This window comes from Anolis sagrei, chromosome 3, assembly GCF_037176765.1.
Source record: "Anolis sagrei isolate rAnoSag1 chromosome 3, rAnoSag1.mat, whole genome shotgun sequence".
Lineage (NCBI taxonomy): Eukaryota > Metazoa > Chordata > Lepidosauria > Squamata > Dactyloidae > Anolis > Anolis sagrei.
The window spans coordinates 214043467-214280831 of NC_090023.1; the positions used below are offsets into that span (position 1 = coordinate 214043467).

General features: G+C 39.9%; 7 protein-coding genes and 1 non-coding gene across 14 annotated transcripts; 4 read left to right on the forward strand and 4 right to left on the reverse strand.

The window, feature by feature from the left end:
* The first annotated feature begins 661 nt into the window (after positions 1-661).
* CALHM2 (calcium homeostasis modulator family member 2) lies at positions 662-17565 on the forward strand. 2 transcript variants are annotated; one of them, XM_067465854.1, is made up of 5 exons: positions 662-1076; positions 8158-8225; positions 11044-11089; positions 13811-14449; positions 15622-17565. In XM_067465854.1, the coding sequence occupies exons 4-5, from the start codon at positions 13907-13909 to the stop codon at positions 16036-16038; spliced, it is 960 nt and encodes a 319-aa protein (XP_067321955.1). In that variant the 5' UTR covers positions 662-1076; positions 8158-8225; positions 11044-11089; positions 13811-13906; the 3' UTR covers positions 16039-17565. The 2 variants fall into 2 exon arrangements, with proteins under 2 accessions (XP_067321955.1, XP_060624304.1); XM_060768321.2 differs by lacking the exon at positions 8158-8225.
* Positions 17566-22061: 4496 nt separating this feature from the next.
* Positions 22062-63573, reverse strand: PDCD11 (programmed cell death 11). 2 transcript variants are annotated; one of them, XM_067465853.1, is made up of 36 exons: positions 63392-63573; positions 60495-60609; positions 58743-58874; positions 58052-58219; positions 56473-56634; positions 55368-55491; positions 54853-55034; positions 53601-53708; positions 52920-53126; positions 52369-52493; positions 52185-52245; positions 51554-51700; positions 49950-50201; positions 48063-48206; positions 47106-47300; positions 45217-45387; positions 44269-44488; positions 43628-43780; positions 42938-43053; positions 41064-41578; positions 39243-39305; positions 38155-38263; positions 37731-37820; positions 36153-36255; positions 33911-34088; positions 32887-32943; positions 32120-32242; positions 31067-31189; positions 29586-29736; positions 29306-29413; positions 28672-28806; positions 27934-28184; positions 26521-26689; positions 25208-25361; positions 23975-24140; positions 22062-22322 (listed from the first exon to the last, which is right to left on the reverse strand). In XM_067465853.1, the coding sequence occupies exons 2-36, from the start codon at positions 60597-60599 to the stop codon at positions 22151-22153; spliced, it is 5439 nt and encodes a 1812-aa protein (XP_067321954.1). In that variant the 5' UTR covers positions 60600-60609; positions 63392-63573; the 3' UTR covers positions 22062-22150. The 2 variants fall into 2 exon arrangements, with proteins under 2 accessions (XP_067321954.1, XP_060624305.2); XM_060768322.2 differs by having other exon boundaries at positions 28672-28809.
* On the reverse strand, positions 31880-31941 carry LOC132772434 (U7 small nuclear RNA). Its single transcript, XR_009631168.1, has one exon. It is a non-coding gene; the product is annotated as a U7 small nuclear RNA (small nuclear RNA).
* A 147-nt stretch (positions 63574-63720) lies between the features above and the next one.
* Positions 63721-66344, forward strand: ATP5MK (ATP synthase membrane subunit k). The gene is made up of 4 exons (XM_060768320.2): positions 63721-63828; positions 65111-65211; positions 65293-65390; positions 66256-66344. Exons 2-3 carry the CDS (start codon positions 65122-65124, stop codon positions 65383-65385), a joined length of 183 nt encoding a protein of 60 aa, XP_060624303.1. The 5' UTR covers positions 63721-63828; positions 65111-65121; the 3' UTR covers positions 65386-65390; positions 66256-66344.
* Positions 66345-68615: 2271 nt separating this feature from the next.
* Positions 68616-83954, reverse strand: TAF5 (TATA-box binding protein associated factor 5). Its single transcript, XM_060768319.2, has 11 exons — positions 83427-83954; positions 82238-82472; positions 79550-79865; positions 77123-77286; positions 76271-76406; positions 75157-75277; positions 73912-74041; positions 73265-73429; positions 72745-72922; positions 71353-71530; positions 68616-69621 (listed from the first exon to the last, which is right to left on the reverse strand). The coding sequence occupies exons 1-11, from the start codon at positions 83911-83913 to the stop codon at positions 69404-69406; spliced, it is 2328 nt and encodes a 775-aa protein (XP_060624302.2). The 5' UTR covers positions 83914-83954; the 3' UTR covers positions 68616-69403.
* Positions 83955-87090: 3136 nt separating this feature from the next.
* On the forward strand, positions 87091-108577 carry PCGF6 (polycomb group ring finger 6). Of its 2 annotated transcripts, none has more exons than XM_060768317.2 (10): positions 87091-87519; positions 89134-89233; positions 90781-90877; positions 91513-91568; positions 93509-93568; positions 96031-96139; positions 101303-101330; positions 102965-103063; positions 104288-104374; positions 106980-108577. In XM_060768317.2, the coding sequence occupies exons 1-10, from the start codon at positions 87106-87108 to the stop codon at positions 107031-107033; spliced, it is 1104 nt and encodes a 367-aa protein (XP_060624300.2). In that variant the 5' UTR covers positions 87091-87105; the 3' UTR covers positions 107034-108577. The 2 variants fall into 2 exon arrangements, with proteins under 2 accessions (XP_060624300.2, XP_060624301.2); XM_060768318.2 differs by having other exon boundaries at positions 96034-96139.
* A 5903-nt stretch (positions 108578-114480) lies between these two features.
* Positions 114481-127554, reverse strand: INA (internexin neuronal intermediate filament protein alpha). Its single transcript, XM_060768316.2, has 3 exons — positions 126483-127554; positions 119284-119408; positions 114481-116935 (listed from the first exon to the last, which is right to left on the reverse strand). The coding sequence occupies exons 1-3, from the start codon at positions 127491-127493 to the stop codon at positions 116632-116634; spliced, it is 1440 nt and encodes a 479-aa protein (XP_060624299.2). The 5' UTR covers positions 127494-127554; the 3' UTR covers positions 114481-116631.
* A 16371-nt stretch (positions 127555-143925) lies between these two features.
* Positions 143926-229149, forward strand: NT5C2 (5'-nucleotidase, cytosolic II). 4 transcript variants are annotated; one of them, XM_060768310.2, is made up of 19 exons: positions 143926-144033; positions 161578-161711; positions 175013-175086; positions 198144-198261; positions 202587-202682; positions 203063-203122; positions 203306-203397; positions 203557-203614; positions 211068-211161; positions 213592-213645; positions 214366-214449; positions 215896-215937; positions 218429-218536; positions 222696-222762; positions 223625-223795; positions 224640-224691; positions 224939-224999; positions 226393-226569; positions 227341-229149. In XM_060768310.2, the coding sequence occupies exons 2-19, from the start codon at positions 161611-161613 to the stop codon at positions 227599-227601; spliced, it is 1770 nt and encodes a 589-aa protein (XP_060624293.2). In that variant the 5' UTR covers positions 143926-144033; positions 161578-161610; the 3' UTR covers positions 227602-229149. The 4 variants fall into 4 exon arrangements, with proteins under 4 accessions (XP_060624293.2, XP_060624294.2, XP_060624295.2 ...); XM_060768311.2 differs by lacking the exon at positions 203063-203122; XM_060768312.2 differs by lacking the exons at positions 143926-144033; positions 161578-161711 and adding an exon at positions 172707-173046.
* Positions 229150-237365: the final 8216 nt, after the last annotated feature.

Here is a 237365-nt window from a genome sequence, read left to right on the forward strand (position 1 = left end):
CTGCTCACCAAGGTTTCAAGACCCCTTTAGCGGTCTTTAGGGATCTCTCCCGCTGGGAGACCCACCAAAAGAGCTCGATATCAGTTCCATAGGATGTTGCCATCACAGTTAAAAGTGCTCTAGCTGTGTAGTGTAAAAAGGTCCCTGGTTTACACTTTTAGTTTTTTCAAGCTGATTGTTGGTTAGCTTGGGAAATATGAGTTGGGATGTTTTGGGGGTTGTTGCTGAAAGAAGCTGGCATTAGAATTCCCATCTTCCAAAAGAAATTGGGAATCTGGAGGCTTTAACATTCTGGGTACAAAACGGGACCAAAGTCTCACTTTTCCCACTTCTGTATTAGCAATATTTAGCACTGTGGTTGGCTACTATTTTCCCTTACTTGAAATATAACAAAGCACCACATACTGTTATGAGGAAATAATGTACAGCAGCATTTATTCTCAATTTCCCTTACTTGAAAAACAACAAAGCGACACATGCTGTTATGAGGAAATAATGTATGGCAGCATCTATTCCTTTAGTAAAAGTCTGTAAAATGCAATGAAGGAATAACCCTCATAGTACCGTATTTTACAAGCGCAAACATCCCATTTTCTTAAGCCAACCCACTTTGGGAGGCTAGAGAAACTATTGTTGTCATGCCTAACCCAAGCAACTGAAACCAAATGCCTCCCTGCCTTCTGGTGCCAAGCTATCTTGACGTGGCTATGGAGCGTTTCATTTTTTCCATTAATTTCTTCTTCACTTTCCTCTTTATAGGCATGATGTCTCTGAAAGCAGCACGGCAAAACTCATAGTTTCTTTTCCTCTCTTTCTGCTTGCCAGTCCATACAATCCCCACCCTGACTGTACTTTTTCCCCTCCCCTTTCTCATGAAAAAAGCCTTTTGCATGCAAAAGAAAATAGCTGGAAACCAGTGCTTCTTTTTTCAAAAAATTCTTCTGACGGTGCAATTTCTACATTTGATTCCCTTCTGCATTCTCATGTGCAGAACAAGCAGATACTTTTGAAATAAATTCAGAAACTACACAGTCAGCTAAAAGGGCTCGGGAAATTGGATGAAGAACCCACGGAAAGTAAGTGCCTTTTATTTTCTCTCACTCATGTTTCATTTGGCTATGGGGAGAATCAAGATAAAACAAAAGCATATGCATTATTTGTGTTACAACAAGAATCCCTCCCAATTACCCCAAAATGGAGAGTTATTTTTAGCTCTACTTTAAGCAGGAAAGAACTTTGCTAGGCTGCCGGATGTCAAGGCTGAAAACGATCAGATTTGCTGCACATTTTCACCCAAAAGGCAGACAAGTTATCATTCTGACAATTCTATCCGTCAGCAACGAACCAAAAACTCGTGAGAGTGATCACATTGTTATAATCAGCAGATCTCTATTTTTATTTTGTTCATCAGCCTCTGTATAATTCCAGCTTTTGAACAAATAAAAGGCATCTTTGAAGATCTGTCACTAACTAACTGGGTGTTTGGCTGTTTCTACTATTTGGCCCTTGATATAAAAGGGTGGGGCAGGACGACATGTGAGTCGCCAGGCATATTTTTTTGAGCATTTGCATTCCAGCTGTGCCAGAAGACGAATAAAGTCCTTGACTGTTTACAAAGAACTATCCTGTGTGTTTGTGTATTTCTGAAGACTACTCAGCAGAAAGGGGTAAGAAGAGAATGATTTCACATTTCAGCTTCAAATTCTCATCCCCAAATCAACATTTCCCCTGTATATTCCTGATTCAATATAGTTCCTCTCAAATTTATTTTGGGGATCTCTTGTTGGTCTAAGAGTTGGTACTTGCTGCCAAAAAATTCAGTTCTCCAGAAGATATGACTCATGACTTCATCCCACAGGATAAGTAAAATGAAGTAAATTGTTGGTTTTGCCTTAAGCTTTGCCATGCTCCGTTTTGAAATTAAACGGATTTTCCTACCCCCATCATATCTAATCCTTTTCTTTTCTTTCTTTAAGATTTATCTATTTGGTTTGCCATAACACAGAGGAAATATGTCTCCTCCCACTGTCTCCTCATATCCAGACCTGAGTTAAGGCATCAGTCTTAAGAAATCACTTTTTCTGGGATCGTTTCCCTTCATATCCTTCAACTAAACCTGAGTTAAGGTATTTGCCTTAAGAAACCACTTTTTCTGGGATCATTTGCCCTCAACACACTTTCAATGAAGCTGAGTTAAGGCACTCTTTTAAAACATTTATTTATTTATTTATCATATTTATACCCCACCCTTATCACCCCACAGAGGACTTAAAACAGCTTACATATATAGTCAGTAATTTGATGCCATATGGACGCACATAGTAAAATAAACATATACATTAAAGCAATCATTAAAGACATATCAAACTTTAAAACCACTTATTTAAAATCACATAATTGAATATCATAATCCGGATCATTTCCGGTTGTCATTGCAAAATTCCATATTCTCTTATTGCACTGGTTGATTACTAACCAAATGCTTGGTCCAACATCCATGTCTTTAGCCTTTTCAGCAGGGAGGGGGGCTGATCTAATTTGACTGGGGAGGGAGTTCCAAAGCCGAAAGGCCACCAATGAGAAGGCCCTGTCTCTCATCCCCACTAACCACACCTGCGAAGGAGATGGGACCAGAAGCAGGGCTTCCCCAGAAGATCTTAACCTCCTAGCTGGCTCAAAGAGGGAGATACGTTCGGACAGGTAAACTGGGCCAGAATCATTTAGGGCTTTATAGGTTAAAGCCAGTACTTTGAATTGTACTCAGTAGCAGGCTGCCATCCTGTTGAAGGATGTCCTTTCTTTGTACACTACTCCGGTGAGCAACCTGGCTGCTGTCCATTGAACTACCTGAAGCTTCAAAACAGTCTTCAAAGGCAACCCCGCATAGAGCACATTGCAGTAGTCTATTCAAGATGTAACCAGAGCATGGACTACCATGGGAGCCACACCACCTGAAGGTGCATTAGCCATTGTTTTAAAAAATAATATAAATTACCTCCTTGATTCTAAAGATTCTGGTGGAAGAAAGGATTCTATACTGCCCATCTCGGCTCCTCCCTTCATGACTACGTCATCATTTTATGTACCAACAGGCAAGGAGAGATTCCCGTCACATGTTACGTAGGGCGTTTTTACATATCTCTGTGTGGAGAATCGAAAAAGAAGTCACTTGCCAATCGACTCAGGAATCATAGGAAAACCCCACACTTTAGAAATGGCAAGATACCTCTACCGCACATTTGAAGCTTGCATCATGTGAAGGGCACCATAGGTGGCAGTTTCTTAAGTGTGTAGAAATGCTTATTTAATTGTGTGTGATGAAGTCGTCAGTTGTATCTGTGAGAAAATGAAAAGGAATTTCACCATTTTTCCTTTGCATCTTTATTGCCTGCCACAAATAACTTTACTGTACTGCAAGAACAGAAACTGCAGGTGCAGAACTATTTAGCCCACTGCAACTTTTATTCTACAGATTAATAAATCAGTAAGAGTGTTGACTAGGGTTGGAGGTGGCCATTTGTAATCAGTGAAGGAATACAGTGGGCCCTGGTATCTGTTGGGATTTGGTTCCAAGATCCCACCACATGGATACAAAAATCTGTAGATGCTCAAGTCTCATTATATATAATAGCATATAAAATGGAAAAATCAAGTTTGGCCTTTTGAACTTTGAAAAATATTATCAAGCCATGGGTAGTTGAATCCATGGATTCAGAATCAGTTTATATGCAGGGCTAACTGTATCTGATTTTATGGGTGTGGTCTATATTTGTTCTTTTAGTTCAGGGATAGTTCTAGATTAGGGACAGCTATCATGCAAGCTTCTTCCGTCAGTACTTGATGAATGTTGGACAACTTGGGAAATCATTCTTGTTGTTTCTTAGATAACTTTTTAAAAACAAGATGTAAGGCCTCTCTTAATAGATGTCAATGCTAAACACAATTATATCCACAAACAGGCATTTTCAGGTTACTATGATATGTCCTTTTATTTGCATTGTTTTGATTAATCAATCACAATAAATGGTTGAAAGAATAGTACTTGTAACAGTATGTTAGATGCAGAGCCTGGAAAGTTACCTTTGCACTGTGTTGAATTTATTATTTATTTTATTTACGTTTTTACTGTATTTATTTATTTACTATATTTGTATACTGCTTTTCTCAGCCCGCAGGCAATCAAGGCGGTTTAAAGGGCAAAATTCAATGCCCAATACCATAAATATAATTAAAAACATTAACATATAATAAAAACCATAACAAAATCAATAAAAACATAAATCATTAGCATATCCTTTTTAAAAAAAAACATTGTCTGGTCCCATCGTCTATTTGTTCCATTTTCCTATGTCATTTACTTTGCATTTGCAAACACTTACTCAAAAAGCCATGTCTTGACTTTTCTCCAAAATGTTAAAAGGGAGAGGGCCAATCTGATAACCCTAGGGAGGGTGTTCCATAGCCAAGGGGTCACCACTGAGAAGGCCCTGTCTCTCATCCCTGCCAGACGTACTTGTGACAAAGGCGGGATCGACAGCAGGGCCTCCCCATTCCAGCCCTTCTCAACCCCTGAGGGGGGGACTCAGAGCGACTGGTTCATAAGGGGAGATGCATTTGGAAGGCCTTCCTTTAATTTATATTACAGGCCTTCCTTTAATATATTCCTCACCTTGTTTCCCAATTAAGATCAGGAACAAGATTATAAATTACAGAAGTTTTATTCCTACAATACTAACGAGTGACTTCTGGAATAGCTGGGTGTACCACAAAGAACAAATGAAATAACAGCAGTATTTCTCCGCAGTTGTATAACATCCAGATTATCTGCTTTGATTATATGGCAGTGTAAACTCAAATCATCCAATTCATCCATGATATTCTGGATTATATGGCAGTGTAGAAGGGCCTCTAGAATCCCCACCCTGCACAGCCAGCAGCCATGAACTCCAGGTTTCTGAAGGACGTAACCCTAAATGTTAAGTTTCCCAAGCTCTGCCTAGATTTCAGTTGCAACTGAACTTGACACATGGTAGGGATGCAGAGGTAACCAGAGCATTTCCAGTGACACAGACAATGTGACGGTACCACACCTTTCTTCCCCTGACAATTTGATTTAATGCTGTGAGTTGTTGTAAGACAAATTTGTAATTAAGTGACTTGGAATCAATGAATATAATCCTATGAAATGTTTGTAAATGTTGGCTCAACAGCAGTCATTGTTAATTTTAATTTTCTTGCCTCAAATTAGCAGGTTAGTTAAAAGAATACTTTTTTATCTTGTCAGGAGCAACTTGAAAAACTGCAAGTTGTGTCTGGTGTGAGAAAATCGGCCGTCTGCAAAGTCATTGTCCAAGGGACACCCAGATGTGTTACCATACTGTGGGAGACTTCTCTCATGTCTCTGCATGGGAAACTGACAGACAGGAGCTCACCCTGTTTCACGGATTTGAACCGCCGACCTTCAGGTCAGCAGTTCAGCCAGCACAAGGGTTTAACCCATTGCATCATTGTAGCTCCTTAAAAGAACACTAAAGGGTATTGTTGCAAGGGCCAAAGCTCTTTGGATTTTTTTTCAAAATGCAAAATGCTTATAGAGACCTCACACTTGAGCACTTTCCCGCTTCAATCTACTTTAAATGCTGTGACTGCCTCCTGCAGAATTTTGGGGCTTGTAGTTTAGGGAGACCCAGGGCTTCTCTGGATGAGCAGTTTAAAGACCCCTCCCTAAACTACAAGTCCCAGAATTATGCAGGAGGCAGTCACAGCATTTAAAGCGAATTGGAGTGGGAAAATGCTCAAGTGTGATGAGGTCCTTAAATACAAAATATACTAGAGATTAGAAAAAGCATATCCAAATCTAAAAGAATGGAACGGAGGTTAAAAATAGATTGAGGAGGCTATAAAAAGCAAGCAGGCATCTTTCAAAAATGAAAGTTGCTGCCCAGTAAGGAAGAAGAAAAAACCGAAACCCTGGTAATACGGCACAACAAAAAAAACAAGAAGTGAGAGTTACTAAAAACACAGGAAATGGAATAATTTTAAATGCTTTGGAGGAAATCAGCTAGAAAGAAATTGATCTTTCAGATAACAAAGAAGTTGAAATAGTTCTAAAGCAGTGATTCCCGACCTTCTTGATTCATGCAGCCCTTTTTTAGAATACATTTCTATAGCAGAGCCCTTTCAGCCTACCATGTGTCTTAGTGGTGTTTAGGAGTAGTGATACAGAGGGAGGAAGAAAGAATAAGTAATACTATGTAACACAATTTTTGTTCCTGGGTTATAAATGACATTTCCGTTTTGGTTCTATCATTAAAACATCGAAAAAGTTGATTAAACTGCAAAAACGTTTTTGTGGGAAAAGCATCCTGCAACATATTTTGCTATTTTTTTCAATGAATATCTCATAGAGTCTCAACCAATTCAAAATATTTTGTGGCAGCCACAAAAACGAAGTTTCTGGAGTATAACAACTACTTTCAAAGTAAGTACTGCACAATTAAACAGTAACACTTTCAAACCAGGAACATTTTTTTTAAAAAATTGTTACATAGTGTAATAAGGGAATGTAAAGTATAGAGATAGCTAAACAATTGTGTAATGTCCATGTAATGAAACTGTATTTTTAAAACTTTGAAATTTACCATAATATCTCAATATCTCATTTTTTAAAATGTTGTGAGTCACTTTGGGCCCCGTTCAGGGAGAAAAGCGGGATACTAGTAAATAAAGGTTTTATTACTATTATTATTATTATTATTATTATTACTAATACTACTACTACTCTCAATACACATGATATTGCATGATTTTAATTGGTTGTTTATATTTGATATTTAGTTAAAATGTTTAGCTAAAATATCAAATATATTTTATATTTGACATTTTAGCTATTGTTTTAAATTTAAATTGTTATTATAATTATCTTTGTTTGAGCATCTAATGGTTGCTGATTGTGAAGCCACCCTGAGTCCCCCTCTGGGGTTGAGAAGGATGAGATACAAATGTATGAAATAAATAAATAAAATAAATATTGTCAAAACCTGACCATATATATAAAAAAATCCACAGTTCAATAAATCAAACCGTTTGCATTAAGAAATCACAATGTTATTGCTATGAAAATTCACTGTGAAGTGACTCCAAATCAGAGCTCCATGCAATCATGCTGGACACATGACCTAGAAGGTGTCTACGGACAAAGCCAGCTCTTCGGCTAAGAAATGGAGATGAGCACCACCACCACCACCACCACCACCACCACCACCCCCCCCCCCCCCACCAGAGTCGGACACAACTACACATAATGTCAGGGGAAACCTTTACCTTTTTTAAGTTCCAGGAAGCTTTCAGGTGATTCCAGGAACTCTCGAAGGGACGAGAATGAGCGACAAACTTCTCAAGTGTACAATTCTAAGAAATCCTTCAAGTATTTAGTTTCAGGAAGAGCCATTAAAATGTGGCACGTGAGAGATTGTGGCTCATCCTTGTCATCTGTCTGTTTCACACTACAATCATTTTGGAGTCAGTGGCAGCAGAATGACCAAGTGTCCTTTACTAAAGGAAGTGCACGATTCAACTTGGCAAATTTCCATTCAGAATGTTAATTTCTAATTGTCTTATTTTGATTCTATTTTTTGTTTCTTATTCTTTAAATTTGTTCAATTTTTGTGTATTTTATTTTCCTGGTGCAGTTGAGGAGCCCCTGGGAAGTGCACACAGAGCCCGTAGCACAGATTGGGAACCACTGTCCTAAAGGATATCTTTTAAAGACAATATAGTACACATGGAGAAGAGAATATGTCCTCTTACAGTATTTTTACAGTGAAGAGAAGAAAATAGCTGAAGCCTGTAAGGTTCTGTAATAGAAACAGTCTAGTTAGCTTACTAAATAAGTAATTTGGGAATTAGGTGAAGCAGTGAGGTTTGAAGATGGCCAAGTTTGAAGATAACATTAAGTCAATTAACTAGATGGGGAAGAACTCCAGAAGGTCCAACCTGACTCAAAAATAAAGGAGCAAGAAAGTGACCGATGTAAATTCATTGTTCCATAGAGTTCAGTTCCTTAAACAATTTGAATTACAATTTTAATTTCCTTTAAAATAAAGTTATCTACTGGAGACTTACAGAAACTTTTTTAATATTTGTGCCTATTTACAGGTATGCAAGCTGAGAACAGATGAAGGTTTACAAGTTAAGGAATTTATATCAGTCCAATGGATGGAAAGGTAGACATTTTGTTTTAGAACTCAAAAATCCCTATTACTTACTTTTGCCAACACAAACGTGACAAGGTTTATATAGGCATAGGTAAACCTGATGCTGGAAGCCCTAAGATCATGGGAGTGGGGGCGGGGGCAAAATGGGACACTGCTCTCCAGATAATAATGCTACCCCCAAATAATAATAATAATAATAATAATAATAATAATAATAATAATAATACACTTTATTTATATTCCACCCTTCTCCCTAGGGGACTCAGCGAATTACAGCATTTACATACATAGGCAAACATTCAATGCCTTTACAATCACACAAGACACACAAACACAAACAAAGGCAGGGCTTCTCCTTTCATTTCCGGCTTCTGGAGGCGGTGCTCATCGCTGGCTCTGGAAGATGCTTTTCTCTATTTTCCAGCCAAGGAACCTGTGTTGTCACCTCCTGGTCATGTGGCCAGCAAGATTGCTTGGAGTGTCTCTTTATCTTTTCCTGCCAAAACAGTCCCTATTTATCTCCTCAAACTGCTAGATTGGCAGAAACTAGGGCTGGCAGACGGGAACACACCCCATCCCGTGGATTCGAGCTGATGACCTTTAGGTCAACAGTTCAACCAAGCTTCCATTCAGCAGTTCAGCAGCACAAGAGTTTAACTCATTGCTCCATCGCAGCCCCTTTTCATTCAGTCCTTAAATTTCCAGTATTGCAATGACTGAGATGCTGAAAAAAATGACACCTGGAATTCTTCTTTGCCATTTTCACACTCTCTTGGTATCTTTGCCAGGCCCTTTTTCTGGCTGCCTAAGTTCTATTTCTAAATACTCAGCTGACATTTAGGTTACTGCTGTCCTAGAAATGTGCAGACAATTTAATTCCAAGACCAAAACAACACTATATGGTAGAATAATAAATTTGGAATGGTGAAGTGGTGGTAGGGAGACTGAGGAGCATAACTTTTGCTGGTTGCCCTATTATTTCTACCCGTATACATGTATATGTATATGTTTGGGAGAAATCAGGGTTTAGCCTTAAACCATCTGGCCAGGAAATGTCATCTTTCCTTCTGTCCTGCTGTCTCAGAGAAGTGGAAAGGGAAGGCATTTATAGAGTTAAAATCAACTTTAGACTATAATTTTTCAAAACCCTCAACTCAATTTTTATTCTATTTGGATGAGGGTTGCCCATGGTGAGCACTATTAGCTGCCATTAGTTTTGATTGGAGAGAGGTCTTGGAACCATCCTTTAAAAAAGGCTATACATTTTCATGGTGGGATGCACCAAAGTTCAATTGTAAAGCACATGGTTTTACATGGTCCTAGTCCTTGGCATCATTTAAGAGAATCGGGTAAAGTGAAAGGCTACTGTACACTTATGAACATCGGATTCTAGAGCTTGTAGAATCATAGAATCACAGAGTTGAAAGAGACCACAAAGGTTATCAAGTTCAACCCCCTGTCATGCAGGAATATCCAATCAAAAAACTCCCAACAGAGGTCCAGCCAACCTCTACCCCAAACACCTAGAGAAGGAGACTCCACCACACTCCAAGGCAGCATATTCTACTGCTGAACAGTTCTTCCTAATGTTTAGGTGTAATATATTTTCCTGCAATTTGTAGTCAATGTCTCAAGCTCTGGAAAATGCTATAAGCTTGGCTCAATCTTCCTAGCAGCAAAAATACAGCAACAAAATAAAATCTATTTTCCTTCATACTTAAAATCCATTGGCTAAGGTGAAGGTCTCCCTAATGAGTGAATAGTTAGATCTGGTAAAGTCAGCTTTCTATGTTTAGTGAAAGAGATGTCTGTATCTGTTATATCTTGCTTATAATTTGGCCATATGATGTGGCTAACCACGGACAGTGAAGAAGAATACAGAAATTGTACTAAATAATGGATCTTTAGTCTTTCTCAGAAAAATGTTTCTTATGACCTTGTATATTAGTTTTCTTGTAAACATTATTTACATTAAAAGCCAGGATAGGATTGGTCTCTATTTCTCTTGACATCAAGTCTCGTCGTGTCCGACTCTGGGAGCTCATGCTCATCTCCGTTACTAAGCCGAAGAGCCGGCATTGTCTGTAGACACCTCCAAGGTCATGTGGCTGGCATGACTGCACATGCAAGCCACCTTCCCACAGAAGCGGTACCTACTGTTACGTTCCATCCACATTAGGAGGGCTGCACATTCCCGACTCTTACCTAAAAATCTGATATATTAATGTTGGACTTAACACACTTGAGAACTGCCCAACTAGTATATCTTTCCTGAAATATTACTCATCCTGTTAATGCAATTTCTTTTACTCCACATGCTAGAATCTGATAAATGCAGATCTCACACTTGCAAATCACGGGGTATGGTAGCAAATTCCCTTTGGGAGGGCATTTTTGTATCAAAAGTAATCATATTGTCACACGATGTCATTTGGTGACATTATGCACACTCAAATGTGATAGAGTGGCCACATGTGTTAGGATATGTAGTTGTGTCATGCAAAATGTTGGATCCAAGTTGTTCTTGTTACTCCCATTGACTCAAATTATTCAGACGATAATTACTTGCTCCATATTATTCCACACTATTTATTTAGCCCAACCCATGAAGACTAATTTGGTAAATTCATTTTAATATTTCCATGTTGATCATAATAATAGTTTGGTCAGAGAGTCAGAGTCATAGCTAGCGAATGGAAGCACAACAAAAATGGGGATCCATCTGTCTCAAACTCACAGAACAACGCTGGCAGATAAAGAGAGAGATAGTACCCAAGATCAACAGCATTGCATTCCAAGCTCTCAAAACACTGTTTCTTCATTGCAGATTTCAACTACCATTGAAACTCATAACAACCAGCTGAATAGTAAAGGTAAGACAAACTGAAATGTTCTCTGTCCAATATCAGGGGGACTGGGTAATGAAAGATCAGTGAGAGATCTAAGAAAATCTCTCACTGAGAGATCTAAGAAAATTGTCCACACAGTTAATTCTATATTTCTGTTATGATTTAATGGAGCTTCTTTGTAAGCAGACAGAGAAGAAAGGGAATTTGCTTTATTTACTATTGCATACTGTCTATAATTGATAGAACAAGTCAATTTTAGTACATGCAAGTCTGAAAAATAATGCTTGAAGTACTTTTGAAATATCAGAATCCAAGCATATAACCATTTAGCACTAGATAGCACATTATGGCATGAATCTGTGTGTTTTTATTGTTATGTATTTCTCTACTAAATAAAAAGGGGATGGGATACATTAAGTCATTTATGTGAAAATATATCCTAGAGCAGTGGTGCCCAACCTTTTTTTCACCAGGGACGACTTGACCAGGGACTACTCTCCAACATTAGTACCAAAAGGGTTACGAATTGGTTTTTGGTCAACTTTAGATTCGGTTTGGTTATTTGGGGGTGCTGATTCAGAAAATTGTATTGGATAGACCACATCAACTCTTGTTTCTGATACAGAACATATGTCATCCAGTAGTTGCCATCAGCTTGCCAACAGAAAACCATATTTAATAAGCCTCGGCACTATAAGAGGATTTAGCAAGACCAATCTCTCTCGTTGCAATGGTGTAGTAACGGTGAGGCCGTGGACCATATTTTAGTTCTTGCAGACCAATGGTGGTTCGTAGAGCACAGATTGGGAGCCACTGTCCTAGAGCCACACTTTCATGACTGTTTTGTATTTATGATCCCTTTGTATTTCTTAGTTTAGTTGATACATCGGGACCATGAAAGTCCCCCAGTCCTCACTTGCTGAGATCTGTTTCCATGCAGATCAAGAAGTGACTGATTCTCTCCTTGTGTGAGTGATCTCCAGCAGGAGGGAGGATTGTGACAGGTACCCTACTTCTACCAATCACACCAGAGATCCCTCATTGAAAGGTTGGGATGGTCATTCACCATTTCCAAATAAACAAGAGAACAGATTGTTTTGATCGCAGTAGCTGCTGCTTGGTAAATGGAGATGAGAGACCAGGCTGGGAGTCACTGCTTAACTATCATCTATGGTGGTTACATATTTATAACTGCCGAAGTGAATTCTGGCTGTATTTAGGATATTCCATTTCAGTACATTGGATCAGTAGTGCTGTGATCTGACACCATAATATGATAGATTGGAATGTATCAAACAGGTATATAAAACAGCTATTTTCTTACTGATGGGATCCAAGTTGGGGGAGACTGATTAACAAGAGGCTCTTGGGGTTTTGATGGATGGCTCAATAAAACTTTTAACCAAATTTGCAGCAGCCCATGTTTTTTTTATATTTAGAAGAAGAATCAAATAGTAACATCGAAAATGCAATACTACCCTTGTAGAATTTTATGCTATGATTACATCTGGAATACCGTGTACAATTCAGGTCACTACATCTAAAAATGATGTTGACAAACTAGAAAAGACAGAAAAGGACAACCAAAACAATCAGTGTAAAAACTGACCCATGAGAACAGGCTGTTACATTTGGGGCGGGGGGATTGTTAAAATAAGAGGGAGTGAGGTTGTAATACTTTGGTAATATCATAAGAGATGACTCACTGGAAAAGACAATAATGCTTGGTAAAGTAGAGGGCAGTTATAAAAAAAAACATATTCAGATGGATAGATTCAATGCAGTTGCTCTACCTAAGAAGGGCTGTTGAAGATAGGATGACTTGGAGGTCTCCCATTCATAGGGTCAACATAAATTGAAGTTAGCTTGAAGGTAGTTAACAATGACAAGTAAAACAAGTACGTAGGGCAGATGTGTATAAAATTGTGCATTGTGGAAAGAAAGCGTTAGGGGAGTATTTATTTTCTTTTTGTTGTTCAACTTGTGATCATTCACATAAGCTGAATGGTGTGAGAATCAGGAGCAACAGCAGGAAGCACTTCATACAGCACACAGGTTAATGGTGGAACTTGTTACCATAGCAAATGATAATGACTTTGAAAAGGAACTGGATCTTACTGGCTGCCAAAATGCTTCCAGCCCGAATTCAAGGCTGGAAGCATTGAGGACATTTAAACAGATTGGGACCTCAATACTTGAGGAAATACCTCCTCCCATATGTGAGATCTGTTGTGGGGGCCCAACATAACATGCTGTGTTGAAACACAGGAGAGAGGTTCTCAGCTATGGAACCTCAATTGTGCAATGCCTTCCTCCTGGAGGCCTGATAGATATCAACACTGATTTCATTAGGTGCCAAATGAAAACTTGGCTATTCACAGAGGCCTTTGGGCCTCAATGAATGATCTCTCTCTTAACATGCATGTACTGAAAGTAAAGTGCATTTATATCAGTCACCAGGTGTAAACACATACAGGAAAGGGATTAAATTGCACTCATTTTCTCCTTGTGAATCTCTCATAGATAACCAATTATGTGAACTGAACGCTAGACTAGACTGATTCAGCATGATATATTTTCTATTGTGCAGACTGAAGATGCCAAAGCTAAAACATTGAAAATGTAAAATGTTGTGTTTTGTAGACGTATTAAGATGTTTGCTAACATTTTATATCTGCAATGTCTACTAATACGTCTCTTAGGCAATCATATTATTATTTCTTAATGGTGGTTCTGTTGTTGCAGCTCATGGACAAGCAAGAACACCAAAACTCCTTGGGTCTTTAGATATCTCCTCTACATCATAACACCTAAAGTGCCAACTGGATACAGAAAAGTAAAATGGCCGCTCTTATTGCTGAAAATTTCCGCTTCCTCTCACTCTTCTTCAAGAGCAAGGATGTGATGATTTTCAATGGCCTGGTTGCCCTGGGCACTGTTGGGAGCCAGGAACTTTTCTCTGTGGTTGCTTTCCATTGCCCGTGCTCTCCAGCTAGAAACTATATCTATGGCCTGGCTGCCATTGGTGTACCGGCTTTGGCTCTGTTTGTCCTTGGTGTCATCTGGAACCATCACACTTGGAACCTGGTGGCTGAGTGCCACAAGCGAGGAACTAAGAACTTCTCAGCAGCTGCGAACTTCTTGATCTTTGGCTCCGTCATGGGACGGGCAGCAGTTGCTCCTATTACATGGTCAGTGATCTCACTACTTCGCGGAGAAGCCTATGTCTGTGCCTTGAGTGAATTCATAGATCCCACCTCCCTGAATAACTTTCCATCTGGCTACGGAGCAGACACCATGGCCAAGTTCCCTTGTGAAGACTTTCCAAAGAATGTGACAGGATTTAAAGATGAAGTTATACGACGATTAAAATATGAGTCTCAGGTATTATATTTTACATAGTTGTTCATGTGAAGATGGACATTATAGATCATGGGTGGGAACTGCAGGGAGAGCCAGGGTCAATGTTTTGCCCACAAACCCTACCTGCAGGCCGTACCTGTGGTTCCTAACACATCAAAGGAGACTTCTAGTCTGTATTTTTGACTGACTTTGGCCTAAGAAGAAGGTTTTGGGGTGGTATCTAGAACAGGCAAAGACAAACCATTACATTTATGTGCAGGTTGGGGACACTTGGGTGTGACATCAGGTGACACCAGGTTTTTTTTAAAAATTGAGCAGTTTGCGGGTGAAATTGGGGCTCAGAAGACACACTTTGACTTGTAAGTTGCACATTGCCCCCTCTTATTGTAAACTAATACATCTAAAGAACAGATTTTAGAAAAAATCTGGTCTATAGTTATTGCAAGAAGACATTCAAACCTTGGATATTGCAGTCTAAGTTTCACATTGCACTAAATAATACAGTTACTGGCTTTCTTAAGAATGATTCGTTTAATTGTTTGTGTATGCTCTTTTGTAATTAATCCCTAGCTACTAATTCAGCTCTTTCTGAAGTTATTCCAGCCCAACTAGAAAATAGCAGCACAAGGCCCAGAGCATGGCAAGTTTATACATGAGACAACTCCAGTGAATTTAATTAATCTTCATTGTTGTGAGATGTGCAGAGCACTACAGGCTTAAAGATCAGTCAATCTCCAAGACTACCTTTCTTAATAACGAGTTTTAGTTTCTCCCCTGGAAGCTTTGCTATAAAATAGACTTTTCCAGTTTCTCTAATAGCATGCAATTGCTTATTGGACATCATCCCACTTGCCTCTACAACTATAGCCGTCTAAAGGATTAACACTTTAGTGCAGGTGACTAGCGACGTGATGAAGGAGACATTGTAGCAAAGGACCACATAACATATCATATTGTCCTCTTGAATGTCCCCTCAAATTATGTAGACATTTATGGGTGGATGGGAAGAACTATACATTTTAAGGTGGTTTTTGAAAAATATATAACTTATTTATAATAATTAATATCAATGAGTTGATACTGGACTCCGGTCTAACATATCAGGAGGGCACTTAGTTGAGAAAGGCTCCATTAAACACAGAAACCAAACCAACCCCTGTTTTGTTTTGTTTTGTTTTTGTCCCTCTGTTCAGCTATTTGGGTGGATGCTCATTGGTGTTGTTGCAGTTCTTGTGTTCATCACCAAGTGCCTGAAACACTGCTGTTCACCCCTCAGTTACCGCCAAGAAGCCTACTGGGATCAATACCGCTGCAATGAGACCAGACTTTTTCAACGCACTGCTGAGGTACATGCCAAGATCATGGCTGCCACCAACGTCAAGAACTTCTTTGGCTTTGTGTACTTAGACAAGGAAGAGGCAGAAGAGATGGAAAAATTTGTGGTGACAAGTGTCCAGCCCAGGCAACAATGGGATGCCATCACTGGAGTCTATATCTATCGGGAGAATAATGGCTTCCCCCTCTATAGCCGTCTCCATAAATGGGCCAAAAGGTTGACAGGAAATAGTTTAGGTCCTGACAGCCAGGAAACTGCCTTTCTAGCTACCTAAGATAACAACGGTTGCAGAGTTATACCAGTAGCAAGGTCCATAGGAACTATTTCTGAACAGACATGCACAAAATGGCCCCATACACAATTCATAATATCTCCATGCTATCTCATTTTTGTGTATTGCCAAAACTCTTGCTACACCAATGGTGACAATTAACACCCAAAAAAATATGGGTGAACTTGATGTCAGATGAGGAACAGGAAAGATCAACTTTGGAAGAATACCTTCAAAATATTATTACAAATTGTTGTGAGAATAATAATGCACCTCAAGAAGGTAAAAGATGAGAACAAGTCTTCCTTCTCTGATGCAGAGAACACTCCCAAAGGTGTATTTCCATACACAAAAGGAAGAGAAGATGCTGGATGTTCAGTCATGCAAATGGAGATGCCACAACATTTCCTTTGTTTTCACAGAAAACAATGCCAGTGGGAAGTCTCATCTTTATTATAGTTACTACTACCTCATGTTACACTTCCTTAACCCACTTCCTCTAAAAGAGCTCAATACTTCATTTAAACACGAGAAGAGAAAATTGAAATATCAATGAGAAGTAAATTTAGATGAACCAGAGGAACTTTTTTTTTCTGTCCTTGGACTCAGGTAATACCTGGAACATTTATTTTTTGGAATAAAGTGCCTAGAATCCTTCAGTCATTTGGTTGGGGATTTTGTAGTTGGATCAAAAAATAATTTTCTCAAGTTCTGGGTTCAACTTATGAGACTGGCTCCATTCTGCTCCTTCAAGAAACTGTTGTTCCTCTTACTGGAGTATTAAAAAAAGACGCTCAAATGGACTGGATTATCTTCTCTATTGGACAGCTTGAAAAGAGAAACCTGTAAGATTTCACTGGGGACATAAATGTCCCTTGTGTTCTGCACTTTGGATGGATGAAGTAGTATTGCCCCTGTCAATGGGTCTAACAGTGTACAGTAGTCTTTATAAAAGCTTTACAATAGGTTGTTGTAGGTTTTTCGGGCTGTATGGTCATGTTCTAGAAGACCTCTCAACAAAGGACTCCCCCAGGCAGTAACAGGCCACACCTAAAAACCGCAAGTCCATCAAATGTTAATCAAGGTGGCCAATTGAAACATTCACATCTACCTCCAACAGACAAGAGTTCTTTCTCCCACCCTGAACTTTCCACAGATATATAAACCCATTTTTCCTAGTTTCCAACAGACCTCACAACCTCTGAGGATGCCTGCAATAGATGCAGGCAAAACATCAGGAGAGAATGCTTCTCGAATATGACCATACAGCCCAAAAAACCTACAACTCAGTGATTCCGGCCATGAAAGCCTTCAACAATACAGCTTTACAATAGTTTTGAAGGCTAGCAAGGGTTGCCAAGTGAAATAAGGGATAATGGCTCCTGTACCTTCAGTGGTTGTATAGAAAAGGGGTTTTCTAACAATGAGGCTTGTTTTGCAAACTTCTACTGAAATTCCCTCTTCTGCTAACCTATTAAAAACAAAAACAAAATCCCTGATTTCATTTGGCCAGCATTTCATAACAATTATAAAAAAAAGTCCAAATGTCTACTAGTAGTTGAAATGAAGCAGTTCTTGGAGACTGTTGTCTAAATAGGATGACATTTCCATAAATAAATATTTTTCTGCATAACTCCATTGTCTAGCTTTGAAACCAAATGCTAAATTGTAGTCCCAACTGCAGCAAACACAGCAAGTCAACTGGATTTACAACTGCTGTTAACCATAGAGCAATTTGTTCAGAGAGTCTTCTCCAATTGAAACAATCAATTTGATTTTGCTGTAAATCTCTGACAGGGTCACCAAGTGAAATAAGGAACATTTCTACCCTTCTAATGATTGGGTAAGAGAGGGTATTTTGGTAGGCGTTTGACAAACAATCAACTTCAGAAATCCTTTCTTCTACACAGCCATTAAAGGGACAAGAGTGTTATCACTTATTTCTGCTGGCAGCCCACCACGATTCACTTCTTTGAAACTAGAGATGTAGTGTGTGGTTATGGCACTGAATCATATCACTACATCTCCAATGCACTATTGGATGTGATGCACTTGCTTCATACAAGTTGTTACATTTAGGAGTAGATTTTATCATTGGTTTTATTATTTTTGCATTCATTCTGTTCCGGCAAATTAATGCACCAGAAGTTGTCATGTGCTTTGGGAAGGTAATTACAGTAGAGTCTCGCTTATCCAACCTTCGCTCATCCAACGTTCTGTATTATCCAACGCAGTCTGCCTCCCACCCGGATCCACAGCTGTTTCAATACATTGTGATGTTTTGGTGTCAAATTCGTAAATACAGTAATTACTACATAACATTACTGTGTACTGAACTGCTTTTTCTGTCGATTTGTTGTAAAACACAATGTTTTGGTGCTTAATTTGTAAAATCATAAAGTAATTTGACGTTTAATAGGGCTTTTCCTTAATCCCTCCTTAATATCCAGCATTTTTCCTTATCTAACGTTCTGCCAGCCCATTTATGTTGGATAAACGAGACTCTGCTGTAAATTACTATTTGATTTTGCATCCCATACACAAGGCAATATGCATATTTAGGTACAAGAACCAGTGTAAAAAGTCCAGCCTTTGCTGCAAAAGCGCAACAGTAGAGAATGCACAATTACAAATAATTTCCTTCAAAAACATTTAACATTAGCTCAAACTGTCTCAATTCTGTCATGCCAATTGGAGCAACTTGAAAGCAAGCAGATCAGTGGCTCTCTTCTAACCAGCTGAAAAAGCAAACATAGTATGTGGAGCTAATCTTATCAAGAATGGTAATTGAAACTTGAAAGTTTCTGTGCAGTGTTCAGAGGTGGGCTTTTTCACACTTAACCAGAATTGTGTAGATGTTTCAGTCCAACCTGAGATTGTTATTGTGATAGTCAAACACATAATTTGCATATACAGAAGACTAAATCTTTCAGTGCTGGGAGTGGGTGAGAAACAGATAAAAATGCCTGCTTATGCAAGTTTGACTGAAAAGCCACCCTAAAATTTATGCAAGAATACGTTCCCTTTCCATGAGAGACTGTCACAATTTCTGTCTTAAAGTTTTATATGGCCCCTTCCACACAGATGAAGAAAATCCCACATTTTCTGCTTTGAACTGGAATAGATAGCAGTGTGGACTCAGATAACGCAGTTCAAAGCAGATATTGAGGCATTGTCTGCCTTGATGTTCTGGGTTAAATGGTGTGTGTAAGGGCCCCCAGTCTCTCCCACCCTTTCATTTAGTTCAGCGTTTCTTAAACTGGGGGTCGGGACCCCTGGGGGGGATTGCAAGGGGTGTCAGAGGGGTCACCAAAGACCATCTGAAAACACAGTATTTTCTGTTGGTCATGGGGGTTCTGTGTGGGAAGTTTGGCCCAAGTTCTATTGTTGGTGGGGTTCAGAAAGCTCTTTGATTGTAGGTAAACTATAAATTCCAGAAACTACAACTCCCAAATGTCAATGTCTATTTTCCCAAACTCCATCAGTGTTCACATTTGGGCATATTGAATATTTGTGCCAAGTTTGGTCCAGATCCATCTTTGTTCGAGTACGCAGTGCTCTCTAGATTTAAATGAACTACAACTCCCAAAACTCAAGCTCAATGCCCACCAAATCCTTCCAGTACTTTCTTTTGGCCATGGGAGTTCTGTGTGCCAAGTCTGGTTCAATTTTATCGTTGGTGGAGTTCAGAATGCTCTTTGATTGTAGGTGAACTATAAATCCCAGCAACTACAACTCCCAAATGACAAAATCAATCCCCCCACCACAACCCTACCAGTACTCAAATTTGGGCATATTGGGTATTTGTGCCAAATTCAGTCCAGTGAATGAAAATATCAGATATTTAAATTATAATTCATAACAGTAGCAAAATTACAGTTATGAAGTAGCAACGAAAATAATGTTATGGTTGGGGTCACCACAAATGAGGAACTGTATTAAAGGGTCACAGCATTAGGAAGGTTGAGAACCACTGATTTAGTTCTTGAAAGCTGTTGCGATTTTCCTTCATCTATAAAGTTCTCTATGGATGTTTGCCACTTTGCCATATATTGGCAATAACACATCTAAAGTAAAATAACAAATGCTGTGCTTTGTTATATATCAGAGTTTAGAAAACTATGGCAGTCACAACTGGCTATATTTATTTCAGTCACTCTCCAGTTTTAATAGTTTTATAAGAAACAGGAATGTCATTTGAAATAGAACATTTAAGGTACTACATTCCATAGCATTATGGTAGATGAGGTTCTTACATTTCTTTCACATACATACATACATACATACATACATACCAAGTCAACACATTTTGTTGTTTTTGTCTCTGATATAAGGCCCTAAAGCCACTAGATCCCATCTGATCTTGGAAGCCATGCCAAGGCAACTCTGGTTAGTACTTGGATTGCCAACAAAAACCAGGTGCTGTAGGCTATATTTCAGAGGAAGGAACTGGTAAAACCACCTTGTGAGCATTCCTTACCTAAGAAAACTCAGTGATATTCATCGGGTTGCCATATGTCAACAGGTGACTTGAAGATACATGCATACACTTGCACACAGACAGCCTGTTTCCCCTTTAGCAATGTTGTATGCCTGTGATTTCTGCTTTTATAGGACATATTAATATTAATATGCAAAATTGGGAGAAAGTCCCTTACAAAATTGTAGGATTCCAGTTCTCATCAGTCCCAATCAACATAAATAAAAGCATTTAGAATTTGGAAGGCCACAGAGTTTGAACTCCTGATGTAAATAATTAGAAAGAACATATCCTGCTTGTTGTTTATATCATTTAGTATCTTTTGGGCATAGCTTCAGTTGATGTTGAGCATAACTTCAGTTGGAGCCCCTGCTGGCACAGCAGGTTGAACCTCTTGAGCTGCTGAGCTAGCTGACTGAAAGGTTGGTGGTTCGAATTTAGGGAGCCGCGTGAGCTCCCACTGTTAGCCCGCTTCTGCCAACCTAGCAGTTCAAAAACATGCAAATGGGAGTAGATCAATAGACACTGCTTCAGCGGGAAGGTAACGGCGCTCCATGAAGTCATGCTGGACACATGACCTTGGAGGCGTCTACAGACAACGCCGGTTCTTCGGCTTAGAAATGGAGATGGAGCACCACCACCCAGAGTCGGACATAACTAGACTTGATGTCAAGGGGAAACCTTTAGCTTTACCTTTCAGGTGATAGGGAATGGAAACAGAAGCAGCTTTGCAAAAAAAAAAAAAAAAAGGAGCAATGTTTTTGTAAAGATATTTAAACATTTGGAACATCCTTTTCCAATCCAGTTCTTCTCAACTTCCAAAAAACCATGAGCATGAAAGCAACCAAAATCTTTATCTAAAGAGAACTAGGCTAATGAAGGCTGGTTTGCTGCCTAGCTTCTATCATCAAAATAAAAAAAAATACAAGTAGACCGAAACTATTTTAAGCTACGACTGTTTTAAACTGTGTCTATAAAAGAAGTATGGAATTGAAAAATTGTTCCCACCTGTTATACAAACTGGATAATAGTTTCTAAATGTAAACACAGTGTTCGAGTCATAAAGATGTATTTATGGAAAAGCCAGAAAAATATAAGTTGTAGGCCTGTATGTATAAAACATGAGCTATCAATGAGTAAGCCTAACTCATACATATTGGCCTACTTGAAAAGTGTATCTAATTCAGATTTATGTTGGAATGTGTATGCATGAGGGAATGAATGAAGTAAGCAGAACAAGGCACATCATTAATGTATTATTCCAGAACATACAGCCTAAAATGGAAGAAACCAGATATATTCCATGATATTTTGATTAGAAAAAAGCTCACATAGTTTCAATGTATTTAATAAGAATCATCCCCACATGAAAGCACAAATGGGCTTTCTCCCACTTTCTAATTTTTATTTTTTTTTAAAAAAAGCAGCACTTAAATAAATCTCAATTCTCTGATGTAAAAGGTTGAGGAAGGTACACAAGATATACAGTTCTTGAAAGGCCATGGTTTGGTCACAGATAACTTTTTCCATTCCTGGGACCATCATGTAGTTCTATAAGGAAAACTTTCATTTGTACAATTGGGATCGGTCCTTCATCTCAATATACAAGGAAAGCAATTAAGTTTGCTCTAGACGTCAGTGCTCAGCAAGACCGCCCTTAGATTCCACATATTCCAACGCCGCTGCCTTCACAACCTGGACAGTTTCTGCTGTGCCATATTTCTTCTCATACTCCAAATAACGCTTAAAGAAGAACTTCATCTTCTTTGCTGCGAGGCTCAGGTGTATCACTCGCTCAAAAATGTCCCTGTGAAAAAGGCAGAATGCTGTTCAGAAGGGCTCTCTCCAAGAATCTCAAAATCCTCTAACACAAATCTATGGTCAAGTTTGCACTTGGGGGGGGGGGGGGCTACAGATTTCCAGGAACAACAAATTAATAAAATCTGTAAATTATCACATTCAAAAAGGGAGAACCCACAAATGCAGAGGGCTCACTGAATTTCTTTGAAGCCTCACCCTCCCCTCCCACTCAGATCAGCCTGCTCTTAATTAAGCAAAAATATAGTATTTCTTATATTGAAATAGGCTATTGATAACAACAAATAAACCTTCTTAGAATGCAATAGGTCACCAATATTTTCCGCATCACAATACAAGGGAATTACGGCTTCAGTGGCTACTAGACTTGGGCCCGAATCCCTGTTAACAAAAAGATTTGTAGTTTTCGGAGGGCCATTTTTGTTTAATTTTTGAAAACCAAGGGAAAGAGATGAAAAGACCAGTGAAATTGATTTTTGAGAGACAATACTTTCAGAAAGAGTTAAGTTCACAAAATACCTAAGGCAGGGGGATCTGTGGTGGTTTTTTCCCCTCTCCCTGGCAGAAGAAACCTCTTCCATTTTTTCTTGAAAAGTTACCTCCTCCTCCAGAGAGGGCTCTGGGAACTTGCTTTCCCAGTGGCACTTGGATAGGGTGGCCATAGGGAGCACGATGGAAGTTGAAGTTTTTCTCTCTGTGTGTCTCTCAGACAATTTTTTTTGTCGTGTCAGGAGCGACTTGAGAAACTGCAAGTCACTTCCAGTGTGAGCGAATTGGCTGTCTGCAAGGACATTGCCCAGGGGACGTCTGGATGTTTTGATGCTTTACCATCCTTGTGGGATGATATGTGTCCTCGCATGAGGAGCTAGAGCTGACAGAGGGAGTTTATCCGTGTTCACTCCGGATTAGAACCTGCGACCTGTCAGTCTTCAGTCCTGCCGACACAGGGGTTTAACCCACTGTGCCACTGGGGGCTCCATTAAAAGCCTGGCAATGTCCATGCTCTGATTGACTGAGAATGGATACAACCAGTGACTACAATTCCCAAATGTATGGTTAAAACTTAAAATAATTCGAAAAATAAGTTGATTGGCGAATTCTTTTGAAACTTGCCAGCCTGCAGTTGTAAATGTGGTCTACAACTGAGATAGGTTTCGTACAGATAGACCTTAAAATGGCTGAGGACTGAGTCTTTAAAAGTTTCCCATTGAAGCCAATGGGCCAAATCTCTGCCCAATGAAATGGAAAACACTCCTTCCCTTTCAGATAACTTTCTAGTAAATGAAATGAGGGGGGTTAGAAAGAAACACATCCGAAAACAGAATGCCTTTTGGTCCGAATGCACATGCTTAGTAGTTACACAATATGGAGCTCCCAACCCCCCCCCCCCCCCCCCCCCAAATCTAGGCTCTCTATCTTCAAGCAAGACTCAAAAGAAAATATGAGATAGGCTTCCCATTGCAAATGACAGGCCAGATAAAGGTTCTATGACATCCTTTCATGCTGTTGATATCTATTTACATAAACTTTATCTCCCAAACTGTCTTAAATGCCAGACTGATATACATTTCCTGTGTTGTAATTGCACCTTTTCTTTAAACGTTCGAAAGTCTAGGACTTCCTTTTGATGCTATTACTCACCGCACTTCCTTCTGACTGCCATGTTTTATCATCATGTCTATGTACACTGACCAGATGTCCGTGCGTTTCGGGTATGTGCTCAGGGTGTTCTCAAAAATGGCCTTCCCGTGTTCAGAATCACCAAATTGGAACTCCAGCTGTGCCAGCTTTGAAATCACATCCACATCTGCAGCAGAACAAGAATGTGTTTTAAAATGCATTCCATTAGTCATGACTGCCTTTACTTACAAGTTTGAGGTTACTCTGGCAACATGCAATTAGAAAGCAATCAGGGTTCCCTGCTAGGAAATTCTTACAATAAACTAACCAATTGTTGCTTGTTTTTTAAAGTCTTCCATAATGTGGTTGTTTTTTAAAAACTACAACAACAACAACAACAACCACCTTTGTATCAAGTAGATTCTAGTTGTACTCTGGTCCCATACCAGGTCAGCGTGGGGTACAAATCAAACAAAAATGTGTATTGTTTAATGTACAAATTGGAAGACTTTTTTCATTCTAACATTTGGATTAATTTCAGTATATTAACAAGATAGGAAACCTTGCTCTGTTTGAAATATTTGTAAACACTTTGATCTAAAAATGGTTACACACACATACATTGCAGATATTGTTGATAATCTGTCAGAAACTGTGCTTAAGTCCCATTCAAGACAAACCCCAATTCTTTTAAAACTCAAATCAAGAAAGAGAGAGGTAACAAGGAAAGCTTTTAAATATAAGGTAAAGGTTTCCCCTTGATATTAAGTCTAGCCATGTCTGACTCTGGGAGCTGGTGCTCATCTCGATTTCTAAGCCAAAGATTTCTAAGCCATTGTCCATAGACACCTCCAAGGTCATGTGGCGGCATAACTGCATGGAGTGCCATTACCACTTCCAGCCAGAGTGGTACCTATTGATCTTTTGCATGTTTTCGAACTGCTAGGTTGACAGAAGCTGGGGCTAACAGGGGGAGCTCATCTCCCTCCCCAGATTTAAACCACCAACCTTTCGGTCAGCAAGTTCAGTAGCTCAGCGGTTTAACCCATTGCACCACCAGGAGGCCTCCTTTTAAGTATGTTGCTATAGTACTGTCTTAAAATGCTCAGAATATTGCCTATTTTGCTTTTCTTAGATTTTATTGCCAACAGCCAAGTAACCAATAAGGAATTTCAATGCTAGGTCCATGCGGTTAAGAGCATCAGCTGCCCAGCAACTGCTGTCCAAAAGAGAAGAAAATCGAGTGGTCCTTACGTTCTTTTTCTGGCAGACATTTCAGTGCATGAGGGAGGAGTCTGTGAGCTGCTTCCAGCAGGCCTCTTTTCAGAAGGAAAGTGGAGTATTTCACCCACACAGATTTCTCCTGTCGAAAGCGCTTCAGCATTGTATTATACAAATCATCAGCTTCCTGAAAGATGAGAAAAGATCAATCTAAAAATGGAGATATGCTTTTGATTTGTTTTTATTAAGAAAATAAGCCACCATTATTATCTGACTTCCTTTTCAATGAACGCGGAGAGCTTGAATGTAAGACTCCACTAAGTACATAAATGTTGGACACCCAGCCTCCTAGGTTTCAAGAAAGTGTGAAAATCACTAGTGTACCATATATACTTGAATACAAGCTGACCCAAATTGGGAAAATGTATTGACTTGAGTATAAGTCCAGGGTGGGAAATGCATCAACTACTGGTAAATTTCAACATAAAAATAGACGCCAAGAAAATGAGTTAACAGTAGGTTAAATATTTTTGAATATTTACTTAAAACTATAATTTAAGAAAAGACTGTCCAACTCTGATTAAACTATTATTCTAACCTTCTTCAATGTAAATGTGCTTACGTATCCTTCCGATAATAATAAAAGGAGTAAAATAATAAATGTAATAAAAATAATAATAACAGAGTAAAGTAATAAATAACCTTGACTCAAGTATAAGCCAAGGGGGCTTTTTCAGCCTAAAAAAAGGGACTGGAAAACTCAGCTTATACTTGAGTATATACGGTATATCTGTAGGTAAAGTATGCCCAGCACTTAGGGTCTCTGAGGCAGAGGCACTGAATAGATGACAGAAACAAGCAGGTCTCTCCAGGCTTACATTTCTTCTCATTTGCTCAGAAGGTGAATGTCTACTCTAGATCTTACTCAGAAATACTAACTCCAGCAAATTAAATTAAATGAAATAGTCAGTCTATTATCAATTGACTTAAAAGAAAGTAGTCAACAACTTATGTCGCTCTAATTGCAATTGTTATTATTACAACTGAAATATTTGCTATCTTGGAGTAGAAATTGGTATTCAGCCACATACCCAAAGCAATGGGCCATATCCTAGTATTGCCTGGGAAGAGCCATGAAAAAATAAAGCTGCTGTTACAGTTAACAACCTTAGCATGATAACTCAAAAAAAAGAAAGAAAAAGAAATCTGGCATCGAGCTGGATCAGTTTACATCTTCCCAAGAACAACCAAACTTTTTTTCTGCCACATTCAACAATCAGAAGTGATTTATAGCATCAGTTTCTCAAGTCGCTTCTGACACAATAAAAAAGAATAATTGGACTCACCTTATATTTCTCAGAGCCAGTGTAGATATCTGCCAACTGTTGGAAGACTTTCAAAGGTTCATTGTACTGAACAGCTCTTTCAAAGACTTTCATTAGTGCCTCCTCTGTGCCATACATGTTCTCCAGGTTCAGCAGGGCAACCCATACATTGAGCTTCTCTTGTTCTTCTCTGAAAGTAAAAACATATGAATACGGACCAAAGCTCAGCCTTTTTTCTGAACAATCTATCCAAAAAATTAATCAGGTCATTTCTAATAATAATAATCTGTATAAATAAAAATGTAATGTTCATTTGTGGAATTAACAGAACTCAAAAACCACTGGACGAATTGACACCAAATTTGGACAGCATATACCTAACAACCCAATGTATGTCTTTTACTAAAAAAATGATTTTGTCATTTGGGAGTTGAAGTTGCTGGGATTTATAGTACACCTACAATCAATGAGCATTCTGAACTCCACCAATTATGGAATTGAACCAAATGTGGTACACAGGACTCCCATGTCCAATAGAAAACACTAGAAGGGTTTGGTGGGCATTGACCTTGAGTTTGGGAGTTGTCGTTCACCTACATCCAGAGAGCACTGTGGACTCAAACAATGATGGATCTGGGCCAAACTTGGCACAAATATTCCATATGCCCAAATATGAACACAGATGGAGTTTGGGGAAAATAGACCTTTCCATTTGGGATTGTAGTTACTGGGATTTATAGTTCACCTACAATCAAAGAGCATTCTGAACCCCACCAACGACAAAATTGGGGCAAACTTCCTACACAGAACCCCCATGACCAACAGAAAAAACTTAAGGCCATTGATAGATAGATATGATTCACACACAGAGAGATATAGATTTGAAAGGGACCCCTAAAGAAGGACAATGATATGTTGCATGTTCCAGAGTAGGCAAACCAGACAATTTTCACATCAACTGACAAAGAAACAGCAAGAAATACTGTTTACCCACAAGCATAAAGAAATTACATAGATTAGAAACCAACACTTTCTCATTACTTTATTTTCCAGATCACCAAACTGGGCCACCCCGCCTCTATCTCCCCGAAGGGACTCAGGCAGTTTACATATGATAAAACAACACACAAATTAAACACACAGTACAATACTAAAAGTAAAACTAATAGCACATAAAACAACAATTTAAAACTCAGAACGATGCTCAAAGCGATAGCTATCTTAATTTGTTTCTGCATAAAAATAAAGAAGAGAGAAAAAATCCAGCAGCACCTTTTAGGCTAAGTGATTTATTTTTGCATGAGCACCCTACCATGTTCATGTTTGTTCCTTGAAGGTCTATGAATGTATGTATACACACACGCACAATTAAAGGAAGAATGGAAAGTGATAATGACAGCTGATGCATAACAATTAAGAAGAGAGATGTTTCACCTAAAGGAGATGGTTTTGAGTGCCCTTTCTGCCACAGCTCTGGCCTTCTCTATCTCTGTGGCCTGCAGATGAAAAGCCATATACTGCAACCAGAGGATGGAGCTGTCAGGATTGCTAAGGACCAAGCGGTCAAAATCGTCTGCTGTCTGAGGCTGCCGGTTGGGGTCCATCAAGGCAGCTTCAAGTTTGGCGAGTTCCTTCTCTGCCTTCTGCTTTTCCAACTCTCGTTTCTTCTTTGTTTGTTTCTTGGTCTTAAAAACAAATGGAGGGGGGAGGAGAAGGAGCATGACTTTTAGATACACTATTGTAAGAGTGCAGTGTCCTAATTAACATTTAAACCTACTCTTACCACCAGCACTACATATGTAAGGATAGACACAGAAAGACAGTTTTAGGGAGTAGGTATAAGTGAAAATAAAACTGCTTATACAAACATCTTTTTAGAGCAAAACATTCAAAAAATAAAACACAGATAAAATGTATGTAAAAGTCTAAGAAACAAAAAGTAAAATAACCCTAGCATGAACTTGATCCTAGAAGAAAGGCAGTTCTGATCCTGATACAGCTGTTTTTCATTTTTTTCTGATCATATCACAATATTTTAATTTTGCAAGCAAAGCATTCTCTTTATTTTCTCTAGACCAACAAGAACTGAAATGCCAAGTTAATAGATTAATAAACGTGAATGTTAGTTGCTTATAAACCAAGTCCAAGGCAAATGACATAGCAATACTGCACCATGGTCTCTGTATCATCCTCTTCCTCACTATCAGAGCTTTCTTCCTTTGGTTTCAACATGGCAGCATTCAGCACATTCAAGCCCTCCTCCCATGTAAAGCTTGTCGAAACCTTCAGCCTAGAAATTTCTTTTCTCTGCTGGGAGAAAAACAAAAAATTGTGTTTACATACATACCCACATGGTAGAATACTCCTATTCAAAATGAAAGCACTGCTCTAAGGTAAAGGTAAAGGTTTCCCTTTGACATTAAGTCTAGTCGAGTCCAACTCTGTGGGTGGTACTCATCTCCATTTCTAAGCCAAAGGGCCGGCATCTGTAGATGCCTCCAAGGTCATGTGGCCAGCATAACTACATGGAGCACTTTGCCTTTCCGCAGAAGCAGTACCTATTGATCTCCTCACATTTGCATGTTTTCGAATTGCTAGGTTGGCAGAAGCTGGGGCTATCAGCAGGAGCTCATCCTGCTCCCCGGATTCAAATCGCCAACCTTTCAGTCAGCAAGTTTAGCAGCTCAGTGGTTTAACCCGCTGCTCTACCAGGGGGCCCCTCCACATATAGTGGAATACTCCTATTCAAAATGAAAGTGCTGTTCTAGCCATGCCAAAATACCCTTTCCATTCTTCAAGGGTTTACCTTCGATTTCCTCCCACACTTTTCTTCCTCTTCCTCTTCCCGACAGTAGATTTCAACACCACTATCATCATCTTCAGTACGATGCGCTCTTCTCTTTGGCTTTACTTGCTGTTATTTTAAGAAAAAGGTAATACAATCGTAATTTAAAAAAAAAACACTGATCAAAGTGCATATGTATAAAAATATATGTATCAAAAGAATCATTCAGTTATGCAATGTGATAAATATACATGCAGGTTTCTGTCTCTATCAGGCTCAATGCTCCTTCCAGGACAAATACCTGTTCGTTTTCTGAATTTCTTCTTTTTCGCTTTCTTGTCTTCATTAAGTGTGTGTCTGTTTCACCAGAACCATGTTCTGGGATGATACATGGGTTCCCAGTGTCTTCAGGAAGGAGGGAGAGCTCCACCACATTCTCTGCTTTATTTATACTGTAGAATTAGATCACAAATAAAGGAAGGGGCAGAAAGAATTCAGCAGGACACAACATCTACAAAATGCTTTATTAAATATGCAACATGCTTTACGGACATTAACTTGTTCAGTCTCATGCCACCCATTCATGTAGTCATTATTATCATGACAATGAAAGGAGAGGAAGTTGGTTCTATCCTAATTGGTTCTATCATAAAAACATGGAAAAGTTGTATTATGCAGGACATCTTGCAGCACATTTTGCTATAGTTTTTCAATTAATATCTCAGAGAGTCTCAACCAATTTAATATACCATATAGACGCAAGTATAAGCCAACCCAAATCTAAACTGAGGCACGTAATTTTACCACAAAAAAAAAAAAACTGGGAAAACATATTGACTCGAGTATAAGCCAAGAGTGGGGAATGAGCAGCTACTGGCAAATTTCAAAATAAAAAGTAGATACCAATAAAATTACTTTAATTGGGGCATCAGTAGGTTAAATGTTTTTGAATATTTACATAAAACTGTAACTCCGATTAAACCAATATTCTAACCTTTTTCGATGTAAATGTGCTAACATATCCTTCCAATAATTATACAGAGAGTAAAATAATAAATGTAATAAAAATAAGAATAATAGAATAAAATAATGAAAAAGTAATAACAGCAATAATAGATTAAAATAATAAATGTAATAATAATAATAGAGTAAACTAATAAATATAATAATAACAATAATAAATAGAGAAAATAATAAATTTAATAATAATAATAGAGAAAAATAATAAATATAATAAAATATAATAATAATAGTAAGGTAATGAAAATGTAATAATAACAACGACAAATAGAGTAAAGTAATACATTAATAAAAACAATAACCCAGTAAAATAATAAATAACTTTTGACTTGACTATAAGCTGAGGCGGGTTTTTTCAGCCTAAAAAAAGGCTGAAAAATAGAGTATATACAGTAATTTGTGGCAACCACTTTCAAAGTAAGTACCATACAATTAAACAGGAAATAACACTTTCAAACCAGGAATAGAAAATCTTTCAAATTTTGTTATATAGTATAAGGGACACCATATTACTACTGGGACTTGAACATTACAAATTTTGGTATCTTGGGGGGGGGGGGGGGGGAGGGTAGACCTGGAACCAAACACCAGAGGATATCAAGGGCTCCTTATACAGATATTTGCTCCTAGAACACTAGTTGCCCAGTACTTTAGTAATACCTCAGTGCCAGGCTTTAGCCCTCAAATCTTACTGCTTTCCTGTCCCTCCACTAGATTTGCTACCCGAAAATCACGCTTCCATTCAAGAAACTTCACACCTACCAGAAGACCTTGGCAGTGAGGAGCTGACCCCGATGGATGTATTTTGAACACAAGGAATGATCTGGCACAAAGACGGGAGTGATACGTTGCAACGGGATGCAACCCACAACAGAATCAGACAATCTGGAAACAGAAGAACACATTTATTTCAGCTGCTCAACTTTATTTCAAGAGATAAATCATTGTAATCCTGACTAAAGGCTCTCCTTCAGATTTACATAAAGTTGTACCCAGTTTGTACAAGACAAATTAAATGGCAGGGCCCCTGTAGACTGAGTTTCATGTACCTTAACAAAAGAAATTTTGTTATGTGTTTATTTATTTCTTTACAGTATTTATATTCTGCCCATCTCACCCCGAAGGAGACTCAGAGCATATCACAAAACACATATACAGCAAACATTCAATGCTGTTATACACTGACAAGACAGACAACTGTACATAGACAGAGGTATATATAAACTTTCCCATCTTGGGCATCTTGGAGGATGTGCTCAGTTCCAGCCACCGGGGGGGGGGGGGAGGTGCTGTCACTTCGCTTTCCCTGCTGAAGAGCTTTGTTAGTAAACTTTCTCCTTGATCAAACCGCCAGCATTTTTCTGCCGTTTCCTATGGGTGCCTTAAATACCTCCCCGTTTAAACGGTACCTATTTATCTACTCACATTGCTGTTTTCGAAACTGCTCGGTAGGCAGAAGCTGGGCTAAAAGTCAGGAGCTCACCCTGACCTGGGCTTCGAACTGCCAACCTTTTGGTTCGCAAGATTTACTGCAGCTTGCAGTTAACCTGTTGTACTAAAGCCCAGCCCAAAATTTGGGGCTCTCCGTTTACTGCAGAAAGCCTGCTAGACAAATACTAAAAAAGCTGAAATCACTTGTTACTTGGTTATTGTAGGTTTTTTCGGGCTATATGGCCATGTTCTAGAGGTATTCCCTCCTGATGTTTTGCCTGCATCTATGGAAAGCATCCTCAGAGGTAGTGAGGTCAGACTCACTACCTCTGAATAACCAACATTAACAGCAAATTAACTTTTAAGGACAGCAAACAAACTCACCTAAACAAAATGCCTCTTGCTGCGATGGATTTGACATAGCCTCTGACGAGCTGACCTTCTGTAACATTATCAAGAGATGCGATTTCAGGATCTTCTACCTTACTGTGGCTCTTGGGACTTACCCTAAGATAAAGATGGGAAATCGGTGAAATTCCCTTCTCCTTGCTGAGCAAAATAAATTGAGAATGTAAAGTAGTATATCTGAAATTCAAGGAATGATAACAATCTCCATATTCGTTCTAAGATAACAATAGGGTGTCACCTTTCATAGTTATGGAAAATATGAAATGTAAAATCAATGATACAGTAGAAAGCTGAGTGCAGGATTTCTTTGTGTATCTGATCCTAAAAACAAATGTCAACTTCACCAAATATTTATCTGATTTCTAGTTGCAATGGAATTAGTTTTTAGCTATACTCTAGGGCAAATGTTACACTCTAAAGCACTAAATGTGAAATACCTGGACAATTTATGTTATTTTTGATTATTTAAACAATAAGGTGTCACATAAAAGGTAAAGGTAGTCCCCTGACATTAAGTCCAGTCATGTCTGACTCTGGGGTGTGGTGCTCATCTCCATTTCTAAGCCGTAGAGCCAGCGTTGTCCGTAGATACCTCCAAAGTGATGTGGCCGGCATGACTGCATGGAGCGCCGTTGGTGTCACATAGGGTGTGTGTGTGTGTGTGTGTGTGTGTGTGTGTGTGTATATATATATATATATATATATATATATCTGTAGTCTATATTCAAAGAGCTGTTCCTTACCTGGATTGCCGGAGAGACACTTTAATTTTTTTATCTTCATCTGAAAGGACATAACATCTGTATGTGGGGAAAAGAAAACATGGGACTTTTGTAGACCATCCTTTACAGATAATATCCCTATTAGGTTATAAATATTTTGGTTATCTCATGTCTGGAATGCTGGAATGGACTCTATATAGGCCTTTCTTTGGAAAGGGCTCTGAAACTATGGCCTAAAATTTGGCAGATTGTTATTTAAGCTATATATAGAAAACATATGAGTCCCTTATTTAAACTGTTGTATGGTTCTTACTTCCAAGCACAAATCAACATGCTGTTTGTGACTCATAAAGTCTGAATGATATAGAAAGGGTGCAAGTGAAGGATAACTTTCACCCATAGGCTCCTGTGAGCTACTGAGACCGATCTGAGAGGCCTTTCTATGTAACCAAGCAATGCAAAACGTGGTCAGGACCAGGCAGGTAGGTTTTACTGTGGCTTCATCTTGGCTTTAGCATTCCCTCCCCTTCTTTATTGTGATTCCAGAAGGCAGTAAAATAGTTTTAAAGTCCCTCTTTGGAGGCAAATGCCTTGTAGGTGGTTGTTTTATTGTTCTATTCTTTACTGCTTCTCCCTTCTTCAAACAATATGCACCTTCTCTACTCTTGATTTTTGACTTAACTTATATCAAGTCTCTTTTGGACTTTCCTGGACCTGAATTCATTTGGAATGCAATTTATTAAAAGAAGAATGAGAAATAGTTTTGAATTCATTTGGGAATGAAGTTCAAAAGTTTAAGAAAAGAAATAATTTATGGACAGGATGGGAACCTGAAGGCTCCTGTCAAACACACACACACAAATATATCAGAAGTTAAAATGTAGACTTCTTCAACATTTGCAATTGCCCTGAAATGTTCTGTCAGACTGAGTGCACATACAAGTGCATGTTATTCTGACAAGAAATCCTTTTTAAATGAAATTTTCCCTACTTTCAAAAAATTGCTTTTGTTTTTTGGTTGTTTGTTTTTGCAGAAAGCTATTACCTGACGATCTTTCCAGCGCTGAAGTCTTCTAGTGGCTGTTCAGTATATGAGTCACTGAGATGAAAAAGGCTAACTTTGCCAATCCTTCCAAATGGAAGCGTAACTTGCAGGCCAACATGTGGAATCACACTCTTTATGCAGCCTAGTGTGATGGTTCCTTTCTCTAGAGAGTAAGCGCCTGTCGTAAGGAGATTCAAAAGAAATTATTAGACATTATTGGCCACACTAGATGTCAAGATGCTTGAATGTTAAATGTGTTGGATTTTGAACCTTCATGAATACATAGTTGAAAACTGTCAAAAGCAAGCAAGCACTTTTCAACAACTTTTTCTGACTGTTTGGGAGTTATTACTGGAAGACAGCAGTTGAATAATAAATTAGTTATTTTTTATACCAAACCGAACCAATCAATGTTATTAATTTTATTAATTAGTCAGTTGGCCTTATCAAAAACAGACAGTGCAAACACAACATATACCATACATCTAGTCTTCTTAAAATAAAATACAAATATAGAGGTATTTGTCAGATTGAAACCAATGTAGTTTAAGTTCTGGCTGTAAGGTTCAGTTACAGGAATAGGCATCTTATAATGTGCATATTCCACCTCTCACCCCCCCCCCTCCCCAATACCACAGACCTGAAATTTGGGTTAGAATCCATGATTCTAGACATCTCACTCCTCCACCCATTATTCTATTGGGGGAATTTAATGCCAGACTAGGCTCTTCACTGTGGCCTTTGCAACCTCTATAGGCCTACCCAGTCCCCCTGCAAGTGGGATTCCCTGTTGGTCTTCCTGTGACACAAAGACCAATGCAGCTGGTGCAAATCTTTTATCATTAACCAGCAAATGCAGCCTGCTAATCCTAGGGGGTGAAGATCCCAACTTCAAATACCCCTACACATACCATGGCATACATACGAGTAGTGTACTTGATTTCATCTATGTCTCTGTAGTTGTTTTTATACTAAAATTCCCATCTCATACATTAGCCACATACATAAAATTCGTCCAGATTAGAGTATGGCATTAGAACTCCTTTTGTATTGATGTAGAGCAGTGTTTCTCAATCTGTGCTCCTCCAGGTGTTTTGGAATTCAGTTCCCAGAAATCTCAGCCAGCTTACCAACTGGAATTGTGGAAGCTGAAGTCCAAAACAAATCATCAGGAGGAGCACAGTTTGAGAAACTCTGATGTAAAGAAAAAGATGATATTTGGGATAGGCAACTGTGACAAAGCTGGGGCCAATTTTTTCTTACTGGGTCCCTACAAAGCCATCTTCATTGCATTTAAAAATAAATGTCCTCTCTTGGAGTTTTCCAAGAGGGCAATTTGTTCCCTTTCTTGGCCAGAAAAAAAAAACAACTTGGGGGAATACGGAGGAGCTGACTACACTTGATCCACTTTTGAACTCAATAGCAGAAAGAATACATGAAACCCATTCTATACGTAAAGAAAATAATTTCACAGAATTCAACATGGCTTACCACCAGATAATTGGATTATAATGACATTGTACTTGCTTTGTGAATCCCATTAAATCATGGTTTGATTATTTCTGCACAAGCCAGAAGATGCTTCTGCAGGCCTTCTATTCATATACAATTCCAGCCTCCACACAATCAAATTGGCAACATATAGTCTCAATTTCACAGAATCTTGTCTTGTTGTTGGGCACATACCAGAGATGATGCCAAACAACAAACTGTGGTTACCTTAACAAGGTAACTTTATAATCTATAACATCTGGCTTGTTGGTTACTCAAGAAACCAATAACTCATGCAATCAAAACAAAATACTACCAGTGTCCTCCTCTCTGACAAATAGCATCTAGAAGAGGGAGTGCAAGCCTGAGTCCTCCTCTGATTGATTGTGCAGACAGCACTACATCATTATTTGGTGCTAAGCACTGATTGTACCACTGTCCAGAAACAAAATTTATGTCTCCAAAACTATGACAAATAACAATATAACAACTACTTTATTGGCAGATGCCCTTTAAGTTTGCTTCAGCCTTTGAAGGAAGCATCAGTGACATATCCATTCACTTTTGCTGGCATATGAACTGAGCCAGGAATGCCAGTGAGGGCTGGGAAATGATGCAAAATACTTTGAATAAATGTATATACACCCACATGTTTTCAGGACCCTAATGACAAATACAAAACTGCAGTACACAGACATTGGCACTTCCCTTTCCAATATTTTAATATAGTAGGCTTTTCTTTTCATCATACCTGATAGTGACAGATATACTTTGGTCCCAGTGGTATCACAACCCGTCACGGTTGCAATCAAAGCCTGCCCATTCTTGAAGAAATTCCCTGGTTTCTTTAAGATCTGATGAGAGAGAGAGACCTGATATTACCAGTAAAAGGGGATTGGTTCATCGTGTGTTGTGTCTGCAAACAAGAATAACTCATAGAATATGTAAGATCGACAAAAATTGGGCATTTGGAACACCTTTTGGTAGTGCTTGAACTCACAATTTTTGAAAAGGAAATCTGTAATAATTAGAACTTTTAATTCTGTCCCTATTTGTAGAATTAGAGAGTAGCTCTAAAGTTTTCTTCATACTTGCAATCAAAATCTGACTAAAAAAGCAAGCTCAGTGTGTGTCTAATTGTTGTTTCTCCCACCTTTACATGCTAAAGGTCTTATTTATTTATTTATTTACAGCATTTATATTCCTCCTTTCTCACCACGCAGGGGACTCAGGGCGGATTACAGTGTACACATATATGGCAAACATTCAATGCCAATGTTAACATGTAACATATACAGACATACACAGAGGCTATTTAACTTTTTCTGGCTGCCAGGGGAGCTGTCGCTTTCATCGTCCATCTGCGACACTGATGAAGTACTTCCGCATTCCTCGCATGCTTTTTTGTGGAGTGCTTTGCTGGAGTCTTTTTTATGGCCCCATAAATTAGTTAATTTAGCCTCCCCACACTTTTAAGGTGGTACCGAATTTTCCTACTTGACAGATGCAACTGTTTTTCGGGTTGCAAAGGTTGACAACAGGCTACACAATTGGTTGGAAACCCACTCCAACCCAGGCTGGCTTCGAACTCATGACCTTTTGGTCAGAGTGATCTTAATGCAGCTGACACTCAGCCAGCTGCGCCACAATCCCGGTCTTCCTATTACAAAGCAAACAATTGAAGAGATAAATGTTTTACACAAATATGGAATGCATACAAGACATGGACATAATCAGAACATAAAAAAAAAAACACAAGGAAAGGAATTATGTGGTATTTGTTAAGTCTAATAAAAATAGAGGTCATAAACGCTCCTGCAACATGTTCTGTTTCTCTTTAACACGGTACAAGTTTCAACAGACTAATACAGCTTTCACCCTCAAAATCACTACAAGGACACACTCCTAACATTTCAATGGGATTATGTCTCTATGGCAGGAAAAGCAATGGGGACATTTTCCTTTTCACTCAATTGTGTATATAGTGGTGGAGGGCTCTTTTGCAGCACCAAACTTATACTACTGCCATCTTTCTTTTCCAGCCCTGGCCCACAGTGTCTTTATCTTATCCCAGGCCTCCTCCTCAGGCCCAGACAACTTTTATATAGCATTTACATTGCAATGGGGAGACCACACTACTAAAATTTGACATCAACTTTGATGCAAGAAGACCCCAGGAAGACTTGGGGGCTGAATGAGAACTTTTGAGCTGCATGAGTCCCACAAGCCCCATTTTTCAAACTCTTGCTTTAGGCCATGTTTAACGTTCCTGAATTTAGCCTCCCATGTATAAAAGCCCCCTGGTCTTCATTTCTTGACAACTGTTTACCTTAGGCTTCAGGGAAAGCAGTAGTTCATGGATTCTCCCTCTGATGTCAGGGGTGACTTCCACCTCTAGCCATTTCTTCTCAGTATTGTACTATGAAAAGAAACCACAGGAGAGAAAACAAAACATTTCCATATTCAGTTTAAAAAGACAGTGTGTGTGCAGTTCTAAGAAAAACAACAAGATATTTCTCCATCATCCTCCCACCCTACCATTCATAAAAAGAACCTGTAACGTATTGGCTAGAAGAGTGCCTCCCAAGAAGAAACCTCAACCACTATCATAATTAGCCACATTCCAAAAGGCATAATTTCATAAGTTCGGCCATTGTATTCTGAAGGATTTCATTGTTTCTGAATCTATGGTAGTAACAGGCTCAGTGTTTTTTAAAAAAAACATTATCTGCATTGAAAATCTTAATGCTTACCTTCTTGACAAAGCAAGTCACTGTCTGCCCAGGCTTGAAGTGTTTCAACATATCTTCTGATTTGTCATCTTCAGGGCCCAAGACTGTTTTGCTTTCTCCTTTTAGCTCACTGATCACAAGAGAAAGCAAAGCAATTATGCCTCTAGGGATTGTATTGTAGCATTCTAATTCTCGCCAGCTGTTTGCTTAAAATATGCTATCTCTACTCATGCCTTCTTCTTTTTAAATTATCATCATCATGCTTTTCCTCTTCCAAAGAAGACTCACAGTGATATACACTTTCAATTGAGAAAGTAGTTCAGAGTCAAGAAGTTGCAATTGCAGCAGCAGAAAGCAAGATCCACAGCACAGGAACACAGAGAAGTGAACTGACCAAGACCCACTCTTTTTTTTTTTAGTAGAATAAGAAAGATTAGTTATTTACAAAGGGTTGTTCAGACTGGAATCATTGTATGTGCCAGAAACCCGTGAATGGCTTGGATTCTAAGTTGCTCCACAGTGAATGCACAGAAGGGGAATTTCTGCCAACTCTTCCTTCTTGCGCCCTCCCCAAAAACATTTTGCAACCCACTGTCCCCAGAGCAAAAGGAAAGGCTGAGAAAGGATAGAAAAAATAAGAAAGCCTTAATTGTTGTGTCTATGGAAGGAGACATAAGTTCCAATGAACTGAGCAATGACTGTAAAATATTTAGCACCAGACATATTGAGGTTCCTGCAACTATAGATAAGATAGGAAGACTTAGATGAGACCCTAGCCTTTCCCCTACCAACATTTCCAGCCTCAAATTTGGAAGTTAATCCAATATTTACTTTTTGTATAATATCTGATGTCCCCTTTTCAATATAAAAAAATATCCCAGCACCTGCCAAGTAATTTTATAGCTTAGGACATTTAGCATCCAAAACTGAAATTGTATATATATGTGTGTCTAATATGTTCCCCTGTCACAGATTCAGTGATGATGAACTTTAGGTGCAGGTTTCCTGTTCTGTTCTTAGCATTCAAGACAAGAGTTGTCCAGCTGGCTGAAATACATTTGACATGTTTTAAGTTTTCAACTCAATACACTTATTAAAGGCTTTCTTACCTTGGCCGGACACTGAGCTCTGGCCATGTATGGGTGAAGTGGGGATGAGTGATAGGCAAATATCTGAAAGATAACAACAGATTAACACCCAGATTAGAAAACTGAGAACAGATCAGAATGTCCCTTTCCCCTAGCTGACCTAAAAAGATACAACATATCCCTCTTTTACATCAGCAGAATACTAAGCAAATATAAAAAATAAACAGCTTTTCCAGTGATTACAAAACATCTAAATCAGTATGTTTCCATTATAGCAACTCTTAGAAGTGGTAACTGTTGCCTGAAGCAGGGGATGCTATAGTATGTTGGAGATAGCAACCTTCTCAAGGCTCAATGTGGTGTTTATTTCCTGAAGTGTATATCTTCTTTGGTTTGCTGTTTTCTTAGCTCTATATACTTGAGGCAGTGGGAGGGGCTGCAGACCATGTGACTGGTTCAGTGACTGTTTAGAATGCAGTTTAAAAAGGATGACATTTGAGGAATGGCAGTTGATGCTTGAGTCTGTTTGAGTACAGAAGCCAGTGTTATAAGTTAGAAATCAGGCTTGAATCTCTTGGAAGCAGACTGCTATGAAAGAGAGCTGTACAGAGCAATATAGTTTTGAAGAGACTGTTAAAGACTGTAAGATTAAGATACAAACTGAAACTTTTAAAGTTTAGCCTGACAAGAAATGTACCTGTAAATACATAAAGTAAAACTAACATGTTATTTTAAAGAAGTCTACTTGAATCTTTGTCTGTTGAGAGCCTTGAATAGAAACAAGATTTTTACGTGCCCAGTGATCTTCCATTACCCAATAAACTAAAGGAACACTCCTGAAACTCTGTTACCCAATAGTTTATGATCCTAACAGATCATCATTCAATAGTCCAATAAAGTATTTTATTCCTGTTGAGGTTCTCTCTCTACCCCTTCATTCCAAAGAAAGGGAGAAAGCACATCACATTAGGCAGCGACTCAACATCCTACATTCTTGGATAGCACCACTCTTTTCTGGAATGGGGATAATTCAGTTCAGTTATGTGAGGTCTGTTTCTCAAGAAACTGAGTATATTCAATCCCAAGTTCTCTCAAATATAGTAATCAATTGTGCCTCTGAAATTATAGACTTTATGCCGATACTGAAATAGAAACATTTCAAATTTCTTTATTCTTCTTCTGTTTGTTTTAAGTCTTTATGATTCAGGACGTATCTACAAATGTGACAACAATATTTATTAAAGAGAAAAAAAGCAATTTTAAAAATAAAGAACTCACTCATATCCCATTCATCTAAATAAGAGGTGAGGAACTTGTGATCCATCAAATCTTAAAGAACTGCTATTCCCATCAACTTTCACCCCTGATGGGAATTAAGAATTCAACAACTGAAGAATCCACAGGACCCCCAGTATAGATGGTATGAAAATATTACTTGCATTTTATTGGGCCCTAAGTATTGAACAGGTTTCTATTCTCTCTCGCTATCTGCTTTTTCACATCTGTGACCCTCACAGATGTCACACAGCTTACCTAACCTTCATAAGCATTGCCAGTGAGTAAATGGGAAAGATGCCCTATTTTAGATACCCTTCTACATCAATGAAAAATCAATTTTACCTCTGTATCTGCTCTACAAGGAAACAGGCATTTATGGGGGAAGCAGAGATCAGACCATCTATGTTTCCTGTTATTTGAAGTAGGACTGATAAATCTAAATGAAATTATAAGCAATTAAAGTATGACATGCCTGGACTTTGGACACATGTGGAAAGTTTCAGAAATAATAAGTCTATGGACGCAAGAAAAGACACACTCCTAAACTAGAAACATTTCTCTCACCTGTGAGTTCTAATTTCTCTGCCTCCAATGACCCGGGCAGTCACTTTCTGCCCAACCTTCAGCATGGATGTTGGGAAGGTACCTTCGGAAACATCATCCACAATCTGGGAAGCATGAATGGAGCCCATCAGGTGGTCATCAATTGCCACCAGGACATGGGTGGGCTTGACAGACTTCACAGTTCCTTTGACCATGTCACCCACGCACAGTGAGTGCTTCACTGTGGGCCAGGTTTCTTCTAGTGCCTCTGAATCATGCCTTGACCGGATTACAGTCTTTCTCTTCCCCGAGGCTTGCACAGCAAGCAAGAGTCCATAGTCATCTCTCTCTACCATTTTCAGAACCACCATGACAGACTGCCCCATCTTCAGTTTTTCAGAATCAAACCGGAATGTGTCATTGAAGTGTGAAGCCACAGGGATAGCAATCAGTTGTCCCATTCCTATCAGTGAAGCAACTGCATACTCTGTTGCCACATGTTGTACAATGGCCTCATATTGAGAGTCTAAGGTAAACTGAAACACAGAGAAAAAACACTGAGAGAGCTACAGCAAACAAATATTTGGTATAGTCATGTGCATATATTTATCCAATGGCATAAATCAGCTGTCCTAACAAATATTGTAGTTGTGTACTGTCATACTCAAGCTGCTTTAAATGTCTCTTTAGCATTAACATGTCCTAACTTCCTGTCAGCTTGGGGGATGCTGGATTGCCTTCTGTTTGAGAAAGGAACCCCACAGAATCAATGTCCATGCTGTTGTTTTGAAAAAATAGTAATGATTTATTAACTGGTCTAGGGTCTATCTCCACCCAGGCACTAACTTGATTTTCCCACAACAAAGTCCATATTTAAAATTTGAAAGGAAACTGATTGTTCCTGAACTGCCAGACATGGATGTTTCTGAGGAGAACAGATGACAGATTTCCTTGCTCTCAGTCTCTGGTATAGGGGCCTCTGAGGCGCCCAATGCCAAGGTGTTAATTAGTTACTGGTTAACTAATTATTGGTTGGTAAAATTGACTTGAAATGGCTTGTCCAAGCACTGGGACCAACTGCAGACATATCTTGCTTCCAGGATTCCCTGGTGGTCTATGATCTAAAATGGCTCCCTTTCCTCAGAAAAAGGAGCAGACAAAATAGCTGACACAAACCAGGAAGGGTTTTCTTAAACTCTACCTTCATAAAACTAACATAAAAATGGCTACTCTTAAGTTTTGAGTGAGTCAGCCTAACTTATTGCAGTTCCAGCACAAGCAGCATTTTTCTATAATTGCAATGGTTCAAAGGTTGGACTAGGCTCTGGTTGGACAGGTTCCAAAGTCCTGCTAAGTTATGAAAACTCACTCTGTGAGCTTAAGTAAGCCACACTTTCTCAGCCTAAGAAGAGGGCAATGGCAAATGGCTGAATAAATTTTTGCCAAGGAGACCATAGCATAGAGTCACTGTAAATCACAAACTTAAAGATGCAAAGAACAATGGACATTCTATAAGTTTCATGGGAAAGACTGTGAAATGATTGGAACTCTCCAGGACACAGCAGTTGTTTCAACTTTTAAAACCCACATCCTTCCCAGAATTCTAAACAGCGGTATTAAAAGCTTTAAGTGTTTATAGGAAAGTACTGGGATATTCCCAACAATGTGCCTTTGACATTTGTTCTCATAGGTGATCAGTTTTCCTGAGTGAAAAAGCATGTTTCAGCTTAAACAATCTCTTCCTTTTCCTTCTCTACAGAGGAAGGGAAAAATACATTCCAGTATGTATTTTTATATGTATCCCAATTCTAAAGAAGTTATGGATGTCTTTTCTGTGAGTCTGATGTGAAACAAATGAGCATGTGTTTCTCTTAGCAATGAGGAGCTCATTATACCTTTTTGGGCTTGGAGGACAGCAGCTCCTCTCGAAGAGACACGTAGATCTTTGCTTTCAGATAATCAATGTACAGAACCACAGCTTCTGCTTTTTCACCCACTGCTACATTTTTGCCTTTAAAAAAACACAAGACATTTACCTGATGCCAGTATAACAAACAAACACAAACAAAGAACCAGATAAGCTATTCTAAAAAACAAGAATTTTTCCTTCCCTGTCATTCATGTATAGGCCTCCCCTTGTCATTAAGTCTAGTTGAGTCCAACTCTGGGGGGTGGTACTCATCTTCACTTCTAAGGCGAAGAGCCGGCATTGTCCGTAGACATCTCCAAGGTCATGTGGCATAACTGCATGGAGCACCGTTACCTTCCCACAGAAGTGGTACCTATTGATCTACTCACATTTGCATGTTTTCGAATAGCTAGGTTGGCAGAAGCTGGGCCTAACAGCAGGAGCTCACCCCACTTCCCTAATTCAAACCACCAACCTTTTGGTCAGCAAGTTCAGATGCTCAGCAGATTAACGCACTGTGCCACCATGGGGCTCTTTCATATATAGACACACATAATCTTCTGCATTACAGAGAAAGAGTCAATCCACTGCCATAAGTGGTTTATAATCTTAGAAACAGGTTATAGCAAAGTGTGCAACAAGAGGCAAGAAAGACAGGCCAAGAGATGCAACCTACCTCCAAGATGGCTATGAACAGCTATGACAGTTAATCCAGCGACACAAGTGTCCTTGAAGACTGCCGAACCATCTGTTTCGACTTTGTGAACAACCAACTGCAGTTTCTGTGCCGGTTTTATTTCACAGAGTCTCTGGGCCACACTTGAATCATCTGAGGACAAGCAGAAGTAAATTTCATTTTCATTTTAAATCTCTAGTATTAATCTCTGTGAGTAATTCTGATTTTTAAATATATATTCAAATCAGTGGGTTCTCTTATTTTGAATGAAATATGATACAACTGACTTTTGAATATCACCTTCTTTGTGCGTATTTCATAAGCAAACAACAATAAGCATCTGAGGAAGTAAACTTGGCCTACAAAAACTTATGCCACTAACTTCATTCTCTAAGTCTTGAAGGAACCACAAGATCCCTTTGCATATACATAAGTCACCCTGAATAACAACAAGTTTAACCTAAAGTGGAATACTATACATCACAACTTTTCTTTTTTAAGAAAAAAAACAGAAGCTTCCTTGTTTTTGTGAGAAAGTGCTCACTGGTTTTGCTCCAAAATCAGGTTTTTCAAATGCAGCCCTCTCTAAAAATAAATGTTCCAGTCCATGTGCTGTATTTCATATCCCCAGATTTTCTAACCTCTTTTCTTCATGATGCTTTTGATTTCCTGCAGCTCCTTAAAGTACTGCTGCAGCAAGGAGAAGCTCTGTGAAACAGAATCCTCAGAGGAGCAGTCAGACAATTTCAGGGACAGCAGGATGCGCTGCTTCTCTTCATCAATGCTGGTCACTTTGGCAATCACAGTCTGGCCTATCACAAAATGATCTTTGGTGTCTGTCACAAACTTGTCACTCATTGCCTGTGGTGATTAAGAAAAGAACTATTTAAATATTCTCCCTTAGTATGCCACATCAGTTTGAATAACTCCAAAGGAAAAGAATATATTTCAAAACACTACCTTATAAGCAAACCCTTTCTTGCGTGGAATAGACAACCGATGCCCAGAATTGTTTTACACATTCCCTCTTTCTGCGGGTTTTCCCTTGCTTTCTATTATTCAGCAGGAAATTCATGAAATAGAGATTTTCCCCCTTTTTTAAAGAATAGTAATTTAAAGAACTGTACAATTCTTTTGGGCATATGTGACATATTTAAAAATCAAGAATACACACAACCAAGAACAATCTTATCTCAAATTTACTTTGCAACATATGTTTAAAAGCATACTGTTCAATGAATAATAATAATAATAATAATAATAATAATAATAATAATAAACTTTATTTGTACCCAGCCACCATCTCCCCAAAGGGGACTCGGTGCGGCTTACATGGGGCCAAGCCCGAACAAGAATACAATATAACAATACAAAATGCAATAAAATAAACAACATAACATTAAGATATAAAACATCAAAGCATATAAAACAATATACACAGAACATAGGAAATGCTCTCACTCCTTTTATACACTAGAAAAGTCAATCCAATTGATGATTTTGGGTCTTGAGGGAAAACACAGCAGAAAAGTTTCAAAAATACTTTTTGAATATTTCTGAGTAAAGGAGGTTTTGCCACTGTGTCTTACCGACTTGGGAGCCATTCCTGTCAAACCATATGGAAATTCCACAAAAACACCATAAGGCATTATGTTTTTCACAAAGCCAGTCAGCAGCAATCCAGGCTCAAGGTCAGAGAAGTTCTTCACTGCATGTTCCTCCTGTGCAGCCGAAACCAGCGCTGGCTTTCTACTCAGTGTCTAAAAACATTGAGTCAAGGAATAAATCAATAAAAGGGGGAGATTTTAAGATTTCTTGCTCTTGGCCACTGGGAGACAGACACCCCACTAAAACTTATCAAAATGAGAAATAATTAGTTTAGGTATCAATGGCACATAGGCCACAAGACCAAATCAACATTTATTTAGTTTCCAATCAGAAGGGAAGGGAGGGAGAAGGGTAAAGGAAAGGGAAAAAGAAGAAACATCATCATCATCATGCTGCAAGTCCAAAAGTGGTAGGCAAAAACCCAGAACCTCAATCAGTGGCTGATACCAAATGAGAAACTCCTTCCTGGGCACACAGAAGATTGTTATTATTTATTTATTTTATTTCAAAGTTTTATATACCGACCTTCTCACCTCTTTGAGGGACTCAGACCAGTTTCCAACCATAAAAACACATACAATTGTGTGACCTGGAGGGTGTTGAACAGGTTGTGCTCTGGCACCATGAGATGCAGAACCACCTTAAGAAATGGGACTACACAGTGGGATCCATGACATGCAAATGTGAAGAGCAAATCACATACCACCTACTACAATGCTATCTGAGCCCTGCCACATCTACAACGGAGAACCAGTGACACCAGAGTCACTCCAAGTGGCCAGTTTCTAGTCAAAGGACATTTAGCATAATGCCAAGTTTTCAACTTTGTTTGTGTGATTTTAAATACATTGTAACTGTAAACTCAATTCACTTCTGACATGATAAATCATCATCTTCGTCATTTTAGCAACCGGGCTCCATTTATTCCTAATTAGCAGAGAGGACACTGTGTTAGGAAAGACACTGATCAATTCTACTTTTACCAAAGAAATTTAGTCTATGAGCCATAGGATTTACATAAACACTCAAAGGGGCAGCCATGTTTGTCTGGAATATCTGTATGTAAAGGTGTCTTGTAGCACATTAGAGAGAATTGACAGAATGAAGTTGACAATATAATAATAACAACAAGGACAGCAACAACAACACTATGCAGAAAGACCTTGGCCAGCACTTGAAAACAATCGGCACTGACAAAATTACCATCTGTCCACTGCAAAAGGTCACCCTACTTGGATCTGCATGCATTATCCACCAATACATCACATAGTTCTGGACACTTGGGAAGTGTCCAACATGTGATCCAATACAAAAGTCAGCATAGTGCTCTTGTTTGCTGTGTACTAATCTTGTTGTGTATATAATAATAATAATAATAATAATAATAATAATAATAATAAATGTTTATTTTTAACCTGACCTTTCTCTCTTCTGAGGAAGTAGACCTGGTTTGCAAATACTTGTGATAATCACTTCATTCTCTCAGTTCTTGGGGTTTCAACTGATGAACCACTTACAATGGAATAAGCTCCACTATTACAGATGATTCTTGCATGGGGTTAACACTTGATAACCCAGAGCTATGAAGAGAATCAAGCTAACAACTGGAAGTCATAGGTGAAACATCCCCAGATTGAAGTGTTTGGAGCAGGGAGTGAAATGGGGAAGATGATTTCAGTCCTCACAGCCTACAAACTGGGCATGATGCAATCCTAAAGCCATACAATTAACACTGAGAGAATTTGACAAGGCATGATGGGCAGCTAAATTGGTAGCCTAAAGAAGAAATGTGTGCAATATACAAAAAATTAAGACCATGGTACAAATTGCAAAGACAAATGGGCTAACCAAAGGTCGGAAAAAAGGATACAAGATGACGTCCCTTGCTATGCAGGCACACAACACTACGCAGAAGATCATCTTCTTTGAGCCAATGATTCCAGAGTTTGCTATGGGACACGTAGTCAGAGAGATGCATCATGGGAAGATAGGCAGAAATGTTGTTTGGCAAGATTGTAATATCTAAGCCATCATCTTTCTTTTTCAAAATTTTCACATCAGCAACCTAAGAATACAACGATGAGGGAAAGTTTCAAATATTATCACAGGGTTGGGCAACTTCCAGGAGGCAGAAGGCTACATAACTCTCATTGAATTCCAGCGAGATTGTATTTAAAAAACAACAGAAGACACTTTGAAAGTGTAAAATTACTTCCAAGGCCTAAAAGGGTCTCAGAGGCTCTGAAAATAGACCCTACTGGCTATCCTCATAGCAGCTTCCAGAAGGATCAGTATGCAATTTCTTGGGACTAAATATTCAAGGACTGTACATAGCCTTCAATTACTGTTCCCATACCTCTCCACTATCATCTAACAATACAAAATATCACAATGAAGTTTCTCAAAATGCAATGATCTTGGAAACAGAAGCTAACATTACTGAGATGTGAAGAAAACACTGAAGTTAGAAGAACTTCAAACTCTATTTACAGAACAAGAACTAAATTTTGCATGTGGATGAAACAATTATTTCATTACTAAGGTATAACCCTAAGACTGAAATTTTTAATGTTCACCAGAAGACACTAACAGAGTGAGAAGTATCCAATTACAAAGTTCACAATGCTTTCTCCTGTTCAGGTTCACATTTTAACACAATCACTTTGAAAACCTGATTGAGAAATCACAAAAAAGAAAAACAAACATTATGCTTGCAAACAGTATCCCAACCTAACTGCCACATTTTATCAGATTTTAGAGACCCCATCGTCTTAAGAGGAACAATTCCAGCAGGGACAAAAAAAGGAATATTTTATAATAAATTTACCTGTGCATCTTCATATATTATTTCCTGTTTCTTTGAAGTCTTTTCACCTTTACTGGTCTTACCAAGAGGATTGTCTGTCAGATTAAATGAGAGGAGCACTTTCTCCTGTTCACGGTCACATTTTAAGACCATCGCTTTGACCACCTAGTTGGGAAAGCATGAAAGAGCAAAAACAAACACATAGATTCATCTCCACATTTAAAGGGTAGATCCATCTTGAGAATTTATAAAGGAAAGAATCTTGCGATAGCTTCCTTAACTTTGATCATCTCTGTTTTTACTCTATATTTCCTTTTACCCTATTTATACCTTTCTCCTCTTTCTACTGTTTATGACTGTCGTTCCCAACTTTTTTTTTTTAACCAGGGACCACTTTGACCAAAGACCACTTGATCAGGGACCACTCTCCAACATTAGATTTGGTTTGGTTATTTGAGGTGCTGATTCAGAAAATTGCATTGAATAGACCACATCAGCTCTAATCTCTGATACAGAACATATGCCATCCAGTAGTCGCCATCTTCTCACCAACAGAAAACCATATTTAATAATCTAGAGCTTATGTGGTCTATCCATTGCAATTTTCTGAATCAGCACCCCAAATAACCCCAGGAATAAGCCTAAAAACAAAGACACCAAGGTGCAATGGTGTCATAAAAGTGAGGCCGTGGATTATATTTCAGTTCTTGGGGACCATGGTGATCCACAGACCACAGGTTGGGAACCACTGGTTTATGATTTAAGCGTTCTGCAACACTGAATTTAATTTGTGTCTCTGTAAAGGCTACATTTGTTAGGGCAAGTGGTTTATGTTAGGGAAAACTACCCTAAAATATATAGCAGAGCATCCAAAAACAAAACAGGATACAAAAGTTGAGCATCAGCTCATTAGCGAACAAAGTGTGAAGTGCCATGTGATGTAGCTGTAAAGAAGTCAGAGCTTAGGAAGCAAACATGCAGAGTCCAATCTTTAAAAATCACAAAAGGTTTATTTACAATCTATATAAATAAATCTATATAAATCAAAATGTAATGTTAGTTTGTGGGATTAGCATAACTCAAAAATCACTGGACAAATTGATACCAAATTTGGACACAATACACCTATCAGGCCAACAAGTGACCATCACTCATAAAAGCACTAAAAACACAGTGGACGAGACTTAAAAAGCCAAAAAATACAATATACATTACAACGCATGTGGAAAACCACATATATATACACAAACACACATGTATACACAAATATATATATATATACACACATACACATATATGCACACATAAAACACATATACACAGACTGGGCCACAGCAACGTACGGCAGGGAACAGTTAGTTTTTTAATAATCAGGAACACCCATTTCTTCTACGGTTTCAAGAGAGGGAAAAACACAATCAGTACATCTCTCCTGACATAAAAGCAGAGAGAGATCTCAAAGCACACAGCACATGCTCCCCATAAAGTGTAAGTGGAGTCAGATTCAAAAAGCTTGCAGTAGAAAAATATCCATTTGAAAACAACCAATCAGAAAGAGAAGAGAAACAGAGATGAGAAAAGAAAAAGATACACTCCCAACTGTCATTCAGGAGACATGGGGGAAGGGAATTCCCTAACTTAAACTGTTCCTCATTGAGGACTTGAGACCTGGACAGTGCAGGGTTGAATTGCAACAGTTTCAAGTTTTAGTGGGTTGAGACAGTTATTAAAATAGTGTTTTTAAAGAAAGACTTGGAACATGTGATTACATACTCTTTTATAGACTTAAGAACAATGTTCTGCAATGAAGATATACTTTATTTTATAGAACTTAATTATTTCCCACGTGTTTAAGGATATTTTGCAAATATATACAACATTCTTGTACATATCTGACTCAGTGCTTACCTGGCCTTCATAGAAAACCTCCTCAGGAGGAGTCAAGGGTGGCAAGCCAAGCTCATTCTTAGGGACCAGGCCTTTTATGTCATTGTAGAATTTCACGATGCAGCCAAACTCTCTTGCACAAACCACAAAGCCATGGGTGATCAGGCCTGGCTTAGCATCTTCATAACTAGCCAGGATAGGGAGTTTGGAATTGACAAGTGTTTTTTTCAATGTCAGCACAATCTTCCTTGCTTCAGCGTCGGAGACAAGAACCTTGGAAAGAAAAGAAATTAGAATAATACACACTGAGTATGAAAATTGTTTTTATCCCAAAATGAAAGAAAGAGGAAACCTGTTACTAGAGTACAAAGCTGAAAACTTTCCATGCCGGGAAAATGGTCAAAAATACCATTGGTCTGCCCCTCCCCAATGGGGTCAAAGAGCACAGCCATGCTCCCAGCATCATCTAGAGTAGGCATGGGTAAACTTTGGCCCTCCAGGTATTTTGGACTTCAACTCCCACAATTAATAGCATATCGACTGTTAGGAATTGTGGGAGTTGAAGTCCAAAAGACCCGGAGGACCAAAGTTTGCCCATGCCTAATCCAGAAGGACTCCAACACTTCCTAGTTCCAATAAAACTAATGACCAACCACTTTCAAGGGGGAAAGGTGTTTTTGAAGATAACTTGTCTATGAGACATAAAGCTCTTTATTTTATTATTAAGTCTGGTAAATAACTTTATGTGAACCATTATTCTTTTAAGAAAATGAGAAGAGCAATTGTATCAGATGCACATAGGATAAATTAAATGTGGATTTTCTGAACCAACAGTAGTATGCTAAGTGCAGTCATTCTGTAGTACAGTACAGTGCACAGGTTCAAGTAAGTACTGAACTGATAACAAACAAGTAGAAAGGATTGTTAACAATAGGATTTATCTATATTATTTGTATTTAATCCTTTCACTTACTACTTCAGAGCAGAACACAAAGGATTCCCACAAACTATCCTGTGACTAATTAAACTGGGAAACAGTAACTTGCTCACAGATACACAATGAGCATCGCAACTATAAAAATGAACACAATCTGGCTACCAATATTAAAAAAACTCTAAAATCAGGACACTAAATAAAGAGGAACGCTGAAAAAACAGGAATTCAAGACAAATATAAATCAGGCCCAGCTAACACCTCTCAACAAAGGAGCCCCAAGACAGCAATCAGCCAGGCTTTGAAGCTACAAGGCCATTACATGCTAATCAAGGTGCCTATTTGTAACAGTCACACTTTCCTCCAGCAGACAAGAGTTCTCACCCTGGACATTCCACAGATATATAAACCTCACTTGCCTAGTTTCCAAAAAACCTCACAACCTTTAAGGATGCCTGCCATAGATGTCAGGAGAGAATGCTTCTGGAACATGGCCATACAGCCTGGAAAACTTACAGCAACCCAGTAATTCTAGCCATGAAAGCCTTCAACAACACATAAAACACATAAAGACGACAGAGTCAGAAGAAATGTACTCTGGCCTCAGAACAACCTGTTTGTTTTTTTTTTACAAAAAGATCATTGGAAGAGCACAGAACTGTTTACGTTATTCCTTATGGGGAGAACTTACCCTGCACTTGACAGAAGCCCCCTCGCTGTATTTCTTTTCTGGTTGTTTCAGACGCACATCTGCCAAATGCAAGCAAGGGACTAGTCCCTTGATGTACTCAGTCACCTTTACATGCATGCCAAATGGCTTCAGAGTCAATACGGTTCCCTAAGGTCACAAAGAAAAATGGTCAAGAAACAATGCTGTGGTCTAGCTGACTGTATTGTAATGCTGGAACATAAAAGATTAAACTGTAGAATAAATGAAGACAATTGGACTGCTTTAGAGAAATTGGGAGCTTTCTTCGTTGGGGATCTTTAAGTAGAGTGGAAAGCAAACAGGAGTGATTTAGCAATATATTGCATTGCGTCGCACTAGATTGCCCTTTTTTATAGTCCCTTCCATATCTATGATTGTGTGATTTTAAGTACAATAGACTCTCCCAATGGGAAAAAGTGTTGATCTTTAATGTATGGCTAAAGGTCACCACTGAACTGTAACATTATATCAATGCTACAATTCAGGATTTGGGTGTACATATAAAAAATAATTAACATTTGCTGAATAAAATTAGATAAAAGTTGGATGACTGCATAATGATTAAAACTGTAAAGAGGGTTGAGACAGAGTAAGGTCTGGTAATTGAACTTACTTCCAGAACTTGTCCAGGACGAATATCTTGATATTTCAGAAATGGAGCATCCATAATAGTTCTGAAAATTAAAAAATAATAATAATTAGAAAAAAGCTCTAACCTGTTGGGACTATTTATACATTTATGGAGTTGTTTTTTTTAGAAACCTGATTTATGCAAATTAATGAGGCAAGAAGCTTACTGTTTGAGGGACAACAGTGCCATCTCATCCATCATGCTGTACTCAATAATTCGACATTTATGCTCATTTCCAGGCTTAAACATCTCCGGTTTGAAAGATAAGCGTGAATCTGAAAGATGTCTTTGCTATAAGGATGAGTAATAAAAATATGATTAAAACAATGTTTGTTTATTATCAACCTTGTTATACTCCAAAAAATACAAAGCCAAGAGAACTGATTACTGATTAAATTTCATATTCCTATATGCATTACGATGCACTCATTCTGAGAGTTTTTTCACATATACACTTTATTCATAGCACAACTAATCAGCATTATCATACTACAAAAGACCTTAGAAAAGCTGATAGGGCGTGTTTTTTCTGGCTACTCGTCAGTAAAACTCACACTCTGACAAACATTGTAAGACTCATACTCTGAAAAATGTTGGGCAGCAACTACTTGGTATTAATTCATAGGTAAAAATATACATTGCTGTTCTGTAAACAAAATACGAAGTATTTGGAAGAGTTAGTCCATTATAAGATGTAAATGGCATTCAGGAACATACACGTGCAAAACCTAGGCTGCCATCATCCAACACAAAGATAGCACCCGTTTTGGAGAGGAAGGTCTTCACTTTTGAGTTTTCCACTATCATCCCAATCCGATCGCTACACAGCTGGCCAAGCTGGGTACCAGGCTGAAGGAAGGCTGGGTGCAAAGAGAGACGTATTGCCTTCGTAGTTGGATTATTGGAAAGAATACAGGCTTTTACCTGAAGGAAAGAAAAAAAGAGAATTTTAAAAAAATGTTTTGGTGCCTCCTTAGACAAAGAAAAGCTAAATGGAGAATATTATCTACACTGATCTTATTGGAGCCCCCGGTGCGCAATGGGTTAAACCCTTGTGTCGGCAGGACTGAAGACCGACAGAGGTTCAAATCCAGGGAGAGCATGGATGGGCTCCCTCTGCCAGCTCCAGCTGACAAGAGAAGGCTCCCACAAGGATGGCAAAACATCAAAACATCCGGGCGTCCCCTGGGCAACATTCTTGCAGACAGCAAATTCTCTCACCCCAGAAGTGACTTGCAGTCTCTCAAGTTGCTCCTGACATAAAAAAAAACCTGTCCTTATCCATCCTAACCCACAAGATAGTGGGATAAACAACATAAAATCTACCCATTCATTTCACAGTTCATTCAGATCCCACAGCAATACTACACAAATATGCCTTTGCTATAAACTACTTACCATGTCACCAGGTGAATAGTTTTTTCCTTTTAGATGATTCTTATGCATGAAATCCACAATTCCAGTAAAGGAAGACAGAAAACTTAAAGACATTCCAGAAGGTGTCACCTGGAAATTTTAAGAGAAAAGGTAACATCTTCTACTGGATCTAAGATTCTATAGAAAACACTGATGAATATGAGCTCCTAATAGGTTTTTCCAAATATTTATGTGTTGTCTATTTAAGGTTTTGGCCTACAACTCGCAGAAATCTTAGCCAGTTTAGCAGCTGTTAGGATTTCTTGGAGTTGAAGGTCAAAACCTTCAGGTTGAGAAGCACCGCCCTAGCTTCACACATATTCTCCAAGGAAACTGCAACCAAAAGTCTCCATTTTGAACCTCTTTTATTTTATCTAATTCCAGAAATTAAACTGGTACAATCATTTTTCTTTAATTTAATAACTAACATTGATAAGTAATCAACACTCGCCCTTATGTATACAGTGGTTGTAAAAAAGTGGAAGTCATGGCCTGGCACAGATGTGCTGAGATGTAGCAAATGGTAAAAATTCTGAAGCTCATCCGATTGCTTTCATGTGAAAGTTCCCTTTATGATGAAACACTTCAAATTAAAATAAGTGATAATGGCAAAAGATGTGAATCCCAGGTCAGAATGGGCACAACAAGTTAGTGGGGAAGAGCAGAGGAAAAATGCATGCCACGTTGTGGCTAATGACACAACCAGATGCAAGCTGAAAAGATTGCTGTTATTGTCCTCAAGGGTGAAAAGAAAATTTGAAGCTAGGAACCACCTTATAAGAAGTAGCATTTTATCATCAGTTTAACTTCTACACAGAACATATCATGCAAAAAGCTCGATTAGATTCTGAGGAAGGATAAAACATCTACAATTTAAGATACACAATCTGTAAGACCTGAGTAGGACTGTTCAAAATAGGGGGACCTGGGCGTCTCTCATTCATGAGAGCCATAATTTGATATCAGCTTTACAGTACTTGAGAAAAGAAATAAGGAAAAAGAAGTATTTTCTTCCAGGTGCAGGTGTGTACTCCTGAACAATGGAAGAAAATGGTTGTCCTTTTCACCTGAGTTCCTATCATATTAAATGGTTCACTTTATTTTCCAGAACTTGTGGGCACTATATAGAAAGTATTTTTAATGTTGTTCACTGGGAACTAATGAAGTAATGCACATGTGTACCCACATGGCCCAAGTTTCTGAAGAAAACGATCTAAAATAATGGATACCTTACCTCCCGAACCTTGGCTTTTACCACAAGTCCAGGTAACAAGTTGCTGAGTGACCAATTTTGTTCTTCTGTGGCAATGGCTGCAGCAATCTCAGACTGACTGATGGACATGCGGATTATCCTTCCACTGTTCTTGACATCTTCAATAAGGCAGTTCAGATATTGCCCTATTTTCAGTTCAGCTCCTACATAGCCAGCATAAATAGCTATTGTTATTAACTATTATTATCATCATTGGATTCCTAATGCTTTTCTGCTATCATGATAATTTCCATTACAATGAAAAAAGAAAAATCTTCCCAATTGAAAGGTATCATTTGTGCTTTTGATACAAAAGCAGCTCGACAGCAAAACTGTAAAATGCATCTTGCTACTGTGATCTTCACTGGAGTAGTACACCCATTTGCAATGATCTGCTTCTGAATTACTTCCATATCTAAGATTCCATAACAGAGCCATGCATTTCTTCCACTGTTAACAGAGCTGTTCCCAATGCCATTTGTAATTTATAGATGTACCTTTGTTGTTTGACTGCAAATACCCCTGGGCTTTCTGACGCGGCAGAAATGCTTTTGCTGCTGGAATACCTATGTCAATAAGGTAACCGTGATCTTCCACACTTGCAATACATCCAGAGAGCAGCTGTAAGAAGAAGAAGCATATTAGCTTAAAATCTCTGAAAAAGGAACAAGTCTGTGGTTCTCATATATTGGATAGTCTGGCCTCTTTCAAGACTCTGTTACTTGGGTGAGCAACGGCTTTGAGTATTAGGGCAATTCATTGAAACCTCCAGATGGACAAGATCCTTATTACTGGGAGTTTCAGTTTCAATAAATAAAAGGCTTCCATAAGAACATGCCTGAGAACGTTTAAACAAAAAGCATGGAAGATGGAGCGACAGCACGACCCCTTGGCTGGAGTCAAGCACAGCCTCCAGATGTCAAATATGGGAAAGCCTATATACCTCTGTTTATATATTGTCTGTCCTTGTTAACTGTATAATAGCATTGATTGTTTGCCATATATGTGTTCTGTAATCTGCCGTAAGTCCCCTTGGGGAGATAGATATAAAGGTGGAGAAAACTGTTATATATAAAACAGTAATCCATTAAAATGTAACCTCCCCACCCCTGTATTCAATTAGTATAAGAAGTAAAATAGATGTGTTGAAATTCTTCCTTATATATACTTATTATAGGTACAGAAACCCTTCCCACACCAGAAAGGGAATTCTCACAACACAAGGCTCCCCAGATACCAAGGAAACTACATGAGAATGCGTTCATGTAATGCTTTTCTTCAATCTAAACAGAGCTTTTATATAAATGACTTTTCTCTGGAAACAGGAAAATGCATTTTCTTTATTCTTTCACTCTTAACTAGGTACTTTCTCTTTTATTACTCTGAGAATAGTCTGTTCATCTGGATCTCCACTTTACATTTGCATTTAAATTTGAAGTTTAACACATTTTTTTTTAAAAAAACGTTCTGCTCTGGTGCTTCCGTTGTGCAGTTATAACTCATAATATCATAACTCTCTGATTTATGTAAGCTGTCCCAATCAACAATAGATTTATGAAATGAAATGAGGACAAAACAACAGAAAACACATATATTTCATACCATTCCAGGCCTCAGAGTTGTAGAATTCAAAGCCTTGTTAACATCCTTGGGGTTAACTGTGAGCTGGATACTTCGGCGTCCTGTTTTAGTATTCTCTAAATTAACAACGGCACATCTGACCACCATCCCTGGAAAGAACAGGTCTGAGAGAGAACTCAGATCCTGCAAATGAAAAGTCATGCGGATGGACCAAAATAATTGAATGTATCCAAGCACCAGCAATCAAAACACTGGCCATGGATCACTAATCAAATAAAATGATTCTTTCATAAGCCACTATATTTGAAAAGTGATGAAAAGGAGGATGTAATTCAATCCTTATTTTTTCCATAATATGAAAGAGAAACTAAAGGCAAGTTTTTGTTAATGGTAGATTCGGTTTAAGAAGGCAAATACAACAGAAGGGTTATATTCAAAATTGAGAACAATACACAGTAAATATTATCTTCTTTTTCTTCTAGTGAATTTTGCATACATTCATTTCCATAGACATTTTATAATACTTCTAGAACAGAGCTCTCCAAACTGTGTGTAGCAACACACTGATATGTTGGCTGTTGTCTGCCAGTGCATCACACACACACACCTGTCAGAGCAACAGCAGAAACTATCACCACTTGGGGAGCTCTAAGTGGATGAGCCAAGCACAAGGTCTTGTGCTGGCCATCCTTCTGTCTCCTCAGCTCTCCGCCTCACCCCAAACAGTGATCATAGTCATGAGGAGAAGATCCCCAAATGGCATCCAGCCCACCCCTTTCAGTTAGACAGGAAGGTAGTCAAAGCCCCCTCCCCCACAGACAGTCATCCAATCTCAATTCAAAAACCTCCAAAGAAGGAGTCTCCAGAAACCCTACCAAAGGGTTTTTAGTCCAACCCCCTTCAGCCAAGCAGGAAGACACAGTCACAGCACCTGTGAATGGCCTTCCAGCCTCTGTTTAAAAAACCCCAGAGAGGCTTAATCACTACAGAAGTGGAGTGCTGATGCTGTTCAAGTGTAGGTACCCCTATAACTTTTATAATTTGGACAATTTGTTGATTGAGTTGCAGTAATTGCTACTAAAATGGATAGGTTTCTAATTAAGAAAAGAAAATCTGTTGATAATGATGTTTGTGGTGATCTACACAGAGCAGCTATAGAGGAATCTACACAAGAAGCAAGTGTAGTACATAAGAAATGTAAAGGAAAAAATTCCAAACCCTTGTTTATACAGTAAAGATCATATAAAATATATCCAGTATATAATATAATATAGTGTGTGTGTATACACACACACATATATACACACAAATACACTACATAATATTTTATTTTATTATATATATAAGTTTCATTCACATGTGCATGCACACATATATATATTGTATGAAACTCTTATAGGGGGTGGTTTAACCGAATTACTGTGTTGTGAAAGGATGCATGTCTAAAAAAACATGTCACCAACATGGAAACTTTAGAGACCTCTGCTCTGGGAAGTGAAACACTAAGATATATGTTGCATGAAGTCTTTTAGTAACAGAACAAAATATACATTTTCTTAACAATTACTTAAGTTTTCTAGAGTAAGGCACTAGGTTTTACCTCCAAGTGTTCATCTGTGGCCACCTGAGTATTCAGAATTTTGTTGTAGGCATCACATATTTGTGTCACTTGAACAAACCCAGTGAGCCCATTTGGCAAACTGATCACCAGCTCCAACTGATGAGCTTCTTTCACGCATCCTAGAAGCAGCATCCCTTCTGTGAGAGACTGTTTTAAAACAACAAACTTTAAGGAGCAAGCAAGAGAAATATACTCTTCCTAGTTATTTACTGTAGTGCCCTTGCCTGGGAAAATACACTAACTTACAAAGAATGCTAGCAGATTAGAGATAGACTTAACATCCAAAATAAAGAGGCAAGGTGGAAATTATAATGCAACTTTGGTCAGCTCTGGAATATCTGTATGGCTTTGAAAGGTCCAAGAGCAAATTTGGGATTTTTCATCAACTATGCTCGGTCTGAACATGAAATAAAGTATCAAAACCTTGTAGTCCTTTTCTGTTTTCTCTAAGATGGCCACAAACACAGAACTACTATTTCAGAGGACCAGAAGAATGCAGAAATCACAAAAATGGCATGCGGCCACGGGCTACTTTGCCAACTCCTATTCTAGGCAATGACAGCTTAGCTCTCAGCACTTCTGTGGCACTTCTTCAACAACCAATTGATATAGAACAATCTGAAATAATAATATTATGTAAAATGAATCAAAAGATAAATTATATACCAACCTCAGCTGTCAGAAGTTCAAAATCCTTTGCATGAATTTTTACAATAGCTCTCTCCTCAGACTTCAGTTTTTTGGGTTCTGTTCGATCCTGACGTTTTTTCTTTCTTTTCTGAGTTACCTCTTCATTCTGTGGCTAAGAAAAAAATATTTTTTAAATCGAAGACAGCTGCTTCCCAATATAACAAACTTAACAATTACTTTTAAAATCAAAGCAGATGCTTACTAGTATAAGAAACTAACTATTGGAACAACAAAGAAACACATTAATCCAACTATAGGAAAACAAAGTGAAAAATAGCATAACCTCAAGGTTACGGCCAGCTTTGGATGCAACACTAAGGACCTTATCACTCTTGGATATAATCCGTTCGTATCAGTATGCATTTCATATTTTTTTAGGACTGGGTTCATACTGTTCTGAGACAGAATGAATACTCTTCTCATCATACCTGATTCTTATAATTTGAAAATACTGTGCTTTAACTCATCACATCATGAAAGGATGGCTCCTCCCAATCCATTCAAACACTCCTACATCACTCTATGACCTTTAAAAATATCATTTCTGATGGGATGAATGCAGATTGTCCTATCATACATTTAAAAAGTGCCTCGACAACTGAAGAATCTGTAGTATTTCAAAAAACATGAACTAGATTTTCGTCTGCAAATAATCTGTTTCAGGTTATTTACAGAGATTCTGGTGGAATACTGACAGGATGGAGCAAATGTCATGTGATGGGATCCGTAAGAATAATTCTCAAACAATTTCAGAAACCATGCTCTGGTTACATCCCGTTTAGACTACTGCAACGCTCTCTACATGGGGTTGCCTCTGAAGATTGCTTGGAAGCTTCAATTGGTTCAACGTTCGGCAGCCATGATACTAACAGGAGCGGCACTCAGGGAGCATACAACTCCTCTGCTGCGCCAGCTCCACTGGCTACCAATTTGCTACCGGGCACAATTCAAAGTGCTGCCGTTGGCCTATAAAGCCCTAAACGGTTCTGGCCCAAGTTACCTATCCGAACGCATCTCCGCCTATGAACCCACCAGGACTTTAAGATCTTCTGGGGAGGCCCTGCTCTCGATCCCGCCTGCATCACAGGCATGTTTGGCGGGGACAAGGGACAGGGCCTTCTCAGTGGTGGCCCCTCGGCTGTGGAACGCCCTTCCCATGGACATTAGATCGGCCCCCTCGTTAATGGTGTTTCGAGGAAAACTGAAAACCTGGCTATTTGAACAGGAGTTTGAATAAACAGTGCAATGAATATAATGAATATAGGAAAACGGAATTACGGATGACGAGTTGGATCATGATTCTAGTTATGAGATGTTAATGTGTTGTTTATTGATGTGTAATTACTTAGTATATTACGGTGTTATTTGTTTTTAAATAGTGTATGTTGTTAGCATTGAATTTTTGCTCTTGTTGTTAACCGCGTTCAGTCGCCTACGGGCTGAGAAACTGTGGTATACAAATAAAGTAAATAAATAAATAAATGGAGTATTTCCTAATGTCATAAGGTCCTCAATCACACTTGACTATTAAAGGACAACATCAACTTTAGTCTTCTTGATGAAGTTTTCTCCACCTCTTGCATACACCAGAGAAGATCCCAGAATCATTATTTAGCATCTGCATTAAAAAAGATGGCCAAGAAATCTGGGGAACACCTCTAAGATTTTTGGCTGTATCTATCAATAGTGAGACTTAGCAGATGACAACTTCATATCTTCATAATCAACATACCTGGAATAAATTGTCTTGGTCTACTGTTTGTGGTCTGGGTGTATTTTCTTCTTGTCTTTTCTTATGTGTTCCCCCTCGAGGGAAATTTTCTTCTAGGGATGACATGGTTATTTTTCTGAGAGGAAGACAAAATTATTTCATTTAAAAATTGCACCCGTGAAAGCAAAATCAACATGGACATATTCTTGAACTCCTCTTATAAGCAATGCTACATATGTAGCAATAATTTTATATGAACACCATTAGGACATAGCATATACATGGCTATAGCATGGCTCCTTTGCACACTGCAGAAATAAAATTCAAAGCCCTGGGTCATACTGAAGGAGCTGATAATACCGAAGCAGTGACCAGGGGCCACTCTCCAACCAAAAGAGTACCAAAAGAGTTACAAATCAGTTTTTGGTCAAGTTTAGATTCAGTTTAGTTATTTGATTCAAAAAATTACATTGTATAGACCACATCAGCTCTACTTTCTGATACAGAACATATGCCATCCAGTAGTTGCCATCTGCTCACCCACAGAAAACCATATTTAATAAGCCTCGGCACTATAACAGGGTTTTGTGAGACCAGTCGCTCTTGTTGCAACAATGTAGTAATGGTGAGGCCACAGGCCATATTTTAGTTCTTGCAGACTACTGGTAGTCCACAGACCACAGTTGGAAACCCCTGTCCTAAAGTGAACTCTCCAATTAGGGTTAGGACATGTTTATAGTCCTCTCCAATCTGTACTCCAGATTGAGTCAGCAGTGTGATGTGGTAGTTTAAAAAGCTACAGAATCTGGAACATGTGGAGAGAAGAGATACCAAAATTGTCAAAAGTCTGGAAGCCAAGCCCTATGAGGAGCAGCTGAGGAAGCTGGGTATGTTTAGCTTGAAAAAAGACAGTTTGGAAGGGACCTGATAGCCACGTGTAAATATCTGAAAGTGTGTCAACTTGAGGATACGGCAAACTCAAGGAAAAAAAGATTCTACCTAAAAATTCCTGATGGTAAGAGCTGTTTTGTGGCAAGTCCTTGGTGGTATGAGCATACCAAATCACCTTATCTCTCTCCTGAGGAATCTGTATAAGGACCAAATAGCAACAATAAGAACTGACCATGGAACAACAGACTGGTTCAAGATTGGGAAAGGCGTACGGCAAGGCTGCATACTCTCACCCAACCTATTCAACTTGTATGCAGAACACACCATGCGATGTGCGGGGCTTGACGAATCCAAGGCTAGAGTTGAAATTGCTGGAAGAAACATTAACAACCTTAGGTATGTAGATGCTAACACTTTGATGGCCTAAAGCAAGGAGGAGCTGAGGAGCCTTCTAATCAAGGTGAAAGAAGAAACGCAAAAGCTAGGTTGCAGCTAAAAGCTAGGTTGCAGCTAAACATAAAAAACCAAGATTATGGCAACAAGAATGATTGATAACTTGGAAATAGAGGGAGAAAACGTGGAGGCAGTGACAGACTTTGTATTTCTAGGTGCAAAGATTACAGAGACATCACACGGGCAACAAAGAACTGCGTAGTTAAAGCAATGGTATTCCCCATAGTCACCTACGGATGTGAGAGCTGGACCATAGGGAAGGCTGAGCAATGGAAGATAGACGTTTTTGAACTCTGGCGCTGGAGGAAAATTCTAAGAGTGTCTTGGACTGCGAGAAGATTCAACTAATCCATACTTCAGGAAATAAAGCCTGACTGTTCATTGGAGGGAAGGATATTAGAGGCAAAGATGAAGTATTTTGGCCACATAATGAGAAGACAGGAAAGCTTAGAGAAGGAAAAAGGAAGAGGGGCCGACCAAGGGCAAGATTGTATCCTTGAAGTGACTGGCTTGACCTTGAAGGAGCTGGGGGTGGTGATGGCCGACAGGGAGCTCTGACGTGGGCTGGCCCATGAGGTCACAAAGAGTCGAAAGCAACTAAATGAATAAACAACAACATTAAATTTTCCAAAGTAAGGGGGAAAAGCATAAGAAAATAATACATCTCATTACACTAGAGTTGTACTGGTTGAAGAATAGTGGATTACAATCATCTAGCGGGTACCTTTGCATAACAATGGGGAGTAATGTGTGCAAATGGGAAAAGAGGCAGTGCATTGGCAATGAAGGAGGAGAGACACCGAGACCGAGGAGGGGCCATATGAAAACTAGAATTTCATTAGAAGGTGGTATGTGATCTTCTCCTATTCTGATCTTCAGCATTACAAGGTCTTAGAATCATAGAGTTGGAAGACACCTCTTGGGCCATCCAGTCCAACCCCCTGCCAAAAAACGGGAAAATTGCATTCAAAGCACCCCTGACAGATGGCCATCCAGCATCTGTGTAAAAGCTTCCAAAGAAGGAGCCTCCACCACACTCTCAGGCAGAGAGTTCCACTGCTGAATGGCTCTCACAGTCAGGAAGTTCTTCCTAATGTTCAGATGGAATCTCCTTTCTTGTAGTTTGAAACCATTGTTCCGCGTCTCCAGAGCAGCAGAAAACAAGCTTGCTCCCTTCTCCCTATGACTTCCTCTCACATATTTACACATGGCTATCATGTCTCCTCTCAGCCTTCTCTTCTTCAGGCTAAACATGCCCCGCTCTTTAAGCCGTTCCTCATAAGGCTTGTTCTCCAGACTCTTGATGCACTCTCCTTTAAAACGTTAATACAACGCTAGGTGCATCTACACTGTAGAATTAACGCAGTTTGATACTGCTTCAACTTCCTTGGCTCAAGGATATAGAACCCTGGGATTTGTAGTTTGTGAGGCACCAGACGTGTTTGGCAGCGAAGGTTGAAAGCCTTCTAAAGCTATTAACTGCCATGATTCCATAGTATTGATCCATGGCAATTAAAGTGGTGTCAAACTGCGTTAATAGTACAGTGCAGATGCACCCGGCTTGTGTTGCTCACCTTCCTCAGTTCCCAGCAACTCTGCTCAAGCCAGACTCTTTCAGTCCATTTTCTCTCTCAATCTCTTTTCCACAGAACTCGGTTCACTCCTCGCACGCTTTTACTGCGCTTCGCCGCACGCGTGGTGAGAAGACACCATTGGCTCGACAACCCGGAAGCGAAATTGAGACCGAGCGAAGGGAAAAGGAAGTGCCTTCTGCATAACCATAGAGCCTTGGGGGAAAAAAGGCTGCAGGAAGGGGAGGGGACGCAGTAACGTAACGGGCATGCCGGTTGCCCAATCAAGAGGCACCCTTTCGGACGTCGTTACGTCATCGCGTGCGGGCGCTTCTGCTCCAGCCAATCGGAAGCAAGCGGAAAGGACGGCCGATTGTTTCTGAGCGACGCCATTTTGGAAGCGAAGGGCATTGAATGGTTGTTGCCGGGACGAGAGAGAGGTGGGTAGCCTTTGGGTTTCTAATAGTAATTTGTGACCATTCTAATGGTCTCTAATAGTAATTTGTGACCATTTAGTAAGCGAGCATCATTCTAGTCCAGGCATGGGCAAACTTGGGCCCTCCAGGTGTTTTGGACTTCAGGAATGGTGGGAGTTGAAGTCCAAAACACCTGGAGGGCCCAAGTTTGCCCATGCCTGGACTAGTCAATGAATTGAAGGGTTGGTAGATCTTCTGTTTTGCTTCCTCAAAAAAAGAGACTCAGGTCCCTTCCACACAGCTGTATAAAGTCCACATTTAAATGTTAGTGTGGACTCAGATAACCCAGTTCAAAGCAGATATTGTGAATTATCTGCCTTGATTTTCTGTGGCTGTGTGGGAGGGCCCTTATTGTGGTTCCAGGAATGGAAATCTATATAAATAAACATGTAATGTTCGTTTGTGGGATTAACATAACTCAAAAACCACTGGACGAATAGACAGCAAATTTGGACACAATACACTTACCAGGCCAACGAGTGACCATCACTCATAAAAACACAGCGACAAAAACAACTCCAACCCCAAAGGCTGTTAGGAATTGTGGGAGTTCGAGTCCAACCCAATCCCCCCTCCCCCCAAGTCTGCCCCTACCTGGTCTACACCGTGGAATTATTACACAGCATTGAGTCCTGATAGTTAAAGGGGCCCCATAGGCCATTCGGTCTAACCACATTTTGCAGTAAAGGAAAACACCATCAAAGCCCTCCTGACAGATGGCCATCCAGTTGGAAAGGATATACCATCCAGTCCAACCTTATTGGGCGGTAAAGGAAGACATAATCAAAGCCTACCCGACAGATGGCTAACCAGTTGGAAAGGAGCCCCAAAGGCCATCCAGTCCAACCTCAGTTGTTGGTAAAGGAAGACATAATCAAAGCCTACCCGACAGATGGCCAACCAGTTGTAAGGCAGTCGCAAAGGCCTTCCAGTCCAACACCCTTTGGCTCCTTAAAGGTGTGTGCCTGTCTGACCATCCATCTACCTACCTATTTATCTTATGTTCTATCCATCTACCTTCTGTTCCATCTCTCAATGTCCCTTCCATATGTCTCTTCTGTCTATTGTTCCATGCCTGGAATTCCTGTTTTCTGAGGGCCACAGCACCTACTGAACTACTATTAGTTTTCATGGTTAATATATTTATGTTGAAATGTAAAAAAATGAATGGAGTCAACGTGTTTTGGTTATAAAGTATTTAAAAGACTTCTAAAGGATTTGTTACGAATTTTCCTTTAAAATCTAGGACTAGCAGCAATGGCAGGACATGATGCACATGGATCACAACACCAATTCACGGGATTTCAGAAGTACTTCAATTCCTACACCATAACAGGCAGAAGAAATGTAAGTGGCTATTTGAATAACTATATAGAATGATTTTGGAGTGTACTTGATCTCACTGTTGATATGTTTTTGTGTCTTTAGTATGTACTAGCCACATATGGAACCATTGCAATGATCATCTTGTACTTTAAACTGAGGCCTAAAAAACAAACTCCTGCTGTGACACAGAAATAATGCCGGTAAGGGTCTTTCATTACTGTCTGTCATTAGTTAGCAAATGAAGATTTAATTATAAGCTGATTCTGATTCCACTGGGATCTTTTGGACCGCCATTTACATATCTGTATTTATACGATGTTCATCGAAAATATAATGCCACTTCAAAATTCAAAATATTCATATTGTTACAAAAAAAAAACCCGTAGAATTTAATCCATGGGCGAATATTTTTGCCACCCTCCAGAAGGGAATTGCAAGCTAACAATATCTCACGATTCCCTCCAAACTTTAGGTAAATTGACTCTATGGCTTTTATCCTGCATTTTCTCACTATGTGGCAGAGTAATGTAGTATTTAATATAAATAAGATTATAAACTTTCATATCACATTTACCTGAAGCCCATTTGGCTGAGATGCATCAGAGACATACAGTTCTTCTGAGGTAGAACTACACGTTAGCCGTCCTGTAGGACTATCCTTCGATTTAATTCCATTTAATGGCTGCTAGACAACAGAAGATTTGACTGTTTCCCAGTATTGTCTTTGTGTTTCCGCATGTGGCAACAGCTAAGTGTTCTCTGAAACCCTCTGTTCTCCAAAAGCTACGAAATAGCTGGTAGATGGGACTCAGGAAGAAAATGCACCTTGGGATATGGGTTTGTTGTATGAGGGATGTCATTAATTTTGCCATCACATGACCTTCAGAAAAAGCTCTAGAAATTTATGCAGGCATATGTTGAATTTATACTGTCAGGATGCCTGTCAACCGGAAGTCTACTTGTAGTTCTGGACAGGCATCTTATCTTTGTTATTTCAAATTAAAATAGAAATTATCTATCATGATTATTCATAATATGGTAACTTTATAATGTTATTCTTTGCAGATTGCTGTCATGTTGAAACTGAACTTGCAATACTGTTTTGCTGCAGCTAATAGAAACTGATGTTCCCGTCAATAAATCATGAACAATGATCAAGTTTGTCTTCTGTATACATTACTAAAACAGAAGTGATTGCTCTATATAACTACTGGTTTTAATGTCTACAATTTGGTTAAAGAACTTTCAATCTATGCTGGAAACATACATTAAGGTAAATCCGTATTTAGACGTTGTGGTATCTTTGGATGTTACCCTGTATTCTGCTCCAGAAATGAAATGTGAATCTCATTCAAATAAAGTATCAATCCAGCTGTAACAGACCAACATAATTGATCTTTTCCCTGTACCTTATATTTTTGACAGAAGATTATGAGATACTGCAGTGATAGAATGGCTTAGAAATCAAAAGTTGTCATTATTTCGTTTATCGATTCACAGTTAATTGGCCACTGTATGGAGATTATTTCTGCAGTACTATTTCTAGTTAATCAAATTTGAAACCTAGAAGCAGATTTTAGGTAAATTGGAGAAGGTAAAAAAGTACTAAAACACATATATGCTATTCTACCTCTCCTTCAATATAATTGTCACTTATTTCCCGGATATTAATCTTTTAAACCAGGGGTTTAAAACTCATTTTCATCGATGGCCACATTAGCCTTCAAAGAACCATTGAATCCATGGATGGGGGATTTTTGGATACAGAGGGCCAACTGTAATCTGTTGTACATAGTGGTCAGTGCTGTTGTTTTTACCCAGTTTGGGTCCCAATGTTATTGAATGACATTCCCATCACTTTTGATTATCTGCTATGTGGACTGGGGATAATGGGAATGGCAGCCCAACAGGACTTGCAGCTCTGAGGTTCGGAAAGGTTAAATAATAAATAATACACTTTATTTATATTCTGCTCTATCTCCCCGAAGGGGATTCAGAATGGATTACAGAATACATATGAGGCAAACATTCATTTCCTTATACACAATGACGTACAATAATACAGACAGAGGTAAAGGTCTTCCGCCTTTTCCATCTCTGGCATCTGGAGGTGCTGCTCAACTTCCAGCCATGGGGAGGTGCTCTTGTTCAATTCTTTCCATGTCTAGGAAGCTGTTATCCATAAATCTGTTGCCAGCATGTTTTGCATATCTGCACAGGGTGACCTTTTATCTTTGCGCCAAGGCGGTACCTATTGATCTACTCACATTGCATGTTTTTGAACTGCTAGGTTGGCAGAAGCTATGGCTAACATTCGGGAGCTCACCTTGACTTGTGGCTTTTAAAGGACATTTTAAAGTCAGACATTAGATCCACAAGCCTTGTATCTAAATCCAAACCTCACTCTCCTGACTAAACAGAATAAACTGCAACCTTCCAGATGGCCTTGTATTCCAACTGCCATCAGCTCTAGTCTTGATGTCTTGTAGTCCAGCACCTGGAGAGCCACATAAAATGATATGGTGAGCCAGATTTGGCCCCTGGGTCTTAGGTTTGACAGTGCTTTAAACTGTTGTCACTGTGAAATAGTCACCATACATTAGCTGCCACAGGAACCATGTCCCTGGGAGAAAAGCGTCAAATATACTCGTAGGTGCACTGGATATAGAAGACTGTCTTACAGCTTATCAGTCATTACTTGTATCATGTTTTACTTCATGGCTATATAATCTCTTTGTATGGAAAGGTCAGTATTTTTGTAGACTTTACATTTTTAGTGTAAGTTGCTATGAGCACATTCTCCTTTTCAAACTTTCAGTGTTATTACAAAGAAATGGCGGGGAAATACTTTAAGATTATATGCACATGTATTTTCTGAAACCACTTAAGGATGGTATAGAGATTTTATATCAAAATGCCAGCATTCCCTGCAAATCTGTGCCAAATGAAGTGGCTACTTCCGTGTTGCTGGAGACAGACATAGGATTTTGTTAAGACAAATGCAAACTCCTGAAGAATGGGCTAGTGAACTAAAATGATTAACATCTCATTTCTATCAATATGCTGCCTCCATCTAAAGCTAAATCATGTTGAGGGTAAGGTAGGGTGATAAAGGAGAAGAATTCAAGCTATGTTTATATTTTGGTTTTGCTGAGACTTCACTTCTGTTCTTTTCAAACTGTCTTGGAGTTTGACATATGGCGAAACAATAAGAGGCAGGCATCTGTGAGAACTTGGTGGTGAAGTCACAGTATGGAATCCTTTCATTTACTGTATTATGCCAACATAGTGCACTTTTTTGAGGGCTGTGTAGTTGGTGAACAAGGGGTGCTATTAATCATAACATACATATTCAATAACAGAAAAAATTCTGGTTGAATGGTGTAAAGATAGGTAAATCTGGGTAGTAGAGACATAGATGGAAATATATTTACAACATAACTTTTATTATAAAATATCAAAAGTATAAAACTGTACAAAATGCAAAGTCCATGGCAGGATTTTTTATGCATATGTTTCACTTAATGAAATTTACTGACTTAGCCAGAATACAATATCTTTTCCATAATGGCAAGCACCTGAGGAAAACTGGACTTCTGTATTAAGGGGTCAGAATTGTTAAGGAAGACAGCAACTTCTCCATTTAAAAAGTTTCAAATAATGGTGGTGAAGGTCCTCTTAAAATACCACTCAATTTTAATGATTTTCTACTTTATGCACTTGTTCAATCAGTACTTTTCAGCTTTCAATAAATTAAATTGTCTTGTGTAATCTAGTAATCCCTTAGACATCCTATTTACCCTGTAAATAGGCATATAGCTCTATATAAAATGCCACTTTTCTATAACAAATCTTACTGATAAAGAAAGCTTGATGTACTGGTCTGGCCTGTACTAATGCCAAATTAAGTGCTTTCACAGAATTACTCAAATATTATACACTTACCCAAACCTACCTGCACTGTGCTTTTACAGTGCCCATGCCCATTATTGGATGAAATCAAGCATTTTTCTCATATTAATCTTCAGCTTTCTTTCTCTAAGATTCCTCTCTTCTGTTTGCACAGGGGATATAAATAGCTGCTTAGGTCATAGTGTAAAATGTTTTCTCCAGCAGACCAGTTCATTTGTACAATCACCGTGATCGTCATAAAAGCATGTTATTAAATGATCTTTGCAAAATGTAAACTATTCAAGTCTTTCAGTTTGGTAGGTCATTGAGAACTGTATGCACCAGCAGCAAGAAGCAGATTTCTGCGGGTAAAATGAATGTGTGTGACAGGAGTTGATTTGGTCATGTATGTGCCCAGCAACAAGTCCTGACAACTTTCAGGCAGGTTTATATGTCCAGTGGCTGTAGTGAAATCATCCGTTTCTAAATCCTCAAAGGCTCTCACAGCATCCCAAAGTTTCACTGTGTTATCCATTGAACCTAAGAAAAATGAAGAGAATAAAACTCAAGATTTGGATTCACTGATTCAAAGTATAAAGTAATATGATTCATTGTTTCACCACAATCAGCTTGTCAAATTTATCACCATTTATTCACTGCTACATGTACAATCAATATAAAGCAAGAGTTTACAATGCCATCTATGTTGCATTAGATGTATTTATGAAAGGGGTCTTATTTTTTAAAATAATATTTCTGAAATTCTAAAAACAAAAACATGAACTATTAATACTGTTAATTAATAGAATTTGTATAATCATTTTTATAACTTAAGCCATATTGTTTTGTTTTAATCAGCTGTTGTTCCCCTCCTCCATCCTAAGGGAGATATGGGAAAGAAAAGAATGGGAATAATACATTGAGGAAGAGCTTTAACCTTCCATGTTATCAGGAAAATCTTTTCTTCAGGAAGCCCCATTCTATGTTCAAATACCTAAAAATAATTCTAACTTCAGGAGTGAGGGGTGGTCTCAAATGAAGTTCTATAGAGGCAATCTCAATGTAGCAATTTTGATTCAAAACAATGCCTTAAGTGAACACTTACTAATTACACTGAAGATTAAAACTAACCCCCAGTGCTTCTCAACCTGTGGGTCCCCAGATGTTTGGTCTACAACTCCCAGAAATCCCAGCCAATTTATCAGCTGTTAGAATTTCAGGGAGTTGAATGCCAAAACATCTGGGGACCCACAGGTTGAGAACCACTGCTCTAACCCTATAATAAAGTTATTGAGTGTGTTTCTAACCTAAGGTGGGGGTTTTCTTGAAAGATCTGTGCAGAAGAGGTGTGCTATATCCTTCCTTTGATGCTAAATATGACTTGTGCAAGGTCATCCAGCGGGTTTCATGCTGAGCAAAAAATCAAACTCTGGTCCCTAGAATCATAGTCGAACACGCAAACCACTACATCACACTGGCTTCTGGAAGTAAGTTCCACTACTCTGGGGGTCTTGCTGCTAAATAAAAATGCATAGGATGGTGCTGCACAACTTAAAATTTAAATGTACCATATATACTCGAATATAAGCCGACCCGAATATAAGCTGAGGCACCTAATTTTACCACAAAAACTGGGAAAACATATTGACTCAAGTATAAGCTGATGGTGGGAAATGCAGCAGCTACTGGTAAAATTCAAAATAAAAATAGATACCAATAAAATTACATTAATTGAAGCATCCTTAGGTTAAATGTTTTTTAATATTTACATAAAACTGTAATTTAAGGTATGACTTAAATCCTTATTCTAACCTTCAATGTAAATGTGCTTACGTATCCTTCCAATAATCACCATAGTTTATTTTAACTATATATTTGGGGGGAAATGCTGTGTATATATGAATACGGAAAAGTGGGAAAGACGCGTTGAGAGAGGAGAAGAAGGCGTGTGCTGCACCAAGAGAGGAAAGGGAGGTGCGCACTGTGCCGAGAGGAGGAGAGGAAGTTGTGCACTGTGCAAGAGAGGAAGGAGAGCTGGGTTGCTATGCGGAGAGGTGAGGGTCTAGGAAGAAGGAATTGCGCTGAAAGAAGCCCTTCCTTCAGCCCCATGCCTTCCTGCCAGGACCCTCGCCCGAGTTTAAGTCAAGGGGGGCTATTTCAGGGCTGAAAAACTAGGCTTATACCCCAGTATATACATTAAGTCAAATTGTAAAAGTCATAAGTTTATTGTTCTTGCATTATTGTTCTACAGAATAACAGATCAATACATACCTGATGCTAAGATCTCTCCATCTCTACTGAATCTGAGTGCATAGATTGTTTCTGTGTGTCCTTTCAACTCTCCCACCATCAAGCCATGGCCAACATCCCACAGAAGTACTCTTCCATCTGTCGCTCCTGTTGCCAAGAATCTTCCATTAGGAGAAAATGCTAAAGAATGTATAGGTCCCTAGGGTAACAAAAATAAACCATTAGTAGAATTAAATTTGTTTCTAAATGCTCACTGTTACATAGGATCCTAAGCAACACCTCACAATGACATATTTATTTTTAAATATTACTCAAATTTGAGCAAAATTTGAGAAATGGACATGCCTTCTATGCTCTTTGATTTTAGGGCAGCTTGAAGCCCATAAAGCTGTTTCATCTTTTCATTGTTATAAAAATCATATTTAGATCTAAAAACATCTTTACTAATTAAGATTGATTGGATTGTGTTTCAATAAGGCCTCTGCAGTGGCTTCTCTTCCAGTGGGACACAAACCCAAAGAAAAGTTGCATGATTTTAAATAACCACAACTTTTTCATATGGCATTTCTCCTTTAAAATATGATGGTTAATGCAAGAACTAATGCAGTACTATGCACAAGGACTCGTGGTAAGAAATGGGAAATGTTGAGATGTAAACTGGATTGGACTCCTCAATCCACTATCTCAGTGGTTTTCAAATTGTGCTTCATAGAGCCCTTGGGGCTCCACGAAACATGCTGAGGGGCTCTGCGCCCACCTCCCTCACCACCAAAAGGCTTTTCAACCCGCCTCCCTTGCTGCCAAAAGCCTTTTCCCTTCACCCAGATCCTTTCCCTCTTGCCTTACTTGCTTCTAAAACTCAATCTATTTCCCACTGCTCAGGGGGTGCTTTGATTGTGCTTTTCTTGCTTAGCAGAAGAGGGTTGGACTGGATGGCCCCTGGGGTTGTTCCTATTACTATTATTACAAAGGCTGGATGGCCATCTGTTGGGGGTGCTTTGATTGTGCTTTTCCTGCATGACAGAAGTGGGTTGGACTGGATGGTCCTTGGGGTCTTCCACAAAAATATTGTTAAGTTTATGTTGGTCAAAAAGTTTACCCATAACAGATATATACACACACACACACACACACACACACATTATATATATAGTATAATATATAAAATTTATTGGGGCTCCATGAGAAACTTGCTTCAAAGGGGACACCACTACATTTACAAATCATCTTTCTGTCCAATGCAATTAAAATAGTTTTATTGAAAACAATATAGATCGTAAACCCATCAAGCCCAGCACCCTGTTTCCATAGTGACCAAGCAAAAATATTAGAGGAATGTCACAATTAAGATGTGAGAGTTATTGTTACATCCGAACATCAAAGTATTTCAATGAAAATTTAACATTTATTTACCTTATGTCCTGTGAAGATTCTTACACAATTCCCACTCAGGATGTCCCAAATCCGCACAGTCCTATCTGCTGAGCCTGTGGCAATGTAGTTTGAGTTTGGGTGAAAACGTGTACATGTAACATCCGCAAGATGACCAGCAAATATCCGCAATGGCTGGTAGTGATCAGTAGCCCACAAGCTACAGAACAAAAAACATTTATCAGAATAGAGAAAGATATTCATATCATGGATATTTGGAAAACTAAGTACTTCCTCCGGAAAAAGTACTTCCAAGCTGACTAAAGGAATGAACAGAGACTGCTGCATCAGGGAAAACTCGTGATAGTAGGAATTCCAGCTGCAATGATGACGAGACTAATGATTCTCCATTCTCTAAAACAGAGATCAGTGCTTCAAAAACATAGATATCATAATTTCTTAGTTATAGGTTATGTTTTAAGAGTGTAGCTATCAGCAATCTAGAGATCAGTAGCTCACAATACAGAGCAAAGTGTTTACCTCTATTTAAACTCAGGCTTACCGAGCCACTCTGTCATGACCACCAGACACAAAGTAATATCCATATGGAGAGAATTGTGTGTCCCATACAGGGTAGTTGTGTCCTTTGTAGCCCACCAGACAAGAGAACGTTAAGAGACTCCATAACCGGATAGTGCCATCCTCTGAAGATGATAGTAAATAGTTCCTGGCAAAGTAAATAAATAGGTAGGTAGATATACAAACTAATAATAAGAAGTAAAAAATAAATGTTCATACCAATATTTGACACTCAAATGTCTCAGTAAAGAAACTATAGCAGAAAGTGTAGCTCCAGAAATAATACATTTCAAGTTTCCAATGCAATTCATATTTTCCACACCACTGTCACCCCAATGTTGCAGTCAAGAAGATGAAGGAATGGTGGCCTATAGCCATCCAGCCAAATCATGAGCTTATGTGAGAAATATACTTTTAAGTTTCCCAATACATACTCGTATCCCTTATGCTGATTGGCTAGTACATGTTTTGCTGAAATCAGTTTTTAAAAGCACATCGTTCCCATTTTTCCAAATGGAAAACCATTTTGTGCCTACTTTTTAATATTCTCTTTCCGTTAATTCTCAAAACATATATCAAAATGTAGAGCCCCTCGACAAATTACCATGTACAAAAGAATTGCAATATTACCTATCGGGGCTGAAGCTGGTACCATAGACAGGTCCACTGTGACCATATAAAATCTTCAACTCACTTGCTGTTTTTTCATCCATTATCCTTTCTAAAACATCGTCAGATTCTTTATCTATGAGACTGAGATCTGGATAGAAAAAAATCCCTAAGTTTACATTCGGTATAGATCACTAACAGAGATTGCCTCATAAATCCAAAATCAAAAGTGCTCTAGTTGACTTGTGTGTTTATGGACTCACTATCAACTGATTCTACAATCCATGGCTTGAGAATATTTTTTAATCCCAAGAGCAAACCTTGATTTTGCCACTTTATATAAGGGGTACCATTTTACTACTCCACTGTATATAATGGGACTTAAGCATCCACAGATTTGGTATCCCGGAACCAAACCCCAGTATATATTTATTGGCCAATTAAAATGTCCAAAATAATATACAAAGCTCCACTGGCTTCCTCATCTGGCAAAGGATGTTTAAAAAACATATATGGGAGAAGATATTTGTAATGGTGTCTTCTTTTTTCACTGTCTTCTGCATTACCAAGCATTAGTTTTTTACCTAGTGAGTCTCATTATGTGTTCAAAGTACAATCTGAGATTAGTCATCTTGGCTTTTAGGGATCGTTCAAGATTGGTTTGCTCTAGGGAGCTATTTGTCTGCCTTTTTAGCAGTCTATCTGTACAACTCTCCTCCAGCACATTTCAAATAAAAGTTCTTCCTATCAGCTTTCACAACCAGATACAGACAATAGAAATATGAAGACATGAATAATCGTGTATTTGGTATTCACTAATGTATCTTTACATTTCAGGATCTTGATTAATTCCTTAATGTCATCCCTAATGTTCCACAGTAAACACGTCTTTGCACTTTCTTCCATGACTTCCTTCAGTAATTGTGCCACATTTTTGCTATTTTCATTAGTAGTATATGGCGCCATCTACATATCTTATATTATGGGTATTTCTTCCTCCAAGTTTCATGCCACCTTCCTCCAAATCTAATCCTGCCTTACATGTACAGCCTGTAAGTTAATAGGACAATAATTATTTGCCAGTTGGAAACCGTTCCATTTCTCCATAACTGTCAAGCTCACTACAGGTAGTTAGAACGATAAAGAATTAAATTCAAATAATATCATCTAGTTTGTTCAGACTGCTATTCCAAAATTAGTGTTTTAATCAGAGCAACCCTCCTTCCTATGAACACTTCAAGTGAAAGGTATAATAAGAATTGTTACCTGTTGCTGATTTCACACTGCGTAGCCTTTTGGGTGTCACTGACCACACTCTGACAGTAGAATCAGCAAAGCCTCCAACGATCATACTAGAGTCATCGGTAATATCCACTGCTGTCAGGCCCTGTTTATACAAATGTGTTGTTTTAATATATTTTATACTTTCTAAAAAATGCTGAATGACTACACAATCTCAAAAGCTTGCATTGTGTGTTTTGGGCCTTTTGGTTGGCCAATTAAAGTATTGCTTGTTTGTAGATGTTGTATTTTGTTTTGATACACAAATTCTGTTGAAATTCATGTTGAAAAATAATTTAATTTAATTAGAGTTATGAACTACATCTTAAATTACAATGTTATGTAACATGTTCAGATTTTCATTATTGTGCAGCAATGCACTACTTGAATTGTCAAAGCGGAATTGCAAATATTCCTTAAAAAAATTCTTGTAATTTCACAATACTTCTCTACTATTGTAATCTTTATTTCTGTTAAGTGTTTATACACTTGGAGCTCCAAGTGGTGTAGCGGGTTAAACTGCTGAGCTGCTGAACTTGCTGACTGAAAAGTGAGCAGTTTGAATCTGGGGAATGGGATGAGCTCCTGCTGTTAGCCCCAGCTTCTGCCAACCTAACAGTTGTAATGCATCATGACATCTATGTATTCCCAATGCCAAGTTAATTTTAGTCCTATGCCAACAAAAAGCAAAATAATTGACTTGGCTAAATTACACAACTTAAACATATTTATATATATATTGAGGCCTCCTAGTAGTGCAGCAGGTTAAATAACTGAGCTGCTGAACTTGATGACCAAAGGTTGGCAATTCGAATCTGGGGAGTGGGGTGAGCTCCCGCTGTTAAGCCCAGCTTCTGACAACCTAGCAGTTCAAAAACATGCAAATGTGAGTAGATCAATAGGTATCGCCTTGGGGAGAAGGTAACGGCACTCCATGCAGTCATACTGGCCACATGACCTTAGAGTTGTCTACGGACAATGACGGCTCTTTGGCTTAGAAATTGAGATGAGCACCACCACCCCGAGTCGGACACGGCTAGACTTAATGTCAGGGGAAACCTTTACCTTTAACTTACAACTGACAATCTGACACACTAACCTGATAGGCATTAAGGAATGTGTAAAAACAAATGGACGGCAAGCAGTCAGGACCAAGGCGTACACGCTTAGTAGCTTCCTTCATATTCATTATTTTATCCAGCTTATCAGAGTCCTTCAGCTCAGGAAGGGGAATTCTATATGGAGAATAACATACTTCAAAAATAATATCCTCCAGAGGTTGAACTATAATTCATAGAATTTTTGTCGTTAACAGCGAGGGCTGTGGGGAGCTGTAGTCCATCATCTAGGGGGCACTTTTTAGAAATCAACCAAATTAAACAGATTCTAATCCTCAGAAAGAATTCTAGTTTTAACTATTGTCTAGTTTTCACTAAAACAGTAAATATGTCTCCAAGCTATTTAGATAATGCAGGACTCAACGTGATTGAAAAAAGCCAAAAACTCTCCTGTCCAGGAAGCTAAATGCTAGGACTTAAAAGGAGCAGAAAGATTCTTTCTGATGTCTAGTTTTCTAGCTAGATAATGATTAAACCATTAAATCTACATCTCTGTGAGAACTAAACCTATGCAACAAGATGGAAAATGAAGTCTACAGTCCTATGTCAGCATCAACTGTACTGTACTGAATCAACTGACTTCTTTGACTTCATGCAGATCTGCTGGTGGTAGGTATGGAAAATTTGAATCTGTCAGGATTACTGTGAGAAATGGCAGACAGAAGTGAGAAAAAGGGATTGATAGGGCCCTAATCCTCTGAACCAATATTACATGCATCTGAAAATATTTCGTATCCCTGCAATGCAGAATTACTTTGAAGTAACTCCCAATAAATCTAGTGTGACTTACTTTTGAATAGAAAGGCACAGGAACTTTTATAGTTGAACATTACCTAGTCTGAGGAGGAGCATTTGGGTCTTGCTTTTTACTTTTTGATCCAGTGCTGTCTTTTCTTGGCTTCTTTTTCTTCGGTTTTCCTTCCTCATTTTCCCCCTCTTCATCTTCATCATCCAAAGGAAACTCAATTTCTGGTTCTTTTAATAAGCCAAAGAAGATCTGCAACCAAAAGAAAAGCATCTTGGAGTAAAAAAAAAAAAAACATTTTGCTAACCACTGCTATTTACCCCAGTTCCTCAGATTTTCTTCCTGAAAAAAAAAATCAGTTTGGCAAGTGATATACACCCTCTTATAGTTTATCATAAGGATAGATAAAAACAATCTGTTTAATTTTATTGAAATGCCTTTATATTATTTCAGTACTCTTTCAACTTTATTGTGAACCAAATGTATATCTGTTTCTGCAGCTAGTTCCCTTTTCCTAACATATTTTAAAAAATCTCATCGTTGTTCTTGATACTATTGAAAATATATTCTGCAAAATTATGGGCAGTTCTTCTACTGTCCCCTTTGGATCTCATTTCTGCAAGTTTCTTCTTGTCTTGCTTCGTTCCTGCTAGATTTTATTCCTGAAATAGCCTTTTCCCCATACCGCTAGTTAATCATGGTGGTAACTTCTTGGACTTTCCAGTCCTACCTCATACATTCTAAAGAGCCCTCTATGATTATGGTTTTTTAGTACCCCCACTTTAAAGAAATGTCTTCCTTTGCTGTGAAATGTGACTTTGTTGGTGTTCCTGAGCACTTTTCCAGGCGCTTTTCCAACTTTCATGGAGATTAGATGTGCAGGATCTTTAAAAAATCCCTCAAACCATATTTAACACATAACAAAAATTATTATCTGCGGATTATTCGCACTGCCTCTGTTACTGCCTTACACTATTTTTAATTGGGACTTTGATAACTCTGGTGTTCATTTTGAACTGTGTTCAAATAAGACATGCAGTCAGTGGTCAAATCTTTGGTTGCCATGAGGAAATCAAACTGCTGGAGTGGCTGGACCTGATCATGCCTATGCTACCTTGGTCATTCTGTCAGGAAGGGGATGGAATGAGGAAGCAGGAGGATGGAAAGTGGGTGATGCCTGGATCTTTGCACACATAGAGGGTGTGGGACAGAGAGAAGGGAGGGAGACAAAGCAGGCACCAAGAAGGAGCTGTGGCAGCTACTGTTACAGGGGCAACTTCAATGGACATGTACTTAATCACTACCCTTCCCACTACTCTTGCCCTCCACTCGTCATTGTCATCCCACCCTCCCACCTGGGTTCTCTCCTCCTTTACTCTCCCTATCATGCTCTGTTCCACTCTAGAGACCCACAGAACCACCTGACCTCCCTCCTCACACTTTCCCATCCCATACCCCACTCCCAGTACATAAGTGAAGGAAAATATGCCCAGTCCAGCCCAGCCACCTCATTTCCTTTCAGTGACCAAAGATTTGACTACTCAGCTTGACTTAACTGAACATATCCCAAGAGGGACACTGATGTTTTCAAAGCCTCTCTTAAAAATTATACAGGGCAGCAGTAGTGGATAATTCATGAAGCTATTATAACAAAAGCAGAAAACTGTAGCCAAGTCTTAATTCAACATCAAACCAATATCACATTCAGAATTAAAGAACAAAACAGCCCAGACATGAATTGAGCAAGGTTCCATTATAAGTATCTAGCTCTCTTTTTGAATTTGATTTGTCTTTACCAACCGAAGAATGTACTCTTAACAAGAAACAAAGAAGACATTAAGATCACTCCACTGACAGAGATACAACACACACTTTGTGACTCTCAAGGTTCCCCATGAGTCAAAAGATTGTTTTTAAGCCCTGGGGGAAGTGGGGGGGGGGGGGGTGTCTGGAAACATGTGCCACATTCTGGGGCCTCAGGCCATTTTAAACTTTAAAAATACTCATTTCAAACCCAGACATAAATCAAAAGTGACTTCCAATCATTTCATTTTTAAAACTGGCCTCTCCTGGGCTTAAAATGGCACAAGAGGATCAAATGTCCTTAGAGAACGTGTGCCCACCCCCCCATCTTGTAAGAGACAAATGCAGCCACTTAGCCTACCACTTGTTCACCTCTCTCTTCAATCATTCCTTTATTTATTAGGACAATATATAGACAAACTTATGCATGAAACCTAACTTTGAATCAGCCGTGATTAAGCTAGATAGTTTTCAGTTTCATCTAAACGAGGACACTAGTTACCAGATTTGGAACCAGCCAATTTCAAACTGTGATATGACCTTGCTTTCAGTCAGGAAATGAGAAACTATGGTCAATTAGAAGCTTTGTGGATTAACTATGCCTTGTGCATATAGCATGAGATAATAAACTATTATAATGGGAAAACGGCAATTTCCATCCCAACTGCAGAATCCATAAGCATTGTCTAAGAAAATATCCAATATAGCATACCTTTCCTTTGTTAGCCTCTCGTTTTGCCTCTCCTGCCAAACTTCCCACCATAGCATCTATTTGTTGTTTACTACGAGGCATCCCATCAAAAATATCAATGTAAAGATGTTCTTGAACAATATTCCAGATTTGATTGTTCTGTTTCTCCTGAAGATGTCTCTTCAAGAGCTGGTAAGAGTCTCGGGAAATGCGTAGCACAAACTTGCTTGTTCGGAAATCCAACATTGTCTCATTTCCTCTCATATGCTCCTTTTTGGTCAAACTTGATAAGATACGCAAGTCATCATTGTAATAACATTCCTGATCCCCATGAAACCTAGAAAAATGTGAAAGACACATGAAATATGGCTAAAAGGAGAGTTTCTGAAGGAGTATTTAGTTCTTTGGGCCTGAGGAGCATATGTAGTAATTTAATGTAAATGTAATTTAAAAGGTAGCCTATATTCTGTTTACAAAGTCACTCTCTTTGTACACACTAGGGCAGTGGTTCTCAACCTGTGGGTCCCCAGATGTTTTGGCCTTCAATTCCCAGAAATCCTACAGTTGGTAAACTGGTTGAGATTTCTGGGAGTTGTAGGCCAAAACACCTGGAGACCCATAGGTTGAGAACTACTGCACAAGGGATTTGTGGAAAGTGCTATATGATATAATATGTACTTCCTATTTATCAACATCCTTTGACATTAGTCCATAAAACCAAACCATACAATACTAGAAAAACACCTCTAAGGTCTCAACACTTGAAACTATTTTAGGAATCCAAGATGCAAGATAATCAGGGCTTGTTTCAGCCTTGATAAATGTAGTCATCTTCATCACTTTTACCCCAAACCTAGTGAGACAAAAGAGCAGGAAAGCGCAACTGACATCTTTACAGGTGTACTATCCCCACAGCAAGCCACACCACTCCATTTTCTGCTGAATAAAGAGGCTACCTAGGTTTGCATCTCAACCTGTTTTTTTAGTCAAGGGGGGTTGAATTTGTGTGGAAAAGTTAACTGCTGCTCCAGAGACAGTGGTTTGACAATTTTCAGACAGAAACATTGCTGTGATTTTTTTAAAAGTGTCTGGATTTGAAAAAGGGTATCAGAGGGGAATAAAGGGATGTGAGAGAATACGCAAATTGTGGGTCATACTTTCCCAATATGCACATCACTGAGGTTTTTTTTCATTGCTGCAATATAACAGAATATTTATATATTGGTTCAGACCAGGAACATTTTAGAAACAGAAATTCCTTTACCATGAAACAATTCTTTCAAGAGAATTATTTGCACTTGAATACAGCATGTCATACTGCAACTGCTTATATCTTAGTTCTATCAAATACTACTAATCAATACATTATTCTATATCTCTTCTGCACTACCCAGTTGTAGCACTTTGATATCAGTGTAACTGCACTGCCTCCACTCTACAATGCTGGAATTTTTTGTTTCATGAGGAATTTAACATTTTCTGCCAGAGAGCTTTAGTACCTTACCAGAATACAGATTACAGGATTCCACAGGATGTAGCCATGGCAACTAAAGTGGTATCAATGTGCCATAACTATGTGGTTTGAAATATACCCTGAAGAGAATGAATGTTTTGGCTCCAGGCATTAAGTACTGTATTGTAAGACATTACTGTGGAAAGTAGAATTCCCTTTCACTGCTGGTAAAACAGTAATATTTTTTCAGTATAATTCAAGCATACTTGGTTCTTGTCCTCAGTGTTGGTTTGAAAAGAAATGCTACAGAGTCTTGTCTCATTTCACTGCACTTCACATTAAATGTGAATATCTGCAATAACTAAATATAATGATTTCATCCAGCTACCCTATAAACTCTCTTCTGCACTTACCCAAGGGTTAAACTGAATGCTGTACTTTAGCCCTGTTCACAAGAGATACTGTCTCCTTCTCTGAGTAAAGTGGAAAAAGGCCAAAGCTTAGTCCATCCTAGGAGAACACAAAAGAAGCACCAGCCCCAGAATTATCTCTGTCACGATGCCTTTCAATACATGGGCAGGGAAATGGCAGTGGCGGTGAACAATGGTCCTATGGTGGCATTGCTGCATTCCCCTCTCTGCAAAATGAGCCCCAGTTTATCGATGGGTAATATCAAAGTCCCTTACCATTGACTTAGGACCTCTTTACATGGGGCAAAATAACCCCATTTTGGAGCTGCCCAGTTTATTGGTTGCTGGTTGATGTCTGCTTTGATATTATTGATATAATGTTGTTTTATTTTGTTTATGTTTTTGTTGATGTATTTTAATGTGTTTTATTTTAACTATGTTGATTGAGTTCGTCCCCATGTAAGCCACCCCGAGTCCCCTTGGGGAGATGGAGGCGGGGTACAAAAATAAAGTTATTATTATTATATTATTATTGTTATTTCCTCTTCTTTTACCCATCTGATGGGGCAAAGGGTGGCGGGGCAACGTGCATTACCGCATGTTGCCACCCTTTCTCCCATCAGATGTAGACAGGGTGCCAATACACCCTGTCCCGTCCCCACCATGTGATGGGGGAAGGACGGAGGGCACCACGAGGCATCCTGTGTGCCTTCCCTTTCGCCAGCACAATGGCATGACCTCCGTAGGCTGTATGAAGAGGTCCTTAAACATGAGGGAAATTCATACATAAGTACATATGGTAAGAGTGAAAAAACATGCAAACCATATAACGGAACAAATAATTACTTCTCAAAGAATGACTTTGCTTCATTTTCATGCCCATTGTAGACTAGTTCCAAGTACATGTGTACAAAGAGAGGGTAAAAAAGCTGTGACAGCTCAGCTCGATGACAGTCCAAAGCACATTCAATAAAGTGTTTCAGTCCACTGTAGTATTCTTCATAAAGCGCTGGGTCTCCTTGTTGTTTGTAGGCAGACAGCACTGCACTGACGTCTGGCTGATCTTCCACAAGGACATTAACTGCAAAGCATTAACAAATGTAGATATATCAGGACTGAAATTCTGTGCGATGGCATATTTAAAGCCTAAGCATGGAAAGAAATGCTTTTCCATTTTGTTTAAATCATGAAATCACATATATACCAATAGCACAATTTTTGAGTTATGCTAATCCTATAAACGAACATTACATTTTTATTTATATAGACTAGCTGTACCCGCCACGTGTTGCTGTGGCCAACCTTCCCTCTTTCTCTCCTTCCTTCACTCCCCCTTTCCTTCTTGCTTCCCCGTCTTTCCTTCTCTTCTTCCTTCCTTCTCTATCTCTTTCCTTCCTCCCCCCTTTTTCTTTCTCTTCTACTGTCTCTCTTTCCTCGCTCCCTCTTTCTCTACATCTTCCCCCCCTCCTTCACTCCCTCTTTCCTTCCTTCTTTTCCTTTTTTCTTTCCTTCTCTCCTTCCTTCCTTCTTCCATTAACTTTCCTTCCTTCCCCCTTTTTTCTTTCCCTCCTCTTTCTCTCCTTTTTTCCTTCTCTACCTTTTTCCTTCCTTCCTTCTCTCTTTGCTTCCATGCTTACTTCTCCCTTTCCTTCTTTCTTTCCCTCTTTCTTTTCTTTCTTTCTTTTTTTTTCTCCCCTTCCCTCTGTCATTCTTCCCTTTTTTCTGTATTGTCATTTAGCTTTCCGTCATTTAGCTTTTTGGGGCTTTTTAAAGTCCCTTATGCTGCATTTTGCTGAGTTTTTATGAGTGAAGGACATACATTGGGTTGTTAGCTGTACTGTGTCCAAATGTGGTGTCAATTCCCCCAGTGGTTTTTGAGTTCCGTTAATCCCACAAACGAACATTACATTTTTATTTATATAGATTATTATGCACCCAGAGACGGGAAAACTTCTCCCAGAAATGACACACCCCACAGGCATTGAGCCAGGGCAGTTAAACCGCTGTCCAACCGCGACAACCCTGCCTTACGGACCTTTGGGTGGCGGCGCTGCGGAGGGAGCGGAGGGAGCGGCGGCCGGGGGGAGGGAGGCCGCGTTCTGTCCGAAGGCCACGTCCCCGAGGCCGCCCTCCTGCCCTTCCCCTCCGCCCGAGGAAGCCGAAGCAGCAGCAGCCGCGGGGTCGCCCTCGTCGCCCAGCAGCCGGGCCTCCCTGCGCAGGATCTCCTCGGACTCGCGCAGGTTGCTCCGCCGCAGGAACTGGAGCACGGCGAGCAGCGTCTGCCGGTCGGTGGGCAGCTGGGCCGCGCTGGCGGCGGGGCTGGGAGCCACCGGGGGTTTGCAGTCGGCGCCTGCCGTGGAAGGCGGCTCCCCGTCGGCCGAGGGAGCCACAGGGGAAGGGGCCGGGCCCGCGGGAGGCGCCGCGGCCTGAGGGACAGCGGGAGGCGGAGGTGGCGGCGCTCCCGCGTCCGGGTCTGGCTTCACAGTGACTGCCTCCGCCGGCTCCTCCGCCAGCGCCGCCATCTTTTCCCTTTCAGGGAGACCGCTTCTTCGCGACAGTCAGGGCATGAAGCAAGGGGGTTGGACGACACCCACCATGGCTTGACGGCACTTCCGGTTCCGGTGCCTTGTCCATTTACTGCCATGGTTCAATGCAATGGAACTATGAGAGCTATATTATTACAACCTTCCCTGCAAAGTAATGCGGGTTCCTCACCAAAGTACAGCAGTCCTTATAATTGAGCCATGCCAATGCACTTGGTTCAATGTTTTGCTCTTTATGTTATACTCTGTGTTTATTTCGTATTATCTTCTTTTGATTTATTTTATTGTATTTTATTTGATGTATTATTTTATGATTTCATGTTGTATTCTTTTGCTTGTTGTAATTTTTGGGCTTGGCCTCATATTAGTCGCCCCAATTCCCCTTGGGGAGATGGAGGTGGGGTATAAATAAAGTAGTATTATGATTATGCCAGTTAAAGCACTGGAAACTGAATTTATGTATTTATTTATTTGTTTACTTCATTTATATACCGCTTTTCTCAGCCCTCAGGCGACTCAAAGCGGTTAACAGCAGCAAAATTCAATGCAAAAATCATTGCATTGGGGATTGTGGCGCAGCACCGGGATTGTGGCGCAGCTGGCTGAGTGTCAGCTGCATTAAGATCACTCTGACCAAAAGGTCATGAGTTCGAAGCCAGCCCGGGCTGGAGTGGGTGTCCAGCCATTGTGTAGCCCGTTGCCGACCTTTGCAACCCGAAAGACAGTTGCATCTGTCAAGTAGGAAAATAAGGGACCACCTTGTGTGGGAGGCTAAATGTAACTAATTTATGAGGCCATAAAGAAAGAAGACTCCGGGGAAATGTGGAATGCGGAAGAACTTCATCGGTGTCGTTGATGGACGATGAAAAGCAGCAGCTCCCCTGGCGGCCAGAAAAAAGTTAAATAGCCTTTGTCTGTTAAATGTTGTTTGTCAAACTGGCATTGAATGTTTGCCATATATGTGTTTACTGTAATCCGCCCTGAGTCCCCTGCGGGGTGAGAAGGGCGGAATATAAGAACTGTAAATAAATAAATAATAAATAAATAAATAAAACGATTATGGGACAGTTAAAACAATAGCATCATGAACAATTAAACATCAATATAACAATCATTAGCGAATTCATTGCACAGTATATGCACTCCTAGGACCCTTCCACACAGCCCTATATCCCAGAATATCAAGGCAGAAAATCCTACCATATCTGGTTTCAGCTGGGTTATCTGAGTCCACAATCAGATAATGTGGGGTTTTCTGCCTTGATATTCTGGGATATAGGGCTGTGTGGAAGGGCCCTGAGTCGACACTGCAATATACTCCAGTCCAAAGCAGATACTGTGCAGACCCCCTTCCACACAGCGGAATAAAATCCCACATTATCCGCTTTGAACTGGAATAGATGGCAGTGTGCTCAGATTACCCAGTTCAAAGCAGATATTGTGGGATTTTCTGCTTTGATATTCTGGGTTGTATGGCTGTCTGGAAGGCCCCAAGGCAAGGAGACTTTGGGCCCTTCCACACAGCCCAGAATATCAAGGCAGAATAACTCACTATTTATTTATTTATTTATTTCCGGTATTTCTACCTCGTCTCTTCTTTACCCCCAAAGGGGGACTCAGGATGGCTTACACTTGGCAACGATACGATGCTGCTACATAACAATTACAATAATATAACCACAATTAAATACATAAAGCAATAATTAAAAACAGTACATAAAGCATTAATTAAAAACTATAAAAACAGTATCATCAGCCATATTGCCATTCCAGTCAATGTCCAACTACAGTGCTATTTATGTCTGGTGTCCGAAAGCCTGGTCCCAAAACCACTATTTTAATTTCTTCCTGAAAGCCAGGAGGGATGAAGCCGATCTTATCTCATTTGGGAGTGCGTTCCACTGGCGGGGGGCCACAGCCGAGGAGGCCCTGTGTGTCATCCTCGCCAAACGCATTTGCGATGTTGACAGGAGCGAGAGCAGGGCCTCCCCGGATTATTTTTTTTTGTCGTGTCAGGAGCAACCTGAGAAACTGCAAGTTGCTCCTGTTGTGAGAGAATTGGCCGTCTGCAAGGACGTTGCCCAGGGGACGCCCAGATGATTTGATGTTTTTTTGGATGATCTTAGATTATGAGGTGGGACATAGAGGCAGATGTGTTTGGACAAGTAAGCTGCTTTGAACTAGAACAGGGGTCCTCAAAATTTTAAACAGAGGGCCAGGTCACGGTTCCTCAAACTGTTAGAGGGCTGGATTATAATTCCCATGCACACTGCACATATCTTATTTGTAGTGAAAAAACACTTTAAAACAATATAATAATTAAAATGAATAACAATTTTAACAAATATAAACTTATTAGTATTTCAATGGGAAGTATGGGCCTGCTTTTGGCTGATGAGATAGGTTTGTTGTTGTTGTTGTTGTTGTGTGATTTCAAGTTGTTTCAGACTTAGGTTGACCCTGAGTGAGGGCTGGGTAAATGACCTTGGAGGGCGTTAGTTTGAGGACCCCTGAACTACAATATCTGAGACCCTTTATGGGAAACCGAGTATGGTTGTAGGTATCTACAGGAGAGACAGGCCCCTTCCAAGCAGCTGAATAAAATCCCACACTATCTGCTTTGAACTGGGATATATGGCAGTGTGGACACGAAACAATGGCTTCAAACTACAAGAGAGGAGATTCCATCTGAACATGAAGAAGAACTTCCTGAGTGAGAGCCGTTCAGCAGTGGAACTCTCTGCCCCGGAGTGTGGTGGAGGTTCCTTCTTTGGAAGCTTTTAAACAGAGGCTGGATGGCCATCTGTCAGAGGTGATTTGAATGCAACATTCCTGCTTCTTGGCAGGGGGTTGGACTGGATGGCCCATGAGGTCTCTTCCAACTCTTTGATTCTATGATTCTATGACTCAGGCCCCTTCAGCCTACACATATAACCCAGAATATCAAGGCAGAAAATCCCACAATATCTGATCTGGGTTATCCAAGTCCACACTGCCATATATCTCAGTTCAAAGCAGATAGTGTGGGATTTTATTCAGCTGTGTGGAAGGGGCCTGTCTCTCCTGTAGATACCTAAAACCATACTCGGTTTCCCAGAAGACTTGGCGCGAACGAGTATGCAAACGAGGCAGGTGTCCTAGAAGCCCGCGCGCCAAACCGGCTCCGTGCGCATGCGCCCTGAGTTCTTGGTCACGTTCGGCAATATTCTGGAGGCTGAGGGGAGAAGATTGAGTTTCTCTGCCTCTTTCTTGACGGCGTCTCTGTGGCTCGAGGCGGCCTGGCTGTTTGTTTTCCTCAGAGGAGCTGCAATGAGCCAAAGCCCCGGCGCTGAGGGAGCTGGCGACGGCCTGGGAGGCGAGGATGTAGCAGGCAAAGCTCTGGAAGGCCCTGGTTGCTCCAAGGCGAGATCCCGCTTCGAAGGGGGAAGCCTCTCAGAGTCCAGCGGGGAAGGAAACGAAGACATGGAGGAAGAGGAGGAGGAAGAGGAGGAGGAAGGAGAAGAAGAAGAGATGGAGGAAGGAGGGGGCCCGGAACAAGGTCCCTTTGGGGCTTTGGGGATAGAAGACGAAGCCAATGCGGATGAGGTAATACAGAGAGGGCGAGGTAAAACCCTCTCCACACCGCCCATGTCATGCAGTTTGGCACCACTTTAGCTGCCACTTTAGCTGTGAAAGTGGCATTCGTAACCTTTTGGAAAATGGCATTTAGTGTATAACGTTTTGAAAAAACACCTTTTGGAACCACTCTGTAGGCAGAGAAGGTTAAAGACCTTGCGAAACTACAACTCATGATTTTGTAGCATTGAGCCATGAAAGTGGTATTCATAACCTTTTGGAAAATGGCATTTACTGTATAACATTTTGGAAAAACACCTTTTGGAAGCACTCTGTAAGCAGAGAAGGTTAAAGACCTTGCGAATCTACAACTCTCGTGATTCTGTAGCATTGAGCCAAGAAAGTGGTATTCATAACCTTTTGGAAAATTGCATTTATTGTATAACATTTTAGAAAAACATCTTTTGGAAGCACTCTGTAGGCAGAGTAGGTTAAAGACCTTGTGAAACTACAACTCTCATGATTTTGTAGCATTGAGCCGTGAAAATGGTATGATAACCTTTTGGAAAATGGCATTTACTGTATAACATTTTGGAAAAACACCTTTTGGAGATAGTAACTTTTTTAGACCTTTCACAAAAACCCAATAATAATAATAATAATAATAATAATAATAATGGTTAGAGAATTTTTGAATTTGAATTTAATGATTTTAAGTTTTCATCCTTGCACAGATTTGGCTTTCTCTCAGTACCCCTTATGGCAAGTTTAAAAAACTGCTTTGACTTCCTTGGGGAATGGGTGTTGTGGTTTTAAAATGTAATGATTTAGTTTCCCCTGGAAATGTGTGCACCTTTTGCTATATTTCTTTGTAATGCCACATGTATCTTGAACGTCCCAGGCAGAACAAATCTTGTGTATTTAAATATATTTATATACTAGCATTCAGTTACATGGTTGTCAAAGTGGTGCACAGTATATTGAAATAAAGCAAGGTACAAACAGATATCTTTAATCTGTGCCTAACAAAGACTGAAATTCTAAAAAGCAGACCTTGATTTGGCAGTTTTTAATAAGGGAGTCAATTTTATTATGCCTTTGTATATAGTGGGACTTCAGCATTCACAGATTTTTGTATCCATAGCGAGCCCTGGAACTAAACCCCAGTGGATATTGAGGACCCTCTGTAGCAATAGTAGCATAAAAATCAGCATTTTGAGTCTTGTCTGTTTGAAGTTCTCTATAGCTTCCAAGATGACAATTGTCGATAATGGGCATTGTCTAATTGTATAGATTTGTCAATTCGGTCCCAGCAAATAAGGTGTCTCTCTTCAGAACAATACTTTTCATCATATGAGGTGAAAGAATTCAGTGTGTACAATATTTCTCTTCAAATACACAGGTTCCTTGACCCGTGAAATGACTGAGCCTTCTCTTGCACTTGCTTATTGAGGCAGCCAGGAATCACACTACTCTTACATCTTTACACCCTTTCTTTCCAAAGTGGGTTTGAAATCCTGTTGTTGAAGAGAGAGCTTTATAAGATGAAAATGTTAAATTTGCACATATGGAGTATGTTAATCTTTTGATATACTTTCAGTGAATTTAATTTTTTTTCTGACATGTTTTTATTTGCATTCACAGCGCATGATAAACCTCTCTGAAATGACACCATATATCATGTGTTCCATCTGCAAGGGGTACTTTATAGATGCCACAACCATCACAGAGTGCCTTCATACATGTATGTAGTCGTACTGATTTCTTCTTCAAAAGAAACTTAGTTTTTCATATACAGAAATATTAGTTCTGGAATGCTGGAACAACTGCAGTAATCCATCTGGGTTTTCAGTGAAGTTTCTTGTGTTCTTTCCTCTTCTCCTTCATTTTTCATTCTTTTCAGTTCTGAGATTAAATTTTGGAGAAGCACCTTTTCTTAAAATGTATTATCTCAACTGAACAACTACCTGTTGGGGAGACTTACCTGGAGTTCCTGCGTTTGACAGGGGGTTGAACATGATGACTAATTGAACCTTTTTCAGCTCTGATATTATGTGATTGTTGTAACTTCCTTTAGTGTTCTGCCTCTCATATAATGAAATAACTATCATACTTCCAACTTTTGGTGCTTGACTTCTGCCACATGACAATTCAAGCCTAGAGCATGTTTTCCATCCCCAAATCCATGAACTTACGTTTTGGTGCTGGTACCTGAAGTGCATAATTATGATATTGCTCAATTGCCAGTCAGCCCTTTATGTTTGCACATTTGACCTTTGCAAATTATATTTAAAATGTTCTCTCTAGGAATCTCTAAGCCCTCCAGTGCAACTCTTATAGTCCGCATCCACCAGATGTTGACTATAGAGTCATGCTGGAGAACCTAGAAGTTCCAAGAGAGAACACTTCTAGGTATCCCTAGATAGTCCAGTGTGATTCTGTGGTCACCCATTGGCAGAAGTTTACCATAGAGTCATACTGGAGGATCTAGAGATTCCTAGAGAAGGTGTTCTCTAAGGTTAAGAAATGTAATTTATTTATTTTTTAAATGTGGTTTTTCCATTTTTGCTCGTGTTTTGGCCCTTAACTGTAGTGAATGTGGAGGCTGGCGGATTTTATATCATGCCTTGTCAGAAAAGGAATACCAAGTATAAACTTCTCAGATGCAGCAGCTGGGGGAGTAAGATAGGGTAACTTTATTTCATTACATTATTGTATGCATCGCTAAACCCATCTTTGTAAGCCACCAGGCTAGATGTCTCCAGTACAGTCCCCACATCTGCGGGGGGGGGGGGGGGGGTACATTCCCAGACTTCATGTGGATATGCAAAACTCCAGATCATACCAAGCCATATTAAAGGATTTCTGGCCCAAAGAATGTCATAGAATTACACTGGGGATCTAGAAAGTGCTTGAGAGGGTATATTTTGTCAGACATAGATAAATAAACTACAGACACCAGTCTCCTGGATATGGGGAGCGAGGCGGTATCATGCTGTATTTTAGCAAAACTATTGCCTTTTCACTTTGTTTATTTTGCAAATCACCTGCATTTTAGCCAACTCTTAGTAACGTGCTGCATCATACGAGTAGAACAAACAACTCAGCATCTGTATACTTGCCTACAGTTCCCTGTCTCAGGCACAGAAGAATTGTTTAGCTGCATGTGCTCCCTTTTTAAAATCAGTTTTATCCTTATTTATTTATGCAATGCTTTTGACACGAAATAATAAATATGTGGTAATTGTTACTTATTACTAGGCATGTAATTGTAACTTTGTTTTTTTACAGTTTGTAAAAGCTGCATAGTTAGACATTTTTACTACAGTAACAGATGTCCAAAATGCAACATTGTTGTACATCAGACGCAACCTCTTTATAATATCAGGTAAGAATCTTAAATGGTTTTTGTTCTACACTGTGCTTGTTGTGTTGTTTGCGGGGAAAGTATAATTGAAAACTTTTTGCTGTCCCATAGAAAAACTTCATCAGCCTGCAGAAAATTATTAATTTCCTTTACTATTCAGAAAAGAAAGAAAATCTGCATATCCCCAAAAGCTGCCTTTTCCTTGATTTTTTTTCCATTTGTTGTCTGTTTCTGTTTCTCACTCAGTATACCAATACAGTGTTTGAAAGATAATAGTGAATTTGCTTTTGTGAATTATGGCTATTGGGCTATTACCCATTATGCATCTAATTCAATTTGACACCACTTTAATTGTCATGGCTCTGTGGTGTGGAATCAGGGGAGTTGTAGTTTTACAAGGTCTTTAGCCTTCTCTGACAAAAAGTGCTTGCTGTGCTTCACCAAGCTACAATTCCTAGGATTTCATATCATTGAGCATTTAAATTGATGTCAAACTGCATTAATTCTGTAGTGTAGCTGCATTAATTCCTTAGCTCTCTTGAAAAATTCTCTGTGAAGGACAGAATAATTTTTGTGCTGCTCTATAATTATAGATTTAAAGTGTTTGTGTCTAATATATTTAAATTTAATAAATATCTTCATATCTATTCCTATAGGCTGGATCGACAGTTGCAAGATATAGTATATAAATTAGTTCTCAACTTGGAAAAAAGTAAGTCTTGCATTTTTATCTTGCTGGTGTGAATAAAAAATAAAAGCAGGCTTAAATAGAGAGTACAGGGAGTGTCAAGTATTTTTATTGTGAGTAATATTTCCAAATCATCTAGTTTTGTATTTTTATTATTAGAATTCTCTCTGTCTTCTGTGAGTATCAATTTCTGCAGTAAAACAGACTCATTTATAAATTTATTTTATTTATACCTCACCTTTTTCCCTGTGGGGACTTTAAAGTGAAATATAAACTGTGATACAATTTTAATACAATTTTTAATGAATAGTATTGTATTAGTTTTGTGCTCACTGTTTACTGCTGTATAGATTTAGGTTCAAATACAGTTAAAATATAATAAATACAATTCAGACTCCATTTAAAATGCACAATCTCCCCCAGAATCCCACCCACAACCTCCTCAGCAGTGTGTTCTAAGCATTTCCCCCCAAAGGTCTGCTGCACAAAAAGGTCCTGATCTCTCTTGAGAGGGAGTTCCACAGTCTAGGAGCAGCCATCAAAAAAAGCCTTCTCTCTTGTTCCCAGGTTACTATACATACATTTCTTAAAGAGACACTACAGTCTTCACATTGTTTTACTGCAGCACTTCTAAACAATTCCATTTGAATTCTTGTTATAAGTAATTCTTGTTATGAGTCACCTGAGGGCTGAGAAAAGCGGTATAGAAATAAAGTAAATAATAAATAAATAACACAAAAAGTGCTCAAATAAATAAATTGCCAAACTTACATATTTTTTTTCACCTCCCTTTTATCTGGTGTCAACATTTTCCCACTGAAATTAATTAATTTATTTATTTATGCGCTTGTATACCGCTAATATCTCAGCCTAAGTCGGCGACTCATTGCGGTTTACAACACTTAAAAAACAGTATTCAGTTTAAAAGCATTGATTTAAACATGTAAGTATGGGCAGTCCCCAAGTTAACAAACATCCGACTTACAAATGACTCATAGGTAAGAACGGAAGTGAGACAACAGGAAGTGAGAGAAATCAACCTCTAGGAAGGGAAATTCACTGCTGAATGAGATAGCATGCGGAAAAGGGGTCTCAACTGAAGCTTTTTCACCAATCCTTGTTTCCACAACAAAACAATTTTTCAAAATCCAATTATCACAGGGACATAAAGTGAAGTGAAATTTTTTGAACGGGGAGCAGACAGCAAAACAAACACCAGGCGTTAACCCCTATGCTATCTAAAGATAGATAGACAGACAGACAGATCTTTCCAACAATTTAGTAGCCACAGCTTCCATCGTCCACATAGTCTTGGTTTTTTGTATCCCTAATTGCTTCCTTTCTTCAAGTCAGTTGGAACATTGCAAATGGCAAATCACATCCCATCTTAAAAATGATTGAAGACCTATTCATTAGTAATTTTGGGCCTTTTTCTTTTTGAATTCTTTTACAGATATTATTATTTGTGCTTACAGTCTGCACACAGTTTTGCCTAGCATAATCAACACCTGTGCAATAAAACCAGTAAAATTTATACATGTCAAAAGCATGTTTTGCAAATTAGGCTTTCTGGTGTTAAACAATTGTGTGTTTCAAGCCAAGAGACAGCATTAAAACACAAGGAAACAGAAAAAGATTGTAGAGGAGAGGCAACTTTTGAAATGGAGTCAAGGCTCACTTTTGAAATATAGATATACAGAATTGTCACAGTAAGTTATATTTCTTAGGTCTTAAAATGCATTGGTCATTTCCAAACTAGGGTTCCATATATCTTTTACCATTTTCAAGCTTTGCTTTCTTGTTTCATGGTCTTTAATGATCACTTAACTGTATAAATGTATGAAAACTCCTACTGGTTTTGGGGATTGCAATTGTCAATATGAATATCAAAAAGATCACTAAAGTTTCTATACATTGTATTGTCACTGTTCAACAAAACAAAAATAATCCATTGCATATTTTAGGAGAGAAAAAGCAAATGCATGATTTCTACAGAGAGAGAGGCCTAGAAATTCCAAAACCTGGTAAGTTTATAAATATCTTGGCTGTTTTCTACTGATGAATGATGTAGTTGTGTTTTCTGACTGTGGTTTGTCCAGCGCCCTAGGGATGTTTACTAGCAGGGTACAATCCTGATATGTACTCTTTGATGGACAAGGTAGTTACTGTGGCCATTACAAGAACTGTTGGTGATTGGCTGTGAGAATAATTGCTTGTTGAACTATATTATGGGATTTTGTTTGTGTTTTGTCAATTTACTTCTTCATATACTCCAGCAAAGTGATATTTAAACCATAACTTTTGAAGCATAGTTGTGAAGTTGGGATGGAGTGGCATAGGATTCAGAAAGATGCATATTATGACATCATGTACACTGATGTCCATGAAATCTCAAGCTAAAATAGATCAGTTAGTCTAAAGGTGCTGCTAGATTTCACTTTCATTTTCCCCTTTTCCTTATCCTTTCTTTAGTCAGTTATCTTATTCTCTAGTCTAGCAGTTCTCAGAATGTGCTCCACGGAGCTCTTGGGGCTTCTCAAGGCACACTGAGAGGCTTTGAGCTACTCTTCTCCTCACTTCCCAGAACCCTGCCCCCGTAACGCCAGATCACTCAGTACCAGGCACTCCCCCTCCCCGCAGCTGGACTCCAAAGAGAAGCCACCTTCCCCCAACATCACAGAGTTCCTGGCAGGGCACCTCCCTTCGCCCTCCTGCCCTTGCACCTCTGGCCACCCTCTGCACTTTGCCTAGCATCCTGTGATGGAGCTGCTCCATCAGCCACATGTGCATTAGGGCCTCTTCCACATGAGATGTGAGGCAAAGGGCTGGTGAGTCGGAGCTGGGAGAGCGAAGGGAAGAAGGCCCCACACCAAAGAGTATGATGCATGGGTGGCAGGGAGGGGGACAGCACTTCCTAAAGGCCAGGGGTACGCAAGGCCCCCCTGCAGAGTCAGGATCCTGGCAGAAGGTGGTTGTGCTGGATAACCTCTTGGGGTATCTTCCCACTCTAGGATTCTATGATATAAATTTTTAACACAGGTTCGTTGGCCATCTGTCGGGAGGGATCAGACCATGTTTTTTCCTGCCTGGTAGAAAAGGGATGCTTTGATTGTGTTCTTCTTGCATGACAAAAGAGGGCTGGACTGGATGGCATCTGTGGTTTCTGCTAGTGCAGCTGCTGTTGTTACAAAGGCCAGATAAACAACTGTTGGGGGTGCTTTGATTGTATTTTCCTGCATGGGAGAAGGGGATTGGACTGGATGGCCTCAGGGGGTTTCTAATGAAATACTGTTAAGTTTGTATTGGTTAAAATTGTTCTTCATTTTAAATATTGTATTTTATTTTTTGGCTGTGTGAGTTAGTTCACACAAACAATCTCCATCGTTCTGCCAGTGGCCCAGCTCATGCCTGATATATATATATTATATATAATATAATATATATACATTTCTTGGGGCTCCACGAGAAACACTTGCTCCAAAAAGTGCTCCATGACTAAAAAGGTTTGAGAACCCCTGCTCTAGTCTGTACTTATAAATAAGATATGCTAGTATTAAGGGCCAAATGTCATTATAATTAAAGTCATTAGATCAGATATTGTCCCTTGCTTGTTACCCTTTCTTGCATCTTTATGATAATATCCAAAACTTGCCCAAACTCATGGCAGTGGTGAATATCAGTCCCAAGAGTATGGCTTGACTTTCTAGCCAGTCGTGATTTGTAATTATTAATATTTATATGTAAGTGCCAAGATTTGTGTAGTGCTTGCTTTAACATTTATCATAATATGAGACACATAACAGCAACAACAACAACAACTTTTCATTTCTTACCTACCTCTCCCCCATGGCTTGAGGCAGGTCACAGCACAGTAAATACAACAAATACTATTACATTTCACACATCGTTTCATAAAAGATACATACATTTTATAGCATTTCTATAAAATGCACATTAATCTCACAGGACAGAGACCAAAACACAGGACATAAGTGTAAAAGGCATGCTTTCTACTGGCTGGGTAGACCTGTCAGAAGATAGAGGTTTTTAGATGGTTTTTAATTTCCAACAGCTTATCTAGCTGTCAGAGCTCTTTCAGCAGGTCATTCCGCAGTCTGGAGTACATGCCCTCCAGAGGACCTAAGCGTTGGGGGCCGATTGTATGAGAGAAGGCGACCCTGTAGGCAACCTGGACCCAAACTATGTAGGGCTTTAAAGGACAAGACCAAGACCTTGTACTTTGCCCAGAAACTAATTGGCAGGCAGTGGAGTGACTTTAGGATAGGTGTAATATGCTCACTCCTAGATATTCTTTGACAACAGTTCTAATGATTTTGGCCCTTTTGAATTCGTAAGAGTGCATCTAAGCATTACTGAACTATAAAAAAGTTTATTCAGCTTGTGATTTAAGGTTTTATTCTATTGTAGATGGAAAATTCTACCGTGCTGCTTTGGTATTTTATAGTTTCATCCTTTTCTACTTTAGCAGTACCACTACCAATTGCTGCAGGCAGAGGAAGACCCCGCAAAGTTCTGGGGTCAGTGTTCCGAATTCCCCCAGAACTTGACACATCACTACTCCTAGAATTCATTGGGTAAGTAAAACATAAATCCACCCCACCCCCCCCACCCCCCACCCCGCCATTTTTCCAAACTGTAACATTTGAAAATTGGCTAGAAGAGAAAAGGACAGTACCAAAAAGTGGTCTTTGGGTACATAATAATTTTAGATGAGGAAATCCCAATGTATAGAAACCATACCTCTCTTTAACTGCTTCCTTAACCAAAGATAGATTTTTCTTGTATTTCTGATCTCTTTTCTTTTCTCTGAAAATTTTGTCAACAAATAACATTACTATTGTGTTGTCGAAGGTTTTCATGGCTGGAATCACTAGGTTGCTGTAAATTTTTGGCCATGTATGGCCATGTTCCAGTAGTAGTCTCTCCTGACATTTCACCTGCATCTATGGCAGGCATCTTCAGAGGTCTGTTGGAAATCCAGCAACCCAACATTGCTATTTTTATAAAACCACATTCATATTATAATATGCTACACTTCAAAAGGAGCTTACGGAGAAATGATTTTCACTGTGGTCGGTGTGATTACTTCCAGCAAAATATGCACCAGATTGCAGACTAAGTTAACATGCTTGGGGTCCATACCATTATTTAATATAAGAAGAGAAAGTGATCAGAGTCTTAACTAATGTGATGTCAAGATTTTTTTTATTTAACCTGCATTTTGAACCACTAGGGGGCAGTGACAGCTAGTAATTTTAGAATAGCAGTGTGGTATAATGTCTGAACATGTGAATTTTCAAAATGAAACTAACTGCGAACTAAGTAAAATATAATTGTGTTGTATTTTTTATAATCTTAACAAACCAATATTAAACCATTGAAAACATTATTTTAGATGAGATGGAAGAAGTTAGCTAAATACCCTAAAAGCACAAATCCCATCTGATCTTGTAAGCCAAGCAGGTTCAGTCTTGATCAATACATGGATAGGAACCACAAACAAACACTGGGTACTGTAAGCTATATTCCAGTAGGATGAAGGGAGAATCAAGAGAGTGGTCATCAGCAGGCCCAGAAGTCGTGAAGCAAATTAATAGTCCAAAGAAACAAAGCCAGCAAGAAGCAATAGTCATACATCATAGGCAGTCCCAAGAATATTGCCAGTCATCAAGACGGGATGGCTGAGAATAACAAAACAGCCAGGGATTTATAGGCTTCTGTCTCAAGACGCCAGGTGTCCAGTTAGTCAGTTAACAGCCACTGGAACTATTGCAATCTCTCATTGCTTTTTTGCTGGTCAGTGTCTGCAACCTCCTGTTGGGGTTAGGCTGCCCTGTGCTTCAGCCATTAGCTCATTGGACTTAGAGAGACCATTGTCATCATGAGGCATAGATTCTTAAGAATTTGCCTCCTTCTCTGTGTCTGAATCTTCCAACTACAGGGTATGGGCTATGACGGCCTTAAGCAGACAGACCACATGAAGGCATGTATCAACCAAATTACAAAACTGCTCCCATTTTGAAAATCTTTGTTTTAAACATTTGATACTCTGAAAGAGTATTAGTGGTATATAAAAAATGCTGGAATAGGCAGGCATGTAATTCCTTTAACATTTGCTTACTTTGTATCTTGTGGTATTATAGTTTCATATGGCTGGCCCAAGAATTATATAGAAAAAAGTTACAAAATCAACTTTGTGTTCTTTTTTTCCTTTTTTAAAAAAACTAACCTGTCAGTCAGACAGGTTATTGTGAGATGTACTCATCTGCCTTTTTCAGAAAAAAAATCAGTGATTTTATTCTGATGAAGGTATTCATCTCTCCCTTCATACTAATTATCCCATGGTGCTTGAATCAATTTGGTAAAAAGCTAACAAAATAATGAAACAAAAGCTGCTAAACTGAATCCAGTGTTTGTCTTATTTGAAATAAAAGTGAATTAATTTAGTCATAGCTAACTTGATTTTTTAAATATTCTGTAAGACTGTGTGTGTGTGTGTGTGTCTAATGTATCTACTTTATATGTGTATGGATGCAAACCATTGTGTTTTCAACAGAAAAAGATAATTTATACTTTTGTTACCTTTGTATAAGTCTAAGGAATTCCATGCTTATCTTTTTAAAATATATTTAAAGTCATTTATAATATTTCTGTAGGAATAACTTTTAAAATTGTAAGCCCTTAGGAATGATTTTATAATTAACTGTTTTGAAATAATCCAAATTATATCTTTTAGCAGTTAAGTCTTTCCAGTGGTACTGAAAAGACATAAGAGTAACTAATTTGGGAATAGAAAGTAGAATTGTCTGAGAAAATAACCTTTTTGTCCATCTTTTACATGTGTATATAGATAAAGCAATAGAGCTAAAACGTTTTGAAAGATAAAATTCTTGTCTGTACATTTGGGTCTCTTTATCAGGAAAAAGGAAGCTAATGTTCTGGAATACAATTTTAAAGTTGATTGCATTTATGATTGTTCCACTCGACTCTCAGTCTTGCACGTATGCAGTCTGCCTTTCAGAGACTTTTGGGAGCTAAATATAGCAATTCAGGTCTGCAAGGCTTTAAACTACATGTGTAGCTCTGCTAAAATCAAACTGACTGTTTTTTCCTAATATAGAATGTTGCAAACCAAAGCTAATGTTGTCAGATTATATTAACACTATAATGATGTTGTTTGTTCCTGTGTCAATGCAAAAGCTGCTGCTTACATATTTAAGAGATATTTCCATGTACAATTGGAATACACTGGTCTGGTTTGGACATATCTCAGATCGAAAAGCAGAGATATGTACAAGCTTTCTGTCTGAATATTCTATCCTCGCATCAACCATAGGATTCATCCAAGTAGTGTTCAGTTTATCATAGTTTCCTTTCCCTCTGTATTAAGAAGCTACAGGGATCAGAAATAAATTAACAGGATCAAAACAAGCCAAGGTCTTTAAATTGATTTTAAATCACTTTAAAGACCTTGGCTTGTTTTGATCCTGTTACCCACAGCTTTCTGATTCATAAATATTGTGACATTTTATTTAATTGAAAGCATTTTGGGTTAATGGTATTTTACCAGGAAGGAAAGTATGGTAAGAAAATGAAGTATAACACATAAGATTTTTGTGTAACTGTTTAAGGAGCCAAAATATGTACATCTAAGTTGGTCCACTTTTTAATAACACTTATTCAACATACACTAATTTAAAATTAGGCTGAAAAATGTGGTATAAAAATAAAGTAAATAAATAAAATGTACAATAAATACGTGATTTGCATGAAGTTTTTGATCCAAATCTTGAAAGATAATATGAATATAATAATGACACCATGCTACATTATTTGCTTTCAACTGAGACAGTAGGATTTTGAAGCAGTGTTGAAATGGTGTGATGTGTTTTTTTAAATTATGTTGAAATCAGATGACATGAAGATGGTGGTAATTAATTGCCTTCTACATCTTTACAAGGCGAACTTGTCCCTTCCGTGGCAGATCCTTCTTGGGGCATGGGGGGGCGGGGTATTATGCAACCCAGGAGAGGCTAGGACACATTACATTATATGAGTAAAGGAATTTATTATTTGACGCAGCCTGCAATTTCTTCTTTGCCTCATCTATGAGAACTTTCTCTGAGCATTAGCTTTTACAGACCTTTCCTACCAAATTCCTCTTGCTCTTTCTACCTTCTTCACTTCAGCATCCTACTTTTTTCACCAGTAAAAAAAATTAGAAATGTCTGTCTTTTTTCTCCTTTTTCATTTTTCTTTTCCCCCAAGGGTGCACGTTAAGGAACAAAGTGAGAATTCTGTGAAAGCAAAAATCTCACTCAAAGTAGCAAAATTGAAGCCCAACAGTTCACCTTCTTCATTGCAGCTACAGCTTTGCACTCCCTTACCATCAAGTTCGTTGGGTCAGAGACTACCATCACAGCATTGCCCACAATTGATGGGCAAAGTGAAGTCTTAATTATTCACATTGAGCCCCTCAAGATGCAAAGTCTGACTTAGATATCATTGCCCACAGTCTAGATTTGTCATGTAGTGTTGCAGAAAGGTTCAGCAAAGCAGAAACAAGTAACCAAAGAAGATGCATCCTTTTTTTGTGTGTCAGAAGCGACTTGAGAAACTGCAAGTCGCTTCTGGTGTGAGACAATTGGCCATCTTCAGAGACCTTGCCCAGGGGACACCCGGATGTGTTGCCATCCTGTGGGAGGCTTCTCTCATGTCCCTATATGGGAAGCTGGAACTGACAGATGGGAGCTCACCCCGCTGCTTGGATTCGAACTGCTAACCTTTCGGTCAGCAGTCCTGCCGGGACAAGGTTTAACCCATTATGCCACCCGGGGCTCCACATCCTTGGTGTTTACAGTCTTTGTGACTCCACAAACCCTCCCTTCCAATAGATTGCCAAAATGCAAACCACCTGTGAGCCTTCTTCCTCTTAGCCCCTTAGAATTATAGACTTGGAAGAGATCCAGTCCGACCTCCTGTCATACAGGAATGCAGTCCAGTCCAACCTCCTGTCATGAAAGAATACAGCACTTGCAACAGATTGCCATTCTGCATCTGTTTAAAAATCTCCAGAGAAGGAGGCTCCATCACACTCTGAGGCAGCTGTTACCATCAGGAAGTTCTTCTTAATGTTTAGGTGGAATAAATTCAGTGTCTTTATCAATGCTACCACGTGAACTTGTTCACAATTGTGGAATTTGGCAGTTGGATTCTGAAGTCAGTTGCTTCCACTCAATAAGTCATTAGCCATGGATCCATCCTTAATCTTGATATTCCAGGGAAAGATACATTGGTACTTACAAGGCTTCCTTTTAAGGAGACCCAGATGAGACTCCACCCTTGAGGAGGACGATTGGAATCCTGCATACATTTTCACACCTTTGGGCATTATTGCATTTGTTTTTACATGCATTGGGTGGGGGGTCCCTTGCATCTACTTCTCTCCCTTTCTGTTCCACGCTATCTTCCTATTTCCAACTAGAATAATTCCTCAAAAGATGGTTGCTGTGCTCAAAGTAGAGGTGGAGGCAAAGAGCATTTTCTATCTTAAACATAACATCAAATGACCTTGCCTTTTCTGAGCAGTAACTAGAATACAGCCTCTCGTGGATCTCCCCAAAGGGACATTTATAGTAGGTGATATATACTGGCATTTTGTTGATTTAGTAGCTAAGAGATGCAAATACAAATGCAATGTAAGACATATTGATTGCATCTATTCATTTCTCTTTCAGAGGTAATGATCTCTCTGGGACCTTTAAGGTAAATATGTTATAAAACTTTTATCTTCCTGTATTTCATTTTGATAAAAATCATAATTAAATGTTGCATTGTTAGAAAAAGTGATTCTGTCCTGAAGTAAACTCTGTTTGTAAATCTATTGTTTACTGGAGAGCAGGAAAGGTTTTTAAAAACAGGGATGTAATTTTTTAGTCTGCATGACCAAGCAATGAAGCACAGTGGGGATTGTTAGTACTGAATAACCAGAGTGTTTGTCTGGTTATGTGTAAATTGTCCACATATTAAACTGCCCACAAAGTCTCACAAGCACAACTAAAAATAAGATTGTTTTTAAAGTTTGAAAGCAAGTTTGGAAATGTATATGAATGCTTGTGAAATCCAATGTGAAACAGAGATTAGAATCACAGTCTTAGGAACTCAGGTATAATTGGTATCACTTTTGGGTCTGATCCTTTAATATGGTCTGGTTGCAAATCCCATCTTTGTTTGCCTCCCCAGTCCTGAAAAAAATCTGCTGCATATAATTTGGACTGCAGCTGCCATTAATCCTAACTAGGAAAAGGTGAGAGACACTTAGAATGAAGTTCAGTGGTATATGGAGGATGCTACAATGCCTTCCTTAGCTGTTTGTACAGAAATATAATGTATACTTTTGAACAGATACTTAGATTTTCAAAAAATCTGCTCACTTTGCATTACATTAACACTAAATTATGCCCTAAAAACAAACTAGAAATGATAAAAGGAATGGCCACAGGTATTCTATTGTCTCTGGTAGTTTAAAATGGCATACTGCTAGGACCACAGCTCTTTAGTCTTTCATTCCCTATCTTTATCCCCTTACCTCCTTTTAGCATTCCGATTCCAATATAATTCACCTGTCACATTGCTTTGATTACATTATGTTGCAGCCTATATTCCTATGCTAGTTTTCTATCTGTTCTCAGATTCAACACAAAGCTGTTTGTTGTACCTTTCAAATCTCTCTGTGATCTTGCAGAAGCCTACTCAGGATCCATCTGTAATTTTCTTACTTTTCCCTTTAGTGTTGCCTGTGCTGCCCATTTAAGGTTGTAAGCATCGCAGGGCAGGGATTTTCCCTCTTGTATTTTGGTGTAAGGAGCCCCCGGCGGCGTAATTGGGTTAAACTCTTGCGCCAACAGGAATGCTGACGAAAGCTTGGCGGTTTGAATCCGAGGAGCAGGGTGAGCTCCCGTCTATCAGCTCCAGCTTCCCATACAGGGATATGAGCAAAGCCTCCCACAGGATGGTAAAACATCTGGGCATCCCCTGAGCAACGCCCTTGTAGATAGCCAATTGTCTCACACCAAAAGCAACTTGCAGGTTCTCAAGGCGCTCCTGACATAAACAAAATTGGTGTATGCACAATGCACATTGATGGCAATAACACTACAAAAGAACAAAGTGATCTTCATTAATTAAGAGAATTAACAATAATGGCACAACCCATTAACCATTTGATTTCATTCTTGAGTTTGTCAAAAACAAATAATTAAGTGTTCAGTTAGACTTACTGATTTCAGTCATAATAATGTGTGGACTTGGAATAGACTGTGCAATAGATCTTGATTAGAATTTCTTGTAATATTGAGCAGAAACCTTACAGTTTGAGTTTTGCTGCCTCCTTCTTGCAGCCCCTCGAAAAGAAGTTTATACGTGTTTCAGGAGATGCAACAGTTGGCCATGTAAAGAAATTCCTCTGCAGAAAGATGGATCTTGATCCTGGCTGTCAGGTATGCAGTGGGATGGGATAACTCTGTCATACTTTACCCACACCATGTGCTAAAATCCTTTTTGTAATAGCAAGAAATTATGTTATTCATGTGATGCTTTTCAGAAGGCCAAATTTGGAAAAGCTAAGTTTGTTACATCAAAATTTACATAGTCAAATAACAAAAAGCTAAATTCCCATGAGATCAAGAGCCATTGGCTCTTTTATTTACATTAAATAATATAATAATAATAAAACTTGATTTGTATACCGCTCTATCTCCCCAAGGTGACTCAGGGTGGTTTCCAGTATAGGGCAAAGCATTCAGTTACCAACGCAAAATCATACAAAATAACCATTATAAAAACATAAACATAATACTATTAAAAACAACCTCATACATTTTCAGTATTATTCCATCAGGATTCAAACTACCAATGAGCCTGGACAGCTATGAGAGGGCTGGGCCAGGGCTAGTGCAACAAAGTAACTTGGGGACGGGGAAGTGGATAAAGTGCAGAGCAGGGTCCTAGCTGATGGCCGAGGTAGAGCCTGATCATTTTCAAAGGCCATTTTCATCAGCTAGTGATGAAGGGGCCATCTATAAAATGGTTAATTCCAGTCACCAGCCTGCAAAGCAATGTGACAAATCTCTTTCCTTACTTTACACTGGAAAGTGCTGCTACATTCCCTCTTTCTTTCTTTCTTTCTTTCTTTCTTTCCCTCCTCCTCCCTTCTTTGTTTTATGTTTCTATAATGAGAATCAGTGGAGAAAAGGATTGGCAAAGACAACAGAATTCACTACTTTAGATGTGCTGAACCAATTTATAGAAGTGTTACTTTGTGAGCTGCCTGTCTAAAAACACATACTGTTTGAAAATGGTCTTCAGGGAAATAATTGGGAACAGCGTTGTTTTAAAGTGTCTTCTAGTAATATGGTTATGATTAAGCCGAATATAGTATCTCATTTCCAATAAATGCACAATGAGGATAAAGAATAAATAGAGCTTGGGTTGACTTATTAGGATAAAAAGTAGGTTCACCAGGTCTTGCTAATTCTTGCTAACTGGGTACACATTTCTGTTTTGAAGAGGTCTTTTTCCAAATGCACAAATTGTTTTTTTATTTTATTTTAAAGAGCAGTTTTAAGGATATGAACAATTTTAGAAAGGGAGAATCTAAAAATTCCAGTTTCTTACATATGAAGAGAATGGCCTTTTTATGCATTCTGAAATTTTATTTCTAGGTAGACATAATATGTGGTGATCACCTGTTAGAAAACTACCAGACTCTAAGGGAAATCCAACAAGCTCTAGGAGAGAGTGCAGTCCAGGTAAGTTAGTAGTAAAGTTAAGAGGGACAAGGAGATTTGAAAAGGTCTTCTGTCATTTGGCTTAGAGTAGGCAATCTTTTTTGTCGCCAAGAGTCATGTGGCAAGAGTTGCATGAACGTACATCCACAGCTTTCTCCCCTTCCCTTCATGTATGTCCTTTTCCCCAGATTATTCTCGCTATATGTGTTAAGTGGTAGCATGGATCAAGTTCTACTTGTATAACAGCACTATTATCCTTCCCTCAGCCTACTACTACCCAGCATAGCATATATTTCCGATTCAACCTTATGATTTCTTTAATGCGTAAATTACCTCTAAGAGCATCTTACTTTAAAAATAAATTGTTAAGAAGTAACATTTATATCAGGATTTCACATGTTTATGCTTGATTGCTTTCAGTAAAAGCTGTTTGTTTCAGCCAGATCGTGTAAGTGTTTTAATTCACAGGTATAGTAAATTGAGGGGGAGTTATGTCAAATGTGTCCTATTTCAGGCATTCTTGCATACAGCACTTTGAAATGTGCTACTGCATTGTAGAATCAGCTGAGTTGAGCAAACAATTCACACCATCTGGTTTAACTGCCCTAACTACATGCTAAGACAAGGGTGAGGAATTGATGAATCTCACATCAGAATTGACAGTGCTGATTGTGTACTTTGCATTGCGAAAGTACTATTTACCTAGGAGCTACTGGATAGTTTCCTGTACTCCTACACCCAGCTTTATTGCATTTCTATTTGTTTGCATATATTGTTTTTATCTTTACTTTCCCTCATTATAGGGATTCACTAAACAGATGGCATCTGGGTCTTGGATGTTTATGGAAAAAGCGGGGACTCTGGGTCCCTTTCTAAACTGCTATAAAAATCCAGATTACCCTCTTTGAACCAGATTATATGGCAATGTAGACTATCATAATCCAGTTCAAAGCAGATAATGTGGATTATCTGCTTTGATAATTTGAATTACATGGCAGTGTAGAAGGGGCCTGGGTCCCCTTGGCCTAGTCTGTGACCAACCTCCCAAGGTGAAATACTTAGCCTCAGTCCCAAAGTCTCAGCCTTTTTGCTCCTCTCTGTGTGCCTTGAGGCACCTGCAAGATTTATAATCTCTTTCTTGGAAGCATCTCAAAGCTTTCCTCATTGGGCAGCTATCATTCGTGATCTCTTTTGCTCTTATGTGATGCTGACCCAGTTAATGCAACTTAAAACCAACACATCATTAACACTTGGTTCACCTGATGGGGAGACTGTACCCCTCAGCGTGATGCGCAGATAATGGGAGACCCCAAATCTCAGCTGGTCTGGGAAAAGCTGGAGGCTGGAACAACACTGACTGTGATTTCATCCTGTAATCTAGGAAAGAAAAGAGTTAAAACATACATGCAACAGAACAGTACTACAGGTTAGCAATATTGTTAATTAGCAAACATGTAGGAAATATATTTCCATATCTTCCCATCAGTCCTCTGTATGATAAGTTCTCTGCCTTGGTGTTGGGACATCCAGATAAATGATGAATATCAAAATCAAAGTTTGGGAGGGATAAGCTCTGCCAGAGAAATTTCTTGTTAGTTTCTTGGACACTGTGGAGCCATTGAAGGACAGCATGATAATTCTGGAGAGTGAAGTAGCATTCCCAGACGTACAGATGGTCTCAACTTGTGATGGCACATACACGATGATGTAGCATTCCTTCCCTGGTATGGATCAATTGGTCTCCCTCATAATAGTAGCTTTTTGCTGAGGAGCATAACAAATGCAAGCAGCAGTGCTTCTGTTAGCTGTGACCACAATGAATGGCTTGTCAAAGTCAAGCATCATCAGCACTGGGTCTGACATAAGAGCCTGTTCCGGTGACTGGAATGCTTCTTGACACTCAGCTGCCCACTTCACTGCCTCGGGCTTCTGAACCTGTCAGATCTGTTAAGAGATGCGGCATTTTGCTGTTGCCAACATTCTTTGTTTCATTTAACTCAAGCATTTTGTTTCAGAAAAAGATACCTTTCTTTTTGTCCTGGGAGTTAAAGCGGAAGTTTGTTCTTCAGAAAGGAATTGACATTTTCCCATTTTCCAAAACTGCATCAGTCTTGATCCATTTCAGTACTTGCCTGAAAAAAAGCTGCACTGAATATATAGTGCAAATCAGTAAAAATCCAAGGTTTTTATGGTACAAATACGGCCCTTTCCACACAGCTAAATAAAATCCCACATTATCTGCTTTTAACTGGGATATATGGCAGTGTGCACTGAGATATCCCAGTTCAAAGCAGATATTGTGGGCTTTTCTGCCTTGATATTCCAGGTTATACAGTTGTGTGGAAGGGCCCTTAATAGGCATATACGATTGTGTATCACTATCTACTATTAGTATTTCATGTGATTAGCTAAGGGAGATGCTGGTTGTACATTTTGATACAGTTTCTTCTTAAACGTGTTATTGCATTTTACAAAATAAGTAAATAATTGAAACAATACAACATATTAGTTTGTTCAGGTATTTTACCACCACTACTAACATGGATTGTGCTAATTGGGGAAACTACAAATAAGCTTCATACTCAGGTGAATTGTTTGTAAATATAATTTCCCTTTTCCCCCCTAGGATGGTTTACTTGTGCTTCACTACGGTCTGATTTGCAGAGATTCCACATTTTAAAGGGACTCTTAAATATCAATTAAAGCAGTCTGAATGAAGAAGCATCCTTAATCTGAAGGAAAGCCTGGAGAAAGCCATTTTATTGGAAGAAATCAAAGAAATGCTTTGCTGTTTGCTCTGCACAGTAAAGTAGCATGTGACTTAAATCCAGGAGGAAAAAGAAATGCTGTGCCTGTGCGTACAGCTATGAATACTTCAGTGCTCTTGTGTTTTCAATCATGCAGGAAGCTCAGGGAGAAGGAACTCTTTCAAGTTATCAATTTTAAATGCTGTTTTGTTTCTTTCATCATTTATAACATACTTTCAGGACTTGAGTTGGAAACTAATATTTATCTAAAAGACCCTAACAATACAGTTCTGGGATATTCTCAGGGATTATGTATTGCTGGAAAAGATAAGTAAAGTATTGGGGAATGATTGTATACTAGCTGTCTTGTCTTAGAAATAGTAGAGGCCGTCTTTCAAATACATCTCGCGGACCAGATGGAACATAACCATCTTTTTTTAAAAATAGAAACTTTCTATCTCATTTTTGTGAGAAATAGAATTCAAATATGCAATATCCTGTCAAATTAATTAAATTGTGCAGAAGTATTTGAAGAAATGATAACTATTCAACAGATGTTAACTATACAACGGATTGACATTGTTGTTTACCCAGTGATAACCAATTGTTCTTTAGCCAGTGTCAAAGTGACGACGTCTTCTGTGGTTTCTTCAGAAGCTATTAAGCTCCTGATTATATTCTTATTGAAGTCAGTAGTCAGGTTTTATTCGAATTGACTCCCATCAGATAACATTGTGTGTTTAGATGATTTCACAGTTTTTCCTCAGTACCCTTCTTCTTTCCATACTCTTCATTCTGAGAGTCTTCAAAATGCTTGCACTTACTCCTCACAAGCTCTGCCATCTTCCCTTCTTATCAATATTCAGCAACACTCTTCTTATTTATTCCAGTAACTGACATTTTGGATCCTTGGTGTCTCCTTATAGAATCCAGAATCACCTTAAATTATATACGTTTCAGGCAATGTCTGGTGCTCCCTCTCCCATAGTGACACTGGGTATGTAAACAGCAAAGTTGTGCTAGTCCCAAGTTACAACACAGTGAGGGAATTAGTTGTTAGCATTTTCTAGAACAGAGGCATAGCAGTGACCTTATTGCAGGGATTTTATAGAACTTTTGATATAAATAGCTTAATTAGTTATCACAGACAGCAATTTTGAGTCTTATTCTTTTTAATTGCTAGGCAAAAATACATTTTGTGATACAACTTCTGTTTACTGTCAGAAATTTTTCTGACCTTCAAATCCTTCAGTGTACAATTGTTTTTCTGTGGTTTTAAGGACACTCAAATTGCACATTTATAGTTTCCGAAATGCTTTTAAACTATACTATTTGCTTGTGAAACGAATTTTATAAAATCAATTGCAACAATGCATTTTTATCTGTGTGGATATTTGTAAATATTTATGTATTTTATATTCAAAACCAGAGCTTTTTCAGGATTTCTATCAAAGTAATAAACAGAAGGGAAATGAAATTCTTTTTTCGGTGTTTTTGTATCCTAAGAGATTAAGGGTCGTGATTAAGGTCTTTTTTAAACAAATAAAGAAATGAAAAGTGGCAAAAAGTGCAGCAAGACAAAAGAAAGTTGAGATAAGGATAGTAAAAAAAGAAGAGTGATTTGAGAATCTTATTTAAAATGTTTAAAAGTAGAAATATATCAAAATCCTTATTTATGAGATTATAATTCTTCAGAAACAAATACAAAAGCAAACAACACATTCAGAAACAAAACTACGTTTAGAGATTTCCCAGCAACATTGCTAAACAAAGACATGCCAGAATTACTGAAGGGGAATAGAGAGATTGCAGAGAAGTAAAATAATTTGTGCAGATTGTCATTCAGTGAAAGAAATGGTTCCTATCCAACGTTTCTGAGCAAACATAGCAGTTACAGGGTAAGAGGATAATATTGGGAGCCGCAGTGGTGCAATGGGTTAAACCCTTGTGGCGGCTGGATTACTGATCTGAAGGTTAGGTTGCTGACCTAAAAGTAACTGGTTTGAATCTGTGAGATGCGGTGAACTCCCGTCTGTCCGCTCTAGCTTGCAGGGACATGAGAGAAGCCTCCCACAGGATGGTAAAACATCCAGACATTCCCTGAGCAACATCTCTGTAGATGGCCTATTCCCTGACACCTAAAGAGACTTGCAGTATGTTCTCAAGTCACTTCTAACACATTAAAAAATTGTCTTACGAATTTGTAACAGAGTAAGATACAAAGAAGGAAGATAAGAATGAATTGAGGAGTATTATAAAAAGAGCATGTCCACATTTTTAAAGCAGAAATTAGTCTTGAAGACCTGTATTCAGGTTGTTGATATTTAATTTTTGTGTTAAGAACTTGAGTTGTCTGAGGTGGGGCAAACACTTCCATCATTTGCAAGCTGGCAATTTAGTTGGCATACAGAAGTCACAGCATATTTAAGTATACTTCTTAGTATAGTATCCAGATGATTAAATCGATCTGGCCTGCAATTACTGACTGAAACATTTCTTGATCTGAACAGGTGAGCATCACGTAAGTATTGAAATAAGTTTAATGTTTTTAAATGGTATCACCTTGCTAGCCTGAAGAAACCCAGTTTCATCTGATTTCAGAAGCACAATAAGTTCTAGTTAATTGTTGGATGGGAGACCAGGAGGTTCTACATAGGAAAGAACCACGTCTGAAACTCATAGAACAGTTGCTACTGATCAAAGCTGACCGTGCTGGGCTATATGGGCCCATGATCTGTCTCAGTATAAGGACACATATTCCCATGATTTGCTACAGCACTCTTATGCTCTTTTTCAAATTCCATTGCTTGTTCCCCAAACTTGTTTCCAAAAAATTAATACTGCATTTCAGAAACGTACATGAGGTCTTTTACAAGCATTATTCACTTAAGAAGATGCAGTTATTGTTTTCTGAAGGGGGGTTAATTTTCTAACCTTGAAACACTACATTTCAATATGTACAGACAGCTGGCAAGTACAGGCTGATTTAAATACCTCTCCATATGCAAATTTGGAAGCCAGCTATTTGCCATCTGATTTTGGCTGGACTGTCTTAGGTTCAGTCTGCTAGAAAAGTGCCTCCTGCAGTTTCTGCAGGTAGGTTAGCCTGGCATATCATTTCTCATCAACTACTCTTTGATTTGTGTCCTTATGCTAAGCTGATCTGTAGCAAATGCAGATTTTAAAATAATAAGAATGAAGAAAATATTTTAACATTTGATATTTCTTTTGGTAAAATAAAAGAGCTGAAATATTGTGAGATTTCAACATCAACAGATGAGACAAGTTTGAATCGTTTTTGCTATTTTAAGTATTGCAATGTTATGGCTACTTATGGCAACCCCACAAACCAGAGTCCTCCAAGTCACCTATCATTAACAGTTTAGGGCCGTGGCTTTCTTGAGTGTATCCATCTGTAATGCAGTCTTTATCTTGTCCCGCTGCCTTCATCCTTACCAAGCAGTTCTGCCTTTTTTAGTGAGTCATGTTTTTTTGTGATATGGCCAAAATATAATAGTCTCAATTTAGTCATCTTGGATTGTACTCTTGTGGTACTTCTGTAAGCCTGTTTTTATACTTTTTCCCTTGATTTTCTTCAGTAATTGTTCCAAGTTTTCACTATTTTCTGCTAGAACAGTTGGTAAACTGGCTAGGATTTCTGGGTGTTGTAGGCAAAAACACCTGGGGAACCACAGGTTGAGAACCAGTGTGCTAGAAGTATGATGTCATCTGCATATTTGAAATTATTGGAGTTTCTTCCTCCAATTATCATGTTTTCTTCATTAGAATTTTATCTTGCTTTGCATATGTTATGTTTAGCAGAACTCTCACCAGATGTGATTAACTTAATCATAATATTCAATCAAATTACTACTAACTGATTGCTTCATGGAAAATCCAGTTATGTTTCAGTCTTGGAATGCCATTTCCTAATGAGTGTGAGTTGTCGTCTTATAACTGGCATTTGAGCACTGGCTACTGTTAAAGTGAGGATGCAGGGCTATAGGGAGCTTTGGTCTGATCCAAGAGGACTCAGGAAATTGTTGATTGGTTCACCTTAGCTGTAACCTTTTTTTCACAATTCGTGTTTATGAAACAGTAGACATGAACGTCTTGCTTTTCCCACTTTGTGAATATACTCCAGCAGAGGAGCTTTCAAATATTGTGTGGTGTGTATTGGTCACCGTTGTGAAATCCAATTTTTTTCCTCATGTCTCCCGTAGAACAAACTAGCAAGGCTGGTTGATTTTTTTTGCATTCTGAAGAGGAGTCTGAATTTAAAATGGTTTGAAATAAACAAGATGTTGGGAAATTCTTAGTGATACATTTTATTTTTACAATCCAATTCTACAGGAGCTGAAAGATCATTCTCAAGAGAACTGTGCTACTGATTTTAGAATCAAAATGTACTTCATTTATCGCTTTACAGGGACTCAGTTTTCACTGGAGTTTTAGTTCAAGCATTCCTTATCAATCAATACTATGTGATAATGAAGCCTCGTAATATAATATTGCATTATCTATGCTACAGAGAAATATATTGCTGAAACATTAGCCCGTGCTTTTTTAGAATTCTTACTTGAGCCTGCCATAATTTCAGGGCAGAGAGATGCTGCAGATATATAAATCTTTAAACAGCTGCAGAATGACTCAGTCTCCTTCTCTTACAAGCTCTTAACATTTTCCTTTCCTTGCTCTTTTTATTCAGCTTGACTAATGCTATAATTTTGTGGCTGACGATAATAATGCAGAGAGGCGGATACTGCACTGTGTTTTTCTGTGTTGTATCCTAAAGATACTGCCTAAAACATGCTTTTTAGCTAAATGGGGGCAGGAGAGGTTCTATTGATGATTCATGGCGTTGTTTCATCTGTGATACTGTTGAAAGCTTCCTAAGTAAGAAAAGAGTCTGCATATGGCACATCTTTTCTTGTTACCCAACATTTCCCACTTTGACTCTTCATCTCAATTCACAACCAGGTTATCTTAAGGAAAAATATATTTTACTGTGTCTCTATGTGCCTTTTGTACAAAATGGGCTCTGGCAGTGAAGGGAAAACCTTATTTCAAGATTTCATTTTAAATAAATAACCATTCTGGATAGGCTTTCTGTTACAGCTCCCTCAGATAACATTTATATATCATTCTTTAACTCACACATTGCTGAACTCACACATCTCTCTTACCACCTTCCTCCCAGCTTCCTCCATAACCATTATTACAATAATGAAAGAAATATGGCTAACTTCACTTGGGCTTAGAAAAGACAATCTATCAAAACCTAGTCATGTGTAAAGAGGACATTAGTCAAAGAAGCACTCAGGAGTGGAGTGGTAACTCAGAAGAAACTGGAGAGATCTACAGCTAAGATGGGAGTAATTGTCCATAGGACAGATATCACATGATTGTTTCACAAAACAGAGCTTTATGGAAGTAGCAAGAAGAAAGCAATTGCTTGAGCAAACGCCATAAAATCCCATTTGAAATTTGCATAAGATGTGGGAGACAGCAAGCACGTGGGAAAATGGGATTTTGTATAACTATATTAAAACCGAATTGTTGACCTTGCTAGAAGATTCAGTGTGTGGTGCAAAGCAGTGTATCCCTCAGAACATTCCCATGGTGAATCATGGTAGTAACAGCACCATATTCTGGGGGTGGTTTTGCTTTGTCAGGATGGAAGGCAAATAGATGAAGCCAAATGCAGGGGCAAATCTGGATAAAAGGTTCTGCCTGGCACTAGGCTGAAGGTTCATCTCTCAGCAGGCCAAGAATTTTAAACAGCTAAAACTATGAGTTCTTGCCCAAAAGAACTCATAGCTGTTATTTCTGTGAGTTCTACATCAAATATGAATTCAGGCACAAATATCTATGCAACCCAGCACCAGGTTTTGTTTATATAATGTGTGGCAAAGTAAAAAAAAAAACCTACACACCTTCACATTGGGTGTCAACACTAATTATATCAATTTCAATCCAAGTTGTATTCCAACAAAATATGAACAAGGCAAATATTCCTTCAAGGTATTGTAGTCTGGAAACATGATTTTTCACTATTTTGAAGTTGGGTATTTTCAAGTAGAGGACTTTCCTTCTATGGAGGTTTTTAAAGTTTGGGTAGCCATCTGTCGGGAGTGCATTAATTGTGTTTTCCTGCATGGACAGGGGTTTAACTGTGGTCTCTTGAATCTATGTATTTCAACAAGTAAACATTCGCACACAACATAAGATAAGTTGTTTTAGACTTTGTGCTAGATGAGTGAATCAGCTGGTGTACGCAATCAAGTGCTTTGACTTTCCCAAAGGGGCAAGATGATAGCATAATTTGACAGCTTCTCAGCCTGTCGGGTTGTATAAGCAGAAAATAGCTGCAAAGTGACAAAAGAGATCTCACATACAAAGAAGAGAAAGAACATTACACAGCAGGGAACAAAGGCACAGAGAGCAGAAACTCCAAAGTTGTCTGCTCCAAAATTGACAAAGTGCCCCAAAGCAGTCAAGTGTCAAACATGGTAATGAAGCTCAGCTAAAGTTGGAAGAGGGACTAAATTATCAGGAGGTATGACTACAACAGATCTTCAAATCAACTAAATAAAGACAGTTGCAATGGACCAGTTTCATTCCTTTTCTGATGCAAATCAGATTATTTCAATATTCAAATGTCAGAAATAGCTAACTTGAATTTCCTTTTAAAATATGGGGTTGTTAAAGGTGCCAAAAGGAACCCCTGGTGACACAGTGGGTTAAACCGCTGAGCTGCTGAACTTGCTAACCAAAAGGTCGCAGGTTCGAATCTGGAGAGCGGCATGAGCTCCCGCTATTAGCCCCAGCTTCTGCCAACCTAGCAGTTTGAAAACATGCAAATGTGAGTAGGTATCGCTCCGGTGGGAAGGTAATGGCGCTCCATGCAGTCATGCCAGCCACATGACCTTGAACGTGTCTACGGACAACGCTGGCTCTTTGGCTTACAAATGGAATTGAATTGGACATGACTAGACATGGCTAGACTGAATGACAGGGGAAAACCTTTACCTAAAGACGCCAAAAAGTCATTTGTAGTCTTTCTATTCATTATTTGCTAAAACTTCATTCCTTTTAAAAATATTACAGCTCATCCAACTGTAGTACTAAACAAATAATTACATTATTTATCCTGAAAGTAATAGCTGCAGGATGCTGTAGTGTAGGAACCATCACATCTTTTAGGTGGCCCTTATGATGTTTTTAGGGAGAGGATTGTTTTTGGCACTCAATTAGGGCTTACCAACCCAACCCTTTATTTTTGACCATGCATCATATGTGGCTTTGCCTGAAGATAACTAATGTTAAAATGATCAGCATCGAAAATTTAAAGTCAAAATATCACAAAGGATAAACAGGTTTCTTAAAGTTATATAATCTTTTATTTATTTGTGCCTTACAGAAGAGGAGGAAAGAATATGAGCAAACACTTTCTCTTAGTTCAGGGAACTATTGCAGTCACATGGATAACACATAATGGTTTTGTGTTCTCAAATGTTGTGGCAGAATGCATCAGTACAAACACTTCACATTACACACAGTCTTCAGCTTCTGCAGAAAGCAATTTTGCTGGCAAATTTAAGGCATTGAAATAAAATCTACGTTAGTAAATTTTATATAAAACTTGGCACATATTCAAATGATAAGACTGAAGATGTATCCTGAAGACTGGGAGACCAAGGTGGTAAATAGGATTCTACTGTATCAGAACTCTTCTTTTTGGATGTCGGGGAAGAGACAAGGTGTGAATCTTTCCCTCCCAGTGATTACTCTTTTTGGAAAAGATCAGAATTCTACTTAGCAGTCTACAGCACCAGTTGTTTATCAAACAGAAGTGATTTGTGTGTGTTTAGGTGTGCATTCAGCTGCATTACTTCCAAGTCTGGCCAGCACAGCCAAACAAATGTGCCCCATTTAACCTATCAGAAAAAAGGTCAGAAGAGCAACTATGATTCACTAGTGAGCTTAACATGCGCCAGTGAATGTATTTAAGAAAATACATTACAGAAAAATCTTTTAACAAACCTTATATCAGTATAGCACATAGAAACACTATTGCTTTCAATAACAAAGAAATAAGCAGCTGGTATAATCTACACTCCTTTTTCTATTTGTGAATCAAAAGCAGGGCTATTTATGATTTCAAATTGTGGAGTATAGCTATAGGAAGTAGCAGGTGTCTCTACTTTTGAAACAACAACAAGACTCTGTGCTTCCAGATAATTCAAGAGCGTGAACCTTTTTCTTTTAGCCATGTTTTTATAGGCAGCTATGACTAAAATCTAGTTACAGCATACGTGTGACCTTTAATTCTTCAATAGCTGGCACTATTGAGTCTACGTAATTGCTAATATGGCACAAGAAATGGTGAGAACAGTGGTCCACGGGTAATCACAGAAATGGCTGGACATGCACCTTTCTAATCAGAGTTCTAATGATTTGATCATATAGACTTTTTTTAAAGGGGAAGAATACACTAGACTTAGCTTGATCAAATAACTGGGAACAATCCCAGGATAGGGAAAATGTATTAAGTGCTTCTTCATGACATTTTAATAGCAGCTAAACACAAACTTCCTTATGCATCAATTGAACAACCTTGATCTGACTGATTTGTGCGGTGTGCTATACATCCCATCTTCCTAAACAAGCTCACACATTGGAAGCTGATTGTGCCAAGTTTCTATATGCATTGTGCTTCTTTATAAAATACACAGATGGAATAGCAAGGCAAGCAAAAACCATCTGGCACAATATTCCCCAAAGACTGGGAAGCAAGTAAAGCAGCATTCAGTTATCCATGAATTGTCAAAGGCTTTCATGGCTGGAATCAATGGGTTACTGTGAGTTTTCCATGCTGTATGGTCATATTCCAGAAGTATTGACTCCTCAACAACAGACCCCTCAACCTGTGAGGATGCCTGCCATAGATGTAGGCAAAATGTCAGGAGAGAATGCTTCTAGAACATGGCCATACAGCCTGGAAAACTCACAGCAACCTATCCATGAATTCTTTGTCTGAAGAGGCAAGTGATGGAAATGAAACTGCACTTCTTCATAAGTTGACATTATCCAATGATACCATCAAATGCTGTGCTTACTTTTCAGTTGAGAGTGGATGGCAAATTCGGGGATATCAGAAGTATGAAGAAGCTCTGAGACATTAAGATGGGCAGTAAATGTGTTTTATCATCTGGCTCGGAGCCATTTTGGAATCTCACTCTACTCAATTTAGAAATTGTGAGCTCTGGCTATTATACAAGTATGTTATTTGCCAATTACCGGTAGATTCTTGTCAGAGCTTTTCCATGCTAAGCTTTCAGACTCCAACCCATCTGTCTGAATCCATTAATGTGGAGAGCCTACTGAATTAGTCTAGTGATGCAGAACTTCAGAATATTATGTGTACACAAAAGGGTAAGCACCTTTGGGTAGAGGAAATTTAGAAGTCTAAGAGCTGTATTGTTCCCCCTTAAAGGCTAACTATACTTATATAAACCTATAAACAGGTTATATTTTGGGGGTTGCCATGTTCCCTTCTTCCAGATTTGTTCTTTCAGTTTTCTTAGTGGATGTTATGGTTTCCTCAATCACTTCAGCAAAGGCTTCCCCTCCTTGGCTGGATGACATTTTTGAGGCCAGCCTAGCCTCTTCTTTCTCCTCTTTCTTAGAAGAAAGAGTGGAGGACATTTTAGAACTACTAACTACAGATGAACTGAAGAACCTAGGTTGGAAGGAATAAATAGGGTTGGAAATAGGATTCATGTTGATGCTGGAAGTGCTAAAACGTGTCTCTTCACCTTCCAACAGTTTCCTATAAGATAAATAGAAGAAGAGATCATTATTATGATTTATGGTATTTGCTCCAAATTAAACCATATTCATAAAATACTTTATCATTCATGATAAAAAAAAGTTATATGCAACTTATGCACTCATCGCTCTGCAACCCCTTTGGGGTTGAGAAGAGCGGGATATAAATATGGCAAATAAATAACAACAAACATGGATATTTAGAACTAAATTCCATTAAATTCAATTGAGCTTATTCATACATAGGTGAGTATAGATATGTAGTGGCAATGTAACTGTCTGAAGCCAAAATGAAAGAGACTGTGAGGTATCCTTTCTTCATAATGCTGTAGTTCTACATCATCTGACAGGGACGAGGAGCAGGGCCTTCTCGGCTGTGGCCCCCTGCCTATGGAACACACTCCCAAAGGAGGTAAGATCTGCTCCCTCGCTCCTGACCTTTAGAAAAAAATTAAAATCATGGTTCTGGGACCAGGCCTTCGGACAATAGATGTATGCAGCTTTTAGTGGGACAAGGACTGGAACGGCGACTCGACTGATGAGATTGTTTTATGGTTTTAATAACTGTTTTGATATTTGGTGATGTACTGTTTTTAATATGATTTATGTTTAAAGTGTGGTTTTACTATTGTAGTTGTAAGGCATTGAATTTTTGCCATTATCTATGTGTAACCCGCATTGAATCCTCCTAGAGGTGAGAAAAGCAGTATATAAATACTGTAAATAAATAAATAACTGATTATTAGACCATTCAGGTAAAGAAAAAAGTACTACAATAAAACAGGGATGATCAGTAGAATCTAAAAACCCATGTGGAATTTCAACACCACTAAACAGAGCTTAAGATAAAAAGGTGTTGTAGTTGTATTTTTAAAATCATATCAGTTACATGTTTGAACAGCTTAGAAATATCTGACGAAATTGAGCAATTTTTACTAGATTTATGAGTTAGGATACAATATATCAATATGCATTTTGGTGGCATGATATGCAGCTAGACCAGCGTTTCGCAACTTGGGGGTCAGGACCCCTGGGAAGGGGTTGTGAGGGAGTGTCAGAGGGGTTGCCAAAGACCATCAGAAACACAGTATTTTCTGTTGGTCATGGGGGTTCTGTGTGGGAAGTTTGGCCCAAGTCTATCGTGGGGTTCAGAATGATATTTGATTGTAGGTGAACTATAAATCCCAGCAACTACAACTCCCAAATGTCAAGTCTATTTTCCCCAAACTCCACCAGATATCACATTTGGGCATATTGAGTATTTGTGCCAAGCTTGTTCCTGATTCATCATTGTTTGAGTCCACAGTGCTCTCTGGATGTAGGTGAAATACAACTCCAAAACTCAAGGTCAATGCCCACCAATCCCTTCCAGTATTTTCTTTTGGTCATGGGATTTCTGTGTGCCAAGTTTGGTTCAATTCCATCGTTGGTGGAGTACAGAATGCTCTTTGATTGTAGGTTAACTATAAATCCCAGCAACTACAACTCCCAAATGACAAAAACAATCCCCACCCCCATCCCACCATTTTCAAATTGGGGTGTATTGGGTATTCATGCCAAATTTGGTCCAGTGAATGAAAATACATCCTGCATATCGGATATTTACATTACAATTCATAACAGTAGCAAAATTACAATTATGAAGTAGTAATGAAAATAATTGTATGGTTGCGGGTCACCACAACATGAGGAAGTGTATTAAAGGCTCACGGCATTAGCAAGGCTGAGAAATACTGAACTAGACAGTTGGGTCTCTTTGGAGCCTAGTGCACAAAGAAGCCAGTAAAATAGTTCTGAGGAATCATGACAAATAAAGTCATAATGAAGGGCAAGGAGGTTAAGATATGTGAAGATCTAGTGTCACAGACATCAAATGAATCATCTCAAATGCTGTCCACTCTATAAATGTGTTATTTTCTTTCATTCTTTTTTCCTTTTAAGAGGAAAGAAAGAAAGAAAGACTCTGTGTAACACAGCACAACTTGTAATGGCATAACAAAGTCTCAAATAATTCCTCCACTGGTACTCAACCTCTACCAGTAAGAGCTGCCTCCAGTGAGATAGCTATTGCACAATAGCCTTTTAGCTCCTTAAATATCTATTATGTTGTAAGTCAGAAAAGTCTGTGGTGCAATAGATTTGCTAGTCTTCAAGCACAAGAATCTCAATTTGATTCAAAAACGTCTACCTAGAAGTTATACGACGCTCTTTCTTATTCCATTTTGCCAACTACCTTTTCTGATAAAGTAACTCCCACCAAACCCACAGGACAGTACATAACCACATGGACTTTAATTTGGTTTCCCACAGTTTAAATAGCCATACCAGGTCTTTGATAGCTACTGTTACCTGTATGCTGCTATCTCTATATCCAGTGCCATCTTGACATTGAGTAAATCTTGATATTCCCTCAGGTGCCGAGCCATTTCACTCTTGGTTTCCCTCAGTTCACTCTCCAGCTGATTGACGTTGTCCTACAACACAAAGAGATGGAAAATGGAAATGACAATATTTAAATGCCAACAACATAGCTGAGCAGTTTCACCAATTAGGATGAAAATACGTTAATCACCAGACAAACTGAAATTCCAATTAAAATATATGTGACCACAAAAAGTAACTCAACCCATTGGCATTGGGAAGATAGTTAAGGAGTGGAAAGACACAGATTTTTAAGTATCGGGCTGCAGCAACGTATCTGCAGTGAACAATACAATAAACAAAGCTTTTGCTAGGGAAGAGCAGATTTCCTCTCTTGCCAATTCTACTGCATGAACAAAAAAAAAAGTCCCAGAGAACAGGAGAGCAGATCACCCTACATCACCAGCTGCCCCACAGCTTGTTGGAAGGGTCACAAAAATGGAAAATAGTAAGAAAAGTGAGGGCTAGGGAAAGAAAAGTCATCTCTGGATGCATTTTGGAAAGCACCTTAAATTGGTCTCTAGAAGATTCAAATTTCATTTCACATATTCATACTATTTTGAATAAAATGTTTGTTGAATCATACTGAACTGCTTTTCTTCTTTTTGGTGTGGGAATCTATTCTTTTAATGCTATTTCTGCCTCTTAGTATCCTTATTTTCCTTAAAGAAGCAATGATTAGGAACACTTGAGCTTCATGAACTGAAGAACACCCCTTACATAACATGACATAAGCACTTCTATTGTACATTTGGGGAATATAAAAGTTTAATGAGCAGCCTAAGGAAGCAAAGGGAGGTGGCTGGTTTGTTTGGCCTGTAGATGTTGCTTTCCAAGAGGATATACACTAGTGCTTCATACAGAGGGAAAAGAAGTGAAATACATTGCAGAACCAAAGCATCAAATTGCTGCTATCCTTGATGCTAGCATTAGCTACCAAAGATACAAATTTATATAAAATGTACATCTGTATAGGGTATAAGATGTAAATTATGTATAACCTTTAAACTTTGAAATTTTATAATTAGGAGAATAATTTTCTTGTAACAGTTCATACCCTATATTGGTTTTTGTCCCCCAGTGGCACAATGGGTTAAACTCTTGTACTAGCAGGACTGCTGACCGAAAGGTTGGTGGTTCGAATCCAGGGAGTGGGGTGAGCTCCCATATGTCAGTTCCAGCTTCTCATGTGGGGACATGAGAGAAGCCTCCCACAAAATGGTAAAACATCCAAGCGTCCCCTGGGCAACATCCTTGTGGATGGCCAATTTTCTCACATCAGAAGCAACTTGCAGTTTCTCAAGTCAATCCTCACACACACACAAAAATGGTGAGGTTTTTTTTTGTGAAATGCTCTCTGCAGTCTTTAAACTATTTTATTAAACTCTCTAGTTCAATCCATAGAAATTAATGTGCTTTAACATCAAACGGATGGAACTAAAATCAAAATACTATGTATTTAATATTCCATCATTTTATAAGTGCATAATTTTATAATTAGTTCAGTTTCAGGAATACAGGATAAATCAGCTTTATGTTATTCTAAATATCTGCTGTTCTTCCAAGTGCTTTTCACAAAGCATTAAGATTATAATATTTAAATGACTACTCTGTAGTCTCTTTGGTCCCAATTACAATGGAATATTGAATTACACTGGAGCATATTCACAATATTAATCAAAAGACAGGAATTATTTGCTTATATAACAGACCACGATTTCTAATCATTTGAATGAAAACAGGCATGGCTGATGCCCAAAAAAAAGCAATGTAATTTATCAACTGCTAATTATTTGTACAAAAAAAAATATTTCACTTTCCCCCTCTCTGCAATGCAATTAACATTTGAATGGAAACCCTCACTAGTTGTTCCTGTAATTATCATCGCTGACAGTTCAGTGCTATACATGCACAATGCAAACTCTAAAACCATTCATGCATTGTACAAAAATAGTTTTTTTGTGTACATCAAATGATTTCAAGGAAAACTGGTGTGTAAAGTGTAGTGCAGTATTACCAAGCTTTGTGCTTTCCAAATATTTTGGACTACAGCTCCACATCAATAGGGAACAAAGCTAGAAAACACTGGGTGGGTGGTGAAATGGAGTCAGAAAATCTCTCTCAATAATTCCTGTGCAAAACTTGGGTAAAATTAATCTCCAGACCGTACACGCAGAACAAGTCCTCTTCTATGAGTATTTAACACTACCTTAGTATTATGGCTCCCTTTAGAGGCCCTTCTCTGGCCTCCACACCATCAGAAGACAAGTGAGCAGCGATAAGGCCTTTTTTGTTTATGACACCTCAATTTCAGAATGTTCTCTCTAAAGTGACCAGCTAATCCCAATCCTCCTCTCCTTTTGTCTTTCATGCTGCTTTTCTGTTTGCTCTGTTTTACTGGTATTAGAATAACTGTGCTTTTAATCTAATGTTCATAATTTTATTGTTAATTTTTGTTACTTGATTGTGCTGTATTTTGTATGGACTGGCCACATTGTCCAAATGCCCAACCACCATCTCCCAAAGCAGTTACTATACTAACTCAAGAACAGGAAACATAATGTCGGTGGACAGGAAAAGAGATTTAAAGATGGGCTTAAAGCAAACCTTAAAAGCTGTGGCATAGACACTGAGAACTGGGAAGCCCTGGCCCTTGAGCGCTCTAACTGGAGGTCAGCTGTGATCAGTAGTGCTGCAAAATTTAAAGAGGCACGAATGGAGGGCGAAAGGGGAAACGTGCCAAGAGAAAGGCACGTCAAGCCAACCCTGTCCAGGACTGCCTTCCAACTGGAAACCAATGTCCTCACTGCAGGAGAACATATGGATCAGGAATAGGACTTCACAGCCACCTACAAACCCACTGCCAAGACACTACACTTAGAGGACCATCATCCTCGGGCTATGAGGGATCACCTAAGTAAGTAAGTATTTTATATTTATATTGACTGGACATGTTATTAATTGTTTATTCCATTTTATGTATCTTATTGTATTGCACTTATTGTATTATTTACGTTGTAAGCTGCCCCAAGTACTCTGGGGAGAGGAGGAGGGATATAAATAAACGTTGTTGTTGTTGTTGTAAGCTGCTGTGGCAGTCCAGATGACCTGAGGGGGTGTTAAAATGTCTAAATTTTTAAACTGTAGTCACAATCATTAACATCCATGTAAGAAGAAGGAACAGCCATGCAACAATACCTAAGCAAAATATATGCAACATTAATGCGTTTGATACCACCTCAACTCCCACAGCTGTAATTTAAGTACTCTTAGGACTTGTAGTTTGTGAGGTACTTGAGTTATTTGGCTGAGAATTCTAAATATCCCATGAAAATGACAAATCCAAGACTGCACAGAATGGAGCAGTAACAAAGTGTTATCAGACTGCTACTAATAATTGGCTCTTCATATTCATAGATTCAGCCATTCGCAGCTTGTAAATACCTCCCCCCCCCCCAAAAAAATTTTTTTTAAATTCAAACCTTAATTTTACCATTTCATACAAGGTATTTAACCATGCCATTGTATAATGGAGTTTGAGCATCTATGGATTTTGGTATCCACAGGTGTTCTGGATTTTTTTTTTCGTTTCAGAAGCGACTTGAGAAACTGCAAGTTGTTTCTGGTGTGAGAGCATTGGACATCTGCAAGGATGTTGCCCAGGAGATGCCCAGATGTTTACTATCCTGTGGGAGGCTTCTCTCATGTCCTCACATGGGAAGCTGGAGCTAACAGACAGGAGCTCACCCCATCTTGCGGATTTGAACCACCGACCTCCAGGTCAGCAGTTCAGTTGGCACAAGGATTTAATCCATTGCGCCACCATGGTTCCTTGTCCTGGAATCAAACTCCAGCAGATACCAAGGACCCAATTTAGTGGGGGGGGGGGGGACGGGGGACAGCTGATGTGACCAGAACAACGAAATATTGACAGATGAGCAGGGAAAAATAAGGGAAATTAGGGAATCAATATCACATTTTCTGGAAGATAGCACCACGGACTGGGTAGCTGAAACCCTGAGGAGGAGCTTTCTGCACTGACAAAGTGCACTGCAGGTCCCATGTACAAACAAATTAAGCAGGGATCTGCTAAAGCAGTGGTTCTCAACCTGAGGTCCCCAGATGTTTTTGGCCTACAACTCCCAGAAATCCTAACAGCTGATAAACTGGCTGAGATTTCTGGGAGTTGTAGGCCAAAAACATCTGGGGACCCCAGGTTGAGAACCACTGTGCTAAAGCATAAAACAAGTAGTATCTATTATTCAGCACCATGGACAGGGACATTTTCTCCATCTTTAAGCTGTGTTTCAGGCTGTGCAGGCAACTCCTTTTCAGTGGGGCAAAGGAAGGATTTACAATGTACTTGTATGAGACAGTGATAGTCCAAAGCTGACAATATCCTTTTTAAAATACAGGCCCGTTGTTGCGATCACATTAAGCCATCATAATGGGTAAATGCAGGCCCCAAGGGACAGTTATTCCTAGTGAAACCAGCACAAAAGCAATTCAGAGGGGAAAGAGAAAAGTGCACAAACCTGCTTTCAGATTCCTAAAGGCCCTAAATTCTGCACTGAATGAAATATGCATACCTACCCTGGCAGTACAGATAAGGAGCATATGGGCTGCAAACAGACTGGCCCAACAATAGATGCCAAACCGGTGCTTCAGCTTTCTCTGTATTTTTCTACAGTGATTGGCAGTAAAGCTCAAGAAATGCAATTCTCAAACAGTTTTTCAGACAAAGAAAATCCAGATTTTAATCCAAGTGATCACATTGTGCTTGGCAAATGTGTTCTTAAAACAGGTCACTGTTCTCTCACCACTGAACTTTGTGTTGCTTGTTGGGAATAGAAAAGAAAAGGGGTTTTCAAGTGGCTGAATGGCCATCCATTGGGAATGGTTTGATTTCTGCATGGTACCGTCTTGGACTGGGTAATCTCTTTTGAATCTAAACTTCTATTATTTTAATGTAGGCCCTTCTGTGTAGGATGTGTGTGCATGCTCATGTGTGCCTTCAAGTTGACTTATGGGGGCCTCATGAATGCCACAGGATTTTGTTAGGCAACTCAGAGGTGTTTTGCCAGTTCCTTCCTCTGAAATATAGCCAATAGAATTCATTGAAAGCCTCCAATTCAAGGACTAAGATGGGATCTGATGCATTCATGATATTAAGGCAGATTGCTTGGGACTGTAAAGTATTGTGCAGAAGATTCCACCTAGCAAGACCTGTGAAACCACATTTTGCTCATGGGTGGGCAATGGATGTTTGGCAGTAGACATACTGGGGAGATCCATCCTTGGATGATAGAGCTGAAGGGATCACAAGGGCTGTGGACTCTGACCCCCCCCCCCCACGATGATGATGATGGCGATATTGACAGATAATGATCTTCCAGATGTTGTGTGGTGTCCTTCAGCTCAACCTTTTGCAGCCTTAGCACCACTCTGGAGAGCTGTCTACTGCCTGGGAGGGGGGGGGGCAGCAGACATACTGGGGAGATCCAGCCTTGGATCTCAGAGTTGGAAGAGATGAAAGGGCCCTGGAGTCCGCCTCCTTGCCATGATGATAATGACAGATTGAGACTACAAGGCTCAGTATAGATCGAGATTGACCTTCCAGATGTTGTGGAGTGTCCTTCAGTTCAACCTTATGTAGACTGAGCACCAGTCTGGAGAGCTGTCTACTGCCCTTGGGTGGGGGTGGGCAGCAGACATATTGGGGAGATCCGGCCATGGATCATAGATCTGAAAGAGGTCACAAAGGAACATGGAGTCCAACCCCCTGCCAGGATGATGATGGTGATGCCAATGACAACAGATTAAGACTATAAAACTCAGTGCAGAGGATGGAGATTGACCTGCCAGATGTTGTGGAGTGTCTTTCAGTTCCACCTTACGCAGACTGAGCATCAGCCTGGTGAGCTGTCTATTGCCTTTGGGGAGAAGCGGGGACAGTAGACATACTGGGGAGATCCAGCCTTGGATCATAGAGCTGGAAGAGCTCACAAGGAACATGGAGTCCAACCCCCTGCCACCATGATGGTGATGATGACAATGCAACTATAAGCAGGCACGGGCAAATTTCGGCCCTCCAGGTGTTTTGGGCTTTGACTCCCACAATTGTGAGAGTTGAAGTCCAAAATATCTGGGGAGCCTTCGTTTGCTCAGGATGGAGACTGACCTTTCAGATGTTGTGGAGTGTCCTTCAGCTCAACCTTATGCAGCCTTGGCATTAGCCTGGATAGCCCTCTCCTGCCCTTGAGGTAGGGGCCATGACACCCAACCCCCTGCCCTGATGATGATGATGATGGCAGAGTGCAGAGGATGGAGACTGACCTTCCAGATATTGTAGAATGTCCTTCAGCTCCACCTTATGGGGACTAAGCATCAACCTGGTGAGCCCTCTTCTACCCTTGAGGTGGGGGCCATGACATCCAACCCCTTGCCCTGATGATGATGGCAGAGTGCAGGGGATGGAGATTGACCTTCCAGATGTTGTGTCCTCTGGCTTCATCTTATGCAGACCGAGCATCAACCTGGTGAGCCCTCTTCTGTCTGAGGTGGGAGCCATGACACCCAACCCCCTGCCCTGATGATGATATGGTAGAGTGCAGAGGATGAAGATTAACCTCCCAGATGTTGTGGAGTGTCCTTTGGCTCCACCTTATGCAGACTGAGCATCAACCTAGCGAGCCCTCTTTTGCCCTTGAGGTGGGGGCCATGAAACCAAACCCCTTTCCTTGATGATGGCAGAATGAGATTATACAGCTCTGTGCAAAAGATGGAGATTGACCTTCCAGATGTTATGGAGTGTCCCTCGGCTCCACCTTATGCGGACTATCAATCTGGTCAGCCCTTTGTTGCCCTTGAGGTGGGGGCCATGAAACTAACCCCCTGCCCTAATGATAGAGTGAGACTATAAGGCTGGAGGTTGACCTTCCAGATGTTGTGGGGTGTCCCTCAGCTCCACCTTATGTAGACAGAGCATCAACCTGGTCAGCCCTGTATTGCCCTTGAGGTGGGGGCCATGACACCCAACCCCCTGCCCTGATGATGATGATGATGATGATGATGATGATGATGATGGCAGAATGCACTGCTCTCCCCCCTCCCCCGCGGGGCTTCACCTGGAGGCCCAGGGCCTCGGCGTGGTGCCTCTCCTCGGCGTCGTGGAGCTGCCTCTCGAGGGCCTCATTGGCTCCGCGGAGGCTCTCGGCCTCGAGGCTGCGGGCCTGGAGCTGTCGGCGGTACTCGCCGGCCTCGTCGCGGCTGGCGCGGACGGCCTCTGCGCCCCGTGCGGCCTGCTGGCTGAGGGTGGCGCACTTGCCGCGGAACCACTCCTCGGCGGCCTGGAGGTTGCGGGCGGCCAGGCCCTCGTACTGGACGCGGAGCTCCTTGAGGGCGGAGGCCAGCTCGGGGCGCGGGGGGTGGGCGTGGGCGGGCTCCGGGGCGGGCGGCGGGCGCTGCAGCTCGGCCAGCTCCTCGGCGTGGGCCTGGCGCACGAAGGCCAGCTCGTCCAGCAGCGCCTCCAGCTTGCGCTCCAGGGCCTGGCGGGCCAAGGCGGAGCCCTCGCTCTCCCGCTGCCGGGTCCGCAGCGCCGCCTCCGCCTCGGCCCGCGCCCGCGCCTCCGCCTCGCCCGCCGCCCGCAGCCGCTCCGCCTCCTCGGCCAGGCGCTCCCGCTCCAGCGCCGCCTCCGCCCGCGCCGCCTCGCAGCCCTCCAGCCGCGCCCGCGCCTCCCGCAGCTCGGCCTGGAAGAGCTCGGCCAGGCGGGGATGCTCGGCGGCGCGCTGACGGGCGGCGCCCAGCTCGGCCTCCAGCGCCCGGTTGCGCTGCTCCAGCTGCCGCACCTTCTCGATGTAGCCCGCAAAGCGGTCGTTCAGGCCCTGCAGCTGCTCCTTCTCGCTGGTGCGCGCCAGGCGGAGCTCCTCGCCCAGCGCCGAGGCCTGGCTCAGCTCCAGCGCCTCCAGGCGGAGAGAGGGCAAGGCGGGCGGCGCCGCTGCCGAGGGAGAGCCATAGCCCCGCGGCAGGCCCAGCCGGTGCGAGGAGTAGCGGGTCCCCTCCCCGAAGACCTTCCGGTAGGAGGAGGAGGAGACCGAGGAGGAGGAGGACAGGTAGTGCGCGTCCGACCCGAAGCTCATCCTGGAGGCGTCTGGAGAGGCGCCCCTCGCGCGCCCCCGCTTTTCAAGGCAGGGGGCGGGGCCTCCGTCCGCGCTGCGGAAAAGCGGGGGCTCTGGCGCAGGAGCAACAGCGAGGGGAAGAGCTCCGGGCTTCTAGCGCATCCACATCCACCTTGCAGGGTCTTGTCGAAGGCTTTCATGGTCGGAATCAGGTAATAGTATGATAGCTGGGCCAGGAAGCGCCGAGCGTTACGGGAGCGCTGTTTGCGCAAGAGAGGCTTAGCTAATGTAAGCGAGACCGGAGACAGATAATATAGAAGGAATGTAAGAATTCATTAATGGTGAAACCGTTGCCCTAACCCTTACCCTCACCCTGAACTCTACTGTAAGCCTAACCATAAACCCTAACCCTTACCCTACCCGTAACCCTACCCCTAAACCTTACCCTAAACTGGCCTCGTCCCGTACCCTGACCGTAACTCCTAACTATTACCCTAACCATAACCTTTACTCTTACCCTAACCCTAACCCTAAACCTTACCCTAACCCTAAACCGTACCCTGACCGTAACCACTAACTCTTACCCTAACTGTAACCCTAACCCAAACCCAAACCCTAAACCTTACCCTAACCCTTATCCTAACCCTTACGCTAACTCAAACCAAAACCCTAACCCTTACCCTAACCCTTACCCTAAACCATATCCTAACCAAAACCCTAACCCTTACCCTAATCGTAACCCTAACCCTTGCCCTAACCCTTACCCTAAGCGTCCTTCCTTCGCTCTCCCCACTCTCACTCTGCTCCCTCTCTTCTCTTATTCACAGCCACCTTTGCGGCATCTCCGTATGGCTTGGAGCTTCCGGACCCAGCTATCATACTATCACCTTGGAATCACTGGGTTGTTGTAAGTTTTTCGGGCTGTATGGCCATAGATGCAGGCGAAATGTCAGGAGACAGTGCTTCTGGAACACGACCATACAGCCCGGAAAACTCACAGCAACTCTGTAAGGTGGGTTGTTGTAGGTTTTTTGGGCTATATGGCCATGTTCTAGAAGCATTCTCTCCTGATGTTTTGCTCGCATCTATGGCAGGCATCCTCAGAGGTTGTGAGGACTGCTGAAAACTAGGAAAGTGGGGTTTATCTGTGGAAGGTCCAGGGTAGGAGAAACTGTTGTCTACCAGTATTTAAAAAAAAGTCTAAAATTATAACAGTAAAGCAACACTTCAACACAGGGAAACTCCAGAGAGGAAACAATCAGGGACAGGTAATCACCTCTCAACAAAAGATTCCCCCGGGCACTAACAAGCTACACCAAACAACTGCCAGACCATCAAGGTGGCCGGTTGAAACATTCACACCTAGCCCCAACAGACAAGAGTTCAAGACCTAGGAGGCATCTATACGGACAACACCGACACTTTGTCTTAGAAATTGAAATGAGCACTACCCCCCAGAATCAAACACGACTAGACTTGATGTCAAGGGAAGCCTTTACTTTTACTATGGCAGTCATCCTCAGAGGTTGTGAGGTCTGTTGGAAACTAGGCAAGTGGGGTTTATCTGTGGAAGGTCCAGGGTGGAAAAAAGAACTCTTGTTTGTTTGAGGAAAGTGTGAATGTTGCAATCGGCCAACTTGATTAGCATTGAATGGCCTTGCAGCTTCAAGGTCTGATTGCTTCCAGCCCAGAGGAATCCTTTGTTGGGAGGTGTTGGCTGGCCGTGATTGTTTCCTGTCTGGAATTCCTCTCTTTTCTGAGTGCTGCTCTTTATTTACTGTCCTGATGATAGAGCTTTTTAACACTGGTAGCCAGATTTTGTTCATTTTCATAGTTTCCTCCTTTCTGTTGAAATTGTCCACCTTCTTGTGGATTTCAATTGGAACAGTAAATAAAAAACAACACTCTAAAACAGGGGAATTCCAGACAAGAAAAATCAGGGCCAGCCAACACCTCCCAACAAAGGATAGAGGTGGAATAGATGGAGGTGAAATGTCAGGAGAGAATGCTTCTGGAACATCACCATACAGCATGGAAAACTCACAGCAACCCATTAAAGCCTTCCACCTTACAGAATCACCCCCAAAGAGGAGAAGAGGAGATTGGGCAAAGGTGGGAAGCCCAAAGGGAGACCCCCATCAAGAGAGGTTGTCTTCACCATTGTGCAAAGGGGATTGGGGCTCCTCTGGTCAAGAAGAGCTGGAGACCAATGGGAGGTTAGAAGCAGGGATGCTCCGGTCCTGTGTTTCCATGAAGAGCCAAGATGGGGTGATCAGGCACCAAATAAATGACAGGAGTCAGGGAAAAGGGAGGAAAGAGGTCTTCTCTGCAAAGGAGCGAAAAGATGCATAGGACTTTGGGGCTCTCACTGACGATGATCCAAAGTAACCCACCAGAAACTAGGAAGAGTCTGGAGTTTAGGGTGCAGTAGGTGGAACAGGCATCGGCAAACCTCAGCCCTCCAGGTGTTTTGGACTTCAACACCCACAATTTCTAACAGCCTGTTAGGAATTGTGGGTGTTGAATCCAAAACACCCGGAGGGCTAAAGTTTGCAAATGCCAAGGATAGACCCTCAGGAGATGGTGCAGCCCAATTTGAAATTACCATATCTCTGGCCACCACACACTGCACGTTAATGAAAGCCTTACCATTTGAAACTTAGATATGTATTTCTCCATTTGATATGTATCTATTGATTTGTATTGACACAGAGCCTGTCGTTTTGAGACACCCTGTCTTTCAACCAACTTTATAGAGTGATTCCTTGGAGCTAGAGGTGCAGTTTGGTAGGCTTTGAGTCAGAGAAGGTAACATGTGTCAGAGGAGTCAAGGAGTGTTGGAAGGAAAGGGCTTTAGGGTCTTCTCTTCTCCAAACAGTGGCAAGGAGTAGATAAGATGTGGGACCTCCATGACTGTGGTCAACAGAGACTGGGAAGAGGCTGGTGCTCCAGAAAGAAATCTTAGGGCGCAGCTCCAGTGAAGAGTGAAGGGCTGCTAGAGAGGAGCATCATGGTGCAGATGAAGAAGAAAGTCTTTTAGAGCAAGACAGGAAGTGCTGTGTAGTGTTTGTATTATTATTTTTAATAGTGTTAGGTAATTTTAATCATTTGTTTTAACAATTCTATGATTAATGCTATTTCAATGTTTACATGGAGCCCCCAGTAGCGCAGTGGGTTAAATCCTTGTGCCGGTAGGACTGAAGACCGACAGATCACAGGTTCAAATCTGAGGAGAGTGCAGATGAACTCCCTCTATCAGCTCCAGCTCCTCATGCGGGGATATGAGAGAAGCTTCCCAGAAGGATGATAAAACATCAAAACATCCGGGCATCCCCTGGGCAACATCTTTGCAGGTGGCCAATTCTCTCACACCAGAAGAGACTTGCAGTTTCTCAAGTTGCTCGTGACGTGAACAAAAAATGTTTACATGTTGTAGGTTTTGATTTGTAACTGGTACTGTTCTTTAGTGTTGTAAGACAGTTCTACTGCTACTGTATATTTACTTATAACACTCTTCTTGTAAGAGGGTTATAAGTAAATATACAGTAGCAGTAGAACTGCTGAGCTGTTGAACTTGCTGACCGAAAGGTTGGCAGTTCGAATCTGGGTGAGCTCCCGCTGTTAGCCCCAGCTTCTGCCAAACAAGCAGTTTGAAAACATGCAAATGTGAGCTTCTTGGCAGGGGGTTGGACTGGATGGCCCATGAGGTCTCTTCCAACTCTATGATTCTATGATTCTGTCAATAGGTACTGCTCTGGCAGGAAGGTTTTATTTATTTATTTAAAGCATTTATATTCCACCCTTCTCACCCCAAAAGGGACTCAGGGCGGAGTACCATATAGAAACAGCAAACATTCAATGCCAGGACATAAATAGACTATACACATACATAAACATTAAAATCACTAAAATCATTAAAATCATTTATCTCAACATTAAAACATGTCGGCCACATGACCTAGGAGGTGTCTACGGACAGTGCCGGCTCTTCGGCTTAGAAATGGAGGTGAGCACCACCACCCAGAGTCGGACACGATTAGACTTAATATCGAGGGGAAACCTTTACCTTTACTAGTAGGAAAAGAAGAAGGGAGAGGAGGAGGAGGAAGTGGAGAAGGAGAATGAAGAGAAGGAGAGGAAGAAGTAAAAGTTGTAGGTTTTGATTTGTTACTGGTACTGCTCTTGCTGACCACATGACCTAGGAGGTGTCTACGGACAACGCCGGCTCTTCGGCTTAGAAATGGAGGTGAGCACCACCACCCAGAGTCAGACACGACTAGACTTAATGTCGAGGGGAAACCTATACCTTTACTAGTAGTAGAAGAAGAAGGGAGAGGAGGAAGAGAATGAAGAGAAGGAGAGGAAGAAGTGAAAGAAGGAGGAGGAGGGGGAAGAAGAGGGGGAAGAAGAGCAGTTGGGGAAATAGAAAATTGGAGTCTTCTCGGAGAAATGCGAAAGACATTTGAGTTCTCTGTGATCATGGTTAAAAATAACTACCAGGGATTGGGAGGTGTCTCGTGCTGGGGAATGAAATCTCGGGGATCTAAGCAACAGGGCTGGTCAATGCCTGAGAAACCTTTCAAGCCTGTCTTCCTTGGCCTCGCCTTGTTGCCGGGCTTAGATCCCTTCCCTGGCTGCCTTGTGGGCGGGAGAGCAAGCAGGGCGGAAGTGCTGCGGGAGCTGTCCACTCTGCCGCAGTGCTGAAACGCGCCTTCCCCGCCCGGCGGAGCGGATCCACAACACGCGGGGTGTTTTTCGCCTCAGGGAGGATCCTTCCGTCAGGGCGCCTTGAAGAATTCGTTAATTGAGCTTCCATCTCCCCGAGAAGCCTTTAAACACATCGCTGACGCTGCTGGCTGTCCCTAAAGCATTGCAATCCCTGTTGGTTTCTTTTCTCAATACTTGGCCTGTCATTCATTCAGCAAGTTGGGTTTCTTGTAGTAGTCAGCAGCACAGAGAGGCAAAGGAGAGCAGAGTTGGATAAGGCTCAGCAAGGGAGGAGAGGAATGTTTTCCTTCTCACTGCAGTGGAGCATGAAAAGAAATAGAGGATAGTTCTAAGGCAGGCATGGGCAAACTTTCGCCCTCCAGGTGTTTTGGACTTCAACTCCCACAATTCCTAACAGCCTACCTCAGGCCCTTAAGCGGCTGAGGGGAAAAAGGAAAAGGCCTGAGGTAGGCTGTTAGGAATTGTGGGAGTTGAAGTCCAAAACACCTGGAAGGCTGAAGTTTGCCCATGCCTGCTCTAAGAAGTAAACATAGTGGGAGGACATTGTGGTTATAATACTTACTTAGGCGATCCCTCATTGTCCAAATAAGATTGTCCTCCAAGTGCGGTGTCCTGGCGTTGGGTACGTAGGTGACTGTGGAGCCCTATTCTTGACCCGCATGTTCTCCTATAGTGAGGGCATCAATTTCCAGGTGGAAGGCGGTCCCGGTTGGAGTTGGCTTGACACTCCTTCCTCTTGGCACGTTTCTCTCTTTTGCCGTCCATTTGTGCCTCTTCAAATTCTACAGCACTAGCTGACCTCCAGCTATTTTTAAAAATTAATTTTAATACTTTTTAATTTACATACATTAACAACTTATATTGTAAACACAAAACAAAACAGTGAACATTTTACAAACAAACACATAGCCCCACCACCAAGGCCTGAACAGCTGTACTTTCCTTCGTCAACCATTAATCAAATGTCATATCCAAAATTCCTGACCAACAGGGTTATATTGTTTTCCATTTTCACTCTCTAAAGCATACTTAATAAAGACCAACCAGTATTCATCAAAATCTGATCTGTTAGTTTGGAGTTAGCTTGACGCGCCTTCCTCTTGGCACGTTTCTCTCTTTTGCCCTCCTTTCATGACTCTTCAAATTCTACAGCACTGCTGGTCACAGCTGACCTCCAGCTAGAGCACTCAAGGGCCAGGGCTTCCCAGTTCTCAGTATCTATGCCACAGTTTTTAAGGTTGGCTTTGAGCCCATCTTTAAATCTCTTTTCCTGTCCACCAACATTCCATTTTCCATCTTGAGTTCGGAGTAGAGTAACTGCTTTGGGAGACAGTGATCAGGCATTCAGACAACATGGCCGGTCCAGTGAAATTGATGGCAGAAGACTATCTCTTCAGTGCTGCTGGTCTTTGCTTCTTCCAGCATGCTGACATTTCTCTGCCTGTCTTCCCAAGAGGTTTGCAGGATTTTTCGGAGGCAACGCTGATGGAATTGTTCCAGGAGTCTGTAGATAGTCCACGCTTTGCAGGCATATAGCTGGGTTGGGAGGACAATGCCACATTTCGCAGGCATAAAGCATCTGTTTCCCTCTAAGATTGTATTTGTGATCTGTGTGATACGTTAATTTAATGATTAAAATAGCATTTTTAGAAATGGGATGAGCCAATTAATTAATTAACCAGATTAACGAATCTTGGATGCTTCACAGTGAATTCCAACAGGACTGCAGTATTGATTTTCAGGGAAGGTGTTTGCTATCTTTGATTTGCAGTGCCCCTGCTGTAATTCAAGCTGAAAACAGTACCAGGAAAAGAAAGAGAAAACTCACTGGGGTACTATTATTCAGGCGGAGGCCACTAGGTGGAGCTAGAGAGAGAATAATAGTCCATTTTACGGGGAGGCGGGGGGAGGGGGGGAGTTGAAGGAGGAAAACCATTTTTCTCTTTTTCACTGGTTATTCCCCCCTCTCCAATTCCCATATCATAAACGAGGTTTGTTTCCATGATGGGCACATGGGTGGGGGAAGTAATAGGAAAATAGGGGGAAATGAATTGTCGATGGCTTTCATGGCCGGAATCAATGAGTTGTAGGTTTTTCGGGCTATATGGCCATGTTCCAGAAGCATTCTCTCCTGACGTTTTGTCTGCATCTATGGATTTATATATCTGTGGAATGTCCAGAGTAGGAGAAAGAACTCTTGTTTGTTGGACCTTGGTGTAAATCAGGGATCTTCAACCTAAGGCCTGGGGGCCGGATATGGCCCTTGTTCAGGGTCAACCGAAGTCTAAAATGATTTGAAAGCAAGACTAGAGAGCAAGGATTTCCCCATGTAATTGAACACAAAAGTAAAATTAGAAATCAGGCTGTTGACTCAAGCTTATATAACCATTTCAATGTCATGAAACATAGTCCGGAATCTTTCAGGGTCCTAGTTTTAGAGGAGGTTACATCCTCCTCAAATAGGGATTTATCTACTAGACTACAACAATGTGAAGCCTTCTGGATTTTTATTCTTAAAACTGCATCCTAAGGGTCTAAATGATTCCATTTCATTTCAATGTTTTGTGTGAGCTGGTACACGCCTCTTTATACAGGTTTTTCTTATGAGTAACTTACTGTTGATGACTTGGATACACTCACACTGATAGCTATACCGGGCCCCTTTAAATTTCTCTTCATACACTTTAAGTTTCTCTCTATATACTGGAGTTTCCACCTGCTTCTCCTGGTCTTGCCATAGAATCATACTAATAGCAGAGCACCTTTGTAGGAGAACCAACGTGAGTATTTTTGGTTCCTGTTCTGTATGCTTTCACTACATTTGGTCATTGTTTTCTTGTACTATGTTCAGCTACTCAAATGTGTTCCTTTTAGGTCCACATCATTGTTGACAATCATATATTGATTTTACTTGAAGAATTCTCCACTTTGCAAAACTTACAATTAATGGATTTCTACATCTGTATCAACTACCACATGAAAAAGTCTCCACGTAGTCAAAACCGGGTGTGGTTTATAAACAATGGATTCTAAAAAAGGACTGATATATTGTGTTTTGCTGTTGACAAACTTTGGTCTAAAATAAGGACTTACAAACTTGTACATTCAGCTGGAGGAATCAGCCTTGTACCCACATCAAGAAGCTCTGGATTAAGAGACTTGCAAAAAAGACTTACAAACTTTGATTTGTTATTCTCAAACTTTTGGTTTTCAAAAAGAACCTACAAACCTGTGCATTTGGCTGTAAGAATTAGTCGTTTATCCCATATAAGGAAATCTTTTGGTTTAGAGAATTGCATGAAGTACACCTTGTAGTAGATGCCAGTATATTATCTGCAATGTCTATATGGCATTAAGAGAAAATGGCAGCAGCTCTTGCAAGCTGTCATCCAGTCTGGTCTCCCATAATTAAAGGTTTTCCAGAGAAAACTATCAACTTCAGTGAGGCCATCTCAAGTTCTAGCACGTACCTAGATATGCCATGTACTGACTGGTAACGAGCATGTCATTGAGACTTCCCTATCTTGCATTAGCACATCTAACTTTGAGATTACACAAAAGACTGAGAGAAATTCTGGTAGTTGGCTGTGCTGTTTTGGGTGAGAGTTCATCTACAATGTAGAATAAATGCAGCTTGAGACTGCTTGATCTGTCATGACTCAATGCTATGGTATCGTAGAATCTGTTACTTGGTGAAGCACCAGCACTCTTTGGCAGAGAGGACTAAAGACTTTGTGAAACTACAATTCCCATGATTTAATAGCATTGAGCCATGACAATTAAAGCGGAGATCTACCCAATATGTCTCTTGTCTTCCTTTTTTTTCTTTGTTTTGATAGAGGGTTGTCATCTCACTGTCAGAAAGATAAGCAAACTATAGAGACCTGAACTCTAATGGAGAAGGAGGATTGTTTTATCTCAGTCTAAGCATTAACTCACTAAAATGCAATCCTGTAAATCAGTAGACTACCAGTGGTCTGCAGGAACTAAAGTATAGTCCACGGCCTCACCATTAGTACAGTGTTGCAATGAGAGCAATTGGTCTTGCAAAACCTTCTTATACTGCCGAGGCTTATTAAATATGATTTTCTGTGGGAGAGCAGATGGCGACTACTGGATGGCCTATGCTTTGTATCAGAAACTGGAGCTGATGTGGTCTATCCAATGCAATTTTCTGAATCAGCACTCCAAATAACCAAACTGAATATAAAGTTGGCCAAAAACTCATTCGTAACCCTTTTGGTACTAATGTTGGAGAGTGGTCCCTGGTCAAATCGTCCCTGGTCAAAAAAAGATTGGGAACCACTGCTATAAATCTATATTCTAAATTAAACTGGGCTTAATCCCAGATGTGTACAGGACAGCAGCCTTAGAATTCGGAAAATTACTGTAGTGTTCTCATTCCTCTGAGTGATGTGATTTTCAATTTCAGAAGTCAACATAGTTTTAGTTTCCTTTCAAATAAAGCTGCTGCAAATTCATGATATTTTGCAATATTTGCCTTTAATTGAACATAGGAGGAATTTCACATAACAATATGCTGCCAAAAGGCTCCACTCCCAGAGTTGCGAAACTCATAACTGAGCTCAGTCTTCTCTGCTTTTCTCTTCCAGACTCTCCTAAGATTGCATCTTGTTGTCTTTGTTTATACAACCATCTATGCTCTTCTAAGAACTGGAATTGCAATGGCCTGTGGCTCAGAAATGAAGCACATGCTTGGGATACAGAACATCTCAAGTACATTCCCCAGCACATCGATTTAGAAGCAATCTCAGATTGCAAAAACATCATTAGCTTCCAGCTGTGAAATATATTTGCCTCTCCCTTTCACAGGCCTCTGGAATCTGGCTCATTTAAGCTGCATCTGCATTGTAGAATGAATGCCATTTGACACTGCATGAACTGCCATGACTCAATGGTACGGAATCATAGCTCTCCATGTAACATCCCCAGATTTCTGATTTTAATATTCTGTATCTTGATTTCTCAAGAATTGCACCCATTCAAAATACCATTTCTCCATCATCATCTACTGTATTTTGCATCTCTGGAATTCAACTTCCTACATCAAATCTCCAGTAATGAATCTAAAATCAAATGCCTACTATTGTGTACACATTTTTTACATTGTGTAAACTCAGCAAGGCTGGGGTGAAAATTGCTGGAAGGAACATTAACGCCTTAGATATGCAGATGATACCACTTTGATGGCTGAAAGCGAGGAGAAGCTGAGGAGCCTTCTAATCAAGGTGAAAGAAAAAAGCGCAAAACCTGGGTTGCAGCTAAACATAAAAAAAACCAAGATTGTCGCAACAAGAATGATTGACTACTGGGAAGTAGAGGGAGAAAACGTGGAGGCAGTGACAGACTTTGTATTTCTAGGTGCAAAGATTAATGCAGACGTAGACTGCAGCCAGGAAATCGGGAGACGCTTACTTCTTGGGAGGAGAGCAATGATAAAATAGTGAAGAGTAGAGACATCACACTGGCAACAAAGATCTGCATAGTTAAAGCAATGGTATTCCCCATAGTCACCTACGGATGTGAGAGGTGGACCATAGAGAAGGCTGAGCGAGGGAAGATAGATGCTTTTGAACTGTGGTGCTGAAGGAAAATTCTGAGAGTGCCTTGGACCGCGAGAAGATCCAAGCAGTCCATACTTCAGGAAATAAAGGCTGACTGCTCATTGGAGGGAAGGATAGTAGGGGCAAAGATGAAGTACTTTGGCCACATCATGAGAAGAAAGGAAAGCTTAGAGAAGACAATTATGCTGGGGAAAATGGAAGGAAAAAGGAAGAGGGGCCATCCAAAGGCAAGATGGATGGCATCCTTGAAGTGACTGGATTGACCTTGAAGGGGGTGGTGACAGCCGACAGGGAGCTCTGGTGTGGGCTGGTCCATGAGGTCATGAAGAGTCGGAAACGACTGAATGAATGAACAGCAACAAACTCTTTGGGAAATTGGAAATGCCAGAATAAGTTGGAGAAATTCTAATAAATGGATTGGAAATGGTTTCAGCAAACCCAGTGATGCATCCATAAGGTAGAATTAATGCAGTTTGAAACCACTTCAACTTCCCTGGTTCAGTGCTATGGAATCATAGCAGTTGCAGTTTGGTGAGTAACCTGCAATTCTTGGCAGAGATGGCTAAAGACCTTGTAAGGTACAACTCCCATAGTATTGAGCCATAGCAATTGAAGCAGTGTCAAAGTACATTCATTCTACAGTGTAGATGCACCCCAGAGTTTAACCATAATCATTTGCTAATCTTTTAAAAAACAAACTATGTCCAGTTATTTCGTTAGGAGAAGGATCACAGGGATAAGATAGCTTTCTGTTCTTTAGTAAGAGCTCCTGGCATGAAAGCGTGGGCGGCGAGTTCATTCTTGAAAGAGACAGCCCCAGTTCACAGTCTTGCCAAACTCATTCCAGCTACAGACCTGGAGTCACAAAACAATTTCCTCCTCTGCTCTTTTCATTGGCTGAAGGGCTCTCCTCCCCTTGCGCATGGCTTTTAGCCTTCTGTTCGCTTAGGGACAGTAAGCAAATTAGTGCATTTTCTCGTTTATGCAAACAAAATGTAAAAAAAAAAAGTCCCTTCCACACAGCTGAATAAAATCCTACAATTATCTGTTTTTAAACTGGGATATATGACAGTGTGGACTCAGATATTCCAGTTCAAAACAGATATTGTAGGTTATTTTGCCTTGATATTCTTGGTTATATGGCTGTGTGGAAGGACCCAATGGTCTGAAGAAACATCCACAATAAACAAGACATGTTTATTTTACCTGTAGCATTTGGGAAGGGTTCAGGTACATCTATACTATGGAAATTAATGCGGTTTGACACAACTTTGACTGCCATAGCTCAGTATTATGGAATCATAGGAGTTTAGTTTTAGAAGATCTCTGGCCTTCTCTACCAGAGTGCAGGTGCCTCGCCAAACTACAATTCCCAGGATTTTGTATCATTGAGCCATGGCAGTTAAAGTGGATGGTGTGTATATGCATCACAGAGACTGACCTCAAAATGCATTAATTCTACAGTGCAGAGGCTTGCTTCAAACTGCATTAAGTAGGCAGTACATATGGGGCCAAAGTCCAGGGATACTATGAAATAGACACTATAATGGGCATGAGAATGATCTGAGTGTGGACTTAGATAACCCAATTTAAAGCATATCTTGTGGGATTTTCTGCCTTGATATTCTGGGATATTCTGTGTGGAAGGGCCCCAAATTGCATGGTGAAACTGATCAAGGAAAGGGCACTCCAGTAATCTACATGCCGCGATGAACATGCATAGATGGACCCCCCCCCCCCCCCAAATTACCAGCCATAAAGCCATGGATCCTGGAACCAATTTGAGGTCAGTCTCTGTGATGCATATACACACCATCCAGGCCTCAAAGTAGTTCCAGGATTTCACATGTAATTATCTGCACAATGAAATTGTTTCTTCCTTTGTTGGTTTCTCACCACCTAAGTGATCAGTATAGGTGTGCCTCAGGGTTCAAATCCCTGCTCAGCCATGGAAACCCACTGAATGACCTTGATAAGTCACATGCTCCCCCCCCCCCCCAAATATCCCAAGATAGGGTCTCCTTAAGTCAGAACCGACATGAAAGGACACAACGGGGCTGGATTAGCCATTAAGCAAAACAAACATGTGCTTAAGGCATCAAGGGAAGGGAAGCACCACTGAAAAATTCCATTGCTGGATTTACCATGGACCCTATGGTGCAAAAGTGCAATTAGTGCCGCTAAACCACATTCCACAAAAAAAAGACTCCCACAATAAAAGATTTTGCAATCAGAAGAAGTAGGGGGAAACTTTTCAAAGAAAAATAAAGTGGAAGTATAAAAAACATTATTTTCCATTTCATTGTAAGTTTTGTTTCATTTCCAAAAAATGTATGTTTTGTTATTGTTAATATTTTATTTATTTATTTATTTACAGCTTTTATATTCCACCCTTCTCACCCTGCAGGGGACTCAGGGCGGATTACAGTGTACACATATATGGCAAACATTCAATGCCAATTTTTGACATACAATTTTTGACATATAAATTTTGAACTGGAGATGTATTATATATATATATAGCAGCACCAAAACATTTAAAGTGCTTACTGACTCGAACGGGCTGAATCCAACACTCCTTTCAACCTTAGAAAACCCAATTATCAGTTTGTCTTAGGCAGGCCCTATGAACATGGACCATTTAATCCAGTACAAAGCTAGCTTTGAACTGTGGTGGCCAGACAACAAACACCCACAAAAGCATGTGAAAGAAAATCCTTAATGCTCATCAGTATCCATGGCTTGTGAACTCATCAACTGGACCTCAAAATGGTTCCAGGGTTTCCTATGTAATCATCTGCACAGTGAAACCATTTTTTTCAATACTGGTTTGAAACAGCATTAAATAGTTCATGTAGATGGGGCCTCAGAGTGGCACACAAGAACAATACATAAAGACAATAAAAATAAAGCTGGGACAGGCGCCAAATTGTCCTCGTGGGCTCAAAAACACCCATGAAGAATAGTCAGCATACTCAATCATGAGAGATGCAATTGAATCATCTGGAGGGTTCCACATTCCTCATATCTAGATAAAAGAAAACGCTGATATGCTGTATTATGACATAGCGAAATACAACAAACAGTATATTCACTTGGCCGTACAATGCAGTCTATACAGTCTATATACCAGATAGTTCTAGTATATCTATCTTAACTCATATTTATTGAGTATCTCACCTTTCTCTTGACATGGGACCCAATGTTAAAAGAAGACTGAAGTAAAACCTCATGGTAAAAAAGGAGAACATAAATAAGCTGTCACGTTTGCACTTCAAGAACAATAACAAGGGCAGCACACACATCCCATTGAGGGTACATCTACACTGTAGAATTAATGCGGTCTGACATCAGTTTAGCTGCCACGGCTCAATGCTATGTAGTTTGGTGAGGCTCCAGCTCATTTCAGCAAAGAAGACGAAAGACCTTGAAAAATTACAACTCCCTTGACTCTAACACGTGCCATTTTCCCCATAATATTAGAGAAAACATTTTGTTTCCAGGGACAAAGGCTAAGAAAGTCCCTCTTTCTGTTTTGTGAAGAAAAAATCTATCCAATGTATAGCTGAAGAAAGAGACATCATCTTGCATTGCCCCTGAGGGTAGTACACAGTTCTTAAACTGCTGCAAATTACTTTCTGTGGCCTATAAATGAATCAAGCAGGTCCAGACCTGCTATTAGTGAGAGCATAATGTGGTTGCTCGAGGTAGCAGATGTGTTTATATATTTCTAGAGTCTTTTTCTGTCTCCTGGCTGTTCATACACTTCTCAGAAAAACATCCTTGTGGAGGATCCTTATCTTGGGTGGGTTGGCAATCAATTTGAGGTACAAACTTTGGTCCTCCAGGTGTTTTGGACTTCCAGCTGTTAGGATTTGTGGGAGCTGAAGTCCAAAACACCAGGAGGGCCAAAGTTTGCCAATGCCTGGTCTACATTGTAGAATTAATGCAGTTTGCCACCACTTGCACTCCTCTATACTATGGAATCCTGAGAGTTTCAGTTTGGTGAGGCACCAGCTCTGTTTGGCAGAGAAAGGCCATAGCAGTTCAAGTGGTGTCAAACTGCATTAATTCTACAGTGTAGATGCACTCTAGGACTCTTGGGGAGGGGACCTGGGTTCAGCTATGAAAACCCATAATATGTGATTAGCCACAGAGTAGCCATTGAAATCCACAAGCATGTGGACAATTTTAACAGAAAGAAACCATGAAAATGAACAAAATCTGGCTGCCAGTATTAAAAAAAACCTCTAAAATTGAAACAGTAAATAAAAAACAAAACTCAAACACAGGGGAACTCCAGACAAGAAACCATCAGGAACACCTAATCACCTCTCAAGAAAGGAATTTCCTGGGCAGTAACAAGCCACACCTAAAAATTATCAGGCCATCAAATGCTAATCAAGGTGGCCAATTGAAACATTCATACCTAGCTCCAATAAACAAGAGTTCTTTCTCCCACCCTGGACCTTCCACAGATATATAAATCCAATTTCCTTAGTTTCCAACAAACCTCACAACCTCTGAGGATGCTTGCCACAGATAAAGGTGAAACGTCAGAAGAGAATGCTTCTAGAGCATGGCCATACAGTCCGATAAATCTACAACAACCCAGTGATTCCAGCCATGGAAGCCTTCGACAATACATAAATAAAGTGTATTATTATGATTATGATTATTATTGTTGTTGTTGAAAAATGAGTTGTACATTCTTTATTTCCCCTTCTTACTTCTCTGCTGAGTAAATGGATACTATGAAGTAACACACCTCACAACCTCTGAGGATACCTGCCATAGATGTAGGCGAAACGTCAGGGGCGCATGCTTCTGAAACATGGCCATACAGTGGGGGTCCTCAAACTAAGGCCCGGGGGCCGGATACGGCCCTCCAAGGTCATTTACCCGGCCCTCACTCAGTCAACCTAAGTCTGAAATGACTTGAAAGCATACAACAATCCTATCTCATCAGCCAAAACCAGGCCCACACTTCCCATTGGAATACTAATAAATTTATATTTGTTTAAATTGTTCTTCATTTTAATTACTGTATTGTTTTAAAGTGTTTTTTGCACTACAAATAAGATATGTGTACTGTGCATAGGAATTCATTCATGCTTTTTTCAAATTATAATCTGGCCCTCCAACACTTTGAGGGACTGTAACCTGGCCTTCTGTTTAAAAAGTTTGAGGACCCCTGTTCTAGAGGCATTCTCTCCTGATGTTTCGCCTGCACCTATGGCAAGCATCCTCAGAGGTAGTGAGGTCAGACCTTACTACCTCTGAGGATGCTTGCCATGAATGCAGGCAAAACGTCAGGAGAGAATCCCTCTAGAACATGGCCATATGGCCATATAGCCCGAAAAAACCTACAACAACCCCATAAAGTGTATTATTATAATTATGATTATTATTGTTGTTGTTGCGGAAAAATGAGTTGTACATTCTTTATTTTAATTACTACAAGAGAGGAGATTCCATCTGAACATTAGGAAGAACTTCCTGACTGTGAGAGCCGTTCAGCAGTGGAACTCTCTGCCCCGGGGTGTGGTGGAGGCTCCTTCTTTGGAGGCTTTTAAGCAGAGGCTGGATGGCCATTTGTCAGGGGTGATTTGAATGCAATATTCCTGCTTCTTGGCAGGGGGTTGGACTGGATGGCCCATGAGGTCTCTTCCAACTCTATGATTCTATGATTCTATGATTCTATTTCCTCTTCTTACTTCTCTGCTGAGTAAATGGATACTATGAAGTAACACACCTCACAACCTCTGAGGATGCCTGCCATAGATGTAGGCGAAACGTCAGGGGAGCATGCTTCTGAAACAGGGCCATACAGCCTGGAAAACTCACAGCAACCCAAAGCTTCAGTGTTTCCTAGGGTTTGGGACTTCAGGTCCCGGAATCCCTTTTCAGTGGTACGAAACAGCTGAGGCTTTTGGGAGTTGAAGTCCACATTTGGCAGAGCTAGAGTCTAGGTTGAGAACCACTAGCCGGAAGTGACTTGAAGGCACACGGCAGCAACGAAGGGGTTAACGTGTTGCCGCCTCCTCCTCCTCTTCTGTCGCTTTGCGGCACGGCCTGAGAGTGGCACGTTGCTTCCGCTCCCTAACTGATTCAGGGCGGGAAAGAAGGGGAGGAGGGGGGCCTCTTGCGCATGCGCGGCGCGTGGAGGGCGGTCTCGCGCTGCGGCAGCCCAGCGGCTCGGTTTCCTTTGAGGCAGAAGCGAGGAAGGAAGGAAGCGAGCCAGGAAGGTGAGTGGGCGCAACAGGCCGAGCGACCGTTAGACGGGTCTGTGTGTGAGGACCAGGGCCAGGAGCCACGGCTGAAACCAAAAAAGGGAGAAAGAGAGAGAAAGAAAGTCACCAAAAGGCAGCCCGTCTCGCTTATTATGTTCTGCCTCTCACGGCCCTTCTTTTCTGTGGGGTCTTCAAGCCTGGCAAAGAGTACTGGGGCCTCACCAAGTTACAACTCTCATGATTCCATAACCGTTGAAAGGGGGTATTAAACTGCACTCTTTCTCAGGGAGCTCTGATTTAATTAAACCTTCTCTTTCTCTCTGGGTTCATCTTCACTGTAGAATTAATACAATTTGGTGCCTCTTTAACCACCCTGCTTGAATGCTATGTTGCTGTGGGATTTGTAGTTTGGGGAGGCACCAACACACTTTGGCAGAGAAGGGTAAAGACTTTGCAAGACTACAACTCCTAGGATTCAATTTCAATGAGCCATAGCAGTTGAAGAAGAAGAAGCAGAAGAGGAGGAAGAAGAAGAGGAGGAAGCAGCAGCAGCAGAAGAAGCACAAGAACAAGAACTACTTTATTTTTCTACTCCACCTCCATCTCCCCGAAGGGACTCGGGGAGACATATAATAGCATAAGAAATAGCATGGGAACAGAGCAATTAAACAGTATCGGGATTAGTATCAGGGACTTTGTAGTTTGGGGAGGCACCAACACACTTTGGCAGAGAGGGGTAAAGACTTTGCAAAACTACAACTCCTAGGATTCAGTTTCAATGAGCCATAGCAGTTGAAGAAGAAGAAGCAGAAGAGGAGGAAGAAGAAGAGGAGGAGGAAGCAGCAGCAGAAGAACAAGAACTACTTTATTTTTCTAGTCAGCCTCCATCTCCCCGAAGGGACTTGGGGAGATGTATAATAGCATAGGAAATAGCATGGGAACAGAGCAATTAAACAGTATCAGGATTAGTATCAGGGACTTTGTAGTTTGGGGAGGCACCAACACACTTTGGCAGAGAAGGGTAAAGACTTTGCAAGACTACAACTCCTAGGATTCAATTTCAATGAGCCATAGCAGTTGAAGAAGAAGAAGCAGAAGAGGAGGAAGAAGAAGAGGAGGAAGCAGCAGCAGCAGAAGAAGCACAAGAACAAGAACTACTTTATTTTTCTACTCCACCTCCATCTCCCCGAAGGGACTCGGGGAGACATATAATAGCATAAGAAATAGCATGGGAACAGAGCAATTAAACAGTATCGGGATTAGTATCAGGGACTTTGTAGTTTGGGGAGGCACCAACACACTTTGGCAGAGAGGGGTAAAGACTTTGCAAAACTACAACTCCTAGGATTCAGTTTCAATGAGCCATAGCAGTTGAAGAAGAAGAAGCAGAAGAGGAGGAAGAAGAAGAGGAGGAGGAAGCAGCAGCAGAAGAACAAGAACTACTTTATTTTTCTAGTCAGCCTCCATCTCCCCGAAGGGACTTGGGGAGATGTATAATAGCATAGGAAATAGCATGGGAACAGAGCAATTAAACAGTATCAGGATTAGTATCAGGGACTTTGTAGTTTGGGGAGGCACCAACACACTTTGGCAGAGAAGGGTAAAGACTTTGCAAAACTACAACTCCCAGGATTCAATTTCAATGAGCCATAGCAGTTGAAGAAGAAGAAGAAGAGGTAGCAGCGGAGGAAGAGGAGGAAGAAGAAGAGGAGGAGGAGGCAGCAGAAGAAGAAGAAGCAGAAGAACAAGAACTACTTTATTTTTCTACTCCGCCTCTATCTCCCCAAAGGGACTCGGGGAGATGTATAATGGCATAGGAAATAGCATGGGAACAGAGTAATTAAACAGTATCAGGATTAGTATCAGGGACTTTGTAGTTTGGGGAGGCACCAACACACTTTGGCAGAGAAGGGTAAAGACTTTGCAAAACTACAACTCCCAGGATTCAATTTCAATGAACCATAGCAGTTGAAGAAGAAGAAGAAGAAGAGGCAGCAGCGGAGGAAGAGGAGGAGGAGGAGGAGGAGGAAGCAGCAGCAGCAGAAGAACAAGAACTACTTTAGTTTTCTACTCCACCTCCATCTCCCCGAAGGGACTCGGGACGGCTTACATGATGCCAAGCCCAGGCAGAATACAATTAAAAACAGAACAATACCAAATTTCAAATTAAAAATAGCATAAAACAGCATAACAGTAGTAAGCAAGCATCAAGCAACAACAGACTAATTTTGGAGGGGAGGTGGGAGGAAGGAGGCCAGTATGCGAAACTGGTTAAAGCAGTGGTTCTCAACCTGTGGGTCCCCAGGTGTTTTGGCCTACAACTCCCAGAAATCCCAGCCAGTTTACCAGCTATTAGGATTTCTGGGAGTTGAAGGCCAAAAACATCTGGGGACCCCAGGTTGAGAACCACTGAGTCAAAGGGTAAGTGTTTCAATAAGGTGGATGAAAACATATAATAGCATAGGAAATAGCATGGAAACAGAGCAATTAAACAGCATCAGGACTGTGGCGCAGCTGGCTGAGTGTCAGCTGCATTAAGATCACTTCTGACCAAAAGGTCATAAGTTCGAAGCCAGCCCGGCTCGGAGTGAGCTTCCGACCAATTGTGTAGCTTGTTGTCGACCTTTGTAACCCAAATGACAGTTGCATCTGTCAAGTAGGAAAATTAGGTACCACCTATGTGTGGGGAGGCTAATTTAACTAATTTATGAGGCCATAAAATGACTCCAGCAAAGCACTCCAGCAAAAGCATGTAGGGAATGCAGAAGTACTTCATCAGTGTCGCATATGGACGATGAAAGCAACAGCTCCCCTGGCAGCCAGAAAAGTTAAATAGCCTCTGACTGTCGGTCTATATGTGTTGCGTGTCTTTGGCATTGAATGTTTGCCATATATGTGTACATTGTAATTCGCCCTGAGTCCCCTGTGGGGTGAGAAGGGCGAAATATAAATACTGTAAGTAAGTAAATAAATAAATAAATTTAGCTTAACTTACAAATATGAGTAGTAATATAATATAGGAATTCAGATTAAGTCATTAAGGTCATGATGGTATCAAACTGCATTGATTTTGCAGTGTGGACTGGGCACACCTTCTGCCTGTGCCTTTGGTAAGTGCTGTATGAATAGCTGGCTGAGACCCCTTTCGCACAGCTAAATAAAATCACACATTTTCTGCTTTGAACTGGAATATATGGTAGTGTGGACTCAGATAACCTAGAGGCTCAGATAACCTAGAGGCTGCCTTCCACATAGCCCTCTATCCCAGAATATCAAGGCAGAAAATCCCACAATATCTGAGTGCAGACTCAGATAACCCAGCTCAAAGCAGATATTTTGGGATTTTCTGCCTCAACATTCTGAGTTATATGGTTGTGTTGAAGGGCCCTGAGTGTAAAACCCCAAGTCCCTCTCTCCAAATAGACATTATTAAAAGGGATGCATGAAGTCAAAAGGCTCTCACACAATCTCCCAGGTGTCTTTCTAGTGGCACATATGCATTGTCGAACAAATGTAGTTTGACAGCACTTTAACAGCCATGGTGCTATGCTGTGGAACCTTGTGATTTGTACTCTGTTGAGCCACCAGCACTCATTCACCGAGAAGGCTAAAGACGCTGTAAAACAAAAATAGCATTGAACCATGTCAGTTAAAGTGGTATTAATTTTTCAGTGCAGATGTACCTTATAACACTGGAGCAGAGGAGATTGCATTAACTGTACAGTGTAGATGAGCTCTGGGGCCCCTTCCACAAAGCTGAATAAAATTCCACATTTTCTGCTTTGAATTGGAATATATGGCAGAGTGGACTCTGATAACCCAGGGCCCTTCCACACAGCCCTATATCCCAGAATATCAAGGCAGAAAATCCCACATTATCTAAGTGTGGATTAAAATAACCCAGTTCAAAGCAGATATTGTGGGATTTTCTGCCTTGGTATTCTGGGATATAGGGCAGTGTGGAAGGGCCCCTAGTTCAAAGCAGATATGGTGGGATTTTCTGCCTTGATATTCTGGGTTATATGGCTGTGTGGAAGGGCACGGGATGTCCTTTTTTTTCCTCTACAGAATCACATGGGTTGACATAGGGCCCTTCCACATAGCCATATAACCCAGAATATCAAGGCAGAAAATCTCACAATATCTGATTTGAACTGAGTTATCTAAGGGGCCTTCCAGACAGGCCTTTTATCCCAGGATCTGATCCCTAGTTTTCTGTTTATCCCAGATTATTTGGCAGTGCGGACATATATAATCCAATTTAAAGCAGAAAACCTGGGATCAGATACTGGGATATAGGGCTGTCTGGAAAGGCCCTGAGTCCACACTGCTATACATTGCAGTTCAAAGCAGATAATGTAGAATTTTATTTATCTGTGTGGAAGGAGCCATAGTATTTTTTTTCTGTTAGAGGATGGCATTTACAACTCCATCCAGTGTCCTATCAGTGGTAGGACACTGGAGTTTTTTCTTGTCCTTAGACATTTGTGTCATATGATACACAAGTTTCTGTGCTAAGAAAGAATATTCTCCACGTGAGAAGCCAAGGTTCTCTTTAGTGATTGATAGGAGAAACACTCAGGAGCAGATCTTGAGGGGAAGAGTCATTTTTAACATGAGAAAAGAACAGACAAAGATTGTGGCAATTTCAGTTTGTACAGTCCTTGCCAAAAGCATTTTTCTCCACAAAAAGTCCCCTAATCGACACTCCTTCCTTATAACTCTTCAGAAAAAGCTTTAATGTTGAGATGCCAGATCTTGTGTTCATATATCCTCCATCCAAGAAAAAAGTGATATTGTAATAAACAAAACAGTGATTTAAATACCCCTACACAAAGCAATTGCCAAAATACCAGCATAATAAAAACACACAAACCCAAGTCAGCCTAATGTACGATCGTTGTTAACTTGATTGCTTTTTTGTAGTGGTTTTAGTTTTCCTTTTAGATTTGGGTGTTTATCTGCTTTCAAGTTGCATACCAACTTATCCTGACCCCATGCTTTTCACAAGGTTTTCTTAGGACCCTTCCACACAGCCCGATATCCCAGAATATCAAGGCAGAAAATTCCACAATGTCTGCTTTGAACTGGGTTATTTGAGTCCACACTCAGATAACATGGGATTTTCTGCCTTGATATTTTGGGATATATGCCATGTGGAAGGGCCCTTAGGTAAGAAATACTCAAAGGCGGGGTGGACTTCTCCCTCTGCCTCCTGGGCGCCGTCTTCCTCTTCAGGGCCCTCCTGCCCCACGGCAGGCACGGGGACCGGGGCGGGCCATAGGTGACCCCTACGAAGTCCCTTCTACGCTGTCCTTATATCCCAGGATCTGATCCCAGGTTTTCTGCTTTGAACCGGATTATGAGTCTCCACTGCCATATAATCTGGGATAAACAGATGGTTCTGGGATCTGATCCTGGGATATAAGGACAGTGTAGAAGGGGGCTGAAATATAGCCTATAAAAACTGGTATACATTGGTGGTCTCCCATGCAAGATTGTTCTGTTAAAAATCCAGTGGGAATGGCGCTAAGATTGAACAGCTTTTGGAATGATGACTGGCATTTCTTCATTCTCACTTGCATCGTTACACAACCATGAAATCTAGTCGAAAGAAAGGGGGGCAGGGTTGTGTTTCGAGTGAGGCAATTACTTGGCAATATATCAGGTACTTCAGGTAACCCATCAACAACATTTGAGCTGATGTTCTTTCTCTCACTATTTAAATTTAGATGGCCTTGGCAATGTTTTATGTGTCAAAATACAGTTGACAGCTTACAGCAGAGACATAGCTGCCAAACTGGAGGGAAAGAAACCAACACAGACACATTTGTTTTTCTCTCCATTCAATATTTTAAGAATATTTGTAGTTACAGGTCTGTTGCAATATCCCTCAATTTTGCTCTAAATGTTTATTGCTCAACTGACTTAATGGATTTCATCTGTATTTGCAGTATTAACAGAAGTTCTTAGAACTAGAAATAATTAAACTCATCATGTTCCAGCATTTGAACTTTGGACGCACCAAGAATGATATCTGGCCTGTCCAGTTAGTATTTATATTCAACTAGGTTAAATGTTAGCAGTAAAAAGTTCTAAAATACACATTTAGAACTATTTGAGAAAAGCTTGACCAATTGGTATTAATAGAGTTGTAACTTTTCCTTTCAGTACTTATGCACTTTTATTATCCATTGTCACCAAGCAACATGTCAGTAAATAGTGAGTGCATATGTGCTGCAATAAAGTCATAATATCCATAATATTTGTTTTTCAGTTATCTTCCTTTTGTGATACTACAAGCAAGAAAGCAGGATGTGTTCCCCCCATCTCCCTGTTTGAGCTTAGAGTTTTGATAGTTTTAAGTACAATATACTTTTATATATACTTCAGAACTGCAAAGATTCTGTTCTTCTTTCTATAGAGCCAGAAGCAGTGTGAATTCTGTTTCAGGCCACTGCTGCAAAAGCAGGATTTCTCAAGAGCAGCAGCATTAAAAGTTCTGTTAGTCTCTGGGTTTTTGGAGCAGGCAGAAGGGAGAAGATTCTTGTGTCTTGCCAACTATTCTCTATGTTTATAACAAGTGAAGTGACCAGAAGACATAGTCCTTTTCCTATCCCTCATTTTATGAATTATGATATCTATCCATTTGCACTACAGTATTGTGCAAATGAACGTGCCTTGGTATACTGAGCACTAAAACAGATATTACTTGGCCTGTTCAGAAATCAGGTATTGCTATCTTCTGATGAACATGAAAATGAGATGCCTATGGAAATTTAGCTTTCAAAGATCCTGGTTTTAGAAGGTTATGTAAATTTAAACATTCACATTGTTTCGAGTATACTCGTACTGACCAGCCGTAGTTTCATATTTTTCAATCAGTAAGTGAGAAGTGACCTAATATCCTAAAAAGCACCATTTCCTACCTGATCTTGGGGGCTAAGCAGGATCCACCCTTGATTAGTACCTGGGAGATTACCAATGAATGTCAGATACTGTAGGCTTTATTTGATAAGAAGGAAATGGCAAAACCACCAGTGATTATTTCTTGCTTAAGAAAACCCTATGCAATTCTTGGGTTCACCATAAATTGACAGGCAACTTGAAGGCACAGGTAAAAGGATAGTTATTTTGTAATGATTTTTGTGTGTGTCAGGAGTGACTTGAGAAACTTCAAGTCGCTTCTGGTGAGAATAATTGACCGTGTGCAAGGATGTTGCTCAGGGGACGTCCAGATGTTTTACCATCCTGTGGGAGGCTTCTCTCATGTCCCTGTATGAGAAGCTGGAGCTGACAGATGGGAGCTCACCCCACTCCCTGGATTCAAACCGCCAACCTTTTGGTCAGCAGTTCTGCCAGCACAAGGGTTTAACCCATTGTGCCAGCAGAGGCTCCATTTTGTAACAATGATTTCTGCATTGTAGGAACAATCCTGGAAGCTTCATTTTGGGCTAACTTGGTCTTGTTTTGTGACAGATGTTTACATTATGTTTAGTAATTTTCAGGCTTTAGACATAAATTGTTTAATTTTTAAAAAAGCAGATCTGATTTCGGTACTATAAGAAGCAGTAATTCATAAAGACATTTTAAAAAGTCTGTTGAGGCAGTTCCCACTTCTGGAAGCTTAATCCATGTTAAAGAACCTAGGTAAAAAATGTTTTTTCTTTCTGTTAGTGGAGTATAAAAGCAGATAACTGAAACTGCATAGCCTGAACAAAAAATAATAGCAACAGGAGATAAATGAGAACAATCTACCCCTAGAAAAAGGAATTTACTTCTGAAAGACTTATCACGGGGCAAAGGTGTCTTAACTGAAGCTTTATCACCAATCCGTGTTTCCGCAACATGCCATATTTTTCAAAATGCAATTATCACAGGGACAAAAAGTAAGGTGAAACTCTTCTGGCATGGACAGCAAATGAACACCACTGGCACATATATATATATATATGGCTGGAGTTGCACTTAAAAATGTACTGTTCTGACTTACATTCACATTCAACTTTAGAACAAACCTACAAAAACCTATCTTATTCATAACTTGGGGACTGCCTGTAGCCTGTACTGAAGTTATGTGCAAATGGTGCAGAGGAGAAAGTGGACGCTTCTGCTATTTCTGATTCTCTAAATCCTTTGGAGAAATGTGTGAGTTAAGCTAATGCAAAATTTGTAGTTCTAACTCAGGGATGGGAAACATTTTTTTCTGTTATGGTACATAGTGTTGGGATAATGCATCAAGGTGGTGCACCTTGGTGGGCTGGGTTAGTCCTCAAAATTGGTAACATCAACCCTCTTCTCTTCCCACTCTCTTTCGCTCCCTTCCTAGCAAGCTGAGGGGGAAATCAATATACCAAGAGGGTTGAATTGATCTCATAGAGGATTTTCCAATATGCTCAGGAGATATGAAATTATTATTTAACTGTATAATCCCCCCTTAAATTACATCAAGGATTCTATCCATCCCTTGGGCATTAATTTGCGTACCTGGGTTCTGACTGGTGATTTTGTATTTATACAGCATGAAAATGAGAAAGGCGTCAGACTATATTGATTACTAAAATTTTGTTTTGATTTTGTATTAACATTCAAAATATTTCTCTTAGTTGTGCCAATCTTTCAAAATACCACCATTAGTTGTTAATGTACTTTTATATCTATATGACATGTAATTAGTTTCTCTCTTGGGTCAAATATATTGACATCTGATTAATTAATAGTGACCAGAATAGAAAACACTGATTATCTTATATGCAAGATACTATTGCCAGTAAATGCTTAACTTCAAATCTACAAACAACTGAAAATGTGTTTAGTGCATAATGAGACTAAAATTCTCAATCATCTACTCAGAACAGAGGTGTTTTGGCAAGTAAAAAGAATAGGGGCTTTGATAATTATCACTAGCAAAATCAAACTTAAAAATTGTAAGAATAAGTCTAAGAATGGGAGAATTCAAGGTTATAATAGAATGAAAGTTGTACTATGTATAAAGTTTAGCGTAATAAAAATAAATTAACATGTTTGGTGATTAATTGTATGATTGGGAATTGAAAACCTCGCAAATCTTGGAATAGATTTTATTTTGAGATGTGCGCATGCGTGTGTCTGTGCTATTCTGAAGCTTTCTGAATCATGCCAGTGTGTAGGAGGTCTTTGTATATTTGCATGTGCGTGTGCTTAAATACAATGTTTTGGCTTTAGGTGCTGTCTATATTTCATGAAATTGTTTAAAAGCAACATGAGTTGGGCAGATTGCTCTTGACTGTGTTTAGAATATTTGGGAACAAAGGTTTACTGTGTTCATCATATGTTTTTAAGGACCTCATCACAAAGACCTATGGATTTGTCACACATTGTGATGAATCCATGGGCTTCCGGTGGGGGGGGGGGCATGGGGAAGTGGGGGCATCCACTTCCCTCATTGCACGACTTGCCTTTCTCCTCAACCTATGGGAGTTAGTGTCACCACCCGGCTTCCCTCCATTGCTGGTAAAGCAACATGGAACAGCTCTGGTGTTGCCACAGCAGCATGTGCTGCTTTCTCTCCTTTTTCAGCATGGAGCCCGACTGGAAGTCCTTGTGCATCATCTAATGGACTCCATGCTGAAAGTAGAGAGCAAATGGCGGACAATGGACAAATTGCCCTGTGTGAGGAAGCCATAAGGTTTCAATTTAATGTTTATAGCACAGCCAGCCTAGAATAAAAGGCAAATAAGCCAAGAAGAATGATTTCCCCTGGAAGTTATATAAGCTATGTGTTTTTCACTGTTAAATAAAAGAGAAATATAATTAATTTCTTGGCTCAAACACAATAGTATCTAAGTAGTCCTAAGTGGATTTAATGAAGAAGAATCTTATGGCTATGGTTGCGGGATTTAAATTCCTAATTTTGATTATTCACAAGTTTGAAATGTTATCCCTGCCTCCCAAGTTAAGGTTGCCATACAAACATTTACATGGCAGCCCTGTCTTCAGGAGGGGAATGAGGGGAATGATAGGGAGGTGGGTGTGTGTTTTGTTTTTGTTTGTTTTGCCCAGTACTTCCCTTCCTTTGCCTAGAAGAAACAGATACTTGCAGCACACAGGAAGAGATCCTGTACCCCACAGATCTGGCTCCTCTTCCTTTTTTATGTCTTGTGAATGTTTTGCCTGGGCAAGAGAAGGAAGATGCTGGGGAAAACGGGGACAAGCTGCACAAGGGAAGAGGAGGATGCGCCAGTTCTGCTGGGTAAATGGTGATGCGGGCATGCAGTTCTGATTCCATCTCTTCTTTCTGTTTGCTACATGTTTTTGTTCTGCCCAGTAGCTCCCTCTTTTGCCTGGGTGAAATAGAGGCTCACAACTTGGAGAAAGAGGAAAGAATTTACAAGGTTAAGTGATTTGTGGGACATTCTTCTTCCCCCTGCCTCATCCGCTCCCCTGAGATAGTCATAGGTTTTCTATGTTTCTTGGAGTACAACTGTAGGTGTGAGCAGATATACATGTAATTGTATAATGTAAAGAGACTTGCACAAGCCATGGTGAGGATGGTATACAGCCTGTGGAGCATAGATTTCACTTGAGACTCATTTTTTTAAATGGCAAATTAAGTGTCTGGTCACACACTAAAAGCTCACAGAAAATGTTTTAAACCTGGGAGATTTTTGTCTTGCAAATCATCCAAAACACATCTGAACCACTTTTCAAACAGCAGTTTGCTCCATTTCCTCCACTACAGCCTTACCCTCTAGCTGTGAACTGGTAGAAATGAGAACTGGAAATTGCACAACATCTCTTTCAGGTGCCTCTTGTCTGCTGGTGCAGCCTGTGGGCTGGTGACAGTCAAAATTATCTCCCTACAGAGTTGTCCAACACTTTTTACACGTTCATTTTCACATGATGTCACCAGCCATATACCTGAATTGTGTGCCATCCCAGATGGGCCGATTTTCAGTGTCCTGCATATTTATGCTGTCATTGTTATATTACATGTAAGGAACGGGAAAGGCATGAAGATTGAAGCCACAGAAAAAGGGAAGAACCCTATTGTTATGGTGAAGGAATTGAGGCTACCTCTTGATTATTATTATTTTATTCAAGAATTTATTCTGGATCACTGAGTTTGCCTGTCTATAAATGCTGAGGGTTGGGGGCGGGGATAGGGAAATATTGTGACTATGCAGACAGATTGTTTACGTTGTATGGGACATTGTCAGCCTCCACATTTTTTGTTATGTACTCTGGAAAAAAGAAGGCACACAGTACTTGGGGCTCAATTTGATATGGGTTAAATTGGCTTTGTAAATACTTACATACACTTTTTAAAATGTGCAGTATTATAGCTGTCATGGAGAGGATTCCAGATCCACATGTTTAATGTCAGGTCTGATGTTAGTGAGAAAAGGAAGATATTTCCAAACCACATGAACCCATGTTAAAAATGGCTGCCACTAGCCCTCTGTACCTCAGGTACTGAAAACGGTAGGGAACGCAGAGAACATTTAGCGAGCATCATTGTCGTTTGTTTCCAGCATTGATCCACTGATAACCAAGGTTTGGGGGGATAATAATAATAATAATAATAAATATTACACATCATTTGCATATGGTAAGCACTGTATTTCTGTAGCCCTTGATAAGTCTTAAATATTGAAATGGGAAGATTTTTATGAAATAACAACCTGAAATCTAGGTGTATTCATGACTATTAATCTTGGTTTCTGCTGTAGGCTATTATAAATCAGAACCTTTTTCATGTACTATTTAGGCAGCAGATTGTAGAAATAACCGTGCTTTGAGCTTGTAGCCTTCAGTCGTTGAAATATATGTGGAATTCTGTTTGTGAACTACAGCGATATATGTATTGTCGAAGGCTTTCATGGCCGGAATCACTCAGTTCTTGTGGGTTTTTTCGGGCTATATGGCCATGTTCTAGAGGCATTTCTCCTGACATTTCGCCTGCATCTATGGCAGGCTTCCTCAGAGGTCTCTGCCATAGATGCAGGCGAAACGTCAGGAGAAATGTCTCTAGAACATGGCCATATAGCCCGAAAAAACCCACAAGTACAGCGATATAGCTATGCATGCAGTAGTGATGTCAGCAGGAAAAGAACGGCTGAGGGCATGGCAGCCACGAGGGAGAAAAAGGCTGTTTTGAGGTAGCAAATTTCATTTACCTTACTTTGACAGCAGTACATACGCTCATGACATAGTGCACCAACCAACAGGATTCTAGCCATTATGAGTGAGCTAAGGGAGGAAAATTACTCTTCCCCCTATTAATATTGTGCTTCATTTTTTGTAGAATGCAATTTCCAAAAAATTAAACAAATGTTTGAAAAGTGTTAGTAATAATAATAATAATAGTCATAATAATAATAATAATAATAATTTATTTCTTACCTGCCTCTCCTCGTGGCTTGAGGTGGGTTACACCATTCCCTAAAAGCACATAATGATCTAAAAACATTCTATAACATACATTAAAACATATTTCTATGTTGTTCATTTGTTCAGTTGCTTCCGACTCTTCGTGACCTCCTGGACCAGCCCACGCCTGTCAGCCGTCACCACCCCCATCTCCTTCAAGGTCAAGCCAGTCACTTCAAGGATACCATCACTTTGGTACAGGTGTAATATGCTCACTCCTAGATGTTCCTGTAATCAATCTAGCTGCCATATTTTGAACCAACTGGAGTTTCTGAACTTGGTACAAAGGTAACTCAATGTAAAGTGCATTGCAGAAGTCCAACCTCGGATCTCTTTAGGTCCTTTAGTGTTGCATTTAATGCTAGGAGTTAGAGAGCTACTATATACAGTAGAGTCTCATTTATCCAACATAAATGGGCTGGCAGAACGTTGGATAAGTGAAAATCTTGGATAATAAGGAAGGATTAAGGAAAGCCTATTCAACATCAAATTACATTATGATTTTACAAATTAAGCACAAAAACATGTTTTACAACAAAGTGATAGAAAAAGCAGTTCAGTACATGGTAACTTTATGTAGTAATTACTGTATTTACGAATTTAGCACCAAAACATCGCAATGTATTGAAAAACTTGTGGATCCGGGTGGGAGGCAGACTGCATTGGATAATACAGAACGTTAGATGAGCAAAGGTTGGATAAGTGACACTGTACTAGAAAGTTATTGCTGTGCAATTCTACCTGCAGTATGATGTGTATTCTTTGTGTAGAAAAACTTGTTCTTTTAGTTCTGCTCGTTTTTTCAGAAGGAGCTAGAAAAAGCAGAGTCATCACTAATCTTTTGTTTCTGTTACCTAATCGGTGAGCTGGTCAGGTCAAAGCATCATGCCTCATGAGAATGCACAAAACAACAACAAGCAGCTCTGTATTTAAAAATGAGAGAATTGTCTGGCATTCTCTCTCTTCCCTCAGGTTTTTATTGTCACATTTCTGTGGAAAATTACTCAGTCTGTCAACATAAGAATATTTTGTGGAAAAATAAACATTAAAAAGTTTAATGCAAGATATTTGAAAATTCTATATGTGTAGTGTCCTATTTTTAAAATCTGCATGGATGTAGATTGATGCATAGTCATGTGTCATGTTAACCTGGTTAGAAGTTTTTGCAGTACGATGAAAGTTATTTAAAATAGTCTTTGGAGCAGTCAATTGCTTAGTTATGGCATCACAGACCTATAATAAATCATAGAAGGTTGTTTCTAAAATGACTAGCATGTTTACGGATTTTTATATTTATCTGAAGCTATTTTAAGATGCTTTAGTTTTTAAAATAGGTTTTTGTAATTTAAGAAAGGAGATATAGACTTCAGTTGCACATAGTTCAGAATTTTAACTGGCTAGCTGCCTGTACTGTTACATACTTATCCTACTGACTTATGAAAGTATGCCATGGTCCAGCCCAGTTTATTTTTAGCTTATATCCTTGGCATCACTTGAAACAAAGCTTTGCCATATTTTAAGCAAACATAATCATGAAAAAGTAGGGAAGTGAAACAGTTGTTGTTTCTTCAAGGTACCTGGCTTTTCACAGCTTAAATTTAGTATATTAAATTACTGGTGTAATCAGCCATTTAATTTTATATAGACAAAGCTGAAATAATGAATTTATAACTAAAGGTTAGACCAGCATGATTTACTGAACTAGATTTTTTAGTATGTAGCTGTGAACATTTTGGTAGAAGATGCAATCTCTTTTCACAACTGAAATATCACCACTGTACTTATCAATCCTTTTGGGTACTTTGATCTTAGAATTATGTTGCCATATTTCAATCACTATCTTAACTACTTGCCACATATTGTGATTGTTTTCACATTTCTTAAACTTTGTTATGTGTTTTCATTTCTGTTACTTAGGCTATTTCATAACATGCCAATAGTTATTAGGCCAATTAAGACAAACCATTTAGCTGAAGATATTCTTCCTATAATAGAGCAAATATGCCACAACATCCATGCTATTTTTTGCCAGTTCAGAAGGGGGGGAGAGTATGTGATCCATCTTCCTTGCTTGTGGCTCTTTATGAGTTTAAATGTTTTGTCTTAAATTATGTGTGGTGTACGCACTGACCTGCTGCTTTATGAGGAGAAGCAGTTTTTTTGGTTGAAATAAACCATATTTGTCTTGGAGCAACTATTCATCTAGGGAACTGGAGCTTTTTGAGGGACATGTGTGGAACCTAAGTAGGTCTTACAACATTCTGCTTCATTTCTACAGGCTCATGTATACCCTTTACACCGATTGAATCTTGCGTTACTATTTTTTAAAATGCTAAATAATAGTGTATCTAGGCCTTTAGTGTTGACTGGACTTAGCAAAGGAAAGATTTAGGATGGCATAACCTTGCTATGAAATGAAAGAAAAAACATCAAATTCTATTGTGTAACTGACCATACTTTCTAAATAATTATGAAAAGTTTAGGTATAATATTGTGCTTGAATGTGCAAGGTCATGTTCTGTGCAAGAGGTGAAGAGATTGGAAAAGAATGTTACTATTTGTTTGTTTGTTTATTTAATTTAGCCATGTAAGAATCTTGACTGTGATAGCCTATTAGCAAGTGGTATGTGGGGGTCTGCTCCTTTTATGGCATGATAAAGCAAAGACTTAATCTATAACAGTGTTTCTCAACCTAGGGGTCAGGACCCGGGGGGGGGGGGGGTCATGAGTGGGGGGGGGGGTGTTAGAGGGGTTGCCAAAAACCATCAGAAAACAGTATTTTCTGTTTGTCATGGGAGTTCTGTGTGGAAGGTTTGGCCCAATTCTGTTGTTGGTGGGGTTCAGAATGCTCTTTGGTTGTAGGTGAACTATAAATCTCAGCAACTACAACCCCCAACTGTCAAGGTCAATTTTCCCCCAAACTCCACCAGTGTTCACATTTGGGCATTTTGAGTATTTGTGCCAAGTTGGTCAGATCCATCATTGTTTGAGTCCGATTCATAACAGTAGAAGAATTACAGTTATGAAGTAGCAACAAAAGTAATGTTATGGTTGGGGGTCACCACCACATGAGGAACTGTATTAAGGGGTTGCGGCATTAGGAAGGTTGAGAAACACTGATCTATAGTGTTAACTGTTTTATTACTATTACTAGTTTGGATACTTGGCGTTGCCTGGGTTATTAGAAGAAGTCATTTTTTATTTTAAAAAATGCATAAGATTGTGTGTCTACTACAACTCACATCATGCCAGATTAACTCCCTGAAACTCCATCAATACTTTAAGTTTGTGATGTTGGACAAATTTACTCTAGCTGCATTATGACTGGAGTTCAGTATTCTCTCCAGCTGCAGGATGAATTACAACTCCCACCATGGTGGGTCAGACCCGTCAAATCCCTCCCGTACATTCAGTTGGTCATGGGGGTTCTGTGTGCCAAATTAGGTCCAAGCCCATCATTGGTGCAGTTTGGAGTGCTCTTTGATTGGAAGTGAACTATAAATCCAAGTACCTACAACTAACAAATGTCAAGACTGTTTTCACTCCAAACCCACCAGTATTCAAATTGTGACATATTGAGTATGTGTGCCGAATTTAGTGCAGATCTATTGTTTGCATTCACAGTGCTCTCTGGATATAGGTGAACTATAATTCCTATAAATGAAGGATAATTTTTCCCCAAAGCCCTCCTTTATTTTTTGTTGGTCATGGGGGTTCCGTTTGCCAAGTTAGGTCCAGGACCATCGTTGGTGAGGTTCAGAGTGTTCTTTGATTGCGGGTGGACTATAAATCCCAATACCTATAACAGCTATATATCAAGGTGAATTTCCCCCCAAACCTCTTCAGTATTTTTCGTCGGTCCTCAGGGCTCTGTGTGCCATATGTGGTCCAGGTCCATTGTCATTGGGGGTCACAGTGCTTTGATTTGATGCAGGGTGAACTACAACTTCCCTCATGTGGAGTCAATCCCCTAAACTCCTCCAGTATGTTTAGTTGCTGTTTAGTTATTATTATTATTATTAACTTTATTTGTACCCCGCTAGCATCTCCCGAAGGACTCGATGCGGCTTACACGGGCCGAAGCCACAAAACACAATACAATAGAAAACATAACACAGCAATAAACAAAGCAAATCAAACAATTAAGCAAAATAACCACAATGACAATACATCAAGACACTATTAAAACTGGTTCGGCCAACGCAATGGGGTACAGGGTTAAAAGTGCTGAGATGGCAGGAGGAACGTAGGATTAAAAGTGCGGTGTGCAGCAACATTAGTTGTGCTAAAGTGCATCTAGGACTTGGGATGGGGATTCCTAATCTGCGAAGGCACATCGGAACAACCAAGTTTTTAGGTTCCTTCTGAAAACTGCCAGAGTAGGGGCCAGTTATGCTCTGTTTGTTGTGCAGAAAGAGTTGAAACGAGTAGGAAAGGGTTAAGGGAGAGGCAGTGGGCAGGATCATGCAAATTCCATGCCAGTGGAGAGAGAAAAAAACACTAGGATATCTGTGGTGGAGGGAAAATGTAAAATCTGGGATGAAATTGTCCCCGAATGAAAGCATTCTTTGGGTGGTGGGCAGTATGGTGTTTAGGGAGGACATTGGCATGGATTGGGCTACATGTTCATGGTGCTCACTATAACCTGAAATGTCATTGGAGGGAGTGCTTTCAGTGGCTCCTCAGCACTGGGTTAAAGCTGTTTGTGGAAGTGGAAGCCTGTCTGTGGAAGTGGTCACTCCAGCCACACACATACATACATACTTTCATTTTTATTATGGATCTAGACTAGATATAGATAGATACAGTGTTTCCTCTATATTAATTATAATGTACGCTAAGAAAAAAGTGTAATAGTTCTTAATGTTGCATAGAAACCTTGCTGGAGGAAATGAACTGATCATTATCATACAAATCCAGATTAAAATTATCAGTTTAAAATTATGATGCAAACAGTATATGTATCCATATGTCATAACTATACAGGCTACTGGTTTGGTGTATTGAATTATTCATTAAAAGGAAATGGTATCTGTCAGATAGTTGTATTGTCATTCAAGTACTGCTGCATTTTTTAAAACAGGAAATGGTTATACAACAGTCTTGTGAAACCTGATTTCAAGCATAGTTATCTTTTTATTCTTGCAGTGTTAAGTGACCATTGGCCAGAGTTTTAAAAAAATGACAACCTCATGGAGTGACCGATTACAAAATGCAGCTGATCTCCCTGCAAATATGGATGGGCATGCTATGAAGAAGTATCGCCGGGAAGCATATCATCGGTGAGCTTTTTATGTAACATTAAACCTGGGAATAAGAACAAAAAGTGTCTGTGTTTCTCAGGCTGATTGCAGTTGTGGTTTTGATTTGCAAGTTCTGATGTGATATGAAATTAAACTGAGGCTTTTTGCAAGCTAATCTATTGGCAGGACATCATTTTGTGGATTATTCTGGGGCTTACTGCCCTGAATGTGATGTACCAGACAACCTTCCAAGTAAAGCCTTCCTGTTCTTCACTGGTACCTCAGGCATCTCTTCTGCATAGGTCCCCTCCCCCCGAGCGGATTCCTATCCTGTTGGGTCTCATTCTTTGCTTCTAGGTGTACAAAGCACCTATTAGCAGTGTATTACTTTCACAAACATTGCCACCATTGATCAGTCTTAAATAAATCTATGCTATATTATGGAGTTACAGATAAGGTTGTCATTCTTCCATATTTTATTTAAGGCTAGAAAGGGGACATATGTAAAGATGGGGTTAGGATTCACTTATAGCAGTGGTTCTCAACCTGTGGGTCCCCAGATGTTTTGGCCTTCAACTTCCAGAAACCCTAGCAGCTGGTGAACTGGCTGGGATTTCTGGGAGTTGTAGGGCAAAACTCCGGGGGACCCGCAAGTTGAGAACCACTCACTTATAGGTTATGAGTGGATCATGAGAAAGCAATGTCCTATGAACTGTATCTCCTATAATATAGGCAAGCTATTTTTTTATTTATTTGCAGTATTTATATACTGCCTTTCTCACCCCTGGGGGGACTCAAAGCGGTTTACACATAAATAATGGCAAGATTCAATGCCTTACGTTGGGCACCAATACAATGCCAAAACAAACAATTGTCATAGTAAAACCACAATTAAATATAAATCAAAATTGAAATAATACATCAACAAGCATTAAAACAATAAAACAGTGTTGTCAGTCGAATCGCCATTCCAGTCAATGTCCTTCTAAAATGCTACAGACATGTATTGTCCGAAGGCCTGGTCCCAGAACCATGATGTTAATTTTATTTCTAAAAGCCAGGAGAGAGGGAGCGGCTCTTACCTCATTTGGGAGTGTTTTCTATAGGCGGGGGCCACAGCCGAGAAGTTATATCCGTACTTTGAAGGCTGTTATGGTGCCAATATTTTCTGCTACCTCAAGAACAGTCTGATGTTTAAAGAAGAGTGATACTGTGAAGGGAGCACTAAGGTTGTTTCATTTTCCCCTCTTAGGATGTAGATAGAAAGGCAGACAGGTATTCCTATTCACAGCTTGGATGCCTTTGCCAATCACTATTTAAAGACAATACAAAAGAAAGTTTTGCCCCATGGCTTTATTCTCCATGAGTGACCAGACAAGTGGATGGTGCAAAACTTGACACAAAGAAGGAAAAATATTTTGTAAGCTATAGAATATGAGTAGCACAATGCAGCCATGGATAGTATGCAGCCGTTCCCGCAAAATTGTCTTTATGTCCTCTGACCAATTTTTTTCTGACTTGTTTTGTCTCGGCTAGAAGCCTATAGGAGTTATGATTGACTTTTTAAATAGGTTTCCATTCCCCCTACTCTTCTTAACATAAAATGTACCCATCTTTTAAAACTAGATGTGTTTTATTTTGTTTTGTTTCACATTGAGCTACAAAGGTCTTCACATTACAGAAAATTGGCCCCTAGTTTCTCAAGTTGCCTTTCTCTGCAATGGAAGAATCAAGGGAATGTTATCATAATTTAAATCTATATAGTTTTTACTCTGCTTGTAAATAGATGGTTGCCGCTGAAGAAAGACTAAAATTGTATTAACAGGTGTTCAAAAGGAAATAGTTAAACTTGATTGTCATCTCTGTTACTTTTGCTTCGTGTATCAAAAATAGTCTGTCCCTGTTTGTGGGGTGGAAGGATTAATTACGGATTTAGTGATGTAATGGAAAAAATTTTTTTTTGCCTGTTGCATAGTCTATGCTGGTAGTTCCAAGATATCCTGAATAGTTGTACCACATTGCTAAACATTCCAAAAATTGTTTATTAAATATAAATATTGAGAACATGTAGTTTATTAATGCAGAAATTAGCTTTATATAAACAGTGATTACATGAGGACACATTCAGCCTCTCCTTATGTCAGATAGTATATAACATAGTGAATAAGATCATGATTTCCATGTGGGTTGGTCTGCTCTTTGTGAAATTGTGGGAAGCTTCTGTAGCTGTTTGCTGAGAGAGCCTCCCTCCGTGACGGAGCCCACGCATGTCCAATATACCCAGCCCGTTGAAGACCAGAGTCAGAGCGAAGCTGCAAGCACCAGCAGCAATGGCCAGGAGAAATAGTGGTGCCTATTGGAAAGAGAAGCCATGACCTATGAGAAGTGGCCTAGGAACTGGGGTATGTTTATACTGGACAAGAAAAGATTAAGAGGTGACATGATAGGTATTCTCAAATCTTTGAAAGGATGTCACATTGAAGATAGGGCAAGCTTGTTTTCTGTTGCTCTACAGATTAATGGATTCAGATTGCAAGAAAAGAGATTTCACGTGAATATTAGGAAAACCTTTCTGATGGAAAGAGCTGTTCAGCAGTGGAATATGCTGCCTTGGAGTGTGACAGAGTCTCCTTTGGAGGTTTTTAAAGAGAGGCAGGATGGTCATCTGTTGGTTGTGCATTGATTGTGTATGCCTGCATGGCAGGGGGTTGGACTGGATGGCCCTTAGTGCCCAGGATTGCACAGGAAAATCATTAAAAATAGTTAGTGAATGTTTTGTTTCAAGTTCTATTGACATGTTACACATCAATCTTAGTTGCCCTTGAGTGAAAAAAAACATTTTTGGATTAGTCCAAATTACTAGGGTTTCTGTTCCACCCTAAATAGCTTACATGTATGCTATACACAGCCTATATAATGTCAGAATGTCCAAACATGCTCTCTAAATCTGCTAAAACTCAAGCACCACATCTGGTGTTTTGTGTATAGCATGTAAGCAAGATCATTCCTGATTAGTGCTTGGATACCAGATGCTATAGGTTGTATTTCAGAGGAAATAACTTGCTAAACCACATCGAAGTATTTATTTATTTATTATTTGACTTGTATACCGCTACTCCCAGTTTGGCTCGGAGCGGTTATTCTTTGCCTAAGAAACCAAGTAAATTTCATGGGGTAACAGGTGGCTTGAAGGCGGCATGTATGCAGACACATGGCAATATACAGTGCATAGATTCAATTAGGGAAGCCAAGACTCTTGTGTTTGCAAGAACTGTTAGTCATGAAACCATTGAGTTGGAAGGAGCTTATGGCTCATTGAACCCAATCTCCTGCTCAATGCAGGATGTCCATCTAAAGCATTTCCAGCAGGCAGCTGTCCAGATTCATTTTGAAGATATCCAGTGGAGGAGGCTCCACCAATTCAATAGTTAGTTGTTTAATTGCTTAGCCACTCTTATTGTCAAGAAATTCCTTCTAATGTTCAATTAATATCTATCCTCCTGCAGAGGAAAACCATTGAACCTGGTCCTCCCCCCAGGACCAGGTTCATGACACCTTATTATTAAAATATTAATAACAAAGTGTCATGGAAGTCTCTCATTCATCAAGGTTGACTTTATGGCAATTCAGGCACAAAACATAGTAAGCAAAACTTCAAAAAAAAAAAAAAAAAGCTTGTTTCTACTTGAGATATTACGTTGAACTCAGATTGCCAAAACCTTTCAATTGATGTGCTGTACTAGACCCTTTTCTGTCCATGAACAAAATGTCATCAGTACTTTTTTCTATGTTCGAAATATAAGGTAAAGGTAAAAGTTTCCCCTTGACATTAAGTCCAGTCTTGTCCGACTCTGGAGGGTGATGCTCATCTCCATATCTAAGCCAAAGAGCCAGCATTGTTTGTAGATGCCTCCAAGGTCATGTGACTGGCATGACTGCATGGAGCCCCATTACATTCCCACTGGAGCAATACCTATTGATCTACTCACATTTGCATGTTTTTGAACTGCCAGGTTGGTAGAAGCTGTTCTAGATATACCCGATTCTTATTGATTGTGCAGGACCTTCCAACCTTTCCTAATCAGTTATAAGATTCTTGAACAACCTTTTATCCTTGTTTCATATTGTAGTTAAAGTTTTGTGCTATACCTAATTAAATAAATGCCATTTTTTCTTTATAAGAATAAAATTTCTTCAGGGTCTCCTAAGAATCCATTCAAGATGCCTGTAATTGATTGGGGATGCTTCCATCAAGATATTTTATTCTAAAATTATAAATACTTCACTGGTCATTGGTCTTTGGAAGTTTTTAGACCTAAGCATGATTGCTATGATAGCTAAAACTTGGAGCTGATTGTAATATAATACAAAATATTATACCAGTTGGCTGTTTTGTGCAAATTTTGACAGCAGTCTTTCTTTGAGATTGTTTAACCTTTAAAGAGAATATCAATCCAATACCCGATAGAACAGATACTTAAATTGCATGGACAAGTATATTTCTGTGGGTTTTCAGTGGACAGTTTAGCCTTTTAAATAAATGTGCAGAGTGAAACACAGTGTATATATGCTTAGTAAAGGTAAAGGTTTCCCCTTGACATTAAGTCTAGTCGAGTCTGACGCTGGGAGGTGGTGCTCATCGCCATTGCCTTCCTGTCAGAGCAATACCTATTGATCTACTCACATTTTCATATTTTCAAACTGCTAGGTTGTCAGAAGCTGGGACTAATGATGGGTGCTCACACTGCTCTGCGAACTGCTGACCTTTCAGTCAGCCAGTTCTGCAGTCAGTGGTTTAACCTACTGCACCACCGCAGTCCCCCCCCCCCCCCCCAATGCATAGTCTTAGCCAAAAATATGAATAGAGGGGAATGATAGCTTTTGATGTCTATTTGATAAAATGCTATTTAGGATTGCAAATGCTGCAAATAAATATATATACAAAACAGGGAGAAACCATTATAAAGCAATGAGAAAGCAGTCCTCATCTTCAGGTATTATTTGCATTATTAGGATTCCAGCATATTTATTTCATGGTCCCCTCCCCCTCCTCTTTAGAGGAATAGTTAATGCCATCTTTACATCTTATATCCTTTTGAAGACCAGTGGTTCTTTCATAACATTTTCTTTACCAGAGACCCATTTAAAATATATTTGTTGCCAGACTATCAAGACTTAACTCAATATTTTAAACACTGAAGTGCATCAAGTATCTATTTAGAGTTGCCCATCAAGGATTTCTGGATTTGAAGAGAGGAGAGAATTAATAAATGTGCAGGCTCCGATTTTTATTATTTTTATTATTTTTATTCTTTCCCTCCCTGTGAGGACATTGTGGCCTCCTGAAGGTCTGTCGGCCATAGATTAAGAACTTGCTCTTGTAGTCTGTGGCAAATGCCTATGATGAAAACAAAGTCAGCGGCCAAGTTGTAGCTACCTTCTTACTGAAACATTTGATAATGGGATGGTGCCTTTGTGTAAGCAGCTATTGATTCCATAAATTTCAAAGTGGAGATAACTTCAAGTTGTCATTATTAGAATATTCTTCATTGTGTACAAGTAGAACATTGCTTCCTTTAGTTCTTGTTGACTTATCTCGGGTGGGGATAATTATGTGAGGTTGGCCCTTCTGTAGGAGTACAGTCATGCACTGTGATTGTAGTTTGACAGGAAGGAGGTTGAGTATGAGGCACCAAGTTGCTGTGATGTCTATTTTTTAACTCTGAGGGAATACTTCTAGTCACTCTTTGGATTATTGCATGTAGTTATTTGGTGTCTGACAGCTGTTGCTAGCAAAGGTTAAACAATGGAAAGAGTTCAGGTTGCATTCCCTATTGTTACTAGCAACTGCCGAGAAACAGAACCCAGGTATTTACGTTCATTTTATTTTTATATTTAGAAGTCAGGAGTTGTAACACTTAAAGGTAATAGGGCAAAACTGATTATTTCCTGACAAATGTGTATCTTATGTGGGTGCTTCCAATTTAGACACAGGTTAGTGTGAGCCATGCTGTAGTGAAAGGCGGTTTTACTATAGAGTTGGAATGAAGGTCTGGAAGTCCAGCCTCTATTTCTGGATTCTACTCTGTCTTTGCAATTGCTTTGACTTCACTTTAGACATCCTTCTATATTTGTATCATAGACTTCAGTGAACCAGTTTGGGGTGGTAAAGTGCTCTGTCCGAGGTGAGGGATTAAAAATTAAATACAAAATGGGCACTGTGAACTCACCAGGGTTTGTTTTGTCTAGAATGAGAGTGAAAATAAGTAAGGGACAAATTAATTTGTTAAGTTGAATGGCAATTGAAATAATTCAAAATTTAAGGTTTACGCCCTGACATCAGAATGCTAGTTAAGATCTACTTAAAAAATACAATTGTTCGAGTTTTTGAAGTTGTAAATTACCACAATCTTTCAAAATTGATTTGGAACATTGTAAGACAAGAAAATGTCAAAAGAATAGGTTGGATCAGTTAGTATATTATCAAGTGATAATCCAAAGACATTGAAATACCCCAGTGTTTTAAGGATTTCAATGTATGTTAACTGAACGTGTAAAAAGTAATCCTATCTTTATATTTAGAGAAACAAATAAATGAAGAAAAATTCCTAAATATACCTGAGTACAATCACCTAAGTCTGCCTTTCTAAAAACAACTCAGAATATGGGAAGTCATAATGAATGTTGTTCAAGCAATGCAATGTGTAATAAATTAATTTAATAACTGACTCACCAAAGTTATGTGTGGCATTTGAAAAGTTTTTGTCATCATGGATAGTACGCTGTGGTTTTATTAAAATGTGGTTTAGCTGCTAAACTTTTTAACTGCTGGGATACTATACAATAATTTCCTCTTTCCCATGACTTATTTATTGATAGGGATTTTTTCCGTAATGAAAGTAAAAGATCAATAGCAAAACAGTGTGGAATTCTATGTGCTTGTTGTAGTTGCCTGTGAATTATTGGAATTGTTGGATTGAATAGAAAATAATTTTCTTTTATACTAAATATATATTTTAAAAATCCCATGTGCAATCAATGTAGTAAACAATATAATTACTTTGTGTTATTTTATTAATTTCCAGTTTATAATCCATATCAGAATACAGCCTTGTACTGTATTTGCATGTCTACAAATTGATGCAATTTTCAATTGATAAATTGAGGGACCAAATTTTTGTTCTCTAAAGCTGTAAAATATGCATCATTTTGCAACCACTTTCTACTTTTTGTTCCAATTATTACAAAAGTTTTGTTGAAGCTTCTATATTTTTATGTAAACAATTTGAAGAGCTGGGGTCTGTGTTTGATTGTTGCCATTCTTCAAGAGTGGTTTGCATATTCAGATTATGTATAGAGACATATCCTTTCATAATAGTTGTTGCCAAAGTAAAAGCTTTGCCCCCTTAATGTAAGAAAGCCAGTGAATTGGAAAACTAGGTCGCTGCAACACCATCTGCACATATAGGCCTCTGTTGGCGTTGCTCAAATTTTCAGTTTAGAGATTAAATGGGAAATTATAGACACTGGATTGAGATAATTTTACAGAATTTTATAGTTTAATAATTTGATGGGAAACAAATTAAGTGGTGATTTTGTGTCTTCTTGGGACAATTAGAATGTTACCATGTGTTTCCTAACAGTTTTTCTGCTCTGTCTCAGTTTGTAGAGGGTAGTAACTTCAGTGTGCCTAAATGGGCCTCTGTTATCCTTTACACAAATCACCCTCCCCCTTCCCACAAACAGTTCTGGGGGTATGTTGAACTGTGGATATAAAATATGTGGATAATGTACCCTAAAATCACTAGAACCTGTCTGGTTTGAAAGTTAGCATGGCAGCCCATGTTAGTACTTCAGTGGAAGACCATCAAGGAATGCCAGGTGCTTTAGGCTGTTTCAGAGGAAGATACTGGCAGAGCTATATCTGAGTATGCCTTACCAAAGAAAATCCAATGAAATTAATGGAGTCTCAATAAGTCGACAGATGAATTGGAGGCTCAAGGGCACACACAGTAGCTTCAAGTACAGATTGCAGGAAAGTAAAATTTTAATAGGTTCTTTTGGGGTTTTTTTGGGCTATATGGCCATGTTCTTTAGGCATTTTCTCCTGACGTTTTGCCTGCATCTATGGCAAGCATCCTCAGAGGTAATGAGGTCTGTTGGAATTAGGAAAATGGGTTTATATATCTGTGGAATGACTGGGGTGGGGCAAAGAGCTCTTCTCTGCTGGAGCTAGGTGTGAATGTTTCAAGTGACCACCTTCATTAGCATTTGAAGGCCTGGCTGAAAGTTTATGATGCAGAGGAAGGGAAGTCTACCGAACTCCCCTACCCCGATCTCTCCCCACTCTTCCCTTCTATTCCCACACTTCCCTACCTAAATCTCAACCAGCCCCCTTTTCCCCTTGGGGGAAATCTTTCGTTGAGAAGTATTAAGATGTGCCTGGTTGTTTCCTCTCTGCTGTTTTGCTGTTGCAGTTTTAGAGTTTTTTAATACTGGTAGCCAGATTTTGTTCATTTTCATAGTCTCCTTCTTTCTGTTGAAATTGTCCACATGCTTGTGGATTTCAATGGCTTCTCTGTGTAGTCTGACATGGTGGTTGTTGGAGTGGTCCAGCATTTCTGTGTTCTCAAATAATATGCTGTGTCCAGGCTGGTTCATCAGGTGCTCTGCTATGGCTGACTTCTCTGGTTGAAGTAGTCTGCAGTGCCTTTCATGTTCCTTGATTCATGTTTGGGCGCTGCGTTTGGTGGTCCCTATGTAGACTTGTCCACAGCTGCATGGTATACGGTAGACTCCTGCAGAGGTGAGAGGATTTTAATATGTTGTCTATGCCAGGATTTATTCAAATTTGCAGACAAACATAAAAATTAACAGCTATTAGGTTTCAGCACAGTTGCCTCACGTGCATTTTCATATATTTTTTTAAATTAAAGTTTTTGATTTACATAAAACAAGGGGAAAAGGGGGCTGGTTGAGATTTAGGTAGGGAAGTGTGGGAATAGAAGGGAAGAGTGGGGAGAGATCGGGGTAGGGGAGTTCGGTAGACTTCCCTTCCTCTGCATCATAAATTTGAATGTGGAGTTTTTCAGTGTTTCTTATTATTACTATTTAATTAGTTCTAAAGAATAGATATTTCTCCCTTACCCCTTTTGCTTGATTATATTAAAATATCATAGAAATAGACATTTCTGTCTAATATCAAATGATTTTGTTTTTCTCTTGCTTCTGCTCTTGCCAGTGATGCTAAAAAGTAGTGCAACCTCCCCCCCCTTCCTTTCTAGATAATGTGGTTATAAAGATAATCTGCTTTAACATGCTATCAAAAATGAGATAATCACATATACATTTTAATATTTCAAAAAATCATGTGAAATTTATGAATTTCTGGTTTACCCTATATACATCTACTTGGGAGAAAGCCTCAATGAGTGTAAGCATAAATTAAGTTGTTATTATTATTATTATTATTATTATTATTATTATTATTATATTTATTTATACCCCACTTTATCTTCTCAAAGGGGATTCAAGGCGGCTTGACATAAAAGCATTACTATACAATGTAAAATAAACAAGTACACAAACATTAAAAGAGAATTAAACACAAAGCACACTAAAATTAGTTAGAATCTATCAAAAACATATTCAAAGTTAAAAACCACAGCACCCCCTGACCATGTCTTAAAACCTTCATCTTTAAAAATTTGCCGGATTAAAAGGGTTTTAGCCTGCCACCGGAAGGACAGTAGGGACGGATCCATTCCGGCTTCCCTGGGCAGGGAGTTTTGGATTCGTGGGGCAGCCACTGAGAAGGCCCACTCTCTCGTTCCCATCAATGAGGTTTAGATGGAGATAGGACAAGAGAAGGGCCTCTCCTGAAAATCTCAGGGTCCGGGCAGGTTCCTACAAGGAGATGCAGCCAACCAAATAATCTGGACCTTAGCCGTCTAGTGTTTTAAAGGCAATAACCAGCACTTGGAATTGTGCCCGGAAACAGACTGGCAACCAGTGGAGCTACTGTAATGGGGGTTGTCCGTTCCCTGTAGCCAGCCCCAGTTAGCAACCTGGCCAGCTGAATTTTCCTAGCACTCCTCAGAGGCAGCCTATGTTACAGTAATCCAGATGGGATCTAACTAAGGCATGTACCACCATGGCCAGATCTGGCTTCTCAAGGAAAAGGTGCAGTTGGCGCATGGCCATCATGCCCTGGGGTTGCACAAGAAAGTGTTGAATTCCTCCCTCTGCAATGATGAAAAAAGACATATGCGGAATATGTCAATAACAAACGTCTGTCAATAATTCCAAAATACAATTGGCCTAGGCTTTAGAATGTGATGTGCAGCTTGGGGCAAGAATTATGCTCCAAGAGAAGAAGGGGAAAAGTACTATTTTCTACCTTTTCAATGACCCTTATGTAGTGCTAAAGGGCTTTGCTTTGGGACTGGTGCAAGAAGGAATAAGCTGGAGAAACGGGAAACAAAACATTATTCTCCTACCTCCTTTAATCTAATAGAGGTGTGCATCGCCCTGATCCAATCTGCTCCAACTGAGAAACTACCAGCTGCAGGCCAGTTCCTCCCCTTCTCCTTCTTCCAGCGGAAATACTCAGCATTCCACAGCTCCTAGACTGAACATAGATCTTTGGACCATCTGTGGGGGCCCATTTTGTTTTAATATATTAACTATAATCTGAAGATATCCCAGAGCATTGATAAGACACTACCATATTTTGCTTTTTCCTACAAACTGATAGTTGTTATACCACCAAGGTTCTAAGAAAAGAGAATTACTCCTCATTTTTAAAAAACTTTAAACCAGGATGATGTTCAGCAGCACATTTTATTTTTATTTCTAGAATATATTTTCAGTGAATCATGAGATATTTTCAAGAATATTTCTTCTGTTTCGTTTTCCTCTAATATATTATGAAGTTTGCTATTATGTAACTTTTAAGAATGTCATCTTTAATTCCCCTTCTGTCTCTCTCCCCCCTCCTTTGTACTCTGCATGCTCTACTGCAAAAGCAGGCAGCTTGCCAGGAAACTGTGACTTCTAGGGCAGCATGGAAAGTTAAGGGTGAAACAAGCTAGTATAGCCAGAGAAACTCGATTCCAAATAGTCTTCTGTAGAACAGTGATATCCAGTGACTTACTATATTAGCTGCAGATACATATTCTGTAGCACTGACTGAGGAGATATGCAGCATCTTCAGTTTTCTTCAGGCATAACGATCTTCTAAAGTGAAATCAGTACGAAGGAAAATTGCATATATGTAAGGATAGAGAGCCTTCAGGATTAGGTAATGTGATCAGTCAAGTCGTTGAATTAGATGGCTGCAAATTTCACAAGAAGAGTGTCCAAGTGAGATGAGGTAAGACTTTAGCACTGGAATATGATAGTGTGACCTTGGATGTTAACGGTTTGCTGTTCAGATGTTTGTACTTATAAACTGAGATGTAGTGACACTAACTGTTTATTCAGTGCTTCGTTTGGGGAAGAAAATCTCTGAGAACAGAAACAATTGATTGTTCTTTTTGTATTCGTCTGCTTATTTTTGTGTCCTACATTTTGTCTCACAGTCCTGTAAAAATGACATGCTAGATTTTCATCCATATCATATTAGCAGTTTGACTAGGGTATCCAAGCAAAATGTTAAGATATAATATGCCTTTTAGAGGGGTATGAAGGAAATGTGATTATGATTTTTGTAATTGCTCACCTTTTTCCTTATGAGAGGGTATTACTTGCTGCTGCTCATGAAGGTGTTTATAGCATTCAGTGAATGTACTACAGTTCAGTCAATATTTCAAATAATGTTTTCTGAACATATAAAATGAATGGCTTCTTGTTATTATGGCTGTGGATTTTTGAAATGTCACTATTGCTGTATCAAATCAGCAGCTAGATGAGCTGTGCGCAAGCAAGAAGGGCTAGCTTCTGTTTATTATCTATTTATTTGCTATTGTCCAGAAGCTCATACCTGCCGGTTTTGGAATGGGCACTGCAGGAATATGTGCTCCAACATAAACGTATAGCAGAGTGTTGGCCTGACTACTTGGTCTGTTGTTGAACTGCATATTTAGACATGCATAAAGTAAACATATATGTGAACACATCTTACTTTGAAAGATTCTCTTTATTAAGCTTTGTTGGTGATAGTATTTGAATACAGAAACACATCTTTCCTTCTTCCTATTATACTACAACGCCTGTCTCATTCTGAATTGATTGATTGATTAATTGTAGGATTTATATATTGTTCCACATCAAAAAAAGTTAAGAGTGTTGTAAAAGTCTGAACACAAATACAAAAACAAATATGTCAGTAAGACTGACTGCTGTATGACTTTAATCAAAATACTTGTATCATTTAAATATCATGGAAGTGAGCCATGATTTAGAACAAAATGAGGCAGAGATGAGTTGCCAAAGAGTCAAGCAATCCTTAGAATAACTCAAATCGAGAGCCGAATAGCCAGATGTGAAGCCAGGCTGAAGAAGGCAGATTGTGCAAGAGGATTAGATGTAAACAACATAGGATTGCAGTGCAAATAATGACATACTAATGATCTGGTTAGAAATGAGAAATAAGAGGGGGGGGGGGGGAATGAAAATTGTTGAAAGACATGATATTATCATTTCTCTCTCTCTTCATTTTGCATTAAACTATATTAAACTGCATTAAACATATAATGCAGCATGATGATTTGGACAGAAATACTATTTTGATTATAAAATTAGATGGGTGACAATTTAATTTATGTTTATTTGTTCAGTTGCAATAAGTTGTCTTAGAGCTTTATATAATGGGTTCTTCACAGAAGCATTAATAACACACAATTGATTTTGTGAGTCACTTTAATTCTAAAGAATTGCATGATTCACTGGAGTTTAATAGGTAAATTATCCAGATTTGGAGGCCTAATTTTATTGTTTTGTTTTTGTGCAGTGCTGTATATATTGATGGTGTTATATAAGTAAACATTTTCTGGCCAATATGGTTGTTTACAGACCTGGTTAAAGTGTTGTTATTTTTATATTCATGCCTGTGTATATGAAAAATCTAGCTTGTTAGGGAACTAGGAAGTAAAACTAGTGTGGATATCTCCAGCAGTGTTTGACATCATTATACATATAATATCAAACAACTGGATTTGATGTAGAGATATTCTTGAAATCAGTGCCATGTTCTGAAGCAAATGTGCATAAGATATTACAAAAGCATAGGTCTTCATGATTTTGTCTTTTGATATTCCATTTTTAGTCACAATATAATTCATGAGGAATAATTGCATGGTAAAATACTTACCATTGGGTTTCTTACTTTGTTTCTACAGGGTTTTTGTGAACAGAAGTCTAGCCATGGAAAAAATTAAGTGCTTTGGATTTGATATGGATTATACCTTAGCTGGTGAGTGTGTATTAATATATATATATATATTCATCATTGAGTATAGACTAATATGCCTCAAGGTAGCAAGTGCTTTTAAAAAGAAAAGTAATCTATATAAGGAAAGAACTAAGCAACTTAACATCTGCTCTGCTCTTCTGTTATTTCTTCCTACAATTTGTCTGTTTTAGGTGAATTTTTATTTATTTTATTTGTTGTATCATCAGGGAACATGTGTTCATGTACGTGCGCCTGCACACACAAGGATATATTTCAAATTCTTTAAAATAATATTAGCATATTTGCTCCCATTTTGGCACTTATCACTATATTTCCTTTATAATGGCCAACCTTTAAAATGGCTAACATTTACAAATTAGGTTTTAATTTCCTTTACAGATTAATTATTAAGATTCTTGTTTTCCTTTGTTTAAAACCTGTACATCCTATCCCTCTTTTTAAGTTGATATTATTACTGGAATTGTTGTCTGCTGTTTTTATTATTTGGTAGTCACTGTTGCAATACACGTTGATTGCTTTCTGTTTCTTTTTGGGACAGTTTTGTCTTTGCTCAACTGCACATCTTTTTTATGCCATCATTTTTATGACATTGAAATATCTGATTGTAATAGTTGGTTTAGTGAGGTTACCCACTAGGTAATGGGTATGATTTTGTGTCAGCCTTCTCTGCTCCTACCTTCCATGTATGAATTACTCCCTCTACTATTATCACTTATTGACCCTTTTCTTGTGTTACACACTTCACTAAAACTGATAGCCATTTACTGTGAAAAGAGACAGAATTCCCAACCATTGATACTAGAAATGGAAAATAAAATAATTGATGCCAACCAACTAATGTCCCCAAAGTTACTCTTAGACTTCCCCTTCAGCAGTACCTTTCTGTCTTGGCACCCCCTTCGTGCCAAAATATTGTAAGATAAAGATAAAGGTTTCCCCTGACATTAAGTCTACTTGTGTCCAACTCTGTGGGGTGGTTCTCGTCTCCATTTCTAAACCAAAGAGCCAGCATTGTCCATAGACATTTCCAAGGTCATGTGGCCACCATCACTGCATGGACTGCCATTACTTTCTCCCAAGGCAGTACCTATTGATTTACTCACATTTGCATGTTTTCGAACTACTAGGTTGGCAGAAGTTGGGCCTAACAACGGGAGCTCACCCCGCTCCCTGGATTCGAACTGCAGATCTTTCGGTCAGCAAGTTCAGCAGCTCAGTGATTTAACCTGCTGTGCTACCAGGGCCCCCAAAATATTGTACATATATATAAATATGTTTCAGTTGTATAATTTATCCAAGTCAAGTTATTTTGCTTTTTGTTGGCATAGGACTAAAATTAACTTGGCATGGGGGTACATAAATGTCACGATGCATTACATTACTATCTAATTTGACCTAGTCTGTAGAAACTAAAATGAAAAATTCTAGGAGCAGCTTTGATTTAAAATGAAAGATATAGAAACCAAGCAATCTTAAACACTATTTGTGATCTTACATGATCCTGTTTTAAAGGAATTACATTCAGTTACATTAATTATAGTCACTTGCGCATTTTCCAAATGAATTAAACAACAGCTTCTGAAAGCCTTGGAGGGAAAAGTGAACTCAGGTCAGTTCTGTGGTTAGATACACACAGTTGTATCATTAGGCTCCATGTATTACATAACTGTTACTGTAATACTCCCTATTTTTTCTTGGCTCTTTTTCATTTTTACAAGGTAACAAGAAGTTACTATAATAAATCCTTAATTATTATTTATACTGTATAGTAGTATTTCAGTTAGAATTAAGAAGAAATTCAAAAATATTTCAAGATATTTGTGATGTCTTCTGTTTTGTGACTCCATGCTACTCTTGTATAAAGGATAACTGCAGTCATTCAAATATATTAAGGAAAAAATATTGAAAATTAATCTGATCTAGTTTCATATTGTATTCTTCTTGTAGCAGTAAACTTATTGTTCTCTTAGTTGAAGGAGAACATGTTAATTTATTTATAAAGTTAAGTAATTCATTCTGTAAGAAAAGGAAATTTGGTTTTAAAACTATATCTGTAATATCAGTGCCCCTCAAAGATTAAGATAAAAGATTCAATATTATGGGAACATAAAAAAGGAAGAATATTGTATAAAAATAAAGCATCTCAGTAATTCATTGCATAGCGTTACCTTTTTTTCTGTTTGCTTTTATTTTTGAGTTTTTCTACACTTTGGAGAAAGGAGTAGGTTCATATTCATAAAAGTTCTTGCAAAAATAAAAACCAGTTTGTCTCCTACCTTTCTGCTTTTTATCATACATTCTCATTTGTAAAATTGTAATAAAATTTGATATATTCTTATAAAAATGGAACTAAAACAAAATCCACACCTATACCTAGTTCTTTCCCCTCCATTGGACTGTTTTATTTGATGTCTAATTTGGCCTCAAGTGATGGTTAAACAGGAAAACATGTGCAAATTCATATAATGGGGAATGTTTCTTTAGCTTATTTTTGTGATTAAAAAACTTAGTAAAACCTTTTACAATTATTGAGTTCATGATTAAACTTAGGTAATTTTATATGGGATCATGTTGTTGTATATAAATAGCACTCTTGGCTCTTTTGGATGGGAACTATAAAAAGGTTTAATTTAGTAAGAATTTGTATCAAGATACAGTTGTGTATTAAAAATTAATCTTGCTTTGTGAGTCAGTGCCTGATTATGTTACATGTGGCTTAATGTTTCAAATGCTTTGTCTTATGTTGACCTGCATTGTTGGAATTATGAATGCACATACAGATGGACAGGCCAATATATTGAAGTTTATACTTTGTGGCTGTCGTCCTATGTATGTCTGAGTGCCACATGAAGACTTAATGTTTATTAAACATGTGGAGACTCAGGCTGTCTGTCAGTTAAATTCAAATTATGGTTCTATTCAAGTTATTATAGCTCATTGAACATAGGAACAGTTGAAAGTGCTGTGTTCCATCATTATCTAAAGCGGGGGGGGGGGGGGGGGAGGTGCTAGCCAGTTAGACAACATGCATGAGCCAGGGCCACTTTTTATAATTTTCCCTTCCAGAATGCATCCAAAAGACCTCTATGGTGTGTAGAGTGCAGGTTCCCCAAGGAGTAAGACAAGAATGCTTATACTTTTTTTTTTCTAAAACAGATTTTTTGCTCCATTATGTTTCGTACACATATCAAACCTTTTTTGAAACTAGGAGTGAACAGGAAGTGATATATTTCTATGCTTACCTCCTTTTGTTAAAAAACATCTCTCCATTGTTTAAATGGCCCAAGAAGGTCCAAAAACATAAAATGCTCGCTTGTCTACAGATCATTGTTTCTTACACTTTGGGCCCCAACCCCAAATGTGATCCCCTTAGCTCAATGTTGGGATCATGAAGAATTTGGCAACAAAGGATTCTAAATGCCACCCATTCACACAAATCATTGCAGTGTTTACACTGGACTCTGCAGAAGATGCTTCAGCTATACTTCATAAAAAGGAAAATCAGTCTGTTTAGCAAGCCTGGTAAATGCTGATTTATTATCAGTAAATGTTTGATTTTAAACTTACTTTATATACCTATATATCCTGGGTCACATAAACATTTTTTTGGATGGAAAGGGGTTGCAAGTGGAAAAAGTTTAAGAAGCCTCGTTCTAGATGACATTTTGCTGCAACAGACTGATTTTTTTAGGCACAGGTGTGGTGGGAGTATGACCCTGGCAAGATCCCCTAGGGCAGTGGTTTTCAACCCATAAGTTCCCAGGTGTCTTGACCTACAACCCCCAGAAATCCCAGCCAGTTTACCAGCTGTTAGGATTTCTGGGAGTTGAAGGCCAAAACATCTAGGGACCCACAGGTTGAGAATCACTGCCCGAGGGCCTAAAGTGTCCGTCTTACCATTCCAACAGTTGTCCACTTCTGAACTAGATCATTAACTCTCTGAGAAGCAAATGCACATTTCCAAAATTTAAAGTAGGGTTCTTTCCTAACACTGTTTTGCAGCGCTTGATATTCCCTGGTATTCTAACATCTCAATATTAACGTAGCTGGAGCCTATTTGACTTACAAAACTAGACAAGATTTGATGCATTTTTGCTGCATTTCCTTTGAATATTCACCGTATTTAATATATGATGTTACATGTATACACCAGTGGAGCTCGCTGGTGGCATTGAGTTTCTCACTTCATAGGGTTAGTGAGTCACAAAATCTCACTCTTTTGTAGGCTAACCAGAATGCCTTGGCTGAACTGGAAAATAGCCATTGTGGTGTGGTGGTTTTGGGTCTTAGTATTTCCAAATTCTAGTCCTCAGTGAGCCATAAAATCACTGGGTGAGGCCAGACTGATCACTCTCTCAGTACTATGGAGGAGAGGCAAGTACTCTGTATTGAGTGCCATGGGGAAATGGCAGGATATGAATGCAACAAAGAGCAACAACAGATTAAAATGCATACATTAAAATACAAGATATAACTGAAAGCACAGAAAACCGTTAAAAACTGATTAAAAGCATGTAAGCATAAGATTCACACACAAACCAGTGCATTTTAAAATCATCCATACATATAAAATGACAATTAAAATTCATTGCTTAAAATCTGACTACATGGGTCTGCCACACTTTTTAATGCTTTTAAAAAAAATCATAGAATCATAGAATCAAAGAGTTGGAAGAGACCTCATGGGCCATCCAGTCCAACCCCCTGCCAAGAAGCAGGAATATTGCATTCAAATCACCCCTGACAAATGGCCATCCAGCCTCTGCTTAAAAGCTTCCAAAGAAGGAGCCTCCACCACACTCCGGGGCAGAGAGTTCCACTGCTGAACGGCTCTCACAGTCAGGAAGTTCTTCCTAATGTTCAGATGGAATCTCCTCTCTTGTAGTTTGAAGCCATTGTTCCGCGTCCTAGTCTCCAAGGAAGCAGAAAACAAGCTTGCTCCCTCCTCCCTGTGGCTTCCTCTCACATATTTATACATGGCTATCATATCTCCTCTCAGCCTTCTCTTCTTCAGGCTAAACATGCCCAGTTCCCTAAGCCGCTCCAGACCCTTGATCATTTTAGTCGCCATCCTCTGGACACATTCCAGCTTGTCAATATCTCTCTTGAATTGTGGTGCCCAGAATTGGACACAGTATTCCAGATGTGGTCTAACCAAAGCAGAATAGAGGGGTAGCATTACTTCCTTAGATCTAGACACTATGCTCCTATTGATGCAGGCCAAAATCCCATTGGCTTTTTTTGCCGCCACATCACATTGTTGGCTCATGTTTAACTTGTTGTCCACGAGGACTCCAAGATCTTTTTCACACGTACTGCTCTCGAGCCAGGCGTCCCCCATTCTGTATCTTTGCATTTCATTTTTTCTGCCAAAGTGGAGTATCTTGCATTTGTCACTGTTGAACTTCATTTTGTTAGTTTTGGCCCATCTCTCTAATCTGTCAAGATCGTTTTGAATTCTGCTCCTGTCCTCTGGACTATTGGCTATCCCTCCCAATTTGGTGTCATCTGCAAACTTGATGATCATGCCTTCTAGCCCTTCATCTAAGTCATTAATAAAGATGTTGAACAGAACCGGGCCCAGGACGGAGCCCTGCGGCACTCCGCTCGTCACTTCTTTCCAAGATGAAGAGGAAGCATTAGTGAGCACTCTCTGTGTTCGTCCACTTAACCAATTACAGATCCACCTCACCGTAGTTTTGCCTAGCCCACATTGGACTAGTTTCCTTGCCAGAAGGTCATGGGGGACCTTGTCGAAGGCCTTACTGAAATCCAGGTACGCTACATCCACGGCATTCCCCGCATCTACCCAGCTTGTAGCTCTATCGAAGAAAGAGATCAGATTAGTCTGGCATGACTTGTTTTTGATAAATCCATGTTGACTATTAGCGATGACTGCATTTGTTTCTGTTTGCAGACCGCTTCCTTAACAATCTTTTCCAGAATCTTGCCCGGTATCGACGTGAGGCTGACCGGACGGTAGTTGTTTGGGTTGTCCTTTTTTCCCTTCTTGAAGATTGGGACCACATTGGCCCTCCTCCAATCTGCTGGAACTTCTCCCGTTCTCCAAGAACTCTCAAAGATGGTTGCCAATGGTTCCGAAATGACTTCCGCTAGTTCCTTCAGTACTCTTGGGTGTAGTTGATCTGGCCCTGGGGACTTGAACTCATTAAGAGCGGCCAGGTATTCCTGGACGACTTCTTTCCCAATTTGGGGTTGGATGTCCTCCAATCCCTCATCCACTCCATCTTGCTGAGGTTGAAGACTCTCTTTTTGTGAGAAGACCGAGGCAAAGGAGGCATTAAGTAGTTCTGCCTTTTCCCTGTCCCCTGTCAGCATTGCCCCATCTTCTCCTCGAAGCGGTCCTATCGCCTCCTTGTTTTTCCTTTTTCTACTGACATAAGAATAGAAGCCCTTTTTATTGTTTTTAATGTCCCTGGCAAGTCTGAGCTCGTTTTTTGCTTTAGCTTTGCGGACCTTTTCCCTACAGGTGTTGGCTGTTTGTTTGAATTCTTCTTTGGTGATTTCTCCCTTTTTCCACTTCTTGTGCATGTCTCTTTTGTGTCTTAGCACAGTTAGAAGTTCTTTGGACATCCATTCTGGCTTCTTTGCACTTGTCCTATTTTTTCTCTTTGTTGGCATGGTTTGCAATTGCGCCTTGAGTATTTCACTCTTGAGAAATTCCCATCCATCCGTAGCTCCCTTGTCTTTTAGTATCTGTGTCCACGGAATGCTGCTCAGCGTTTCCTTCATTTTTTGGAAATCAGCTCTCCTAAAGCATGTTCTTTGTTGAATCTCTTCCAGCAGGTTATTGCCCAGTCTAGGGGTGACCACTAAAAACATCCTCTGGGTGATAGTTGACAGTCTGTGTATGGGGCACATTGTATGGGAGGAAGCAATCCTGCAGGTAACTTGGACCCCAAACCATGTAAAGCTTTAAAGGAAATAACCACCTCATTGTCTTTTTCTGTAAAACTAATTGGCAAACCAGTGGACTGATTTTTAATATTGATGTGATGTGCCTGTAACCAATCTGAGTGTAACTGTAACCAATCTGGCTACCATATTTGTTTAAACTAACTGGCGTTTCCAAATTTGGTGCAGAGATAGCAGTTTATGGAGCATTGCAAAAATCCAACTCTGATGTCACCAATGTGTGCACAACCATCTTTCACTCTCAGAAGGGGAACAATTGGTGTATTATCTGAAGTGGATAATAAGCACTGCTGGTTGTCACAGCAGTATCTGAGCTGACATTTGGAGAGAGATTCCTAATCTCCAAACGAAATATTTCAGGTTGACAGTAACCCTATCCAGAACTGGTTGACACACTTCCAGACCCAGGTTAGGACCCTTAATAATCTTGTCTGGATTAAGTTTCAATTTGTTTTTCTTCACCCAGCCAATTATCTTCTCCAAGCATTCATTCATAGCAGATGCACTAACCTTAATTAAGATTGTTTTTGAAGGTGTGGATAAATATATCTGATTGTCATCAGTGTGCTGATAGCATCTCCCCATGCTCCAAATGATCTCTCCCAGCAGTTTCATATAGATGTTAAAGAGTATTGAAGCTTAGAATAACACCTTGTGATAGCCATATAACAGCTCCTTTTTCAAGGAGCAGCTATCCCCAAGCATAGAATAAAAAGAAACAAGTAAATAAAGTAGCATATGACTAATAAAATATTATTACCGTATTAGCTTTGACTAATGAAATATTCATTAAAACAAAACAGATGATTATGTTTTTAAAAAATAGTAAGCTAACTGTGCTTTGACTAGATCATTCCCTAAAAGACATGGGAGCCACAGCATCTGTTTCCCCTGATCCATAAACTATGCTCTGAACAAGAGGCCACTGTTAGGATGTAAAACGGAGAAACAGAGTGGTTTCCCATTGGCAAGGGAGTCAGACAGCGATTTTACTCCCCCTGTCTGTTTAATATATATGCAACACATAAACAGAAAGCAGGATTAATGTCAGAGGAAGCAGCATTTAATAATCTAGAGCTGTGGATCTTATTTTAGGTCTTGCAGCCCACAGGTTGGGAACCACTGCTTTAGACCATTTAAAGGGTTGCATCTATGCTGACCAATTAGTGCTAGTTGAAGGCAACTTGACAATGAGATATTTAGATGATGCACGCAGCAAAAGTACACAACACCATACATTAAGGGCTTTAACCTGAGATACACAAAATCAGAGGATAGAGCTTGCAGTGTGTTGAGTGGGGAAAGGGGATAACATCCCTTGCTATAACAGGATAGACTTTCGGTTTTCTTGAAAGAGACACTTAAAAATCCTCTCTGGATCCATTCTGGATAATCATCAGTCAGCAAACTAATATTTAGTTTTTGGGCAAGGTTCTGAAATGTATGGGGGATACTGGATTAGACGGATTATCTAGCACCATGTCAGGCTGCTTTCTTGTCAAAGACTTCTTTAGTTATTTTGGTGGATGACCTAAGACAGGTACGAGACGGTCAATGTGTCCCTGTTGATTTTGCTAGATTTTGGTTTTTTTCTGAATGGGATTTGGTGATACTATTTTACAGTGATTTTGTTCCTTCCTTCCAGAAGGTAATGCTTGAGGTTCAACAACCCCCTGGCCGTTGGCGTGGTCCTGTCCCACATTGTTGTTGTGCGTCTTCAAGCCATTTCTAATGTACTGCCAACAAAACGCATATCATTGTTTTTTATTGACAGTGTTTGCCTTTGCTTTCCTCTGAGGCTGAGGAAATATGACTCGTCCAAGGTCATTCAGTGAGCTTTCATGGCTGAGCTGGTATTTGAATCCTTACCTTCAAAGTCCAGTGCTCAAACTACTATACTGCACTGGCTCTCTCTGTCCCCTATTATATTTAATATATACATGAAACCACTGGTAGAAGCTATTTTGAGTTTTGATAACAGTGTGCTGATGACACTAACTCTATTGCTATTTTGAACGCCAAGTTAAGGAACTTGTACAGTTCTAAACTGTAGCCTGTCATGAATAATGGACTGAACAAAGAGTGAACAAATTGAAACTTAATGTAGACAAGATGGAGGCGCTCCTAGTTGAAAAGCAGAGTAGACAGTAAGGATTCAATCTTTGTAGGATGGGGTTACACTTCCCCTGAAGACACATGTTTGTCGCTTGAGTGTCCTCGTGGATCTGTCTCTGAGCCTGGAAGCTCAGATTTCAGCAGTGGCTAGGTATTAAGTTGCAAAATTAAAGCTTGTGTGCCAACTGCACCCATTCCTTGAGATGTCAGATCTGACTATGGTGACATATTCTTTAGTGACATTCCGATTGGATTACCATAACATTGTATGTGGAGGCTGTCATTGAAAAGGGCTCACAAACTTCAGTTGACCTAAGAACTACAGCCAGAGTCTTACTTGGCTGGCTATAGGCAGAGCACACAGTTTCCTTGTTGCAAAATCTCCATTGGCTGCTGCCCTGTTGTTGGACACAATTTAAAGTGCTAGTTTTTCCCTGTATTAAAGATGAGTTTTTGTATCAATATGACAGAGCTAGGATCCATGGCATTTGACTTGCTAGAAAAACCATTATGTCTCTTTTAAATAAAAACTGTTCTAGTATTGGCCTGTTTTAAAAAGGAAACACTAAGGTGGGTGCAAAGATTAAAATGGAAAAGGAAAACCCAAAATTTAGTAAGTAGATAATATTCCAGTTAGGCAAGAAAATATAGTAACTTTGGGGAAAATTTTATTTATTTATTTATTTACTATTCTTGTATACCGCTGTATCTCAAGCCCGAGGGCGACTCACAGCGGAAAAGGTGAAATGGGAGTCAAATGCTGACAAAGAGTGTGTTTTGGAAAACAAACTTCCTAAGTTTGGAATCAAATCAAGCCAAGGAGTCAGCAACCTAAATATAGAAGTGTCAAAGAAATTGATGTCATGTGAATTCAATGACAGATGTTATCAAGTAAGATGTATTGTTAATCTATTTCAAGATCAAAATTATTTTCTGCAGCTGTTACAAATGCACTACAAAAACAGTGTGATATGATACTGAATGCATGTTGGTAATGGTGAGCATTATATCTATTCACTGATACTTATGGTCTGTCTGGAAAGAATAATGGCTTTCTCTTAATTTATATTCATTTGTAACAGATGTTCAGAAAACAGCCCTATGAAGATATTTCCCATCACTCACATGTTCTCCCCTTAAAGAGTAATTCTACTAAATATTAATTAAGAAAAAAAATGGAATGCAGCCTTGTTTATGCTTAATCCTATCCAGCCCTATCACTTAACAGGCAACTGAAACTAGTGTCACATTACTGTCAAATTTTGGTAAACCAAGAACACCGAGTAGTGTTCACAATGCCTATGCTGAGAATTTCCTTTTCTGTGCTAAAGGTAATTAGGAATTTGAGTGTTTGAGGGAATGGTAGAGAAGCAAACAATACTTGTTTCATAGCTGACTCTTTGTTTCTCAAGTAGGTTAAAAGGAGAATCGGTTTTCTCTTCTCTAGCCCTCATTGTAAATGAATCCAAGATGGCAAAATGTATGTTCCATTCTATAATTGCATTTCTAAAACTATCCATGCTCTTCTTGGATTTACAAACAGGTAATGGAGGATTTACTCTTCGGAATTCTGAATAATTTTGTTATTGTTGTCTAGAAATTAGTTTATAGTTTAATCTCTGTGTGTGTGTGTTTGTGTGTTATGGTGCTACTTAGAAAATAGCTAGACCCTTTGTGAAAGTTGCCATATTGTTGAATCATGCTTAATGGTTGCTTAAAATGTTTAATAGTGCTCTTGGAGTGTTGTGCTGTAAAGCTTTCAGTTTGTTGAGATTTCTCATTGGGTAGGGTGGAGCACATGGTGTGTGTGTCTCTGTCTCCCAATAAATCATTAACTGACAGACTGCTACGGTGTGAGACATCGTTTGTTTGGGAATTGGATCAGGATTGAGGTCCCTGAAAAAGCAAGTTTAACACAACAGGCAATAGGATTTTCTTTCAGCAATCTATCTGAAGATCGTGGGACCATTTGAATTCCGTGGTTTGATACCGGGAAATATGAGTGGTGTTTTAAAATATTTATTAGGAACAATTTTCTAAACAAAGAGCTTCAAGATATTTTACAACCAATACAATGTAAAACATATAAATTAAAAATGTATCACAACATACAGCTGTGTGTGCGTGCCTTCAAATAGTCTGCCTTATAGTGACCCCATGGATTTCAAAGTGTTTTCTCAGGCAAGAGATGGTTTTGCCAGTTTCTTCCTCAGAAAAATAGCCTACAGCACTAGGCATTTATTGGTAGTATCCCACCCAAATGCTATATTTTCCCACAAGAAATCATAGTAATATGGTGTGTTAGTGCAAAAGGAATGTCTGCTACCTTCATCTTTGGGCATATTTATACAACCCCTGGAAAGCTTCTCTCATAGATTTCTTTCCAGTGACAATGGGAGATGATCCAGGGGGTTATAGTTTGAGATGGTACCAAATAGGAACAATGACATGACCTTTATGGCTTCCTAAATGATATGGATATTAAACTCATACAAGTTAAAAAAAATCATGTTAGGAGCAACTTGAGAAACTGCAAATCGCTACTGGTGTGAGAGAATTGGCTGTCTGCAAGGACGTTGCCCAGGGGACACTCTGATATTTTGGTGTTTTCCCATACTTGTGGGAGGCTTCACTCGTGTCCCCGCATGGGGAGCTGAAGCTGACAGAGAGACCTCATCCGCATTCTCCCCGGATTCAAACCTCTGAACTGCTGGTCTTCAGTCCTGCCAGCACAAGGGTTTAACCCATTGCGCCACCAGGGGCTTCATATAGAAGTTAGATGTGGTTGATATTATAGATATATGGTTTCTATCAGGAAACCTATAGTGCAGAGGGTTAAATCTATAGATTAGGTATCAAAATTGTGTTCTATATTGTGGGCTAAGGCATAATATGAAGTAGGGGTCATATTGCAAAGTTGAAATTTGACTGTGGACATCATCATAGAATCATAGGATTATAGGGTTGGAAGAGACCTTTGTGGGCCATCCAATCCAACCCTTGCCAAGAAGCAGGAAAATCACATTCAAAGCACCCCTGACAGATGGCCATCCAGTCTCTGTTTAATAGCCTCCAAAGAAGGAGCCTCCACGATACTCTGGGGCAGAGAATTCCACTGCTGAACAACTCTTGCTGTTAGGAAGTTCTTCCTAATGTTCAGGTGGAATCTCCTTTCCTATAATTTGAAGCCATTGTTCCATATCCTAGTCTCCAGGGCAGCCGGAAAACAAGTGTGCTTCCTCTTGCCTCAAAGTGCATACTTTTTGTTATGATCTGACTTTATATATTATCTTTATTTGGAGGAATATTCTTTTTCATTTTAGATGGATTTATTGTAATTTCCCCCTTTCCCAGACAGTTTTGTTATCAAGTCCTGCCCAGTTTGCCACATAACTTTATCCTAACACATTTTCCAAATCTCATTTAGTCCACTCATTTTCCAAATAGGATTGTTTGTACCTTCAACTTAACCAATTCAAAGTGGCTTAATTATTGAACTGTATATATGTACAATTTAATTCTTACCAGGACACAGTCTAAAGTAAATAAATTAAAGTATCTATATTAAACTAACGAGATTAGCACAGACTTCTTAGAATATAAGAAGAGCTATGTTTGATCAGATCAAAGGACTGTCTGGCCCAGCATTATCTACGCACAGCAGCCAACTAGGCGCCTATATGAAGTCACTGAGCAGTACCTGAATACAGCAGTGCCCTCTTACTTATGCTCTCCAGCAACATATATAGTTTTTGAAGGGAATATATGTCTTGAATAGTAGCCAGTGATACTATCCTATGGTGCTACTGTATATTTTGATAGCTACTGGCTTTTATTTTCTAAGGTGGTTTGAATAGTATTAAGCTACATTAATTAAGCTGCAAGCCTTTCAATGCAGTTTGCCTCCCTACTTACTAAGTGGGTCTCACTGTTATGAAATGTGTTTCAAAGAATTTAAATTGACATTAATGGATAGATCTGTCAAAATCAGTTTAAAATGTAAATGTAATAAATGTATAGAAAGCCAAATGTCATAAAAGCACAGAGAAGAACTCTTGCATTTGTGTCTTGCTTGTAGCTTTTCTGGAGACATTTTGATTGGGTTAGGTTGATCCTTGATTCTGTTCTTGATAGCCCATAAAGCCATATTTTGGTGCAATAGTCTGGAAGTTTAGCACCGTGGTCCATACAGACTGTTTCAGCACAAACTAGATTTTTAAGGAATTGTTTGGTTAAATTTAGAAATCAATTAAATAAAACATTTTTAGAATTCTTCCTTTTTTCCATCTCACCTTTTTCCTGGGATGGGAAAGATTTCCAAAAGTTTAGAACACCGAAAAGCTTATCTAACAAAAGTTAAATGAGCTATTTAGCTTCCAACTTTAAAAGGAAAAAGTGCCATAGCCCACAAGTTATAATTTGTTTCCTGTGCTGTTAGCTACTTAATGACTGTGATACTGTCAGCTACCTAATATTCAGATTTAAAAGCAGACATTACTTTTGACACTTGTTTGTTTGTGTATGTGGATATATATTTCTGTTTGTCTGTCTATATCTTAATTAACATCTATCTATCATAGACTTATCAGAACCTAACAAATATTTTCAATAGCTGCTTTAAAATTAATTTATGGATGATTTAGCTATTTAAAACATGCAGTTCAATACATGGGTGTTTACCAATCCACTGTGAATGAGATCACTGGAAAAGCCATCTCTGAGTATTCCTTGCCGAAGATGTGTGAATATGCAGACTAATGCGCATAGGATTGCAGTCTTTGAGGCTTGCTTCAAAGTATGTATGTATTGTATTGTTGCTCTAATGCATTTTCATACCCTGTAATCAGACCTGTAGGAGCCCCCAGTGGCGCAGTGGGTTAAACCCCTGTGCTGGCAGGACTGAAGACCAACAGGTCGCAGGTTCGAATCCAGGGAGAACGCGGATGAGCTCCCTCTATCAGCTCCAGCTCCTCATGCGGAGACATGAGAGAAGCCTCACACAAGGATGATAAAACATCAAAACATCCGGGCGTCCCCTGGACAATGTCCTTGCAGATGGCCAATTCTCTCACACCAGAAGCAACTTGCAGTTTCTCAAGTAGCTCCTGACATGACAAAAAAACAGACTTGTATAAGTAATAATGCAACTAAGACATACTTCATGGTCCATCAACCCTACCACATCCTTCTTATATTTGCCATAATCTGTATGTGGTATGGCAGAAAAGTATTGAGACTGATTTTCGGTTACCCATGAATTTTACTCTTGTGTGAAAATCAAGGTTATCCCCTTCAAAGTAGTTTCCCTTGGGCAGCTACATAGTGATGGAGATGTTTCCATTGTTCATAGCAATGGTGGAAGGCTTCTCCTGAAATGATTTTCATCTCATTGGTTGTGCTCTTCCGAAGTACAAAAATTGTATCCTTTCAGGAAGTTTTTGAGCTTGGGAAATAAAAAGGCATTAACAGGGACTAAGATCAGGTGAATGGGGGGGGGGGGGGAATGGGGGGGTGGAACCACAGGAATGCTTTCTTCTGCCAAACATTCATTTATGTAGACTGCTGTGTGTCATGGAGTATTGTTGTATCCAAGGGCATGCAGTGCCTGGTCCCATACGTGTCGCCTTCTTCCTGAGCCTTTCAAGAACTATCTGATAAAAAGTTTGATTGACACTTTTTCTTGGAGGCACAAATTCCTTATGGATGATCCCCTGACTGTCAAAAAACAAATGAGCCATTTGCTTTTCTATTTGCTCATCCTCGCTTTCTTGAGATGGGAAGAGTTTGCAGTGTGCCTCTCCCAACTTTGGCATTTGGTGTCTGTGTTATACTTGAAAATCCATGATTTATCACCTGTGATCATGCCTATGAAGAAGTCTGGCTCCCTCTCAAGATACTTCAGAAGATCAACACACACATCCCTCCTCTTGGCCTTCTGCTTGATTGTGAGGGTTTGGAAGAATTTTCTTTCTATTGTCCATTTTGTAATGCACCCCACAAACATAACTTCACAACAGGTGCTCTCAACAATTGCATAGCAACTGTAACGTTCAAACATACACTGAGTATATGACAGGGGTTAACCTAATTGCCATGTGAAGCGGGCGGTAGCATCGTTGTCAGTTCATGCACAGCGTTGCCAGTCTCATTACTTTGCAGCTGTACCTTGTACAGATGCGTGCCATTTAATGTACCTAGATTTTCTTTTAAAATATATAAAATATGCATAATCACAAATAGACATTCAGAGAACTCCTTAACACATATGTTCCCAGCCAAAACTTCAATACATATGGAAGGCTGTTTATGTGGGTACGATCCTACCACTGTCTTGTGTTTTTATTTCACCACCTTGAGGTTCTTCATGGTCTTCCATCATACTAAAGTGGAAAGAGATAGGCTGTCATTTTTCCAGAACTTGTATTTCAATTGCCATTTCCGTCGCCTTTGCTAATGTTCTTTTAGAATCCTTTGGGATATGAGTTAATTTTTCGATGTTCACTGAATTTATTAAACATTGCTAGGATTAATTTCTGTATTTGAAAACGTGTTTTTATAAATATGTTCACTTTCTCTCCCAATACCCTGCCACATTTAACTATTTACACAGTTCTCCTGTCATTCCTACCAATATGCAGTACTAAAATAGTTTTGATGAGGGACAGGGAGAAGCTAAATATTCAAATCATTCCAGAGCACATAAAGTACATTTGATCTTGAGTCAGTAATTTAACTTTAAACCCGTGTTAGGGTTGTAATAAGTTTTAAAGACCTAGATTTGGCTCAGTGATTCAAGTCCTGATGCACATGGTACTGTCAATTTTCTATTGATTAACAGTACATCTCTCTGTCCTCAGTTCTCTCTTGCAGACTTTCAGGTTTAAGATCTTCGAAATCTGAGAGCATTTTGAATGTTTTATTTATGTAGAGATAGTTGCAAACCATGACTGACTGGCTTTTTAAAAAGTCTTTCTCAGGCTTATAGCTCCAGCAAATGATCATCACGCTGTCATTAATTTCCTCCCCCAGTATTGCAGTTTTAAAGTCAGTATGATTCTTTCTTTTTGACAGGGGAGTCCAGTGTAACTCCTTCAAGACTGGAGTGACACTCAGCATCTGCTTCATGTGAGTTATTATTTTGGCAGCAGTATTTTGCACTAGCTGGAGTGGCTGCAGATTTTTACTTTTCAGAAAGGGCTATACATATGGCTACTGCACCTGTCTTGGCAGCAAAGGTAACACTAGTGTGCATGGGTGTCTCATTTTTTACTCTGTAGCTTCCTCTGCATATTGGCTTCTCTTGTGATATGCGCACTTCATAAGGAAGCCCCACACTTCTTTGAGAAAATAAATCTGAGCGGAGTATATATATTTGATTTTTATTTGATTTTGCAACTGACAAATTGTGAATGCTGTCAGCTGGATTGCATCTTCAAAGCTTTATCTTTTTAATCACATCAACTCCCTCCTCCACTTGGAGATAAGTTTGTTTCCTTAGCGTCTGATCTCAGTACCTCTCTTTGTGACCATGAGCTCTTACACTTAGATTACAGTTGTTCAGGGATATGCATGTGGAAGTAACTGCACCAGTCTAGCTCACTGCACAACAGATTATGCATGGCAACCTCTAGGTGTCTGTTGAATATGAAAATAAAGATAGTACCATAGCCTGATTTGTGTAAAAAGAAGTTCACAAATTCTTGCAGTTAATTTCCTAATAAAGGAACTGTTTGAGAACTAAAGAGTCCCCAGTTGTTTACCTGTCTTTTAATTAATGTAATTGATGCTTCTTCTATTATGATGCATCCGTTTGGCACCCAAATACTGTTCACTGCCAGCCTTACAGAGATAGATCATTTGTTTGGTAGCTCATGTTACTCAAATGAGTACTTGTACAGCTTGCAAGAAAATGTCAGGAGCTCGTAGCTCATCTTGATTGATCTAGAATACTCTGTGGTGCAGAGTGTTGTCAAAAAGGGACATGAGCTCTGTGAATTCCAACTCCATTCCCAGTTGTCTAATTAAAGGAAAGCTTATCTTGAACTATGTCACTGTAACCGGAGCACAACCTTTATAATCTCCCTTTATCGTCATGATCCAATCTCCATGGTTCCAATTCATACTATCTGCACAAATAAACACTTGCCCAGGTGGTCTGCTAACATATAGTAAGACATTTCTTGAGATAAAAGGTTTCTTTGAAGTACTATGTGGCAGACTATGCTGATTATTTGTGAAAAACAAACCTTGTATTCATAAACAAACCACATGAATGCCGTATGTAATTGTGACACGAATGTGTTCTTCTATCTATCTTTTTATTTATTGATTTAAAGCATTTACAAATAATCTTTGACTTAATAGATTCCAGAGTGTTATACAATACATATAGTAAAAATTGTAAGAATAAAATACAATAAAATAGTTGAGTTTAATCACCATAGTGCATTGTCATACCCTAGTCCTTTGGATGATCTCATATGTAGGAGTTGCTAGCACTGAGTTTGTTTTTAATCCTGAGATAAAATTTTAGGTCAGTGTATTTTTAAAGTAGAAAAAAAATGATTTGTTGGGTTGTTGTAGGTTTTTTGGGCTATATGGTCATGTTCTAGAAGCATTCTCTCCTGATGTTTTGTCTGCATCGATGGCAGGCATCCTCAGAGGTTGTGAGGTCCTCACAACCTCTGAGGATGCCTGTTATAGATGCAGACAAAACATCAGGAGAGAATGCTTCTAGAACATGGCCATATAGCCTGAAAAACCTACAACAATCCAGTGATTCTGGCCATGAAAGCCGTAGACAATAAAATGATTTGTTGTTGAGTACCTTCCAAGTTATTTTTAACTTATGGTGAACTATCATGGGTTTTTATTGGCAAAATTTGTTCAGAAGGCCTTTGCAATTTTCTCTAAGGCTTAGGAGGTATGTCTTGCCCAAAGTCATGTAATGGGTTTCTGTGGCCAGACGAGGATTCAAAGGCTGGTCTCCACAGTTTTAGTCCAACAACCAAAGCACTACACTATTCTGGATCTCATAAAATTGATATAGTAAAACAGTCAATTTTTAAATATCCTTTTATAAGGAGATAATTTCATGTACTCTGAGTAGCCTAGAAATATAGAAATAGTTTCAATTTTGAATGTTTCAATCTTAATATATGGAGTGGGACTTACTTGCCAAAATTTGCTCTATGTGTGGGGGAGAAAGGAGGAAAGTAATCATCTGTTTCTCTTTTGCATTTGTCATAGAAATAAAGGAGACTGCTCCCTCCTTTGTGTCAAACAGAGAAAATACAGCAGCCTGGTATAAGACTGTGGCTAACATTTCTGCTAGCCTTGAAAGAGCTAGTAAAAATTTTATGACCAAACAGCTTTTGCAGACTTAAAATGTTAAATTCAACCTAGTATTAATATTTTATATTGATAAGGCACCCTGAAAATTGTGTTAAATGTGAAAAATATTAGTTACATTATGGATGGGAGAAAACTATGATCTTTTCCCCTAAGAAAATACAATATGTATCACTATTCTCTTACCTGGTGCCCTTGGCTTGGTCTGCAATCAGCCAGCCAACAATGGGAATGTTTCATAAGTTTGATCTGTGCAATAAATTGAATCATATCACTTAAACTGGCATGGTGCATTCTCTGGTTAGATTCTGATCCCACTTTGAACAACTTGAGTTCATCATCATAGCAGCTTTCCTTGAGATTCCATAAATACAGAACCTTATTGAACTGCCACAAAAAAATTGATTTTTGGTATGGAAATAATGTATGTTCATTTGGGCACTAGAATGAATCCTGCTTGAGCGTTACAGTGAATCTGAAGTGTATCTAACTATCATAAAGTACTGTTTATCCTAACTGTGTAGATACTTTCATGTTCATCTCCTTAATATTTAGAGCATCCCTCTATATTCCTACCCTTACCCTCTTCCCTACTGTAGCCTTTTTACAGTATTACCTTATCCCCATGGAAAACAACTTCTGAATAAAGATCATATATATAGCATTCTATGGTGGGTCAGTGTGCCCCTGTAATGGTTTTAAAGATGGCTGTTGATATGCATGGTCATTTAGTGAATAGCAAAAAGATATATCTCTGTCACAAAGAAATTACATCGCAAAGGACAAGAAAAATCTTTGTCTGGAATCCTAAGTATCTGGCAATGCCTACTGTTCTCTTCCTTCTTGCTGTGAGATAGGTCAGGCTGAGATATTCCATAGTATTTCCTTTATTTCTTGAAACTTCATTAGTATGACAAGAAAATTTGAAGATACAGACACAGGGCTACTCCTTGGAATTTAACCTGTTTAACAAAAGAAGATAACATGACATATAGTTCGTGGGTCTGTTACTCTGGATATCAAACTTTTCAGCCCTTCTTTCAATTGATTTCATTATTTATTCATCGCACATTTCCTGGAGAGAGTTCAAGTTAGTGTACACACCTCTGGTCTCCTCAACAGCCTGTAACATAGGTAAGGTTGATGTAGAATGTCCAATCCTAAATGACCCATTGAGTGTCATGACAGAAAGTACTAAAACCTGGACCTCCAGATTTCAGTCCAGTACACTATAATAGTCACACATTTTTTTTAACCAGAGCCTTTGTATATTGTAGTTTACATTGAAGATTGTTCAGGTATGTTCGATTTCATAATTGTAACGTGTTGGCAGCAAGCACCTACACATTTGTCTACAGATTTCAGAAAAAGATTGAGAGTGATGGGCTAGGTGGTTGGTTGCAAAAGTTAGTCTGGCATTTGCGATCTTCTCATTTCAGAATCCTTGACAAGTTCCAATGTAACTCAGTGTTTCTGGGAATACAGTTGTACACAATAACTTTGTTATGAAAGGCGCTCTAGATTAAATGTTTATACACTTCTGAGGGATGTAGTATATGCATATAGTTGTGTTTTGTAATTTTCAAGTGTTTGGCTACAATAATTTTTTGTTCAGATATATTTAATAATGGTCCATTGCAGTTTAATCAGTATCAAGCTATGTTCAAAATTTCTTGCTGCTTCTAAATATTCAGTTTAATTTGTCTGTCATTTATAAAGGCTTCATAATCTATTTTAATTTATTTTTCCATTGCAGTATTATATTAAAATTACTTATTTTACTTTTTGGAATTTTTTTAGAATTTTGGATTGTAAGTACAATTCTGCAAATATATTGGAACTGAATCATTCTGGGTACCAGGACTTTTAAGGGGAAAATAGCCCTGATTTTTAGAGAAAGAAACTAGTGCCTTGGATAAGATGGCATGTTACTTCATAAAAGTGCTGGGTATCTATGGGCTGGGGGAGCCAGCTTCTTAAAAACCTTCATTAATTTACCAAGGGCTTTTGTCATTCTTTCTAAAATAATTTAGATTTTCGTAGATGGCACAAATGGTGAAATACTAACATGTTTTCATAAGATGCCATTTTGATGGGTCTATCTTACAAGGACTGATATTAGTGAGGGCCAATCCTCTCAGCATAATCAGCCTGTCTTATTGTAAGATTTTTGCCAGCACATGTTCTCTGCTGAAAGTCCTTACTTGTGGTGCCATTTAACAGCTAATAACCTTGCTTACATCGTCAGTGCATAAAGCATCTTCATGCCAATGCTGTCATCACAGTAATTCATCATTAATCTCCCTACATGTCACCTTAGGTTAAATAAAAGTGTTGTTGTCTGCTATGGACTTATGCGACCCCATGAATGAGAGACCTCCAAGTCACCCAACAGCTTTGACAAGTCTTGCAAACTCAGAGAGCTGATGCTTCCTTGACCGAGACTACTTATCTGTAATGCAGTATTCCTCTATTCCTCCTTGCCCTCTACATTACCAAGTGTTATTGTCTTTTCTAGTGAGACATGAAGCAACTGGTTTCCCCTAAAAAACAAAACAAAAAATAAAATTCCACACATAAAAACAGTTCTGTGTCCCCTATTTGTTTACATGACATTTGTCTGCATAATTAAAGTGGGATTAAATACATTAAACAGCATGACTTTATAATGTGTGATAATATCAATTATAAAAATAGTTATTAAGGCACATGTAAGTATTTAGAATTAGCATTATTGGCTAGGAAGTTGTGTTGCTAAAAGGAATAAGTAGTGATAGTGGATCACACATGAAACTTAGATTATAAGAATGTAGTAGGAAGAAGACTAAGGAGTGGGTGTTGCATATGTGCTTTACATGCAAGATAAAGGGAATGGTATATTTAGTAGTACTGAGATCTTGGGAGATTTCTGTCCAGTACAGATCACTGTAGGTGATCTGTACAGTGGATTTTTTTCTTTACGCAGTAGAAACTTATCCAAAATCATAAGCTGTTTTTGATAGTCTCCTCATTGTCAGAGATTTGCCATGTGATATTGGAGGCCTACTGTTACTAAACTTAAATCAAAATCTATTTTAGTGCATTGAACTAGCTGCATGATGTTTCAGTCACACCCATGCCTTTAAAGTTCTAGGAAAAATAGATTATGGCATTTTATATATTGGGCTGCAGAGTATCTAAAAATGCTAGAAATTGATAACTTTTAGTATTAGTGGAGAAAAATTAGTTTTAAAATTATTCTTAATGAGTTGTATTAGATTGTGTAAATGTTTCTAATTACGCATTTAATGTTTTTGGTGTACCGCTCCCTTGCACATTGCCACTGTACATTGGGAGCCCAGGTGAGTTGAGAGGCAATAAATAAATACTTTAAAATGATAAATGAATGTTGTTATTATGATAGTGGAAAATAGCAATACTTAACAGATGGCAATAAGTGAAAAAGCAATAATTTACAGGGAGATAAATGGTTGTTAAGGCAACATGTCTTACTATTACTATGCAGAGCATTTAGAAAGCCAGTGTGTTATAGTGGTAATACAGGGTGAGGCAGCATAACTTCCTTTTTTGAAAACTTAATAAAACCCATTGTATGAATCAGAATTTTTTATTTATTCTTTTATAATGTAGGCGCATACCTGAAGTTTTGTTTTACATAGTTTTGAAGATCAAATTAAGTAGGTAACGTCCCCCATTTTCCATTCTCCATATACTGAGTAAACCGATTTCTGGCGTTTGTCATGACTCTTGCCAGCATAGCAGGTGTTATGTTGGCAATTTCTTCCTGGATGTTGGTCTTCAAATCTTGTAGGGTCCTTGGATGGTTCACATAAACACGGGATTTCAAAAAACTCCATAGAAAAAAAATCACAAGGGGCCAAATCTGGAGAGCGGGCCGGCCACTCCAAATCCACTTGAAAAGTAGGCCTCAACAGCAAAAGCACGCTCCTCACTGTTCCAGCGCATGATGGCGACTGAACTGTGTCAGGACAAAACTTTATACTCCCGCCTCTCGAACGAGACCACTAGCGGTCCGCTACGTCTTCAACCAACTGAATGGCGCACATTTTAAAAAACTAAGTTACGCTGCCTCACCCTGTATTTAATTTTCATAAAGTAGGAGTTCTCTGAATGATGACAGAAATTATTGTTTTGGTATAAAATAGACTTTTCAAGTTTATTAATACATTACAAACTAATATGACAGCTATTAAGGCAACTTAATATGTTATCCTGCTACATGCCACCTACCTAGACACATGATCTAAGATTAGGCTTCAAAATTGTCTTCTGAGTTTCAGCAGGACCAATAAATATCATATTTTCTTTTAACATGGGCTTGTAGAGGTGAAATGAGGTAAGAATAATAATGCTGTTTGGAAAATACTTCACTTGAGGCACTAGCTAATATTTCATCTCATGGATTCTGTTGCTTAAATTGGAATTGTACTGCCAGTTGACAGAATATTCCTGGCAGAATACAATTTCCAAGATCACTGTAGCTAACAAAGCCTGATACTTTACTCATCGCTGTATGTCTGCTGAATTATGCATAAATACATATTATGATGTCACAGTTAGTATAGATATTATGCCTAAATATGCCGTGCTTATCTCCCTTGTATTTCTCAATAGAACTTCTTCTCTTGTTGCAGTGTATAAATCTCCAGAGTATGAATCCCTTGGGTTTGACCTGACAGTTGAACGATTGGTTTCAATAGGATATCCTCAAGAGCTGCTTAATTTTGTCTATGATCCTACATTCCCTACCAGGTAAATAACTATAATCTATCTAACAGCTTAATTGCAAAAAGGTTCTTGTAAGTTTTGTTTGCTCTATCAGTAAAATAATGTGTCTCCAAAGAAATCAACTGCATTGCAGGAAAGCTTAAATATATATCCAGGTAGAACTTTTGCCTAGCTTCTAAGTTATGTAAAGATTAATTAAATTCATGATGATTAAAAATGGTATCTAAAGCCGGTGGACACTATTTGTAAGTATGGATAGGGATCTACAAATTTCCCTAGTAGCTTTTAAAACATGCCCCATTGATTTCAATAGATCAACTCTTAGTATGGCTAAATTTGGATACATCCCACCCCGACGAACTTTTACAGCCATTGGGATTTTTCCACATTGCTCAAGCATGTACAGTACCAGCAGACCACAAAAGAAATACAAAGCTGTCCATAGAGTTATAGAAAAGATGTTAATGCATGATACTTTTATTAGGTCCACTTGACACTTTTGATTCTGAACTCAGTTCATTGTGACTTTTGTAAAAGATATAAGAGGTTACTGCAGCAGAGGAATGATCGAGTGTAATAATGAGATAGTAAAACCAATGCAGTGCATTTGGTAAGAGCGCATGCAATTCAAACCTTTGTTGGTGGAAGCTGAAGAGAAGAATTACAAGGCCCATTTGTGGTGTCATGTTGCCATAATTCCAACTTACTGTTGTTCCTAGTGTACAAATATGTATAGTGCCTTACAGAATTATTACTTAGGTTTTGTCTTTTCCACATTTTGTGATGTTGCAACCTGGAATTGAAATGGACTTAATTGATGTGTAGACTGATTCTCAACATTGTGCAGATGTAAAATATGTTTTATTGTGACACAAATGTTGAGGAAATAAAAGTACTGTACATACTCTAGAAATCTTAGTCAAAAAAATCAGCTCTTCAGAATCAGATTGACTGTTCTGCATGGGTCAGTGTAAGTACTTTACCTTAACTCTTATTAAAAAAAAGGCAAAAGTAGAACTGCAAAAGGCAAGAGTTTAGTCCATCCCAGGAAATCTAAAAGCATCAACTCTCACACTCTTTACTACAGTGGTTCCCAACCTTGGGTCCTCCAGGTGTTTTGGACTTCAACTCCCAAATATCCCAGCCAACTTACCAGCTGTTAGGAATTGTGGGAGCTGAAGTCCAAAAGTTGGGGACCACTGCCTACTACAACAGCACTTACAGCCTTTTAAAATATCTGGACAGGAAAATGATAGTGCCAGAGCTCAGGGGCTCTTTGTGAAGCACTGGTGCTTTCCCTCTCTGCTGAATGACCTGTAACCTATCCACCGGTTATATAAAAATCATAATTTTTATGATACATACATACAAACATACATACATACATACAGTAAATATATATCTTTTCCAGAAGTCCTTTAAATAGTTAAATGGAGTCCACCCATGTCATGTGTATTTCTGGAAGGAACACAAAGCAGGGTTGGATTATTATTTTTTAACTCCTGAACATTGTTACATAATGGAAATAATATATCTGAACTATGACTCTGATTACACTATGTAACACAATTTTTTGTTCCTGGGTTATAAATATCATTTCCTAATGGGTTCTGTCATAAAACCATGGAAAATGTTTATTTAAAATGGGGTATTTTCATTAAGGAAAATTACAAACCAAATACCTAGACTGAAAAGAAATAACATTACTACTCTCAGCCTCAAAAACAAAGTTTCTGAAGTATAACAACTACTTTCAAAGTAAGGATCGCACAATTAAACAGAAACTAACACTTTCAACCCAGGGACAGATTTTTTTTCAAATTTTGTTACATAGTGTTATAGGAGACCATTAAAACTTAGTGGCTGGATAAGAAGAGACCAACTCCGGAAGAGCTGAAAATTCTGCAGCTGACATAGGAGGGATTGCCATTACTAAAACAAACCTAAATCAAAGCTAATGTGGAATTTGCAAAAAAAGGCATGCAGGAGACACAGTAAACACATAAAAAAGGTTTTATAGCCCATCAAAACTAAAATTGAATTTTTTATCTTGCTACAAAAAGTACTACAAAGCAAAACAAATTGCACTGAAGATATGTTAACCATGATAGTGGTAGCAACATATTGTGAGGATATTTTTCCTTGACAAAAACCAGGAAACTTGGCAAGATCGAGGGCAAGATTGAGAGGCAGTTGTGGAAGGAAACCTGTTTTAGACTGCAAGGTATCTTGAGCTGAACAGTGCCCATAAACACACAACCAGAATAACACAGGAATACATCGAATTGTAAAAATGTCATTTAAATCCATTTCTATTCCCGGTTATAACAATGAAAAATTAAAGCTTGGAGCTGAATACTTCTTTGATGCACAGTGTGCATGTATTTGTGTTTTACCACACCACTGTAAAGTCTAGCAGTTGTACAGACAAATGGGGGCAAAGACTAAAAAAATGTAATTTAAACTTTCTGTGAAACAAACACCGCTGTTCTTCATTTTGAACAATTCGAATGCAAATGATCCACTTGTACTGGCTCATAGTTCTGTATCTGTTCTGGGTAGTGGACTTTAAAGTCTTGCTTTAGACAGACAGCATTTGTTCCCAAATTTGCTTCAATTTTTTTGTTGTACTTAAGGTCATTTAATGTCTGGAGAAAGGGGCTTTTAATAGCTGGATTATTTGTGGTGGAAATGGTCTCCTTCGCTCTCACGCTCAGGGCCAAACCACACATTGCAGCAAACAGCAATGATTGCCAAAAACTGTTCTGTCAATCATGTTCTCAGCTGTTTCTCCTTCATGTGCAGATTCACTTACTTGGAAGTGAAACTTCTCATGCTGTGTAGGTTCCACTCTGACTATGCTTTTAGCAGTTAATGGTATAGATCAAGGGCTGGAACCAGCACCAGGGGACCACATCACACAATGAAAAAATAAAGAACATTATATATTCCTGGCAGCAGCAGGGAGAATGTGCCATGGAAAGCTCTTTTGTAGTAGGTGTTTACTAAACAAGCATAATAAATTACAAGTTTTCATTAAAGGAAAAGACAAGAGCTGATAGAACATCTTATTAGATAGTTGCCATCCCCATTTGAAAAAGGGGTGCCATTTTGTAACATAAAAGGAAATGCACTAAATTCTCCCTATACCAGCCAGTTATGCCACTCCCCAGATATTTTTCATCCCATTAGGGTCACTCTGGTATCAGAGCTTTATTTCATGTTAAAAGCATTGCGTAAATAACTATAAAACTCATAAGAATAGAGGGAACACAAGTGGTTAAATATTTTTCCACCAAGAATGGGCAACAGCGACCACATTGTCTCTAGTTTTAAACAATTCTTCCTCTGTGCATGAGGCAGGGCATTATGGACAAGCATACTTATGCGGAGTTGTTTGTTCTGCTCCACAGTCGCACAAGGTGGAGGATTCTTCTAAGCAGTGCCATTTTGCTAGGTTGTCTTTTGATCTGTCCACTCTGTTTCTAAGTCTGTTCAGGGACTCATAAGTATCAGAGCTTATTGGGGGAGTTAGGAAGAGAAACTGGAGAAAGTGGGTGCTTGCACACCTCATCCATATGTATCTTTAGCTATTAAAATCTGCCATTCACCCTTTCCTCCTAATGAGAACAGTACTATGTTTAAAGAAACAATTACTGCAGTTGTGTCTGGTTTGATCTCAGTATTGATTATAGTTAAAGAACTTCAGATAAGCTATTGGTTTTGTAAAATTCCCTCCACAACCATTTAGCCATATATGAGTAATGTATTCAGGGTGCTGCAAATACATTTGCAATGTTCACATGTTACACTAAAGCAAAGAAGTGCATGAGTTGTAGTCAGCTATGTGTGTGTGTTCCTACTCCTCCTTTCTTACATATGACTGCGTGGACTGTCTCTGACTTGTCCAGTTTTGTTTCACGTTTAACTATGATAAGTTTTGAACATGCTAGTTTTAAGCAGTGATTTCTAAAGTGTTAACTACAGTTGTGGGGTTTAGGAACAATGCAGATTGTGATAAATTGTCAGTGGAAGTAAAAGCTTCTAAACGTGTCCTCCTGGCTTCAGGAGACTTTTCTGTTAAGAAAAATGAAGTAATTATAAAAGAATCAATCAACTGTACATTTAAAACAGGCAATGCAGACTATTTTTTCCTCTGCAGCTAAACAAAAGTTCAATGGGACTCTGTCAACAAAGTGTCCTCCTTAGGGTCAGATACTAGTTTGGACAGAACGTGATAGAACTGGTTCAGGTATGCTATTCTAATAGACTATCTTTCAAAGTCTTGCTGTTTATAACAGCTTGGTATACAATGCTTAAATAAACTCTTGCATTTCTTTGTTAATTAGAGGCCTGGTATTTGATTCTCTTTATGGAAATCTACTGAAAGTTGATGCCTATGGGAATATCCTAGTATGCGCACATGGCTTTAACTTCATGAGAGGGTAAGTACCGTGTACAAAGTCAATTATTTAAGAAGTAGGTTGCTTTCTTCATACACAGATATTCCTTGGCATGGGGTGGAGCTAATGAGTATGCATGAATAGGACTGAGCTGATAAAGTGTCTTTTGAAAAATTCCCTTCAGGTGTCATTTGAACACTAGTATTTCCAAATATTTGTTTGGAAATTATTTTCCTGTTATCCTCATATTGTGCAGTCTATTAAAGCGTAGGGACTTTGATAATCCAGTTAGACAGACTAATAAGCAAATTTGGAATAAATATGAGCAAGTGTTATTCAGCTATAACTGTCTTGGTATAGTAATCATTGTACCAACACACTCACTTTATTCCTTCCCTTCTCTTGCACACCCCTCAAACAAGATACAATGGTTTGTTAAGCCACAGTTTCCAAGGACTGGTGAAAATAGTTTCTTCTCTATGGTAAATATGCTATTAAGTATCACATTTAATCTTGTAGACAGAAGAGTGCATATACTAACCACATTTCCTGTATAGCAGTATTTTAATCGAAATAATTTTACTATCTCTTAGGGGTTATAGCCCTGAGATATATGGTACTGACATGATTAATTGGAGCATTCCCTTGTCCCTTTCATTTTTCAGGCCAGATATCCGAGAGCAGTATCCTAATAAATTTATTCAGAGGGATGATACTGACAGGTTTTACATTTTAAACACACTGTTCAATTTACCAGGTGAGATCATAGATTGAAGTGGGGGTAGGGGAAGCAATATTAGGATTTAACATTACAAATATTGGTTTGCATGAATTGTATGAGCTTCTCTTTAACTTATTATTTATTTTATATGTATAGTCATGCCTTGGGTTTACGTCTGGCTTTGCTTCTTTGTAGAGACCTATTTGCTGGCCTGTCTGGTGGATTTTTTTACTAACTGCGCCAGGTATTCAAGGTGAGTGAATGTGTCTGTGCTGGTTGCATAAATTTGAGGGAGATTTGCTATGTTCACTACCTTTTTTTCCATTTCAAGTATACAAAGTTAATGCTGATCTTTCTGTCTGTAATTCACTGAAACATTAGAGTACATGGAAGTACTTAGAGGCTTGTTTATTTTGTTAAAACTTGTGATTACAACTACATAAGGTTCACAAGGCTTCATCATTCACAGCAGGTGGGAAAACTGCTCACTTAAAACCAGTATGTAAACACTATTCTTTAATGTAGAAAGAGGGTTTCCTGTCGTAGTCACTGTGAATCGTACACTTGATATCTTCGCGCATGCGCAAGCAAATTTCGGAACCTTCTAGAAATAAAAGAATGCTATTCAGACCCGGCTAACCCCGCCCCCCTCTCCCCGAGTATAAGTACCCCGTGGGCGGGGTTAGCCAACAGTTCTCTTTTCCGCGTCATTTTGGAAGCAACTAGAGAACCTCTCTCTCTCGCTAGAACGAGTTTCTTGTATACTCAGGCTGACCAGGACTGTACTTTGACCAAGGATACCTCTTTCTGATTTGGACTTATTTCCTCGAGTGTTACTGACCCGGACTGAAACTTGACTATTCTATTTATCTCCAACCCTGACCACCGGCTCGTTTGACGATCCTTTTGCCTATCGCTATGTCTACCTCATCTTTTAAAAGGTGCGCGAACGCCAACTGTCCGAACACTTTCCCGGACACGGATGGCCACTCGTTCTGTTTAGCGTGCCTGGGTGAGGGCCACCTCACCCAATCCTGTCCAGTTTGTCTGGCTTTTACAGCGCAGACGAGGAAAAATAGGGAGTCTCGTCTTAAGGCTGCCCTTTATGAGAAGGCTCTCCTGCCGCCCGCGAGCCAGACCGCCAACTCGGGGGAATCAATTTCACTTACCTCGAGCCGCAGCGAACCCTCGGGCCGTAGCGAGCCCCCGGCGAAGTAAAAGGCCAAGAAACCGAAAGAGAAAGGGACCCAAGATGGCCGCCGGCCTCTTCTGGCGAAGAAAACGGCCTCCAAAAAGGCGGGAAGTGCTACGGCTGTTTCCTCGCCAGCTATCCGTGGGGAAACCCCCCATGGAAGCCTAGTGCGGCCTCTAGCGGCAGGAAATGGAGTTGCGCTAAACGCGCCCAGCGCTCTGCTAAGCCCTCGCGGGCTGACCGAGGAGGAACCGATAAGCAGAGCCGCGTTGTCTCCAGCCGCTCTCGCCCTCCCTGCTCAGGAGAGCTGCGTCCCCTCCGAGACCGAGGGGCCCCAAGTGACCTTCAACCGTCCACCCACCCTGACTCCGATCCCATCCGGGAGCCAGGCCTTCGGGGGCATCTACAACGCCCCGCCCCTTCTGGTGGAGACTCCTCCCACGGAGAGAGCCGGGACGCCGATACCGGCGGCTGCCAGCGCTCCTCCACAGGCAGCAGGAGCCTTATCGGGGGAGGGATTGCACCCACAGGCCCCGCTTCCGCCAGAAATCCTCCCTCCGGCGGCTCAACAGTTTGTTTCTCCCAGGGCTGCTCTCTTACCATCTGGGCGTCCGAGACGATCCCGATCGCCCTCCAGAGGGAGTGGGAACTCCCGATATCACAGGCGTCGCTCTTCCAACAGGCGCAGAGCCCGAGGACGCCCATCCACCTCCTCCTCGTCGTCATCATCCTCCTCCTCCTCTTCCTCTCCCAGATCGAGACTGCACCGGCGTTCCAGGGCATCGCGTTCCTGCTCTTCACAACGGAGGACCTGCTCATCAGGCTCCATGCCACCCTCGGGTTATTGGCAGCTTAACCAGTCGGGCCAACTTGTCTTCGTGGCGGCTCCCATGCCTATGCCTCCCCCCATGCCCATCCCACCGGCGGCTGCTGCCATTAGGGGAATGCAATCCCCGCCGGCTGCACTTCCTACTTCAGCGACTCTGCACGCCCCGATGAACGTTGCCCCCACGTCTGAGACTCAAGCCTCAAGAGGGGCACCCTGTGCAGCCCCCACACCTAATGTTTCAAATCCTGCTGCTGACTTTGTGAATCAAGGTGTGTGTAACCCTCCCTCTGTGCCTAATGATTCTTATGATTTGCCCATTGTGCCGGCCTCCCGCGAACTGAACCTTTGTGCTCCTACAGGGGCTGTGACATTGACTCATCCATTTACCACCCCTGTGGCCCCATTGGGGGTTATGGCTTTGCCTCAACCATTGGGGGCTGTGGCTTCACCTCAACCACCTACCACCCCTGTGGTCCCATTAACCACCCTTGTGGTGGATTTACCAAGCGCCCCTGTACAGGACAATGGGGACCAAGCGGGAACTGACTCTGACTCTGAGCCCCCCGACGCCCCACTGCTGGGGACTGAGGGCACTCCTGTTGCTCTACCAGCCGATTTTAATAAATTTGCAGCACTTGTAGAACGAATGATCAAGGCACTGGGCATTCCAGCTCCGAAACCCCCGGAGCATGTGGAAGACTTTATGTTCACTTCGGATGAACAAAATGTAGTCCCCTCTTCCACCCTCCCTATGCTACCATACCTACTAAAACTAGCCAAAGTAGCTGATGTGTCCCCGTCCTCGGTCCCCGCTGTCCCGCGGCGCCTAGACAATCTTTATAAGATTGATATGTCTGCTGCAAAGTGGGTCTCGGTTCCCCCTAAGGCGAATACTGTTGTGGCAGAAGTTACTAAGAACAAGCGCCCTAGGAACCCCACTACAGCGCCACCTGATAGGGAGGGCAGGAAACTTGACTCGCTGGGAAAGAAGGTCCACCTTGCTGCCAGCCTTTTCACTCGCATGGCCCACTATGCGACCTATATGAGTGGGTATCAAACATCCCTTTGGAATAGGATGGCACCCCTCATTGACTCCGTGCCTACGGATGACCAACATCAGCCTAGGGCACTACAAAATGAAGCTTTGGTGTTGTCCAAGCTTCAGAAAGATTTCGCCAAGCATATGGCGGAAACATCGGGAAATCTGTTTGCTACGGCCACGTCTATTAGAAGACATGCTTGGTTAAGGGCCTCTAACCTCTCGGAGGAAGGGAAGGCCCTCGCTGAAGACCTTCCCTTCCACGAGGAAGGGTTGTTCAATCCCAACACAGACGATAGCCTTAAACAAAAGCAAGATGTTAGACAATCTGCCTCCAAGTTCGGCTACGTCTGGCAACCCTATCAACAGCAAAAGTCCAGATGGCAACCCTCCCCCTCCTCCTATCGAAAGCCCTCGGGAGTTTTCCCCTCAGGCTCTTATAGAAATAGACCAGGGGGACAACCCAGATACCAGGGAGGCAGACGGACTCCCTATTTTCAAAAACCGAGATTGCAACCCTTCCAGGGTAAACCCAAAACCGGTGGCGCCTCCAAGAAGCGCCTTTGATGTCCCCTGTCAGGGGGCAGAGGAGGAGCCTCCCGAAACCCTTTGTTCTCCCCAGGTTGACCTACCTTGCAGCCCCCCCTTTACCCCCATACCGAACCCCACAGAGGGTCCCACCATTTTCGTAGACAGATTGTCTGCCTTTTACCCTGCATGGGCGGAAATCACCTCCGATTCTTGGGTATTGTCAATTGTTTCCAGGGGGTACCTGATTGAATTTGAAGACTACCCGAGAGTGGGCACCATTCGGGATACTCAATGTTCCTCCCAGTTGATGCAAGAGGTCTATATGTTGTTACAAAAGGGGGCGGTCTCCGTTGTTGACTCCACAGTTGTTCCGTATTGTTTTTTCTCCCGCTACTTCCTTGTATCCAAAAAGGGAGGTGGGCTGCGACCCATCCTAGATTTGAGAGCACTAAATAAATTTATCAAGCCAAAGAGATTTCGCATGGTAACTATTGCATCAATTACACCCCTCATTTCCATGGGTTCCTGGTTTGCTACCATCGATCTCAGGGATGCGTATTTCCATATCTCCATCGCCCCACACCACCGCAGGTTTCTCTCATTTAGGGTGCAAGGGCAGACCTATTGCTTTAATGTCCTCCCCTTTGGGCTTTCTACAGCCCCAAGAGTTTTCACAAAATGCATGGCGGTGGTGGCGGCTCACCTGAGAACCAGGGGGATCACCGTTTACCCTTATATTGATGATTGGCTCTTGGTAGCTAGTTCCCGTCACAAACTTCAAAAACATATCTCCATGGTTTTGTCTCTCCTCCAGTCTCTGGGCCTCATCGTCAACTGGGAGAAGTCCATGCTGACGCCATCGCAACGGATCCAATTCATCGGGGCCCTCATCGACTCCACCCACGAGAAGGTCTTCCTCCCGGAGGAGCGGTTTCTCAATCTTCGAGACCTGGTGGACCAAGTTGTGACCGCACCTCAGGTCACAGCCAAACACATACAGACCGTGCTGGGGCACATGGCCTCGACCACGTCAGTGATCCGATACGCCAGACTGCGAATGCGACCTCTTCAAATTTGGTTCTTGTCCAACTTCAACCCCCTACTGGACAGGCCCTCCATGAAACTCTCCCCACCCCAATGGGTTCGCTCCTCCCTCTACCACTGGTTGGACCCGGATTGGGCGTGCTCGGGATTGTCATTCCATACCCCATCTGCCACCATCACGGTCACCACAGACGCTTCCCTTACGGGGTGGGGTGCGCACACCCAAGGTCTTGTCGCACACGGGACTTGGTCGGCACACGACGCCATGCTGCACATAAACATCTTAGAACTCATGGCCGTCGAAAACGCTCTAAAATCGTTCGAAAGAGTAGTCGCAAATCAGGTAGTACACATTCTCACCGACAACACCACGGTGATGTACTACCTGAACAAGCAGGGAGGCACCCACTCACCAACACTGCTGGCACTGTCAACACGAATATGGGAGTGGTGCATACACAGGGGTATTCACTTGTTGGCAACACATGTCCCAGGGGAGCAGAATTTGCTAGCAGACGCACTCAGTCGGAACCCCCTGGCCCACCACGAGTGGTCCCTCAACAACGCAGAGACTCACAGGCTGTTCCTTGCGTGGGGTTTTCCCGAAATAGACCTATTTGCGACACGTTTCAACGCCAAGTGTCCCATGTTCTGCTCCAGGACATACCCCTCCCCAGAAGAAGGATGCTTGGGGGACGCGTTCCTGCAGTCATGGTCGGGCCGCCCGACTTACGCGTTCCCCCCATTTCCCCTCCTGTTGAGGGTGGCAGCAAAGATCCTCCAAGACAATGCCCATTGTATCCTGATAGCGCCGTGGTGGCCCAGACAGCCGTGGTTCCCCCTCCTCAACCAGCTGTCACGAGGAATATTTTTTCGATTCCCCCCCAGAGCAGATCTCCTCACTGCACAACAGAACCTAGTATTGTACCCAGAGGTACACAAGTTGAGATTAACCGCGTGGAGAATCCTGCCCGCCAACCTTCATGCGCCTCAGACCTTTCCCCCGCAGTGCTGAGAATTATTGAAGCAGCCCACAGATCCTCCACCAGGCGATCTTACCTGTATAAGTGGAATCGTTTTTCCTCCTTTTCTAGATCGCGAGGGGTAGACCCCTCCCTTGCCCCCACTCCAATCATCTTGGACTTTTTGACATCCTTATCAGAAGCTGGTCTACAACATTCCTCCTTGAAGTGCTACCTTGCTGCCATATCATGGTTTAGAAGGAAACAGGGTCTTCCCTCCTGCTTTACAGACCCCTTGATTAGAACCTTTTTGAGAGGAATCGCGAACATTACACCTTCCATAACTCCCATCGTCCCTTCTTGGAGCCTGGAGGTGGTGCTAGATGCTTTGACCAAGCCTCCATTCGAACCCATGGCAACTGTTAGCCTCACTTATCTATCATGGAAAACTGCCTTTCTAGTGGCCATTACCTCTGCCAGACGCGCCAGTGAACTGTGTGCATTCAGGGCAGACCCTCCATACCTCAGGTTCCACTTAGATAAGGTCGTCCTCAGGACTGACATTGCTTTCCTGCCTAAGGTTTCGTCGCGGTTCCACACTTCACAGGAAGTAGTACTCCCATCACTCTTTCAGAATCCTGCTTCACCTTTGGAGAGACATTTACATTTACTCGACGTTCGTCGTGCTCTTGCGTTCTACACGGATAGAACTTCGTCTGCCAGGAAAACTAACAAACTCTTCATCAAATATCGCTCTGATGTACTCGGGTTACCTGTCTCTCCACAGAGGTTGGCCTCATGGATTGTATCAACAATACAGCTTTCTTACAAGATGGCCAACAAGGAACTCCCCCTCCCTGTGAGGGGACATTCGACTAGAGCAGTCTCCACATCGGTTGCTTTCTGGAAGGGAGTCCCTTTAGACTCTATCTGCCGAGCAGCTATTTGGGCCTCTCCTTTGTCCTTTGTCTCTCACTATAAACTAGATTTAGTCTCTAAGAGGGACGCCCAGTTTGGCAGAGCAGTACTTTTTTCAGCGGTGGCATGACACCCACCATCCTGTACTCTTAGCTCGCCAGTCTATCAAGTGTACGATTCACAGTGACTACGACAGGAAATTATAAGTTGCTTACCTGTAACTGTAGTTTCCTGAGTAGTCACCTGTGAATTCGTACACACCCGCCCTCCTCCCCTCGAGTTCATGCCACGCCTTCTGGCTGCCTTTGCGGCGGAAGAGAACTGTTGGCTAACCCCGCCCACGGGGTACTTATACTCGGGGAGAGGGGGGCGGGGTTAGCCGGGTCTGAATAGCATTCTTTTATTTCTAGAAGGTTCCGAAAGTTGCTTGCGCATGCGCGAAGATATCAAGTGTACGAATTCACAGGTGACTACTCAGGAAACTACAGTTACAGGTAAGCAACTTATAAACTTTTTTCATCTTGAGGGCTAGACTACCAGTGTAGAAAACTGGATGGTCTTAATGAGTGGGACTCTGTCTCAGTTTTCTCTGTTGATACGAGATCCTAACACCTAAAGTCACATGTTTATCCATGAGTATGATTTTGTGAAAAAAGGACTTGGCTGATACTTGGAAGAGTAGCTCGTTGAAGTTGATCTGACTCCCCTTGCACAATGCTTGTCCAAATCAAGATGACATGTAGCACATGGATGTACCTGACTACCATTGAAGAAGCAAATTCACTTCAAGAAGTATATTCATGTGCTGGGATAGGATGGAATGCACAAGGGGAAAACAATAAGATATTATCTGTAAAGCAAAGTTTGCTCCTAGTTGGGGTAGTCAGTGACATGAAGGAGAATTCCTCTGTTGATTATTCATACCTGCTGGGGCCCTAAGATTTAGAAGAGGGTCAGATCTTGACTGTGCTGGATAGGGAAAGAACCCCTGGAAACCACAACATATATGTTTATAAGTAAACCAAAGCAAGTTTAAAAGAACCACCCAAGTTAAAGGGGATAAGATGTTTTGGAAATCTGCAGCTATTGCCATATATTATTCATACAAGATTCTTGAGGCCTATATACTATTATCAATGGTTGTTACTTCTATATGTGTAACATCTCTCTGTTGTTCCATTTCTCTCCTAGCTGTGAAACAGGGTTTAAAGATGGAGACCTCTTCATGTCCTTTAGGAGTATGTTTCAGGATGTGAGAGATGCTGTGGATTGGGTTCATTATAAGGTGATTGTGATTTTCAGATTACCTGTTTAATTCAACAGCATTTTCTGGATTTTAGGGTAATTAGGGTACTGTAATTTGAAGACTATTAAATTTGTTTTTCCACCCAATGAGTAAATATTAAATGCTAGTTAAGTGCCCATTAATAAGATTGGAGGGGAGGGTAGTGAATGAAAAAGCAGTTTCCTTATGCTCTTCCATCTGTTCTCTAAAGTGGTCTCTTATCCAGGAACAGTTCAGAGAGAGTACTGCCACTTGGCTGCAGCTGATGAACTGTGTTATGTGTGGGGTTTTTTTTTTAGTGTTCCTTATTTTTCTACTTCAGCTTGGTGTCTTCTAGTAAATACTAAGTTCTACCATTTGAATGACATCATCAAGAAGGCTAAAAGAGCAATCCACAAGTATCTGATTAACCCTTTGTGTCAGCTGATCAAAAGAGACCAAAATTCTCAACCATATTACTCATTGCTGCATTGGATGAGGACAGAGCATAGCTCCATTCTCAGTCAAATGAAAACAAAAGCTTGGATGAGGATGATGCCAGTAAAACAATTCAGATACCAAAAAGCTCACGGGCTTCATAGCTTGAAAGTGTAAGTGAAAAAGCTATTGCCATTCAGACCACTCATACCAGTGAGCACACAGACTTCAGAACCTGAAGCCATAAGTAAATTGACCACTCTCATTAACTTGGGTGGTGAGAGGCATATTTCTCAACGAGCTGCAGAATTAATCTTAATAAAGATTTTTGTGATATCTTAATATGAGTGACCTGAGGGAAAGTCCCCTCTGATTCAACATTGTCAGCATTAAGAAAAACATAATTATTAAGAAGGTTAGAAAGGATAAAGGTAAAAAAAAACAAAGGTAAGTCAAAAGGCTTACTGTCTCAGTCTGCCCAGAGGGAGAAAGGGAATTCCTTGGAGCTAGCATGTTCAAGTCTTTAGGACACCATCTCGAGTTAAGATTCTTTGCAGAAGGAAGTGAAGCAGGAAAGGTTCCCAACAATTCAGAAGGCTACAGTTTCAAGCATACAGCTGTGCTATTTGCTGGGCAATCAGGCAGGTACCACTTGAAGTGCTAACGTATTGAGGGTGGACGGGATTACCCTTTTAAATCCAAGCCTAACGGCTGGAATACAGGATAGGTTTCTGGTTTTCTGAGTGCAGTTTCCACAGGCTCAGGCATGGGAACTGAATCAATGGTGGCAGTGGACTCTACTGTTACTAATCAATAGATTCAAAGGTGCAAAACAATATTTCAGAGTAAGCCTTTTCAACTTCAAAGGATTTACATATTTTGTTTGTTTAAGGAAATTACTGGATCATCTTATTTTGGCAATAATGAAGTTCAACAGCAATACATTTACTTAATTGACAACATGTTATAAGGAGGAGAAACATCAGAAGAGCCTCAGAGTTAGCAGACATTGTTAATGCAGAGTTTGAGTCAAGCAGATTTGGGGGTCAAGCAGATTTGGGGAAACCAAGCAAGCATGTGGAGAAAAAAAAAACCAAGTTGAATTTAGGAATAATATAAGTAATAGGAATAATTTGATAGAAGGGGAGCTTAGAACAGGAGGAAAAGGTTCGAATTTGATGGATTGGAATTCTTTGGATAAAGATTGTATAGTGGAACCACATAAATCTTGAGTATTTGGGTTGGATACTTTTAAAGTCTACTTAGGAAAGTATTAGTTACCTTGGATCATAAAGTTCTAGATCAGGGTGACTGTGCAGAAAATGATATCAAAGTCCTTGGAAATCCCTGATTTGCAAGCAGAGTTCAAGACTCAAGCAGCCACTCCCACTCTTAAGGGACACAGCTTAGGTATATCCCAGTGATTGTGAATTGCTCCTTTAGCCTCCCTGAGAAGATTAATAGTTATTGTGAATAATCATTTTAGGAAGATTGAAGGAGCAATCCACCCCTGCCATAGCTGTACTTAAAAGAGAAGGGAAGGTCAGTCAATTTCCAAATTTTAAATTTGAATCTGAGTGGCTTTAATTCATGCACATTGCAAGGCTATGTAACAATACTGAAGGAGTGAGAAAAGGTACTGGATAAAATGATTTAGAAGTTCGGTCTCCTCCTTGATCATCTGGTCCAAGGGATTACCCCAATGGCTGTGGCTTGTTCCTTCAGCCTTCCTAGAATGATCATTCACAGTAAATATCAATCTCTCATATTTGTTTCTCATATCATGAATGAGCTCTAGGACATCTACCCCTCCACTGAGCTCTACTTGAAGCCAATCTCTTGACACACTAAGCTGTGAAAAGAACTTTCTGTACCTACTGTCACTTGTCCAAGATGATATATCATTTTACAACATGATGACAGATGGAAGGTTATACTAATATGAAACCTGAGTAAGATGTCTGGTAGACCTCTACATCTACTGTGCCTTATAAGGATTCCTTTTCCCCCCAGGGATCACTCAAAGAGAAGACAGTTGAGAATCTGGAAAAGTATGTGGTGAAAGATGTAAGTGTGAAACACTTTTTTTATTACAGGAAGACCCATTGTGATTTATTTTACACAATAGTTAAAGAAGTAACACTGTATAGGTTTTGTTGAATAATTCCAGTCAACTTAGTTGTGTCAATAGCGAAAGGAGAAGGGGACAAAACAGTAATTATACATCACTTCTTTTTAAAAAGGAATTATTTTGAGGACACGGGAGAGAACAGAGCTAAAGTATCCCAAACTGAATGTTAATATAAGCATCATTTTATTCTAAAATTAGCCAGTAAAGCCTCCTTACTTCCTGCAGCCTCCCATTTTAAGTCCATCAAGTTTCTGGTTACATGTTATAAAAAGTATCTTGTAATTATTTCCAGGTCAAATAGAAATTTAGAACAAGTTGAAACCTGTCAATCTAATCCAAATGTTTAGCATTAGACTGACAGAGAAGCCTTTCATATGGAACATAGTACACTATAGGCATCCACAATATGGTGCTTTTATCTTAAGTGAACTGTGATGTATTCCCAGAACCAGTGCAGGAGATTCAATGGTTCATAGCTGAGATCTGCCAGATTGTAGAAGGCATTTAATCCAACTGAAATAAACATGTTGAACTTTTCAGAATAGGAGAACACACAGCCATTCCAGCTAGGAGGCTTGAAAGGTCCGCCAAGATAAGGGTTTCAGCTTAAGTGATGAGATGACAAACAGATTTTATATAAATACTTGTTATTTCAGGGAAAGCTGCCTTTACTGTTGAGCCGCATGAATGAAGTGGGAAAGGTGTTCCTTGCCACAAACAGTGACTATAAATACACGGATGTAAGTTATTAGATTGATGATTTATTGCTTCCTTTGTTGTAATTCAGTGTTTTGTTGTTGTTGTTGTTGTCATATTTAGACAATTTCTTTATGGCTTGTGGAGCCCCAAAAGTTCCAGTCACTATCTGCCACATCTCAGCTGATTATCCATTTGCAGGCTTCAAGATGCATTGTTTCTCCATTGCTATTTAGTGGACGAACAGCGACCCTTCCTGAATCAGAGATTCATATTTTCACCTCTTCAGTGGAGTTAATCATATCACTGTTTCTTCACTGCTGAAGAATGTATGATTGTATCCTCTTATGCAGTGTTTCTCAACCTTCCTAATGCCACGTCCCCTTAATACAGTTTCTCTCATTATTTTTGTTGCTACTTCATAATTGTAATTTTGCAATTGTTATGAACCATAATGTAAATATCTGATATGCAGGATGTATTTTCATTCACTGGACCAAATTTGAAATCAATACCCGATACGCCCAAATTTGAACACTGGGGGGGGGGGGGGGGTGATTTTGTCATTTCGGAGTTGTGGTTGCTGGGATTTATAGTTAACCTACAATCAAAAAGCATTCTGAACTTCACCAATGATGGAATTGAACAAAACTTGGCACAAAGAACTCCCATGACCAACAGAAAATAATGGAAGGGTTTGGTGACCACTGACCTCGAATTTTAGAGTTGTTGTTCACCTATATCCATAGAGCACTATGGACTCAAACAATGATGGATCTGGACCAAAACTTGGCACAAATACTCAATATGCCTTTATGTGAACACTGGTGGAATTTGGGGGAAATAGACCTTGATATTTGGGAGTTGGAGTTGCTGGGATATATAGTTCACCTACAATCAAAGAGCATTCTGAACCCCACCAATGATAGAAGTGGGCCAAACTTCCCGCACAGAAACCCCATGCCATGAAGGGACTCGCTGGCTTGAGCCTTCCTCCAGCCTCGCACGCTCTCCCTCACGCACACATGTGCATCACACTGCCATGTGCCGAGCATGCCTGTTCTCCCCTCTCTGTCTGGAGTCTCAGAAAGAGCCCTACCCCTTGATTGAGAGACTGGCTGAGAGGCCGGCCAGTAACTGTGGAGGAGGGCTTTTAATGGGAGGATTCACAGCCTGTTTCCAAAAAGGAAAAGGACAGGTGGAGAGACCTTCAGCTTTCTCTGCCAAAGGGGTTCCTAAGAAAATCAGAAATACATGTTTTCTAATAATCTTTGGTGACCCCTCTGAAATCCCCTTGTGACCTCTGCAGGGGTCCCGACCTCCAGGTTGAGAAACGCTGCTCTTATGCATCCTTTGAAATCTAGACCCCAGTCCTTAGCTGCCTTCATATAGTAGTAGCTTTGTCTGGAAAATGTGTGAATAAAAAGTATGGTCATATAAAATAAAATGTCTGTTATATATCTAAGTCTTAGTTTTACTCTGTCTTTCAGAAAATTATGACATATCTGTTTGATTTTCCACATGGACCAAAGGTGAGTGTTGACAAAATTGTCGCTTTAGTATTATCCAGTATATATTACAATAATTAAATAAGTAGGGAACCAAGCTCACTTCTACTTCGCAGAGAAAACAAAGTACTTATTTAATGTTGTATTTGTTAAATTCAACTTCCATTAACTTTAGAACTATTATAGAACAGATGCATTTAAACTAAAATATACCAATATGACAGTAGTGATAAGAAATAGAATCCACTGAAATATAATTGTGATCGAATATATCCATAGCTGTGTGAGCGGAATTCTTTATTTACCAGGCACCATGAATACTGTGCCATAATGAATGTTTTTTTAATTCCAAATATTTATATATTTGGCTCCAAAAATTAAATGTATCAGATTTTAATGAAATCTAAAACATTGTTTAAAGAAAACACAACTATTCAGAAAATAGTGTGCACAAAGCTTACTGAAAGAAACACATTTTTAACATGCATCAAAAAACTATGATTAATTGGACATGTCGAAATTCTGATGGAAGAACTTTCTAAATAGTAGAAGCCACAAATATGAAATTGCTGCTCTGAACAAGCTCCAGAAGAGCACATTGTAATAGCCGAGCACTGAGTTTACAAGTGCCTTGACAATTGTAGTGAAACTATCCCTGTCCAAGAATTGCTATGACTGGCTTACCTGCCAAGGCAGTTTGAAGCTCTGAGGTCATTTGAGTTGCCATTGATACATGGGGCTCCATGAGTAATCCTTCAGAGGGAGTGATTCCCAAGTCTAGGATATAGGCAGACTACCTGTTTTAGGTTTTATATGAGTTTAGTTGCCTGTCTCCTTGATGTGAGAATCACTTAGCTACAAAGTTGAGTCCCCTTCAGGGTGAGAAGGGTGGCATATAAATGTCGTAAATAAATAAATAAATAAAGCCTCCATTTCGCCCCAGTTTGTTGGCTATCATTGGATCCACTGTTGCATCCAGATGCTCTTCAAAACCTTGCACTTGATTCATATGTAACAAAACCTGGTCTACATCTTATGAGGCTGTTCCAAATTTCCTCATGACCACCTTTAATTGCTTCATGTAGATACGAAACAGCACTAGGGACAGGGTACTAGCCATGTCAGGAACAACTAGAGATAGTCTCCCAATGCTGCTTTCTTGAGCAGATCCACTGTAGCTGAGCCCAGAGGATATCATGGTCAGTTGTATCAAAATCTGCTGAAAGGTGTGACAAGAGGAACATGTATTCACTTGTGCTATCTCAATAATGATCACCCATCAGGGTGACTAAGACTGATTCAGTCCCCAAATCCAGCTTGAATCCAGATGGAAATGGGTCCAAATAATCACTGTCATCCAAGAAGTGTCAGGCGTTAAGTTGCCACAGTACCCTTAAGAGCTTTTACCCAAAGAGGGATTTTTGTAACAAGCTGGTAGCTGATAAAAACCATGGGGTTGAAAGTGGTTTTCTCTACCTTCTCCTTAAGGATTGCTAGCATCACTTCCTCATGCAAAAGTACATTAATGATTCCCACAACCTACCTGGCCATACCTTTTGGCTGAGTTTAATTGGCCTCAAGGGATGTAGCTGGGCACATAACCTCAAGCACTTTGTATTCTCTCTCTGACTCTACTGAAATGGATCTTATACTGATGAACTGTACATAGCATTGGACATCTTAGTTGAACTGCAGAGACAAGTAATTTTATTCCCAAAGTGCTCAGCTCAGCAAAAGGATCACAGCAAATCTCAGAAATATGTAGACGAAGCAATTTTCATACTTTAGGTAAACAGATTATTGTACTCTTCAGCTGTGCTGTGGTTTTATGTACTTGGTTGCTTTGGTTGTTTTGTTTTAGAAATGGAAAATACTGTACTGCCACCTTTTTCTCACTGTGTCAGTTGTGGTTTCTACTTTAAAGGGTTCTGGATGTTTTGCAGTGCAGTGTAATGATGACTGGATACTTGGGTAGAGAAATGGTCAACTGCCCTAACAAACCTAAACTGAAAAATGCTAGACATAGACCTAATTACGAGTGCTTTTACTTCCTGGCACACAAGTTTGCTGGCAAGTCTACATGGGGCCTTCCCTGACAAGCTGAGAGTTCTGTAACGTGGTATCATCTTGTCTTGCAATAGATGTTCCACTATGCTACATATAGAGTATAATTGCCAGTTTCTGCTGCAGAACTAAAATTAGCCACTGGCAGTATGACTGACAGCCAGCGTGATGTAGTAATTTTGAATTAGGACGCCAGGAGACTTGAAGATCTGAAACCTTGGTCAACCACAGAAACCCATTAAGTAGCTTTGAGCAAGTCACAGTATCTCAGCTTTGGAGAAAGGTAATCTTCCTCTGTGCCAATCTTGTAAAGAAGCTCAAATAGTAGCTTTGCCTCAGGGTTGTTGAAAGTCAGAAATGACTTGAAAGCACACAAAACTAAAAGCAGTATGAGGTTCATTTATTGATGTGGTCTTTAAAAAGGTATGCTTTTGTTTCACTTTCCTTCTAGCCTGGTAACTCTCATCGACCATGGCAATCATACTTTGACCTCATCCTTGTGGATGCGCGCAAGCCTCTTTTCTTTGGAGAAGGCACAGTCTTGAGGCAGGTGGATACAGTAAGTGATGCATAAAACACCTTTAGACATGTCTGAAGGAAAGCCTGACATCGTTGATTTGAGTTATTAGAACTTGGGATGGGCTTATATTTGTTAGGATTTTTCTTAGGGAAAACTCCCTAAAACACAGCAGAGCATCCAAAATACAAAAACAGGATACTTATGGTTGACCATTCAGCTCACAGCAAGCAAAGCGTGTAGTGCCATGCGGGTGTAAAAGGATTTAGAGCTTAGGAAGCAAAGATGCAGAGTCCTATCTAAAAAATCCCAAAAGGTTTATTTACATTAAAAAAATAACTGCATTTCTCAATAGTAAAGAACTGGGTCTGTGCTACTCTAACACCCATCTCTTCCAAGGTTTCAAAGAGAGGGAAAAATATCCAAGCACTACATCTCTCTGACACACACACACACACAGAGAGATCTCAAAGCACACAGTACATTCATTACCTACTAAAAGCTAAAGTCAGAAGTAAAATCTTGCAGTAGAAAAAATCCATTCTACACAACCAATTGGAATGAGAGAAGAAACAGAAGAGAAGAAATTACATACATTACAACTGTTATATAGTACACATGGAGGAAGGGAAAACTTCAGCCTATTCTAAACTAACTAATTTGCTCCACATTCAGGACTAGAGACTCCCTATCATTTTAGCCAAAACTCTGCTATTAGTAGAACTGAATTCCTACTTGATCTAAATCTTATACTGGCCACATAGACAGAATCAGTTGATATTAATGTGCATGCCAGGCAATCACCGCTTTTGCAATAACATTTGGAAACATAGGTTTGAGCTGGCCCCATATCTTACTAGAAGTCTTACGAAGGAGTTTCACTTGCTTTTACAACATGCAGATGTATTTTAGGAGAGAGCATGGCATCAGGTTAATAGTTTCTAGGTAGGAGAGAGCACTAGCCATAGTTTTGCACTGATAATAAACTTTCACTTGACACTGCCATGCTGCCTCTGATTATTGTGAACCAACTAGTAAGGAGAGGACCAGAAAAAATATCCCATCATAGAGCCCTCCAACCACATAAGGTGGCGTTAGATATCTTCAACACCCCCTCACCAGAAGAAGGTGGGCGTCACGGAAGAGCATGACTAGGTCCTTATGTCAATTGTTAGATCGAGATTAGAGGGAAATTAATATCTGATCGATAGAGTGGCTAAAGAAATCACCTTACATCATTTCTGTCCTCCTGACTTCTGGCTTAACAGAGATTCTGAAGCAACTAGAAAGTATGAGGGTCAACCTCCTGGGATTAAAAATTAGGGTGTGGAAAATTTTTCAGGACCTAGAAATATGCCCCTTATTGCCTGAAATTAATAGAAGACTACAGAGAAAACAACATCTTCTCAACCAGGATTCAAGAGCATTCATTCGAGAGCATTGTAGGGGCTCCACCAAGCTTAACACCATTAATAAGGACTCTGCAAGAAGTTGATACAGGCCCGTATCTAGTAACTCAGCACACAAGCCCCCGGAAAGAGGATTCACAGCCCAGTATCTCTACCCATAAGCATCTGGTATACAAAGCATTTTATTTATTTATTTATTTACTATGCTTATATACCGCTGTATCTCAAGCCCGAGGGTGACTCACAGCGGTTTACAAACAGCAAAGACAATAAAAACAGCAATAGTTCAATAGACAATGACAATTAATTTACACATTTCCATTAATAACTAATAAGCAGTCCCAATACACAATTATTACAAACCCCATCCCTGATCGACTCATCATCCATGCATGATCCAAATTCGTCGTCCATTGTTCCGTTCCTATGTTCAATTACCAGATTGCACTGAATTACTCAAACGCCTGCACAAACATCCAGGTCTTCAACTTTCTACGGAATGCCATGAGAGTTGGTGCCAGCCTAATGTCTATAGGAAGGGCGTTCCACAGCCGAGGAGCCACCACCGAGAAGGCCCTATCTCTCATCCCCGCCAACCGTGCTTGGGAGGCCGGCGGGATCGAGAGCAGGGCCTCCCCGGAAGATCTCAAAGTCAGGGTGGGTTCATAGGCCGAGATGCGGTCAGATAGGTATCTTGGGCCGGAACCGTTTAGGGCTCCTGTTAGGATCATGGCTGCCGCGCGTTGGACTAATTGCAGCTTCCGGGCCGTCTTCAGGGGCAGCCCCACGTTGCCAATGAGTGACCCCTTCATACTCCTTCCAGGTGGAGTAGTCAGCAGAGTTGTTCTCCGGGGAAATGTCTGACGCTTTCTCATTGTTCTTGAGAGAGTCTTCGGAAGATTTCCTTGATTATTTGAACTCTGACCATTGACTAAATTACCAAAAATCCCAATATACCACCCCGTAATCCGGGGAAAAGGAATATATAGAGCTGGTAAGTGGGGCCGCAAAATTGGAGGAACCTTCTGATCCAAAACCCTCACCTTGCCCCTTAGACACAGTCTCCCAGCTAATCTGGATAACCCTGGTAGCTGAGCCTTTGACCTCTGTCTGCTGCTGTTGAACACAAGGTTGGTCAATGGAAAAACTGAAACCATTCAGGATTTAATCCTGGATGGCCAGCCTGACCTGGTGTTCATCACAGAGACCTGGCTGGACAAGAACGGGGGAGTCAATCTCTCACAGTTCTATCTGCCAGGTTTTACAGCCCAGCGAGGGCCGGGGATCAGGGAGGTGAGGTGGCAGTTATCTATTGGAGTGATTTCCCACTGACCAGGATCCCCTTGCCCCAATCAGATGGTTTTGAGTGTCTCTACATTAGAGTGGGAGACCGAGACATACTGGGGATTTTGTTGTTCATCAACCTCCCTACCTGAGTTGTTGGGATCGATCTCTGCATTGTTCTTTGGATATTTGTTTTTCTGTTACCTGACCAAGATGTTTATTTACATGTTTCGCTGTTGTTTCCTTTTTTAAAAGTGATTCCAAAATCAGACCAGACAGGTCAGAATTCATATTGGTTGCTACTTGATGGCCCAAACAAACAAGTTTTCTTGTCCAAAAGAATGCCTGCGCAACACTTTAAGTTCAAATGCAGGACACATATTGCAGTCAGAAGAAAATTACTTCATTACGCATCCTCACTCTGGTTTTCTCACTCTTTCTAAGAATTCCAATGTGTTTAAAAAGATCAATTTCTTCTGGATTGTCAGCTTCAGTGACCCTCAATGTAGTTATTAAAGAAAAACTATGATTCACCCAGTTACCCTTTTTCTCAGTGGTTCTCAACTTGTGGGTCCTCAGGTGTTTTGGCCTACAGCTCCCAGAAATTCCAACCAATTTACCAGGATTTCTGTGAGTTGAAGGCCAAAACATCTGGAGCCCCACAGGTTGAGAACCACTGCTTTATCTGGATGCAAATAATCATAATTATCATCAGTTTTCTCTATCCTTCAGTAAGGGGAAAAGACTGTATTATCCTGGGTTGTTGTAGGTTTTTTCGGGCTGTATGGCCATGGTCCAGAGGCATTCTCTCCTGACGTTTCGCCTGCACTTTGGCAAGCATCCTCAGAGGTAGTGAGGATGCTTGCCAAAGTGCAGGTGAAACGTCAGGAGAGAATGCCTCTGGACCATGGCCATACAGCACGAAAAAACCTACAACAACCCAGTGATTCCGGCCATGAAAGCCTTCGACAATACACTGTATTATCCTACCCTGCTATTTAGTTGAAATACTTACCTACAACATCCAATGAACCATTTCACTTGGAACCATGGCTGCTTCAGCTTTTAAGATTAATATCACTCTGTAGAGTGCTGATATGTAACAAAAGTTTTCTGTAATACCTCTGCTAGAGCAAATACTGCATTTGGTCACACTTTTATTTTATTTATTTGTTATCCCACCACAAGGGTAAGCTTGCTAATTGTCATCCCATTGTTTTATGTTCAGGGACCACAATGAAGAAAACCAAGTTCCTTACATATGTTCTTTTAATGGTCATTTCAGCAGTCATGCTCCACCCTTTCCACTGCATTGCCTCCATGAAAGGGAGGGGGCTACTGCCCAGATTTTAGCTATCAAGGGAAAACAAATTAAGCTGGGCTGCTCAAGATAAGTCTTTGTAGCTAAATGCAAGGTTGCAAAGATGTCTTCTACAAGGTTAGAGTCATATGGTGTGCATGCAGTTACAATTCAACCATCTGTCTAATTTTGTTTTGTTTTTGTACAGGTTACTGGCAAGTTGAAGATTGGTACCTACACAGGCCCTTTGCAGCATGGCATTGTCTACTCTGGAGGTAAAGTAGAAATCAAATTGCTTGGTTCTTTTATCAGGATAAGGGTAGGAGAATACCGATCTTTTCAATCATTTTCAGTCTGGATTTCAAAGCTTTCAAATAGTTTTGTAGGAGACAGGCTCTTTTATCTTAAAAGACTTCCTTTGGCACATCTGGGCATATCATTTTTCCTCAGCATAGGCTCAAACTAGCTGTTACTTTGCTAATTAATCTTAGGACTTCTATCTGGGTAATGAGACAGTTCTCTGGCTGATCTCTTGCACTTAATTCTTATCCATGGTATTCTGGCTATTCATTCATAGAAGTAACTCATGATGAGATGGAATCATAAGACTACTATCGAGTAATTTATTAAAGCCCACTAAAATGTTGAGAAATAGTCAAAAAGATTTTGGTTTCCAGACCTTTGCTCAGGCTGCAGTAAAAGCCTAGGCATGTTGAGAAAGCCTCAAAATCTGCAGATGAAAATCATTTTCAAGTGGAGTGCAGGAGATGTTAGGGAGATATAATTAGACTAATGCCTCTCAATGTAAAAGATATCTGGTTATATCAAATGGAATTAAGTAACTATGTCTGTTGTACCAGAACCAAAACAGTAGCAGTTATTCAGTTCTATCAGTGTAAATGTCCTTTCAGAAACAGATAGCCTTTGTGTTAATGAAACAAAGATTGATTTTAGAGATTGGGATAAACAGATATTCTAAACAGAAGTCAGAGATAGTTCTGTTTTGTAGCTGGGGCACCTTTTGTCAATTACAAGCAGGGAGGATTTCCCATATACTTTTAATTTAGAACGAGTTCCGTAAAAGTGTGGCTATTTGTACCATTTTTAATCCTTCCATTTTCTTCATTGATCTCTCAGGCTCCTCTGATACAATTTGTGATCTGCTTGGGGCCAAAGGCAAAGACATCTTATATATAGGTGACCACATCTTTGGAGACATCCTGAAGTCCAAAAAACGTCAGGGTTGGAGGACCTTCCTGGTGATTCCAGAGCTGGCACAGGAGCTTCATGTCTGGACAGACAAAAGCTGTAAGTAATGATTTGTGCCATCCCGAGACACTCAAGTCAATTAATAGATGATATAGGGCACTTGGAGCAGTATTTGCTTTGCTTCTTAAAGACTGTTTGCATTGTTTATGTGAGTGAAAGGGACCGTGTTTCTACGGACAATGCTGGCTCTTCGGCTTAGAAATGGAGATGAGCCCCGCCCCCCAGAGTCTGATACGACTAGTCTTAATGCAAGGGAAACCTTTACCTATGTTTAAAACATTTGCCCCCTTTTCTGTAACCCCCCCCCCACTATTAAGATAAATGTCATTTCTGTTTTATATGTACATTTTCTGGTGTATTTTGGATTTTAGGGTAAAGAGTGGTCAATTTCTATCCAAAAACCACAATAAGTCTTGACCCTTTGGTAGAAAGGTCCAATTTTTTTGGGTTCCTGTTGGTGGACTGTTTACAGCTTCACATTACTTTGACTTTGCTCATGTTTTACATTCTCCAGTATTATTTTATTATAAAATAATAATGAAAAATGATTGTTTCGCCTTGGCTTGAAGATATCTCATTATGTATGTATGCAGAAACAGGTGTTTCAAAATCCCACAAAATCCAGTAATAACAATATTTCTGCTCCCAATTTTTTTTTGAAAAAAATCGTATAGGAAAGTAGATTATATCTGCTCAGTCCTATGACAATTCCCATTTACAAACAAGAAATGAGGGGATAGAGCTGCCACATCTGTTCACTTGGACTTTGCTCGATTAAAATTATGGAATTGTGTTACCAGCAGGCCTTTCTGTGGGTCAGGAGCACTTGTTACAGTGGGTTTTACTGCAATAATGCCCTTTATTTCTTCCCTCTGCTGTTTAGGCCTTTTTGAAGAACTTCAGAGTTTAGACATCTTCTTGGCTGAGCTATATAAGTAAGTAACCGATTCTGCTGCATAGAATGTAATCCAGATAATTGCTGCTTTTAATCAAGTGGCTACACTCTATTATAGGCTTCAATTACCATAAGAGCTAGGACTATAGGGCAGGAGAACATCTTTCTATATTACTATCACTCTAAACAGCCAGCCTTTCAAAATGGCATTCTCTTTCCTGAATCTCATGTCTCTTATTGGTCTTCAGTGCCCTGTACTGTAATTTTTACTTTTTCTACTTCAACAGACATTTGGATAGTAGCAGCAATGAGCGTCCTGACATCAGTTCCATCCAGAGGCGCATTAAGGTAATAGTGAATAGATAACCTTTTTACTCCCTTGTGATCTTTGCTTTTATTTTTTACTTCCGTATTGGACTTTCCTTCCCAGCATTTTAGTTAAAACCTTGATGGAGCTGCTTGGGCTATTTTCTTCCTTCTCATCAGTACAGGATTGGAATTTGAAAAGCTGATTGGCAGCAATAATGCTGAGGATATCCTCTCCTCTTTCTGCTTTATTCTTGCCTTGCCCTGCCCTCTTTCAAGGCTTCACCTCACAGTTGGAGCAGACTGGCTATCATAAACCTGTGTAGATCATGATTATACATACAAATGAAAAGAGTGTAAAACTAATCTCCCTCTCAGTTTATTTCTTATAGACTTTTATGCCACAAACATTTTAGATGCACTGTGTCTGTTCTCATTACTTGAGGTAGGCACAAACTCTAGTTGCTTTTTTTAAAGCCTTGCTAAGTAGAATAATTTTTTTGCATTTTTTCCTTGCATTTTGTTAAGTCCTTCAGGGTTAAGCAATTACAGTATTTAGGTCACAAGATGCAAAGTACTGCAAGTGAGTGGTTTGTAGAAATTGGGGTTTTGGGCGTACATGATTAAAGCACAGTATAATAGTTATTTAAAAGCTAAGAGAGTTAAAAGCAACACATAGCAAAGTTGGAAGTGAGTGGCTGGTGTTCTTTGGATCTGTGTGGTCTTTGTATGTTTTACGCAAGACACTTCATAGATGTTTTTCATCTGACTTAGGAAACTACATTTTGAGGTTCTAACCCTGGGATGTTTGCTAGGGATCAATATGCCAAAGAAAAGGAGATTAAATGGCAAAGAGAGTTAAGGGGCATAGAAGGGAACAGCGGAGGGGGGGGGGGTGATGGGGTGATGAGAAGTGGGATCTTCAAAATTTCATGTTCTTTCAAGCTCAGGACAAGCATTGAAGATTTTAATGCAGATTTTTTAAACTTAAATGCATTTTAACCTAAGCATTAATTTCCAACCCCTTTATTGTAAACGCAATGAAACCAGTTTTTAAAAACTCATTAATGATTAATTATTCAGTACTTCTTTTCTAAGTTACACAAAGACTCCTTTCTACTTCTGATTAGCTTTCTATCTATTTTACATCTTTTGAATCTGCCTCTGATTCAAAAGTTCTGTATCATCCAATGTGCATGTTGTATTCTGCTATTTGCAGTAACATCCTTACAGATGTATAGACCTGTCCCTCCACTGGAGTAAATGAGGAGTCCTGTATTATGTCTCTTGTTCCCAGAATAAATTGTAGCAAATTATGAAATTCTTGCTGTAAGGCCGGCATGGGCAAACTTTGGCCCTCCAGGTGTTTTGGACTTCATCTCCTACAATTCCTAACAGCCGTCCATGCCTGCTGTAACGTGTTTTCTGATTTCAGAAAGTGACTCATGACATGGACATGTGCTACGGAATGATGGGAAGCCTGTTCCGAAGCGGTTCCCGACAGACTCTCTTTGCCAGTCAAGTGATGCGCTATGCAGACCTCTATGCAGCCTCTTTTATCAACCTCCTGTATTATCCCTTCAGCTACCTCTTCAGAGCTGCCCATGTGTTGGTGAGTCCAAATTAGCAGAACTGTTCCAGCCCAGCTTACCTGTCTGAATGTATCTCTCTCTATGAACTGTCACGGAGGTTAAGATCTTCTGGAGAGGCCCTGCTCTCGGTCCCACCTCCGTTGCAAGTGCGGTTGTTGGGGATGAGAGACAGGATCTTCTCAAGTGGTGGCTCCTCAGCTCTGGAACTCTCCCCAGTGAGATTAGATCAGTGCCCTCCCTCCTGGCCTTTAGAAGGAAAACAAAGACGTGGTTGTGGGACCAAGCCTTTGGCCAGTAAAATAATACAGTTCAAATAATAATTAGGAAAGATGTGCAATGACAATTGGAATGACCATGGTGTACTGTTTTTGGATTGTGTGATTTTAATATTTATACTAGGATTTTTGAAAATGCTTTTCAAATGTTGGCTATGTTTAATGGTTTTAATGATTTTAGTTTATACTTATATGTTAGTATTTTGTTATTATGATTTCATTTTTATTATGATTTTTTTCTGTCTGCATGTATGTTGGCATTGAATTTTTGCCATTAGTACGTTGTAAACTGCCTTGAGTCTCCACTCCCCCTTTGCGGTGGGAAAGGTGGTACATAAATATAGTAAACAAATAATAAATAAATAAACAAACTGCATTCTAGTAGACCAGGCTGTGTATACACTTTCTCAACCTCTCATCACAGAAAGAAACATGCCCCAATTAGAATAAGTATATATTGTAAGGCATCAGAAAGAATCCTTTAAAATGAAAAGATGTGATTTTGTCTCCCTGCAGATGCCGCATGAGTCGACCGTAGAGCACACTCACGTGGATATCAATGAGACAGAGTCTCCCATGGCCACCCGCAACCGCACTTCTGGGGACTTCAAAGATTCCGACAAACGCCACCAGCTGACCCGATCTGTTAGTGAGATTAAACCACCCAACCTCTTCCCTCAAACTCCCCAAGAGATCACACATTGCCATGATGAGGATGATGATGAAGAGGAGGAGGAGGAGGAGGAAGAGGAGGAGGAGGAGGAGGAGGAGGAATAATGATAGAAATGAGAACACCTCCTTCCATAAAGTGTGGCTGTAGCAGTAATTGGCAAGAACAGATTCCCACTTGAGAGTCCTAGGGCATGGGGTGGGAGGGAAAAGCAAATCGACACTAATCAGAAGCCCTTTGTTCTTAGCAAGTTTATTCTTTGCAGACCTATTCCAAATGTAAAGGATTTTGCACTGGATGAGGTAAGACAAGATGCCGATGCCTAACTGCATTGCTCCTCCCGTGGCATATGGGAGGAGGGGGCTCCCTGTGTGTTCCTTGTTCCTCTTACTGGTGCATTTGATTAAAACTGCCTCCCGGGGATGTTTGGAATTGGTGCAGTGAGGCTGCCCCTCGGTCGGTCTTGCAGAGATTCCAGTGAGTGGCCCAGTGACAATTCCTTAGCGTTAATACCTTTTGACCCCGTTAGGGACAAAGATGTATTTCAGTACTTCATACTGTATGCATGGAAGTGACAGTTTACTGCCAGGGCTGAGTCCATCCCTGTAAAGCACAAGTTTGCTTTCTGCAATGGTTTAATCTTCTAATTCTAGTGGAATTGGGCTTCTGCTCACTTTCTGTATTTTATTTGAGAGAAGCTAATTCCAAAGTTATTATGACCTCTATCCTTGGCATGTGGTGCATGCATTCTAGGATCTTTTTATGATCCTTATGCCGTGTGCTTGTTTTCCCCCTGAATTTATTTTCACTAACAAGTGGTTCCTTAACAGATTACGTTTCTGCTATATTCAGTGAGTAAAGGGAGGAGGAAAGGGTTATTTGGATAGTTTTGGGAGAGAAAGAGAGACACAAATAGTTCCCACAAAGATAAAGGGCTGCAGATTGTGGAAGGGAAGATTTCAGGTCTATGTCTCTTTAAGGGCAGTCTGTAAGATTTTGTGATTCAGTGGGCAGCCCCTCTAGTCTCTGATACCAAGTTCCCATAGATATAGGCGTACATGGTCCTGGAACCATGTCAGAGAGAGAGGGAGGGAAACGCAGCCTTCAGCAGGATGTCCTTAATGAGGCCACTCTGTTTTACCTCCATTCCAAGAATGAGACTAATTGAAGGTCTGCTCCATATTACCTGTAAACGGCTCTGTGGGCCTGGCCTGTTACCCTGTTCATGCAATTATGTGAAAGCACACTTTCCTCTGAATGCAAGGCAGGTCGACTTTCCCTCTTCATGCAGACCAGCCACATATACTGTTTTCCTGGGATATATAGCACATCCCTTACCATACTGTGCCATTTGAATATAGAACAGAGGCCCTATTTTAAAGTATTAGAACTTTTATTTTGAATCACTTAATTGTAATTGTAATTAATCTTATTCCGTTATTAAAATAGATTGAACTTCAGCAGGACAAAGCCGGTTCTGCTCTTACGGATTTGGAAATAAAAATTATAACGTTTCATAATGAGCAGCTCCAACATCTACAAAGGGGGGGGGGGGGCGAGAAGTGGGTTCATCAGTGTTGTATTACTTGCCTGACAATATGGCTTATGAACAAGGTGAAAGGTTGTATTGTAAATAAAACATGCTTTGAAATTTATTCTAAGGAATATGTGAGGAACAGATGCATTCATAAAACAGAGAAATGTGGGGGTAAATTGTCTTACAGCCTGGCTGAAATATTGACTAACTGCTTGGTCTTTATCATAGAGCTGGGTTATATAGTAGAAGAGTTATATAATGCCACTATAAGAATTAATATGGGCAGATCCTTTCTGGTGAGGTAGTAGTATACATTTTCAGGCTTCCAGTAGTCTATACTAACCATTTCCCTGAGGTCCAATAGAATAAACAACAGCAACAGAGCTCAAAAGCACATCATTTTTCTAATGTCTGCTGACTGATCACTGTGGGTGTTTATATGCCTTCAAGTTGCCTGTCAAGGAATACTCAGAGGTGGTTTTGCCTTATATACGGAGAGCATAATGTTACATATTCACATTACAGGGGGAAAAAGGAAAAGACAAAGTTGTCTTGTAATCCTAGCCTTTCAATTACTGTAATTGTTTACTACTTGTATCTATCTGGTGGATTCCCATCGAAGCATATTCCAGGGCTGCCTCTGTTGAACTTCCAATATCAGATGGGATTTAGTGCCTTTTAGGGCAGGCATAGGCAAACTTTGGCCCTCCAAGTGTTTTGGCTGGTAGGCTGTTAGGAATTGTGGGAGTTGAAGTCCAAATCACCTGGAGGGCCGAAGTTTGTCCATGCCTGCTTTAGGGTATTTAGGCTCTTTAGTTTCACTGCATACTGTATTTATTATATTTGTATATTTTTCCAAAGAAACTAAGAAGCATTTTATCATATACATCTTAGATGATTGGCATCACCTGACATCATTTGACCAGGAACTGGCAAAGGAGGAGGGCAGTGTGTGTCCCCCACCAGCAGGACAGTGCATGCCTGCAAATGCCAACTGTTGCCCTCAGTCAGTGATCAGAGAATTGCTGTGTCTCTGCAGCTACCCTCATAAGGAACATCTGTGGACTAGGTTTTGTTTTCTTTCTATGGCTTGTGAAAGTGGGAACTTCTCTCTGGAACTCACTGGGCAACTTTGAACCAACCCCATGCAGTCCAGCTTACTTCCCTTACCAAGTGTTGGTGGGGAATAAAAGAGGGAAGGGACCTTTCAGGAATACAAATATAACATAAACTCCAGCAGTGCTGCCAAAATAAGTTGCGCAGTGAATCCCATTTTGTGCTATTTGGAAGCAATTCAGGTGGCATAAACCAACATTTGGGTGTTAACCAGGAAAACAGTTATCTTTTTCAATGGTTTAATGATACTTAAGTGTCGTCATTAACCATCCTTTTCCTAATATCAAAGACGTGCACATACACTGCTTCTAGTCAACTGCTTCTGGCAGCTTTCAAAACCATTTCAACCTACAAGACTATCTAGCAGCAATGCCTGACTTCATTCTGTCTGAAATATATCTCTCCTCTGTAGGGAATGAGAAGTAAACCCTCCATGCCAAAGTGAAATGGCAAACCAATTAAGCTTCCATGCTCTTGTAACATGGCAAATGGGCTTTTCAGATTCTCCATTTAGGAAACAGATTTTGCCCCCTGGGACATGGCAAAGCCCTACACACTGCTCAGTGGATTGAAGATTGAGAAGGCAGCAGGAAAAATGGGCAAACTATCCTCTGCCTTTTATATTCAGAGAGTAATGAAGTTGGGCGCCTACTATATATTAAGAAGGAAATCATTTTTTTATTCTTACAAATTAAAATAACCAGACCTTCCTGCTTCTGTACAGTTGAGCCCACCCCTGGCACTTCGATTTGCTATAACTCTGTCATAGTATGGAAACTACTATTGTATTTTAACTCAAGGCTATGTCCTTGCCTTCCCTTATCCAGAGTCCATAGCATACAATATTTAGATAGTTTGAGAGTTGAAGCATGGAAATATTGCTTTAAAATGACACTTGTACACAGAAATATTGTATAGTTAGCCTCCGATTGACTATACAAAACAAATAGTAGTGTTGATCCCAAAAGAATAGGCTATACTACTACTGCACTTTCATGAGCTAAATTGACATGCCAGTCATTTGCAACTGGCCACCCTTAGGCCTGTATCAGAGAAAGGGCATACCATTTGAGGAGATGCCTAACATTTCTCCCATAAGCACTTACGTAGAGATTAAGAGAAGTCATACAAGTATATAGATTGATCTGATGGGGGCATGAAGGGATTAAAAAAACACTTAGACTTCATGTATAGCCGTGAAGTTTACAAACAAAAATGATAACTTTAATATTCTATGGAAACACGACAGCCATAAAGAGGGCCAAGAGAAGTGTGTTGATCCGTGTTTCTCAACCTTCCTAATGCCGTGACCCCTTAATACAGTTCCTCATGTTGTGGTGACCCCCAACCATAACATTATTTTTGTTGCTACTTCATAACTGTAATTTTGCTACTGTTATGAATCATAATGTAAATATCTGATATGTAGGATCTATTTTCATTCACAGGACCAAATTTGGCATAAATACCCAATACGCTCAAATTTGAATACTGGTGGGGTTGGAGGGGATTGATTTTGTCATTTGGAAGTTGTAGTTGCTGGGATTTATAGTTAACCTACAATCAAAGAGCATTCTGAACTCCACCAACGATAGAATTGGGCCAAACTTCCCACACAGAACCCCCATGACCAACAGAAAATACTGTGTTTCCTGATGGTCTTTGGCAGCCCCTCTGACACCCCCTCATGACCCCCAGGTTGAGAAACACTGGTGTAGATAGTGATAGCAACAGGCAGTAAAAGCAAACACTTAAAAGCTAGCAAGAAGTGATGGGATCCATGGAGTACATACCAAAGTACAGAATTCGAGAGTTTTCCTCCCATTGTGTTCTCACTGACTAGCTGGAGAGTGTCCATTTTTCCTGACTCCTCTCAAAAGCCACCAGAAGCAACTAATCAACATTTGCCAAGTTGCCCTTTGTAATTCATGTGACGCTTGAAGTGAAAAAAGCATGAACAGGGAAGGACAACAGGGAAAAATCATTTATCTAATAGAAATACACTTTTTCAATAAAATCGCAAAAATATACAGATAAATCAGGTTCAAAATAAATAGAAGTTGGAAATCTGCAACACCACTAAGTAATCCATCTTATGAAACATATACATTTCATTTGTGCTTTTTCAGACTTTATACATAGGCAATATGGAATACTGTCAGCAGAATGTTACAATTCTGGAAGAAATTGAATAATTTACAATATGATACAATTTAGCAACTGTCCCACAAGATGGGAAAGTATAGAGGTTTTGGAATGCAGCGGTAAATGGAAATAAATTGCACAGGCATAAAGGCAATGGCATAACTCCTGAAAATCTACACAGTGCAAGGGTTTTGAAAGAAAAATAGGAAACTGCCAAGGAATGACTGTTTTCACATGGGACAAAGTAAGGTTCAACAAAACGTCTTGGTCTATTGCATGATGGCTTAATGTACACGCTGCCCCTGAGAAGAAATTGTTCTTGGAAATGGGAATTTTTAGTTTTGGAACCATACATTGTAATACCTTCCCATATGTTGTGAAATTCTAACAAACAATCTCTTTGCAGGGTGCTTTTAAGGAATTATTAGATCCGTCATGGCTGTCTGCTTGTTCCCTCCAATTTGTGAGTTACAATCAGAGGGCAAATTCCTGATAATGCCATATTTAATTAACTTTAATGGAAAATGAGTAAGGGAATACAACTGTAGCGGTAGAATCAGCGTTCCTCACATCATCAAAGCAAATAAAATGTCTTAAGAAAAGCATAGCAGCCCCAAATTTGCACTCACTTAACAAATGGCCAGTTAAAAACAAGAGGCAGGAGAGGTCACTTAATCCCAGATAAACAGAAACTTTTGTGTCCCTGCACAAAAGTGTTTCAGAGCCAGTTCACCTCTGTACCAATGAGATGTGTGGGCTCAGATTGCTACACAGCAGAAGCTTTTGAGACACTGTGAAAGAAGGTGTCTTCTACCTTCTTGCACAACACTCCTCACATTGGGAAACACAGTTCTGCCCCCCCGACTGCCTCTTGCACATCGGGAAAGATGCTGAGGGCAGAGGTTATGTTCCTTCTTATAGTGTGCAAGGACAACTAGAAAGCACCCGGAGCACCCATAGAGTTGATCAGTAGCTAGGAAGGATGGAATGGTGTTACCTGCCCAAGGAGGGAGTTCTGCCTTGTCAAGAACTGTGCTCTGCCCATAGGCTTTTTGACTCCTTCCTCTTCCAGTGAGTACACTAGGCATTACATATTCATGCCAAGCTCTCCTCAGTTTTAACTGTCACAGCCGCAAAAGTAGTGACTGTCTGCTTTTGGTCATCCAGATGTTTTTGGACTTCACCTCCTAGAAGCTCAGGTCAACATGGCCAGTAGTCAGATAACCTGCAAGTTGAAGCCTAAAACACCTGGATGAGCAACCACTTCTCTTAAGGCTGTAGTGGAGAATAAAATGGTGAGAAGGTGGTTCTTAACTCTTGTGCATAAAGAACTGTGATGAAAAGAGAGGCTGCATTTTGGCAGATCCAGCTATGAGGAGAAATACACAGGGAATTAAAAATCCATGTGTGTGTGTGTTGCAGAGAGAACAGAGAAGAATTAAGTATTTCCACCATCTTCGTCTTCAAGGTTACTTTTCATTTTAAAGAGAAGAGAAATAGTCAAATGTTACATGCATCTGTGCATAACATCCAGTTCAACACTAAACATTGGCTTTATAATTGAATAATTTGGCAGTAATTCTCCTCTGATTATAATTCTGCATTTGCTCGTGTGTTTGTTTATGCGTATTCAAGAGGAGACAGGACACAGGATAGAATCAAGTGAATTCCCATCATAACTGCATGTGGAAGAGAAATTGAGAGAGAAGGCAACATTTCAAGAGGGATCAATATTTCTCCACTCCTCTAGCAATTACAAAGAATGAATTGCAATCCTACATTCTTTTTACATTATCATCAAGGTTAACTCGTTGCTTAATTGATTCAAAAACCCACCAGAAGATTGTCTGCATTTCAAACACTTTGCCAAAAGGCAACCCATTGGTGTTAGCAGCATTGGCATGGCAGCTGGAGACAGGCACTTTTGTGGGAAAAACATTCCAGCAGCCAGCACTGAGAAGATAAAACAAGTAAATTGGTAAAACTTAAGTGACAAAGAATCAGATTATCTGACATGATCAACTTGAAAAGGGGACAGAGCCAGTCTTCTGGAGAGGATCCAATACCAGGCCCATTGTGAACTAACATATGCATGTAATTCACATAATTGAGTCACACCTCAATTGATGGAAATTGCATGTGGTTGGGAGCCCACTTTGGAGGCATTTGCACCAAATTATAGCCAAGCAATTAACTTAAACCAGCATGCTTGCATGTTCTTTCTTTCCTTTGATATTTTACGACTCCCCAATACGGCTGCTCAGGAAAAGGAAATATGGAGACTAGATCAGGAAGACCCTGGGCCCCACTCTGGCAGAAAGGTGGCATACAAATGCAACAAATAATAAATAACACAAAGCATCATGGTAGACATGCTAAATGAAGAAATAAATCTCAGTGATGGGGGTGGGGAGGGTCCACTGCACCAGAATCTAATTACATTCTACCAGTTGTTAAACATCCCAGTAGGATGCCATGTTTTGGAAATTCGAAGACTTCTTGCTGTACAGAGCAGGGTGGCAACTGCACAAGGGACAGAAGGGTGGTTCTTTGCCTGCATAGTGAGACGCACTGGCTTGCCTGTACACTGAAAATGGTGTCATACAATTTCTGCTTCCCATTTTGGTCACCTTGTGCCAGTTTTGGTGGGATGTAGGGGAAAAGGGGGTAAACCATTGTGTTTGCAGGCAATTCACACATATTTGGATCTCTTTTGGATTGAAAATCACCTGGGAGGAACAGAATCAGGAATCAAATAGGCAAATTATAAATCTGGGTTGCTGTGACCTCACAACCTCTGAGTGCGCCTGCCATAGATGTGGGCGAAACGTCAGGAGAGAAGGGCTTCTGGAACATGGCCATGCAGCCTGGAAAATTCACAGCAACCCAGTGATTCTGGCCATGAAAGCCTTAACAACACAAAATACAAATCATTGCAAAAACAGGCTTTTTTCTGATGCTCTACATTCAACAGGTGAGGATGATTACACCAGTTCACACTTTTCCCCTAAGGATCAAACACTCTTAAAATTACCTGAAGTTCCTTCTCTCAATACTATACAGTCCAAAGCACAAATGGTCCAGAAATTATTTCACACTTCCCTGTGAAAATCCCACCAACTGGACAGAATACTATAGCAAACAAAGTAAAGCAGCTATAATCAAAATAACTTAAGTGTCTACTATTTCTATCCTTTCCTGGTTACTCAAGGCATGTCTGATACTAAACATTGCCACCAATTGTATCAATGCAATAAGGAAGCAGGATCAATATCACCAACACTGAGGAGTTTGTCTAATTTTTAGTGCTTTTGTTTGACCTGTACTTGGGAAACAACCAAATGACATAATGCTAAGTACACACAAGGTAATATCTGTATAGCATAGCAAATAACCATACAGGTTATACCTCTACTCATCTTTGGTCTCCTTCCCATAACAGCCACTATGTAATATGCTTCTACGAGCCTTCACAGTGACCCTATGTATTTTATAGGGTTTTCTTAGGCAAGGAATATTGAAATGTGATTTTTCATTTCAAACAGAGCCTGGAAATTGTCGGCAGTCTCCCATCCAAGTACTAACCACAGCTGAGCCTGCATAATTCCCAAGATCAGCTGGGATCTGATTTTTTTTTTTCCGTGTCAGGAGCGACTTGAAAAACTGCAAGTTGCTTCTGGTGTGAGAGAATTGGCCATCTTCCCAGAAGGCGCTCAGATGTTTTGATATTTTACCATCCTTGTGGAAGGCTTCTCTCATGTCCCCGCATGGGGAGCTAGAGCTGACAGAGGGAGCTCATCCACGCTCTTCCCAGATTCGAGCCTGCGATCTGTTGGTCTTCAGTCCTGCCAGCACAAGGGTTTAACCCACTGCACTACCAGGGGCTCCTATGGGATCTGACACCTTTAGGGTATTTGGAGGTACATTAAAACTGCCAGGTTGCTGCTCATGTTCAGTGGCTTGCCACAAAATGGCAGAAACATTTTAAGAGCAGCATGAAGATAAAATGATGACAATGGTTAAACAAACAAAACCACATGCTGAAGGAACTATAAATGAAATTTCAAAGAAGCTTTCAGGCTGTTATTGTATAAGAATTAGGACTCAGTCCTAGCTCAATGGCTTCTTCTGGACAATGACAGAAAAGGCTGCACGCTTCCTTTAAAAAGATCATATGAAGCAGCAAGGCTGAGCAAAATTACTTGTGCTATTTTGATATTCAGTCAGACTCATTGACAGTGCGTCTCTGAATTGCCTCATAGTCTCCCATTTCCAACTGCTAGTTTCTGGGCCAACAAGGGTCAGTGTATTTAATTGTCACAAGCCTAGTGAACTTTTTCAGGCTGCAGAACTGTCAAAATATCAGAGCTCCCCCCAGTGCTAAGCTAGGCACATTGAATGTGTGGATGAGAAAGAACAATATCCTTTTCATTCATGGGAAAAGATCAGACGCTTTCCCCTTTTACTAGCTGACATAGTCCATATTTCTCCAAGAACTGGGTCCCAAGGTGCACGAAAAAGGGTAGGATTGAGAAAAAGAAGGCTGATACGTACATTCATGAATAAAATCTAATTCTGTACCACTAGATACATTGCGATGGCGCATTGAGTTAAACCCATGTGCCAGCAGGACTGATGACCGACAGATAAGAGGTTTGAATCCGGGGAGAGCAGGCTGAGCTCCCTCTGTTAGCTCCAGTTCCCCATGTGGGCACATGAAAGAAGCCTTCCACAGGATGGTAAAACATCAAACATCCAGGCATCCCCTGGGCAATATCCTCGCAGAAGGGCAATTCTCTCACACCAGAAGCAACCTGTAAGTTCTCAACTCCTGACATGGGACGGGGGGACGGGACGGGACTAGATAGAAAATTACTTTTCAAAACATGCAAATGCAACACATTTGCCCAACATAACACATTCAGTTCAAAGGCATTTACACCAAACACTGCAAAATTTCTTCAGAGATAGGTGTTTGAAATATGAAAAAGTTTTCGTTTAAAAATGACTTCTGTGGTAAAAACTATCCACACCCAGCATATAAAATAAATGTTGAACGGCCACAACTTGCTA

What these genes read in the sequence shown, in the direction of transcription:
- CALHM2 (XM_067465854.1), top strand. Translation starts at nt 13,907, where the DNA reads ATGGCCGCTCTTATTGCTGAAAATTTCCGCTTCCTCTCACTCTTCTTC. An exon ending in GATTAAAATATGAGTCTCAG is followed by an intron (nt 14,450 to 15,621) that starts GTATTATATTTT and finishes CCCTCTGTTCAG; the next exon opens with CTATTTGGGTGGATGCTCAT.
- PDCD11 (XM_060768322.2), bottom strand. Translation starts at nt 60,599, where the DNA reads ATGTCATCCCTAGAAGAAAATTTCCCTCGAGGGGGAACACATAAGAAA. An exon ending in TTGAACTTCTGACAGCTGAG is followed by an intron (nt 58,220 to 58,742) that starts GTTGGTATATAA and finishes GTTTTAAAACAG; the next exon opens with TCTCTCACAGAAGGGATGCT. An exon ending in CTGGCTCTGAGAAATATAAG is followed by an intron (nt 25,362 to 26,520) that starts GTGAGTCCAATT and finishes CTCATCTTTCAG; the next exon opens with GAAGCTGATGATTTGTATAA.
- ATP5MK (XM_060768320.2), top strand. Translation starts at nt 65,122, where the DNA reads ATGGCAGGACATGATGCACATGGATCACAACACCAATTCACGGGATTT. An exon ending in CCATAACAGGCAGAAGAAAT is followed by an intron (nt 65,212 to 65,292) that starts GTAAGTGGCTAT and finishes TTGTGTCTTTAG; the next exon opens with TATGTACTAGCCACATATGG.
- TAF5 (XM_060768319.2), bottom strand. Translation starts at nt 83,913, where the DNA reads ATGGCGGCGCTGGCGGAGGAGCCGGCGGAGGCAGTCACTGTGAAGCCA. An exon ending in AATGCTCCTCCTCAGACTAG is followed by an intron (nt 76,407 to 77,122) that starts GTAATGTTCAAC and finishes TTCTCCATATAG; the next exon opens with AATTCCCCTTCCTGAGCTGA. An exon ending in TGGAGAGATCTTAGCATCAG is followed by an intron (nt 69,622 to 71,352) that starts GTATGTATTGAT and finishes CATTTTTCTTAG; the next exon opens with GTTCAATGGATAACACAGTG.
- PCGF6 (XM_060768317.2), top strand. Translation starts at nt 87,106, where the DNA reads ATGCGCCCTGAGTTCTTGGTCACGTTCGGCAATATTCTGGAGGCTGAG. An exon ending in AGTTCTCAACTTGGAAAAAA is followed by an intron (nt 91,569 to 93,508) that starts GTAAGTCTTGCA and finishes TGCATATTTTAG; the next exon opens with GAGAGAAAAAGCAAATGCAT. An exon ending in ATCTCTCTGGGACCTTTAAG is followed by an intron (nt 101,331 to 102,964) that starts GTAAATATGTTA and finishes TCCTTCTTGCAG; the next exon opens with CCCCTCGAAAAGAAGTTTAT.
- INA (XM_060768316.2), bottom strand. Translation starts at nt 127,493, where the DNA reads ATGAGCTTCGGGTCGGACGCGCACTACCTGTCCTCCTCCTCCTCGGTC. An exon ending in CCGAGGCCCTGGGCCTCCAG is followed by an intron (nt 119,409 to 126,482) that starts GTGAAGCCCCGC and finishes TTTGTGTTGTAG; the next exon opens with GACAACGTCAATCAGCTGGA. An exon ending in ATAGAGATAGCAGCATACAG is followed by an intron (nt 116,936 to 119,283) that starts GTAACAGTAGCT and finishes TTTATCTTATAG; the next exon opens with GAAACTGTTGGAAGGTGAAG.
- NT5C2 (XM_060768310.2), top strand. Translation starts at nt 161,611, where the DNA reads ATGACAACCTCATGGAGTGACCGATTACAAAATGCAGCTGATCTCCCT. An exon ending in GGCTTTAACTTCATGAGAGG is followed by an intron (nt 202,683 to 203,062) that starts GTAAGTACCGTG and finishes CCCTCAAACAAG; the next exon opens with ATACAATGGTTTGTTAAGCC. An exon ending in AACTGCGCCAGGTATTCAAG is followed by an intron (nt 203,615 to 211,067) that starts GTGAGTGAATGT and finishes TTTCTCTCCTAG; the next exon opens with CTGTGAAACAGGGTTTAAAG.